We start from the raw sequence: 217817 nt of genomic DNA, 5'->3' as shown, positions 1-217817 counted from the left end.
GGATCTCTCTGCAGAAACCCTACAGGCCAGGAGTGGGGACCAATATTCAACATTCTTAAAGAAAAGAACTTTCAACCCAGAATTTCATATCACCAAACTAAGTTTCATAAGTGAAGGAGGAAGAAAATCCTTTACAGACAAGCAAATACTGAGAGATTTTGTCACCATCAGGCCTGCCTTACAAGAGCTCCTAAAGGAAACACTAAATATGGAAAGGAAAAACCGGCACCGGCCACTGCAAAAACATACCAAATTGTGAAGACCATCGACACTGTAAAGAAACTGCATCAACTAACGGGCAAAATCATCAGCTAGCATCACAATGACAGGATCAAATTCACACATAACAATATTAACCTTAAATGTAAATAGGCTAAATGCCCCTGTTAAAAGACACAGACTGGCAAATTAGATAAAGAGTCAAGACCTATTGGGGTGCTATATTCAGGAGATCCATCCCACGTACAAAGATACACATAGGCTCAAAATAAAGGGATGGGGGAATATTTACCAAACAAATGGAAAGCAAAAAAAGGCAGCAGTTGAAATCCTAGTCTCTGATAAAACAGACTTTAAACCAACAAAGATAAAAAAAAAGACAAAGGGCATTATATAATGGTAAAGGGATCAATGCAATGAGAAGAGCTAACTATCCTAAATATATATATACCCAATACAGGAGCACCCAGATTTATAAAGCAAGTTCTTAGAGACCTACAAAGAGACTTAGACTCCCACACAATAATAGTGGGAGGCTTTAACACCCCACTGTCATTATTAGACATATCAACGAGACAGAAAATTAAAAAGAATATTCAGGACTTGAACTCAGCTCTGGACCAAGTGAACCTAATAGACATCTACAGAACTGTCCACCCCAAATCAACAGAATATACATTCTTCTCAGCACCCCATCACACTTATTCTAAAATTGACCACATAATTGGAAGTAAAACACTCCTCAGCAAATGCAACAGAACAGAAATCATAACAAACATTCTCTCAGACCACAGTGCAATCAAATTAGAACTCAGGATTAAGAAACTCACTCAAAACCACACGACTACATGGAAACTGAACAACTTGCTCCTGAATGACTACTGGATAAATAATGAAATTAAAGCAGAAATAAATAAGTTATTTGAAACCAATGAGAACAAAGACACAACATACCAGAATCTCTGGGACACAGCTAAAGCAGTGTTTAGAGGGAAATTTACAGCACTAAATGCCCACAGGAGAAAGCAGGAAAGATCTAAAATTGACACCCTAACATCACAATTAAAAGAAGTAGAGAAGCAAGAGCAAAGAAATTCAAAAGCTAGCAGAAAACAAGAAGTAACTAAGATCAGAGCAGAACTGAAGGAGACAGAGACACAAAAAAACCCTTCAAAAAATCACTGAATCCAGGAGCTGATTTTTTGAAAAGATTAACAAAATAGATAGACCAGTAGCCAGATTAATAAAGAAAAGAGAGAAGAATCAAATAGACACAATAAAAAATGATACAAGGGATATCACCACTGATCCCACAGAAATCCAAACTACCATCAGAGAATACTATAAACACCTCTATGCAAATAAATTAGAAAATCTAGAAGAAATGGATAAATTATTGTACACATACATCCTCCTAAGACTAAACTAGGAAGAAGTTGAATCCCTGAATAGACCAATAATAACAAGTTCTGAAATTGAGGCAGTAATTAATAGCCTACCAACCAAAAGAAGCCCAGGACCAGACGAATTCACAGCTGAATTCTACCAGATGTACAAAGAGGAGCTGGTACCATTTCTTTTGAAACTATTCCAAACAATAGAAAAAGAGGGAATCCTCCCTAACTCATTTTATGAAGCCAACATCATTCTAATACCAAAACCTGGCAGAGACACAACAACAACAAAAAACTTCAGGCCAGTATCCCTGATGAACATTAATGCAGAAATCCTCAATAAAATACTGGCAAACTGAATCTAGCAGCACATCAAAAAGCTTATCCACCACAATTAAGTCAGCTTCATCCCTGGGATGCAATGCTGGTTCAACACACACAAATCAATCAACGTAATCCATCACATAAACAGAACCAATGACAAAAACCACATGATTATCTCAATAGATAAAGAAATTGACTTTGATAAAATTCAACATTCCTTCATGCTAAAAGCTCACAATAAACTAGGTATTGATGGAATGTATCTCAAAATAATAAGAGCTATTTATGGCAAACCCACAGCCAGTATCGTACTGAATGGGCAAAAGCTGGAAGCATTCCCTTTGAAAACCAGCACAAGACAAGGATACTTCTCTCACCACTCCTATTCAACATAGTATTGGAAGTTCTGGCCAGGGCAATCAGGCAAGAGAAAGAAATAAAGGATGTTCAAATAGGAAGAGAGGAAGTCAAATTGTCTCTGTTTGCAGAGGACATGATTATATATTTAGAAAACTCCATCATCTCAGTCCAGAATCTCCTTAAGCTGAAGCAACTTCAGCAGTCTCAGGATACAAAATCAATGTGCAAAAAACACAAGCATTCCTATACACCAATAATAGACAAACAGAAAACCAAATCTTGAGTGAACTTCCATTCACATTTGCTACAAAGGGAATAAAATACCTAGGAATACAACTTACAAGGGATGTGAAGGACCTCCTCAAGGAATATTACGAACCACTTAAGGAAATAAGAGAGAACACAAAAATTGAAAAATATTCCATGCTCATGGATAGGAAAAATCAATATCGTGAAAATGGCCATACTGCCCAAAGTAATTTATAGATTCATGTTATCCCCATCAAGCTACCATTGACTTTCTTCACAGAATTAGAAAAAACTACTTTAAATTTCATATGAAACCAAAACAGAGTCCATATAGCCAAGACAATCCTAAGCAAAAAGAATAAAGCTGGAGGCATCATGCTACCTGACTTCAAACAATACTACAAGGCTACAGTAACCAAAACAGCATGGTACTGGTACCAGAACAGATATATAGGCCAATGGAACAGAACAGAGGCCTCAGAAATAACACCACACATCCACAACCATCTCATCTTTGACAAACCTGGCAAAAACAAGCAATGGAGAAAGGATTCCCTATTTAATACACGGTGCTGGGAAAAATGGCTAGCCATATACAGAAAACTGAAACTGAACCTCTTCCTTACACCTTATACAAAAATTAACTCAAGATGGATTAAAGACTTAAATGTAAGACCTAAAACCATAAAAACCCTAGAAGATTAGGCAATACCATTTAGGACATCAACATGGGCAAAGACTTCATGACTAAAACACCAAAACCAATGGCAACAAAAGCCAAAATTGACAAATGGTATCTAATTAAACTAAAAGCTTCTGCACAGCAAAAGAAACTATCATCAGAGTGAACAGGCAACCTAGAGAATGGGAGAAAACTTTTTCAATCTATCCATCTGACAAAGGACTAATATCCAGAATCTACAAGGAATTTAAACAAATTTATAAGAAAGAAACAAACAACCTCATCAAAAAGTAGGAAAAGCATATGAACAGATATTTCTCAAAAGAAGACATTTATGCAGCCAACAAACATATGAAAAAAAGCTCATCATCACTGGTCTTTAGAGAAATGTAAATCAAAACCACAATGAGATACTATCTCATGCCAGTTAGAGTGGCAATCATTAAAAGTCAGGAAACAGATGCTAAAGAGGATGTGGAGAAATAGGAACAGTTACACTGTTGGTGGGTGTGTAAATTAGTTCAAACATTGTGGAAGTTAGTGTGGTGATTCCTCAAGGATCTAGAACCAGAAATACCATTTGACCCAGCAATCCTATTACTAGATATATACCCAAAGGATTATAAATCATTCTACTAGAAAGACACATGCACATGTATGTTTATTGCAACACCATTCACAATAGCAAAGACTTAGAACCAACCCAATGCCCATCAATGATAGACTGGATAAAGAAAATGTGGCACATATACACCATGGAATACTATGCAGTCATAAAAAAGGGTAAGTTCATGTCCTGTGCAGGGACATGGATGAAGCTAAAAACTATCATTCTCAGCAAGCTAACACAGGAACAGAAGACCAAACACTGTATGTTCTCACTCATAAGTAGGAGTTGAACAATGAGAATACATGGACACAGGGAGGAGAACATCACGCACTCAGGGAGGAGAACATCATGCACTGGGCCTGTTGGGGGGTAAGGGGCTAGGGGAGAGATAGCATTAGGAGAAATACCTAATGTAGATGACGGGTTGATGGGTGCAGCAAACCACCATGGTATGTGTATACCTATGTAACAAACCTGCACATTCTGCACATGTATCCCAGAACTTAAAGTATAATTAAAAACAAAAATAATAATAATTGAACAAAATTAGGTTGCTATTTTCCCTCTTTGGCTCTGTTTACTAAAATGGCCTAGAAGCAATTATACTCCAATGGGAATGATCATATCTGATGCCCATATCTTGGTTTCAAAACACCATTCCCCACTAAAGAGGAGCTCTTTGGAAAAATGTCTGATTTTCAGGACTAGGCAGGGAAAGTCAAGATAAGCCTGAAAGCAAGGCTTTATTATGCCGGAAAGCAAGGAGGTGTTTAAAAAAAAAGATGAAGAATGTCAAAGGGACGCAGGAGCTAGTTTGAAGAGGCTCTCATTGGCCAAACCTGGGACAAGTTGAACATTAAAAAAATAATAATAAGGGTAATGGTTTATAACTCATTAAATAAATTAGGAATACATTCGTTTATACTCATGATAATAATTAGAAAGGAGGAAATGATCTTGCTTACAATCGAATGCCAACTAAAAAATGTAGATGGAATGATAGAAGTAGAAAATTACCAGTTTGCAAGTATCACAGTAATTGATTCAGACAAGAATTATCAATGAGTGTTGAAACCATTGGGCAAAAGTTTGAAGAGGAACAGGACATTTACATAGTGTCAAAGTCCCTCTCCACAGATTACTCATTATTTACACAGGAAAAAATACTGTACTGTGAAGAAATCTGATAGATACCACCTTAACCTGCTGATCAAAGTCAACACCATCCATAATGGGATCAAGTGACACGATGTTTCTCCCCATATGATGCACTGAGAAGGACACAACATCACATAACTAGTATTAATGCCTAGAAAAACATGTAAATCCCTTCACAAGAAAAGATGAGACAAAGCCAAACAGGGAAACGCTACAGAACACCTGGCCAGTACTCTTTAAAAATGTGAATATCATTAATAATAGTGAAAGACTGGGGAACTATTCTAGATTAAAGGAGACTAAAGAGTTATAACAGGCTAGGTGTGGTGGCTTACACCTGAAATGCCAGCACTTTGGGAAGCAGAGATAGGAGGATTGCTTTGAGGCTAGGAATTATAGACCAGTCTGGGCAACACAACAAGACCCCACCTCTACAAAAATATTTGTTTAAAAAATTAGCCAGGCATGGTGGTGCATGCCTATAGTCCCAGCTAGCTAGTCTGGAAGCAGGGGTGGGAGGATCGCTTGAGACCAGGATCCAAGGTTGGAAGTGAGTTGTGATTGAACCACTGCCCTCCAGCCTGGGTGACAGAGTGAGATCCTGTTTCTAAAAAATACAAAATAAAAACTTTTGAAGTCATGACAGTTAAGTACAATGCATTACCTGGATCAGGCACTGGATCAGAACTTGGATGAGGGAAAATACTGCTGTATAGGACATTATCAGGCCAATTAGTGAAATTTGAATATGGACTGGATATAAGCACTATATCAATTTAATATTTCTGAATTTGATCATCATACTGAGTGGGTACGTAGGTACATAAGAGAATGTCCTTGTTCTCAGAAAATACACACTAAAATATTTAAGGTATTAGGGGTAAATACTGCAATTCCAATGGCTCAGAAAAAATATACATATCCATGTACATGCATGTAGGTATATGCCCACACACGAGAACTTCTGGGGCATCTGGGAATTCTTTGTAGTATTTCTGCAGCTTTCCTGCAAGTTTGAAATTATTTCAAAGTAAAAAGTTAAAAAATAAAGTGTAAGACTGGGCACAGTGGTTCATACCTGTAATTCCAGCATTTTGGGAGCCAAGGGCAGTGGTGGGGGGGAACCACTTGAGGACAGGAGTTTGAGACCAGTCTGGTCAACATGGTGAAACTCTGTCTCTACTAAAAATACAAAAATTAGCCGGGCATGGTGGCGCTCTCCTGTAGTCCCAGCTACTTGGGAGGCTGACACAGGAGAATCACTTGAACCCATAGGCAGAGGCTGAAATGAGCCAAGATTGACCCACTGCACTCCAGCCTGGGGGAGAGAGCAAGATTATTATTTTATTTTTTAAAAATAAATAATAATGATAAAGGATAGATGAAGACACAGAAACAGTATGGAGATAATGCTTTAGAAAATTTGGCTGTGAATGGGAGCAAAGAAATGGAGTCAGAAATGGAGTCAGGGTCATAAGACAGCTCTTTAAAGACAGAAGAAACTAGGTTTGTTCACTGATCAGAGAACCAATATGGGCTTCAGTCTCTCTCTTTTAAGACGAGGGACTTAGATCAGACATCCTGTGAGGGCCTTTCCACCTCAGGCCCTTAGTGACTCTGTGACTCTCCTACCCGCTCCTAGGTAATGGGAGCTCTTCTGAAAACACATTTTATTCCTTAAACTGCAACCAGGAAAGGACATTTGGGCCACCACCACTTGAGGGCAGTAGAAAATGATGCTGCATGCGATTCTGGTGCTTTTATTGTTTTGGCTGTTGGAACAAAACAAAGTCCTTCACATGATTTTCTCTCAAATGTCTTAGGGCTAATAAAGGTCCTGTGAATACACCACTTTTTCCAAATGTTTTAAACAAGAAAAGCCCAACTTAAGTCATAACAGGGGGTTGAAGAGACGAGTAAGAGGGTGAGAGGGTCTCACATCTTGAAAAATGCTGGCACATATTTTAAGTTTAATAAAGAATAACGAATAACAGAAAAATTAGAGCCTGTCAGAATTGAAAGGGATCCTAGAGGAGGATTAATAGAGTCCCTTCGTTTTACAAGCAGGACCCTGGGTCCAGAGGAGGCAAGGGGCTTGCCCAAAGCCACATTGACATGGTAGAGAAATTAATGGTTTCAATACTCATCTGGTTAGTCTGTGAAGACAGAGATTCTTGATGTTTTCAAATGACATAAAAAATGTCACTTGCAAAGAGCTTTGCCCCATCATTGGTATTGGCACTGAGTTCCTGAAAACACTGTGACACCACAGTTGTGAGGCTGTACTTCTTGTGGCTTCCTCTTCCTGAGAGGATCTGACTATTCACCTTTAATTTTTATCCACTTCAACGGGTCTGAATGCCCTGAACAGCATAGTTCTGATCCTATCCAACCTACTCCTCACCCCTTTCTGAGAGGAGCTTCAGATTTCTAAATGATCTTAGACTTTCCTACCAACGTTAGGGGATGAAACTGAAGGCCATTGGAAAAACAAGTGAATGAGCATGTGACAGAACATTATTTGGAAAGAAACAACATTATCATTGCCATAGAAGGGAGATCTTAAAAGGATAATCAGAAAATCCAAAGCATAAACCTTCCTTAATATGACTTAAGGACATGATAGAGAATAAAATTATTAGACTTTTCAAAATAAAGAAACCAGTATGACTTCATAACATGATAAACAACTGGGAACAATTTTTTTTTTTTTTTGAGATAGCGTCTCGCTCTGTCACCTAGGCTGGAGTGCAGTGGTACAATCTCAGCTCACTGCAACCAACTTCTTCCTCCCAGGTTCAAACCATTCTCCTGCCTCCGCCTCTAGAGTAGCTGGGATTACAGGCTCACACCACCACACCTGGCTAATTTTTCTATTTTTAGTAGAGATGGGGTTTCACCATGTTGGTCAGGCTGGTCTCAAACTCCTGACCTCATGATCTGCCCGCCTTGGCCTCCCAAAGTGCTGGGATTACAGGTGTGAGCCACTGTGCCCAGCTGGGATAAATTATTTAGAAGGGCCCCTAACCTCACTATTATCTGTTCCTCTGCTTTTAAAAAAAAATGCCCAGGCATTAGACTGGCATTCAATAATCCCTTGCCTGTCCCCAGATAATTTTCTAGTCTAATGTCCTTCCATAGCTCCCAACCTGTACCCCAACCTCTGTTTTCTGAGCACTCACTGCAATGGTATAACTGTGAACATTTATTCAGGCCATGTTTATTTGCTCCATTTTGAGGCTTGATTCAAATGCCACCTGCTTTGGAGGCTTTCCTTGATCTGACCCTCATGTTTACTCACAGCTTCCTTTCGGCTCCCACAGCCATTGGACCTCTCTCTCTCTCTCTCTCTCTCTATTGTTTTTTTTTTTTTTTGGAGACAGAGTCTTGCTCTGTTGCCCAGGCTAGAGTACAGTGGTACTATCTCCACCCACTGCAAGCTCTGCCTCCCAGGTTCAAACAGTTTTCCTGCCTCAGCCTCTGGAGTAGCTGGGAATACAGGCACACACCTCCATGCCTGGCTAATTTTTTGTATTTTTTTAAGCAGAGATGGGGTTTTACCATGTTGCCCACACTGGTTTCGAACTCCTGAGCCCAGGCAATCTGCCCACCTCAGCTTCCCAAAGTACTAGGATTACAGGTATGAGCCCCTGCACCCAGTAGCATGTACTTCTCTTTAACATTTATTTCATTCTGTCTTGACTTTCTCACCACTAAGTGAGCACTTAGAGGGCATGAACTGGGTCTTAATATTATGATTATTTTAGGAGTTGCTCCCATTTATCAACAATCTACCAATAATCTTTCTTATCTTTCTAACTCTCCTGCCTTTTCAGCTCACTCCTTCCAATGCCCTTGACTTCAACACTTCTCTGATCCCTCTCTGGGCCTTGCAATCCAGTGATCCTAATATCTCTTCGCTGTTCCTCACCTATCTTGTGTCCTCACTTCCCTTTTTACTCACCTAAATTCCAAGGTCCAATGTTAAAAATCATTCCCTTGATAGGTCCTCTTCTCTCTTGCCTCCTCTTGCTTTGTCATTTTGCTTCACAAGACCCCTACCCTGGACAATCTAACTCTACCTGCTCTCTACCTTTGGGAAAGTGGATGAAGAAAATCCCACATCTGTGTCAACTGGATTCTTAAAATTCATCGCCACTGACCTCAAGTGGGCTTTTAGTGCTACCTAGGAATCATACTACGTTTTCAAGTCCATCCACTTTTCCTAAATGCTTATTTTGTAAATTTTCTCTTCTCAAACTTTTCATATCCTCTCCTTTTCCTCCCTCTCAGCAGACAACCCAACTACCTGCATCCATGCCCACATATTCAGCCCTCTTCGGTATTCTCAAAGTCAATTCTTTCCACTACACTCCAGCAATTCCCTCTCTTGCTTATATTATCAGTGTTTCCTCTTCCACCAGATCATTACATTCACTTTTTTAAAAATACCATGTTATTGCTCACCTTAAGAAAAGAAACCTCTCTTGACTCTATATCCCTTGCTAGGTACCACACCATTCTCTGTTTTTCATTTCAGCTAAACATCTCTAGAGAATTATCTGTTTTCCTTGACTCCAAGTCCTCTCTTCTCATTCTCTCTTAAGCCTCCTCTAATTATAGTTTACTTTCTCCTTCCACTGAAACTATTACCAAGGTCAGCAAAGACTTCTACGTTGCTAACTCTAGATATTGTCAAGTAGCTCTTTCTTTTCTTTTTGAGACAGAGTTTCACTCTGTTGCCCAGGCTGGAGTGCAATGGTGCGATCTTGGCTCACTGCAACCTCCGTCTTCCAGGTTCAAACGATTCTCCTGCCTCAGCCTCCCGAGTAGCTAGGATTACAGGCATCCACCACCACGACCGGCTAATTTTGTATTTTTAGTAGAGATGAGGTTTCTCCATGTTGGTCAGGCTGGTCTCAAACTCTCGACCTCAGGTGATTCGCTCTCCTCGGCCTCCCAAAGCGCTGGGATTACAGGCGCGAACCACCGCGCCTGGCCTAAGTAGCTCTTTAATAAGATTTGACACACTTTCTTACTACTTCCTTCCTTGTTCCTTCTTGAAACACGTACTTCATTTTGGCTCAAGGACAGACATCATAGTCTCTCCTGGTTTTCCTTTAAGCTTGGTTGCTCTTTCTTTGATCTCCTTTACTGGTTCCTCTTCCTTTCCCTGACTTCTAACATTGGAGTGGCCCAGAGCTCAGTAGTTGGACTTCTTGGGTTCTATTATAGACACTCTGATGTACAGACACTCTTACCCAATCTCATGGCTTTAAATGCCTCCATATGCTAATGACACCCAAATTTGTATCGCCAACCCGGGTCTCTCCCCTAAACTCCAGACTCTTATTCCAACTGCATCCTTGACATTTCAGCTTGGATATCTAAATGTGTATCAAATTCAGTCAAAGACCAAATTCCTGATATTCTCTCTAAATTGGCTTCTTCCACAGCTTCCTCATCTTAGTCAAAGGCAACTTCATCAATCCAGTTGCTCAGGCAAAATCCCTGGCATCATCCTTGACACTTTTCTTCCTCTCATACCTCATCCTTAATCCTTTAGCAAATCTGGTGGGCCTTACCTTCAATATGTACAGAATCTGACTGTAAGGGTTCTTGGGTTCTTGCCGAGGTTAAAATGAAGAAACTGAGACCAGCACAAGAAGATCCAATGCGAATTTATTCAGCTCCTGGGCGAGGTTCTGCGGTCTGACAGGAGGGGCAGGAGAAGTTGCACGGACTCCTCTCAGACGTGGGATTTTATAGGGAGCAGGCAAGCTTGCTATTGGCAGGTAGGCAGGGTTTGAATGCTATTGGATAAATTTACAAGACTTGACTGCTATAGGGTAGATTTATGAGACTCGACTGCTATTGGGTAGCTAAGACTCGAATGCTATTGGGTAGATTTACAAGACATCTTTTGCATTTTGGTGGGGTTCTTTAAGGGAGGGCTAGGCTGTGTGAGGGGGGTGTGTGTGTCTGAGCTCCCAGTGAGGTGACCCGCCTTACACTGACCACTTCTTACCACCCCTCACCACACTGCTAACACTCTGCTCCAAGCCATCATAATATCTGGATTATTGCAATAATCTTATATTTGTTTTACCAATTTCTGCCCTTGTTTACCTACAGTCTATTTCTCCACAACAGTCCAAATAATACTTTTTCTTTAAATGTTAAATATACATAACATAAAATTTGCCATCTGAACCATTTTTAAATGTACAGTTCAGTGGTGTTAAATATATTTATAATGTGCAACCATCACCACCATTCATCTCCAAAACTCTGTTCATCATGTAAAATTGAAACCTTATACCCATTAAACAACTCCCATTCCCTCCATCCTCCCAGCCCCCCACAACCATCACGGAACTTTCTGTCTCTATTATTTTGACTACTCTAAGTATGTCATATGAGAGGAATCATTGATGATTTGTTGTCCTCAAGGTTAGGTTTATCCAAACTGTAGCATATTGCAGAATTTCCTTCCTTTTTTTTTTTGAGACAGAGTTTCAATCTTGTTGCCCAAGCTGGAGTGCAATGACACAATCTCGGCTCACTACAACTTCTGCCTCCCGGGTTCAAGTGATTCTCCCACCTCAGCCTCCCAGGAAGCTGGGACTACAGCCATGCACCACCACACACAGCAAATTTTTGTATTTTTAGTAGAGATGGGGTTTCACCATTTTAGCCAGGCTGGTCTCGAACTCCTGACATCAGGTGATCCACCTGCCTTGGCCTCCCAAAGTGCTGAGATTACAGGCGTGAGCCACCACTCCTGGTCTTTTTTTTCTTTTTGAGACAGGGTTTCATTCTCTTGCCCAGGCTGTAGTACAGTGGTGCAATCTTGGCTCACTGTAGCCTCGACCTCCCCAGGCTCAAGTGATCTGCCCACCTCTGTCCCCCAAGCAGCTGGGACTACAGGCATGCAGCCACCACCACACCTGGCTAATTTTTGCATTTTTTATAGAGACAGGGTTTCTCTATGTTATCCAGACTAGTCTCCATCTCCTGGTCTCAAGTGTTCCGCCTGTCTCGGCCTCCCAAAGTGCTGGGATTACAGGCATGAGCCACTGCACCTGGCCTGCTTTAAATTCTTTTGGGTATATACCCAAAAGTGAAATTGCTGGATCAATTGGTAATTCTATTTTTAATTTTTTAAAAATAGCTGCAGTGGCTGTACTATGTTGCATTCCCATCAACAGTGCACAAAGATTCCAGTTTCTCCACATCCTCACCAAGACTTATTTTTTTACTATTTTTTAATAATATTCATCTTAATGGGTCTGAGGTGTTATGATATTCCAAATAATCTTTTAAAATTTTTGATCCTGAAACTACTTGTGAAAAGAAAAATAAGGGAAAAAAAAGAAAAATAAGAAAAAGCCAAAAACAAACAAACAAAAAAAACCCCTAAGCTATATCACATTCTTCCTCTGTTCAAAACTCCCTGGTAACTTTCCATTTCATCTCATTTCCACCTCATTCAAAGTAAAAGGCAGTCTTCAAAATGGCCCATAAGGCCCTCTCGTGATATGGGACCCTATAACTTCTCTGGCTTCTTCTTAATCATTTACCATTTTTCTAGCTCTGCTCCACCCATATTGGCCTCTTTGGTGTTCCTGAAAACCCCCGGCACATCCTTGCTTTGCATCTGCTGTTCCTTTTTGCCTTGAGTGCTCTCCATGCTAGATATATTTCCTTTTTACTTAGAAGTCTTTTTTTCAGCTGGGCATGGTGGCTCACGCCTGTAATCCCAGCACTTTGGGAGGCCAACGCAGGTAGATCACCTGAGGTTAGGAGTTCGAGATCAGCCTGGCCAACATGGCAAAACCCTGTCTCCACTAAAAATACAGAAAAAATTAGCTGGGCATGGTAGTGCACCTGGAGTCCCCGCTACTCAGGGGGCTGAGGCAGGAGAATTCCTTGAACCCAGGAGGTGAAGGCAACAGTGAGCCAAGATTGTGCCACTGCACTACAGCCTGGGCAACAGAGTGAGCCTCCGCCTCAAAAAAAAAGTCTTTTTTTTTTTTTTTCAAATATCTACTTATTCATGGGGATTTTTCTAACCACCTTTAAAATTGAATCCTCTTCCATCTATCTTTCTCATTAGCTTCTGATTGTGTGTGTGTGTGTGTGTATATGTGTATATCTATACACTTAAATAATTTTATATATAAAAACATATATAATTGTTACTATTTCCCCCATTGAAATATTAGATATATGAAGGTAGGATTTTTGTCTGTTTTGTTTACTGCTGTATTCTCAATATCTACAACAGTGCTTGGTACACCACAGTTACGCAGTTAGTACATCACAGTTGTCCCTTGGCATTCATGGGGGATTAGTTCCAGGACCCCACTGATACCAACATCCACAGATACTCAAGTTCCTTATATAAAATGTCATAGTATTTGGAAATCACCTATGTACATCCTCCTATATACTTTATTTATTTATTATATTTTTGAGACAGGGTCTCACTCTGTCGCCCAGGGTGGAATGCAGTGGTGAGGTCACAGCTCACCACAACCCTCAACCTCCTGGGCCCAAGACATCCTTCCACCTTACCCTCCCAAGTAGCTAGGACTGCAGGTATGCACTACCATGCCTGGCTAATTTATTTTTATTTTTATTTTTGTAGACATGCAGTCTCACCGTGTTGCTCAAGCTGATCTCAAATTCCTGGCTTCAGCTGAGTCTCCTGCCTCTGCCTGCCAAAGTTCTGGGATTACAAGCATGAGCCACCAAGCCCAGCCCTCCTATATGCTTTCAATAATCTCTAGATTACTTGTAACACCTAATAGAATGTAATTGCTAGGTAAATAGTTGTTATACTATAATTTTAAGTTTTTAAACTTGTTTTGTTGTATTTTTTTCCAAATATTTCTGAAATATTTTGAGAGAGGTGGTTGATTCTGCAGATGCAAAACCCAAAGATATGGAAGGCTGGCTGTGTTTATTAAATAAACAAATCCTCATGGTAATTCTATGAGGTAAATTCTATTTTTAATCACTTCCTTTTTTTTTTGTTTTTTTTGAGACGGAGTCTCACTCATTCTGTTGCCCAGGCTGGAGTGCAGTGGTGCAATCTCGACTCACTGAAACCTCTGCCTCCTGGGTTCAAGTGATTCTCCTGCCTTGGCCTCCTGAGTAGCTGAGATTACATGCATGCATGCCACCATACCTGGCTAGTTTTTTAGTATTTTTAGTAGAGGTGGGTTTTCACTATGTTGACCAGGCTGGTCTCAAACTCCTGACCTCAGGTGATCCTACCACCTTGGCCTCCCAAAATGTTGGGATTACAGGCGTGAGCCACCATGCCTGGTTTATTTGTCTTTTTATTGTTGAGTAGTTGTAAGGGTTCTTTATATATTCTAGTCAGAATGCACTTGTCAGATACATGATTTTCAAATATTCTCTCCCATTTCTTGGATTGCTTTTTGCTTTCTTGATGGTGTCCTTTGAAGTAGAGAAGTTTTGATGACATCCAATTTATCTAATTTTTCTTCTGCTGCTTGTGCTTTGGTGTTATATCTAAGAAATCATTGCCTAATCTAATAAAGATGTACATCTATGTTTTCTTCTTAGAATTTGATACTTAAGCAACTCTTAGATTCTTCTAAGAATTTTATAGTCTTACATTTAGGTCAAGGATCCATTTTGAGCTAGTTTTGGCATCTGATATGAGGTAGGGGTCCAAATTCATTCTTTTGCATGTGAATATGTAGTTGTCCCAGTACCATCTGTTGGAAAGACTATTCTTTCCACCATTGAATTATCTTCATACCATTGCTGAAAATCAACTGACTATTAATGTATAGAGTTATTTTTGAACTCTCAATTATATTTCATTGGTATATATGGCTCTCTTTATACTAGCACCATGCTATCTTGACTACTGTACTTTTGTAGTAAGTTTAAAATCAGGAAGTATGAGTCTTCTAACTTTGTTCTTCGTTTTTAAGATTATTTGGCTTTTCTGAGTTATTAGAAATTCCATATGAATTTTAGAATCAGCTTTTCAATTTATACAAAGAAGCCAGCTGGTATTCTGATAGGGATTGCATTGAATTAGTGCCATATCGATAATCTTAAGTCTTCCAATTCATGAATATTTCCATTTGTTGAGGTCTTCTTTACTTTCTTTCAATGATATTTTGTTTTATTTACAAGTCTCGTACTTCTATTAAATTTATTCTTAAGTGTTTTTTTGATGTTATTGTAAATGGAATTGATATTTTTTATTCTTTATTTTTGAGACAGTCTCGTTCTGTCACCCAGGGTGGAGTGCAGTGGCACAATCTGGGCTCATTGCAATCTCTGCCTGGGATGGCTAAAGTGATTGTCCCACCTCAGCTTCCTGAGGTGCAGGGACTATGAGTGCATGCCACCATGCCCAGCTAATTTTTGCATTTTTTGTAGAGACAGGGTTTCACTATGTTGCCCAGGCTGGTCTCAAACTCCTGAGCTCAAGCGATCCGCCCACCTTGGCATCCCAAAGTGCTGGGATTACAAAGGTGAGTCACTGTGCCAAGCTGGAATTAATTTTTAAATTTAATTTTCAGACTTTTTTTTCCCTCGAGACAGAGTCTCACTCTGTCACCCAGGCTGGAGTGCAGTGGCACAATCTTGGCTTACTGCAACCTCTGCCTCCTGGGTTCAAGCAATTCACCTGCCTCAGCCTCCCAAGTAGCTGGGACTACAGGCACGAGCCACTATGCCCTGCTGTCATTTTCAGATTATTCATTGCTAGAGTATAGAAATACAATTGAATTTTGTATATTAATCTTCTATCTTGCAAGTTTGCTGAACTCATTTATTACAATAGATTTTTGTTTGTTTCCTTAGGATTTTCTATACATAGAAAATCTCATCCGCAAATACAGTTTTACTTCTTTTCAACATGGATTTTTAAATATTTTTTTCTTGCCTAGTTGCCCTGACTGGAAACTCCAGTACAATGCTGAATAGAGTTACCTTTCTTGTTTTCTTTTTCTTTTTCTTTCTTTTTTTTTTTTTTTTTTGAGACAGAATCTTGTTCTGTTGCCCCCAGGCTAGAGTTCAGTAGCATGATCTCGGCTCACTGCAGCTTCTGCCTCCCAGGTTCAAGCTATTCTTGTGCCTCAGCCTCCCAAGTAACTGGGACTACAGGTGTGCACCACTGCGCCAGGCTAATGTTTTTTGTATTTTTAGTAGAGACAGGGTTTCACCATGTTAGCCAGGCTAGTCTCAGACTCCTGACCTCAAGTGGTCTGCCTGCCTCGGCCTCCCAAAGTGCTGGGATTACAGGCGTGAGCCACTGTGCCAGCCGAGTTACCTTTCTATAACATGATTTTGGATTTTTATTTTCTTTCCTGGGAACCTTTCAATGACATCACATTGCCCTCAAAATAGACTTCACTTTTTATTAGCTTACAAGGCCAATTTAAATCTCATCCTAGGCAGGCACCCAGGCACAGTGACTCAGGCCTGTAATCCCAGCACTTTGAGAGGCTGAAACAGGAGGATTGCTTGAGTCCAGGAGTTCAAGACCAGCCTGGAAAACATAGTGAGACCCAGTCTCTATAAAAAATAAAAACATTATCCAGGTGTGGGGACATGCATCTGTAGTCCCAGTTGCTTGAGAGGCTGAAGTGGGAAACTGCTTAAGTCCAGTAGTTTGGGTCTACAGTGAGCTATGATTGCACCATTGCACTCCATCCTGGGTGACAGAGTGAGTCCCTGTATCTAAGAAAATTTAAAAAAATATTAATCATCATCATCGTCACCACCACCATCATCGGATAGTCCCCATTTATTGGGCACTTACTCCCTATGTCTCAGATAATGTGGAAAGTGCTTTATAATCATTGTCTATTTAATTCTTTTACTCATTCTGTATGGTAGTCTGCATGAAACTGAGGGTCAAAGAGTTTTAATAACTTGACCATGTTGTAGCATATAAGTGGAGGACCTTGATTCAATGTTAAATTTGATTCGAAAGTCTATCCTCTTAACTATTTTCCTGATGTTAGGGCTCCCAGCCTATAATTCTTTCTTTTAAAAGGGTAAAATGTATTCCTGATTGGTCTCTAAAATAAATCTAGCCACTAGGTTTTAAAATGCCATCAACAGAAAACAATAAGAATCTCCTCTGCTTCCAGTGGTGACTGTGAATCTCTTGAGCTAGTTTTGGGAATATCTTGAGCGACTTTGCCCAAGGACAAAAACCAACATTATCAGTATCTGCTAAGTGACAGATAGTGAACTAGGCTCTCTCACACCAGTTGCATCATTTAACTTTCCCCAAAACCCTCAGAAGTAAGAACATCCTCATCTTACAAAAAATGAAGACTCTCCAGAGAGAAACATTTCTCTCGCCTCTTGTAGTCCAGCCATGAGTCCCTCTCTTCTAGTTCCTCTCTACCATGCTCCATTTCACCAAACTGCTTGCTCTTCTGGGCTTTGCTGATACACACTTTACCCATGGTAAGCCACGTTAAGGTGCCTGTTGTTGAGAAGTTCTTTGAGGATTTTAACCAGGAAAATAATAAGATCTGGTTTATGTTTTAAAAAGATCATTCAGGCAGAAGCCAGTGGTTCACTCCTGCAATCCCAGCACTTTGGGAGGACAAGGCAGGTGGATTGCTTAAGTCCAAGAGTTTAAGACCAGCCTGGGCAATGTGGCAAAATCCTGTTTCTACAAAAAATACAAAAATTAGCTGGGTGTGGTGGTGTGCACCTGTAGTCCCAGTTACTCCGGAGGCTGAGGTAGGAGGATCAACTGAGCCTGGGAGATGGAGGCTGCTGTGAGCTACAATTGGGCCACTGCACTCCAGTCTAGGTGACAGAGTGAGACCCTGTCTTATAAAAAAAAAAAATTCATTAAGGCTGAGGTAAGAGGATCATTTAAGCCCAGGAGTTCAAAACTACAGTGAACCACAATCATGCCACAGCCTGGGTGATGTATCTTAAATAAAAATAGATCATTCAGTTTATGATATGGAGAATGAACACAGGCAAAATCATGGAAGTGGGGATATTGGTTAAGAAACTTGAGCAGTAGTCCAGGAGAAAGACCATGGTAGTGGAGGTAGTGAAAAGTGGTCAGACCTGGAATATATTTTGAAAATGAAATTAGGATTTTGGATATACATTGGAGATTGAGCCAACAGAACTTGCTGATAGATTGGACTCAGGCTATGAGAGAAAGCACATAATCAAGGAAGAAAAGTGACAAAGGCCTGAACAAGGCATCTTCTATTTGTGCTATAATGTGAGATGTCATGGGTTTAAACTGAGACACAACTGTGATTATGGCTTTGAAAATCTTTGACTGAAAGGGTTGTTTATTCCTCATTATGTGTTGAGGGGGAGATATGTTAACTTTCCCCAATGACATAAGCCAACATTATCAGCACCTGCTAAGTGACAGATACTGAACGAGGCTCTCTCACACCAGTGCATCATTTAACTTTCCCCAAAACCCTCAGAAGTAAGAATATCCCCATTTCACAAGGAAAGGAAACTAAATTTAGTTTATGATTTGACAAAGGTCAGGCAGCCAGTCAAATGAAGCTGAGCTGAGATTTGAAATCAAATTTGACTCTGTTCTTGTTATTGCACTGATTCAGAATCAGGATTCCTCAAACTTTTTTCCTCATCACTTGAAGTCTTCTGTTGATTCTCATGTGCCCTACTTTAGAGCTCAAGCCTGGCAAACAGGACAGCTTTGTTCTATCTGTAGCCCATTCTCTGACTTGCCTTGTGATTTAGGGCAAGCTTCTTAATTTGATGGTGTCTCAGCATTCACACATGGTAAGCAGGGCTAGTAATTACCTATGGAGAAAATGCTTTGAAACCTACAGATGAAAGAACCTGCAGCCATGAGTGCAAATAGTTTCTTTCCTATGGTGTTCTTTTTGGTTTCTTATGGCTCCCAGGACTCTTCATAAAGGACAGAGAGGAAAGGAAGGAAATAGGGCAAGGGTAAAACAGTGTTTGCCTTCTCACTAGAAGCCAATGGCACTTTGGAAACATAAATATAATAATCTCTCTTACTGTATAGTACTCAATAAATATTACTAATGGATAAATTTTATTTGAAAAAACATTAAGTGGGCTTTGGAAGGCCACTGAACACCTTTAAAAATAATTTCTATTTTTGTATTCTGATTACTTAAACCCTACATGTTCTCCAGTAGGAAGAAAAAGGAGTTAATGCTTATCTAGCTTCTGCTGTGTGCCAGGCTTTCCCATGAACCTTCATTTAATCATTGTAATAGCATGATCAGGTAGGTATTATTATTACTTTCGGTTTACAGGAGAGGAAACCATGGCTTGGTATAGTTCCTGACTTCTGCAAAGCCACCAAACAAAGAATCTGCAGTACCAAAACTGGACCAACCTGGGCCTTCCCAGTCCTAAACTCAAGTTCTTTCCAGGGTATACCATTGCCCTGAAAAGTTAGCGATGATGACAATTTTGAACTGTCCTATAACACCCTGTGAGTATGTGGCATTTAAAAATCTCTTACTGCTTGTTCTTTTCATGGCTCGGTCCCTGGCACAGGGATGGTTATTTGCGTAGCACAATTGTTGTTATTGTGTAGCCTCACATATTCTTTCTGCCCTGGGCAAACACGAACAATGATGGACTATATTTATGAAACCAGCAACTTAGAAGCATGAGCTTGAGATTACCATTAGAATTGTAGTATAATTTTAAAATATAGTTTAGCACCATCTCTATGGAAAGCCCATCTCTTAAAGTCTCATGCAAACAAACTGGCTCTTTGTATATTCAGAGAGTTCCTCACAGTTTTTTTTTCATAGTTTCAATCACCTCACATTTCTCAACTTTCTAGAAACTGACATCACAGACACGCAGTGTTCATGAAGAGTTGATGTGACAGTTGCCTCTAAAAGCTGGAAAATCAGAAAAATAAAAGTAGTTTTGATTTCCTTTAAGGATGGGTTGGGGAGGAGGATTGGAGTTAGAGTAGGAAAGATGGTTGGAAGGGTGACAAAGCTGTTTATGATTTAAAGTCTCCTCTTTAGGCTCATCCTGGGTTTAGGGTTATCGTAAATCCAGAGCCTTATCTTCAGCTTCCCATGTTCAAGGGCACCATTTTAACAGTTCTTCTTGGGGGTGATTAATGTCTGTAGGACACCAGCAACACACCCTAGGAAAAAGTGCATTTGAGTCAGAAGACCTGTGTATAATTCCCAGCCTTGTCATTATGAATTTGGACAAATTCCTCTTCTGTTTTTTTTTTTAAAAAAAGACTAAAAATAATCCTTAGAGATCTGTTATGAGGAATAAACGAAATAATGCACATGAAAGCACCAATTTGGCTGGGTGCGGTGGCTCACACCTATAATCTCAGCACTTTGGGAGGCCGAGGCAGGAGGATGGCTTGATCCCAGGAGTTCAAGACCAGCCTGGGCAACACAGTGAGACACTGTCTCAAATAAAATAAATAAATAAATAAATAAATAAATCAAACAAAAAGAAAGCAGCAACTGTTGTTGGTTATTAGTATTCAAATTTTTTTTTTTTTTTTGGGGGATGGAGTCTCCCTCTGTTGCCCAGACTGGAGTGCAGTGGTGTGATCTTGGCTCACTGCAACCTCTGCTTCCTGGGTTCAAGTAATTCTCTGCCTCAGCCCCCTGTGTACCTGGGATTTCAGGGGCCTGTCACCATGCCCAGCTAATTTTTTTTGTATTTTTAGTAGAGATGGGGTTTCACCATCTTGAACACGTTGGTCTTGAACTCCTGACCTCAGGTGATCCACCCGCCTCGGCTTCCCAAAGTGATGGAATTACAGGTGTGAGCCCCCATGCCTTGGACTATTAGTCGTCAGATACAACTTTATTTACCTAGAGAACACCTACCTTTCAAATGACAGGGATGTGTCAGTTGTTCAAGGAACCCCCATTCTTATTTATTTTTATTTGATTGATTGATTTAAAAAAATAGAGACAAGGTCTCACTATGTTGCCCAGGCTGGTCTTGAACTCTTGGGCTCATGCAATCCTCCTGCCTCGGCCTTTCAGAGTGCTAGAATTACAGGTGTGAACCACCTCATCTGGTCTGGCACCCCCATTCACGTAACTAATAAATCTGTCAAACAAAATTAGTTATTGGAGGGCTGCCTGAAGAGTAGAGAGCTACATGGTGATCTTGAAGAATGATATCTTATAGCTACTACTTATTGAACATCTAGTCCAGGCCAGTTTCTTTGATAGGTCATTATATATGAGTGCTAATCCTTAAACCATCCATACAAAGTAGATATTATTGTCTTCAATGTACTCATGAGGAAAACGAGGCTTAGCGACCCAAAGACATTAAGTTGCCCTGGAAAAAATCAAATTCTTCTTGTCTGCTCCATGAAGCTCATTCTTGTTGTAATGAATTAGATTATAACATATCTTAGACTGGCTACATTTTTCTCTCTTAAAATAGATTTGGGATATGACCCACTGCTCTGATGAGATCTGGGACACATATTTGAAAATTGTCATTGGTATGTCATTAAAAAAAAAAGTCTTAGAAGTTCTAGGCCTTTTTTTTTGGGAGTTTGGCCCATTACTCTCTTCCCTATAGACATGTTCCCATCTCCCATTACATGTCATTAATTTAAAGCAGAACTTACGAATGAAGAAAGAAGTCACTACAAATTACTGGTGGTCTGGAAGGGGACATGGGGCAATTCCCATATAAATATTTTAAGCAAGTGTTCCCTTGCTGGGGCATCTGATTCTTTTTATTTTTTGTTAACCAAGATCCAAATCTGCTGTCAATGGCTCTTACTTATACAAGCTACTTATAAAATATTTGTTCCTTGATTTTCTTATGGGGATAAAGTGAAGATACAATAACAATCATATATAAGATTGTATTCAGTTCAACTGGACAAACTTTTATAATGTACCTAGTGAACTTAGGGGTTGTGCTAGATTCTATAAATAAAAGCATTTGACTGAGTGTGGTGGCTCACGCCTGTAATCCCAGTACTTTGGGAGGTGGAGGCAGGTGGATCACTTGATGTCAAGAGTTTGAGACCAGCCTGGCCAACATGTTGAAACCCTGTCTCTACTAGAAAAAAAATATATAAAAATTAGCTGGTGTGGTGGCGGGCACCTGTAATCCTAGCTACTTAGGAGGCTGAGGCAGGAGAATCTCTTGAACCCAGGAGGTAGAGGTCAGCCTCGGTGACAGAGTGAGACCCTGTCTTAAAAAAAAAAAAACATAAAATAAATACATTTATAAACTGTGAAAAGCAATACTGTATACATACAAGGTATTATTTATTTATTAGAGATGGGGTCTCTCTATGTTGCCCAGGCTGAATTCATGCTCTGAGCTCCTGCCTCAGTCTCCTGTGTAGCTAGGACTATAGGCATGTGCTGCCATGCCTGGCTAAGTTATGACTTTTGACTTAAAATAGATCATATAAAAGTTATAACAATAATAATTCCTTACATTTTCTCAAAATTAGTAAATGTTAATTTACTAATTTTAGTAAATATTAATTAGTAAATATTAATTTACTAATTTTCAAAAATGAGATATTGAAGCTTAGATAGGTTAAACGGTTATATTCTCTTTGCTACTCTGCACTGCTTTTCCAGGAAACTATACAGCAGGGATTCCATCTTATTCATCTGAGAGGAATATCTTACATCTCATATGGTTTGGAGGAGTCCCCTTGAATAAGCAAGTGAAATTGTACTTCCAAAAGCAATTTGCTTCATGATTTTCAGATTTTATAATTTGTGTAGCTACAACTTTAGGCACTTTCTTATTTATTATCTCATTCATCCTCACAGTAACCCTAAGGGCATACAACTAGTGAATGGGAGAGCCAGGACTGGAACCTGGACATTCCTAATGTCTGAGCCCTATGTATTTCACTATACTAAGCTGCTTTGGCTATTAGTTGTATAACCTTGGGTAAATCACTTAACCTCTGTGACCCTGCATTACCTCATTTGTAAAGTGAGTATGATGATTACTTCCTTTTAGAGTTGTGAAACTCAAATATGCTAATGCAAAGTAGAAAACACCAGTAGAAACATTAGTTGTGTGTTGTTATGGCTGATAAATGTACCAAAGTGAAGTAATGATTAACAGCAAAAAAAGAAGCCAAGGAAGATGCTCTTGAGTAAGTGGTTACTCACCAGATATGGCTTGCTCTTGTTAGCTGGCGTTTGCCAGAAAGAGTCTGAGTAGAATTAGGAGTTCCTGCAGAAATTTCTAGAATGATTTGCCTGTGGTGGCAATAGTCTAAAAACTTAGGTGGGGCTAACTCCATCCTGGGTCGTGTTCAGTTGTCTCCTACCATGGGGACTGCTATGATAATGATAATGGGTGTGGGCCTGATAGAGTTGCAGTTTGTTGTCATGGGAAGCCACCATGACTGAGAAATTAAGACCAATTTGGGTAAATATATTTATTGATGCCTCTGTCTAAACTGTGAGGTAGATATAGTAGTGAATCAGCCCCTTGTCCTCAAGGATTTTACAGTGCAGTGAGGTGCAGACAAACCCTCAACTAACGCTTACAAATAAGGCAGAGCATAAAAAAGGTCATATCAGAACAACTTAGAGGTGGGGTGTGGAGTTCCTAGAAGGCTTCTTGAAGTAGGTGGTATATATGCTGAGCCGTTGAAGATGAGAATTTCAAGTAACTGGGTATTCCAACTGAAGGCTGGCAGCATCAGAAGGTGTAGGATGTGTTATGTTTAACATAGGCAGGAAGGAAGGCCTTTATTGAGCATGCGCTGTAATTCCAGGGTCTGACAATATAGAAATATATTGAAAACAGACCTTGCCATTGAGGAGCTCTTAATCTAGAGGGGTAGATAGGTGTAAACTGTCATTGGGGTGGTGACTTCACAAAGTAGAGAAGAAGGTTATAAAGGAGAGTGTGTAAGTAACTCTGACATGAGAAGGAGATAAGATACTTTGCAAAGTAGGTGATACTTGAATTATGTCCTGAGAAAGAAGGAGGAGTCTGCCAAGTGGACAATGGGAGGAGCTAGGAGTGCTACAGGCACCAGCGTTCCTTTGTTAAACAATCTAAGTGTGACAGGCACCAGGCAAATACCTTTCCAAATGGATTTTGGCTGTGGGAGGGAATGACTTAATGTCTTCTTTTCTAATATACTAGCAGATGGTTAAATCTAATACTAGGATTCTAATCCAGCTATATAATTAGCCATATGACCTTAGTAAGACACTTATTTGTTTCAGTTCCTTCATGAATACAATTCAAAAAAATAAGTCTAGTACAGAGCCTGGCATATATAAAGTGCCATTATTATTTTCTATCATTATCTCATTTAGCCCTCGTAAGCAACTTGGGCTCTGGTTAAAATTTCCCCCATTTTTCAGAAGCAGGAGCTCAGCGTAGGTAGGTGAAGTTCACAGGGCAATCTGGAGTCGCCTCCGCAGCCCGTCCGCTTTACTTGTATGTCCACGCCGGGTTTTCCCAGGCGGACCCGGGGGCAGGCTCTGGTCCGGCGGCTCTTAATTCCGGCGCCAGGGTTTGGGCGGCGCCGCGGCCTGCTCCGGCGGGCGGGCAGGCGGGCCGGCAGGTGGGCGGGGCCGGGAGGGGCCGGCCGGGGCGGGGCGGGCGTGAGGAGGGAAGTTGTGGAAGTTAGGGGAGACGCCCTCCCGCCCGCCCGGGCCTCGCCTACAGCCGCTCCCCCCCGCCTCCTCTCCTCCCCGCCCCGAGCTCTCGTCTGCCCGTCCTTCCTTCCCCTCCCTTGCATGATGGAAACACCATGGCTGCGGCGGCCCAGCTCTCTCTGACACAGGTAACGCCGCCCGCCTGTCCGCCGGGCTTGGCCGGCCGGTACCCCCTCCCCCACCGCCCTCAGCTTAGCCGACCCAGGCAGCTTCTCGGCTCGCGGGCCTGGCGACCAGCGTGTGTGAGCGAGAGCGGGTGCGACTGCGGGAGGGCGCCCTCCCGAGCTGGAGCCCCGTCGGGGCCGCCGCGACCTCGCCCCGGGTCGTCGGGCGCCCCCTGCCCCGCCCCCCGCGGTCTCCCTCGCCCACTCTGGCTGCCCTTTGCTCTGCTACCGAGCTGACTGTGACCCGGCTCTGCTCCGCCGGTGCCGGGCCGGTTCGCGCGGGGCAGCTTTCACTCACCCAGGAAGTTTTCTCCCTCCGGGCCACAGGCACCCCAGGTGAAGTCTGTTTGAGCTCGCTCGGGCCAGCTGCATCCCCGGGCCGCACGAGGCTTGCTCGCTGGGCCGGCAGCGCGCCGCCCGCAGTTGGAGTTGCCTTCCAGAGCTGGACGCGCAGGCCCCCCAAGTCAGTCTTTCCTCTCCAGACCTGCCTTTCTCCCGGAGTCTCACGAAAGCCCTTCCTTCCCAGCAGTTTAATGTAGTTATTAGCCTCGCCTCCAAAGAAGTCTCATCCTACCCAACTACCCCCTCGGCCAGCTCCTTCCTTAGTTCAGCTTCTCCCGCTCCTGATCAGGTTTCCTTCTGGGTCAGACCCTCTATGCAGCCTTTTCCCACCCACGTCTGCTTCCACTTGCACTTCCCCTCAAGAGGCGCCCGCCTGATCGCTGTGCAGGTGGATGCCCTTAACGGTTGTGGTGGCTCCGGCAGTCTTGGTGTCAGGAACGGCCGCCCGGGGAGCACTTGTCTTGAAGGAATCCTCAGCAAAACTTGTCCTCGAGCTTCCCTCTTGCCTCGTTGCTTCCTGTCAGAGTCCAGTCCTCGTGCTTCTCAGAAAACCTCTAAACATTACTCACACTGGGAACCTGGTCCCTCCCTCTCTGCAAAGAAGCCAATTACAATGTAAACATGGTGTCCGGGATGATAAGGTGACAGACACCTGCCAGTCCCTTCCTGCTCCTCTGACCCAAACTCCCTCCACGTCTCCTTCTCAGACGGTTCTCTGCAGAGCTGGTGGCGCGTGCTTCCCGATCGGGGGGCCACCCGGTCCTTCTTGCCTGCCTTGTGGTATCTCCCTGCCATCTTGTACTCTCCTTGGCCTAGATTCGTCGGTGCTTCTAAGGCTTTAGCGCTGGGATAGGGCAAACATTTGGGCACTAGAGTTTTCTGTGTTTAAGATCAAGAGGCTTCGGGGTGCCTTGCCTAGCACTATAGGATAGAGAGATAGAGAAAAATGTCTTCTCAGAAACCGGGAGTCACGTACATTCTTCATGTAAAATAACTAATCGTGTTTGCAGGAATTTTAAGTGTCGTAAGGGAAGTCTGTTTCCCAGTTTATTTGGTAGTGGTGTTTGTCCTGTTCTGACAAGCAGATAACAGCAGGGAAGAACCCTTTAACATGGAATGTGGTGGTTTAGTCTTGGTTATGTATCTTTGGAAGGGTCTTCCCAAAACTCAAATTTGAGCAACGACAGCACTGACTTTTTTAGGTATTCACTTTCTGTGAGTCTAGTTAGTTGCATTAAACAAGATCCCTGTTGGTGGGCTGTTGTTTTCTGGCTCTGTTGGCCAGTTCTGGCAGGAGTTTTCCCTTCTTGAAGATTTTGTGCTCTTGAAGACTTGCGTAAAATTGCTTCTCAGTTGTGTGCATACTTTATTATCTCCCTGGGTAATACCATGTTTTTAGCTTCTATTTACTATCATTCATCTCTGGAGAATTGCTTCAGCCTCTGTCAGTTTTATGGTCATTTAAAAAATTTACATATGTTCTTGGGTTATATAGGTATTAATGTGTACACAGTAAGTACTGAATCAGTAGTAGCTATTATCCTTCAGTGCCTCACATATGAGAGAATATACATTGGTGGTCAATTTTTATTGATAAATAAGTAAATTCAGAATATTCTGATTTTAAAACATGAAGAGGTAGTAAGAGGGATTGTGAAGGCACAGGAAGAAAATATTTCCAGTTGCTGGTATACCCTAACATGCCTCCTTATTTCAAAACCTTGCAGATTTGTGATTTTTAAATTTAATTTTAATTTTTTAAAACTGCTTGAGCCCAATTCACTAAGATAACAATGCAGCCTGGTTTCAGAGTCATTATTGATCCGTTTGTCATCCTCTGTTTTCCCCATCCCTCTCATCCTCCCAGCACACATGTTTAGGCAGAGGCATACTCAAGTGAGAGATCATTCAGGCCAGGGACATCTTTTAATCCATCTTTCTTCCATAGTACCTATCTGGAAGAAAGCAATTAATAACTGTTAGAGGAATGACTGAAAGCTCTAAAGGATTCTTTGACAGTTATGGAGATTGAACATGCTGAAGTTAGTTTCTGCCTCTGTTCATATGATGGTTTTCATTTAGCAAATATTTTTAAAGTACCTATAATGTGCTAGACACTGTACTGGGATTATCTTGTTTATAATTTCTTGCCTTTACCAATTAAGCAAAACAGAGTTTGGGGAAAAAAATGTGAAAAATATTTTAGTGGCCGGGCGCGGTGGGTCACGCCTGTAATCCCCAGCACTTTGGAAGGCCAAGGTGGGTGGATCACGAGGTCAGGAGTTCAAGACCAGCCTGGCCAAGATGGTGAAACCCTGTCTCTACTAAAAATACAAAAATTTGCCAGGCTTGGTGGCGGGCGCCTGTAATCCCAGCTACTTGGGAGGCTGAGGCAGAGAACTGCTTGAACCTGGGAGGTGGAGGATGCAGTGAGCCAGTATTGCACCACTGCACTACAGCCTGGGTGACAGAGCGAGACTCTGTCTGAAAAAAAAAAAAAAAAGAAAGAAAGAAAGAAGAAAAGAAAAATGTAGATTATGCCTACCTTCCTTTTTCCAAGCTTGCCAACCAACCCTTCAGCTCCCCAGCAACCAAAAGAAATTATCTAAATTATTATACTGTAGCTTCTAGAGATGATAGAATACTAGAGTACCAAAATATTATTTCCAGTTCTGCTTTGGCAACAGCTAACTGTATGGGTTTGGTTTAAATACCCAGGCCTCAGTTTTCTTAACTTTAAAATTAACTCAACAAATATTTGCTGAGCATTCACTATGTGCTAGGAATTAATATACTCATGAACAAAAATAGTTAACAATTCTTTGAACTTGGAGACAAAACCTTTAACTTATTTCTACTAGAATTAGCAGATCTAAGGACCTTTCCAACTATTAACATCCTGTTTTATAGACAGTGTTCTATGATTTGTAGACCTAGTGGATTTTCTCTGGGTACTTTAGTGCTTTGCAACCTTAATGTTTTCTAATTTAGTTGTCTTTACTAGATGTTCTGTTTACTTTTTGTCAATGAGAAGTAAAACCTGAGTGAGAAAGATCTTGACTTTTGCTTATGGTGGTAGATTAGAAAAAAAACATGTAATACTTGAAAAAAACTTTTACAATAGTCAGTTTCCCCTCCTAATGCCCGTATCCCTAATAATAACAATAATACTGTTAACTTCCCTTTGGGTATTACTGTATGCCAGGAATTTCACTACACTTAGAATCTAGGCCAGGCATGGTGGCTCACGCCTGTAATCCCAGCACTTTGTAAGGCTGAGGCAGGCGAATCACCTGAGGTCGGGAATTCGAGACCAGCCTGACCAACATAGTGAAACCCCTATCTCTAAAAAAAAAAAAAAAAAAAAAAAAAATTAATGATATATTTTACAAATTAGAGAAGCTAGTAAGCAAGCTGGTAAGTGGTGGATCTAAGATTTGAACCGAGGTCTGTAGGACTTCAAAAGCTGTCTGTTTCACTGTACTTCTCTATGTACTATACGCTTGGCATATCCAACACTCCCTTGTATTTTTTATTTTATTTTTTTCCATTTATGCCATTGTCTTAAGCAGTAAGCTTCTTGAGGATATAAGCCATGGTTTTTGCCTTGAATCTCTAATGCCTTTGATAGTATCTTGATGATACAATTGTGTGTTCACAGTACTATTGGGGTAAAGATTTTATTTTACTGAGATATGACTTGAATATTTAAAATAGTCTTTTAGCAATTCAGCTTTATACTGAAGTTTTCTTGCTTTGGTTTAGCAAGGTTTTTTTTTTTGTTTGTTTTTGTTTTTTTGAGATAGGATCACACTGTCACTCAGGCTGGAGTACAGTGGCATGATCAGGCTCACTGAAGCTTCAACCTCTGGGCTCAAGGGATCCTCCTGTTTCAGCCTCCTGAGTAGCTGGGACTACAGACATGCATCGCCATGCCCAGCCAATTAAAAAATTTTTTTTGTAGAGACAAGGGTCTCACTATGTTGTCAGATTCTTTTTTTTTTTTTTTTTTTGTAATAAAAAAGCCCTTAAGTAGGGACTTTATTTTAAAAATCCTAATATATAAATGATATAAAAATACAAGAGTGACATAACTGTATTACAGAAAACTTGGATATTAAAGGAAAACATCTCCCATAATTTCACAGTGTGTAGTGTTTATTTTCAGTTTCATTTTTTAAACAAGTATACTGTGTGCTAATAAACATATCATCTTGGTAGTGTGGTTTAACAATTATGACAGTAAATACAGGTTAGTTTGAAAATTACAACATATTCTCAGAAGCAGAAAAGTGATACTGTTCTCAACATGACAGATATTTGAGTTCCTACAATGGGAAAGGCACGTTAATGATGTTTTTCTTTTTTGCCTATAATTATGGCTCAGTATACTCAGGAAATCTGTTCTTCCTTGAGAGAGATATCTAATCATTCTCAAAGATGGCTTGAAATGTTCGGCACTTGGGAGGGGTCCTCATAGTTAAAATTAATTAGAAACAGTTGGGTTCATCTAACAGTGGATCTCTCAGGAATAATCTAAGAGTGCATTCCTTTGTTTTCACTCTGTTTGCAGACAGAATGCCAGTAACAGACTAATGTGTAGTAGAAAAAGATTGAGCATCATTAGCAACGAATCATAATTTAGAATCTCTGCAATCTCTAATTGTGTGATTTTTAAAGGCTTAATCTCAGATATTTTACTTGTTCTTCAGGGAATTATTAAAAGCACTTTATACACTTGTTTTGTGGGTTTGGGGTTTAATAAAATTGGGAGCAGAAAAGGTAACTATTGGTTATGGGCTTAATACCTGTGACACAAGTTTACCCATGTAACAAACCTTCATATGTACCCTTGAACCTAAAATGAAAGTTAAAAGAAAAAATTGGAACTCTGGAAACCAAAACCAAGAAAATGGCCTGAGAAAGATCTTGTTACTTGGAGAATTGGTAGAAATAATAAATGAGAAGGTATTCCAGGCAGAGTTCATTAGGCAAACTCGCATGCTAGAGTTTCATTTTTAAAGCAGTTGAACCCCCCAACAAGATATACCTTCATTACAAATTATATTTATTAGGAATTTTTAATAATCTGAGGAATCTTGTAATTTGAATGCTGTATTATAGTAAAGTGAACATTTTTTATTTAGACAAATGATCTAACCCAGTTAAGCATTTGTAGAAAAAGGACTGGAAGAAAAAAACTAAAATTTTATAATAACATGGTTGTAGTTTTTATCTACCTTGTTTTCAACAGTGAGAATATATTCCTTCTGTAATCAACTAATTTAGTGTTTCTGTATGGCATTTTGAAAATTTACTCATTTAAATTGCATACACAATAACTGTGTAAAGTAAAGCTTTGTGTTCTAAGATTGTGTCTACACTTAGTTTTCCTCTTAAATATTCTCATCTTTGAGTTTAGAGAAATTGGTCAGAGGAATGATAATAATTATTTTAATTGATTTGGACAGTTCAGTTAGAGGACTGATTTATAATTTTGTGTGCTGCTTTATAATTTACAAAGCATAACCTATGAACTAGGCTATTATTATTGTCATTTCAAATTGGAGGATACTGAGGCTCAGAATTTGGGACATAGGTTTTATAGTTAGTAAATTAAAAAGCCAATATAAATTCATGTTTAAAAAAATTCAAATAATGCTAGTGAAGTCCCCTTTCTGCTTTAGGCCCTCATTTGCTTTCCCAGAGGCAGCCATTCTTGCCAGTTTCTTGTGTGTATTTCCAGTAATAGTCTGTGTATATGCAAATAAATATATACATATAGTGTATATGTATATATTTTCTTTCGTGTAAGCTGTCTATTGTTTCACAGTTTGTTATCATTATATTATTTTTAGCTTAATTTATCTAGGAGATTGCTCTATATCATCACTTGTAGATCCCCCTCATTATTTTCCAAACCTCAGGGTATTCCTGTATGTGAACTTACTGTTATTTATTTTACTAGCCACCTGTTGCTGGACATTTATTTTGTTTCTGATCTTTTGTTACTAACAACTGTGCTGCAGTAGATACTCTTTTATGTGTTTTTAACCACATGTGTGAGCATATGGATTAATTTCTAGTAGGTATAATTATTGGGCCAAAGGATACTTTTAATTTGCATAGATATTGCTAATTTGGGGTAGGCATAGTGGCTCACACCTATAATTTTGGTGCTTTGGGAGGCTGAGGTGGAAGGATTGATTGACGCTAAGAGGTAAGACCAGCCTGAGTTACACAGTGAGACCCATCTGGGACAAAAAAAGAAAAGTTAACTGGACATGGTGGTACGCACCTGTAGTCCTAGCAGGCATTCAAAGTTACAGTGAGTTACGATTATACCACTGCACTCCAGCCTAGGTGACAGAGCTAAGACCCTATCTCCAGAAACACTGTAGCAGCACACGTTTGAGTGTCATTTCCTCCACAGCTTGATCAACATAGTATATTATTGTCAGTACATTGATCAGAAAGATTTCAAACAATTTCATTCTTTTGGTTTGTCATTTCTTTATGGTAAGGTTGAACTTATTTTTTTTTTCTTTGAAACCATTTGTAGTTCCTTTTTTGTAAACTGCCTGTTCAGTTTTTTACCTGTTCTCTTAATGGGCTGTTTGTCTTCTTTCTCACTGATTTGTAAGAACTCTTCGTATATTTAGGAAATTTGCCCTTCTTTGCAAAATTTTTTTTCTCTGAAATTTCTTTTGTTTTTGGCATTTTTGATTTTGTACAAATATTTGCTTTGTATGTTTAATTTATCAGTCTTTTCTCTTAGAGCTTCTGCAAAATCTAGATTGTTAAACTTCAGGAGCAGAGGCAGAATAATATAACTACAAGAGCACACCTGTTCTGCCCCTGAGTAGTTCTGATCTTGAGCAAATTACTTAACCTCTTAAGTGTACTCATTTGCATATTAGAAATAAACTACTGAGACTTCTTGGATATTATTGAGACCTCTCGAGCATGTTGTGATTACAAAATGAACTGGTGAATAAAAAGGGCATACCATATATGTGGCTTTTAGTAAATATTCTTTTCTTAGCCATTCCTGTAGTTGCCTAATTTGTTAAAAGCTGGCATTATACCCTGCCTCATATACTGTGCTTTCCTGTCACATAAATGTGAACTTTCTGAATATTTTGTGCAAAAGTAAGATAGAAGTGAAGTAGAAGAAACTCACTTTTGTGATATAAATAATGCTTTCAAATGAATTAGAGGTGCAATTAAAAAATAAAAGTTGCAATCTTTTTAAAACTTGTTTTTATGTGGTAAAAATATACAAAGAAAAGTAAGCTTCACTTCCTCCCCCCTTTAAACTGGGGGTTATTACAATGGGAATTTAATAGTACCAGGAGTTTTTCATCTGAAATAATCAAACTGCTTATTCCTTATTGTATGTGCAATAAGAATACAAACTTGACCAAAAATGCTAGGATAAGAACTATTTTTTGGGCTGGGCATGGTGGCTCATGCCTGTAATCCCCACACTTTGGGAGGCCAAGGCAGGTATATCACGAGGTCAGGAGTTCGAGACTAGCCTGGCCAATATGATGAAACCCTGTCTCTACTAAAAATACAAAAAATTAGCTGGGCATAGTGGCAGGTGCCTGTAATCTCAGCTATTTGGGAGGCTGAGGTGGAGGTTACAGTGAGCTGAGATTGCACCACTGCAATCCAGCCCTGGTGACAGTGAGACTCTGTCTCAAAACAAAACAAAACGAAACATATTTTTTTGGAGGAAGACTTGTATATTACAGTACTTTATAATTTTTTGGATCATGGTTTCTCAACCTTGGCACTTTGAGATTTGGGACTGGAGAATTTCTTGTGGGAGGCCGTTCTGTGCATTGTAGAGTGTTTTGCAGCATCCTTATCCATTAGACGTCAATAACACCTTCACCAGTTGCAACAATCAGAAATATCTCCAGACACTGCTAAATATTTCCTGGAGGATTAAATTGTCTCTGGTGGAGAATCGCTAGCTTATTTATTTATTTTTATTTTAAAGTTTTAGTTTTTTTTTGAGAGAGAGTCTTGCTCTGTCACCCAGGCTGGAGTGCAGTGGCGTGATCTTGGCTCACTGTAACCTCTGCCCCTGGGTTCAGGCAATTCTCATGCTTCAGCCTCCCTAGTAGCTGAGCTTACAGGTATGCATCACCATCCCTGGCTAATTTTTTTTTGTATTTTTAGTAGAGATGGATTTTACTATGTTTGCCAGGCTGGTCTCCATCTTCTGACCTTAAGTTATCTTCCTTCCTCAGCCTTCCAAAGTGTTGGGATTAAAGGCATGAACCACTGCACCTGGCCAAATCACTGATTTAGATATATACTTATTTATTATTATTATTTGAGGCAGAGTCTGGCTCTGTCACTCAGGCTGGAGTGCAGTGGCACGATCTTGGCTTACTGCAACTTCTGCCTACTGGGTTCAAATGAGTGTCCTACCTCAGCCCCCCAAGTAGCTGGGATTATAGGCACCCGCCACCATACCCAGCTAATTTTTGTATTTTTAGTAGAGTTGGGGTTTTACCATGTTGGCCAGACTGGTCTCAAACTCCTGACCTCAGATGATCCGCCCTCCTCGGCCTCCCAGATTCTGGGATTGTAAGTGTGAACCACAGTGCCCGGCCTAGATATATATTTTTGTGATCCATTAGGACATATAAGATACACTTTCTAGGGGTGGGGACAGGGGAAAGAGTTTATCTTCATATTTTTATTCCTAAGCCTGCCATGAGCCGTGATTGACTCCTTGTGTATAAGTATTGAGCATAAAAAACTAAAATGAGAAGACAACCTGAAATTGTGAAATTTGTTTTAAGTGTGATTTCTCTGCCTTTCTTAGTGTGATCTCCCCCTTCCCCAGCTCCACTGTGGTTTGGAAACTTAGTGTGGTCTTATTTTAGTTGTGTAAGAGTTCTATCTAGTGAGCTAAGTATTAATGCAGAGATCCTGGAAGGAAAACATTCTTATGCCACTGTGGAGAAGGAAGAGGACTGATGCTTCTAGAACTCCTAATAAATACTAAGTATTTTTAGATGATCTACATACATTATTTCACTTAACTTTCATAGCCTTTCTACAAGTAGGTATTAATCTTCTGTATTACTTGCTCAAAGTTGTATTTTAAGTGGCAGAGTTGAAATTTGAACCTGGGCATATCTGTTCTCCAAGTACATTTGCTATGCTGCTTCCTGTAAATAGCATTGATGATATTTCAGTCAAATTTTGAGATGAAAATGAACATTCATGTGATCTTAATTCCTCTGTTGTTATGTAAAAGAAATTATTCAGTGTGGTGTGTGAGTGTATTGTATCTGTGGGGGAGGTCAATAGTGGGATAACAATAATACTTATTGAGCACACTACATGTCATGTGCTGTTTTCAATAATCTTTACAACCTGATGAACCTTTCAGTATTTACAACTTGGTAATCTTTATATCCCTGTTTTATAAAAACAAAACAAAACAAAAAACTGGGACACAGAGGTGAAGTAATTTATTCAAGGCCAAACTGCTGCTAAGTGGTAGCGGCAGATTGTAACCCAGTAGTCTAAACAACTCAGATATTAATTGAATGAGTCTGCATTTTTAAGGGCAAAATGGCTCTGACCAAACTGACTAATTATGATACCATTCCTTGGTTATAGCTGAACATATGTTCTAGGCTACCACATCTTCTTATGTGAAAATCAACTTGTCATTGCATACACCACATCTCTAGAAAGTGATTGTCGTACCAAGTTACAGTGCGAGTTTTTGTAGACATGGTAGAAGGTAGTTTTTCATTTTGCACCCTCCAGATTTATTGCTCATGAAAATCTAAGCTTCTCCAGGTTAGTGTACATCGTATCAATATTTACTTTTAAGCTAATATTCTCTCAGACATGGTTATTTAGAATTAGAGTTTCTACAGTATTTTATTGCTAAAGATAAAATGTATCAGAGACTTCCTAAAAAACAGTTTCATTCAGCAAAACCTGGAACCAATAGCTGTAATGATTTCTGATGCTCCAGATGAACATATTTGAGAACTAGCATAAAATAATGAGAGCGATCTTGAGTTCTGAAGTCAGAATGTCTTAGGTCAAATGATAGATTTTAGTTATATGAGCTGTTAATTTGTATGAAATGTTGCACTTAATTATAATTTTGATGGATCATTTATACTAAGGATTATTGATAATTCCATCTTTTGTTCAGTAGGTACAACATAGATATAGCATTATGCATATATTAAAAATATGAAATCATATGCATTAAAGGTGCTTTCAGTATTGGTGGTTGATCCTGTGTTTCAGAAAACATTTACTAGATGCCTCCTGTGTGTCACTACTTTAGTAGGCCTTGGACATACAGGAGAATAAGACCATGACATTTTCTCTGAAGTAGATTTTGGTTTTTTAGGGAGATAAACACTGACTTTCTTGTGTGACAAGTACTGTGACGAAGGATGATAGAAGTAAGGCAAGGGGCTGCCACGGGAGAATCCTGTGATTATGATGGAACTTTTGGTGATTTTAATTATTTAATGGTTTTATAGGATCCAGGGTTGTTACTGTAGAGGATATTTAAATTGTACCTAAAAGGATGACATAAATATATAGGAACATTTGATTCAAGTTAAATTGTGTTTTGGTACATAGGGTCCATATTGGGGGATCTAATATCTGTTTTCTTATGAGATTTCCTGTTTTATCTTTTCTTTGTAATAAAGCAAAAATTTTTAACATTGGCCATAGGGCATTAGGAGGGGGATTCAAGGATAGACTTCAAAAGATCTGTGATCTACTCCAAAACAGTATGTAAAAGGAGATTCACGGGTAGACTTTAAAAGATCTATGGTCTACTCCAACACAGTATGTAAAATATTTTGTATATTTATTTTAACAGAGTATCAAGATTCTCATCCCAGGGACACTGAGAGAAGTTTTACATAGTGAGAAGAACACTGGATATAGTACAAGACAAACCTGGATTGAATTGTAGCTCTGCCATTTGTAACATCTCTGAGTCGTCATGGCAAATTACTTAAACTCTTTCATTTGCCTATGTATGATGTATACATATTATTGGGATGTAGGAGACATTTGGTAAATAGAATTGCTTTTATTATTATTAATACCTGCAGAATTTATATAAGTTATTTGTTTAAATGTTTTTCTTTTTATCTTTCTTTTTTGTGATGGAGTCTCACTCTGTCGCCAGGCTGGAGTGCAGTGGTGCGATCTTGGCTCACTGCAACCTCTGCCTTCTGGGTTCAAGTGATTCTCTTGCCTCAGCCTCCTGAGTAGCTGGGACTATAGATGCGTGCCACCATGCCCAGCTAATTTTTGTATTTTTAGTAGAGACGGGGTTTCACCATGTTGACCAGGATGGTCTCGATCTCCCGACCTCGTGATCTGTCCGCCTCAGCCTCCCGAAGTGTTGGGATTACAGGCGTGAGCCACCGTGCGTGGCCTAAATGTTTTTTCATTTCCAGTATTCTTCACTCACTAAAGAAAACTTAGAACATGCATACTGAAAAATAGCTAGAAGATAGATCACCATCCATACCGTTCTTTAAATTTTAGTCTTTTACATTTTTCTTGTTTTTTTTTTTTTAAATGTAGTTATTATCTCTCTTATATACATACATATATATGTGTATGTAACATTTTTTATTTTTTTCTGAGATGGAGTCTTCCTCTGTCACCCAGGCTGGAGTACAGTGGCGTGATCTTGGCTCACTGCAACCTCCGCCTTCAGGGTTCAAGCAATTCTCCTGCCTCAGCCTCCCAAGTAGCTGAGTTTACAGGCACCCGCCACCATGCCCGGCTAATTTTTGTATTTTTAGTAGAGATGGGTTTTCACCAAGTTGGCCAGACTGGACTTGAACTCCTGACCTCGCGATCTGCTTGCCTCAGCCTCCCAAAGTACTGGGATTACAGATGTGAGCCACTGTGACTGGCCTATTCTGTTTTCTTAAAGTGTTTTCCTATGTGGTCTTCATAAGCATCTTTTTAATGTCTTTGGAACATATAAATTGATTGTGTGCTTTATAGTTTAAGCCCTTACATGTACAGAAATTTTATATATGTCCACTATAATTAATGCTGTTTCAAATAACCTTTGCTCTATCATTTGATAAATTTTTTTCTATAGAGTTATATGTGGTACTTACTATGTAATTGAATTATTTTTCTCTGTATACATTTGAGTTTTGAAATTAAACTTAAGTGAAGTTTTAGTTTGTATTTTAAGATCTTGAATGATAAATCAGACAGCAGCAAAGGTTAACTCAAGCAATAATCTGAAAAATGCTATTCTGAAGGGATTAAAGTGAGCCTATTTAATTTGGTTGTAAAGGCCATTTATAGTTTGTCAAAGTTCACTTAGCATAGGAAATTGGCGTTAAAAGTTGTGAGCTTGAAGAAGATTGAAATATTTCAGTTTGTATATACAATTTTTACCCTTCTCTGCAGTCTGTGTTTCTTTCATTCTTAGTTTGTTCTCTACATTCTGTTCTATGTTTTTTTCTTCTTTTTTTTTTTTCTGGCACACTTTAATGCAGGGCCTTGTAAGATCTGGGGGTGGATTCCAGACCATCTGGCACTTCAGAATAGCTTGAAAACTTAACTCTATTGACTCTACTTTGAGCCATACTTGCTTGAAATGTCCTGGTTTGTTTCTCTGCTTGGCACATTTTCTGCTTTATACCCTGAGAGCTTTTTATGACTAATTTATTCCTTAGCACAGGAATTTTAAGAGTACCAGTTTTCATAGATTAAAGTGGACAAGACTTATTTCACTATAAACCTCACCAAAAAAACCCTCATAAAGAAAACTTTGCAATTTGTGTTTAAAGTAAGTGTATAATGATGTGAACACTTACTATTTGTTCGACAAATATTTACATATTTAAAATATTCAAAAATGGAATATTTTTAAGATATTGCTTAATAGTTCTTCTTTCATTATGAGGCTAGGTAGATAGGAAAGTGTAATTCTGCAAATTGTAAATTTACTGAGTTGATTTCTAGTCCTAGCTTTAAAATACTTTTTATGTCCAAATATGTGGAAGTACTTAATGTATAAAATATTTAAACATCGTTGGCCAGTTGTGGTGGCTTGCGCCTGTAATCCCAGCACTTTGGAAGGCTCTGGCGGGAGGATCACCTGAGCTCAGGAGTTCAAGACTAGCCTGGCAAACATGGTGAAACCCCACCTCTACTAAAAATACAAAAATTAGCCAGTTGTGGTGGCAGACAACTGTAATCCCAGCTATTTGAGAGGCCAAGGCAGGAGAATCTCTTAAACCTGGTAGGTGGAGGTTGTAGTGAGCTGAGATTGTGCCATTGCACTCCAGGCTGGGTAACAGAGCAACAGAATTCCATCTCAAATAAATACATAAATAAGAAGACCTCATCTCAAATAAATAAATAATTAAATATTTAAACATTGTTTACTTCTTAAGAGACTTTTTTTTCAGCTTTCTGCTCCATTGTTCTTTTCTAAATTTTTTACTTTTTAACAGCTTAATTGAAATGTAATTCATACACCATACAACTTACCCTGTGAAGTGTACAATTCAGTGGTTTTTAGTCTATTCATAGATACATGCAAACATAGCTTCAGTCAATTTTAGAACAATTTTATCATATCAGAAAGAAACTTGTACCCCTCAGCTATCACCCTCCTGTATTGCGTGCTTCCCCCAGCCTAAGCAACTGTTAATCTACTTTCTGTCTCTATAGAGTTTCCTATTCTGGACTTTGTATGAATGGAATAATATAATACATATACTCTTATGACTGCCTTCTATCACTTTTTGTGGTTTATCTACATTGGAGCAGGCATCAGTAATTCATTTCTTTTTATGGTTGAAAAATATTCCATTGTACGGTTATACCACATATTGTTTATTTATTCATTGATGGATATTTGGGTTATTTCTACCTTTTGGCTGTTATGAATAATGCTGTTATAAGCATTCATGTACAAGGTTTTGTGTGAATATATGTTTTCACTTCTCCTGGGCACATACCTGGTCATATGGAAACTTTATGTTTAATCATTTGAGGAATTGCTTTTTATTTTTTTGAGACAGAGTGTCACTCTCTCACCCAGGCTGGAGTAGAGTGGCGCAATCTCAGCTCACTACAACCTTTGCCTCCTGGGTTCAAGTGATTCTCCTATCTCAGCTTCTTGAGTAGCTTGGACTACAGGTATGCACCATGACACCTGGCTAATTTTTGTATATTTAGCAGAGACCAGGTTTCACCATGTTGTCCAGGCTGGTCTCAAACTCTTGGCCTCAAGTGATTCACCCGCTTCAGCCTCCCAAAGCACTGGAATTACAGGTGTGAGCCACCACTCCCCGCTGCTGACTGTTTTTAAAGCAGCTGCACCGTTTATATTTGTACCAGCAGTGTACGGGGATGAGAGTTTCTCTACATCTTCTCCGTAATTGTTATAAGCTGACTTTTTTATTTTGGCCACCCTAGTGGGGGTGAAGCAGTATCTCATTGTGTTTTCGATTTTCATTTCTCTGATGATTAATGATGTCAAGCATCTTTTTATGTGCTTATTAGCCATTTGTATGTCTTTTTTGGAGAATGTCTATTTATTTTCTTTGCCTGTTTTAAAATTGAGTTGTCTTTTTATTATTGAATTGTGAGAATTCTTTATGTGTTCTAGATAGAAGTCCTCATTAGATACATGGTTTGCAATTATTTTCTCCCATACCATGGATTATCTTTTTACTTTCTTGATGGTGTTCTTTGAAGTACTTTGAAGTTTTTAATTTAATTTTTTTTTGTTTTAAGACAGGGTCTTGCTCTGTTGCCCAGGCTGGAGTGCAGTGGTATGATCACACCTCACTGCAACCTTGACCTCCAGGGCTCAAGTGATCCTCCCACCTCAACCTCCCCAGTAGCTGGCACTACAAGCGCACACCACCTTGCCCAGCTAATTTTTTTGTAGTTTTTGTAGAGAAAGGGTTTTACCATGTTGCCCAGGCTAGTCTTGAACTCCTGGGCAGCGTGCTCTTTTTGGCCTCCCAAAGGGCTGGGATTACAGGCATAGGCCACCTTGCCTGGCCTGAAGTTTATAATTTTGATAAAGTCCACTTTATGTATATTTTTCTTTTGTTGCTTGTGCTTTTGGTGCCATAGCTGAGTCTTTTGGCAAATCTAAGGTCATGGAGATTTATCCCTCTGTTTTCTTTTAAGAGTTTTATAGTTTTAGCTGTTATAGCTAGGTCTTTGATCTATTTTGAATTAATTTTTATATATGGTGTGAAGTAAGGGTTCAACTTAATTTTTTTGCTAGCGAATATCTTATGCTTGTGGTGTGGTATTCCAGCACCATTTGTTGAAAAGACTATTCTTTCCACATTAAATGATCTTGGCAGTCTTGTCAATAATCAGTTTGACCATAGATTTAATTCTGACTCTTAATTCCATTCCACTGATCTATATGTCCTGTGCAGTACAACACTGTCTTGAGTATTGTTGTTTTGAAATACATTTTGAAATTGGGATGTGTTAGTCCTCTAACTTTGCTTTTTTATTTTTATTTTTTGTTGAGATGGAGTTTAGCTTCTGTTGCCCAGGCTGGAGTGCAGTGGTGTGATCTCGGCTCATTGCAACCTCTGCCTCCTGGGTTCAAGCGATTCTCCTGCCTCAGCTTCCTGAGTAGCTGGGATTACAGGGGCCCACAACCATGCCCAGCTAATTTTTGTATTTTAAGTACAGACGGGGTTTCACCATGTTGGCCAGGCTGGTCTTGAACTCCCGGCCTTAGGTGATCTGCCTACCTCAGCCTCCCAAAGTGCTGGCATTACAGGCGTGAGCCACCGTGCCTGGCCTACTTTGCTTTTTTTCATTCAAGATTGTTTTGGGTATTCCAGATTCCTTGCAATTCTATGAATTTTAGAATCAGCTTGCCAGTTTCTACAAAACAGTCAGTTGAAATTGTCATATAAATTACATTGAATCTATAGATTAGTTTGGGGAGTATTATCTTAACAAGGTCTTCTGATTTGTGAACGTGGGATGTTTTTCCAGTTTATTTTTTTTAATTTCGTTCAGTGTTTTATAGTTTTTAGAGCATAATAAGTCTTGTACTTATTTTGTTAAAGGTATAGCAAATAAATTGTTAATAAAACTATTTGATGCTATTGTGAATGGAATTGGTTTCTTCCTTTTTTTTTTTGAGACAGTCTCACTCTGTCACCCTGGCTGGAGTTCAGTGGCATAATCTTGGCTCTCTGCAACCTCTGCCTCCCAGGTTCAAGCAATTCTCCTGCCTCAGCCTCCCAAGTAGTTGGAATTACAGGTGCTCCCCGCTCCCCCCACCCAGCTCATTTTTGTGTTTTTAATATAGGCAGGGTTTCGCCATGTTGGCCACGCTTTTCTCAAACTTCTGACCTCAGGTGATCCACCTTCCTCAGCCTTCCAAAGTGCTGTGATTACAGGCAAGAGCCACTGCAGGGCCTGGAATTGATTTCTTAATTTCATTTTCAGATTGTTCATTGGAAGTGTATAAAAACAAAGTTAATTTTTTTTTTTTTGAGACGGAGTTTCGCTCTTGTTACCCAGGCTGGAGTGCAATGGCGCGATCTCTGCTCACCGCAACCTCCACCTCCTGGGTTCAGGCAATTCTCCTGCCTCAGCCTCCTGAGTAGCTGGGATTACAGGCATGCGCCACCTTGCCCAGCTAATTTTTGTATTTTTAGTAGAGACGGGGTTTCACCATGTTGACCAGGATGGTTTCAATCTCTTGACCTCGTGATCCACCCACCTCGGCCTCCCAAAGTGCTGGGATTACAGACGTGAGCCACTGCGCCCAGCAAGTTAATTTTTATACTGATTTTGTATCCCGTAACCATCTGAACATATTTATTCCTTAGGATTTTCTTTATTTAAGAACATGTCATCCACAAACACAGGTTTACTCCCTCCCCCATTCTAGATGCTGTTTATTCCTTGTTCTTGTCTGATTTCCCTGGCTAGAACCTCCAGTATAATAATGATTAGAAGTGGCAAGAGTGGACATCCTTTTCTTGTACATACATATGCTTTGAGGGAAAGCATACATGTGTATAATCAGTACCTCAAACGTGCCTTGTTCAGCCATGAAATAAAACTTAGTCTTATTTGAAAGGTTTTTTTTTTTTTTTAAAGTATTTATTTTTATTTACCACTATACTAATGCTTCCTTACCTGTAGTGAGGAAGAAGGAGTTTCTAAATTTTATTATTTATTTATGTTTGTTTGTTTGAGACAAGGTCTCTGTTGTTCAGCTGGAATTTAGTGGTGTGATTGTGGCTCACTGCAGCCTTGACCTCCTGTGCTGAAGTAATTCTGCCTCAGTCTCCCAAGTAACTGGGGCAACAGGTGTGCACCACCGCATCTGGCTAATTTGTTTGCTTTTTGTAAAGATGGGGGTCTCAAACTCCTAAGTGCAAGTGATTCTTCCATCCTTGGCCTCCCAAAGTTCTGGGATTACAGGCGTGAGCCACCTTACTTGGCCTGAGGGGGTTTTTTAATTCACATTTTAATTATGTTGCTTTAGAGAGGTTCTTGAGAGTGGTCCTTATACCATCAGCACCTGAAAACTTGTTTGAAATGTAGATTATTAGACCCTTCCCTGCAACTCTGGAAAGAACCAGAAACAAGGTGGAAAGTTCACTTAGCATTTTGCATGGTAAATGTAGTTTGTCTTAAAACTAACAATGCGGCTGGGTGCAGCCACTCATGCCTTTGGGAGGATGAGGAGGGCAGATCACCTGAGGTCACGAGTTTGAGACCAGCCTGGCCAATGTGGCGAAACACTATCTCTACTAAAAACACAAAAATTAGCTGGGTGTGGTGGTAGATGCCTGTAATCCCAGCTACTCGGGAGGCTGAGGCAGCAGAATTGCTTGAACCCAGGGAGCGGAGGTTGTAATGAACTGAGATTGTGCCACTGTACTCCAGCTTGGGCGACAGAGCAAGACTCGTCTCAGACAACAACAACAACAAAAACCCCAAAACTAATACTACTAATGAGTAACACATACAGGGTTTTACATTTATAGAACATGTAATTTTCATAAAGATTACTTATAGTACATTTTTTCTTTCTGTTGTGTTTTTTAATATATGAGGAAACAGCTCAGAGAGATTGTCAATTTTCTTTCTTTTTTTGACCTGGTTTCACTCTTGTTGCCCAAGCTGCAGTGCAGTAACGTGATATTGGCTGACTGTAACCTCCGTCTCCTGGGTTCAAGTAATTATCCTGCCTCAGCCTCCCAAGTAGCTGGGATTACAGGTGCCTGCCACCACACCTGGCTAATTTTTGTATTTTTAGTAGAGATGGGGTTTCACCATGTTGGCCAGGCTGGTCTTGAACTCCTGCCCCCAGGTGATCCTCCTGCCTCAGCCTTCCAAAGTGGTAGTATTACAGGCGTGAGCCACTGTGCCTGGCCAAGATTGTCAATTTTCTATTCTTTTGGGCAGTGATTAAAAGAATAGGTTCTGGCATTGTAGCATGGCTTAGGATTCTTCTTTTTTTTTTTTTTCTTTAAGTTGGAGTTTTGCTTTAGTTGTCCAGGCTGGAGTGCAGTGGTACGATCTCAGCTCACTGCAACCTCCACCTCCTGGTTTCAGTGATTCTCCTGCCTCAGCCTCCCAAGTAGCAGGGATTATAGGCACCTGCCGCCACACCTGGCTGTTTGTGTTTTAGTAGAAATGCAGCTTCACCTTGTTGGCCAGGCTGGTATTGAACTCCTGACCTCGGGTGATCCACCTACCTCAGTTGCCCAAAGTGCTGAGATTACAGGCATGAGCCACTGCACCCAGCTGGCTTAGAATTTTAATTCTACCATTTACTAGTTGTGTAAATTTCGGGAAGTCACTTAGTAATTTCTCTGTATATCACTTCTTGGCCATTTGGCTAAGATCATGTGTAATAATCTCTTTGTATTTCAAATTCTTTATATGTAAAATGCCTACTTTATAGAATTGTAAAGATTAAATGAGATGATACAAGTAAAGTGCTGAGAATAATGCCTAGCCCACAGCAAGTTCTTAATAAATAAAAACATTTGCTATTACAATTATTATTGGTCAAGAACACCCAGCCATGGCCCATTTCTCACAGCTTTCTTCTGTACATGATTTTTGCTGTACCCGAATTTCTCGTTCTCTCTTTTGCCTCCTTCATTCTACATATACCAGCTATCTTCTATCTGTGAAGCACTGGTCTCTGTACTGTGAATACATATGAACAAGACAAAGTCACTGGCTCCATGGATTTATATTTCTAGGGAGGGAGAGCAGCAGAAACAAATAGATAAGTATATCAGGTAGTGAGTGATAAGGAGCAATAAAGTAGGGTAAGGGAAGGGACATAAGGTACTGCTTTAGATAGGGTGGTCAGAAAGGGCCCTCTGAGGAGTCTTATTTGATCAGAAACTGAATAAATGAAGAAGTGAGCCATAGGAATGTCTGTGGAGATGTTTCTGGTAAAATGAATAGCAAACTTGAGGGGCATTGAGATAGGAGTGCTTTTCGTGGTTGCTTGAGTTGTTCCTTTAAGATTTGGTTTAGGTGTGACTTGTAAGCCCAGGCTTCTCTAGCTTTTTCTATATTAATTTTTTATGAAATAATTCAGACATGGCTTATATCAAGTCTTCTGACTCCCTTAGCTACCCTGGGTGCCATAGCAACCTTGTTTGCTCCCTATTTTTTACACTTAACCAGAATGGATTTTTATTACCTGTTTTTCCCACTAGAGTCTGAGTTCCCAGTATCAGGGACCGTGATTTCTTACATATTTTAGTATTCCCAGTTTCTAGGTATATCTGCACAACAGATGTTTAAATGAGTGATTAGTGAAAGAACAAATAAATAAGGTTTTCTTGACTTTATATTTCCTCAGTATATTTCTTTCTGTACTTTGTTTCTGCCTGGTAATACGCTTTATTTGAATACTTTGGCACTCAGCTTAGTACATCAAATACGATTTTGTGTTTAGCTATTATAATTTCTCTCTGTCTCTTTTTGTTTTCTTTGAGATGGAGTTTTGTTCTGTTGTCCAGGCTGGAGTGCAGTGGTAGTCTCACTGCAATCTCTGCCTATTGAGCTCAAATGGTCCCCCCCACCTCAGACAAAAAGTTTGTCCCATTTGCTCTATGTCAGAGTGCCAGCAGTTGTTTGATAAATGACTGATAGTTAGTATGTTAATACATTGAGTCTTCTGCTGAATCACATAGACCATATTATATAAGCCATATTTGCATGATATTCCAATAGGCCCTGAGCTAGAAGCTTTAAGCAAGTAGATGATTCTAAATATTCTTAACTTCCTGGCTCCTTTGCTTCAGCGGCACCTTAACAAGTCTAATTTTCCTGTATGTGTTTTAACCAGTTACTGTGTTTATTTTCAACTAGAAATGGAAACTGGTCTGATAATTATACCAAATACTTGAAATTCAGAGTGGATGAGTATTATCTCTGTACCCACGCTCCAAAATTATCCCTTCCTACAATTCCATAGTAGGAATTCTTATTCTTAGTACTTTCTAGATAGAGATTAAACAATAATAATTTCTAGTATACGTTAATTTTCTGCAGGTCTCCAAATCAGTAGGCTACTTTCAACAACATTTGCATTTTAAAAGAGTTTGCTAAGTTGGCTAAATGACAAATTAGTGGAATGTGTGTAGCTGAAGGTGATATACACTGCTATTATTTAACTACTCTCTAGGGACTAAAATAAAACAACACATCTTTTCACATTACAGTATAGGTAAGCCAAGGATTTCCCTGCCAAAAATTCTGTTGTTTGGCTGAAAAAATATGTTTTTTTATTCCCTGGCTTTTGGATTTATTTCCAGGAAAAGACAATGAAATGAAACACATGCTCATCATATGAAAATCATTCAGTGTAACACACTGCATTAATAAAATGAGGGATTAAAATCACATGATTATCTCAGCTGCAGAAAAAGCATTTGACAAAATTTAGCACCGTTTCATGATGAAAATAATGAACTAGCAATGAAAGAGAAATTTCTCAACATGATAAAAGCTACATTTGAAAAACCCACAGCTAGCATCATATTCAGTGAAGAAAGACTGACAGCCTTCCCCCTAAGATCAGGAGAAAGACAGGGATGCCTGCTTTCACCACGTCTATTCAACATAGTACTGGAAGTTCTAGACAGAGCAATCAGTCAAGAGAAAGAAAAAGCATCAAAAGTAGAACGAACCAAAATTATCTCTGTAGATGATGTGATTTGAATATTTTATTTATTGTAGTAAATAACATGAAATTTATATTTAAAGAACTTATAAGTGTACACTATTGTTAACCATAAGCACAATATTATACAGCAAATCTCTAGAACTTTTTCATCTTACATGACTGAAACTCTATGTCCCTTGAACAGCAACTTCCCATTCCCCTTTTCCCCCTGCACACAACCACTGTTCTACTTTCTGCTTCTATGAGTTTGGCTAATTCAGATATCTCATATAGGTGAAATCACACAGTATTTGTCCTTTTATAATTGGCTCATTTCACTTAGAGTACCATCTCCATGTTGTAGAGTATGGCACAATTTCCTTTTTTTTTTTTTTTTAATGGCTGGATAATATTCCATTGTATGTATGTACTACATTAAAAAAAATCCATTCATTGGCTGATAGGCATTTACTTTGTTTCTGGCTCTTGGCTATTGTGACTAATGATGAATATGGGAGTACAGATATCTCTTTGAGAACCAGTTGTCCATTCTTTTGTATAAATACATACAAGTGAGATTGCCAGATCATATGGTAGGTCTACTTTTTATTTTTTGAGGAACTTCTATATTTTTTTGACATGATTTTTTTAATATGTAGGAAACTCTAAAAGATTCATACTCAAAAATTGTTAGAGCTAATAAATTGAGCAAAGTTGCAGGATACAAGATAAGCACGCAAAATCATTTCCATACACTAGAATGAACAATTTAAAAAGAAAATCAATAAAAAAATCCCATTTTCAATAACATCAAAAAGTAAAATACTTTCTCTATAAATTTAACTAAGGAGACAAAAGAGTTGTACTCTGAATACTACAAAACATTGCTGGAATAAATTAGACATAAATAAATGGAAAGATATCACATGTTCATGGATTAGAAGATTTAATACTGTTAAGGTAACAATATTGTAGGCAAAGACAAAGCAGTCTACAGATTCAGTGCAGTCTCTATCAAAATCTGAGTGACACTTTCTGCAGAAATAAAACTCATTCTAGAATTCATATGGAATTTGAAGGGACCTCAAATAACTAATCTTGAAAAGGAAGAACAAAGTTGGAAGACCCACTCTTTGTGATTTCAAACCTTAATATCAAGCTACAGTAATCAAAACAGTGTAGTACTGGCAAAGGACAGACATGTAGGCCAACAGAATGGAATAGAGACTTCAGAAATAAATCCTTGTGTATCTGACGAAACGATTTTCAGCAGGAGTGCCAAGAACACACAATAGGGTAAGGACAGTGTTTTCAAAAAATGGTGTTGGAAAAACTGATATCCACATGTAAAAGAATGAAGTTGAATCCTTAACTGAAAAGGATCGATGACCTAAATGTAAGAGATAAAACCATGATACTCTTAAAAGAAAATATAGGAGGAAAGCTTCACGACATTGAATTTGGCAATGGTTTCTTGGATATGACACCAAAAACAATAAAAAATAGATACATTAGACTTCATCAAAATTAAAGAGCTCTGTGCATCAAAAGATACTATTGAGAGTGGAACGACAACCCATATGGGAGAATGGGAGAAAATATTTATAAATCATATATCTGATGGGGGCTTGTGTCTAGAATGTATAAAGAACTCTTGCAACTCAATGAAAAGACAAACTAATTTTAAATGGGCAAAGGACATGAGTAGACATGTCTCCAAAAAGATACATGGCTACTCACATGAAAAGATGCTCAACATCATTGGGGAAATGTGATAAAAAACATAATGATGCCAGGAGGAGGTGGCTCATGACCATAATCCCAGCACTTTGAGAGGCCAAGCACTTGAGCCTGGGGCTTTGAGATCAATCTGGGCAACATGAGACCTCATCTCTATTAAAAAAAAAAAAATTTTTTTTCTTTTTTTCCTGAGATGGAATTTTGCTCTGTTGCCCAGACTGGAATGCGGTGGCATGATCTCAACTCACTGCAACCTCTCTCCTGGATTCAAATGATTCTCCTGCCTTAGCCTCCCCAGTAGCTGGAATTACATGTGCCCATCACCATACCCTGCTAATTTTTTTGTATTTTTAGTAGAGATGGGGTTTCATCATGTTAGCCAGGCTGGTCTCAAACTCCTGACCTCAAGTGATTCACCCGCCTCAGCCTCCCATAGTGCTGGGATTACAGGTGTGAACCACCATGTCTGGTCTACACAATTTTTTTTTGAGATGGAATCTCACTCTGTCACCCAGGCTGGAGTGCAGTGGCGCAATCTTGGCTCACTGCAACCTCTGCCTTCTAGGTTCAAGCGATTCTCCTGCCTTAGCCTCCTGAGTAGCTGGGATTGCAGGTGCATGCCACCATGTCCAGCTAATTTATGTATTTTTAGTAGAGACAGGGTTTCAGCATGTTAGTCAGGCTGGTCTTGAACTCCTGACCTTGTGATCCACCCACCTTGGCCTCCCAAAGTGCTGGGATTATAGGCGTGAGCCACTGCATCCGGCCTGCAATTTTTTTTTTTTTTTAATTAGCTGGTGTGGTAGTGTACATCTTTAGTAGCAGCTACTTGGGAGGCTGAGGCGGGAGGATTGCTTGAGCTTGGGAGGTCAAGGCTGCAGTGAGCTGTGATCATGTCACTGCTCTCTAGTGTTGAGTGACAGAGCAAGATCCTTTTTCAAAATAAACCAAACCAACCACAATGAAATACCACTTCATACCCATTAGGGATGGCTATGATCAAACCAGTAACTAGCAACTATTGATGAGAATGTGGAGAAATGTAGTGCTAATAAGATTGTAAAATAGTGCAGCCACTGTGGAAAACAGTATGGCAATTCCTCAAAATTTTAAACGTTAGAATTACTGCATAATCACCATATAATCTAGCAATTTCATGTCTGAGTATATATCCAAAAGAATTGAAAGCAGTGACTTGAACAGATTTGTATACCAGTGTTTATAGCAGCAGCATTATTCACAGTAGCCATAAGGTAGAAATAACCCAAGTAGCCATTGACAGATGAATGGGTAAACAAAATGTGGTATATACATGCAACAAAATATTTTTGACTGTTAAGAAGGGATGAAATTCTGATACAGACTACCACAAGGAAAAATCTTGAAGAGTTTATCGTAAATGAAATAAGCCAAATGCAGAAAGACGAATATTGTATGACTCCATGTATATGTGGTACTTAGAATAGTCAAATTCATACAGACAGAAAGTAGAATAATTGGTAAGCAGGGATGGAAGAGGAGGGGTTGAAGGGGAGTTAGTGTTTAACATGTACAGATTTCCAGTTTGGGATGATGAAAAAGTTGTGGAAATGGATAGTGGAAATAGTTGCACAACAATGTGAATATACTTAGTGCCACTGAATTGTGTACTTGAAAATGTACAATTTTATGTGTATTTTACCATAATAAAAAAGTAAAAAAAAAAAATGAGAAAAGGACTTGAATAGACATTTCTCTGATTGCCAGTAAGCTCATGGGAAAATTTTCAGCATCATTAGTCATTAGGGAAATGCAAATTATAGTCACAATGAGAAGCCATTTTGTACCCATTAGGGTGGCTTTTATCAAAAAGAATGAATTTGGAGATACTGGAATCGATGTGGCTGACTGGTAGGAATGTAAAATGAGCTGATGGAAAACAGCATGCCAGTTCCTGAAAAAAATTCAAAATAAATGGTTCAGCAATTCCACTCCCAGCTGTCTACTCAAAAGAATTGAAAACAGGGACCCAAACACATACTTGTATACAATGTTTATAGCAGCATTATTCATCAGAGTCAAAAGGTAGAAATAACCCAAGTGTTCATCAAGAGCTGAATGAATTTTTAAAATATGTGGTGCATGCATACAATGGAAAAAGATTAAAATTATGATACATGCTACAACATGAAAAATCCTTGAAGACACCTTGAAATGATGTCCCTGGCCACAAAGGGCCAAATATTATGTTTCTTTTTATATGCATCTTTGTCTGTTTGTGCTGCTATAACAAATACCCAAAACTGGGCAATTTATAAAGAACAGAAATTTGTTTCTTCGAGTTTTGGAGGCCAGGAAGTCTAGGATCAAGGTGCTAGCAGATTCAGTGTCTGAGACGGACTGCTTTCTGCTTCCAAGATGATGCTTCTTTCTGTATCCTCATATGGTAGAAAGGCGGAAAAGGGATAAATGTTGTGTCCTCACATGGCAGAAGAGAAGAAAGGGCAAAAAAAAGGCAAGTGCTGTGCTGTGAGGACTCTCTTATGAGTACCTGAATGGCAGTCACAAGGGAGGAGCCCTTAGGACTTTATCACCCCTCAATGGCCCCACCTCTTAATACTATTGCATTGGAGATTAAGTTTCAACATGAATTTTGTGGGGACACAAACATTCAAACCGTAGCTATAAGGTATTCAAAACAGGCAAATTCAGAAAGGCAGTAATAGAAATGTGTTTACCAGGTGATTGGGGGTGAGAGGAATGAGGAGCCTTTGTATAATGAGTACAAAGATTGGAAAAAATCTGGAAACAAATACAGATGCTTCTCAACGTACGGTAAGGTTGCATCCTGATAAACTCATAGTAAGTTGAAAATATCATGTGTCAAAAATGCTTTCAATATGCCCAACTTACCAAACATCATAGCTTAGTCTAGCCTACCCTAAACGTGCTTAGAACACTTACGTTAGCCTACAGTTGGGCAAAATCATCTAACATAAAGTCTGTTTTATAATAAAATATTGAACATCTCATGTAATTTATTTAATACTGAAGGTGAAAAACAGTGGTTGTATGGGTACTTGAAGTATGGTTTCTACTGAATGCTTATTGCTTTTGTCCTATCAATGTTAAAAAATTGTTAAGTTGAACCATTGTAAATTGGGGACCAATTGGTGAAGGTTACACAACGTTGTGAATTTATTTAATATCACTGAGCAATCCACCTAAGATCATATCATCAATGAAAATGTATGAACCATTTGAAATATATGGGTATGTGGGTGTTTCTTTAGGTCTGTTTCTTCCATTGTACTTTTATGAGTTGGATAAGTGAACTTATCAATGGTCAGGCAGAATTTTTTGAGAATAAAGGCATAAAATCCAAATATAGAGAAATCGCATTATTATTTTATTGACTAGTTGGAAAAGGGGTTTATTTTTTTTCCTAATTATAAATCTATATGTCATTATTTGAATCTCTGTCACCTTTTTACTTCACAATACACACTAAAATTTTAAGTGGCTGATTTAAGTGATATTTTTCACTGCTGCCAGAGACTATTGCAAAGATATGTGTGATTTAACGAATATTTGTATGTCATGGTACTTCTAAGATGCATGAATTGGGTATAGGCCTATTCAAGCTGCCTTACTTGGCTGATTAATGAGTATTTCTCACCCTTTGTTGTATGCTCGTAAGTGAATCATCATATGCACCATATCCATGTATCATTTTGAGGGCATAAGGTCATATTCAGCTTTTTCTTTGTGTTTGGGATGATTAACTTTTTTGTGACTTGGGACAAGTTATCTTTTTCCTTTTAGGTTCATCTAATTTGAAAAAAGGATTTTCTCCTCAATTTTAATACCCTGTTTTATTTTCTCCTTCTTAAAATGGATGACAATGACAAAAGAAATGTGCTAGCTGACTGGTTACAGGAGTTAGTTGTGATGGCAGCCATCATTGCTCTGCATGCATGTACTTGGTTGTACATGGAAATATTCATCAAATGTTATTTCAGTTGAGTTGCATTGGTAAAACTACATGAAGTTTAACTTAAATTTGAACTCCTAAGTGTCTTCTAAAAAATATTCTCTATGCAACATTGAATAGCTTTTTTTCTGTATGCAGAAGATTTCTTGTTATTCAGTTACTCTTTTCATTCTTTCATTTTGTCCACTTGTAAAATATTTATTATCTTCTATGTGTCAAGTACCATTCAGGGTACAGGGCACTGAGAAAAAAATTCTAGAACTCAGAATTGAAGTGTCCATCGTCATATGTCACATACTAGACATTAGACGGTAGTAATTGCTAAACTCTTGGAGAACATTATAGAATTTTAAAAGCTAAGTGAGATGTTGATATGTTATCAAATGACTGTTACTCAAGTTCTCACTATAATCGAGTGAATTTTAAAAATTAACAGTTTAAGCAAATAGAAAAAGGGAAATATAACAGAAGACTGCAGCATTTTAAAATATTTCTTTTTTTTTTTTTTGAGACGGAGTTTCGCTCTTGTTACCCAGGCTGGAGTGCAATGGCGCGATCTCAGCTCACCGCAACCTCTGCCTCCTGGGTTCAGGCAATTCTCCTGCCTCAGCCTCCTGAGTAGCTGGGATTACAGGCACGCGCCACCATGCCCAGCTAATTTTTTGTATTTTTAGTAGAGACGGGGTTTCACCATGTTTACCAGGATGGTCTCGATCTCTTGACCTTGTGATCCACCCGCCTCGGCCTCCCAAAGTGCTGGGATTACAGGCGTGAGCCACCGTGCTCGGCCAAAATATTTCTTTATACTCACTTTAATATCAGTGTTAGAAGTGAGGCCTAAATTATAGGAAGCAGGAAGTCTGTCTTTAGAATTTGAATGTGACTTAATGTTTGATTGTGATACTAGGGGAAAATGATGAATAAATGTATGTAATTGTAGGTGAATAAGAAGAATTCTTTTAAATTATCTGTTCATTTGGTAATATTTTTTAAAATGGAAGGTGGCACTTACAACTAAAGGTTTCTTAGAATTGGGGAAATGTTGTGTACTTCTCTGAGTATTATGATGTTCAAATGTTACAATTCATATGAAAGAGATTATAGGATAATGGGGAAGATGATAACATTGATTATAAAGGCAACAAACCTAATGATTAGGAGTGAAAGTCTTGGAATCAGACTTCTTGGATTTGAATCCTGTTACCAACACTTAAATAGGTGTGTAACTTTGAGTCAGTTACTCAGTTAATTAATGTCTTATTTTCCTCATCTGTTAAATGGATATAATAGTATGTGCCTCAGGTTAAATGGGCTTAATGTGTAAGTGCTTAGACTAGTACTTGGAGTATAGGAAATGTTTAATAAGATCCAATATATTTTGTTAGGAAGCTGTGAAACACTATGTGTATGATTTTAAAATGTGCTATTTAAGTTTGTATTTTACAGTTCAACTTGCCATTTTGAAAAGCAACATTTGGCCGGGCACAGTGGCTCAAGCCTGTAATCCCAGCACTTTGGGAGGCCGAGGTGGGCGGATCACCTGAGGTCGGGAGTTCGAAACCAGTCTGACCAACATGGAGAAACCCCGTCTCTACTAAAAATAGAAAAAAATTACCCGGGTGTGGTGGTGCGTGCCTGAAATCCCAGCTACTTGGGAGGCTGAGGCAGGAGAATCCCTTGAACTCGGGAGGTGGGGGTTGTAGTGAGCTGAGATCGCGCCATTGCACTCCAGCCTGGGCAACAAGAGCAAAACTCCATCTCAAAAAATAAATAAATAGGCCGGGCGCGGTGGCTCACGCCTGTAATCCCAGCACTTTGGGAGGCCAAGGTGGGCGGATCACGAGGTCAAGAGATCGAGACTATCCTGGCCAACATGGTGAAAGCCCGTCTCTACTAAAAATACAAAAAATAGCCGGGCATGGTGGCACGTGCCTGTGGTCCCAGCTACTCGGGAGGCTGAGGCGGAACAATCGCTTGAACCCAGGAGGTGGAGGTTGCAATGAGCCGAGATTGTGCCACTGCACTCCAGCCTGGTGATAGAGCAAGACTCCGTTCCATGAATGAATGAATGAATGAATGAATGAATGAATGTTTGCCAGAAAGAATTGAGGTTACTGATTGTTATGAGTTGAATTATGTTCCTTCAAAGTTTGTATGTTGAAGTCCCAACCCCCAGTACTGGAGAATGTGACAATACTTGGATATAACATTGTTGCACATTTAATTGGTTAAGTTTTTATGAAGTAGAGTGGGCCACAAATCTAGTATGACTGTTGTCCTTATAAAAAGGGAAATTTGAATGCAGGCATATACACAGGGAGAATGGCATGGGAAGATTGGAGGTAGGCTGCCACAAGCCAAGGAACTACCAAGAGTAGGAGAGAGGCCTGGAACAGATCCTTCCCTAATGCCTTCTGGCTTCCAGATTGTGAGACAGTAAATTTCTGTTCTGAGCCATCTAGTTTGTGGTGCTTTGTTATGGCCCTTGCAGACACAGTGATCATGAATTTATAATAGTGTTCTACCTTGTTGAGTGGCTTTCTCAGTTGCAGCATCAAAGAAAAGTTGTTAGATGGGTTCATTCAGGCTTGGGATTTTGCTGTTTTTTGTGTCATAAGACAAGAGGAGCAAGGAAATTTAGGTCATTGGTAGGAGGATTATTGAAATGATGGATTATAGAATCTAAACTGAATAAGGTAGGAGGGAAAGTAAAATAGAGAGGGCCTGAGGGATCAAAGTCTATTGGGCCCATGGGTAAGAGGTTTTATAGAGGTCAAAGGATGATAACCTGGAAGAAGAGATTGTGTTTGGAGAACAAGGTGCTTGAAATAGTGATTTAGGAGGTGGAGCACTTTTGGATGAAGATAGAGGGGCCAGGAAAGATTTTACTATGGGATAATGAGGGTGACTGGGTCATGACCTGTATGCTGTTAATCCTGTGTGTTGGAGAGGTTCTTGGAGTTAAAGAGGTCAAGGAAATAAGAAGCTGGGTTGTTGGATGACTTGTGCAAATTGATACTGAAAGTACTAAATTTGATGGAGGGTTGGGGTGGAGATGATAGTGAGCCACCAAAGCCTTAGATGAATGAGGTAGAGACCAGGAGGTTGAAAGTTAACATGAAAAGGAAGAGGAGAGAGTAATTTAGTTGAAAGTTAAGAGCCTCGGCTGGGCATGGTGGCTCACGCCTAGAATCCCAGCATTTTGGGAGGCTGAGCCGGGTGGATCACCTGAGATCAGGAGTTCGAGATCAGCCTGGCCAACATGGTGAAACCCCGTTTCTACTAAAAAAACACAAAAATTAGCCAGGCATGGTGGTATGCATCTGTAATCCCAGCTACTCAGGAGGCTGAGGCAGGAGAATTGCTTGAACCTGGAAGGCTGAGGTTGCAGTGAGACGAGATCATGCCATTGCACTCCAGCCCAGGAGACAGAGTGAGACTCCATCTCAAAAAAAAAAAAAAAAAAAAAAAGGTAAGAGCCTCAAAAGAATAGAGCTTTATTTTGTTTTTGTTTTTTTAAAACGAGAAGTTAAATGGTGTAATGTGGACAAGCTGCTGGTGAGCAAAGAGGAGTTTATTCACACTTCTAAAACTTGAGATAGGCAGGTTGTTAAACCCTGACAGCTGCCATTTGAGGAGGCTACAAAGGAGGTGAGAGGATTTTTATAAATTCATGTATTAGTCATTTGTGCTTAAAGATCATGCTTCTTCCACTCATCTCTGTTTTTTTGGCCTACCTAGAATGACATATATAGAGCTCACTAAGTCTTCTGATGAAAGACCAAAGCTATACTTTGTGTTCATTCTGTCTCTGTTCCACCTAGATTTTTTTATCAAATTGAATTGGATTCAATTAAAAACTAGCTCATTACTGGTTTGAGTTGCTGGTATGGTCTTTACATCCATTGTTTTTCAGGAGTAGTATCTTCTGTACTATCTCTTTGAAATTCTTTCATCTATTCTAAAGTCTCTTTCTTCTTTCAGTTTTGATAATCTTCAAAGCAAATATATTCTTTTATCTAAATTTTGAAAACTTTCTTTGTTTCTCTTTCTTTTCTTTGTCTCTCTCTTTTCTTTCTTGTGCTCGCCATCTCAGTTCACTGCAACCTCTGCCTCCCAGGTGCAAGCAATTCTCCTGCCTCAGCCTCTGGAGTAGCTGGAATTACAGGCATGTTCCACCATGCCCGCCTAATTTTGTATTTTTAGTAGGGACGGGGTTTCTCCATGTTGGTCAGGCTGGTCTCAAATTCTTGACCTCAGGTGATCTGCTTGCCTTGGCCTCCCAAAGTACTGGGATTACAGGCATGAGCCACTGCGCTCAGTGAAAACTTCCTTTAGAATACTGTACTTACAGTATTCCTGGTCTTTGCCTGCTAAATATGTTATCAATTTATAATCATTTGTTATGAAACAAACATGAGATGTTAGCATGTTTGCAGAACTTTTACATTTTGCATTACAACTTTTACAAGAATATACGCTCTTGAGGGCAGGAGCCCTATCTGATTATTATAACTTCATATACCTCAACCTATTGTCCTGTACCTGGAAAGCATCCAGTTTATGTTTATTAAATTGTTAAATGAGGGCTAGGCACTGTGGCTCACTCCTGTAATCTCAGCACTTTGGGAGACCGAGGCAGGTGGATCACTTGAATCCAGGAGTTCGAGACCAGCCTGGGCAACATGGCGAAACCCCATCTATACAAAAAATACAAAAATGAGCTGGATGTGGTCCCAGCTACTTCGGAGGCGGAGAGAAGAATCACTTGAGCCCGGAAGGTGGAGGCTGCAGTGAGCTGGGACTGTGGCACTGCACTCCAGCCCGGGCAACAGAGCAACACCCTGTCTTAAAATAAATACATAAATAAGTGAGTTGGGAATTACAGAGTAAGGATAATACTGTGCATTCTGTAAGGAAACTGTTCAAATGGCTGCTTTTGTTTCCTTGAGTGCCCGCCCTCCTCAGCTCTAAAGGTGAGGACTGCCCAGGTGATTTGCTTTTCTCCGCTCTCCCATGCCTTCCACCCTAGCTTTAGAGTTGTTCTTCCTTGAATTTCTCTATTACTGGCTTTTTGCAAACAGCTTCTAATTTCTATTTTCCTTGTCAGTTTGGATTACTGTTGATCACTACTGCTTCTTCTTATGTTTCATTCTTCTGTTTACTATTAGTATTCATCCTGTTTTCTTTTTTATTGTAAAATAATATACAAGCCTTTTCTAGATATTGAAAGCCTAGCAGAAGCTTTTAAGTATCCTATCCTGTAAATTATAAACTAATGTGTATAAAAAACCTAGGCTCTTCTTGGTGTATTCATTTTAGTACTTTGGCCTTAGGAGTTGAAGATGGGAGTTGAAACGCTGTGGTGGCTAGTCTCCATTTTGATTCCTCAACCCACTTGAAAATGGAGTATTAGAAGGTGGAATTCTAAGTAGTTGAATTTTTATGTGTTAATACGTAAAAATAAAAAAATTAGCGGGCCGTGGTGGTGTGCACCTGTAGTCTAAACTACTCAGGAGGCTGAGGCTGGAGAATTGCTTGAACCAGGGAGGTAGAGATTGCAGTGAACCAAGATTGCACTGTTGCGCTCCAACCTGGGTAACATGGGAGACTCCATTTAAAAAATTGTGTGTATGTATGTATGTGTGTGTGTGTGTGTGTGTGTGTGTATACTAGGCTATACTTTTATAGTAATTTTTTTCTTAGTGAAGTTTATTATATTTACATTTCTAAAGCTATATATGTAATTATAATACATTTTTTCTTAAAAATTGCAGTTCCTTTTTTTTTTCTTTTGTTTTTGTTACATTAGTTAGGATATTGGTTCAAACCAAAATCACAGTCTGTCTCAAGTAACAATCCAAGTAGGGTAAATGGTGTAGAGTGCTGTAGGAGCTTCATGATGGTGTCAGGGACTCAGGCTTTTTTTTTTCTCGTGTTGCTGTGTTTTTCTCAACCATGTTTTCCATTTCAATCCAAGATAGCTTCTCCAGATTCTGTCACTATATCTGTATTTTAGCCAGCTACAAGAAGGGTTAGGAGTCAGAAGGCATTTCCTTTCTCTTTAGATGCACATCCTGGGAATTAGACACATTTCTTTTATCATTCCATTGATGAATAACTGAGATTGCAAGAGAGGCTGGGAAATATAGATTTAAGCTAGGCATCTGTATGTAAAGCTTAGGGGCACTATTACTAGAGAAAGGGAGAGGCCAGGTGTAGTGGCTCATTCCTGTAATTCCAGCTACTTAGAAGGCTGAGACAGGTAGCAGGAAGATTGCTTAAGCCCAGGAGTTTGAGGCTGCAGTGTGAGTAGTGTACCACTGCACTTCAGCCACGACAGAGTGGGATCCTGTCTCAGAAACAACCAACCAGATCAGGAAACAGGGTTTTCAAAGAGGTAAGATAAGCTTTTCAAGATCACTTACCTAAGAAGTAGTAGAGTGGGCTTTGAATATAGGCCTATCTGATACCAAAGTCTGAGTTTTTCTTTTTTTCTTTTTTTCTTTCTTTTTTTTTTTTTTTAACAAAACTTTATTGCTTTCTAGCATTTCTTGTTTACAGGGGTTTAACATTTTTTCAGACTAGTAAGAAATAGCAGTGGACTCTTTCAGAAGAATTCTGACATTTATGAATATGATATAGGTAATGAATAATTGCTTTTAAATTGTAATAACAATTTTAAAAGGTCAGATTTTGATTTTGACAGTTGAAGTTAAAATTTTCCTTTAGGAATTAATTTGGCTGTTAAAAATTCACATGCAATTTTTTATACGGATCAGATTTGGGGATTTCTATATTTTTCTACAAATTGAAAATAGCCTTATTATTTCATTCTTATTATGTAATTAGGACTTGTTTATTCTCAAAGAGTTTCCAGAGACTGCAAAGTAGTATGAAGAAGAATGTAAAAATCATTTACTATCTTGCTATCCAGAGATCATCACTGTTACCATTTAAGCTATATCTTTCATTTTTTTCCTCTGTGCATTCATTATATGTGATTTTTTTTTTTTTTTTAGTCTAAAAAGTGATCATGTTTGTAGTCTGACAATAACAACAAAAGCCAATTTTACTGATACACACAGAAAACACTTTTTGGTCATCTTGCTTGATAACTGATTTGGCACTTTGGATGGCTTTTTCCATTCTCACTTAGCTGTATCACATTAGTATAGTAATCAGCACAGGGTATACTTTAGAACACTTTGGTGAGCTAATGTCTTCTATGTGTTTAGGTAGTAACCAATGAACCTGTAGTGTGAGGATTAATAAGGCACAGTTTGGAGATCAGGATTTCTTACTGTGTATGAGGTTTTTTCCCCCTGTATTCTAAAAATCCAATTAAAATTAACTTTTTATTATTGAGGGAACATATTTAATTTGCTTTCTTTAGCAAACTATTTATACTTTTGTCAAAAATAAGTAGATGACTATATAATTGTTCATTCAAACTGGTACATTTTTGAGAATGAAAGTGGGCACTACAAATATTTAAAATTCTATATATTTTTGGAATATTTACTTTTTTCAACCATTAAAATAATTTTTATTGCATTAGTAGGTCACTAAAATAGCTTTGTTTAAAGTTTTTTTCAAAAATAAAATTTTCTAAAACATTTTGTTGTACATTAGAACAAAGTTTTTACATGGACTTCAGTTGAATATTTAAAAACAAACTTTTTGGTAATAACTATATTTTTATGAGTTTCTCGGTCAAATCTGTCACTAATATTGTGTCACTGATACTTTTCTGAACAATATAATGATTTACCATATGGTTTTTCTAGTTTTCATTTTTTCGTAAAATTGCATATTTTGTAGTTACATTTTAACTTTGTGATTGTTAACTTCTACAGTTGATGCTTCTTTGAAATCAATATTTTAGTTGCTCATATGCTTTATATATGTGCTGCTGTACCCAGTTAGCTTAGGAAAAATTTTGCTAGATGGAGAATTCTTAATTCTAATTTTTTTCTTATTGAAAATTATAGGCTGGGCATGTTGGCTCACGCCTGTAGTCCCAGCATTTTCAGAGGCCAAGACAGGTGGATCACCTGAGGTCAGGAGTTCGAGATCAGCCTGGCCAACATGATGAAACCCCCATCTCTGCTAAAAATACAAAAACAATTAGCCTGGTGTCGTGGCAGGTGCCTGTAATCCCAGCTACTCAGGAAGCTGAGGCAACAGAATTGCAAGAAAAGAAAATTATAAATATATCAGTCCCAGTATTTTCACAGGCAATGTCTTTTTGCCTTTATTAAAGGTACTCTCTCTTTTAACTTTTCATTTTTTCTTATTATACTTTAAGTTCTGGGGTACATGTGCAGAACGCGCAGGTTTGTTACATAGGTATACATGTGCCATAGTGGTTTGCTGCATCCATCACCCTATCATCTGCATTAGGTATTTCTCCTTTTCATTTTTTATAGAGACAGAATCTTGCTATATTGTCTAGTCTAGTCACAAGATACTCTCTTTGATACAAATAAGTTGTCCCTATTTTTGATTATTTTACATGTTCCACTAGATTTAAGTGTTGCAAAATTGTAGGCCTTCTGTAATTTTTTTTTTTTTTTTGAGATGGAGTCTCGCTCTTGTTTCCCAGGCTGGAGTGCAATGGCGTGATCTCAGCTCACTGCTACCTCCCTCTCCCGGCTTCAAATAATTCTCCTGCCTCAGCTTCCCTGGTAGCTAGGATTACAGGTGCCTGCCACCATGTCCAGCTATTTTTTTTGTAGAGACGGTCTTGTCATGTTGGCCAGGCTGGTCTCAAACTCCTGACCTCAGCTGATCCACCCGCCTCAGCCTCTCAAAGTGTTGAGATTACAGGTGTGAGCCACTGTGCCTAGCCTGTAATTTTCTTCCTTCTATTTAAAAATGGAAAGACTTAGCCGGGTGCAGAGGCTCACGCCTGTAATGTCAACAGACATTGAAATTGGGAGATTGGAAGGCTGAGGTGGGTAGATCACCTGAGGTCAGGAGTTCGAGACCAGCCTGGCTGACATGGCAAAACCTTGTCTCTACTAAAAATACAAAAATTAGCTGAATGTGGTGGTGTGCGCTTGTAATCCCAGCTACTCAGGAGGCTGAGGCAAGAGAATTGCTTGAATCTGGGAGGCGGAGGTTGCAGTGAGCTATTGCACTCCAGCCTGGGTGACAAGAGTGAAACTCTGTCTCAAAAAAAAAAAAAAAAAGACTCTTGATGGAACTTCTAAAATTCATTCCAAAATATAATTATAAAATCTCAAAATGAAATCTTGTGTACTATTTGAACTCTCATTTAATTTGTTCAGTTCTCTGTTGCTTTTGAAGGATGTATTTCAGTGTCTTGGCAAGCTTTGTTGATAATCATTGGTATTTGCTAAAAGCTTCAAAAGCTGAAGATGTCCTGGAGCTTTATTCATTAAACTTTAATCTTGTTTTTGTTTGTTTGTTTTTAAGGAGATGATGCCTCACTATGTTGCTCAGGTTGGTCATGAATTCCTGGGCTCAAGTGATCCTCCCATCTCAGCCTCCCAAATAGCTAGGAGGTGTGCACCACCATGCCTAGCTCACTAAATTTTAATCTTGATTAAAGGTTTCCAACTGATTTTGAACAGTATGCAACCAATTTCTAGAGACTTATTTTTTAAAAGACTCACTATTGAGACATTGATTGGATTTATAAAGTAGTTTTTTAAAGGTACTAGCCTCCAAAGTTCGATGACAGATTGCAAGGAGATTGCTATGTTGCACTATTTTGTTGTATTCAGTACCAGTCTTATCCTTAAAAATTTAACTGTGAGAATATGAAAACATTTATAAATGTTGATGTTTGAAGCTAACTCATTAATAGGGATGTCACTAGAGCTCCCATGATAAATAGAAACTGCCTCAGTGGTTTTATGCAATTGCCGATCCATTTTCTAGAGAAATGAAAATTTAGAGCTTAGTTTTTATTGGATACAGTTATGTCTTTATAGCTCCTTTATTGCTCCTGAAAAGGCTTATGAGAGAATAAAATGATTACCAAACAACAAAATAAACAGTTGTAGACGTATACAATACAATAAATGAAAAACCATCTAAGAATTTTCAGGCTATTGACTTTGTATGTACTTCATTTACACCCAACCTGCAATTTCCCATTGACTTAGCCAGCTGGTGGCCTAGTGTGTCTTGTGGTCACTGTACATGTCACTGCACTGCCTGGCATACCAGATAACCAACAGGAGCACCCGTGTCAAATATTTCTCCTAATATTTTGTAAGACCATACAGAGTTAGTCGTCCATGGTTGCTTAAGTCTGAGGATACTTTTCAGTAAGTCTGCATGCTCCCCTTGCAAAGAAGAAGTTTTGTTGTATCTGTAAAGAATCAGAACAAGAAAGACGGAATTATCACTAGTTCTCTTTCAAATTTCATCACTTGTTCAAGTGATAAAAGCACTTACACACTATTAGCTGATAACTTGGCCAGAAACTAGATATATACAGTAGAGATACATAATCCATTCTAGTTTTAGTGTATTTTCATATAATGATTGATAATAGTTTATTTAAAATTTAAAATTTCTTCAATTTTTTATTAAAAAAAACTTTTTAAATGGAGACAAGGTCTCACTATGTTGCCTAGATTGATCTCAAACTCCTGGTTTCAAGCAATCCTCCTGCCTTGGCCTCCCAAAGTTCTGAGATTACAGGTGCGAGCTACTATACCTGGCTCAATAATAGTTTCTTTTTAAAAATGAGAAATCTGATACACATGGTAAGCTGAAAGAGATGCTGGGACAATGATTGTAAATCAAGATTTTCCTGTGCATACCAGGGCATATGGGAAGCAGCACAGTCCTGACTCTGACTTTTTTTTTTTAAGAGGCAGGATCTCACTCTGTTGCGCAGGCTAGAGTGCAGTGGCACAATCACAGCTCATTACAGCTTTGACTTCTGTGGCTCCAGCAATCCTCCTGCCTCAGCCTCCTGGGGAGCTGGGACTGACTATAGGCGCATGCCATCATGCCTGGCTACATTTTGCATTTTTTTTTAGAGATAGTGTTTCTCTATGTTGCCCAGGCTGATTTCAAACTTCTAGATTCAAGCAGTCCTCCCCACTCAGCCTCCCAAATCCCCTCCTGGCATTACAGGCATGAGCCACCACTTCATCTGACTCTGCCTTTTAAAAACCTGGACAGGTAACCTCTCTGAGACTAGATGTATTAGGGTTCTCCAGAGAAATTGAACCAGTAGGACACACACACACACACACACACAACGACAATCTTGAGTTTGAATATATATATATTTGTGTATATTGTACCTGTGATAAAGTTTAATTTATAAATTAGGCACAGTAAGATTTACAACAATAACTAATAGTGAAATAGAACAATTACAGCAATATGCTATAATAAAAGTTTTGTGAATGTGGTTTTTCTCTCTCTCAACGTATCTTATTGTACTGTACTTACCCTTTTTGTGATCTGTCAGCCTGATAACTGAGTCAGTTACTAAGTGGCTAATGGGCAGGTACGATACACAGAGTAGATGCCCTGGACAAAGGAATTCATGTCCTGGGTGGGATGGCATGAGATTTCATCATGCTACTTAGAATGGTATACAATTTAAAAGTTATAAAATGTTTATTTCTGGAATTTTTTTCATTTAATATTTTCTGATGGCGGTTGAGGGTAACAAACTGTGGAAAGTGAAACTGTGGATAAAAGGAAACTACTTTGCATATGTGTACACATTTTACATATTTTTTAAATTATGCTTTCCTTCCCCCTCACCCCTTAATAAGTCCTGTCAAATCTGTCTTATAAACTTTTCTTCAAGCCATACCCGTCTTTTCTTCCACTGTCAATGTTCAGATACTCAACCAGACCATTAAAATTACTTTCTAAGGTTGGGTGTGGTGGCTCATGCTTGTAATCCCAGCACTTTGGAAAGCTGAGGTGAGTGGATCACTTGAGGTCAGGAGTTTGAGATGAGTATAGCCAACATGGTGAAACCCCTGTCTCTACTAAAAATACAGAAATTAGACAGGTGTGGTGGTGCACACCTGTAATCCCAGCTACTTAGGAGGCTGAGGCAGGAGAATCACTTGAACCTGGGAGGCAGAGGTTGCAGTGAGCCGAGATCGTGCCACGCCACAGCACTCCAGCCCACAGCACTCCAGCCTGAGTGACTTCATTTTTTAAAAAATTTACCATGGCAGATGAAACCCTTCATGAACTGTCTTCTACAAAACTTTATAATCTTATCTCCCTATCCCTCTTATCATTCAGAACTTATCTTGCTGTTCTTTTTAGACATAACTGAGTTTTCTGTTGATTGCATGCCTTTGTGCATGCCGTTATCTCTGTATAGAATCACCTTCTCCCCATCTTCCTTATACCTCTGATGTCACCCCATGAAGCCTTCCTGGATTCCCATCCTGATTCCAGAATACTCTTACATATTCATGTGCAGGCAAACTTGATCCTTCAAACTCTTTTTTCTTTTTTGAGATAGAGTCTCACTCTGTCACCCAGGCTGGAGTGCAATGGCATAGTCACAGCACACTGCAGCCTTGACTGTCTCAGCTTAGGCAATTTCCACCTCAGTCTCCCAAGTAGCTGGGACCACAGGCATGTGCCACCACACCTGGCCAATTTTTAGATTATTTGTAAAGACAGGGTCTCACTGTGTTGCCCAGGCTGGTCTCAAACTCCTGGGTTCAGGCAGTCCTCCTGCCTCAGCCTCCTGAAGTGCTGGGATTACTGGTGTGAGCCACCACACCCAGCTGATCCTTCAAACATTTAATTTCAAATGAGTTTGTTCATAAGTTGACCAAGGAACTCATTGAACTGTTTTGTGAATTTAATGGAACTGCCTTCCTGCAAGCAGTTTATATCTGATTATATCACTATCATCTTTTTGTATGTCAGTTTGTATTTTCATTTAATTGTTTTATTGAAGTAGTTTTTGAACTGTATTCATAGGTACTTTGGGTACTTGGGTAGAAGGTGAATTCTTAGAGATTTGGGCCTCTCACACCTGGCTTTAACGAAAGCATTTCCTTCTTAATTTATTACATACTGGGTTTCTGGGTAAAATTTTAGATGAAGAAAAGTTTTGATGTCAAAAATAAATTTTAAGATTCTTGTTTCATTTCTTGTCTACCTGATTCTTAGTAACTCATGTGAATCTTTATCTGTCTATTCTCCCTCTCATGCCCTCTAAGAAGAAACAAAACCTGACTCCTGAAATCAAGGATATTTTATCTTATTAATCTTTATTTCTCAAATATCTGTTGAATGAATGCCAAATATGTTAATAGAAGTTAATGAATAGCATCTAATTTATATTAATTTATTTATTTCAGTTATCAAGTGGGAATCCTATATATGAAAAATACTATAGACAGGTAAGACTTTTGTTTCATTGTTTGCCTAGATTGAACATCAAGTGTACTGTCAACTCTTGATTGTATGCCTGTGGATTACTAGCTAGCTGGATAAATTTGGCGTGTCTTGTTTTCAACTTCTTGTTTATAGCATCCTACTTTGAGTACTTAATGCTTTTGACAAGCTCCCAGAGAAATGAAGAAAGATAATTAAGTCCCAAGTACTTAGTTGTCTTAAATATCTATATTGAAAATTTATACATTTGATAGATTTATTTAGATATAAATATCTAAATTCTTAAGACAAATAGAAATAACTTCTATGTTATTTTTAAGACTTATTAAAGCATAATTTTCACAAAGTGAAAAACATGACTTTTATACAAATATGTAATGAGCATGTATCACAGATTTTATTCAACTCATTAATTAGTGGTTAATTAGTACAGATATACAGCCTCTGGTCAGATATAAAAATGGGAATATGGCGGCCAACAAACATATGAAAAAAAGCTCATCATCACTGGTCATTAGAGAAATGTAAATCAAGGCCAGGTTTGGTGGCTCACGCCTGCAATCCCCACACTTTGAGAGGTGGAGGTGGGCAGATCACAAGGTCAGGAGTTCAAGACCAGCCTGAACAATATGGTGAAACCCCATCTCAATAATAATAATAATAATAATAATAATAATAATAAAAAGAAAGGAGAAATGTAAATGATAAATAACAAGATACCATCTTGTGCCAGTTAGAATGGCGATCATGAAAAACTCAGGAAACATCCCTGGTGTCTAGTGGTTAGAAAAAAAAAAGTAAACAACAGATGCTGGAGAGGATATGGAGAAACAGACATGCTTTTACACTGTTGGTGGGAGTGTAAATTAGTTCAACCATTGTAGAAGACAGTGTGGCAAGTCCTCAAGGATTTAGAACCAGAAATACCACTTGACTCAGCAATCCCATTACTGGGTATATACCCAAAGGATTATAAATCATTCCACTATGAAGACACATATATTTATTGCAGCACTGTTCACAATAGCAAAGACTTGGAACCAACCCAAATGCCCATCAGTGGTAGACTGGATAAAGAAAATGTGGCACATATACACCATGGAATACTATGCAGCCACAAAAAAGGATGAGTTCATGTCCTTTTCAGGGATATGGAGGAAGCTGGGAACCATCATTCTCAGCAAACTAACACAAGAACAGGAAACCAAACATGTTCTCACTCATGAGTGGGAGTTGAACAATCAGAACGCATGGACACAGGAAAGGAAACATCACACACCAGGACCTGCTTGGGGGTGGGGTAAGGAACTAGGGGAGGGATAGCATTAGGAGAAATACCTAATATAGGTGATGGGTTGATGGGTACAGCAAACCACCATGGCACGTGTATACCTGTGTAACAAACCTGCATGTTCTGCACATGTGTCTCAGAACTTAGAGTATAATAATAATAATTTAAAAATGTGCTAGGTGTAGTGGCGTGTGCCTGTAATCCCAGCTACTTGGGAGGCTGAGGCAGGGGAATTGCTCTGTCTCAAAAAAGAAGAAGAAGAAAAAAATCTGGTCAGGTGCAATCTCACACCTGTAATACCGACACTGAGAGACCAAGGCAGGATTGCTTGAGGCCAGGAGTTCAAGACCAGCCAGGGCAACATAGTGAGACCTTGTCTATGCCCTCAAAAAAAAAAAAAAACTAGCTGTGTTTGGTGACACGTGCCTGTAGTTCTGGCTGCTTGAGAGGCTGAGGTGGGAGGATTGCTTGAGCCTGAGTGTTTGAGGTTGAGGTTGCAGTGAGCTGTGATCATGCCACTGCACTCCAGCCTGGGCCACAGTGAGACTGTCTCAAAAAAAAAAAAAAAAAAGTAAAAGTTGAAGGGTTAGAAGAGTGACATCTTCTGTACCTAGATAACTGACATAAAATACTAAAAGAAGGTTGCAAAGTGAAAACAAAACAAACAAAAAAATGGGAATATGGCCAGGCGCGGTGGCTCATGCCTGTAATCCCAGCACTTTGGGTGGCCAAGGCAGGCGGATTACCTGAGGTCAGGAGTTCGAGACAGGCCTGGCCAACATGGTGAAACCCTGTCTCTACTAAAAATACAAAATTAGCTGGGTTTGGTGGTGCATGCCTGTAATTCCAGCTACTCAGTAGGCTAAGGCAGGAGAATCACTTGAACCTGGGAGGTGGAGGTTACAGTGAGCCGAGGTTACACCATTGCACTTCAGCCTGGGCAAAAAGAGTAAAACTCCATCTCAAAAAAAAAAAAAAAGAAAAAAATGGGAATATGAGTTATAGAGATTTATATTCATCACCAGACAGTATATATTTGTGTTGGTATGAATTGGTATGGACACGAGTCACTTGCATTGCTATCAGTTTCTATTAACTTCTACTCCCTCAGAGTATAAAGTAGTCTATACAGTAGAAAGTCATCAAGGGTGCATACCATAGAACTTTGATAATTTCTTGACAGTGTAAACAATCTTATTTGCCCATTTTCAAGTATTGGATTATTTTTTCTAACAGTCTCCTTACCTTATGATTATGATCACAGAAAAGGCTAGTTTCATTTTATCTGGCCTGGCTATTTACATAGTTGCAGCAAGTATTAATTAAACATTATAGGCCTCTGGTTTTGACTTGCAAATTCGGAGCTATAAACTATTTAGCAACTTCTAAGGTCAGAGAATAATTTTGGCTTGAAAAATATCAAGAATCTCAGACTGTACTTTTTAATGCCCCTGTTATATTTGTTCTTCTGTTTTCAGGCTAGGCTCCAAACCTTAGAAATTCTCTCCACCATATTTCACCTTCAGTATATATAAATTTGAGTGAATTTATCTCATCTTGAGGTTTTCCAGATTTGCTAAGGTTCCTAGCCTGCTGGAAAGCGACTTTACTTCACTGCCTGTGAGGCTGGGACCTTGTAAAACCAGCCCAGTTTTCTTGGGCGATCTTTATGACACTGGTGCCACATAAAGTCAGTACTTGTTCTTTAATCTTTGTTTGAATGAAAGAAAGTCATTCTCATATAATGGCCTTGTCCAATTACATCCTGATAAGAAGAAAAACAAATTGTTATTGAACCCACATAGTAACTATATTGCTGTATAGAGTAAAAACATTTCATAAAAGTATTTGTTTTTGAATTCTGAGGGATCAGTGAGAACCAGATATTATTGAAAAGTATTTCATTCGGTTTACAAAAGGAGAGGCTACTAAGTTGAGGGTCTCAGAAAGGGCTTATGCACATAGCTATTAGAAAATAGAACATTAAAATAATACCAACAGTATTCCAAGTAAATAACCATAATTAAATTTTCCTCAACAGTTCATTAAGTCCTGTGTAATTAATTCTTGTTCAGCTGAATCTTGGGTTAGAAGTCTGCTTTTATGAAGTACATCGTCTTTCAGACTGAAAAGAGACCTGGAAATCCTGACTTCATCTACCAATATGGTCTGAAAGTAGTGTGATATCAGCTGCAAAGTCTTTATTCAAAAATTCACTTTTTGAAGTGTTAATAATTCAGAATATGTATAATCTTATAGATACAGACTATATCAAAAGTATAGTCATTTTCATGAGGCTCTGAGACTTTTTGTTGAAGATATACCAGCTTCTGGCCTATAGCTTCTAGCCCTGCCTGTGGCAGAGCCTTTAGGCAAGCATCAGAATACCTCAGAAACTACCTGTAGATGACAAAGACTAAATATTTATATTATTAGGGTAACCAAAAGAATGGAAGATGGTAAAATTCTTTATTGGGATACAATGCATAATTGTTTCATAAGAGTTTGATCAATGTTTCCCCTGGATGCTTCTATATTTAGGTTATATTGGGTATGGATATTGTTTTCTACACTGATCAGGAAGTAGGCAAAGAAAAGGAGTTCTGGAGAATTCTACAGGCAGGTTTCCCAACCCCTTGTATACTTCCTCTTATTCCAAATTTGAAGGATTAGGCCATTTTTTTCTTTTTTGCTGAGTGCTTGATTATCCCATGTTCTACCACTTGAAAGAAAGGGTTTCCCCTTTTGCTTCTTTGACAGGATTGGACTGTCTAGAATGCTTTGTACCGTGTATGTTTACAGTAAACTTAATCTTTAAACTGGAAAAACAGCTATCTCACAAGTGTACTAGTATCCTGTTACCTTTCCCATGACTTTTTAAAATGTACTTTTCATTTTTACAAATCGAACTTCTGGAAATCTTTACAAAAATTAGTCATTTTTTTTCTTCTTCTTTTTCTTCCTGCTCTTGTGACCTCATTCTGTCTTAAAGGAAAGTCCCCAGTCAGTTAAAATGCTATGTTCCCTAATGTATTTTAGGAACTTAACAGCTTTAAAAATGTTTCTTCAAGTTTATTATGGAATCACTGCTGGTTTTAGAGCTGCTATTGCTTTGATTTGTTTTAAAGTGCTGCAGTTTCTAAGAGTAGGTATAAAAGCAAAAATTGATGATTTAAAGATGTTTGAAGAAGCACATAACATGTGCAACTATTCCCATTTGTCAAAAGACCTCTGTAGGAAATGCTGCCCTTTTCTTCACAGAGCCACTTAATTGGAATTTAAATGACAACTATAGAAGATATGTGTTGATGTTACAACTCCATGAATTTGCTTTGACATCCTCTGAGCTTCACTTTTCTCATTTGTATAGTAGGCATGATTTAAAAAAAAAAACCACTTTGTAAATTGCCAGTGCTGTCTAGATAGTACTCGACTCATATGTCTCTCCACATATTCCCTGGCCCATGGTAGTCAAAGGATTCTCATTCCTTTCTTGCAAAAGCCAGCTCCCAAATCACAGGGATGGAAGGCAGGTAAATGGTACTAATTTTGCCTTTGTACTTTGTTGTCAACTTGTGGATTTGTATCTTTTCAGGTGGATACCAGCAATACTGGAAGGGTGTTGGCTTCTGATGCTGCTGCTTTCCTGAAAAAATCAGGGCTTCCAGACTTGATACTTGGAAAGGTAGTATTTGTTCATTAAAACTGGATTATGAGAGATTGTAAGCAATATGTACTATAGATGAACTGGATGAAAATTTAGAAAGATACCATCAAGAAATTTAGAAGTTAGAACTGAGTCATAAAAGCCATTTTAATAATAGGATGAAGGGAATTTGTAGCGTAGTGATTTACCCTTTTGAAAAGTAAAGTGTTTTTCAGATTTTTAGAAACAAGCTACTTTTTAGTAGGATGAAATGAGGAAGTAATAAGTACATTTGGTGGGGAGAAACAGTGAAGACTGGGAATCTTGCCACACACTCAAAGACTTGGCTCTGTCCCTACTTCCTCTGTAATAACTGTCTCTGTTTAATGTGTGGTGAATAGAGTGGGGGATGAGAGGCTTTAAAAAGAGCACAAAGAGGTGGAAAGCCCCTGTCCTGTCTACTCCTTATATGTGATATTGATACATATTCAAAATCCTGAAAAATAACCACTATTAATAATTTAATTATTCACAAATAAACATTAATCATCTCAACTTGGATATAGAAAAGAATATCTTAAGGATCTAAAATCAAGAATAGTATGTATGTTCTAGTAGAAAGAGCATTGGACTCAGTTAGAACTTGAACTAGTGAAAAAGGCATTTGACTGGAAGTTAGAACTTGAGCTTCAGTTCTTTCCCTGGTGCTTTGAATGTTCTTGAGCCAAGTCACTTACCCTCATTGGGCCTTACTATTTTGTGAAGGGTTGCACTGAATCAGGGGTACCCAATCTTTTGGCTTCCCCGGGCCACATTGAAGGAAGAAGAATTGTCTTGGGCCACACATAAAATACATTAATACTAACGATAGCTGATGAGCTATAAAACAAAAAAATACAAAAAACCTCATAATTTCTTAAAGAACGTTTATGAATTTGTGTTGAAACACATTCAAAGTTGTCCTGGGCTGGCCTGTGGGCTGCGAGTTGGCCAAGCTTGCATAAATGATCTTTAAGATTTCTTTCCACTCTTAATTCTATGATTCTTAGATCTGATTACCAAAGAGCATGAGATTGTAAATTGCAGAGATTTAATTTATCATTCAGATGGCTTTTGTTTAAAATATATATTGCTATTTTTTCCCCCTAAATTTCAGATTTGGGATTTAGCCGACACAGATGGCAAAGGTATCCTGAACAAACAAGTAAGTTTCAGATATTAATATGAATTTTTTTTTTGAGTGGTTTAAAATAAAAAACAGCCAGCAGGGTTTTTGTTTCTTTCTTTCTTTTTTTTTTTTTGAAGCTAAGAATTGGTTTTTACCAACATTAGGGTTTTGCCTAGGGCAAGTGTGTAGCAATGAAAATATTTCCAATCACTGGATATTAATATAAGTCTTAACAATTAGTGTTAGTTTGGTGACATTGTTCTCCTGGAGTTTATTTTTCTGTCTTTCAGCGAGACTTCGCTCTTTAATTTTCCTAGTTACATAGGGTTGTAAGTAAAAGTGAATTTTATTAAGTAAGTGTTAAGATGGTATTGCCTAGTAGATTTAAAAGGAAGCTCTTGGTTAATCACATGTAAGATGTGAGTATTCTGGTCTAGGTCTTACCCCTGATACATAAAACAAAAAATGGTTTACAAGCCAGAAGTAGATTCTTGACCAGCATACATAGAAGTGGTTATGGCCAAAGTTGTTGAACACCATCAGTGTACTCTGAAGTTCTGATTGTTGGGGACAGATTTCAGAGTTGTGTAATTCCAAGTTTGCTGAGTGCCACTACTCAAAGCTAGCCCTCCTCCCCACCCCCTGGCATAGCTGAAGCAGGATCAAAACCAGATATTGGAGAAGTTTGATGACAGGGTCAGAATACCCAGTCTTTTAATTAAGATTTCAGGGCAGGATTGTAGTCTTCATTCGAGTCTCTGGGGAGAAGGGCTACTTTAGTGTTCTGGAGGCATAAGAAAACAAAATTTGTATGGGCCCACCTAGGTGCCATGTACTCAGCAAATATTTGTTGAGTATCTATGACGAGCCAGGCTTTCAAAATATAAAGGTGAGCATGATACTTGTGGTCACTGTCTTAAGGTTTTATAGTGTAATAAATTCTTCACTGATAACTCTTGGATTTTAGATATTGAGTTTGAGTTGCCTTATTATTTCCAGGTGGCTTGATTTATGGGTCTGCAGTTAAACTTTGAATTTCCATTGGAGGTATACTTTTTTTTTTTCCCTGGAGTGCAGTGGTGTGATCTCGTCTCACTGCAACCTCTGCCTCCAGGATTCAAGCGATTCTGCCATCTTAGCCTCCCGAGTAGCTGGGATTACAGGCGTATGCCACCACTCCCAGCTAATTTTTTTGTATTTTTAGTAGAGATGGGGTTTCACTATCTTGGCCAGGCTGGTCTTGAACTCCTGACCTCAAGTGATCCACCCCCCTCAGCCTCCCAAAGTTCTGGGATTACAGGCATGAGCCATCGCACCCCGCCCAGATTTTTAAATTAACATATGAATGAAAGAAAAGAAACCAATACTTAGTGAATTTCCACGTGACAAAAATGACACTAGGCACTTTTCTCCAGTAGCATGGTTTTTATTTTGTTTCTCATAATACATTGCCAGGTAGGTATTAGCCCCCCTTTTATGGAAGGGTTTTAACTGGCCCATGGCTTCACTAAGTAACAGAACTAGAATTTAATGCAGAATTATTTCACTTTATAACTCATCCATACTGTGGTAATAGACTTGATTACTTAAGAGCAATTGAATCTCAAGTAGAGTGAGAAAAGAAAGAGGGTCATGTTAGAATACTTAAAATACCAACAGTTAGAGAAGACTTTGACTCCAACAGAAGAGACTTGAAAGTTCAGAGGAGAGCTAGGAGGGTTTTGTGAAGCTGTTTTGGTGGAGGAGAGCTTCCGGGAGGATACTTTCCCAGGCTGCAAAGAGAATAAGCAGGATGAGGCTTTTTTTTTTTTTTAAGGCTATTATATTTGGTAGCTAGGAGATTATTTGTGACATAGGCAGTAGTTTCTCTAGCTGATCATGAGAGTTGGAGTCAGATTGCACAGAAGGTTGTGGAATGAATGAGAAGAAAAGGGGATATCTTGAAGTAGTGTTTTTTTTTTTTTTTTTTTTTTTCAAGAAATGAGTGAAGGCAAAAAAAAAAAAAAAAGAAATGAGTGAAGGCAAGGGATTGTATAAAGCAGACAACCGGCAAGGTGATAAGAATGGGTTACGAATTGGGTATGAAGGGTATAGAGGAGAATATGGGATTTGAGAAAAGTAGTGAAGGGTTAATTACGTCAGCGACTATACTAAGGTATTGACAGGTTGGACAAATTGTAACTGGAGTGAAGGTTTTTGTTATCCTGTCTATTCCCAGACACTAACTCAAAACAGCTGAAAACCAGTTGCTTCAGCTTCTTTGCATTTATTTATTAGGTTTTGGACTAAGACTTTAAATGCTAAAAATCCAAGGACTTTTGGGAGAGATTTATAAGTATTTTGAAGTTAAGCAGTTACATAATCTTTTTAGATGTTACAAAGTTATTTTCTGTAGTTTTTCTGGAATAGCAGTGATTGAGTCATTTGAATTACTGTTCCAGTTTCAAAATTTATAATGTCACAATCCAGAGATGACTTTTCATGACATTTTAGGTATTATTTTCTTCTGGGCTTTTTTTCTAATGCTTTTTTTCTCATTTAAATCATAAAATACATCTCTTAATATCATTAAATATTCTTTGATTTTTTTTTTTTTTTTTTTTTTTAGTTTGTTTTTTGAGACAGAGCCTCACTCTGTCACCCAGGCTAGAGTGCAGTGGTGCTGTCTCAGCTCACTGCAACCTCCGCCTTCCAGGTTCAAGTGATTCTCCTGCCTCAGCCTCCTGAGTAGCTGGGACTACAGGTCCACGCCACCACAACTGGCTAATTTTTGTGTTTTTAGTAGAGACAGGGTTTCTCCATGTTGGCCAGGCTGGTCTCGAACTCCTGACCTCAAGTGATCCACCTGCCTCGGCCTCCCAAAGTCCTGGGATTGCAGGTGTGAGCCACTGTGCCCAGCCCTAAGTATTATTTTAAACATGAATATTCTGTATGATTTTCACTATCTATATGTATTTTCCCATTTACATTATTATTAGTGATTTATAAATATTAGGAACATCTTTGTACATAGGGTTTTTCTGCATTTTAAAGCAGATATTTTTGAATCAAATATGCTACTTGTTGCTACTGAAAAACTGTAGCAATTATGAATTGTTTTATATTTTTAGATTGTAACTATGTGTGCAAATAGGTAAGTAGAAGGAGAATGCACTCAACATTCATATTTTTCTTTCTTAGGAATTCTTTGTTGCTTTGCGTCTTGTGGCATGTGCGCAGAATGGATTGGAAGTTTCACTAAGTAGTTTGAACCTGGCTGTTTCACCACCGAGATTTGTAAGAAATGCTTTTAGATTTAAATTCTGTTTAATTTTTAAAAAGTCACACCATGTTATTTGAAAATTAAAAGCAATATATTAAAAGGAATTCTCCCTTTGGCTCTTTCACTCAGCTGCCTGGCTTTTTTTTTTTTTTCCTTACTGGCTACTGCTGTTTTTAGTTAGTTTCTTGTGTATCCTTCCAAAGTTATTATATGTGTATGTAAAGAAATATAGGCTGGGCGAGGTGGCTCATATAATCCCGACACTTTGGGAGGCCGAAGTGGGAGGATCAGTTGAGCCCAGGAGTTCAAGACTAGCCTGGGAAACAAAGCAAGACTCCATCTCTACAAAAAATTCTAAAATTTAGCCAAGTGTGTTGGTGTGCATGTCTGGTCCCAGCTACTTGGGAGGCTGAGATGGGAGAATCATTTGAGCCTGGGAGTTCAAGGCTACAGTAAGCCGTGATCACACTGCTGCTCTCTAACTTGGTTGATGGTTCAAGACCCTGTCTTAAAAAAAAAAAAAGAAATATAAATATGTATTTTCTTATTTTACATTAATTGTAGCATTCTGCATATTAATGGTCCCCAACCTTTTTGGCACCAGGGACTGGTTTCATGGAAGACCATTTTTACATGGACCTAGGAGGGATGGACGGTTTCAGAATGAAATTGTTCCACCTCATCGTTAGGCATTAGATTCTTATAAGTAGCATGCAACCTAGATCCTCACAAGTGCAGTTCATAATAGAGTTTGTGCTCCTATGAAAATCTAATGCCGCCACTGATCTGACAGGAGTTGGAGCTTGGGCCGTAATGCTTGCCTGCCAGCTGCTTACCTCCTGCTGTACAAGCTCAGTTCCTAACAGGCCGTGAACCATTACCAGTCTGGGGCCTATGGATTGGGGACCCCTGCTATACACATAATTCTGTACCTTTTATAAGTAGCTTATTAAGTTTTAGAGGTATTTACATATCATTACATAAAAGCTTCCGCTTTGTTTTTTATAGCTGTGTAGTATTTCTTTGCCTGTGTTTATAATGAACATTCTATTGATAGGCTTTTTATTTTGAATCTTTTATTATAAAAAATTCTGCAGTGAATAATAACCTTGTTTATATATTATTTTGCATGTGCTAGAATGTATTTATGTGTCAATTCCCAAAAGTAGAAATGCTGTTCAAAAGTATTTGCCTTTGTAATTTCTATGTATATTGTCAACTTGCTTTCCATAGTGGTTGTACTAGTTTACCCTCCTTCCAGCAGTTGTTTGAGTGCCTGTTTCTGTACACTTTTGCTAGCATACTTAAACTTTTAGATCTTTGTAAGTTTGATAGGTGACAGATAGTATGTAATTTTAAATTTATCCTTTTGGTTTTATGGAGTAAGGTTGAATAGCTTTTCTTATGCTTATAAAAATAGCTTTCTTATAAGCTTTTATGTTTACATTGCCTTTATGTGAATGTCTGTTTATAGCTTTTGCCCATTTTTGTTGGATTGTTGCTCTTTTACTTATTGAATTCTAAGGCCTCTTTAATTATTAGGAAATTAACTCTTTGTCTATATGAGTTGCAAGTCTTTTTTTCCTATTTTGTTATTTGTCTTATTTTTTTGAAGAGACGGGATCTTGCTATGTTGCCCAGGCTAGCTTTGAATTCCTGGGCATAAACAATGCTTCTGCCTTAGCCTCCCAAATAGCTGGGACAGTGGGCATGTAGTACTGAGCCTAGCTTATTATTGTCTTTTACGTAATTAAATTGTCAGGTTAAAAAAAAATTCTTTTTTTTTTTTTGCATTTAAGCTAGTATTGATGTAAGATTTGAGTATAGATTCAATTTTTTTTTTTTTTTTTTGAGACAGAGTTTTGCTTTTGTCATGCAGGCTGGAGTGTAATGGTGTAATCTTGGCTTACTGCAACCTACACTTCCTGGGTTCAAGCAGTTCTACTGCCTTAGCCTCCTGAGTAGCTGGGATTTCAGGCGCCTGCCACCATGCCTGGCTAATTTTTTTTTTTTTTTTTCCGGTAAGAGACGGCATTTCAACATGTTGGTCAGGCTGGTCTCGAACTCCTGACTTCACGTGATCTGCCCACCTTGGCCTCCCAAAGTTCTGGGAATACAGATGTGAGTCACCACGCCGGGCCTAGATTCAAATGTATATTTTTTCAAGATGGCTACCCTACAGACAGTATAGCCAATGCAGTTTATTAAATAATCCATCTTTCTCTTTCTGTCTCTTCATTCCCTTTGAAATGCCACCTTGATTGTGTGCTAAATTCTCATATGTATTTTGGTTCCTTACTGGGTATTTTTTGCTCTTATCTATTGATGTATTTATCCCTACCATATGCTGATGTTAACAGTTTTAATTTTCATATTTGGTGACATGTTTTTTAATTCTAATATGAGCAGATTTCCCCACCTCACTCCTTTTTCCCTCCAGATATTTTCTGGCTCCTCTTGCTTGTTTTTTGTTTTTGTTTTTTTTTTAATTTTAAGAGATGGTCTCATTCTGTTGCCCAGGCTGGAGTAGAGTGCTGTGATCATAGCTCTCTGTAACCTTGAAGTTCTAGACTCAAGTGATCCTCCCCAGTAACTAGTTGCTTGTTTTTAAACTCAACATTTTAGAAGTTTTTGGTGTGCATACTAAGAATTTAATTTCTTAAGTTTAGAGAATTTCTGCACTTTTATGTTTAAAGAGTTAATTTAGGGATTTGTTGCCTACCTGTATTATAGCCATCCATTGCTTAACAACAGGGATACATTCTGAGAAAGGCATCGTTAGGCATCATTGTGCAAACATCAGAGTGTATTTTACACAAACCTAGATAGTATAGCCTATAGCGTACCTGGGCTACATGGTATATAGCCTGCTGCTCCTAGCCTACAAACTTACACAACACTGAATACCACACTGTACTGAATGCTATAAGCAATTGTAACATGATGATATTTGTGTATTTAAACAGAAAAGGGGCCGGGCATAGTGTCTCACGCCTGTAATCTCAGCACTTTGGGAGGCCGAGGTGGGCAGATCACCTGAGGTCAGGAGTTCAAGACCAGCCTGGCCAACATGGTGAAATGCCCTCTCAACTAAAAATAAAAAAATTAGCTGGGCATGGTGGTGCACACCTGTAATCCCAGCTACTTGGGAGGCTGAGGCAGTAGAATCACTTGAACCTGGGAGATGGAGGTTGCAGTGAGCCAAAATTGTGCCACTGCACTCCAGCCTGGGTGACAGAGCAGGACTCCATCTCAAGAAAAAACAAATAAACAAAAACCAGAAAAGGTACAGTAAAACTATGATATTATAATCATTTTGTTTCATTGGTACTTAGATGAAGGTCTAGTAAATGTAAAATAGTGTCCTCTGTGCATTGAGATCCAGCATTTTGTATGAATATATTTAAATCCAAAAATCATTTTTTCTTCATTGCTTCTTGATGTGAGGATTTCAACTTTTCTTGTGCTTTACTTTCCTTTGTAGCATGATACCAGTAGTCCTTTGCTAATCCGTGGAACCTCTGCAGCTGAGCTCCCATGGGCTGTAAAAGTAAGTAAACTTTGTAACTATTCTCTCACCCCTGCATTGCTTCCTATCCACATATATTCTCTCTACCTCTGAAATATATTGCTATCTGCATTAGAGTTTCATATATATGTTTAAGGAAAGGTAGGGGAGATGCTGTTACGGTGTTACTGAGGGATCTTTCAGCTCTGTCAGTTGTTTTGTGACAGTATTGGTCTAATCTTATATCTGTTATAATGTAAAGAAAAATGATGCTGTATTAACAAATATTTGATTAAAAGACAGTTTACCCCACTGGTATTATTATTTCTTACTTGAAAATTCAGGTTAACTATGTATTTTCTATATGACTCTAAAACAATTCTTTATGAAATCTTTGTAGAAATAGATATTTTGTGTTAAGCTTTTCAGAGACAAATCATATCTTACTAGATTTTTAAAACTTATAATTTAAAAACACTTTGACTGTAGCAGATCAAATGAGCTTTGATAAATGTATACAGTTTTTTTGAAAACCATTTTTATTTGTATGTCTTTGTATGCTGTGGTCCATGCACTAAATTTTAAAAGTCTGGGAATATGGCCTTGACTGGGCAAATAATGAACAATAATTTTTAATGTTATACAAATTACTTTTAAAATTTTAGGAGATACCTTGTTATTTACAAGAAAAATACTGCTTTGGGGAAAATGGAGATGTCTTGATGTTTATTTCTCTAGTAATTATTTTATTTTTAAAAATTTATTTGTGGCTTATTCCTGTAATTCCAGCACTTTGGAGGCCAAGGTGGGTGGATCACGAGGTCAGGAGTTCAAGACCAACATGATTAACATAGTGAAACGCCATCTCTATTAAAAATACGAAAAAATTAGCCAGGCGTGGTGGCAGGAACCTGTAATCCCAGTTACTTGGGAGGCTAAGGCAGGAGAATCACTTGAACCTGGGAGGTGGAGGCTGCAGTGAGCCAAGGTTGCACCGCTGCACTCCAGCCTGGGTGACAGTGCGAGATTCCGTCTCAAAAAAAAAAAAATTATTTGTTTGAACTGTACCTCACACCATCTTTAGAGAGTCATAGAATGTCACTAATTAGCTGTGTGTTCTTATAAAAGTTAAATTTTTGCTGTGGGTCTATTTAAGTGAGAGGATTGGACTAGGTGTATTTTCTACCTCTGAAGTATTTTGATTCTAACCCAATAGTTGGAAAATAAAGATGGTGTTCCAGCTACAAAAAGAATGGGCAACACTAGACTCTTGAGTAAAGTCACTTTGAAATTATTATTTCCTATGTATTTTTTTCTTGCATATCTTTACAATAAATATTTTGAAAGTGAAAAATATTTTTTAAATGGTAGTTTAAAAACATATGTAGTCTATTCCTTAAGGACTTGATTTTTATAGCTGCAGTTAAATCCTTTTCTCTATTATTTAACTTGTGATTTTTGTTTATGTTGTAGCCTGAAGATAAGGTCAAGTATGATGCAATTTTTGATAGTTTAAGCCCAGTGAATGGATTTCTGTCTGGTGACAAAGTGAAACCAGTGTTGCTCAACTCTAAGTTACCTGTGGATATCCTCGGAAGAGTAAGCTATTATTTACTTCTAAATGTAATTTTTACATATTTTAATTTTATATCTGTAATACCAGGAGCATGTATAGCTCTGTTAAAAATATACAAATCTTATTTTAAAGTTGTATCATTACAGGATTTTTTGTTTTCTGACAATGTGTAAAATTATTACCAACTCATTTCTGTATTTGGTTATTCTGTGTAAAATATGAGTGGTTGAAATTAGTTACATCTGTAAGCCCCTTACGTAGGTCCTTTTTTAGTTTGTGCTGTACACTCTTGACCTCCTATTTGCTTGAGTTAATTTCTAGAGACCGTCAATATTTTATGTCTGCTACTTACTCTGTGGCTGTATCATGGTGTCTTGTTGTAAGAAATAGTTTTATCTCTGAAATCATAAATTCTACTCTTGAACTTGTACTTCCTGCCTTTATAGAGCTCTTTTCCAGAAAATTGCAAGACTTTAATTCTTTGACTAGTTTTACTAAGACCTTTAAATCTGGCTTCTTTACTTTGCCTCTTTTTTTCAATTTTTCTACTGTGATAAGTATAGATACCATGAAATTTAACATCTTAACCAATTTTAGGTGTACAGTTCAGTGGTATTAACTACATTTACATTATTATGCAACTATCCCCACTATCCATTGCCATAATTCTTTTCCTTCTGTGAAAGTAAAACTTTATTCCTCTCTCTTTTGATCTACAATTTTGTGTCTATCCTTAACTCCCTTTGCTGTGTTGTTATTCTCTCTGATGGAAAAAGTGTGAAGTAAATTATCTGCCTTCTCTGTGGTGCATGTGGACTACTGAGCAGGTGTAGTAAGATTGGTGTCATTGTAAATTTATCATCACCAGCTTCAGCTGGGTGTCTCCATCCTGCCAGTCACTCTTGTGCTGTTTCCATAGTGATTTCTCCATAACCTTCTTCATATTTCAAACCTTATCTACTCTCTTTAAACCTCTTGCCCGTTAATTCCCTGCTTTAGAAGATTACATAGGGTCCATTCCTGGCTGTACCATTTCTTAGCTGTGTGACCTTGGGGAAGTCGTTAGAAAACCGTGTCTCAGTTTTCTAATCTTTAAAAGGGGCATAATTTCCAGCTTATAGAATTGTAGGGATCGAATGTGATAATGTATGTTAAGTCTTACTTATTACCATGATTGCTATGTACTCTTTGAATGCTAGCTGTTATGTTGATGATGATGATGATGATGATGATGACAATGACAACCACCATACTACCAGTACTAGTACTACTACTGGATCAATGTTATATAGATTTTAGGTGCTCAATAAATACTGATTTAAATGCCATTTTTTAGTATTGTTTGCGACAAATTATTTCTCCCGTGTGATCAGTGTGAAATTTCTAAACTATAAATACACTCTTGTTATTTTATTACTTAAACCTAACCTTTCAGTAGTTTTCCATTGCATTTAGAATAAAGTCCAAACTCCTTTCAAGGTAATTATAACCAGACACTTTCTTATCTACACTTTTAACATTCCTCTGTTGCCCAGGCTGGAGTACAGTGGTATATCATACATAGTTCACTGCAGCCTTGATCTCCTGGGCTTAAGGGATTCTCCCACCTCAGCCTCCTGAGTAACTTGGATTACAGGTAGACACCACAATGCCCAGCTAATTTTTAATTTTTATCTTTTATAGAGATGGGATCTCGTTTCCCAGGCTGTTCTCAAACTCCTGGGCTCAAGTGATCCTCCTGCCTTGGCCTCCCAAAGTGCTGGGAGGCCATATGGGCATGAGCCACCATGCTTTGCTAGTATACTTTCTTTTTCTGCCCTCAAGTACCACATGAACTGAAAGAACATTAATTTTTTTCAATTCTTCTCTTTTTAAGGTTTGGGAATTGAGTGATATTGACCATGATGGAATGCTTGACAGAGATGAGTTTGCAGTTGTAAGTAATCTAATGCACTTAAAATCTTCACTATCTTAATGATTTTCTCATGTGCAAATTTCCTCTTTTAGTTCATCCTTAGAGGAAAACTATATCCCCATCAGATTATTGGATGAACTTTTTTTTTTTTTTTTTTTTTGAGACAGGATCTTACTCTGTCACCCAGGCTAGAGTACAGTGGCGCTATCCTGGCTCACTGCAACCTCCGCCTCCCAGGTTCAAGCGATTCTTGTGCCTTAGCCTCCCAAGTAGCTGGGATTACAGGTGTGTGCCACCACACCTGGCTAATTTTAGTATTTTTTGAAGGGATGGGGTTTTGCCATGTTGGCCAGGCTGGTCTCGAACTCTTGACCTCAAGTGATCCACCTGCCTCAGCCTCCCAAAGTGCTGGGATTACAGGCGTGAACCACCATGCCCAGCTGCTTGAACATTCTTATCTAAAATTTATAGGCAGTCAATAAATATTTTCTAAACAAATTGATAACAGAAAATGTGTTTTGCTATCTTCATTTTCTTTGGCTTTAAGGTACATAGGAATATATACTTTGTGTAATTACTGTAAAGATAGTATCTTTTGTATCATAACCTGACCAGGTATCTCAAGTATCATAGTACCTGCTTCTGTTATGGAATTATTTTGCTTCAAATGTATCCCCCAAATTATGAAGGCAGAAAAGTGTTGACATCTTCTCTGAAGACATGTCATCTTAGTAATTGAATAGTTAATCCCAAATTGGATTGTATTCACCTCTTCCTTAAAGGTTTGATAAAACTTTGCTGTGAATTCATCAGTGGTAAATTTCTAATTCCTCTTTTACTCTAAAATTTTCTCTCTTTTTTTATTTTGGTAATTGTTCATTTCTTTTGCTTTCAAACTTGTTGCAACAAATTTGTGGTATTCTCTTTCGTGGTTGTTCTCTTTACTCATTCCAAATCTTGGGAATACTCCAACTTGTTTTTTGCTTAATCTTATTTTGTCTAGTTTATTAATCTGTTTGAAGAACCATCTTTTGAATTTACTTATCCTTTCTATTATGTTTTTACTTTTTATTTAATGATTTTTAACTTTTAATTCCCTGTTGTAGTTTCTTACTCTTTTTATTTTAAATTGCTTGAAGATAGGCTGGGCGTGGTGGCTCACACTTGTAATCCCAGCACTTTGGGGGCCCGAGGCAGGTGGATCATGAGGTCAGAAGTCCAAGACCAGCCTGGCCAAGATGGTGAAACCCTGTCTCTACTAAAAATACAAAAAATTAGCCAGGGACAGTGGCAGGTGCCTGTAATCTCAGCTATGCGGGAGGCTGAGGCAGAGAATTTCTTGAACCCAGGTGGCAGAGATTGCAGTGAGCTGAGATTGTGTCACTGCACTCCAGCCTGGGCAATAGAGTGAGACTTTGTCTCAAAAAACAAAATTTCTTGAAGATGAGTATTATATTTCTTCAGTTCTCATTATCTTCCTTGAATACATGTTTAGTGGGATTCCGTAGATATTGGTTCAAAGTTTTTCTCCGTTATAAAACTTTTTAGATAATTTTTAGTTTTCTTTTATCATCTGGTTAGGAATATATTTCCTAATTTCAAAATGGCTAAGTTTGGTTGTTTTTTGTTACTTTGATATATACTTTTAACTTGATTGGATTATAACCAGAAAAATGTAGTGTGTAAAATGTCTAAGTTAAAAAAATTAGCTAAGGCGTTATTTGTTGGCAAGTTTATGACCTTTTTTTACATATATTCCATGGATATGTCAGTATTTCTGTTTGGAGGATATTAGAGTTTTATAAATCCATTATATCAAATTTTATTTTATTTTATTATTTTTATTTTTGAGATGGAGTATTGGTCTATTGCCCAGGCTGGGGTGCAGTGGCGTGATCTTGGCTCATTGCAACCTCTGCCTCCTAGGTTCATGTGATTCTCCCACCTCAGCCTCCTGAGTAGCTGGGATTACAGACATACACCACCACGCCTGTCTAATTTTTGTATTTTTAGTAGATCTGGGGTTTCACCATGTTGGCCAGGCTGGTCTTGAACTCCTGACCTCAGGTGATTCACCTACCTACCTTGGCCTATCAAAGTGCTGGGATTACAAGCATCAGCCACCCCACCCAGCCTCGAATGTATTGATTATTTAGTTTCTCTTTGTCCTTATTTGTCTTTTGTTTTTGGCCCTTCCATAAATTTTCCTCATTTCCTACAAGAGCCAAATGAAATAGGCAGAATACACATGATCACATTTAAAAAATGCAGAAACAGAGTGACTTGAATTGATGGTCACAGGTCCCTAGTCTTTTTAATTTTAATATGGGTAACAGTTGGGAAATGGTAAAGGATCTTTTTATCACAGTAGTGATACAAGTTATCTCAGCCATATTTCAGGGGTTGAACCATTGTTTGTGGGATGCTTTTGGGAATGGGGCCGTATAGAAGAGATTTCGGCAATAATATACTTTGAAACACCATCAAACTCTACACGTAAACTTTTCATAAATGGTTTTTGTGGTAAGAATATTGGTGTAAAATATTTGCAGTGGTAAGAAGTAATGAGGGATTTTTTTTGTGTGTCATAAAGACAAATTTTTGGTTTTTTTTAAGACAGATTTTTACTCTGTTGCCCAGGCTGGAGTGCAGTGGCAGGATCTTGGCTCACTGCAACCTCCGCCTCCTGGGTTCAAGTGATTCTTCCACTTAGCCTCCCGAGGAGCTGGGATTACAGGCACGGCACCACCCCTGGCTAATTTTTGTATTTTTAGTAGAGACAGGGTTTCGCCATGTTTGCCAGGGTGGTCTCAAACTCCTGACATTAAGTGATCCGCCCGCCTCAGCTTCCCAAAGTGCTGAGATTACAGGCATGAGCCACCTCTCCTGCCCTAAGACAAAGATGGAGAATAATAGTGTCATCATTTGATAAACAGTAATGTATACTAAGGTAAATGAATAAACACAGTTTATCTTATATACCTGGAGCCTTTTCCCAGGCAAGTGACCTTTTTTTTTTTAAATAAAAACTTTTATTAAAAGAATAATTTTTGAATAATAAATACTTTTGTGGAAATTACTACTTTGAATTTTGTTTTAAATAGTAGACACCCCTTTATCTTCTCCTGCATTTAGTTGTTAACCATTTTGCCACATTTGCTTTCTCCCTATATGCATATTCTTCAGAATTTTTTTCTAGTTTTAAACTCTGGCTTGTGTGGTTTTAAATACTGCTTCTCCTGTTCCCTCTTTGTTTGAATTACCTGATATTTCTTGTGCTTGTTGTGTATGTCTGTTGAAAATGGCACATTTCCATATTTTAATGCTTTATCTAATTGGATAATAATAGCACTTATATTGATTTGATTTTCCCTTTTTTACCTATTTATTTTACATTATTATTTTCTCTGTTTCTTATTTTTGCATATTATCAAGTTATGATTCAAGTCCTTTACTCCATCTCCCAGTTAATGTGGAAATTTTATTATAATGTCATGTTTCATTAATAGTTAATACAGGTTGAGCATCCTTAATCTGAAAATCCAAAATTTGAAATGCTCCAAAATATGAAACTTTGAGTATTGACATGACCACAAGTGGAAAATTCCACTCCTGGTCTCATGTGATAAGTTGCAGTCAAAACTTTTGTTTCATGCCCAAAATTATTGAAAAGCTTGTTTGAAATTACATTAGGTTATGTTTATAAAGTTTACATGAAATGTAAATGAATTTCATGTTTAGACTTGGGTTCTGTCCCCAAGATAGGATTATATTCCAAAATCTGAAAAGAAAAAAAAAGAATATTCCAAAATCCGAAAAACTCAACCACTTCTGGTCCCAAGCATTTTGGATAAGGGATTCTCATCCTGTACCCCTTTTCCTGTACTTGTACTTATTTCTCATATATTAAAAACAAGATTTTCAACCCTTACTCTAGCAAAATGAGACCTTCAGGTTGTTTTTACTTCCTTTCTTTCCCCCTTACGTCCTAATTCCAGAAGATCTTAGAACATTTTTTGGAGATTCAAATTCTAGATTTTTGCTCAGTTAATTTAGTTCTTTTGATTTTGGCATTTTTCTTCCAGTTTTGTTAAATATTAATAATTAGTATTCTTTTGGTTAGAATTTGTCTGATAAATCTTTTTTTACCCTTTTATTTTAATAAATAGAGCAACATAATCTATACTGTTTTTTAAAGTTATAATTACTGGCCAAGAGTGGTGGCTCATGCCTGTAATCCCAGCACTTTGGGAGACTGAGGTGGGCAGATCACCTGAGGTCAGGAGTTCAAGACCAGCCTGGCCAACATGGTGAAACTGTATCTACTAAAAATGCAAAAATTAGCCAGGTGTGGTGGCAGGCACCTGTAATCGCAGGTTCTCAGGAGGCTGAGGCAGGAGAATCTCTTGAACCTGGGAGGCAGAGCTTGCAGTGAGCCGAGATAGTGCCATTGTACTCCAGCCTGGGGGACAAGAGCGAGACTTTATCTCAGAAAAAAAAAACCTGCAAGATAGTCAGTGTATCTACAACTGCAAGTCATTGATTTGTTTTTATTTATTTACAAGCATCAGTATTTTACAAAACTGAATTTTAAGAGCTGGTATTATTCTTCAGAAATTTAAGTAATTTAAAAAATACTTTTGCAGTAGTGGAATAGCTAAGATCTGAACATTTAAAATTATCCTCTTAAATAATAAAATATAAAGATAATGTGCTTATTTATATGATCAGTCCATTTGGCCTATGGCAGTTTACACTCTGCCAGGATTTTGGTTTGTTGAAGTATAATACAAGTTTAGGTCTTATTTTACTAAATAGTAAAAACTGAATTGAACATAGGAGTCTTTTTGTTCAGTAGAATTCTTGCCCATTTCCCCTTGGATTAAATGTTTTTTGTTTGTTTTAAAGACCCCGTGTCTGCTTTTATTTTTTTGAATGGGAAGAAATACAAAGCTTTTATTTTTTTTCAAATGGGAAGAAATAATAATGAAGTTAAAGAGAGATTCTAACTTGGTGTGTTGAATTCCAGTATAGATTTTTTTAAGAGTAAGTTATTTCAGGAATTAACCAAAATTTGATTGAACTTGAGTCTTTATGTTTAGACATACTTTTAAAATTCTTAACTAGTTTCTTTTTTTTTTTTTTTTTTTTTTTACAGCATAAATGGAATTTTTGGTTGGTTTATCTTTTTAATTAGGATAAATGAAGTTAGAGATTCTAACCTGTATAACTTCTGTTGCCATGTGAACCATTAATGAATGGCCTTTGTTTCTTTTCAAATGTAAATGCAAGTTCATATTCTCAGAAACCCAGTAGTTTAATTTAAAATCCAGAATCTAGAATATCTTTGAGTTTTTTGTTTTTGTTTTTGTTTTTAAAGTAAATTTGTAAAAGTTAGGCCTTGGAGTGGCCATGCATATTCTGACCACAACTAAAATGACCTCAAAGAGTTTTGTGTATGTGGAATGTATAATGTATATGTGTGTGTACATACACAAACATAAAGTAGATTTTAAAAATTATATCTTCTCCCTTGAATCTGGATTTTTAAAAATATCTGTGATTATATATCAGTATTCTCTTTACTCATTGATGAATTATCTGACTAGATTGTAAGGGTATTGGAAATATAATTCCTTGAGTTTAACTTCTGGCCCATTTGGCTTCATAGAAAGTCTCTGATGGAGCATTAAGGGGACATTTTGTAAAACGGGCAAATTTTTCTTTTTCTTTCTTTCTTTTTTTTTTTATTTGGAGACTCTTTGTCACCAAGGCTGGAGTATGGTGGTGTGATTTTGGCTCACTGCAACCTCCACCTCCCAGGTTCAAGCCATTCTTGTGCCTCAGCCTCCCGAGTAGCTGAGATTACAGGTGCCCAACACCATGCCTGGCTAATTTTTGTATTTTTTGTAGAGATGAGGTTTCACCATCTTGGCCAGTCTGGCCTCAAACTCCGGACCTCAGGTGATCCACCCACCTTGGCCTCCCAAAGTGCTGGGATTACAGGTGTGAGCCACTGTGCCCAACCAAAGGGCCCAATTTTTCTGTTATGATTTGAAAACTAGAAATGTATCTAAAATTGTGCTATTGCCATTGAACCAAGGGAAGTGACTGGTAATTATGTTAAAGTTTATTCTCTTTGTGGGGTAAGTTCTACAAGTGTATAGTCCTATTCTGTGAAATAGTTCTTTGTTTTATTAGGGCTGAAACTACTGCTTTTAAATGTAAAGAGAAGGCCTCTAAATCTAGTAATCTAGTATTTGGTGAATGAGCCTATGCTCATGCTTTTTCATAGGTATTTAGAGTTTGACAAGCTCCTCTAATTTAGCTTCTCTAAGCACAGCAGTTACCGGCTTACAACCCAGGGTAATCTGAGCCTTCTAGAGCCATGCTCTTTTTTTTCTAATGAACTTTAAATTTTGGAGTGATTTTAGATTTATAGAAAAGTTGCAGAGAGTACAGTTTTCCATTGCCCTTCACTGTTTTCCCTTATTAACATACTGCATTACCATCGTACATCTGTCAAAACTAAAAAACAATTTTGGTGCATTATTAACTTCAGACTTTGTTTGGGTTTCACCAGTTTTTCCATTCTGTCACAGGATCCCATCTAGGTATTACATCGCATTTTAGTTGTCATGTTTTTTCAGTCTCTCTGGTATATGAGTTTGTCAGTCTTGCCTTGCTTTTTATGACCTCGACGTTTTTGAGGAATACTGGCCAAATATTCTGTAGAATGTCTCCCAATTTACGTTTGTCTGATCCTATTCTCATGATTAGATGGACAAACCAGTTTTTGCAAAGAATAACATGGAGGCATAATGCCTTTATCATCACATTATATTGGGGGCATATGATATCCATGTGTCATCACTGTTGATGTTAACCTTCATCACTTATTTAAGATAGCGTTTGCCAGATTTCACCACTGTAAAGTTACTTTTTCCCTTTCTCTACTCTATTCTTTGGAAGTGTAGACTCATGCCCTTTTTACTTTGCCATCTTTCTGCATATATATCTATTGGTTTTTACATTCTTACTAAGCCTTAAATTTTTCTGTCTGGTAAGTTCTTAGACTGAAAGTGGTCTAAGCTTTTGTCAGTAACATTTGTTTGGGTCTTCATTATGTGAAGAGTTTTTGGCACTTAAAGATTTATAGATGATCTGTTCTTGTGTATTAGCATGTATTGCATTGTATTAAAATTAACTTTTTACATATCTTCTGCTTCCATTGGGTTGTAAAAATGAGCTTTCTTTTCACTTTTGTATTTCTTTTTTTTTTTGGAAACAAAGTGTCACTCTATCACCCAAACTGGAGTGCAGAGGCTCACTGCAAACTTCACCTCCCAGGTTCAAACAATTGTGCCTCAGCCTCTGGAGTAGCTGGGATTATACACGCCTGTCACCACACCCAGCTAATTTTTGTATTTTTAGTAGACACAGGTTTCACCAAAGTCTTGGGCTTTGCCCAAGAATTAAAAGCCCTCCAGGTGATTCTTATGGTGACTAAAATTTGAGAAATACTACCTAAAAGCATAGAGAATGAAAAAATAGCAGAGAAAATGGGCAGCTGTTAGTAACTGATTACAACAGTAAAATTAAATCCCCCCTTTCCCTGCTGTCTCAGGAATTTGATTCTTTTATTATTTTTATTAATAAAATTTTTGATACTTTGAAATCATCAAAAAGACATTCTAAATGCTTCTTCCTTAAATGTCTATTTCTGTGTAAATGTACTTGGTAGTATTTTTCAGTTTGACAGCTAATTACTTGCCAGATTTTTTCAGTATGTGTGTGAATATGCTGCATTTGTTTCAATGTCATACTTTTAATAAGAATAAGTAAAATATAATAGGAAGACAAAATCACAATCTGGCAGTATTAAAAGTATTCTGTTCACTTTTGCTCTTTTATTTGGCAATATAATTTTTGGCTTTAGTTTTGCCAGGGAAACCATTTTCAGGGTAACATGAAATTAATAGTATATATTTTTAACTTTCTTACACATGTGTTGTCTATTGGCAGCAGATTGCTAACATTGCTTTTTTGCTTCTAGTGTCCACTTTTCCAGAAAATGACTCCCATCTGCAGCAAGAGAGGTGCTTGCTGACTGTTAATGTGTACACTAGTCACTTCTCTTAGCTCAGTGTCATTCTAATAATTTCACAGTACATATATTGTGAACTTGGTTAGAAGTGTGTGTTAGCCAGATTGCTTTCTTTCTGGAGTTTCAGACTTTTGAAAATAGAAAGTGTGTGTGTCTCTAAAACTGAAATTGAATTCTTCCAGGTTGCCTAGTGGAAAGGGAGAGGAGAATTCTTGGTTAAGTGTGCTTCCTGGACAAACAGCATCAGCATCACTTGGGAACTTGTTAAAAATGCAAATTCTCAGGCCCAACCCCAGCCTTACTGGTTACATAATTCTGAGTGCAGGGTCCAGAAATCTGTGCTTTATCAAGCTGTCCAAGTAATTCTGATACCTGCTAAAAATTGGATACCAGTGGGTTAAGGTTTAGTTTTATCTGTCGTAAAGGAAAGCATGGCATTGTAAGATTATGTATATGCTGCTAATAAAGCTGATCAAATTTGGAAAAAACAAGAGCTTTGTAGCCAGAAGATCTTGGTTTGAACCCACTGTATCACTTCTTAAAAATATTGTTCTTAAGTTTTGTATAAGGTCAAAAAAGAGTTCAAAAAAATATTATAGTGGGCAGGTTACTTAGTATCTCAGGCTTAGTGTCTTCATTTGTAAAATGATGTTAGTAATCCTGGGAATCAGTGATTGGTATTGTTGCATTGAGTGCTCAATAAATACTGATTTGAGGGGCTGGGCGTGGTGGCTCACTTGAGCCCAGAAGTTTGATACCAACCTGAGCAACATAGTGAGACGCCCATCTCTGTAAAACTTAAAAAAATTAGCCAGGCATGGTGACATATGCATGTAGTCACAGCTACTTGGGAAGCTGAGGTGAGAGAATCATTTGAGCCTAGGAGGTCGAGGCTTCAGCAAACTGTGATCTTGCCACTGTACTCCAGCCTGGGCATCAGAGTGAGTGAGCTAGTGAGCCCTTGTCAATAAATTAATAAATAAAACAAACAAATTAAATGAATATATAAATATATGTGAAAGCCCCACAAAACTTAATATATAATTATAAGCAAGTTTCCTCTTGGGGAAAATTGTAATTTTCACTGGAAGGAAAAATTAAGAAGAAGCTGGGCACAGTGGCTCACACCTATAATCCCAGCATTTTGGGAGGCTGTGGTGGGTAGATCTCTTGAGCTCAGAAGTTGGAGACCAGCCTGGGCAACATGGCTAATCCTTGTCTCCTAAAGAAAAAAAATGAGCTAGGCATGATGGCATGTGCCTGTAGACCCAGCTACTTGGGAGACTGAAGTGGGAAGAAGGCTCAAGCCCAGGAGACAGAGGTTACAGTGAATCAAGATTGCACCACTGCACTGGGCAAAAAACCAACCAAAAAAAAAAAAAGAAAAATTTAAGAAACACACAAGCTTTCTTCTTGTGGTTGTTAGAATCAGAGGTTCCAGGTTACTTTGAGTAATTTCATATATGCTGAGATAGTTGTCGAAAACTTTCATGTTCTGAAATTCTTGAAGGTACCTTGAATGCTTTAAAATGAAGAGGACATATTGTAGGACAGTCTATATGCAAATTTTTCCCATTTTGTGCCAGTGCTTTATGTATTTAATTAAAATATTTTAAAATAGGTAATGCATATCATGGTTCAAGAATCAATATTAAAAGATATTCAGTGAAAAAAATCTCAGTTCTACCCCTGCTGTCAATTGCTCCATTTATCCCTACTCTAGGACCAATTTTCTTAATTTGTTATTTATTTTAGAATTTCTTTCTTTTTTTTTTTTTGAGATGGAGTCTGGCTCTGTTGCCCAGGCTCGAGTGCAGTGGCGCAATTTGGCTCACTGCAGCCTCCACCTCCCGGGTTCAAGCAATTCTCCTGTCTCAGCCTCCCAAGTAGCTGGGATGACAGGTGCCTGCCACCATGCCTGGCTAATTTTTTTTTTTTTTTTTTTTTTTTTTGAGACGGAGTTTTGCTCGTTACCCAGGCTGGAGTGCAATGGCGCGATCTCGGCTCACCACAACCTCTGCCTCCTGGGTTCAGGCAATTCTCCTGCCTCAGCCTCCCGAGTAGCTGGGATTACAGGCACGCGCTACCATGCCCAGCTATTTTTTTGTATTTTTAGTAGAGATGGGGTTTCACCATGTTGGCCAGACTGGTTTCAAACTCCTGACCTCAGGTGATCCACCCACCTTGGACTTCCCAAAGTGCTAGAATTATAAACATGAGCCACCCACCCGGCCTATCTTAGAATTTCTTAATGTAAATATAAACGAATACAACTAATTATTTCCTCCTTACCACAAAAGATAACCCACTAAACACGCTGTTCAACACTATACTTTTTCATAGTTAACAGTTTATCTTGGATACCTTTTCGCTATGAGAGCTCCATGATTCTTTTTTTCCTGGTTAGCATTATTCAAGACCACACAACAAACTGCATCCAATTTAAGTATGTAATTTGATGAGTTTTGGCAATTGTATGCCTGCAGGCATCACCACAGTTAAGACAAAGTGGTTTTTTTATGATTTTTTAATGCTTTATAGTATTTTGTTATATGGATATACCATTTTTTTAAATAATTTTTTTTTACCTTAACTTCCCAGTGTAGAGTATACCATAATTTTTTAAACCAGGTTTTGTAGATGGCATTTGGGTGCTGATACAAGGCTGCAATTAATAATCTTTTTCATACAATATTTCATATGGATAGATTCCCAGATATGGGGTTGCAGAGCCAAAGGGGAAATACATTTGCAATTTGGTAGGTGTTACCAGTTTGCCTTTCGTAGGGGTGGTACCTATTTGAGCACATTAGAGGAAGAAAAACAATTTTTCCTATACCCTTTTAAGTTCTTGTCTGAGAACCCTGTAACAAAAGATAAAGAGAAAAACAAAAGTTTATTAACTTGTATATTTAATATATACATGGAAGAAACTCAGGAAAAGAGTAACTGTCAAATAGGTGACTTACAACTCAGGCTTGCTCTTGCTCCTGCTCTCACCAAGTGACATGTATGCACCTTCTTTGCCTTCTGCCATGATTGGATGCTCCCTGAGGCCTTACCAGAGGCAGATGCTGGAACCATGCTTGGTACACCCTGCAGAACTGTGAGCCAGTTAAGCCTGTTTTCTTTATAAATTACCTAGCCTTAGGTATTTATTTATAGCAATACAAAACGGACTAAAATACAGCCCCCCAGTGTGGCCTTTCTGGCCTTTCTGTCCTAGGAGCTGCCCAGGAGTGCCTTGGCTCCTGCAGGACAGCAGTTGGGAGCCTCATGTCCCATATTGTGCCCAATACTCCCACCACCACAGCTAGCTGAAGCCCAAAAATACTAGCACACATCCTCTCCTCTTCAAACTCTGAGCTATTAGGAATAACTCTTTGGCCATCTCTCAAGTGATCCATTGAGAAAAAGAAAAAGAGAAGCTGCTGACATCCAGCCACGGGCCAGACACTCACAACGAGGCCATGTAATTTTCCTACTGAACCTTCAGTGGAGCCCCCGTTATGCCTTTTCTATACCCTGAAATCAAGACAAGTTGCCCTGCAGTTGGAGTTTTTGGCATGTCTGACAACTGTGGCTCGCTCATGCACTCACTCTTGTGGTCCCACCCAGAAGCCACTCAACGCACAAGAGGACCATTTCCCATACCCCCATGATTGCACCCTCAGCCAGTCAGCAGCAAGCATATATTGCCTAGCCACCCCTCCCCCTTCCCCCAAACTATCTGAAAAACCCTAACCCCTAAATTCTGGAGGAGATTGATTTGACTAATAACTCTGTCTTCTGTGTGGTGTGGCCAGCCTTGAATTAATTAAACTCTTTCTTTACTGAAAAAAAAAAAAGAAAAGAAAAAATGAACTTAGCCTTATATAGCATCTTTAACAAAGAACAGTAAATTTTTTTAACTCTTATTTTAGGTTTAGGGGTACATGTACAGGTTTGTCATGTAGGTAAATTGCATGTCACAGGGGTTTGGTATACAGATTATTTTGTCACTCAATAATAGGTAGTTTTTTAAATCTTTTTCCTCCCTCCACCCTCACAATGGCCACAGTGTCTGTTGTTCCCTTCTTTGTGACCACATTTACTCAGTGTTTAGCTCCCACTTAGAAGCAAGTACATACGGTATTCGGTTTTCTGTTTCTGTGTTAATTTGCTTGGGGTAATGGCCTCCAGCTCTGTCCATTTTGCTGCAAAGGACATGATCTTGTTGTTTTTCATGGCTGTGTAGTATTCCATGGCATATATGTACCACATTTTAAAAATCCAGTCTACCATTGATGGGCATTTAGGTTGATTCCATGTCTTTGCTATTGAATAGTGTTGTGATGAACATATGTGTGCATGTGTCTTTTTGATAAACAGTTTATATTCCTTTGGGTATATATTCAATAATAGGATTGCTGAGTCATTGGTAATTCTGCTTTGAGTTCTTTGAGAAATTGCCAAACTGCTTTCCTCAGTGGCTGAGCTAATTTACATTCCCACCAGCAGTGTAGCTTGTTATATAATTCTTCTGGTATCACCTCTAGGCTGATAAGGGTCTGAAGTCATTTTGGGCAGCAACTGTTATCCTTCCTTTGTAGAGAGGGCAAGATGGACACCTTTATAAATTTATGTCCTGCTTTTAGGCATATAGAGGGAGGGCAGAGAGCTTTTTTTGATGCTACTACTTCTCAGTTGCTTTCAGTTCAAAATAATCCTTATACCAAAGTGGAATGTTGTGGGGTAGCATGGTCTGGTACCCTTCAGCTCCCACTGGCAGTGTAAGAGAGCTTCCCCACAGTTTAGCTAACAAAGTATATTATGAAATTTGAGTTTTTACCAGTTAGGTGAAAAATGGTATTTCAGTTTAGTTTTAACTTACAGTTTTCTTCTGAGTGAAATTGAGCATATTTTTGTATGTTAAAGAATGGATCATTTAAGGTATTTACTTGTCTGTAAAACATCTCTTTGAATTATTTTTCCATTTTTCTGTTGGACTTTTTTTTTTCTGTTAATATTTAGTACCTCTTTATATATTAGGGAGAGTACTTCTTTCTTTGCAGATGTTTTCTCAAATTGTTATTTGCCTTTGACATTGCAAGAACTTAGTTGAAGGGTGCATCTCTAAGTTTTTACTAAGGATATCTTCCTAAAAATTGCTTAGTTTTTATTTCTTTCCCTTTCTTCCACCTCTTTCATCCCTCCCTCATTTTCCTCTTCTTTCCCTCCCAGCCCAATTTCTTAAAAAAGGATTTGAGACAGGCTGATGTTGATTTATCATTGAACAATAATCAATTCAGTGGGTGAATGTGAAATGCTTTTAATATATATGACCCTGGTTCATTTATTTTGAAGGCCATGTTTTTGGTATACTGTGCACTGGAGAAAGAACCTGTGCCAATGTCCTTGCCTCCAGCCTTGGTGCCACCTTCTAAGAGAAAAACGGTCAGTATATCAGGCTCTGTGTGGTTGATCCCCTCTTCAGCGTCAGCCAAGGAATCTTACCACTCCTTATCATCTGTAGGCATTTTATCTACCAAAGCACCATTAAGACAGGTATAGATTTATGAATATTAAAGGATTTTTTTTAACAGAGTGCATGGCATTTAACAGTTTACCATTTGACAAAGATAGAGCAATTAAAGGAATAAAAATTTTAGAGGACCATCTGGTTGAATATTTCTTCTACATTTTGCCTTGAGTCATATGGATATTTCATTGGCTTTATCTTGATCTACCTGGAATTAAAGTTCGAGATGGAAGATGCTCCATGCTAACATGGCATGTTTGCCCTGGCATAATTAATAGTTATTTCTATTTTTCTTTAATCTCTGGTTAACTCTTGATTCTTTGGGATCAAGTTATCGAATTCTTGGTTGTCCAAGGCTCTTTTTTCTGCTCCCAGCTTGCCTCTTGTCAGATTGAGTAAAGGAAGATAATGACAGGATATGTAAATCCTGTCATTAACACTGCTGGGTCAAACTGTAGAAAAATAAAGATTGAGAATTATCCGAGTATTTTGTTTATACAGACTTTGCATTTTGATTGAGATGTCATATGGAAGTGTTACATTGTTTCTCTGAGTTAGTAGGGTAGAATTGTTCAGAATTTGTGACAGATACTGTAATGAATTGAAACAGTGACACTTCAAAGTTTGTTTCATTTTGGCAGAAATACTGTTTTTTTCCCCCCTGTAGTGGGTTGTATCCCCTGCAGAAAAAGCTAAATACGATGAAATCTTCCTGAAAACTGATAAAGATATGGATGGATTTGTGTCTGGATTGGAGGTCCGTGAAATCTTCTTGAAAACAGGTTTACCTTCTACCTTACTGGCCCATATTTGGTAAGACTTTCTTTAAATTGATATTTTAAATACGGCTTTGTGTCAATTCCAGTTTCTGCATTTTGATTTTTAGTTATTTGTAAATAGGACGGTTTTTGTTTCAGAATTTTTATGGAGAAAATCAGAATCTGAAGAATTCTTCTGGCTAATGGACAAAAGCTTGAGAATGGGTTACCTGAAGCTTTGTAAGATTGACAGCATTGGCTGGGCATGGTGGCTCATGCCTGTAATTCCAGTACTTTGGGAGGCCGAGACAGGCAGATCGCCTGAGGTCAGGAGTTTGAGACCAGCCTGGTCAACATGGTGAAACCCCGTCTCTACTAAAAGTACAAAAAATTAGCCAGGCATGGTACGCGCCTATAGTTGCAGCTACTTGGAAGGCTGACTCAGGAAAATTGCTTGAACCTGGGAGGTGGATGTTGCAGTGAGCCGAGATCACACCATTGTATTGGGCAACAAAATCGAAACTCCATCTCAGATAAAACAAACAAACAAAAAACAATGTCAGTTAATTGTTATTAGAATGTTAAAATGCATCTGTTTATATCAATTAAACTTAAAATTTTCAGCAAGAATACAGATATCTGAAATTTAAACAACATAAAAAACTATCTTCAAGGCATACCTGTGTAATTCTATAGTGTATGTGTGTACTTTCATACCTTTACATAGGAATAACATACTTGGTCCTTGAAAAAGACAAACCCTAGTGTCTTTAATGAATTTCACATAAAATGAGATAATGTATATGAAAATGCTTTATAGTATGTCTGCTGCCAATCCACCTAATGATACCAGAGGTTATCTTCAGGTTTTCAAGAGACAGAAAACCTCAGAAGTAGAACCATATAGTTGTAAAGAGAAACTTAGAAAAGAACAGAGGCAGACAGTAAGTAGATCTGCCTTAAAAGAAATAAAAACCCAAGACTGAGAAAGATCAAATATGCATAACTAGTAGTAGCTGCCACAATTGAGTGCCTAGGGTAGGCGTTATACTCGATAAATGGCAGCTGTCATGGGCTTGACATTATGCCCATACTTTTTATATATCCTGTCTTTAATTCTTATAGTAATTTCACAAGATAGGTGTTATCATTTCCACTTTATAGATGAGAAAACTAAGACTTGGAGAGGTTAAAAAAATTAGCCAAGGTTACAAGAAGAAATAAGTTAGAAAAGGTGGAATTTAAGATCTATGTGACATAATCTTTTTAAGTATGTAGTCTTTTTATCAGGCCCTACTGGCCTTCAATGAATTAAACAGATCAGGGCTTCAGAAAGCTGAACTTTTTTTTTTAAATTAAAGAAAAATAAAATAGAGTAAAACCTTTGCTGTTTCTCTTCAAGTGATTTTGTAAGGCTTTCCAGATTGCTGCCTTTTCCTCACATGTGATTTCCATTTACAGCTGTTCATTCTGCTTTGACTTGGTGATCCTTATATCCTCCTACTCCAAGAATTGCAGGAGGCATACCAACATGAAAATTTTGCTTGTTTTAGAATCCTTTTAAATGCTACCAGTGATTAAAATTTCTTGAGACTTAGGTTTTATCTTTAATATCTTTTAATGTTAAAATGTTAAAATGTTGGGAGTAAGGAATGTTAGGATTCTTTGGCCCACCACAACTTTTACTGTATAGTAGTTCTGAAAATTGGTAAGAAAGCACAAAGTGTAAGCCCAGATTACAGACTCCTGCTGAGCACCATGGTGAACATTCTCTTTTTACCATTTTAGTTGATCTACCTCTTCTAACAGCTGAGTGAGTTTTTAATAACCTGCAAGTTGGTGTGACTGTCTTTTTAAATTCATCTCATTATTTTTAAAAAGCCTGCATAGTGGTACTTTTTTTCTGGACTTTTGGCAGTTGTAGCACTTACATACCGTTCCTTTTGTTCATTTGTGCAGGTCATTATGCGATACAAAGGACTGTGGGAAGCTTTCGAAGGATCAGTTTGCCTTGGCTTTTCACTTAATCAGTCAGAAGTTAATCAAAGGCATTGATCCTCCTCACGTTCTTACTCCTGAGATGATTCCACCATCAGACAGGACCAGTTTACAAAAGGTAAGAAGGCTTTAAAGAAAACCTGAATTCATTTATTTCAAAGGAACAAATACTATGTCAAATTACAGATTTGATTTGGATGAAATAGAAGAGAAAATGTATTGGGCTAAGAGCAGAACATTATACTGTTTGTGGTTTAGTTTGTGCCTGTGAATATGCTGGAGTGCCTTGTATAACATCCTTGGCCAGCAGCTTGTTTACTCCATTCATTAAACATATGACAACTATATTTTCCAGTCTTAAAATTGGAAAAGTGGGGGCTTATTTTTCCTTTCCTGGATTTGCTAATTTAAGTTTTATGAATAGATTATAAAAGGAAAGCTATAAAAATTAAATTATTGTGTTTCATTTGATGATTCACTCTTACATAAAATAATACAGATTTAAAAACAGAATCTTGGATATGATGATTGCTTGGTGTCAATTTTACATCAAAAAAGCCTCCAAGGAAAACATTATGTTGAAGATAAATCTGTGTGGTTTTTGCCATAGATGACCTATTATTCCTGAGTATACAGCTGAACTTCATATTTGAACAGCTAGAAGTGGGTTTTTGCTAGTTTTGGTTTCTGGCCAGCAGTGAGAATTTTCAGAACTTCATTGTTTGTCATGCCTTGATTTTTCTCTCCTCATCTAGTAGCCCTTCCAAGAATGATGCATTTACAATATCTTGGCCTTTAATAGACCTTTAAAAGGACTTGTATACTGCAATGGCTATTTGCCTTTAAAAATAAATACGTTGTATCTTTAAATCTCTTATGGCCTATAAAGTAAACATGACCGTGGTGATTTTTCAGAGTTGTTATACAGTAATAAGAGTTGTCAAATGTGTGGTATGAGGAGAAATCTTAAAATACCGATAGAATGCTTTGGCTTTTGCATTAATTTTGTCACATGGTTCTTAAAAATCCCATTTTAAAAAGCTTAATAAAAGTCAAAATTGGGACCAAGCACAGTGGCTGACACCTGTAATCCCAGTATTTTGTGAGTCTGAGGGTGGGAGGATCACTTGAGGCCAGGAGTTCCAGACCAGCCTGGGCAACATAGCAAGACCCTGTCTCTACAAAACAAAAACAAAAAAATTAGCCAAATGGCCAGGCGTGGTGGCTCACACCTATAATCCCAGCACTTTGAGAGGCCCAGGTGGGCGGATCACGAGGTCAAGAGATCGAGACCATCCTGGTCAACATGGTGAAACCCCATTTCTACTAAAAATACAAAAATTAGCTGGGCATGGTGTCGCAGCCTGTAGTCCCAGCCACTCGGGAGGCTGAGGCAGGAGAACTGCTTGAACCCTGGAGGCGGAGGTTGTGGTGAGCCGAGATCACGCTATTGCACTCCAGCCTGGGTAACAAGAAGTGAAACTCCATCTCAAAAAAAAAAAAAAAAAAAAAATTAGCCAGGTGTGGTGGTGCACACCTGTAGTTCTAGATACTTGGGAGGCTGAGGCAGAAAGATCACTTGAGCCCAGGAGTTTGAGGTTGCAGTGAGGTAAGTAAGATCCAGCCACTACACTCCAGCCTGGGAAACAGAGCAAGACCCTGTCCCCCCACCCAAAACAAGGAAGAAAATTGGATTTTTTTTTTAGTAAACTCAATGGAATTTATAGCTACCAGGTATTAGAGTTACTTATTTTTCCTTATTTGTAATAAAATAAATATTTTATTATTTGCGTTGTGAGTTATTGGGGGGGGCATTTTGTAAATTTTTTTAATTCCTTATGATGTATGACATGGGTCCCTTAAGTTGTGGAGAAAACTGAAAGTGAAGCCACCCAGAAAGATAAAGGTTACTGAATTTGCAATTTTGCTCTTTGCTATAAAACTGTACCTCAATTATGGGATACTGTGTTGCTTCATGCTTTCTTTCACCTATGCAAGCTGTTATTTTTTTTCTGCCTTCCTCATTTTATAACCTATTCAGTCACTTACCAATATAAATTACAGATATGACAGAAATTTCTGAAGCAAATGATGTTTGTTCATTGAAATCTCTATGTTAGTAGATGCTTGAAGTTGTATGAGTTATACAGTTTTTAGTAGATTTGTCTGAAGTCCATTCACTAGAGCATAGATTCATTTGTCTATTTATGTCAAATATCAGTATTATTCATTGAAATGGGAATTTACCACTGCTGTCTTATCTATTAACCCAAAATTTTAACTTTAAAAATGAAAACTTGCTTTGTTTTATCTTTCAAATAACCTCTTTTCTCCTTAATCTGATTTTTTTTTTTTTTTGGTACTGCATTTTTTGCAACTTTGACTAATCCTTTTTTGAATGTTGCTTTCCTTTCTGTGTTTTTTTTTCTAGTTTGGACTATTTTTTCCATTCTGCAGCACTCTGCTTTTCGCCTTTCTTGTACTGTCAGTTTCTTAACTCTACTCTCTCTCAAGGTTAGAGCTTTATTTTATGCCTTTTTTGCATTGTGGTTTTTGGTTTACAAGATACATTTTGAAATGAGAGGTTTTTATTCAGCAAAAAAGAGAAAATTCCTAAATAGTATGCTTTTGTCACATGTCACTTGGTCCTTGTGTGCATTTTAGCCTGCCTTTCCTAGACTCTCTAATCCACTTAACATCATGGAATTGGAATTTTTGTGTAATGCACAAGATAGGGTGAGAGAAAACATTTTGAAAGAAGGGGACAGCTACATGTTTTTCCTCATATACCCTTCAAATGCTACATACATGATTAGCTGAACTTTTTTCAGCGTCTGGGGTGTCACTCTCTAACTTGTTTGAGGTTAAACTAATTTGTCTCACTCTGTCTTCTTATTTGATGATATTTTTACTGGTAAGACTATAAAATGTGAGTCACCTTTTTTTTTAGTTAGAGTGACAGAGGAGGTGTGGAAGTCACAAGTTCTTTGGTACATTTGCACCTCTGATAGCAAATTTCTCATAGCATTTAGGTGAAGTAAGTTACTCTTGCTGATACAAGTGAAACCAAGTACTAATTTTTCATTTTGTTCACCTGTCTAGCTATCTGGCCAGGCCTAGCTCATAGGTCAAGTTTAGACAGAGTTAAAATACTATTGAATAATTGCCACATTCAGAAATTCACTTTAAAATTCTAATGTAATGTAACATTGATAAGTTTTTGTATATCAGTGGAACACAGAAAATAGGAGGTATATTTCATACAAAGCTGTAATATAAAATTGAGATTAGTATTAATTAAACCTTCATAGGTGAGTTTTGGTACTGATAGTCAAAACAGCTCAGTACTAAAAGTACAGTGTGGCATAAAGAAATATAGAAGGAATTACTTACCAAATTGTATTGAGGTACCTGTTTTATCAAATTTACTTCTAGAGTAATAATTTCATTTACCTAAATGATCTTGATATGCAAGTGCCACAGGGGACATTTTGTGAAATAGCACTTTAATCAGAAGACTCTTGATTAAACAACATATTGACTGGGTTCAACTTTGAGCAAATCATATTTTGTTTTGTTTTGTTTTGTTTTTTGAGACATAGTTCTGCTCTGTCGCCCAGGCTGGAGTGCAGTGGCACAGTCTCCGCTGACTGCAACCTCCGCCTCCCAGGTTTAAGCAATTCTCCTGTCTCAGCCTCCCAAGTAGTTGGGACTACAGGCTTGTGCCACGATGCTTGGCTAATATTTCGCATTTTTAGTAGAGATGGGGTTTCACCATGTTAGCCAGGATGGTCTTGATCTCCTAACCTCATGATCTGCCCACCTCAGCCTCTCAAAGTGCTGGGATTACAGGTGTGAGCCACTGTGCCCGGCTGAGCAAGTCATTTAATCTGTTTCCTAAGCTGTAAAATGGGGTTAATAATATCTGCCCTAGCTACTACCCACTTTTCAGATTAGTTTTGAGAGTTAACAATGGAATTTAAAGTGCTTAGTGAATTGTAAATGAGTATATAAATGTGAAGAGTTAATTATAACAATAGCTTACATTTATAAAATATCACAGTTTGTAGAGTGATGTCACATTACATTGTTTCATTTAACTTGTAAAGTGGGCAAGGCAGAGATTATTTCCCTATTTTACAGGTGAAGATAATACAGTTAGTAAAATAGCAGGACACAGAATAAACCTAGCTAGATTTTCTGAATATAAGGACCATTCAGAGACCAATTTTGTAACCTTCATTGTTGAAAGAAAACAATATGTACAGGATGTCATATATGAAGACAGTTTCATATACAGTGATATTAACATTTATTATGGAACATACCTGAGCAGTTGGTTTTACTTTAAATAAAATAGACATGATAGGTAACAAAAGTAAAAACACCTTGAATTGAATAAAATCAACCACTATTATAGTTCTGAGATTCAACAAAAATTTGTGTGTTTACTCTCAGCCAGTTTATATAAATACAAATAAATCACCATCCATTTCTCCAAGAAATTTACACTTTATTGGAGGAATTAGTTTATGAATCTGGCATCTGTTTTACTGAAAGGTTCTGAACATTCTAGGATCAAGTGACAAAGACATTTGGATCGGAGGTGGGGATGGGGTGCATAGTATAGTATAATAGCTTTTAGAGAATTTAAGGGAAATGTAAATGTCTTACTATATAATGAAGTATAAAATTATATATAATTACACTAGATATGATTTTCTTAATTAAAAGCATCGGTAATACAGTAAAATATGCAATACCTTGTATCTGGGTAGAACTTTAATATTTTTAGTGTTTTGTCATATATTACGTAATTTTATAGTCGTAATGTGTAATTGTGAACTTTTTGTTTTTAGAACATCATAGGATCAAGTCCTGTTGCAGATTTCTCTGCTATTAAGGAACTAGATACTCTTAACAATGAAATAGTTGACCTACAGAGGTATGTAAAGCAAAATTACAGCCTACACACACACACACACACACACACACACACACACAGAGTACATACATGTATATATGTATACATCCTCCTCCCAACACACCCTTCTGTTTCTAATGTATATTTTGGTAAATAACTACATTTAAGTACCACAGTTCTGTTTGAATGGAGTCAGTGTATTCCATCATATATGAGGCAATCTTAACTGCAGGATACACTATTTACTTACGTACCACTGAAAAGTCACTGCCAAATAAACAATGACATGCCATTAACTATAAGGTACTGTTTGATTTCATTTAGTGAAAAATGGGAAAACATGTTTATCTTAGAATTACTAAAAAATAGTTTTTCTCTAATCTTAGATATTTGAATAACATACTAGAAAAACATTATCATTTAATAAATTTAATAAATGGAATGTTAAATTCAGACACCATGCCAAGAGCTTTCATTTAACCCTCACAAAAACTTTGTAAATTGAGACAGGTGGTGGTGTTCCTATTTTACAGGTAAGAAACTTAAGATGCTTAGAGAGATTATTTTGCCCAAAATGATACAAACTTTTCAGCTGTAGAGCTAATACCTGATCCCAGGACTAGTTTATTCTAAGTTGAATTTTCTTTCTTATACATAGGTACTATGTAGAACAGACTCAAATACAGTTGGATTTGAATCTGAGTATAGCAGATATTATTGATACTTCCTTAATTTCCTTGTTCCCTGGAAACTGTATAGTAATAGTAATTGTAAAAATGAATATAAAATTACTTTTTAAAAATGAGATCATTTTTCTCTCTACAGGGCACTGTGTCTAAATATCACTGTATCTAAATATTCATACCAATCTTTTTTTTTTAACCTTCACAACACTTTGAGACAGATAAAGGCTGATATACTTTATTTTACTGACAGTATTGCGACATAAGATTAAGTGAGTTAACTGGCTTATATGGCAAGAATTTGGCAATGATATTAACCTCATCTGTGAGACTATGTTGAGATTTCTTTAGAGAAACTGGTTGTTAGAATTTTTCAGTTGTAAGAACTCAACCCAGACAAACTTAAGAGCGAAATTTATTGACTTGTGAAACTGAAACCTTTTAGACATAGGGCTGGCTTAAAGCATTCCTTGATATTGAGGCTCAGATAATATAATCAGTTCTTGCTCTCCATTTCTTGTTTCCGTTTCCACTGGGTTGATTCTATTCTCAGACTTTCTCCTTATTTTGGCAAGAGGGCTATAGTGCGTCTAGCTACATGTACTTATAATTTCAAGTTTGGTAAAGAGTGCCTCTCTTCTGGCATTTCCTGGAAAAGACATGAAATTCAATCTAATTGGATTGGCTTATCGGCCTTTTCCTATTGCGTAAAACTTCTATTATTGAAATCTGACCAGGGCAAAAAACCCTTCATGGTGATTGTATAGTTTAATTTTGTCCTTACTCATGGAAAAAAAAATCAAATTCAAAGTCACACATCATGTTAGAGACAGTACTGGTATCAAAACTGGTTGTGTAAGTTCAGCATTCTGTCTATTGTACAATTCTGCTACCTGTTAGGATTTTTAAATTTTTGACTGGTTCAAAATAGAAGTAGTAAACACTTAATTACTGATTCTATAATGGTGTTTAGACTTTTCGTTTTCATGTGGTCAGTAAGTGGTCCATGAACATTTTTGCTTTCCTTATATATGTCATATACATATTATAGTAGGTAGATTTGAAAATACTTGTGTTCTGGGCCTCTTAAGCCTATGAAAATGGATACATACACCAGTGTTCTAGGACTTGCTTGATTTGACTTCAAGTGTACTTGTTTAATGTGTAAAATATTTCTATAATGAGTTTTAATGGGAATTAGAGCATTATAGATAAAATGGTCTTGCTGTTGAAAATATATTTGTTACATTTTGGCCAAGTAATCTTTCAATAACTTTTAATAACTATAATGTTAAGTTGTACCAGTGGCAGTCTTACAGTAAATGACAGCTGACAACATGAAAATAATGTATCTAATACTTTGTGACTATCTGTCTTATTATGAAAACCAGAGAATTTCAAAACCTTGTTAGTTTTTAGGGTGTAGTCACATTTTATAAATGTGTGATGTATTTATATATGATTTGACATTTGTGAAAATATTTTCCCTAGACTTTTATTTTAGGTGAGATCTACAGTGTAGGTAAACTTACATCATCTGTCAACACTGTTAATGTCATAGACTCATCCCCATGCTGAAATTATTATTATTAAAATACACTTTTGTAAGTAGTTATATTAGGTCATTATCACCAAGGCTTCAAGGTATTACATTATAAAAACCTTGGTTTGTATTCTTGTGAATAACCATTTTTTCCATGCAAAGTTAAAATTCTTCAGCCTTTAAATTTTTTATTAATATATAAGGACGTGATGAGTATGACTAAAAACAGGAAAAAAGAATTTAAACACATTTTGTTTGTGGCTTTTATTAAATGACTACCTGACAAAATATAACCAGATCTTTTTGGTTTTGAGATGAAGATACCTAGTTTTAGTCCAGGGACTGGGTACAGTAGCTCATGCCTGTAATCCCAGCACTTTGTGGGGCCAAGGCGGGTGGATCACTTGAGGTCAGGAGTTCAAAACCAGCCTGCCCAAACATGGTGAAACCCCATCTCTACTAAAAATACAAAAATTAGACAGGCATGATGGTGCACATCTATAACTCCAACTACTTGGGAGGCTAAGTCGGGAGAATCGTTTGAGCCTGGGAGGCAGAGGTTACAGTGAGCCATTGCACTCCAGCCTGGGCAACAGAGTGAGACTCTTATCTCTAAAAAAAAAAAAAAAATTTTTTTTTTAGTCCAGGGATCAAACCTCTAAACAGTATGTATGATGTGAAATTGTAATTACTGTGTAGTGAATATAGTTCTTTACAATATTTTTTCTTAATGATGGCTATAATACATATTCATTGTAAAATTCAGGAAATACATAAATGCATAATAGAAAAAGGAATATATTTCTTAGAATCATACTTTGTTTTCAGCATTGGAAACCAATGGAATTATTGAAAGCTATATATAATCTTGAGTTATTTGGGTAAAGAATGTTCTTTGTTATTGGTCAGAAAATGAGATTTCATTGTTTTCATCTTTAGTTCACCAAATTGTTTCTAGTAGAAAAATAATAAGATTGGGAGCTTGCGGCAGGATACCTTTTGGTATATTTTTTAAAATTTTTCTGTGATTTCTTCAACATTTGCTATTAATTAAATGATTTAATTATGCCAGTTACATTAAATTAGTATGATATTTTTAACTTAAGGAAAAGCAATACAAGTAGTTGTAATATAACACTCATCAAATACCTGAATCTCTTACTTGAGCTCAAGACCTGTATTTTTCATTGCCTACTAGTGTTTTCATCTGAATGTCCGGTAGAATGTGACTTTCCTGATCTTCCCCTCACCTCTGTTCTGTATTTCCCTTCTCAGTGACATCACCATTCACCTAGTCACTAAGGCTAGAAACCTGAGATTTTTCTTATTCTCATATTTAGTCTTCTACCTTTGAAATGTCTCTTGAATTCTTTGCCTGATCAACTTCTCACTCTTCAAATCTCACTTTAGACATCATTTCCTCTGGGAGAGGAAGCCTTCACTGACTTTACCTTCCAACCTCCGTACTCTTTTCACGTCTTATTTAAGAGCCTATTTTATATAGTCTTTATATTTACAACTGTTATAACACTTATACCTTGTTATAATTGTCTGTTTTTTTTAAATCTCCCACTAGATTATGTGCTTCTTTAAGCACAGGAGCTGTTTGTATCCCTAGTGTTTAGTTTATAATAGATGAGAAAATAATTTTTTCAATATTGTTGAAATCTGTCTTCTTCGTTCTATGTTTCTTTCTTAGTTTTAGCCTTTATCTTTTATCTGGATTGTGGCTGTAACCTCCTCATTGGCTCCCTGCTTTGAGCCTTTTCTCCCTTTGGGCCATCCTACCTCCAACTGTTATATAAAATACAACTTAGATCCTTCAGTGACTTCCCATCTCCACTTGAATCCAGTTCACTTCTCTGAACATGGCGTACAGGATTTCTTCATGGTGTTCTTTTGGCATGCTTATCTATCTTAGCCATCTCCCACAGTATGCTCCCCTGTGGTACTGTAAAGCTAATTGAGAACAGATACAGTGTGTTTGCTCTTTGTACTCTCAGTGCTCAGCACAGTGCTCTAACCTATTTCAGCTTTATCCCTTTTCTCCAGTCGTGTGGTAGATGGGCTTATTACCTCTTACTTCAACATACCACCACTTTTATTCTTCTGTGCCTCTGATCCTACTGTTCTTCTTTGCCTGGAGCATACCTTTTAGCTTATAAAGTTTTGTTTGTGCTACAAGACCTATCTTAAATATTGTCACTTAGGTCAAGCCTTCCATGAAATCTTCAGATTGTTATTCTTTCTTCTACTTCCAGAGACCTTATTTCTTTACTATAGTATTTGCTACTGTTTATGATAGTAATTTATATTTCTTTTTTGGTAAAGTTTTAATTCCTAAGGGAAAGAGCTATATCTTAATCATTTCAATAGGTCTAGAAATTAACATACACATTACCTGATACTGTGGAATTAGTATAGGCTAGTTGGTTGAATGAATGACTCAAAATATGTTATAAATATTAGAATATTTCCCAGACTTACTTCCTGCAAAGTTCATGGCAAAATAGAAGCCATGTGTTAAATGTTGAACTAAGGCAAAAACTTTCTGAATAATAGCTTATTTTGAAGACTACAGGAAAGGATTTTAGGCCGGACCTGGTGGCTCGCACCTGTAATCCCAGCACTTTGGGAGACTGCAGCAGGTGGATCACCTGAGGTCAGGAGTTGGAGACCATCTCAACTAAAAATACAAAAATTAGTCAGGTGTGATGGCGCACACCTGTAATCCCAGCTACTTGGGAGGCTGAAACATGAGAACCGCTTGAACCCGGGAGGCAGAGGTTACAGTGAGCTGAGATTGTGCCACCACACTCCAGTTTAGGCAACAGAGTGATACTCTGTCTCAAAAAAAAAAAGAAAGAAAAGGATTTTTATATATAAAAGGTTTTTAAATCCTCACATGAACATTAAGGTTAGTGGGCTGATTTTTTTTTTTTTTTGAGGCAGGGTCTCACTCTGTCACCCAAACTGGAGTGCGTGACACGATCTGACCTCATCTCAACCTCCGCCTCCCAGGCGCAAGTGATTCTCCTGCCTCAGCTTTCCAAGTAGCTGGGATTACAGGCGCACACCACCATGCCCAGCTATTTTTTGTATTTTTAGTAGAGACGGGGTTCCACTATGTTGGCTAGGCTGGTCACGAATTCCTGACCTCAGATGATCCACCCGCCTTGGCCTCCCAAAGTGCTGGGAAGACAGGTGTGAGCCACCGTGCCTGGCCTGATTTTTTTTTTTTTTAAAATATTCTACAGACCTAGGTTTTTTTCCAATTTTAAAAATTGTGGTAAAATACACGTAATAATCTATCATCTTAACCATTTTTAATTGTACAATTTAGTGGTATGAAATATATTCATATGGCTGGGTGTGGTGGCTCATGCCTGTAATCCCAGCACTTTGAGAGGCTGAGATGGGTGGATCACCTGAGGTCACGAGTTTGAGACCAGCCTGGCCAACATGGCAAAACCCTGTCTCTGTTAAAAAAACAAAAATTAGCCATGCATGGTGGTGAGTGCCTGTAATCCCAATTACTCAGGAGGCTGAGGCAGGAAAATAGCTTGAACCTGGAAGGTGGAGGTGGCAGTGAGCTGAGATCATGTCACTGCATTCCAGACTGGGCAACAAGAGCGAGACTCCATCTCAAAAAAAAAAACAAAAACAAAAACAAGAAATATATTCACAGAGTTGTGCAACCATCATCACCATTCATTTTCAAGACTCTTTCATCTTATAAAACTGAAACCTCATAACCATTAAAATAATTCCCCATACTTTACTCCCCCTCATTTTCCCCACCGTTTCCTATAGCAGCCACCATTCTATTATACTTTTTATCTCTATGATTTTGACTACTGTAAGTATCTCATATAAGCAGAATCATGAAATATTTGTCTTTTTATGACTATCTTATTTCACTTAGCATAATATCCTCAAAGTTCATCTGTGTTGTGGCATATGTCAGAATTTCCTTCCTTTTTCAGGCTGAATAATAATTCCATTGTACTTACATGCCACATTTTGTTTATCTGTTCATCTGTTGATGGACATTTGGGTTGCTTCCACATTTTAGCTATTATGAATAATGCTGCTATGAACATGAACGTACAGATAACTTTTCAAGACCCTGCTGTCAGTTCTTATGGAGTATGTATGCAAAAGTGGAATTGCTGAATCATATGGTAATTGCAGACCTTTTTTTGTGTCAGGGATTTCCTTTGAAAATCTGATGAAGGCTGTTATACCCTGCCCACAGAAAAAAAGAACATGTATATCTGTGATACCATTTTGCATTTATTTCAGGTATTTATTAAGTGTCTGAGAACTTAATTATCTGTGGGACACTTAATTATCTGTGGGAAAAAAATTGTCGAGATTTGTTCCATAAAAATAAATTTACTCACTTAAAAGCCAAAAAAAAAAAAAAAAAAACTATCTGTGGATCCATTCTTGAGAGTTGTTGCTGTGAAAGTAAAATGCCTCAGTTAGAGAAGTTCTTGGCAGTGGAAAGGGCAAAACATACTAAAAGATTGCTTCAGTCACTTGGATAATGTGGTGGTGGTAAATTATGCTGAGGCAGGAGTTAATATTTTTAAAGTCATCTACTAGCTTCCATTTCCTTCCTGTCTCTGTCCTTTTAGCAAGAACATCAGGAAGTTAAAGTCACATCCTGTCAGGCCTATTTGTTATCCTGGTCTTGGGCCAGTAAGCAGGATAGATAATTAGAATAATAGTTATCAGGCATTGTACTATGCCTGTTTTATATAAGTTCACTTGTTGAGCTCTTGTAACATCCCTGAAGGGTAAATAACTTTCAGTTTTTCAGATGAAGAAATGAACAAGTCTTCATTTCCAAGAAGCTTTCTCTGATTATCTACCTCAGCTCAGAGAACACTTAGTTTCATTCTCTCTCAGTAGACTCTTGACTCTGTGATGGCACAGGCCAACTCTTCTTACTTCTAATGAGGCAATATAGTGTAGTATTTCAGAGCATGGGCTTTTTAACCAGATTGCCAGATTGCCTGACATGACACGGATATATTTAACTATCTGTACCTCAGTTTCTTTATCTGTAAAATGGGAATATGAATAACCATGTACAATGCTTAACACAGTGCTTATAACATAATAAGTTCTCAATACATGTTAGTATTGATCGTCATCATCCCCAACACCAAGTTCAGCACTTAGAGTACAGGATTTACTCAATAGCTGTTCACTAAATATTGGTTGGAGTAGCTGAATGAACTCTATTTCTCTAGTTGACGAGAGAATGGAACTATGTAGCCAGGTAGCCAGATTCTGTGTTCCTAAATATGTAGACCTCTACTTCAGTCATAAACAAGAACTGATTTTTTTAAATTTCTAAATCCTAGCATATGGTTTGAATTTTTAAAAATTTTATGTTTTTGTTTTTGTTCAGTTCAAATATCACTAGAAACCATTATGTCTGGAGAGTTCATTGCTTATATTATCAAATCTGGAACTCTTTTGCTTATATGATCCAACTTGATGTGTTTGTGACACTCTAAAGATCTGTGACACTGACACTAAAAGGTCTCTTTTGTGACTTTGCCTTAAGAATGGTGTTACTGTTTCAATAATTGAAGCTCTAGGTTATGATGTGCATTTCTTTGGTAGTAAGGAGACAGCCTAATTCATATTCACATAAAGTGTATAGTTCATCATTTAAACTTCTGTTTTGGGAGACTCCTTATTTGAAAACCTCCTTGCTAAAATCTGAACCTGTGCTGTCCGGTATAGTAGCCACTAGCTGTGTGGTGATTGAGCCCTTGAAATATGGCTAGTCCAAATTAAGATGTGTTGTTAGTATAAAATATACTGGATTTCAAAGATTTAGGATGAAAAAATAGAATGTAAAATATCTCGTTAATATTTTTTATCTTTATTACATTTTGAAATATTAAATTAAAATAAATTTCACTCATTTCTTTTTACTTTTTAATGTGTGCCTATTAGATCATTTAAACATTACATAGGCTGGGCATGGTATCTCACGCCTGTAATCCCAGCACTTTGAGAGACCAAGGCAAGCGAATTGCTGAGCCCAGGAATTGAGATCAGCCTGGGCAACAAAGCAAGACCCAGTCTCTATTTAAAAATTAATTAATTAATTAAATACATAATCTGTGTGTCTTTTTTTTAGACCTGTTCTGTTCTGAGTTAGAATTATTATACATTTCATTTGCTTTACTATTTTGTGTCTCTGGTAGCTTGCTAAGGGGCACTTACCTCTTAATACAGCAATAATTTTTGAGATGTATTATAGTCTGTCTTGGGAAAGCAAAAACATCTACCAAGAAATTTCAACTCCTGGAGGATTTAAGAGTCACAGTCTCCACTGACATACTGGAGTCCTGATTGTCATCACTCCTGGTGCTTTATTACAGCTTTCAAAAAGCCAGTAAATGTTGTACTTTTATACTAGTAAACAATGTAATGGTAATAATAATAGCTGAAATTTATTTAGCACTTACTATGTGCCAGGCATTGCTCTGGAGTCTTTCTAGATGTAACATAAATTAATCTTGCCCATCAACTTAATTATCCCTATTTTGTACTTGAGAAAAATAAGGTTTTGTTTTACATTTCTTTTCTGTTAGTTTTTTTAAAATCTTATTTTGTAAGTTTTTTTTTTAATCTCACTTTGTCCTGCTAGATAAGTAGAATAAATTATTATGGATTTGCAAAGTAAATTTGTATTTCTGGCTGGGCATGGTAGCTCACCCCTATAATCCCAGCCCTTTGGGAGGCCGAGGCAGGCAGATCACCTGAGGTCAGGAGTTTGAGACCAGCCTGGCCAATAAGGTGAAACCCCATCTCTACTAAAAATAGAAAAATTAGCCAGGCATGGTGGCGCACACCTGTAATTCCAGCTTCTCTGGAGGTTGAGACAGGAGAATCACTTGAACTTTGGAGGCGGAGTTTGTAGTGAGGCAAGATTGTGCCACTGCAGTCTAGCCTGGGCAACAGAGCAAGACCCTGTCTCAAAAAGAAAAAAGATGTATTCCTCCTCTGAAAAATGAACCGTCTAATTTTGGGTCCTGCCACTAAGGGGATATGCTTTGTCACACCCCAAAGTTTCTGTTTTTTCTGATGCCAGTTAGGCTATCTTTTCATCGACTTATGCCCATAAATATATTCTCTTACTTATTTTTAAAAATAAAATCTATTAAAAACAGCCAGTCTCTCAGAACTAAGTAAGAACATTAGTTATTCCCATAGTGACATCATGGTTTTATAACATTATCTTAAATTTTTATAATTAATGGCTATTAGTTTTCCCCAGCAAACTATAAATAGAGGCCCAACTACAATCTTGTTTGGAATACAGTAGACCTTCAATAAATATTTGTTGAAAGAATGAAATAATACATATCACATAAAGATTATATAATTAAAGCAAGTTTTATTTATCTTTTTTATTTTTATTTTTGAGATAGGGTCCGGCTCTGTTGCCCAGGCTGGAGTGCAGTGGCGTGATCACGGCTCACTTCAGCCTTGACCTCCCAGGCTTAAGCAATCCTCCCACCTTAGCCTCCTGAGTAGCTGAGACTACAGGCACGTTCCACCATACCCAGCTAATTTATTAAAAAAAAAAATGATAGAGACGGGTGTCTTACTTTATTACCCAGCATGATCTCAAACTCCTGGTTCAAGTAGTCCTCCCACTTCAGCCTCCCAAAAGTGTTGGGATTACAGGTGTGAACCACTGTGCCTGGCAAAGGCAACTTTTAGAGTAATTAAAAACTTAAGGTAAAAATAAATGTCTTTGCCCTCAAACTTTAACTTAAACTTTTGTGGACTACGAATTCTTGCTTTTTGGTTTTTTTTGAGACGGAGTCTTGCTCTGTCACCCAGGCAGGAGTGCAGTGACACAATCTTGGCTCACTGCAACCTCCACCTCCCACGTTCATGGATTATCCTACCTCAGTCTCTGGAGTAGCAGGGATTACAGGCATGTGCCACCACGCCCGGCTGATTTTTGTATTTTTAGTAGAGACAGGGTTTCACCATGTTGGCCAGGCTGATCTTTAACTCCTGACCTCAAGTGATCCACCCACCTTGGCCTCCCAAAGTGCTGGGATTAAAAACATGAGCCACTGCAACTGGCCATGAACCATGAATTCTTATCATGAAAGGTCGTATAACTTTAAAATGGTTTGAATTAAAAACAAAGACTTTCTCATCAGCTTTCTATAGTTATTACTGTAATCTAGCTCAAAGCTTCTGACAGTTCCTAAGATAAGCAGAGTCAGGGTGTTTTATTGGCTTTCTAGCAATTGTCATCAGCTTTCTGAGCATTACGAGCCTGTCTCTTCCTCCACAAGCCAGACAAGAAAGAAGAGCTGTGTTGCTAAATAATGTTACTCGGAGTTCAAAGAAGAATGTCTCAGAAACCTCTAAGGGATTCACCATTTCCTGCATATTAAAAGTCTCTTGGCTAGGCACGATGGCTCACGCCTGTAATCCCAACAGTTTGGGAGGCCGAGGCAGGCAGATCACCTGAGGCCAGGAGTTCAAGACCAGCTTGGCCAATAAGGTGAAACCCCATCTCTACTAAAAATACAAAAATTAGCTGGGTGTGGTGGTGCATACCTGTAATCTGAGCTACTCTGGAGGCTGAGGCAGAAGAATCGCTTGAACCCGGGAGGTTCAAGCAGTGAGCCGAGATCGCACCACAGTCTGGGCTTCAGCGCAAGACTTTGTGTCAAAAAAAAAAAAAAAAAGAAACAACAACAGTAAAAGCCTGTCTTTACCTAGTACAGAAGTTATTTTATAATCTTATTCTGATCTATCATTTCAGCATTAACCACACATGAACCCTCCATCTTAGGTAAGTTAGTGTGTCTAGAATTTTCTCATCTCTCTACTTTCTTTTTCATTAATATTTTATTGTCATAAAATATATATAACATAAAATTTACCACTTTAAAATTTTAACCACTTTAAGTGTACAATTAATGACACTGAATTGTACACATAAAGTGGTTACAAATTTTTTTAAGTGGTAAATTTTAATTTTTAAATTTTATTTTTAGTAGAGACAGGGTTTCAGTGTGTTGGCTAGGATGGTCTCAATCTCCTGACCTCGTGATCCATCCCCCTCAGCCTCCCAAAGTGCTAGGATTACAGGCGTGAGCCACTGCGCCCAGCTGGGAATTTAAAAATTTTTAAATGTACTTAATCTCATTAAATACATTCACAGTAATTGTGCAGCCATCACTGTTATAAATCTCCAAAACTTGGTATCATCTTAAACTGAACAATCTAATTGGAATTGATACCAACTTACTTCAGTCCCATACATAACTGTGCTCCTGGCCAGGTGTGGTGGCTCACACCTGTAATCCCAGCAATTTGGGAAGCCAAGGTGGGAGGATTGCTTGAGGTCAGGGCGACATAGTGAGACCTTGTCTCTATAAAAAATAAAATTAGCTGCCTGTGGTGGTGCACACCTGTAGTCATAGCTACTGGAAAGGCTGAGGCAGGAGGACTGCCTGAGGCCAGGAGTTCAAAGCTGTCATGAGCTATGATCACACCAATGCACTCTAACCTGGGAAACAGAGAGACTGTCTTTAAAGACACAAACGAAAGTCTGCTCCTATACAGCTCCATTCTCTGCAACACCCACCCCCGCCACTTTTTTTTTTTTTTTTTTTGAGATGGCGTCTCACTCTGACATCCAGCTGGAGTGCAGGGGTGGGATCTTCGCTCACTGCAACCTATGCCTCCTAGGCACAGTGATTCTCCTACCTCAGCCTCCCACGTAGCTGGGGCTACAAGCACCTGCCACCACACCCAGCTAATTTTTGTATTTTTGTTAGAAATGGGGTTTCACCATGTTGGCCAGGCTAGTCTCGAACTCCGAACCTCAGATGATCCACCCAACTCAGCCTCCCAAAGTGCTGGGATTACAGGAGTGAGCCACCACACCTGGCCCATTCTCCCCCGGTTATATTATTGATGTCACAAACTGTATCCTTATACATTATATATCTACTAACATTCTTTTTTTTTTTTTTTTTTTTTTTTTTTTGAGATGGAGTTTTGCTCTTGTTGCCCAGACTGGAGTGCAATGGTGCAATCTTGGCTCACTACAACCTCTGCCTCCCGAGTTCAAGCAGTTCTCCTGCCTCAGCCTCCCAGGTAGCTGGGATTACAGGCATGTGCCACCACGACCGGCTAATTTTTTATATTTTTAATAGAGACGGGGTTTCTCTGTGTTGATCAGGCTGGTCTCAAACTCCTGACCTTGTGATCCACCCGCCTCAGCCTCCCAAAGTGCTGGGATTACAGGCGTAAGCCACCTCATCTGGCCATCTAACAGATTCATAAATTCTTTTTTATTCATTTGTCACTTAAATTCTATAGAAAGTATAAAGTGGAGTTGTAAACCAAAATTACAGTAATACTGGTTTTTATATTTGCCCATGTATTTACCTTTACTGGAGATCTTTTTATCTTCATATGGCTTTCAGTTACTATCTAGCATCCTTTCATTTCAACCTGAAGGATTCCCTTTAGCATTTCTTATAGGGAAGATCTAGAAGTAATGAACTCCCTCAGCCTTTGTTTGTCTGGGAATATTTTAATTTCTCCCTCATTTTCTGAAGTACAGTTTTGTTGGGTATAGAATTCTCAGTTGACAGGTTTTTTTTCTTCCAGCATTTTAAATGTATCATTTCATTGCTTTCTGACCTTCAAGTTTCTGCTGAGAAATCCATTGATATTCTTATTAAGGATTGATTATATATCACAAATTGACAAGTTGCTTTTCTTCTTGCTTGCTGTTTTCAGGATTCTTTTAACAGTTTGATTATAATGTGTCAGTGTGAGTCTCTTTGTGTTTGTCCTACTTGGAGTTCATTGAGCTTTCTAGATTTGTAGATGCAGATCTTTTATCAAACTTGAGGAGTTTTCTTCTTAGTTTCTTCTTAGTCTACTTCTTACTGCTGTTTTGCCAACATCTTCTGTGGGTTTTTTTTTTCGTTTTTTGGAGACGGAGTCTTGCTCTTTCGCCAGGCTGAAATGCAGTGGCACAATCTCAGCTCACTGCAACCTCTGACTCCCTGGTTCAAGTGATTCTCCTGCTTCAGCCTCCTGAGTAGCTCAGATTATAGGCATACGCCACCACACCCAGCTAATTTTTGTATTTTTAGCAGAGATGGGGTTTCATCATGTCAGCCAGGATGGTCACTATCTCCTGACCTTGTGATCCACCCACCTCAGCCTCCCAAAGTGCTGGGATTACAGGCATGAGCCACCATGCCTAGCCTCTGTGTTTTCTTATATGAGCTCTATCTCTAGTTGAAATGCCATTTTCTTACCTGACGTCTACTCTTTCTTTCAATGCTTCCTTGAAGTCTCTCACTCTTTCACACAGTATTCTCAGACTGGAGTAATTTATATTGATAAACATGACATTATTATCTACACACCTCACTTAGCAATTGATCGTCCTGCCTTCAGTGATACCAAGGAGGCCTTTTCTAACCTTCTTCAGGGAGAGTCAAGTTCCTATTCTCTGTATTCCCATAGCACTCTTACCTGTCTCACAGTGCTTACCTGTTGTAGCAGCTAGTATACTGCATTGTAATTACCTCTTTATGTTCATCTTCCTAACCCCTCACACCAGGTGTGTGTTCACATACACTAAATTAAAAGCTTCTTAATGGCAGGTGCCTATCTCACTGGTTTTATGTATCCCTAAAGTATAGCACAGTGACAAGTATGTAATAGGATTCAATATATGCTTGTTGAGTCAGTAGATAAGTTACATAATGTTATATTCGGTTTTATTGTGTATTTTCTCTTTTGCTCTTCATAGCAGTCCCATATATGGTTTGTAAAGTAGATATTCATTTTATAGATGCAGAAACTAGAACTTATAAAGAGTTTGTTGGTGTTTATTCAGCATATATATAAACCAGATGTGTTGGCATAAATTATATAACTCTGTGTGCAATTGTGAGATACAGGTTTTATTACCCCTCTTTGAAGAGAAGAAAATGGAGGCTTAAAAAATATGAAATGACATACCTAACTGGAGCTGGTTCAGGCAAAAAGAAGAATTTGATGACCCCATATAATTGGAAGAGTAAAGGTATAGGCGGGTGGGGAGGAGGGTTAGAAAGAGAACAAATAGGATATGTATATAGGTGTATGTATGTAGAGAGAGAGGGAGACAATGAGATTTATTTTAAGAAATTTTTAAGATTATGGGAGCTGGCAAGTCTGACGTCTGTAGGACAGGCTGGCAGGCTGGAGACCCAGTGAAGAGTTGATGTTGCCTCTCAAGTTTAAAGGCAGTCTGAGATAGAATTCCTTATTCTTTGGGGAACCTTGTCTTTCTCTTAATGCCTTCAAGTGATTGGATGTTGTCCACCTCCATTATTGAGGATAATTTGCTTTACTCAGATATACCGAGTTAAGTGTTGATCTCACGTAAAACATACCTTCACGTTAACATCTAGGGTCATGTTTGTCCAAATATCTGGGTACTATGGCCTAGCCAAATTAACCCATAAAATTAAGTGTGACAGGAGCCAGGGCTTACTACCTAGAATGCTAGCTTCTGTAATTTGTTATTATTATTGATAGTAGATATGGTAGTGGTAATAATACTTTATCAGTTCCAAATAAAGGCATCCTAGATAAAGATTCTGACTGCTTTGGCATTGGTTACAGGCTCATTCTTGAATTAATCTCTGTGATTGTGTGGTAGGGTACTTTGACTGATTAAGCTTCAACCAGGAGCCAATTTCTGGCCAGTCGTTGCTCACAGAGGTGGCATCTTCTGTTTGAACTATATGAGTAGAAAGACATTAGAAGAGGCAGAAAGGAGAACAATTTCCTAAAAGGATTGCTGAATTCTAGAAGGAGAGAGGGTCGGCCAGAACACATAGCTGTTACTACAGTGATATAAGGTGACTTATGATAGAGTTAATATTTTAGTATTTTGGAGACTACTTTTCTCCAAATCTAATGGTTTCAAAACCATATAGTGAGTTTCTAAAAGTAGAGAGTAGATTATTTTGAATGATATTCAGATAAGATTTTGGGGGCAGAAATTTTAGTGCTGACATTATTTATTCTATAACTACAGCAGATCAATGTTTTCTAATCTTTATTATTACTATTTTTTATTATTATTTTTAAAGACAAGGTTTCACCGTGTTGGCCAGGCTGATCCTGAACTCCCGACCTCAGGTGATCTACCTGCTGTGGCCTCCCAAAGTGCTGAGATTACAGATGTGAGCCAATGTACCCAGCCTCTCACCTTTTTTATAACTCATACTTCTTTTTAACAAATTTAAAAACTACTTTCACCATTATTTAAAATTTTAAGTAATGTTAATATTTAGGCTCAATATTAATTACTTGACATCTTACATATTTTGCCTTGCAAATCCTGAGATGATAGAGATGTTAGCATCCACATATGAAAAATAAGACAAGGGCTTTGAAAGGTTAAGTGACCTAATCAAAGTGAGAACAACTGTTTCTCAGAAGAGCTAGATTAGAATCCAGGTCTCTAGTTTTTTGTTCTATTTTTTTGCTCTCTGTAAGACCCAGATGCCTTACTCAAGACTATCTAATGAGAATAGCATGCTTTTCTCCGTTTGCCTGTGAGACAGATTGGCAGTTAAGCTACTTAAGCTACCATTTTTTTTTTTTTTTTTTTTTTTTTTGAGACGGAGTTTCGCTCTTGTTACCCAGGCTGGAGTGCAATGGCGCGATCTCGGCTCACCGCAACCTCCGCCTCCTGGGTTCAGGCAATTCTCCTGCCTCAGCCTCCTGAGTAGCTGGGATTACAGGCACGCGCCACCATGCCCAGCTAATTTTTTTTTTTGTATTAGTAGAGACGGGGTTTCACCATGTTGGCCAGGATGGTCTCGATCTCTTGACCTCGTGATCCACCCGCCTCGGCCTCCCAAAGTGCTGGGATTACAGGCTTGAGCCACCGCGCCCGGCCTAAGCTACCATTTTTATGGTTAAATGTGCTCCAAGTGAATTTTTATAACTAAGTTTCAGAATTGAAAAATACAGCTTTTGAGTTTTCACAACTTTCTAGTTTCTAATGATTTTTTAGTTTTTAATGTTTTCTCATTACAAAATAGTAGATGCTTATGTTTAGGGAAAAAAAAGATATAAAACTGTGTATCTGGGAAGGACTTTGAAGATGATTTAATCTTGTATTTGATAATATTAGAATTGCATCAAAAACTAAGACGGCTTACTTCCTACTCCTAGTACATAGAGTCTAGGAAAATGGAAGTGGATTGCATAGACTCAAGGTCCCTCAGCCTAACTGTCCTTGTGAATAACTTTTGACCATTTCATATTAGATTTATGTATTTATCATTAGGCTTCTGAAAGCCTAACTTGTGATTTGCCTTCCTTGATGGTTCAGAGTCACTTCTTCATGGAATCAGAACTGTGAGCCTTTGGAATACCAGGGAGCTTTATTCCTTGCTTGTTCTTTATAGCTTTGGTACTTGTGGATTCTTCAGGATGTGCAAGCATCTTGAGAATGAAAAGAACGAGAAAGATAGCCTAAAATAGAGAATGAGTAGGATCATTTCATTTCCCTTTTCTGGAAATTACTAAGGTGAAGGCAGTAGCTTTTCCTGTCATGACATCCAAGATGAGGATGAGTGGTGGTTTGGGCAAAAATGCTCACACACCTTTTTTTTTTTTTTTTTTTTTTTGAGTCTCACTCTGTTGCCTAGGCTGGAGTGCAGTGGCGCCATCTCTGCTCACTGCAGCCTCTGCCTTCTGAATTCAAGTGATCCTCCACCTCAGCCTCCCCAGTAGCTGGAACTACAAGTGTCCACCACCACACCCAGATAATTTTTGTATTTTTAGTAGAGACAGGGTTTTACCAAGTTGGTCTCGAACTCCTGACCTCAAGTGATCATCCACCTTGGCCTCCCACAGTGCTGGAATTACAGGTGTGAGCTACCACACCCAGCCTCACACACCTATTTTTGAAATAATGTCTTATATCTGTCTTATCCACCTATATTGGTGGGCTCCTTGAGAAGTTGCATATTAACATTACTTTTTATTGTGGCACAGATCCTTAAAGGGAAGGGTTTTTAAATTACTAGTGTTAAAAATAATGCTTGTATTATGTGTCCATCACCTGTAGAAAAATATACATGTTCAAAACTGGGGAGAAAGTAAGAAATATGGTCAGGCATCCTAAGTGCACCTAATATATGGTTAGATATTTTTATTTGCCTGAAATGAGAAGAATAGTTATAAAGGTTCAGTGTCATTACAAGACAACAGAATAACAACTGAGCATCTCTGAAACTATAAACTAGGTCAGTGAGAAAATTATTTGATTTTTAGTCTGATTTACAGGACAGGTTTTCAGTCATAATTTTTTTTAATAGAAAGTGGTATAATCAAACATTTAAATTTTTAAAATTTTCTGTTTAGTACTATGTATTATACCACTTGGTTGTGATAATAAAAGGAATATTATAAGACCAGAGTTTTGTTAGATAAACATGAATCAAAAGTTAAATTTAATTGGCTGGGCACGGTGGCTCACGCCTGTAATCCCAGCACTCTGGGAGGCTGAGGGGGGTGGATCACAAGGTCAGGAGATTGAGACCATCCTGGCTAACATGGTGAAACCCTGTCTACTAAAAATACAAAAATTAACCGAGTGTGATGGTGTGCGCCTGTGATCTCTCGACTGAGGCAGGAGAATCACTTGAACCTGGGAGATGGAGGTTGCAGTGAGCCGAGATCGCACCACTGCACTCCAGCCTGGTGACAGAGTGAGACACCATCTCCAAATAAAAAAAAAAAAAAAGGAAAATTTAATTGATCTTCATACTAAGAGGAATTAATGCCTAAAGATCTCTAGGTTTTTTTTAGTTGGAAATGATCTTCAGGATATGTTTAGAGATAACATCATCCTTTCCTTCCCTTCCGCTTCTTCCCCCATGGACCCCAAATTATTAAGTGAAATGTGTACTCCTCAAGCTTCCTCCATTTTACCGAAACATAAGACTGTGCTGTTTAGAGCTGAATCCTTTGTAATCTGTTTTGGATTTTCACCAAGTGAGTTTCCTTCCTTTGCTCTCCCATCCTTCTGTCTTGGCTACTTTGAGTCAGCTCACTGCCTTCTTGTAGCCCTGTTTTCCTGCTTGCACACTTGATCTGAGCAGACACTGTCAGTGACAGCAGTTAGCAGTAGAGCAGAAAGAATTCAGTACAAACGTGTGCACTGCTGATCTGTGACACTGTAATGTTTTCTATTTTTGTTATTATCTACTTTCAAAAACCAGGAGCTGAGTTGATACTGACCTTGTGTGGAATGCCTCTGAGAATTTGGGATGGGGGAGGGTGCTAGATTTTCATGTGACTTATCTCTAACATGCTGCAGCAAGACTGAAAACATTCATCTGCTCACATAAGGAGGAAAGAAAATTTCCAAGATTGAGCTTGCAGAATTTGTTGGGTATTTTCAGATTTATTTCCCTCGTGTTTTTCTGTTTCTTGAATTTGCTTAATTTGATATAAGGGTTGGAAGTGGGGGATGGCCTTTGCATAATAAATAGGTTGAGATATGGAAGGATCGGGCTGCAACAATGATTCACATGGTAAGAGACTGTTTAAAATCTCCACGACATCGAGACCCACATTGCAACCCATCTGACAAATGGTTAGTGAGTTTCTTGGCCATCTCAAATGTTTAAAAGTAACAGTGTACAAATAGCTTTATTTGTATACTTTCTTCCATACACATCTTAAGAACATTGTGCCTACATATCCAAAACAGTTGATTTTTGTCTACATTTAAAATCTCACCTGAAAAAAGGGTGAGAAATATAAATGAAGCATGCAGTTGTCCCTTAAGTACCTGCTTTGGTATAATTTTCTTACTTTCCTTTATGCTGGAGCTAAATGGAGCCTGAGCTTAAATTTTGGGTTATGTCTGAGATGGAAACTGAAATGTAGTCTTGAATCTCAAAGGAGAAACTTGGCTATTCCAATCTGGAGGACTTGTTAAATGCTGTCTTCCCTTCTCCATGTTGCCATCTTTTACTTTTCCTCCAACCCCAGAAATGTACCACTGCAGAATTCTTTGGGCTTTTTCTCTGATTTTGTAGAAAAGAAAGTGAAGGGAGGTAGAGGTGTGTGTATGTGTGTGTGCGCGCACACGCGTGCATGTGATTTCTGTACAAATATAAATGGGCAGTTAAATTTGTTACATCAAAAGAAACAGCTTTATTTTGCAATTCTGAATCTAAGGTTCCTTGGGATTCATTCATAGCAACTTAGGTCTGATTAAAGCATACAAGAATTTAGGTAACGATGTTTCAAAGTAAAAGTGAAGCCCAGCATGTTTGATTTAAAGAGTAGAAGAGATAAATGCTGATGTAGTTCTTTTTTTTACTTTACATATATTGTTTTGTATATTTGATCAATTGAATTTGATATGTGGTCCTAAAATAGCTTTTTTGAGATGTTGTATTTGATAGAGCAAATTGCCTGTATATTTCCATTTTCTCTGTTGTTTCATTCTAAAATTGATGCACACCAGTGATTTAAGAGGAAATTAACACTTCAGTAAATGTCTTTTTCCTTAATATTGTTGACTGTTTCTATTAGCCATTTTCATTTAATTTGACAGTGATACCAAAGGGTTAACCTTACAGAGCTGATGCAACCCCTCCTTTTCTTCACCAGCAATTTTCATTGGACACTATTTCCATAGCAACAGTGACATCAGTGAAACCTGAGTGTTTCATTGATTATTTTTCTCCTCTTCCTTTTTTAATCTATTCTCTTTTCACCACATTTTAGTGAGAAAGCAATTTTTTTTTTACAAATGGAGCTTATATTGATTTTTATTCCATAAATGATTAAAAGAGGGTAGAAAAATCTGCCCTTCATTTAAAAATTGAATGTTTCACTATGTATTTAAAAAGCGATTCAGGATTAGGAGGATGGATAACCATACCAGCTGTAGCTGATGTTCTAAAATATTCTTGCATTGTTTGCTGGTCTTCTAGGGAAAAGAATAATGTGGAACAGGACCTTAAGGAGAAAGAAGATACTATTAAACAGAGGACAAGCGAGGTTCAGGTAAGTGAACCATAAAATTTAGTGTTCCATTTCTGATTTAGGACTATTCATTTTAAATGTATATGGTTATTTACTATTTGCTGGGTGTAGTATTAGGTCAAGGAATACCTAATGTTTATATGATATAAATGTTTATCTTTTGCAAGATGATTGTTCCTTGTTTGGAATTCTGGCCTGCAAAGATTATACTGCAATGAGAAAGCAGTATTTTTCAGCATAGATTTCTGGTTTTGAAAGTATTTTTTAAATAGTACTCACCTGCATATTACATCACTAAAGGTGTAAGTTTGCATGCCTTCCAATGTTAATATTATTGCTTCGGTAAAATTAGAGTGAGACTATCATCTCATCATCATCATCAGAAACCAAAGTGCTTTTTCATGCATGTGAGATTTTTGTTAGCTAGGAGACCTAGAATGTTAAAGGACTGTTTCTCATAATACTGGTAGGGTGGGAGATGATATAGAACAATTTAAAATAGTATTTTATGAGTAGCTTAGTAACCAGCATATCTTAAACTTTGACATAAGGAGTTTTAATTTATTTGCATTAGGTGTTGTGTTAAATAGTTTCATTTTACAAAGAGAAAAGATGATAAAACCTCAGTTTCTGTTTGGGAAATGTTAAAAATAAGGGGGTGGCAGTGTTTCTAACATTAGAAATAGAGAAAACTGAGGAGTGCTTCGCTTAGAGCAGTAAGCAGTGCATGTGGCCATATTATTCAGGTACTGTTTCCTTAATGCTGCAACTGGCACATAGAGGAGATTAGGTATAGAAGCACTGGTAGCAATTGCTAGTAAGAACTCTTGGATGGGCATTTCTTAATGTGTTGCTTGTATGTTGGATTTTCCTGCGTTTCCTAATTTTTTTAAATAGGTAAAAACTCTAAATTGTTAGGTCCATTGTTTTGTTTTGATGCAGGACATTCATTAGGATTGTCTGTCTGGTGGACTATGCTAGCTGGGGTGGGGAGAATGATTTGCTGAAGAATTGAAGAAGCCAGAGAGACTTCTTGTTGGAAGTTAATTCTCTGATTGGGTGACTACATTTATTATATTTACTTGAATTTTCCTAAAGTCAATGCAAGTTAAGAGTTCATCATCAATATAATTCTCTTTCTGGCAGTGAGGTTAGGTGGGCATAAAAGGGTAAGTTATCTGAATTACATTACTTCGTGCAGTTTTTGAGCTTCCTAGGAAATGCAAAAGAGCTACACATTTTAAGCAGTTATTACTAAAAATAGTTTTTAAATGGAAGATAAAATAATCTACAAATGTTTTTATAATTCAGAGAAATAGATGTAGCTACTGATACAATCTTGAACAGCTTCTAAATTTAGCCAGTTACTGCTTTAAAGTACATAGGTTCTTGTGATAGGCAATATTTTGTTGAGTACATCTACCTGTTGACTTTTCCCTACTGCATTTTTTGAGGATGTGAATTTAAATACACATTTAAATTTAGAAGAGTGCTAAAAATTTACATTGTTTCCTTCAGTTTTAAATAGGCTATCCTTAAATATTTGCTTTCTTATAACTGTAGAAGTTTTGTTGTCTGTCAGAATTTCTCCGTGATTTGCTTGTCCTTACTTAGTGGCAATGGTAAGGTGTATGTTTAACCTGAAGTTTTGCAAAATCCAAAATGTGTGATTGGCACAGGAAGTCCAAATGGTTCGATTTTTCTGAAAAGAGTTCTCTAAATAAGGCATCTTGGGCCATGGTAAGTAAAGACCAAGTAGTAATCATTGAAAACAAATTCATTGACAAATTAGTGGATTAATTAAAGATTTGGGTCAGTAGATTCATTTTTTATTCCATCCCACTACAGGTATCTTTGTTATGCATGGTAATGAGGCACTAGACTAAGAATGATGTGGATAATTGACATCTACAAGTAATTAAAACTCTTCATATTAGTGATCATTTTCAATTTTCTGAAGTACAACTTATCATAAGTGGTAATAAGTAGATTTCATTTCCTATTTTGAGGTAACTGATTTACTCATTGGTACTGAGGTGTAGACTGGAAATAATATGGATAAAGTCTATAAATAACTCCAACTCTAAATACTTACTTTCTACTTTCCCTGGCAAAAGGCAACTTACTGGAGCTATTAATAAATAACAGAATCAAAGAGAGTATATTTCACTGCTTCTTTGTGACCCCACTTTCTAATGGTGGTGCTAATGAGAAATGTCAAGATGAAGACAACAGGGAGGAGAAGTAAGGGAATTTTGACCTATCAATATCTGCCACACTTGGCTTTTTGATTGTTCTTGCTTTTCTCCATACTAATAAAGTCACAAACTGTGATAATATCAGCTCATATCTCAAACACAAAAATCAAATGTTTAAAGCCAAAAGCTTTACATTTTATTTTGTGTTTATGTAGTGTAATTCAGATAGAGTAGAAAATCTTCTATGTAATTAATTTATGAATTTTTGTTTCCTGTCTGTATTTCTGTGAATTACTGCCTTGAAAACTTTTAGTTCAGGATTTTTACTTGAAGATGACTTCAAATTTTATTTCATGATATGATCACTGTTAGTTTGTATGAGATAATACTACCAGTTTATCAGGTTCTGTGGACAAATTAGGCCCAAAGTGATCCAATTACAAGGGGGAAACGTTGTAAAAAGCCATTTTATCTCAAATGTCTAAGGTTTGGTGGGTTTTTTGTTTTTGTTTTTCATAAGGGGAGGAGGTAGACTCACATTCTTTCCTACCTTAAAGAATTGCCCATGTATGATCTTATTAAAAATTTTTTTCTTCTGACTAGTCAACAAATATTTTAGAGATTCACTCTCATATGTCTGCTTTCTACAGTTTTGAATAGAGGTTTATAGCAACAATTTGGTATCAGACAAACTTGAATTCAGTTTCTAGCTCTGCCACTTCCTAGGTTTGTGATCTTAAGTAAGTAATTTAACCATTCTACACTTCAGTTTCATCTTCTGTAACATGGGATAATAAAAATAACAAACAAGAGTTGATGTAAGAATAAAATGAGATAATGTACTAAAGTGCCTCACAGAGTGATTAGCACCTGGTAAGTGTTCAGTAAATGTTCTTATTAGCTTTTTTATTCCTCACCCTACAATCATCTCTTTATTACCTTCTCTTGATCTTTAGGCTCTTTCTTCTCTGATATCCATCATCACATAGGCCTATTGGACATAGGACCTCTCCAATTTGAAAATACCCCTTTCTTAGCTATTGGTGCCACTTTATCAACTTATTTTTCTCTACTTTTATTGCTTTGTGTGGCCATTTTTTCCCCTTCCAATATTTTTAGCAACCCTGTACAGTCTGTAGCTTACTCATACCACACCGTGCATTTTCTCCCCAGGGCCAAGAATAATCTTAAGGCCAAATCCGTTGGTCCTTCTTGTATTGGATATCACTTTCTTGGGTTGTATTCTCCTAGATACCCTCCTACCTCTCTGAACCTTTGCTTCCATTGCTTTTGCCAGGGACAGATGGACAGACAGATTCTGTGTGTGCTTGTGTGTGTCCTTTCCTTCCTTCTCCATACCCATGTCATCCATATGCTGATAACACCCAAGTGTTTATCAAACTCTCAACTCTCCTGAGTGCCAGTCCCACATCTCCAGTTAACCATTTTGATACTTATTATTTGAAAATCGGTATGTCTAAAATGAATCTTATCTTATTGAAGAAACTTGGCTTCTAGTTTGAACTTTCCTATTTTTCTTTCTCACTACTGCCACTCGTATCATTTCATATCTAAAATCTTTAAGTCATATCAGAAGTGCTCACCCTGTTCACTCTTGCTTTTCCTCCTAAACCAACTTAGTATCATGACTCTCCAATGTGGGAATCTTTACTGCTGTCCACTGCCACTGATTTAATGATGGGAGGATGTCATACCTCAGAGATTATTGGAGACAGAGAAAAAGATAAAATACAAACCCTCCCCTTTTTTTACTGTCTGACTCTGAACTGTGTGCCATATATACTTTCCTTCTTATTCCCACTTTTATACCTTTTGTTGTTATAGTGCAGAATGTTCTCTACTTCCCTGCTTATGTGAATTCCACCCTTGCCTTAAAGCTCAGCTCATATCCTACCACTTGTTTTAAACTTTCCCTTCTCTGTCTCTTAGTCTACACCAGTATTTACTGTGTTGGAACTCCCAGAGGAATATGTATCCACTTATATATGGCATGAACCATATATTACCTCGTAGTATTAGCTTGGTGTGGTGTGTATAGATTCCAGTATCTTTCTTCCTATATATTGTGAGCTCCTTGAGCTTAAAAATTTTGCCTTGGATCATATTTTTTATCATCTTTGGTAATATATTGTTAGTTGGAAGTAAATTTAAGGAAGCTGTTCACGATAGAAGTGAATAAGCTTTTATTTTGTGCATAAAATTTAAAATAGGACAACACAACTAGAACCCATAGGGAGAAAAGATTGAGAGCACAGTAGGTATCGTGAAGTCAGACTTCTTCATATTGTTCATACTACCCTCATGTAAAAGAAGTTCCCTATTATTTATGTTTCACCATAAGTAATGATTCAGTAATTCAGAGTACTTGTCCATGTTTTTTATTTTAATTCACTTAGTTTTTTTCTTAGATAAAGAGGGATGACTTATCTTAGATAGAAATAAAATTAGATACATGAGCTCAGCATTCTTTTTCTGGCCATAATGCTCTTTAGAACATACTGGGAAGCATATGATTGGGAAATAAAGGCAGGCTGTTAATGGGGTTTTCTAACACCCACCCTAGTTTGTTAGGCTTTCTGTTCTTTAAACATCTTGTGCTACAGTTGATACATTTTTAATGTTAAGAATAGTCCTAAAACTTCTATCAGATAAAATAATGTATCTGATTATTTCTAGTTTTAGGTTAGTCTATAGAGATTTAAAAAAAAAAAAAAATCAAGTGATTTACACTTTGTATGAGATTACCTAAATACTTGAAATTCTCCTTTATCTATTTAATAATTCTTCTGAAATAGACGTACTAGTATATATGCATTGGGTTTGTTTTTAAGTGCTTAATTCATAAATTAGTGTCTTTTTGTTTTTACTCTATATGAAACAGATGCAAACATACCATGTTATTAATATTAATATAATTATATATAATTATATATTTCATAAGATATAATTTATCATTATATAAATTTTATAGTATGATAATTTATAATTTCTTATATGAAATATATATTTTATATATTTATATTAAAGGCTTCCTATCTTTTTAGTTAAAAAAAAGGGGGGAAAAATGGCCACACAAAGCAATAAAAGTAGAGAAAATTAAGTTGGTAAAGTGGCAGCAACAGCCAAGAAAGTAGTATTTTCAAATTGGAGAGTCCTGTGTCCCAGAGGCCTATATGAAGATGGAGATCCAAGAAGAAAGAGCTTAAAGATGAAGGGAAGGCAATAAAGAGATGATACAGAATAATAATGCTAATAAGAATATTTACTGAATATTATTTTATATATTTATGTTATATTTATATATCATCTTGTATATTATAATGTATTTTTTTATTTTATTTTTTTTTATTGCATTTTAGGTTTTGGGGTACATGTGAAGAACATGCAAGATTGTTGCATAGGTACACACATGGCAGTGTGATTTACTGCCTTCCTCCCCATCACCTATATTTGGCATTTCTCCCCATGCTGTCTCTCCCCAACTCCCCACCCCGCACTATCTATAATGTATTATATGATATAAATATGTTATGTATCTTCTTATACATAAAATATATAAAAATAATTATGTACTTAATTATACATAATTATATAAAATATTTTATTTACTTTATTATATATTTTATATTTATATATATATGAACTATTAACATGATATGTTTGCATCTGTTTCATATGAAATACAGAGTTAAAAGGTGTAACTTTTTTTTTTTTTGAGAAGGAGTCTTGCTCTGTCACCAGGCTGGAGTGCAGTGGCGCAATTTCAGCTCACTGCAACCTCTGCCTCCTGGGTTCAAGAGATTCTTCCGCCTCAGCCTCCCGAGTAGCTGGGACCACAGGCGAGTGCCCCCATGCCCGGCTAATTTTTGTATTTTTAGTAGAGATGGGATTTCGCCATGTTGGCCAGGATGGTCTCAATCTCTTGACCTTGTGATCCGCCCACCTCGGCCTCCCAAAGTGCTGAGATTACAGGCGTGAGCCACCGCGCCCGGCCCTAAGTAGCTTTTAAAGTAACTTTGTCATTTGTACATCTGACTTGGATTGCTAAAATGAAAGCTTTATTTTTTCATATGTCCAAAATTCTTAGGTATTTGTTTAAATTTTATTTCCACTGCCGCATAGTACTTCATGGGGTATAGAAGGATAACAAATAATTTGTCATTTTTAGTAACTTGAGTGATTTCTAGAAAACAGGACATTTTCCTTGAAATTTCTTTTTAAGTAAAGCCAAGATTGCCAGCTCAAATATCCTTTAATTTCTGGATGAGTAACCTTGGATATGGCTTGCTTTGGTATTTTTCTAAAATAAACCTTGGCACTATATTGCTCTAGTCTTGGTTACTTCATCCTTGCCGTGCTCCAACTGCTGCTGTCTTCCTTCTTTTGCTGTCAGTGGCACCAGCAGGCAAGTAGACCATGATCAAGGAAATAGAGCAGAACTAGGAAAGCATCTGCAAATGTCTTCAGTCATTCACGGGAGGGAATGGCATTTGATAGTGCCAAGTTTGTGCACAGACCCAGGAAAGGATGTTCCCAAGGGCCACATTTGGGAAAGAGAAAATTACCCAAGTTCAGCAGAAGACACTGTTTGTTAGGAGAACCTACCACTGCTCTAGTTAAGGGCGTGACAGGGGAGGAGGGAGCAGGAAGACAGAGAGAGAGAGAGAGGTACATCTGTTGCCTTAATTTAGTCTCAGGATAAGCAATCTGTACCAAAATAAAGTAGCCAAGTATATTTAGATGCTGATACTGATACTGAAATTGCATTGCAATGGTGGTAGCCTTACAAAAATTTCCCCCTGAAACTTGATTATTATTAGCATGTATATTTGCATGAGTTCATTTTGATTTTGTGCAGTTTAATAATTTTAATTCTGTATACTGGAAAGGAAGACTTTTTTTGTATATAGTTTAGTGTTGGAATTTTTTTTTTTAATTTCTAAACTCACAACAGATTTCATTTTTTCTTTTTTTTAATTTCTATAGTGTTGGAATTTTTATAAAGACCTTTTTTCATATTTAGAAATAGACATAGAGAGACATTAATTATAATGAATTTAATATGCACATCTATCCAGCTTGAAATTTCTCACTAATGTTGGGTATTTTCTCAGTAACGTTTCCTTCAAGTTCTTTACTTTTTTATTACTATGTGGATTTTTACTGCAGCTAAGAAATGAAAAAAGGCAGTGAGGCTGGGAAATTTGAATGAATGTGTTTGCTCTTTGGAAGAGAAAGGGCAGGAAGAAGTAAATATTATATTGGTTTGTTTATTTGCTTTCCTCTTACATAAGCCTGTCTTCTGAGGTTGTGTTTAAGTGGCTCACCAAAAATATTATTTTTGAAAAATAGTTCAGTTTATTAAAGGAAACCAGCATTGATTCTATTATTGGTAGTTCTTACATAAAAATTTGGTCACATCAGAATATTTTTATATTGGTATGAAACCACTAGCAATGTGATACTTAAAAAACAGCAAACTTGACATTTTCTAATGACAAAAGTAACCTGGGTTCATGGTAAATTTGTAAAATGCAGGAAAGTATAAAAAGATGGAAAAAGCCTTTGTAGGGAGAGCCATTGTTAACATTTTGCTGTATTTTCTACAAATATATATAAATTTCTTTATATTTATGATCATATTGTATATGCATCTGTATTCAGCTTTTGAAACTTAGTATCATGTCCTAGACATTTTCTTATATTATGTGACTCTTTTAAGGTAAATTGTATTTTTTGTTCCTGGATTTATAATAAAAGACATCAAAATTACATCTGGTTTTAAAGATATTATTAGAGACATGAAATAGATAAAGATTTTTCTTTGGGGCATGAGGGAGGGTGGGAAATATGACTAGAGTATCTACTGATGGGGATAGGTAACATACATTTTTTCTATTCCCACTCCTGAACATTTTTAGTTAAAGGGAAAGAGAAAAGACTTTTTTCCCCCTAGGATTTAAAACACGCTTTTGGGACCAGCATATTGTTATATATAAACCTATGTACTAATTCTATGAACAAAGTACGGAAGTTACTATAGGTTATATTTTCAAACTAACAAAATTACTTTAGATCTGCAGGTGACATTCTTTTAAATTATTTTATAGCTGAACCAGGCCAAGCACAGTGGCTCATGCTTGTAATCCCAGCATTTTGGGAGGCCAAGGAGGGCACATCATTTGAGCCTAGGAGTTTGAGACCACCCTGGGCAACAGGGTGAAACCCCATCTCTACAAAAAAATTAAAAAATTAGCCGGGCTTGATGGTGTGTGCCTGCAGTCTCAGCTACTTGGGAGGCTGAGGCGGGAGGAATGCTTGAGCCCAGGAGGTTGCGGCTACAGTGACCCGAGATTGTGCCACTGCACTCCAGCCTAGCGCCTGGCAACAGAGTGAGACTCTGTCTCAAAAAAAATAAATAAATAAAGGTATATGCCACAGTGACATGTTAAAGCAGTAATGATCATTTCCAAATCATGGAAGTTTTAAAGGTCAGATCAGCTTTGGTCTATAGATTATAAAAATACTGAATTGGTTTAGAAATGGGGGCTGGGGTGGGATAGCATTAGGAGAAATACCTAATATAGATGACAGGGTGGTGGATGCAGCAAACCACCATGGCACGTGTATGCCTGTGTAACAAACCTGCACATTCTGCACATGTACCCCAGAACTTAAAGTATAATTTAAAAAAAGGAAATGTAGATATTATTTAAAAATTTTTAAAAAGCATTTGTCATAGGTCAGTTAGAAGTATTAGTAAATGCTGTAGTTTAAATACAGAATGAAGCTTTTCACATTATGTTCAAGAATGTAAGTCTTTTCTGTCAGTCTCTTGCGTGTACCGCATTAGTTTCTCTCATATACTAAAATTCTATGATAGTTACAGTTATTGCTTAATTAATCCCCTGGAATGTGCTAGACATTGTACAAGATTTTGGAAAATCGAAGAAGATAAAGCATGGACACTGTCCTTTAGAAGTTTGTAATTTAGAGGTAACTATGATTACAGTGTACTAAGTGTGACAGTAGAGGTTAGGAATAAACAATAGAGTTTGAGCACAGGTAAAGGAAGCCCAAGATGAGTCAGAGGAGATTAAATTTGGCTGGGTTCTGGAGAATCAGTAGTGGGTTTCCAGATACCTGTGGTGTGGAAGGACATTGAAGACAGAGGTTATGACTTGTGGAAAGGCATAGGGTCATTGAAATATGCTGTCTATTGGAAAAAGAATAGGGTCTTCTGAGGTTTTCACAGGTGAGTATCAGAGGAAAAGGGGGTAGAACCCCAAACTGAAGGTTTTAATGTGTCTTGTAGCAAGTTTTACTTTATCCTGTAGGTTAGAGGGAACATCATATACTTTTAAAACAACAGTAACTAGAGAAATCTCCTTTGCAGTAAGTTATTTTTTAAGCAGGTTGGACATTTGCAATAGGAAGAAACAAAAGGAGAAAACCCAATTTTATATCAAGGAAGGGACAATGAAAGCTAAAATAATTTGGTGAACAGCTTAAAGAAAGATTTTAAGGTAGAATCTATAGGACATGTATGATTGGAGAAAAATCAAAGATGAACCTGAAGTTACTAGACTGGGCGATACAGAAATTGAAGTCATTTTATAGTTTCAGTATGAGTCTATTCAGAGCCAATGCCATGTGCATATCTAAAGCCATACCTCTATATTTTGAGTATGGATTAGTTAACAGTGTAGACAAGGTTAAAAATTCATACATGAAAAAAAATTAGGCATGCTGGTAAATTAATGATAAAGTACTGAAGCAGTTCACCAGTTTGAAACTATGATCACACAGATTCATGGAATGTTAGCACTGGAAAGTCTTTCATGATCATCTATTGTGTTGGCATTTTTAAAGGAATTTTAAAAATAACTTATAGTAATGTATTAACATTTTTGTCAAAGGAATCAGAAAGAGAACATCTAATTCTTTTATTATTATTATACTTTAAGTTCTGGGATACATGTGCAGAACATGCAGGTTCGTTACATAGGTATACATGTTCCATGGTGGTTTGCTGCAACCATAAACCCATCATCTAGGTTTTAAGCCCCACATGCATTAGGTATGTGTCCTAATGCTCTCCCTCCCATTGCCCCTACCCCGCAACAGGCCCCGGTGTGTGATGTTCCCTTCCCTGTGTCCATGTGTTGTCATTGTTCAACTCCCACTTATGAGTGAGAACATGCGGTATTTGGTTTTCTGTTCCTGTGTTAGTTTGCTGAGAATGATGGTTTCCAGCTTCATCCACCTCCCTGCAAAGGACATGAACTCTTTTTTTTTTAAGGCTGCATAGTATTTCATGGTGTATATGTGCCACATTTTCTCAATCCAGTCCATTGATTGGCATTAGGATTGGTTCCAAGTCTTTGCTATTGTGAATAATGCTGCAGTAAACATATGTGTGCATGTGTCTTTGTAGTAGAATGATTTATCATCCTTTGGTTATATACCCAGTAATGGGATTGCTGGGTCAAAGGGTATTTCTAGTTCTAGATCCTTCAGGAATCGCCACACTGTTTTCCACAATGTTTGAACTAATTTACACTCCCACTAACAGTGTAAAAGCATTCCTATTTGTCCACATCCTCTCCAGCATCTGTTGTTTCCTGACTGCTTAATGAGAGAACCACTAATTCTTAAGAAACCCAGGCAAATTAAAAATCAATATAATACAATAAAGAAAAATTCAATTTAGAAGGGGCATAAGCAGATTTAACTAAGATTTAAAGTGTACTAATTTCCTCATTTAAAATTTCTTCTCCTTCAGTATTATAATTTCAGGTCTCTTAAAACAAGGACTGAATTAAAATACAGAAATTGTTTTTCTTCTAGAAATTGAGTGTCCCTGCATCTTAAATTTTCTATACAGTTCCATTTATCAGTCCTTTGTGCAAGAGTTAGCAATTCATGGCACAAGGGTCAGTTTTTGCCTTTCTTTGCAGAGTTGATGACATTCATCAAACATCATCTGAATTCCTCAAGTATCATCTGTTCAGCTGCTGCCTTTGAGTTTCCCTTCTTGTCTGCCTGCTCTGCCTGGGCTTTAAAGGAATTTTTTAAAGCAGCATGATATTTTTAGACTAACCAGTTGGTTAAGAAAATATAAGATAAAAAGCAATTATTGAAAGCATTGTTCAGTGTTCTATTTAATCACAGAAATATCTACATATATTTGAAAAACAGTGACCCACATGTGAGACATTTAGTCTGCAGATAATATATCACATGGTGGTTAAAAGCTCAGGCTGTGGAGTCAGAACCCAGTTTCAATCCATGGCTTACTATCTTTAACTTTAGACAAGTTACCTACATATCAGTGCTTCAGTTTTCTCATCTGTAAAATATGAATAACTCATAGATCTGTCATATAGACTGTAAATAAGTTAGTATATTTGAAGAGCCTAGAACAGTACCTAGCACATTGTAAGTACCATTTAAAGTGTTGGCTGTTATTATGTTGGTGCTATCTGTTGTAATCTGTGCAGTAATTCAGAGACCTTTTACTTGTAAGTTTTTCTTCTTTTCTTAGATCCTTATTCTAGTAGATGGCTGTTGGGACCTTTGAATAGATATCATTTTTAGAAATTTATGTTCAGTTTCACTTCACTCTCTTTGAGATCTCTGCCCACCTCCCGCTGACACATACTTTGGAGTTATTAATCCCTGAGCCACTTCACCTGGCTTTTTAAAAATTTCTGTAGCTATCCTGTTATTGAGCATGAGGTCTGGTATGTACATGAATGAATAAATAATATGACATTTTCAAAATAATTCATCTTTTTTTTTGTTTTATTTTGAGAAATCTTTTCCTACACTGAGATCTGTATTTCCTTCTACACGTTTTAAAGTTAGTCTTTTACATTCGGGTCTGTAATTTACCTGGAATTAATTTTTTCTTTTTCTTTTCTCTTTTTTTTTTTTTTTTGAGATGATGTCTCACTCTGTTGCCCAGTCTGGGCTTGCTGTGGCATGATGACAGCTCACTGCAGCCTTGACCTCCTGGGTTCAAGAGATCCTCCCACCTCAGCCTCCCGAGTATCTGGAACCACAGGCATGTGCTACCACGTCCAGCTAATTTTTAAATATTTTGTAGAGACAGGTCTCACTATGTTGCCCAGGCTGGTCTCAAACTCCTGGGCTCAAGCAATCCTACTGCCTCAGCCTCTCAAAGTGCTGAGATTACAAGTGTGAGCCATCACACTTTACCTAAAATTAATATTTCTGTTTGGTGTCATTTAGAGATTCACTTGAAATTTTTTTTGCCATGTGGGTATGCCCAGCATCATTTGCTGAATATTGTTTTTGCTTGTTTGTTTGTTTGTTTGTTTTTAGAAATGGGATCTTGCTCTGTCACCTAAGCTAGAGTACAGGTGCATGATCAGAATTCACTATACCCTTGAACTCCTGAGCTCAGGAGATCCTCGCACCTCTGCCTTCCAAGTAGCTGGAACTACAGGCGTATGCGACTGCACCCAGCTACAATTAAGGGTTTTGAGTAGAGGAGTGACATGATCTGATACAGGTTTTTAACAGTAGCTTCTGTGCTGAAAATACACTGAAAGGTAGCATGAGTGAAAACAGGGATACCAATTATAAGGCAAGAGAGAGGTTAGAATGACTTGGACCAAGTTGGAAAAAAGTTGGTCAGTTTCTGGATATATTTTGAAGAAAGTTGCAACAGGATTTGCCGACAGATTAAAGATGAGATGTGAAAGAAAAAGAAGAGTCCGAGAAGGTGCCATGTGGGTTTTTTTGACCAGAGAATCTGAGAGGGGAAAGATTGAGCTTAAAGCAGATTTGTGGGGAAATTCTAGGAGTTCTATTTTCAACATGTCAGCAAAGCCCATCACACGTCCAAGAACAGACTTGAGTAAGCAAATTGAATATCTAAATTTGGAGTCTAGGAAAAATGTCCTCATATAAAGATTGTATTTAATGCTGTTCAGTAGCCTACTCTCATCAACACAATATACTCAATAAGACTTTATTTTTCCTTAAGACAGATTTAAAATAACTAACTTAACCCTCCCCTTCCCCCAAAGAGAATAAATATATTAATTTTATTGGATTTTAGGATCTTCAAGATGAAGTTCAAAGGGAGAATACTAATCTGCAAAAACTACAGGCCCAGAAACAGCAGGTACAGGAACTCCTCGATGAACTGGATGAACAGAAAGCCCAGCTGGAGGAGCAACTCAAGGAAGTCAGAAAGAAATGTGCTGAGGAGGCCCAGCTGGTAATGTCTGGCCATTTTCTGCTGCCTGCATCTATACATTAATTACTTTTCCTGGCTTAAGAGGAAAACATTCCCTACTTTTTGTTGTTGGTGGTGGTGGTTAGTAATCCAGTCAGCATTTGGGTTCATGGGGAGATGGAGCAAGGTTCATCCAGAAATTACAGACCCTCTTCAGAGGAAATAGAAGGGCAGTTAATGAACTGTTTTTCCAAATTTTTATTGGAAATATGGTGTCTGTACCTTCAACTCTCCTCTGTCCCTCCCCCAGTTACCCTTACCTACCAAAACCACACATCAAAAAACATAATTTTCCAGGCACAGTGGCTCAAACCTGTAATCCCAGCACGTTGGGAGTCTGGGGCAGGAGAATTGCTTAAGCCCAGGAGTTAGAGACCAAGCTGGGAAACATGGAGAAATTCCATCTCTACAAAAAATATGAAAGCCAGGAGTGTTGGCTCATACCTGTAATCCCATGTACTCTGGAGGCTGAGGTGAGAGGATCACCTGAGCCTGGGGAAGTTGAGCCTGAAGTGAGCTCTGATCATGCCTCTGCACTCCAGCCTGGGTGACAGAGTGAGACTCTGTCTCAAAGAAATGAAACATAAACAACAACAAAAATAAAGCACCGTAATAGGGCTGGATGTGACTGGGCATGCTTCTGTAGTCCCAGCTATTCAGGAGGATCACTTGAGCCCAGGAGTTTGAATCCAGCCTGGGCAATGCAAGACTCTCTCTGAAAAATTAAATTAAATAAGTTATTTGCTATTTCTGTCCAAAAAAAAAAAAAAAAACCCACCAAAATAGTAAACTAAACAAATAAATGTATTGCATTTGAGAACATTTTAATGACATCTTTTCTTTCAATCTCCATTTCTTCTTCACTTTCATATTATAGATCTCTTCTCTGAAAGCAGAATTAACTAGTCAGGAATCACAGATCTCCACTTATGAAGAAGAATTGGCCAAAGCTAGAGAAGAGCTGAGCCGTCTACAGCAAGAAACAGCAGAACTGGAGGAGAGTGTAGAGTCAGGGAAGGCTCAGCTGGAACCTCTTCAGCAGCACCTACAAGATTCACAACAGGAACTTAGTTCAGTAAGTCTTTGTAAAGCAAGAAATATACTCAAATGGATCCTCTGTGTCCTTTAGTCAGTTATACTTTTCAACTTCTGCTCCTTGAACCTCTTGCCTAATTTACTGTTAATTTTTCAGTCATTTTATACAATAGGTTTTTTGTCACCTGTTATATATTAAAACTATCATACATCTTGTACATCTATGTGATGATTATCATTGGAGTGATTAAGAGTGTGGGCTTTGTGGTTAGATGGTGTAGGTTTAAGTACTGATCTGCCACTTATTAGCTAAATTACCTAAGTCTCATATTCTTCATCTTTAAAATTGGAGGATTAATAAGTACCGTACCCCTTTGGGCCACTTTGAGGATTAATGAGGCAAACCTGTGAGACATTTTAGCATGGTGCATGGTATATAAATGCTCAATAAGTGTTGCTTATATAAACAGTAACCTAGTCTCTTCTGTTTTGTGGTTCTAATTTTGAATTCACATTTGCTAATTTGGAAACTTTTTTTTAGGAAATTGTTCCTTCTGTAGTTAAATGTGCATTGCTATATAGATGGTCTTATGTATAAATCCTTTGGTTTTTTATTTCCAGGTTTCTCTACGTGAAGACTAATGTTTTAAAGAATAAGATAGTTAGGGCTGGTTACGGTGGCCTATGCCTGTAATCCTAGCATTTTGGGAGGCCAAGGCAGTGGATCACTCGAGGCCGGCAGTTCGAGACCAGCCTGACCAACATGGTCAAACTCTGTTTCTACTAAAAAATACAAAAATTAGCCAGGCGTGGTGGCGCGTGCCTGTAATCCCAGCTACTTGGGAGTCTGAGGCACAAGAATCATTTGAGCCTGAGGGACAGAGGTTTCAGTGACCTGAGATCACACCACTGCCCTCCAACCTGGGCAACAGAGTGAGAACCTGTCTCAAAAAATAAAAATTTTAAAAAAAGGATAGTTAGACAGAAACACAGAGATCATGTAGTCCATTTCTTGCATTCTGAATATAAACAAACTGAAGCCAAGGAAGTTAACTTTCCCATGGTTACATATCCTTTAAAAGAGCTGCAGACTAAAATCTGGTTCTTCTAAAACCCAGTCCAGTGTGCTCAGTTATTATATATGATGAAGTCCTTCACTTTTGTGCTTCCTTACCCCGTCTTATCTGGTAAGTACCTACCTAGTCATTCATCATGCAAGATATACCTTAAGTTCTTATTCTTTATGGTATTTTCTTCATCCTGCCTTTGTTGGGCTTTATATTTCTGTTATAGCAATAATAAGATTTTTCCCTGCATATTTGCTTATATGTCTGTCTCCCCTAGCAGACTGACATTTTTGGTCCAGAAACTTACACATTTTTAAAAATTCCTAACATTTAGCACAGTTCTTGTCCCAGTGTAGGTACTTACTTCATTAACAGGTAACCTGAAAGAGTTATTGTAGTGAGAATGCTACCAGATGAATGGGTATTCTTTAAACTATTTTCTTTTTCTTAATTTCCTAAAAAAAAAAAAAAAAATCCAAGTATACTAGAATCTCAAGAGAGGAATACTTATTATTAGAAATTATTGAGTCTTTCCTCTAAGTCATGTAGCATTCCCAGAGGATTCTTCTTAAAGGAAGCAGATGTATCCTTGACCAAGTCTACAGGTATAGCCATTTTTATTTTATTTTTTTGAGACAGGGTCTCATTCTGTCACTCTGGAGTGCAGTGGTGTGATCATGGCTCACTGCAGCCTTGACCACTGAGGTCAAGTGATCTTCCCACCTCAGCCTCCTGAGTAGCTGGGACTACAGGTGCACGCCACCATGCCCAACTGATTTTTATATTTCTTGTAGAAATGAGGTTTCACCTTGTTGCTCAGGCTGGTTTTGAACTCTTGGGCTGAAGCAGTCCTCCTGCCTCAGTTTCCCAAAATATTGGGATTACAGGCTTTAGCTACCGCACCTAGCTCATCAGGAAGTGGAGGAGGACATTTTTGTGTTACATGTCTTTCTAGTAATAAATTCTATTATGTATTTTTGCTCTGTGTTGGCAGATACAAATGAAACTGATGGAAATGAAAGATTTAGAAAATCATAATAATCAGTTAAATTGGTGCAGTAGCCCACACAGCATTCTTGTAAATGGAGCTACAGATTATTGCAGCCTCAGCACCAGCAGCAGTGAAACAGCCAACCTTAATGAACATGCTGAAGGCCAGAGCAACCTAGAGTCTGAGCCCATACACCAGGAATCTCCAGTAAGTCTAATACTTTCATAATCAATCTCCTTGGGCAGATCAAAGTTTCATTGGCATTTTATCTAGTATAAATATGTGACCATGCCTCATCTGAGGACAATTGAGATTTCTTCATAAGAGGCAGAGAGTGGGTTCTAATTCAACAATTATACATTTTAACTAGTATGAAAATTGATTGTTTTGTGTGACAGAGTTTTACTCTTGTTACCCAGGCTGGAGTGCAGTGGTGCTATCTTGGCTCACTGCAACCTCCACCTCCCGGGTTCAAGTGATTATCCTGCCTCAGCCTTCTGAGTAGCTGGGATTACAGGCATGTGCCACCATGCCCAGCTGATTTTTTGTATTTTTAGTAGAGACAGGGTTTCATCATGTTGGCCAGGCTGGTCTCGAACTCCTGACCTCAGATGATCCACCTGCTTCGGCCTTCCAAAGTGCAGGGATTACAGGCATGAGCCACCGTGCCCAGCCAGCTGATTTATTTTTTGTAGAGCCTGTTTTTAAAATAGTATTTCTGTAGAGTAAAACTTTTTTTTTAAGTACCCTCACCCAAAACTAAAGTAATTTTTTTTTACGTAGTGTTGAGGATATTCATTTACCAATTATTTGCAGAGTACCAACTATGTGCAAGAGTGCTGTATTACATAATATAAGAGCAACATAGACAAGAGACTTTAATCTTTCCTTCAAGCAGCATACGGTGTAGTAGTGTAATGCTGTGTTAAAGGGCTGTGCTAAAGGAAGTGCAGAATTTTTAGGTAGGACAGTTTGGAGGGGGCTCATACAGATTTTGTTGGGGAAAGCTTTGCAAGTGAGGTTTGACAAGTGAGAATGGGTTAAGCAAAGAAGAGGTACACTCCTGCCAGAGAAAACAGTATTAGTATAGGTACAAGGTGGAAGAATACATGCAGCACAGAATCTTGAGAAGTTCTGAAGGATATCTTGTGATTGTGGAGAGGGTATTGGTAAGAGATGAGGTGCTCCTAGTGGACATCTGCATTACCTCTGTTGCTTATCAAAGTATAGATGTGTATCCCTTTTCCAAACTTGTTGAACTAGCTTCTGGGATAGAGCCAAATATGTATATTTTAAAAACACATCCTGCTGGGCCTAGTGGCTCATGCCTGTAATCCCAGCACTTTGGGAGGCTGAGGTGGGTGGATGACAAGGTCAGGAGTTCGAGACCAGTCTGGCCAACACTGTGAAACCCCGTCTCTACTAAACATACAAAAAAATTAGCCAGGCGTGGTGGTGGGCCCCTGTAATCCCAGCTACTTGGGAGGCTGAGGCAAGGAGAATTGCTTAACCTGGGAGGCGGAGGTTGCAGTAAGCCAAGATTTCACCGCTGCACTCCAGCCTGGGCGACAGTGCATGACTCCATCTCAAAAAAAAAAAAAAAAAAAAAAAAAAATTAAACACCCTATGGGTGATTGTCACATGCACCTGGATAAAAATGACTTTTAGGTTAGAAAGTGCCAGAAGGTGAGAAATTTGGATTCATCTTAAAGCATTGGGGAATTTATCCTACTGCAATGAATAGCCATTGAAGAATTTTAAACAAGAAGTGATGTGATTAAACTTTTAGAAATGTGGAAAATGGGTTAAAGAGTGAGACTTTATCCGTAGAGGTATGTTGGAATAGTCTGTGTGAGAGTTGTTTTAGCCTAAACTTAAGCAGTAATAGGAGGGATAATGAGAAGAAGTTTGAGAGATATTAAAAGTGAAAAGTTAACAGACTTGATTTTATTTAGACAGTGCAGTCATGTATGTATTATACAATATTCTTTCAGCCACAAAAGGCAGATTACTAGGTTATCCTTCAAACAGATAAGGGCTGTATGAAATAGATATTGCCCCTACTACTTCTTAAGTCTTTCACCCATTGTTCTAAATGAAGAAGACAATGGGAAGCCACTGAAGGACTTTTAACCAGAAGGGTCACAATCACATCCACACTTTAGAGCTATTAGTTGGCTATAATAAGAAGAAGAGATTGGAAGGGCACATATTGAAGGCAGGAAGGCAGTTGGAAGGAAGACTGCTCTAGTAATTGGAACCAAAGATGATGATACTGTAAGTGATTGATAGTGTCAGTGAGGATGGAGAAGAGGCAAGGATTTGAAAGAGAAGTAGGAGGTAGACTGAGCAAGACTTGGAGTCTTATTCTAACTGGGGATTAAAGATGACCTGAAGGTTTCTGACATGAGTGACTTTGATGCTGGATGACACCATTTCCCTAAAAAAGATTATAGACCGCGGAAAATGATGCCTCGCAGCTTGGGTAGTCTTACAATCCTGGTGCTCTGGGCTGCTGCCCTGCTCCTTGCTCTGGGCGTGGAAAGGGCTCTGGTGCTACCCGAGGTACAGAAGCAAGTTTGAGGTCGAGCTGAAGCAGGGTTGATAGCCAGCGTGCGTCGTGCTTGCCTGCGGTTCCCTCTTCCCCTCTGCTGGCCTGCAGCTCTGATTTCGTCCCTGATGCTTTCCGACCCTGCCCAGCCAGATATGCACCCAGTGTCCCAGGAGTGTGCAAAATTTGTCCAAAGTGGCCCTTTGTTGTAAAACGACATGAGAGCTAATGCTGCATGCCCATTGCTACCTGAATCAGAAGGGCACCATCTTGGGGCTAGATCTCCAGAACTGTTCTCTGGAGGACCCTGGTCCAAACTTTCATCAGGCACTTACCACTGGCATCATAGACCTGCAAGAAAACTCCCTCAAAGGTGACCTGGCCAACACCTTCTGTGGCTTTACTCAGCTCCAGACTCTGATACTACCACAAGATGTCAACTGTCCTGAAGGAATTAATGCCTGGAATACTGCCACCTCTTATATAGACAACCAAATCTGTCAAGGCCAAAAGAACCTTTGTAATAACACTTGGAACCCAGAAATGTGTCCTGAGAATGGATCTTGTGTACCTGATGGTCCAGGTTTTTTTTGCAGTGTGTTTGTGCTGATGGTTTCCACGGATATAAGTATATGCACCAGGGCTCGTTCTCACTGCTTATGTTCTTCGGGATTCTGGGATCCACCACTCTATCCATCTCCATTCTGTTTTAGGGGACCCAACGCCGAAAAGCCAAGATTTCATGAACCACATAGGTCTTACCATTGACTTAAGATCAATCTGATGTATCTTAGCCCATCCAGGGAGCTCTGCCTCCTAGACAGGCATCTTTGGCCAGTGGATTTGCCTCAAGGTTGAGGCTGCCATTGGAAGTTGAAAAATTGCACTCCCCTGGTGTAGACAAATACCAGTTCCCATTTGTGTTGTTGTCTATAATAAACACTTTTTTCTTTTAAAAAAAAAATTATAGAAGGAGAAATTACTTGATGAATACATTCTACTTGTCTTTTTTTATTTTTAAGTAATTTTTTATTAGTTTCCTCTGCCAAGTCAAAAAGTATATTGTTAATCTGTTTGCATTAATATTTTATTAGGCAAGAAGTAGTCCTGAACTACTGCCTTCTGGTGTGACTGATGAAAATGAGGTGACTGCAGCTGTTAATGAAAAGGTTTGTCCTGAATTCGACAATAACAAACATTCAAAAGAGGTAAAAATAATTTTATATTTACATTGAGAGTCATAAGGGTGGAAGGATAGGAGAAAGTGAATGATCAGACATTACTTAATGGGTACAATATACATTATTCAGATGACAGATACATCAAAAGCCCCAACTTTATCACTAGACAATGTAGCCATGTAAAAAAATTGCACTTTACCCCTTGAATTTATACATATTAAATAAATAACTAAATGTTCTAATGTGGCGGCAAATGCCTGTAGTCCCAACTACTCAGGAGGCTGAGGTAGGTGGATTGTTTGAGCCTGAGTTGGAGGAACTAGGCAATATAGACCTTATCTCTAAAAATTAAATGATATTTTTTAAAAATGTCCTTATCACTGTTTTCCTTAGATGTTATACACTATTTTAGGTGAAGGAAAGAGAAAAATGTGTTAAACGTGCTTTATGACTAGATAAATTTTTGTTATATTACCATCAGTTGTTTTTTTCAAAGCATATGTATGACCTCAATGTGTGTTATTTTATTTTAAAATGTTACCTTTTAAAACTTTGGTTTCTAAATATATGTTTTTTTAATTTAAAATTATTTTTAGGAAGATCCATTTAATGTAGACTCAAGTTCACTGACAGATTCAGTTGCAGATACAAACTTGGATTTTTTCCAGTCTGATCCTTTCATTGGCAGTAAGTACTCTTTTTTTATATTCTAGATTTACCCAAAAAAAGGGTTTTTAATATATAAACTAAGAATTAAGGCTTCTGTTTCAATAGCCTACTGTCTCATTCTGTTGCCCAGGCTGGAGTGCAGTGGCGTGATCTTGGCTCACTACAACCTCCACCTCTTGGGTTCAAGCAATTCTTCTGTCTCAGCCTCCTGAATAGCTGGGGCTATAGGTGTGCACCACTGCGCTCAACTAATTTTTGTATTTTTAGTAGAGATAGGGTTTCACCATGTTGGCCACGTTGGTCTTGAATCCTAACCTCAAGTTACCCACCTGCCTTGGCCTCCCAGAGTGCTGGTGTGCACCACTGCGCTCAACTAATTTTTGTATTTTTAGTAGAGATAGGGTTTCACCATGTTGGCCATGTTGGTCTTGAATCCTAACCTCAAGTTACCCACCTGCCTTGGCCTCCCAGAGTGCTGGGATTACAGGCATGAGCCACTATGCCTGATAGCCTACTTTTTATGATAAAAGAGAGCGGTGAGAATGAGGGTTTATATGCCTAGACTTGCTAGTATTTATACTCCACAGGCAACTAAATCCTGGGACCAAGCCTTTGATTGTGCCTTAGGATCCCCTCATTAAGAATGTGTTTCTTCTTTAGAATAAGGACCCCAAAACAAAACCAAAAAAAGTAACTGTTATAGACCAATAGAGAAGACTGGGCCGCTTTTTTTTTTTTTTTAAAGACGGGGTCTCACCATGTTGATCAGGCTGGTCTTGAAATCCCGACCTCAGGTGATCCGCAAGGCTCGGCTTCTTAAGTCAGCCAGCAATTGTTTACTAAAAATGCCAACACAGTGCTTTTAAAACAGTAGAAGCTGTAGCAGAGTTGAAGTCAGATCCCTCCCCTTAAGATCCATACAGTCTTATTGAAGAAACATAAGTTTGATAAATTAAAATGTCTAATATCAGTGTAAACTATGTTAAATACCACTTGTATCAAAACTCTTTTGCATTTTATTTTATTTTCAAAATTAACCTCTGAAACCAATAGATCAATTTATATCAGTTATAAAGATGAGAAACTAAGGCACACCAGCAAAATAATTTACTTAGGGTTGTGACAGAAATGAGCTCAGATATTATAATTCTTTTTTTAAAAAACAGTTTTATTGGATAAAGTGTTGAAAGATATATAAATTATATATTTAAAGTTTACAATGTAATGATTTTAGTATATTCACTGAGTTTTGTAGTCATCACCACAATCTAATTCTAGAGCTTTTTCATCACCCCATAAAGAAACACCCAAAAGCAGTCACTTCCCATCCCCTTAGTCTCTATCCCTAAGCAATCACTGATCGACTTTCTATCTCTGTAGATTTGGTTATTTGTGGAATTATATAATATGTTCATACAAGAACGTATGTGTAACATGTTCTTATATGTAATGTGTTCAAATTACATATATATTCTTTTATGTCTGCCCTCTTTTAATCTTTTACTTAACATAATATCTTCAAAGTTCACTCATGTTGTAGTATGTTTCAGTACTTCATTCCTTTTTACTGATAAATATTTCATTGGATGAATATATGTCACACTTATTTATTGGTTGATGGACATTCAGGTTTTGACTCATGAAAAATGTTGCTATGAACATTTGTGTACAAGCTTTTGTGTGAATATATGTTTTTATTTCTTCTCAGTATATATCAAGTCATATGGTAACTGGAAGTTTAGTTGGTACCTCTATGTTTTTAACTGGTTAAGGAACAGTCAGATTGTTTTTCAAAGAGACTGCATTGTTTACATTCTCAACAGTGTCATATGTGAGTTGCAATTTCTCCATAGCTTCATTAACACTTGTTATTATCCTTTTGATTATAGCCATCTTAGTAGGTATGAAGTGGTATCTTAATTGTGATTTTGATTTGTTTTTGTTTTTAAGATGGAGTCTTGCTCTATTCCCCAGGCTGAAGTGCGGTGGTGCAGTCTCGGCTCACTGTAACCTCAGCCTCTAGGGTTCAAGCGATTCTCCTGAGTCAGCCTCCCAAGTAGCTGAGATTACAGATGTATGCCACCACTCCTGGCTAATTTTTGTATTTTTTATAGAGACGGGGTTTCACCATGTTAACCAGGATGGTCTTGATCTCCTGACCTCGTGATCTGCCCATCTTGGCCTTCCAAAGTGCTGGGATTACAGGCATTAACCACTGCGCCCAGCCTGATTTTTATTTTGCTACTGACTAATGTTGAACATCTTTCTAGATGCTTATGGGCCATTTGTATATCTTCTTTGGAAAAGTGTTTATTCAATTTTGGTGAAGTTGAAAAACAGATAATCTATTTTTCTTCTGTCTATTTTTTTCTTCTGTCACTTGTGCTTTTGGTATAATCTAAGAAACTATTATAAGTCGCTAAGATTTAATGATCTCTTTGTCTAAGAGTTTTATAGTTTTGCTGTTACAGTTAGATCTTTGATCCATTTTATTTTTGTATAAGATGTGAGATAGGGGTCGAGCTTTATTCTTTTGCCTGTGGATATGCAGTTGTCCTAACACCATTTGTTGAAAAGGCTGTCCTTTCTACATTTTGTGTTGTCAAAAATCAAATGGTCAAAAATGTAAGGATTTATTTCTGGACTCTTCAATCCTGTAAGAATTTTTTGTTGTTGTTGTTGTTTCAGTAAAGCTTAGTATCTTTATTTCTAAACTGGTGATGATAATGCCCTCCCAGTACTCTTGTGAAAAGTGGAGATTGTTAGTAACATTTTTGCTGTAATGCCTGTCTTCCCCTCCATCTGTAACCTCAACTTGTGATCAAGGTAAGTATAGTTGGCTGTATATTTCTTAAGGTCAATGACATTCATTATTTTATCTACTTTGAAGTGAAGTTATTGAAATAAACTTTGCTTTGCTTTTGTTTTAAAGTTGCCCTTTAAGTAATGGTGCCACCACAGTAAATATTGTTATTTTGATTTCTGTGTGTTTATTTCATCACAGGTGATCCTTTCAAGGATGATCCTTTTGGAAAAATCGGTCAGTATCTTATTGAGTTCCATCTTAGCTTTAATTCATTTCTGCTTCATAATAAGCTTATGTTATTTAGGTTTGAAACTGAAGCCCCAGTAAGATACTCTATGTGCCTGGCATTTTCAGAAAGAGAGTAGTAATTCTTGTGATTTTGCTTAATAAATTGTTGCTTTACTTTTATTTTTCCTGTTTTTTTGTTGTTTTTGAGACAGGGCCTCATTCTGTCACCGAGGCTAGAGTGCAGTGGTACGTGATCATAGCTCCCTGCAGCCTTGATCTCCTGGGCTCAAGCAGTCCTCCTGCCTCAGCCTCCCAAAGTGCTGGGATTACAAGCATGAGCCACTGTGCCCAGTAGCTTTACTTTTTTGAAAATGACATTAGTGTTTAGACTTTGGTGCTTTTAATATTTATTCTGATTTCTCCTTATTAACTGAAGGTTAGGTGAGCATAATGATCTGTACTACTTCAGGATTTAGAACGTAATTTTATTTTCATAAGATTATAGCCCACACATGTGATTGGAGGAAGAGGATCTTGAAGAATTACTAAAACATCGGGCTTTTTAAGATACTCTTTTTCTGGGAATTTTCATTAGAATAATGCAAATCTTGTTTACCATTTAGTTTTGTTCCAAACCTGTTCTAAAGTATTGGCTCAAAGCGAGAAATACATTTAGAGGTTTTTGTTTTGTTTTCTTTAGTTATGATAGCACAGAATAAGGGGACTTAAGATTGGATCCCTTGAAATTTTATATTAATTTCAAAAATAAGTTTATTAGGTGACAGTTTCTATATCTTTTATCAGAATTGCAAAGGAATCTTTGAAATAAAAAGTACCCAGCTTAGATTCTACAGGATTTCTTTTTTTTTCTTTCTTTTTTGAGATGGAGTTTTGCTCTTGTTGCCCAGGCTGGAGTGCAGTGGCGCAGTCTTGGCTCACTGCAGCCTCTGACTCCCAGGTTTGAGCAATTCTTCTGCCTCAGCCTCCTGAGTAGCTGGGATTACCGGCATGAGCCATTACACCTGGATAGTTTTTTTTGTATTTTTAGTAGAGACGAGGTTTCTTCATCTTGGTCAGGCTGGTCTTGAACTCCCAACCTCAGGTGATCTGCCTGCCTCAGCCTCCCAAAGTGCTGTGATTACAGGCATGAGCCACCACGCCCAGCCAATTGTACAGGATTTCAAAGTGTCTCTTTGCTTATTTTGTTGTTGTTGTTGTTTGTTTGTTTTTTGAGATGGAGTTTCGCTCTTGTTGCCCAGGCTGGAGTGCAGTGGTGCAGTCTCGGCTCACCACAACCTCTGCCTCCCAGGTTTAAGTGATTCTCCTTCCTCAGCCTCCCAAGCACCTGGCATTACAGGCATGTGCCACCATGCCCTGCTAATTTTGTATTTTTGGTAGAGACAGAGTTTCTCCATGTTGGTCAGGCTGGTCTCGAACTCCCGACCTCAGGTGATCTGCCTGCCTTGGCCTCCCAAAGTGCTGGGATTACAGGTATGAGCCACCGGGTCCAGCCATCTCTTTGTGGTTTTTTTTGAGACAGTCTTGCTCCATTGCCCAGGCTAGAGTACAAGTAGTACGATCTCAACTCACTGCAACCTCCGCCTCCCATGCTCAAGTGATTATTCTCATGCCTCTGCCTCCTGAGTAGCCAGGATTACAGGCGCATGCCACCATACCTGGCTAATTTTTATAGTTTTAGTTCAGACAGGGTTTCACCACGTTAGCCAGACTGGTCTTAAACTCCTGAGCTCAAGTGATTGGTCCACCTCAGCCTCCCAAAATGGTGGGATTACAGGTGCAAGCCATCATGCCTTGCCCAAACTTTTTGTTTGTTTTTGAGACAGGGTCTTACTGTCACCCAGGCTGAAGTGCAGTGTTATGATCTTGGCTCACTGCAGCCTCTGCCTACCAGGTTCAAGTAATTCTCCCACCTCAGCCTCCTGAGTAGCTGGAACTATAGATGCACACCACCACACCTGGCTAATTTTTGTATTTTTTAGTAGAGAGGAGGTTTTGCCATGTTGGCCAGGCTGGTCTTGAACTCCTGACCTCAAGTGATCCGCCCACCTCAGCCTCCCAAAGTGCTGGGATTTCAGGCGTGAGCCACTGCACCTGGCCCCAAACTGTCTTTTAATTAAGGCAATGATCATACCCTCAGGTGATGAGAAATTTAGTGCAGTAATTTTTTTTGTCTTTTCTATTCATGCTTTATTTTTTCAGATCCATTTGGGGGTGATCCTTTCAAAGGTTCAGATCCATTTGCATCAGACTGTTTCTTCAGGCAATCTACTGATCCTTTTGCCACGTCAAGCACTGATCCTTTCAGTGTAACCAACAATAGCAGTATTACATCGGTAAGTGGGAGAATTAAAAACTACTAAGTTAAATGGATAATAAGTGTCCTAAGCAAGTTTCTTGAAATACATAGTGATGAAAAAATCCTCATTTAGATTACTTCTTATGGGCCATGTAAGAATTTTAGTCTCGGCCGGTCCGAACGTAGTGTTATCTCAATTGTTCACAGTCAGTTACAGATTGAACTCCTTGTTCTACTCTTTCCCTCCTTCTCACTACTGCACTTGGCTAGTCTTAAAAAAAAAAAAAAAGAACTTTAGTTTCATCCCAATTCATTTAGTTTTTGGTTCATACTGGTATTTCATAGTTTGATCACCCACTGGAATTAACTGAACAGGTAAACTGATGTTCATCTTTCAGGAGACTAAATCTTATCCTATTGAGGATACTAAATATGATGGGAATTTATAAGCCAATCTTACATAAAGTTTTTTTGAAATGTTTGGTGTATTATTGCAATAATGAAAATTACTTTAAAAGGAACTTTAGAAAAATAAAATCATTTATGTTATTTCATAGACACATCTGGAATGTTAATTCTATAAAGTACAAATTCCCACTAAATGTTAAGGTCTCTTGAGAATGTACATACCTACAACAATGACTGTTTAATAATCACGTACCTGATCCAGGTAATTCTGTATACTTTACATTCATTGTTTCTAATCTTCATATCACCCTTGCAAAGTAGGTTTTGATATCCCTATTTTAAAAATAAAATAGGGATTTAGAAAATTTAACATGTTTAAGGTCCTATAGCTAAGTGCTTTTTTATCTGGGGGCTTTAAAAAAATCTTCATGTTGTGGATATTTACAGATGCTCAAAAGAGAATAATGAAATATTTTTAACAAGCTTCCATGTATTCATTACCCAATTTCAATAATTGGGAATGGTTTTACAGGTTTTTAGCTTTGCTTGTTAATTTGTATTTTTAGACTTTGTTTTGAGACGGCAGTTTCGTGTCTGTAGGTAAACTGAACCTGTAAAGGACCAGTTAATTGAGAGGTGTTTGAAGCAACAAAATTTGTCTTCTAGTACTCTCAAATTAAGAATATTTCCTTTTAAAAGTAATTGATTGTTTTAAAGATAATAGGTTTATATTATTGAATGTTGCTTCTTTTTTGTATTCAGTAAAGAGCTGCTTGGCTAAGAACTGGTGTTTTCCATTGAATGAAAACTGGACAGATACCTTCCTAACTGAATATTTATGGTTTCCATGGGCTACTGGATACTCTGTTTTCCTATAGCACGTAGTTTACATTGTGGACCCATTTGCCAAATTCTTCTAAAACTGCTGCCACTGGAATTATTCTCCTCTCACCTTCTTATTCTAGCCTCTCATTCTCCATCATTTAAAGAGCAAGAAAGCTAAATCAGGAATTTAAAAATGAATACATTCCTCTTGTCCTCTCCCCTATGAGATTTTTCTACCATTTGTTTTACTGACTTTTTCTTTTCTTGTCTTTTCTTGTCTTTTTTTTTTTTTTTTTTTTTGAGGTGGAGTCTCACTCTGTCACTGAGGCTAGAGTGTAATGGTGTGGTCTCAGCTTACTGCAACCCTCTGACTTTCAGATTCAAGCGATTCGCCTGCCTCAGCCTCCCGAGTAGCTGGTACTATGGGCGTGTGCCACCACGCCTGGCTAATTTTTGTATTTTTAGTAGAAACAGGTTTCACTATGTTGGCCAGGCTGGTCTCGAACTCCTGACCTTGTGATCCTCTCACCTTGGCCTCCCAAAGTGCTGGGATTACAGGCGTGAGCCACCGTGCCCGGCCCTGACTTTTTCTTTAGAGTTTTCTAAAGGAATATTGTCCTTGCTTGCAGCTTGTAATTTAACCATTCAAAACAAAACAAAAAAACCAAATTGGCAATATAATAATAACTGCAGTTTATCTAATTTCCTCTGTGTGCCAGGGATAGTGCCAACCTCCTTTATATGCGGTGTCTCATTTAATTTTCACAGTAATCCTATGAGGTTTAGACAGGTTAAGTTGAGGCCAGGTGTGGTGGCTCCAACCTCTAATTCCAGCACTTTAGGGGGCCGAGGCAGAGGATCACTTGAGGCAGGTAGTTCAAGACCAGCCTGGGCAACAAAACACTGTCTCTACAAAAAAATTAAAATATTAGTCAGGTATGATAGCATGAACCTATAGTCCTAGCTACTTGAGAGACTGAGGTGGGAAGATTGCGTGAGCTCAGGAAGTCAAGGAAGCCGTGAGCCATAATTGCACCACTGCACTCCAGCTTATGTGACAGTGAGAGATCTTGTCTCAATTAAAAAAAAAAAATAGATTAATTTGGTAGTAATTAATAAGTGGTAGAACTAGACTCAAACTCTGGTCTGTGTAACCAGAATCTAAGATTTTTCACCAATATAGTCTAGATACTTTTTTAAAATTGGCCCTGCTAAACTCCCCAATTATCAAACTGAATATAGCATAAAGACAGTTTTGTGGCCACTTATTCCTTCATGGGCTGTACAGTCTATTCTGTTCCCCTTGCTATCCTGATGGCCTTTTAGGGTGGTTGCACAGCGTATGAGGAAGGACTAGAAACCAAACCTGACATACATGTAGGCATTCTTTTTCTCTTTCTCCTTGTGATGGCAAATCAAATCTGCAAGCTGTTGTTAAAAACACAGCCTGTTAGTTTTTCCTTCTCTCAACAAGAAGAAGTAATAATACAGGTTGAGCACCCCAGATCCAAAATGCTCCAGTGAGCATTTCCTTTGAGTATCATGTCAGCCCTCAAAAGGTTTCAGACTTTGGAGCATTTCACATTTTCAGATTATGGATGTTCACTTGGTAAGTATAATGCAAATATTACAAAATCCGAAAAAAAAGCCAACATCCAAAATACTTTTGATCACAAGCATTTCAGATAAGGGATGCTCAACTTCTACTTGGTGACTTGTTATGTCAGTGACCTTCTCTCACACTGGTATTATGACTATCATATTAGGAAACATGGAAAGTTATTTCACTATGTAGATCAGTTTAATTTTTTAATTGCTGTTTATTCTGCAGATATCTAAGCTAGTGTGCTAGTTTTATAATAGTATAATTGGCATCAGTTAATACTATCACTACATTTTATCATTCATAGTTTTCATTTCTAAAAATTTCATTAGTACTCTTTCTGCGAGTAGTTTTAATGGATCCTCTTTTTAAAGAGAGAAGGTAAGTCCCAGTTAACATTACCTTTCTACAATTACATTTTTTTAATTTGGAAATTTATACATTAAGCTCTGGCAGTATTATTTGACATTTATTTGTAATATCCAACTTTTTGATAATTGGAAGTAGAGTCTGTAATACAATGACATTGATAAACATGAGTGAGAGTTGGATGTAAATGTTCAGGAACTCTTTTCACATTCTGTTCACCTGTTTGCCAAGTCTTTCAGCTAGCCTCTTAAAAAGAGCCTCCTGCCAAAAAGAGGAAATTCAATTATCTTCCTAAATATACAATTTGTTTGATTATAACTAAAAACTAACGAATAAAGTAGGAAGACAGTTAAAAGCCGTAATCTCTTGCATCTGGTAACATCCTCACTTTTACCAATTGTTCTTGATCCCAGACTTTTACATAGCTTATTATTGAAAGCAGCGGGGACTTTTTAGCAGAAAGCTATCTTTGTGTATGTGTGCACGTGTGTGTGTGTGTGTGTGTGTGTGTATATTTGTTTTCTCTCTGGGGGCAGAATGCAGAATTATTTTTAGATAAAAATTAGAAAATAGAAATGTAACATTTTATAATATTAAGTACTAGGATATTTGAGAATTAAAATAGTGTGTGATTCTAAACATAAAATGATATTCTGGCATCAAAAAAGGACATTAATGGAAAAACTGGTGAAATCTAATAAAATCTATGGTTTATATTTTTGTACCAGTGTTCTTAGTGTTAATAGGTGTACCATGATTATGTGAGATATTCCCATTAGGGGAAATTGGGTGAAGAGCGTATGGGTGTATGGGAACTCTGTACTATCTTTATAACTCTTTTTCTCCCCTTCTCCCTCCCCGTCCTCCCCCTCCTCTCCCCTCCCTCCTCTTCCCCCCTCCTCCTCCCCCCTTCTCCTCCTCCTTCTTTCTTCTCTCTCTCTCTCTCTTTTTTTTTTTCTTTTTTTTTTAAGACAGAGTCTCTCTCTGTCACCCAGGCTGGAGTGCAGTGGCACGATCTCAGCTCACTGCAACCTCCACCTCCCAGGTTCAAGCGATTCTCCTGTCTCAGCCTCCCAAGTAGCTGGGACTACAGGCACATGCTACCACGCCTGGCTAATTTTTTGTATTTTTAATAGAGACAGAGTTTCACCATGTTAGCCAGGATGGTCTTGTTCTGACCTCATGATCCACCCACCTTGGCCTCCCAAAGTGCTGGGATCCATCCTGCCCAATCTACAACTCTTACGTAAATCTAAATTATTCTGAGATAAAAGGTTAGTGGTGGTTCTCACCTAAAATCACAGTGCATTGGGAGGCCAACGTGGGAGGATTTCTTGAGATCAGGAGTTTGAGGGAAAAATAGCAAGACCCTCTCTCTACAAATAGTAACAAAAATTACCCAGGTGTGGTGGCATACACCTGTAGTCCCAGCTATTCGGGAGGCTAAGGCAAGAGAGAGGCAGGAGGATCACTTCAGCCCAGGAGTTTGAGGTTACAGTGAGCTGTGATCATACCACTGCATTCCAGCTGGGGTGACAGAGCAAGACCCTGTCTCTGAAAAAATAAAGTAAGTAAAAAGCTAAAACAGTGTACATCTGTACAACTAGCAAGATTATGAAGAAAAAAATAAATGAATATCACCAAAGTCAGGATTGTGAGTATAGAGGGGCACATGTAAACTTCTGAGGTATTGGCAGTTTCCTGGAAGATGACTGTGCAAGTGTTCACTTGATACTTGTTAAACCATAGATCTGTTTCATGTACTTTTCTGAATGGAGGTTATATTTCACAGTTAAAGATTAGGAAATAATATGTATTATTTCCATTTAGTAAGATTGCAGATCACTATGGGGAAACCTTTGTTCCTAATTTCTGTATTCCTTAATTAATTTAGAATTGTAAAGAATACATTCTTTGGAGTAGTGATGAGGTTTCAGCTATGAAGTGCTGCCTCTCTCATTCATGGCTTTGTATACTTTGTTTAGGTAGAAACATTGAAGCACAATGATCCTTTTGCTCCTGGTGGAACAGTTGTTGCAGCAAGCGATTCAGGTAAGTAAATAATTTATCAACTTCGTTGAACGTAAAACATTATTCTTTTCTTTAAGGTTCTTTTTTCTTTGTCTCTAAATTTATTTGTCCTGTTATTTATGGCTTTAAAATTATTGCATAATTATATCCAATTGTAATTTACCAATAATAAAAAGCATTTGTGTATCACTTTCTACTTTTATCTTTCATTATTTTATTTATTGTTCATGTTGAATATTATACTAGAATATGTACTCTACCCAGTATCAGTAAAACCAATAAACATGTTTTGCTTTATAAAATGCTGTGTTGCTTGGCAGCTTCAAAGTCAGCATTGGCTATTACGCATCTTGATCTAAATTAAAAGATTAGTGGCTTCCTATAGAAAATAAAAATTGCTTTACAAATACAAGTGGGTTCTGTTAATAATACAGAGAAAAGCTAAATGTTATTTTAGCATCCAGTCTTCATACTTCATTTAGGCTATCTGATTTTTTATTTATTATTTTAATAACCTTTTAAAATAGTAATCTCATTTTAAACATTAAAAAACTGAGGACCAAAACATTATGCAGTGTTCATCAAGATCATACAGTTTAAAAGATTTGAACCAGGTAAAGCCAAGATTCAATATTAGGTCTGACAAAATCAAAAAGCTTCTTCAACAAAGTAACTCTGCTTTTCCACTGTTCATTTGAAAATAAAACAGATAAACAGACTAGCTGTTGTCTGGGAGAGCAGAAAATTAGAGGAAAATAAACTCAAATGTGTAAATAATATTATGCTGAAAATATATCACTTTATCTTTCCAGGTTGAGTTGTTCAGTATACACATGTATTAATTGTGACTAATTAGGGATTATGAACATAGAAAAAGAATAGTAGAAATGCCTTTACAGGAGGCTGGCATGGTGGCTTACTCCTGTAATCCCAACATTTTGAGAGGCCAAAGCAGGTGGATCACTTGGTCAGGAGTTCAAGACCAGCCTGATCAACATAGCGAGACCCCATTTCTACTAAAAATACAAAAATTAGCCGTGCATGGTAGTGGATGCCTACAATCCTAGCTACTTGGGAGGCTGAGGCAGGAGAATTGCTTGAACCCAGGAGGTGGAGGTAGCAGTGAGCCGAGATCGTGCCATTGCACTCTAGCCTGGGCAACAGAGTGAGACTCTGTCTCAAAAAGAAAAGAAAAAAAAGCTTCTACAGATTTAGTTTCTTACAATGAACAAATTGTAACAAGATGAGATTTAGCAGAGTGCATTGTTTTCAGGTTGGAAATTAACTCCCAACATAGTAGCAAGAATGAGGAATATAAAAAGGAGATACATAGAAAGTAAGATTTAATGTAGACTGGATATTGATTTAAACAAAAACTTAGAATGAGAGCAAATGAGACTTCTAAAAGGCTTGTTGTATTAACAGTGGTTAAATTACATATTTTTAAAGTACATGTGCTCTTTTTATACTCTCATTATTAAACTGATTATATTGCTAGGGGTATTATAGAATTAGAAAGGATAACCTAAGAGAATAAAATGAAAGGTTAATACATTTATAATTGCCCACACCAAGGAAATGGTAAGTGCCATAAGAGTTAATTAAACCAGCAAAGATTTAAAGGAAGGGGAGATCACATTAAGGATAAATCATTAATGATACCAAAGTGGAATGTGGCTTTTGTGGTATTCCTTGAAAGCATGGGTTAGTATTTTAGCAGGTATATATGGAAAGAGAGTATATGAAGCAAAAAGAACAATGTGAACAAGGAATGGAGGCAGAACATATAAGGCATATTCAAGGAAAAACTAACACATTTTTGCAAGAGCTATTTCTCTATTTCTGCAAGATAGAGGAATAGCCAAGTTACATGGTGTTACGTTAAAGGTTTCTAATACCTCTGTTGATCTTCTGCTTAAATTCTAGTTCCTAATTCATTTCCTCTACAGAGGTAGAATAAATGACTATAGTAGCTTAGGAGGGGGCTAAGATTTATCATTAGTTATAATAATAATGGCTACCATTTATTGAACACTTGCAGAGTTCCAGCAGTCAGCATGCTAATCCTTTTTCTCTATTTGGTCCTATTTAATTCTCACAACAACTACATCAGATAATTTGTGTTATGTTTACTGTACAGACAAGAAAAATTCAGTCATGGAGAGATGAAACCGTTTTCAGAAGGTTAAAGTAGTAGTATTAGATGTACCCAATTCAAATGAGGTCTCTGGTTTTCTACCTGCCTCTCTGGTCATTCTTTCTCAATCTCCTTTGCTGATATTTCCTCTTTTTCTCAACCTCTTAATATTGTGTTGTCCCAAGTCTTAGTCCTTGGACCTCTTTTCTTCTTTATCTGTACTCCCTTGGGGGAACTCATCTGGTTTTGTGGCTTCAAATGCTATCGATAAGCTGATCTTTATGTCTGGTCACATCTCTTTCCTGAACTCCAGGCTCATTTTTCCAATTATTTATTTGACATCTCCACTTGAATATCTGATAGATATATCTAACACATAAATCTAACACAAAGCAGCTATTTTTCCTTCCTAAACCTACTTTTCTTGGCACCTCCCATATCTTAGTTCATGGTTCATCTTTAATGTTGTCCAGATCTAAAATCTTGGAATCATCTTTGGTTCTTCTTTTGCTCTTCCTCTATCTCTAATCTGTCAAAATATCTTATTAACTCTTCCTTCAAATTATATCCAGTAAAAGCCTTATGGTGGCCTGTGCTTTTCTAATGATAACTCATCATTATTCCCATTACTCACTCTGCTCCAGCCACACTGGTCTTGCTGCTGCTCAAACGATAGTACCATGTTCTTTGGCCTTTTTCACTAGCTGATCCTTCTTCCTGGGATGATCCTTCTCCATATGTTCACATGATAATCTCTGATACTTCTGACAAATCTTAATTCAGATGTCACCTTCTCAGTGGAGCTTATTCTGGCCACTCTAGCTAACATTTAAAAGTACCACTACCCAGCTCAGCGCTCCCACATTACTATTCTTTACTTTTCTTCTTTCATTATAACTTATTACTTTCCATCTTATTATATAAATTACTTTATTCTTCTCTGATCTGTTTCCTTTTCATCCTATTAGAAATTAAGCTCCAGAAGGAATTGGAAACTTTGTTTTCACTGATATAACCCAAGAACCTGAAAATAAGCCTGGGCATATATTATTGAATGAACAAATGAGCCAGCGGCTCTTCTCAGAGAACATATAATGGGAGTCCAGTGGGTAGATATTATTTATTGTTATGATAAGTAGTTTTTAAAAATTGTGGTAAAATATATATAACATAAAGTTTGGCATTTTAACCCTTTTTAAATATACAGTTCAAGAGCAATAAGTACATTGACATTGTTGTGCAATCATTACCACCATCCATCTCAAGAACTTTTTCATATTCCAAAACTGAAATTCTGTATCCATTAAATAATAACTCCCTATCCTCCCTCTCACCAAACCCTAACAACCATCATTACTCTGTGTACTTCATATAAGTGGAATTATAAAGAATCTGTCTTTTGGTGACTGACTTTTTTATTTACCATATGTCCTCAAAGTTCTTTCACATTCTACATTGTAGAATGTATCTGAATTTTTTACCTTTTTCAGGCCTAATAATATTCTGTTGTATGTATATACTACATTTTGTTTATTTGTTCATTCATTAATGGACAATTAGTTGCCTTCACATTTTGTCTATGTGAATAATGCTGCTATGAATGTGAGAGTACAGATATCTGTTTGAGTCCCTGCTTTCAGTTCTTTTGGATATAATGCTAAAAGTAGAATTGCTGGATCATATGGCAATGCTGTTTTTAGTTTTTTGAGAAATGGGCTTACTATTCTCCACAGCAGCCATGCCATTTTATATTCCAGCCAACAGTTCACAGTGGTTCCAATGTCTCTACATCTTTGCCAATCCTTACTACTTTCTGTTGTATTTCATAGGGATCCTCATGGGTGTGAAGTGGTATCTTATTGCTTTGATTTGTATTTCCCTAATGAGTAGTATGTTGAGCATTTTTTTCATGTGCTTATTGGCTATTTGTATATCTTCTATGGAGAAATGTCTATTCAAGTCCTCTGCCCATTTCTAAATCAGGTTTTTGTTGAGTTTTTTATATATCCTGGATATATTAACCTGCAAATCCCATGGGTTACCTTTTCATTCTGTTAATGCTGTTCATCGGTGAACAAAAGTTTTTAATTTTGATGTAGCTCATTTTATCTATTGTGGTGGTAGTGTTGCCTTTTAGTGTTTTAACCAAGAAAGCATTGCTAAATCCAATGTCAGGAAGCATTTCCCCTATAAGTTTTATAGTTTTAGCTCTTACATTTAGGTATTTAATCCATTTTGAGTTAATTTTTGTATATGGTGTGAGGTAAGAGTCCAGTTCATTCATTTGCATATGGATATTCAGTTTTCCCATCACCTTTTCTTGTAAAGACGATCTTTTTCCATTGTTTGTTCTTGGCATATTTGTTGAAAATTATTTGACCACATGTGTGACGGGTCGTTTCTGGATTCTGAATTCTATTCCATTGACCTATATGGTCTATATTTATGCAGTTCCTCACTATTTTAACTACTATAGCTTTGAAATAAGATTTGAAATCAGAAAATTTGACTACCAACTTTGTTGTTCCTTTTTAAGACTGCTTTGGGCTGGGCACAGTGGCTCATGCATGTAATCCCAGCACTTTGGGAGGTCAAGGTGGGTGGATCACCTGAGCTCAGGAGTTCAAGACCAGCCTGGGCAGTGCCTGAGCTCAGTTCAAAACTAGCCTGGGCAACATAGTGAGACCCTGTCTCTACAAAACATAGAAAAATTAGCCACAAAGTTGCAATGCTCGTCTCTGATAAAATAGACTTTTAACCAAAAAAGATCAAAAGAGACAAAGAAGGACATTACATAATGGTAAAAGGATCAATGCAACAAGAAGAGCTAACGATCCTAAGTATATACGCACCCAATACAAGAGCACCCAGATACATAAAGCAAGTTCTTAATGACTTACAAAGAGACTTAGACTCCCACACAATAATAGTGGGAGACTTTAACACTCCATTGTCAATATTAGACAGATCAACCAGACAGAAAAATTAATAAGGATATCCAGGACTTGAACTGAGACCTGGACCAAGCAAACCTAATAGACATTTACAGAACTCTCCACCCTAAATCCACAGAATATACATTCTTCTCAGCACCACATCACACCTACTCTAAAATTGACCACATAATTGGAAGTAAATCACTCCTAAGCAAATGCAAAAGAACGGAAATCATAACAAACAATCTCTCAGACCACAGTGCAATCAAGTTAGAACTCAGAATTGAGAAACTAACTCAGAACCACACAGCTTCATGGAAACTGAACAACTGCCTCTTGAATGTTGACTGGATAAACAATGAAATGAAGGCAGAAATAAAGATGTTCTTTGAAACCAACGAGAACGAAGATACAACATACCAGAATCTCTGGGACACATTTAAAGCAGTCTCTAGAGGAAAATATATAGCAATAAATGCCCACATAAGAAGCAAAGAAAGATCTAAAATCGACACCCTATCGTCAAAATTCAAAGAGCTAGAGGAGCAAGATCAAAAAAACTCAAAACCTAGCAGAAGACAAGAAATAACTAAGATCAGAGCAGAACTGAAGGAGATAGAGACATAAAAAACCCTTCAAAAATCAATAAATCCAGGAGCTGGTTTTTCGAAAAGATCAACAAAATAGACAGATCACTAGCCAGATTAATAAAAAAGAAAAGAGAGAATAATCAAATAGATGCAATAAAAAACAATAAAGGGGATATCACCACAGATTCTACAGAAATACAAATCATTATCAGAGATTATTACAAACAACTCTATGCACATAAACTAGTAAACCTGGAAGAAATGGATAAATTCCTGGACACTTGCATCCTCCCAAGCCTAAACCAGGAAGAAGTCGAAACTCTGAATAGACCAATAACAAGGTCTGAAGTCGAGGCAGCAATTAAGAGCATACCACCCAAAAAAAGCCCAGGTCCAGATGGGTTCACAGCCGAATTCTACCAGATATACAAAGAGGAGCTGGTACCATTCCTTCTGAAACTATTCCAAACAATCCAAAAAGAGGGAATCCTTCCCAAATCATTTTATGAAACCAACATCATCCTGATACCAAAACCTGGCAGAGATTCAACAAAAAAAAGAAAACTTCAGGCCAATATCCATGATAAACATAGATGCAAAAATCTTCAATAAAATACTGGCAAATGGATTGCAACAGCGCATCAAAAAGCTTATCCATCATGATCAAGTAGGCTTCATCCCGGGTATGTAAGACTGGTTCAACATATGCAAGTCTATAAATGTAATTCACCACATAAACAGAACCACAGACAAAAACCACATGATTATCTCAATTGATGCAGAGAAGGCCTTTGACAAAATTCAACAGCCCTTTATGCTAAAAACCCTCAATAAACTAGGTACTGACGGAACGTATCTCAAAATAATAAAAGCTATTTACAACAAACCAACAGCCAATATCATACTGAATGGGCAAAAACTGGAAGCATTCCCTTTGAAATCTGGCACTAGACAAGGATGCCCTCTCTTACCACTCCTATTCAATATAGTATTGGAAGTTCTGGCCAGAGCAATCAGGCAAGAAAAAGAAATAAAAGGTATTCAAATAGGAAAGGAGAAAGTCAAATTGTCTCTATTTGCAGACGACATGATTGTATATCTAGAAGACCCCATCGTCTCAGCCCAAAATCTCCTGAAACTGATAAGCAACTTCAGCAAAGTCTCAGGATATAAAATCAGTGTGCAGAAATCACAAGCATTCCTGTACACCAATAACGGACTTAAAGAGAGCCAAATCAAGAACGAACTGCCATTCACAATTGCTACAAAGAGAATAAAATACCTAGGAATATAACTAACAAGGAACGTAAAGGACCTCTTCAAGGAGAACTAAAAACCACTGCTCAACGAAGTAGGAGAGTACACAAACAGATGGAGAAACATTCCATGTTCATGGTTAGGAGGAATCAATATTGTGAAAATGGCCATACTCCCCAAAGTAATTTACAGATTCAACGCTATCCCCATCAAGCTACCAATGACCCTCTTCACAGAACTGGAAAAAACCACCTTAAACTTCATATGGAACCAAAAGAGAGCCCACATAGCCAAGTCAATTCTAAGCAAAAAGAACAATGCTGGAGGCATCACACTATCGGGCTTCAAACTATGCTACAAGGCTACAGTAATCAAAACAGCATGGTACTGATACCAAAACAGAGATATAGACCAATGGAACAGAACAGAGGCCTCGGAACAACACCACACATCTACAACCATCTGATCTTTGACAAACTTGACAAAAACAAGCAATGGAGAAAGGAGTCCCTGTTTAATAAATGGAGTTGGGAAAACTGGCTAGCCATATGCAGAAAGCGGAAACTGGACCCCTTCCTGACACCTTACACTAAAATTAACTCCAAATGGATTAAAGACTTAAACATAAGACCTAATACCATAAAAACCCTAGAAGAAAACCTAGGCAAAACCATTCAGGACATAGGCGTAGGCAAGGACTTCATGACCAAAACACCAAAAGCATTGGCAACAAAAGCCAAAGTAGACAAATGGGACCTAATCAAACTCCACAGCTTCTGCACAGCAAAAGAAACAGTCATTAGAGTGACTCAGCAACCAACAGAATGGAAAAAAATTTTTGCAATCTAACCATCTGACAAGGGGCTGATATCCAGAATCTACAAAGAGCTGAAACAGATTTACAAGAAAAAAACAAATAAGCCCATTCAAAAGTGGGCAAAGGGTATGAACAGACACTTTACAAAAGACATATATGAGGCCAACAAACATATGAAAAAATGCTCATCATCACTGGTCATTAGAGAAATGCAAATCAAAACTACATTGAGATACCATCTCACGCCAGTTAGAATGGTGATCATTAAAAAATCCAGAGACAAAAGATGCTGGAGTGGATGTGGAGAAATAGGAACACTTTTACACTGTTGGTGGGAGTGTAAATTAGTTCAAACATTGTGGAAGACAGTGTGGCGATTCCTCAAGGACCTAGAAATAGAAATTCCATTTGACCCAGCAATCCCATTACTGGATATATATCCAAAGGATTATAAATTGTTGTACTATAAGGACACATGCACATGAATGTTCATTGCAGCACAGTTTACAATAGCAAAGACCTGAACCATCCCAAATGCCCATCGATGATAGACTGTACAGGGAAAATGTGGCACATATACACCGTGGAATATTATGCAGCCATAAAAAACGATGAGTTCGTGTCCTTTGTAGGGACATGAATGAACCTGGAAACCATCATTCTCAGCAAGCTGACACAAGAACAGAAAATCAAACACCACATGTTCTCACTCATAGGTGGGTGTTGAACAATGAGAACACATGGACACAGGGAGGGGAGCATCACATGCTGGGGTCTATCGGGGGAAATAGGGGAGGGACAGCAGGGGGTGGGGAGTTGGGGAGAGATAGCATGGGGAGAAATGCCAGATATAGGTGATAGGGAGGAAGGCAGCAAATCACACTGCCATGTGTGTACCTATGCAACAATGTTGCGTGTTCTTCACATGTACCCCAAAACCTAAAATGCAAAAAAAAAAAAAAAAAAAGCCACATAATGTCATGCTTCCATACTCCCAGCTACTCAGAAGGCTGAGGTGGGAGGATCACTTGAGCCGAGGAGGCAGAGATTGCAGTGAGCGAAGATCATGCCACTGCACTCTAGCCTGGGTGACAGAGTCAGACCCTGTCTCAAAAAAAAAAAAGAAGAAAAGAAAAGAAAAAGACTACTTTAGCTATTTGGGTTCCTTGAGATTCCATATGAATTTTTGGATGAATTTTTCTGTTTCTTCCAAAATAAAAAGTCATTGGGATTTTGGATAGGGATTTCATTGAATCTGTAGATCACTTTGGGTAGTATTACTGTCTTAACAATATTGTCTTGTAATCCATGAACATGGGATGTCTTTCCATTTGTTTATGTCTTTAACTTCTTTCAGAATGTGTTATAGTTGTCAGTGTAAGAGTCCTCCTTGGTTAATCCCTAAGTATTTTATTCTTTTTGATGCTATTGTAAATGGAATTGTTTTCTTAATTTCCTTTCTAGATTGTTCATTGCTAGTATATAGAAATATGACTGATTTTTATATACTGATTTTTGTATCCTGCTACTGTGCCAAATTCAACTATTAGTTCTAATGGTTTTTTGGTGGAATTTTTAGAGTTTTCTACATATAAGATCATGTAATTTGCAAAAAGATTTTACTTCTTTTCAATCTAGGTGCCTTTTATTTCTTTTTCTTGCCTAAGTGCTCTGGCTAGGACTTCCAGTACTATATTGCAGAGGTTCCCAACCCCCAGGCTGCGGAACAATACCAACAGTCTGTGGCCTGTTAGGAACCAGGCCGCACAGCAGGAGGTGAGTGATGGGCAAGTGAGTAGTACCTAATGCCTGAGCTCCACCTCCTTTCAGATCAGCAACAGCATTAGATTTTCATAGGAGCTTGAACCTTATTGTGAACTGCATATGTGAGGGATCTAGGTTGTACAGTCCTGATAAGAATCTAATGTCTGGTGATCTGATGTGGAACAGTTTTCATCTCGAATTCATTCTCCCCATCCTACCTCCTAGTCCATAAAAAAATTGTCGCCCACAAAACTGGTCCCTGATGCCAAAAAGATTGGAGACTGTTGCTATATTGAATAGAAGTGGTAGAAATGATAAGAACAGGCATCTTTGACTTGTTCCTTATTGTAGAGAAATGCTTTCAGCATCTCAAGATTGAGTACGATATTCACTGTTGGCTTTTCATAAATGGCCTTTATTAAGTTGAGATAGTTTCCTTCTAAGCTTATTAAGAGTTTTTATCATGAAAGAGTTTTGAATTGTGTCAAATACTTCTGTTGCATCCATTGAAATGATTGGTGTTGTATTTTTCCCCCATTCTATTAATGTGGTATATAACATTGAATGATTTCTGTATGTTGAAACTATTCTTATATTCCAGGAATAAATCCCACTTGGACATGGTGTATAATCCTTTTTATGTGCTGTTGAATTCTGTTGAGGATTTTTACATCAATATTTAAAGGATATTGATCTGTAGTTCTTTTCTTTTCTCATCTATATGCCTTCATCTGGCTTTGATAGCATAGTAATACTGGCTTCACAGAATGAGTATGGAATTGTTCTTCCTCTTCAATTTTTTGGAAGAGTTTGAGGGAGATTGGTGTTGATTAAACGTTTGGTAGAATTCACCAGTGAAGTCATCTAATTGTGGGCTTTAATTTGTTGGGAGGTATTTTGCTTTGTTAATTTTTAAAATATGGTGGCCAGGTGCAGTGGCTCATGCTTGTAATTCCATCACTTTGGGAGGCCGGGACAGGTGGATCACTTAAGGCCAGGAGTTCAAAACCAACCTGGCCAACATGGCAAAACCCCATCTCTACTAAAAATACAAAAATGAGCCAGGCATGGTGGTGGGTGCCTGTCCCAGCTACTCAGGAGTCTGAGATATGAGAATCACTTGAACCCAGGGTGTGGAGGTTGCAGTGAGCTGAGATTGCGCCACTGCACTCCAGCTTGGGCAACAAAGTAAGACTCTGTCTCAAAAAAAAAAAAAAAAAAGAAAGAAATTAAAAATATGGAATGCCACATGAATTTGTGTGTCATCCTTGCACAGGGGCCATGCCAACCTTCTCTGTATTGTTCCAGTTTTAGTATACGTGCTGCTGAAGTGAGCACTGTTGGGAGGTTTTTTGTTACAGACTCAATCTCTTTATTAGTTATGAGTCAATTCAGATTTTCTAAGTTTTTGTGATTCAGTCTCCATAAGTTGTGTTTCTAAGAATTTGTTCTTCTCATTTATACTATTCAGTTTGTTGATGTATAGTTGTTCATAGCACTCTCTTTACAATCCTTTTTATTTCTGTGACATTTCTAGTAATGATCACTCTTGCATTTCTGATTTTAGTTGTTGAGTCTTGTTTTTTTAGTCCATGTAGCTATAGGAATGTCAATTTTGTTGATCTTTTCGAAGAACAAACTCTTGGTTCTATTGATTTTCCGTATTGTTTTTCTGTTCTCTGTGTTGTCTCTGCTCCAATTTTTATTACTTATTTCTTTCTGCTAGCTTTGAGTTTAGCTTGCATTTCTTTTTTTAGATCCTTTAGAGTGTAAAGTTAGGTGGTTGATTTGAGCTCTTCTTTTTAAAGTATTTATAGTTAGAAGTTTATCTCAGCACAGCTTTTGCTGCTACATCCCATTAGTTTTGGTAATGCTGTGTTTTCATTTTCATTTGTTTCAAGATATTTTCTAATTTTCTTTGTGATTTTTCTTTGACCAGTTGATTGAGTGTGATATTTAATTTCCACATATTTGTGGGTCATCTAGTTTTGCTTCTGCTATTAATTTTTCATTTTATTCTGTTTTAATTGCAAGAGATACTTTTATTTATTTATTATTTTTATTTTGAGACAGAGTCTCATTCTGTCACCCAGGCTGCAGCGCAATGGCATGATGTTGGCTCACTTCAGCCTCTACCTCCTGGGTTCAAGCAATTCTCCTGCCTCAGCCACACAAGTAGCTGGGACGACAGGCACCCACTACCACGCCCAGCTCATTTTTGTATTTTTAGTTGAGACGGGGTTTTACCATGTTGGCCAGGCCGGTCTCAAACTCCTGACTTCAAGTGATCCACCCACCTTGGCTTCCCAAAGTGCTAGACTTATAGGCGTGAGCTACCATGCCTGGCTTTTATGATTTCAATCTTTTAACATTTATTAAGACTTGTTCTGTAGCCTTAAGTATGTTCTATCCTGGAGAACATTAGATATGCACTTTAGAAAATGTGTATTCTGCTATTGTTGGATGGAGTGTTCTGTATATATCTGTTAGGTCCAGTTGGTCTAAAGTGTTAAGTGTTGTTCAAGTACTCTATCTCCGTATTGATCTTCTGTCTGTTTTCTTCACATTGAAAGTGAGATACTGACTTCTCCAACTGTTACTGTAGAGCTGTCTGTTTCTCTCTTCAGTTCTGTCAGTGTTTACTATATATATTTAAGAAGCATGTTTGGTGCATGTATGTTTATAAATGTTATATCATCTTGGTAAATTGACCCTTTCATTATTATATAATGTCCTTCTTTGTCTCTTGTAACAGTTGTAGACTTAAAGTCTATTTTGTCTGATATTAAGATATCTCTGCTCTCTTGATATTTCCTCTGTGTGAAACATCTTTTTTTTTCATCTTTTCTCTTTCAAACTATGTGTGTCCTTACATCTAAAGTGAATCTCTCTTATATAGCATGTAGTTCTATTTTGGATTTTTTTTCTGCCAGTTGATGTCTTGTCTTGTCTTTATTTATTTTTTATTGTACTTAGGTTCTGGGGTACGTGTGCACATCATGCAGGATTGTTGCATAGGTACATACATGGCAAGGTGGTTTGCTGTCTCCATCCCCCCATCACCTATATCTGGCATTCTCCCCATGTTATCTCTCCCAAACCTCCCCACCCCCTGCTGTCCCTCCCCCAGCCCTCCCCAACAGACCCCAATGTATGTTACTCCCCTCCCTGTGTCCATGTTTTCTCATTGTTCAGCACCCACCTATGAGTGAGAACATGCAGTGTTTGGTTTTCTGTTCTTGTATCAGTTTGCTGATAATGATGGTTTCCAGATTCATACATGTCCCTACAAAGGACACGAACTCATCGTGTTTTATAGCTACATAGTATTCCATAGTGTATATGTGCCACATTTTTTTTGTCCAGTCTATCATTGATGAGCGTTTGGGTTGGCTCCAGGACTTTGCTATTGTAAACAGTGCCACAATGAACATATGTGTACATGTGTCTTTATAACAGAATAATTTATAATCCTCTGGGCATATACCCAGTAATGGGATTGCCGGGTCAAATGGAATTTCTATTTCTAGATCCTTGAGGAATCACCACACTGTCCTCCACAATGGCTGAACTAATTTACACTCCCACCAACAGTGTAAAAGTGTGCCTATTTCTCCACATCCTCTCCAGCATCTGTTGTCTCCAAATTTTTTAATGATCGCCGTCTTAACTGGCATGAGATGATATCTCAATGTGGTTATGATTTGCATTTCTCTAATGACCAGTGATGTTGAGCATTTTTTCATATGTTTGTTGGCCTCATATATGTCTTCTTTTGAAACGTGTCTGTTCATATCCTTCGCCCACTTTTGAATAGGTTTGTTTGTTTTTTTCTTGTAAATCTGTTTTAGTTCTTTGTAGATTCTGGATATTAGCCCTTTGTCAGATGGGTAGATTGCAGAAATTTTTTTCCATTCTGTTGGTTGCTGGTTCACTCTAATGATTATTTCTTTTGCTGTACAGAAGCTCTGGAGTTTAATTAGATCCCATTTGTCTATTTTGGCTTTTGTTGCCAGTGTTTTTGATGTTTTAGTCATGAAGTCCTTGCCTAGGCCTATGTCTTGAATGGTTTTGTCTAGGTTTTCTTCTGGGGTTTTATGGTGTTAGGTCTTATGTTTAAGTCTTTAATCCATCTGGAATTAATTTTAGTGTAAGGTGTCAGGAAGGGGTCCAGTTTCTGCTTTCTGCACATGGCTAGCCAGTTTTCCCAACTCCATTTATTAAACAGGGACTCCTTTCTCCATTGCTTGTTTTTGTCAGGTTTGTCAAAGATCAGATGGTTGTAGATGTGTGGTGTTGCCTCCGAGGCCTCTGTTCTGTTCCATTGGTCTATATCTCTGTTTTGGTACCAGTACCGTGTGGTTTTGATTACTGTAGCCTTGTAGCATAGTTTGAAGCCCGATAGTGTGATGCCTCCAGCATTGTTCTTTTTGCTTAGAATTGACTTGGCTATGTGGGCTCTCTCTTAGTTTCATATTAAGTTTAAGGTGGTTTTTTCCAGTTCTGTGAAGAGGGTCATAGGTAGCTTGATGGGGATAGCGTTGAATCTGTAAATTACTTTGGGGAGTATGGCTATTTTCACAATATTGATTCTTCCTAACCATGAGCATGGAATGTTTGTCCATCTGTTTGTGTCCTCTCTTATTTCCTTGAGCAGTGGTTTGTAGTTCTCCTTGAAGAGGTCCTTTACATCCTTTGTTAGTTGTATTCCTAGGTATTTTATTCTCTTTGTAGCAATTGTGAATGGAAGTTCGTTCTTGATTTGACTCTCTATTATTGGTGTATAGGAATGCTTGTGATTTTTGCACGTTGATTTTGTATCCTGAGACTTTGCTGAAGTTGCTTATCAGTTTCAGGAAATTTGGGGCTGAGACAGTGGGGTCTTCTAAATATACAATCATGTCATCTGCAAATAGAGACAATTTGAATTCCTCCTTTCCTAATTGAGTACCCTTTGTTTCTTTTTCTTGTGTGATTGCTCTGGCTAGAACTTCCAGTACTATATTGAATAGGAGTGGTAAGAGAGGGCATCCTTGTCTAGTGCCAGATTTCAAAGGGAGTGCTTCCAGTTTTTGCCCATTCAGTATGATATTGGCTGTAGGTTTGTCGTAACATTCCGTCGATACCTATTTTATTGAGAGTTTTTATGATAAAGGGCTGTTGAATTTTGTCAAAGGCCTTCTCTGCATCTATTGAGATAATCATGTGGTTTTTGTCTTTGGTTCTGTTTATGTGGTGAATTAACGTTTATAGACTTGTGTATGTTGAACCAGCCTTGCATCCTACTTGACTATGATGGATAAGCTTTTTGATGTGCTGTTGCAGTCGGTTTGCAAGTATTTTATTGAAGATTTTTGCATTCATGTTCATCATGGATATTGGCCTGAAGTTTTCTTTGTTTGTTGAGTCTCTGCCAGGTTTTGGTATCAGGATGATGTTGGTTTCATAAAATGATTTGGGAAGGATTCCTTCTTTTTGGATTGTTTGGAATAGTTTCAGAAGGAATGGTACCAGTTCCTCTTTGTATGTCTGGTAGACTTCAGCTGTGAACCCATCTGGACCTGGGCTTTTATTGGGTGGTAGGCTCTTAATTGCTGCCTCAACTTCAGCCCTTGTTATTGGTCTATTCAGGTTTCGACTCCTTCCTGGTTTAGGCTTGGGAGCGTGCAAGTGTCCAGGAATTTATCCATTTCTTCCAGGTTTACTGGTTTATGTACATAGAGTTGTTTGTAGTAATCTCTGATGGTAGTTTGTATTTCTGTGGAATTGATGGTGATATCCCCTTTATTGTTGTTTATTCAATCTGTTTGATTCTTCTCTTTTCTTTTTTATTAATCTGGCTAGTGGTCTGTTTTATTGATCTTTCAAAAAAATAGCTCCTGGATTTATTGATTTTTTTTGAAGAGTTTTTTGTGTCTCTATTTCCTTCAGTTCTCCTCTGATCTTAGTTATTTCTTGTCTTCTGCTAGCTTTTGAGTTTTTTTGATCTTACTCCTCTAGCTCTTTCAATGTTGACAATAGGGTGTCGATTTTAGATCTTTCCTTGCTTTTCATGTGGGCATTTATAGCTATAAATTTCCCTTTAGACACTGCTTTAAATGTGTCCCAGAGATTCTGGTACACTGTATCTTTGTTCTCATTTTCAAAGAACGTCTTTTATTTCTGCCTTCATTTCATTGTTTATCTAGTCGACATTCCAGAGCCAGTTGTTCAGTTTCCATGAAGTTGTGCAATTTTGAGTTCGTTTCTTAATCCTGAGTTCTAATTTGATTGCACTGTAGTCTGAGAGACTGTTTGTTATTATTTCTGTCGTTTTGCATTTGCTTAGGAGTGATTTACTTCCAATTATTTGGTCAGTTTTAGAGTAGGTGTGATGTGGTGCTGAGAAGAATATATATTCTGTGGATTTGGGGTGGAGAGTTCTGTAGATGTCTGTAAGGGCCACTTGGTCCAGATCTGAGTTCAGGTCCTGGATATCTTTGTTAATTTTCTGTCTCGTTGATCTGTCTAATATTGACAATGGGGTGTTAAAGTCTCCCACTATTATTGTGTGGGAGTCTAAGTCTCTTTGTAAGTCATTAAGAACTTGCCTTACATATCTGGGTGCTCCTGTATTGGGTGTGTATATATTTAGGATCATTAGCTCTTCTTGTTGTACTGATCCTTTTACTGTTATGTAATGCCCTTCTTTGTCTCTTTTGGTCTTTGTTGGTTTAAAATTCACTTTATCAGACTAGGATTGCATCTCCTGCTTTTTTTTGCTCTCCATTCACTTGGTGAATCTTCCTCCATCCCTTATTTTGAGCCTATATGTGTCCTTGCACGTGAGATGGGTTTCCTGAATACAGCACACCGATGAATCTTGACTTTTTATCCAATTTGCCAGTCTGTGTCTTTTGATTTTTTTTTTTTTTTAAGAGAAAGAGTCTCGCTCTGTTGCCCATGCTGGAGTACAGTGGTGCAATCTCAGCTCACTGCAACCTCCACCTCCCAGGTTCAAGCAATTCTTTCTGCCGCAGCCTCTCGATTAGCTGGGACTACAGGTGTGCACCATCACACCCAGCTGATTTTTGTATTTTTAGTAGAGATGGGGTTCCACCCTATTGGCCAGGCTGGGCTCAAACTCCTGACCTCGTGATCCGCCCACCTCAGCCTCCCAAAGTGCTGGGATTACGGGCATGAGCCACAGCACCTGGCCTTATATCTTTTCATTAGAGAGTTTAACCCTGTCTCTACTAAAAATACAGTTTAATCCATTCACATTTAAAGTAATTACTGATAGGGAAGGGCTTACTGTCATTTTACTCTGTTTTCTGTATGTCGTATAGTTTTTTTGTCCCTTATTTCCTCTGTTACTTTCTTCCTTTATGTTTAGTTGATTTTTTTGTAGTGACATTTTTTTATTCCCTCCTCATTTGATTATAATGTGCCTCAGTGTAGGACTCTTTGAGCTTATCCTACATGGAGTTTGTTGACCTTTTTATATATCTGTGTCTTCCCTCAAAGTTGGGGAGTTTTGGCCGTTATTTCTTCAAATAAACTCTCTGCCCCTTTCTTTCCAGTATAAAGATTAGAGTGGGTGGTGCCTCCATTGTTCTTTTTTTTCTCCTTCATACTTAGAACTGGAAGAGACCTTAGACATCCTGTGGGCCAGAATTTCATATTATCTTCCACAAAACTAGCTTCCAGAGAGGTGTTTAGGAAGTTGGCAGAGTCTAGTTACATATTTTTAAAGTATCTTTCAATTTATAAAAACTACATCTCATTAAGTATATGTATTTATATATATTAGTATCCAAATTTTAACAAATTGGAGTGCATTGGTGCTTTGAAGTGCTGTCAACTACTCTGAGAATGCAAGAGTCTTGTTTATAAATGTGTATCTTATAACTACTTCCTTGGATGAATTAGACTTTTTTAGATGGAGAAACCAAAACCAAGTACAGTCATACCTTTGAGACATTATGGTTTTGTTTTATTTTAGGAACCCAGGCTGGTCTCCAGGCAATCCTCCCATCTCAGCCTCCTAAAGTACTAAGATTACAGGCTTGAGCTGCTGTGCCTGGCCCAGTATAGGTTCACTCAAGCAGTCCTCCCATTTCAGCCTCCTAAAGTGCTAGGATTACAGGCGTGAGCTGCTGCACCTGGCCCAGTATGGGTTCTTTTCCATACCACCCAATAAAGCAAATATGGCAATAAAGGAAGTCACATATAAAAGTTATGTTTTTAGTATACTCTGGTCTATTAAGTGTACAGTAACATGTCTAAAAAATGTACATGTCTTAATTAGAAAATGCTTCATTGCTAAAAAATGCTAATGATCAGGCTGGGTGCATTGGCTCACACCTGTAATCCCAGCACTTTGGGAGGCCGAGGAGGGTAAATCACGAGGTCAGGAGTTCAAGACCAGTCATGACCAACATGGTGAAACCCTGTCTCCACTGAAAATATAAAAATTAGCCGGGCGTGGTGGTGCTACTCAGGAGACTGAGGCAGGAGAATCGCTTGAACCTGGGAGGCGGAGGTTGCAGTGAGTGGAGATCACGCCACTGCACTCCAGCCTGGGCAACAGAGTGAGACTCTTTGTCTAAAAAAAAAAAAATGCTAATGATCAGGCGTGATGGCTCACACCTGTAATCCTAGCACTTGAGGAGGCTGGGGCAGGTGGATCACCTGAGGTTAGGAGTTCAAGACCAGCCTGGCCAACATGGTGAAACCCATCTCTGCTAAAAATACAAAAAATTAGCCTGGCATGGTGTTGGGTGCCTATAATTTCAGCTATTCAGGAGGCTGAGGCAAGAGAATCGCTTGAACCTCAGAGGCGGAGGTTGCAGTGAGCCAAGATCGTGCCATTGCACTCCAGCCTGGGCAACAAGAGCGAAACTCCGTCTCAAAAAAAAAAAAAAAAAAAAAGCTAAAATGCTAATGATCATCTGAGCCTTCAACAAATTGTAACCTTCTTGCTCGTGGAGGATCTTGCCTCGATATTGGTGGCTGCTGACTGATCAAGATGTTAGCTGCTGAAGGTTGGGGTGCCTGTGGCAATTTCTTAAAATAACATTGACATTTGCCACATCAATTTACTCTTCCCTTCCTGTACAATTTCTCTTAGCATGTGATGCTATTTGATAGCCTTTTACCTACACGAGATATTCTTTTAAAATTGGTATCAATCCTTTCAGATCCTGCCACTGCTTTCTGAACTAAGTTTATGTTAATACTCTAAATCCGTTGTTCTCATTTCAACAATGTTCACGGCATCTTCATCAGGAGTACATTCTATCTCAAGAAATCACTTTCTTTGCTTATCTGTAGAAGCAACTCCTCTTTGGTTCCAGTTTTATCATGAGACTTCAACAATTCAGTCACATCTTCAGGCTCCACTTCTAATTCAAGTTCCCTTAATATTTGTACCACATCTGCAGTTACTTCCTCCACTGAAGTCTTGAATCCATCAGTCATCCATAAGGGCTGGATGTAACTTCTTTCAAAGTCCTGTTGCTGTTGCTGTTTTCACCTCCTTCCATGAGTCACACTGTTCTTTTTTTCTTTCTTTTTTTTTTTTTTTTAGACAGTTTTGCTCTTGTTGACCAGGCTGGAATGCAATGGTGCAATCTTGGCTCACTGCAACCTCCGTCTCCTGGGTTCAAGCAATTCTCCTGCCTCAGCCTCTAGAGTAGCTGGGGTTACAGGCACCCACCACCAGGCCCAGCTAATTTTTTGTATTTTTAGTAGAGACGGGGTTTCACTATGTTGGCCAGGCTGGTCTTGAACTCCTGACTTCAGGCAATCCACCCACCTCAGCCTCCCAAAGTGCTGGAATTACAGGTGTGAGCCACCGCGCCCGCCCCAAGTCATACTGTTCTTAATAGCATCTGGAATGGTGAATCCTTTCTAGGAGGTTTTCAATGTACTTTGCCTAAATCCATCAGAAGAATGACTGTCTATGGCAGCTATAGCCTTATAAAGTGCATTTCTTAAATAATAAGACTAGAAAGTCAAAATTACTCCTTGATTTGCAAGAATTACTCCCTGGCTGCAAGAATGGATATTGTGTTAGAGGCATGAAAACAACACTCATCTCCTTACACATCTCAATCAGAGCTTTGTGTGACTTAGGTCAATGAGTAGGGGTTTTTTGGGGTTTTGTTTGTTTTGAGACAGTCTCCCATCTTGGCGTATAGTGGTGCGATCTCAGCTCACTGCAACCCCCACCTCCCAGGTACAAGCATTTCTCCTGCCTCAGCCTCACAAGTAGCTGGGACTACAGGCACATGCCACCACACTCAGCCAATTTTTGTATTTTTAATAGAGGCAGGGTTTCACCATGCTGGCCATGCTGGTCTCGAACTCCTGACCTCAAATGATCTGCTTGCCTTGGCCTCCAAAACAGTTGGGATTACAGACATGAACCACCACGCCCAGCCAAGCAGGAGCATTTTGAAAGAAATCATATCTGAGCAGTGGGTCCCAACAGTGGGTTTAAAATACTCAGTAAAACATACTATAAACAGGTGTGCTGTCATCCAGGCTTTGTTATTTTATCTACAGTCAATTTAGCTTACTTCATAAGGATTTTCAGAATGGTCAGTGAGCACTGGCTTCAACTTAAAGTAGCCATAGCTGCATTAACCTCTTAGGAGAGTCAGCCTGTCCTTTGATGCTTTGAAGCCAGACATTGACTTCTCCCTTTAGCTATGACAGTTGTAGATGACATTTTCTTCCAGTAGAAGACTATTGTCTACATTGAAAATCTATTGTTTAGTGTAGCTGCCTTTATAGGTAAGTTATCTAAGCTAGACTTCTGGATAACTTGCTGCAACTTCTGTATCAGCACTTGCTAAGTTTATTTTCCTTCTTTTTAAAATCCTTTGGTTTGTGAAATGAAGGATGGACTTTTTTTTTTTTTCAGTTCCTATGATTAAGTTGGCAAATCTGTTCTCCCCTTATTTATGTTTGTTGGTTTGCTTGTTTTGTTTTTATTTACAATAACATAAAGTTTTTTCCTACATTGTCTTCTTAAATGTAATTCCACTTGATATAAAAACTTTTAATTATGAGGATATGGAGAAGGAGGATTAGTTGTTATTATATAGGTTCTAGTGGTTCCTAAATGTCTTTCAAACTTTATATGGGGGAAAAAGAGTATGTATGTAGGTTTTTAATTTATTTAATTAGTTTACTTATTCATAAAATCCCAACATCTGGAAACTACTGAGACTGTGAGAGGTGATATTACATACCCAGGTCACAAACGCAAGACATTTACCTACCTTACTGCCATCCTTATGCCCTTATTATTTCCTTCCACTAGGTAGAATTCCACCAGGCAAAAAGATTGATCCTGCAGAATAGGGGAATTGTAAGCATTCAAAATTTTTAAAAATACCAGTAAATTTTTGTTCATAAATGTTAAATGATATGTAACTCTACTCTTACCTCTAAAATATAGTTGTTTTGATAAGGATAGAAGTATATTTTTTAAAAAAGAAATATATTAAATGTTTTATGGCCAGACGAGGTGACTCACACCTGTAATTCCAGCACTTTGGGAGGCTGAGGCAGGCACAAGTTCAAGACCAGCCTAGCCAGCATCGTGAAACCCTGTCTCTACTAAAAATACAAAAATTAGCTGGGCATGGTGGCACACATCTGTAATCCCAGCTTCTTGGAAGGCTGAAGCAGAAGAATCTCTTGAACCTGGGAGATGGAGGTTGTAGTGAGCCAAGATTGCACCACTGCACTCCAGCCTGGGCAACAGAGAGACTCCATCTCAAAAGAAACAAAAAGATATGTTACATATTTCGCCTCACATTGGGATCTTGTTTTTAGCATTTGCTTCTGGTAGATAGACACATTGTAGACTGTGAAAGAAAACTAAGGAAAGCAAATTTAGGATACTTACTTTTTTTTTTTTTGAGACAGTTTCACTCTTGTCACCTGGGCTGGAGTGCAGTGGCACAATCTAGGCTCACTGTAACCTTCACCTCCCCAGTTCAAGCGATTCTTCTCCCTCAGCCTCCCAGGTAGCTGGGATTACAGGTGTGTGCTACAAGGACAAGCTAATTTTTATATTTTTGGTAAAGACATTGGTCAGGCTGGTCTCAAACTCCTGACCTCAGGTGATCCACGTGCCTCAGCCTCCCAAAGTGCTGGGATTATAGGTATGAACCACCTCCTCGTTTGGCAGGATACTTACTTTTTTGTTGTTGTTTGTTTTGACATGGAGTCTTGCTGTCGCCCAGGCTGAAGTGCAATGACGTGATCTTGGCTGACTGCAACCGCCTCCTGTGTTCAAGTGATTCTCCTGCCTCAGCCTCCTGAGTAGCTGGGATTACAGGCATCTGCCACCACACCTGGCTAATTTTTATATTTTTAGGGTTTTGCCATGTTGGTCGGGCTGGTCTCAAACTCTTGACCTCAGGTCATCCACCTGCCTCGGCCTCCCAAGGTACTAGGATTACAGGCGTGACCACCATACCCAACCAGGATACTTACTTTCTACATATACTTTACAAAAATTATTTTTCCATTTTACTGTAAGTGAGATTAGTTTAAGTGCCAGAAATGTTTTTGTGTGGAATATTTTACTAACTCCTGACAGAAAATGTAGAACTTTCTAACTGTGTAATTAAAGTTTTATAACATCCTGAGGATATAGAAGGGAGCTCTAGAGCATCTTTGACTCTAGCAGGAGTAAAATACCCAGTAGGTTTTCCTTTTTACAGGCAATGACTCAGGGTAAACATATATATGTTCATATATTTACTTATCCTCTGCTGTCTTTCATATTTCTTCTCTTAATTTTCAGCATTTCCAAAAACCACAGGCCATTACTGTCCTTCAAGTCCATCTAATTTTTTTATTTTTTTTGGAGATGGAGTCTCGCTCTGTTCACCCAGGCTGGAATGCAGTGGCACGATCTCGGCTCACTGCAACCTCTATCTCTCAGATTCAAGTGATTCTCCTGCCTCAGCCTCCCGACTAGCTGGGATTGCAGGTGTGTGCATCACCGCACCCAGCTAATTTTTGTATTTTTAGTAGAGACAAGGTTTCGCCATGTTGGACAGGCTGGTCTCAAACTCCTGACCTCAAGCCATTTAATTGTGTCTTTGAAGGTAAACGATATATGGAGCTGGATCCCAAATCCTGAGAATGCCCAAACTATAGGTCCAAAACATGATGCATTATTCTCAGCAGAGTTCAGAAGGTTCAGAACTCAAGGTGTTATGAGGCAGAGAACATATGAAATTCATGCATTCCGTTTAACAGTCCCCAAGAGACCAGAAGCAGACCCAATGAGTCTTTCAAGATGGGGAAAATTTAACTCCTGGTTTTATAGATAAAAGAATGAGGAGTACCAAAAATGTTATGTTGTAATCTCTTCATTTTTCTCTTACAGCCTGAAGCCTGAGCTATATCATATCCTCAATTCATAGTAGCTAACACTGTAGTTTAGGTTCGAAATCAGTCCCTCTATCCATTCAAGAGTGACCAGAGGCATAGAGCTCTAATCAGGAGAGCTTTTTAACAAGAATCTTCTAGTGACATACTGATTTAGTTTATAAAATTTTAATTTACAAATTTAAGCTACATCTTTTTCTCCTTTTTCTTTTCTTTCTTCACATCACTCTTTCCCTTATCTTTATTTTTCTCTTTGTCATCTTTTCTGTCCTTTTTTCTCCCTTCTGTTTCCTGCCCTTCTTTGTTCTCTATATCCTGATTGGCAATCTTTTTTTTTTTTTTTGAGATGGAGTCTCGCTCTGTCGCCAGGCCAGAGTGCAGTGGCGCGATCTCGGCTCACTGCAACCTCCGCCTCCCAGGTTCAAGCAATTCTCCAGCCTCAGCCTCCTCCCAAGGACTACAGGTGCACACCGCCACGCCCAGCTAATTTTTGTATTTTTATAGAGATGGGGTTTCACCATGTTGGCCAGGATGGTCTCGATCTCTTGACCTTGTGATCCACCCGCCTCGGCCTCCCAAAGTGCTGGGATTACAGGCATAAGCCACCGTGCCCGGCCCTGATTGGCAATCTTATTGTTGATGAAGTTGTGCAGGGCGACTGTGGAACGCATCAGGGAGACAAAGTACCCCACCACCATTTGGTTGTTGGTCTTCAGGTTAAAGGGCTTGACAAACTGCCACAGGCTAATGTCTGGCAGCAGGTTGAAGACATCCTGTAGCTATTGATCTAGTGGTTAATGGGCAGCTTGCCTGTGGCTATTTTTTCCAGTTAGCTCCTGATATCCAGAAGGTTGGAGTTCAGTCTCCTCAAACCATGGACCTCTTTGTGATCAGCTGGGAAAGACTGTCCACTGTATTGTCTTTGATGTCTTGTAACAAGTGTTCAACTCCAACTGCCTCAGCTTCCTCTGCTCCAGTTTCACTAGTCACATGCGCAAAAGTTTTTGAGGTTGGACTTCCATCATCATGGACTTCTCTCATTGAAATATTTGCTTCTGTGGGAAGCCCCAGCTACTTTGTTTCATGTCAATAATACCAATACTGAGTTAGGATAGTGTCTTTTCATGAGTTCATTGGTGGCAATGTCATTCTTGTGTAGTTTAGAGCTTGTGTGGTACTACCCAACTATTCTTTCTCTGGCACTGATTTTCTTAAACATTCCATACATGTTTTCCAAATAATCATGGTCTAAAAACCAGACAGAATTATCTTTGCCATCTTCATCAAAAGGGACTCCAGAACTGTTGGATACAAGTACTTTTGTCTGCCATGACCCCAAAAGCACACCAACAGTACACTTTGATTTCCAACCTTGCTGATTCAGTTGAAATGATCCACTGAGCAGTACCGGAGGGTGGACCACCGCCTTCTGCACTGCCAGCTCTGGCATCTTGACACATGCCACCCACTAGGCCTAGATCCCTGCATCCTACAAACTCCAGCAGTGGCAGCAACTCCTGTGAAGACCACTTAATTTTTTTCTCTTTTTGAGACAAAGTCTTGCCCTTTCACCAGGCTGGAGTGCAGGGGCATGATCTCAGCTCACTGCAACCTCTGTCTCCCGGTTTCAAGTTATTCCCCTGCCTCAGCCTCCTGAGTAGCTGGGACTACAGCACGCCCAGCTAATTTTTTGTATTTTAGTAGAGATAGGGTTTCACCATGGCCAGGATGGTCTCGATCTCCTGACCTCATGATCTGCCCGCCTCAGCCTCCCAAAGTGCTGAGCCGCAACGCCTGGCCAAGACCACTTAATTTTTTAATGAAAAAAATGTGTGTGCATGGGCAGGTATGAATTTATAGTCATGCATTGCTTAATGATAGGAAAATGTGAGAAATGTGTGGTTAGGGGAATATCAGAAAGTGTACTGACACAAATCTAGATGGTATAGCTTACTACACACCTAGGCTATGTGGCATATAGCCTATTGCTCCCAGGCTACAAACTTATACAGCCTTGAATACTATACTGAATACTGTGGGCAGTTGAAACACAATGGTAAGTATTTATGTATCAAAACATACAGTAAAAATTCAATATAGAAGATAGAAATTGTACACCTGTATAGGGCACTTATCATAAATGGAGTTTGCAGGGCTGGAAGTTGCTCTGGGTGAGTCAGTAAGTCAAGTAATGAGTGAATGTGAAGGCCTAGAACATCATTGTACACTGTTGTAAACTTTATAAACTGTACACTTACACTACACTAAATTTATTTTAAGAATATTTTTCTTTAACAATAAATTAACGTTATCTTACTGTAACTTTTTTACTTTGTAAAACTTTAAAAATTTTTTTTACTTTTTGACTCTTATGATAAACCCTAGCCTAAAACACTATACAACTGTACAAAAATATTTTCTTTATTATATCTAAACTTTTACTACTTTTAAATTTTTTTTTTTTAACTTTTTTCTTAAAAGTAAGATGCAAAAGAGAAAAAAAGAAAAAAAGGTGAGACACAGACACACACATGAGCCTCGGCCTACACAGGATCAGGAGCATCAATATCACTGGCTTCCACGTCCACATCTTGTCCCACCGGAAGATCTTTGGGGACAGTCAAACACATAGAGCCCCATCTCTATAAAAATACAAAAATTAGCTGGGCGTGGCGGTGTGCACCTGTAGTCCCAGCTACTTGGGAGGCTGAGGCTGGAGAATTGCTTGAACCTGGGAGGCGGAGGTTGCAGTGAGCCGAGATCGCGCCACTGCACTCTGGCCTGGCGACAGAGCGAGGTACTACCCAATAGTTGGGTAGTACCACACAAGCTCTAATGATGCTCCTTATGACAACAATGCCTTCTTCTGGTATACCTCCTAAAGGTCCTGCCTGAGGCTGTTTTACAGTTAACTTATTTTTTGTATAAGTAGAAGGTGTACACTCTAAAGTAACGATTGGCCAGGCACGGTGGCTCACACCTGTACTCCCAGCACTTTGGGAGGCCAAAGTGGGCCAATCACCTGGGGTCAGGAGTTCAAGACCAGCCTGGCCAACATGGTGAAACTCCATCTTTACTAAAAAAATACAAAAAAATTAGCTGGGCATGGTGGTGCATGCCTGTAATGCCAGCTACTCAGGAGGCTGAGGCATGAGAATTGCTTGAACCTGGGGGGCAGGGGTTGCAGTGAGTCAAGATCGTGCCACTGCACTCCATCCTGGGCATCAGAAGGAGACTCCATCTCAAAAAAAAACCAAAAAAACAAAAAAAACAAAATAGGCCAGGTGCAGTGGCTCACGCCTGTAATCTCAGCACTTTGGTAGGCCAAAGTGGGTGGATCACCTAAGGTCAGGAGTTCAAGACCACCCTAGCCAACATGGTGGAACCTCATCTGTTTACTAAATGTACAAAAATTAGCCAGGCACGGTGGTATAATCCCGGCTACTAAGGAGGCTGAGGCAGGAGAATCGCTTGAACCTGGGAGATGGGGGTTGCAGTGAACCGAGATCGCATCACTGCACTCCAGCCTGGGCAACAGAGTGAGACTTTGTCTCTTAAAAACACCCCCCAACACACACAAAATAATAATAAAATAGCGATTAAAAGTATAGTATAGTATAGTAAATATGTAAACCGGTAACATAGTTGTTTATTATTGTTATCAAATACGGGTTGAGCATTCCAGGTCTGAAAAATCTAAAATTTGAAAATCCAAACCTTGGGCCAGTGTAGTGGCTCACGCCTGTAATCCAGGCACTTTGAGAGGCCAAGGTGGGCAGATCATGAGATCAGGAGTTTGGGACCAGCCTGACCAACATGGTGAAACCCTGCCTCTACTAAAAATACAAAAATTACAAAAATTAGCTGGGCGTGTGGTGCGTGCCTGTAATCCCAGCTACTACTCAGGAGGCTGAGACAGGAAATCGCTTGAACTCAGGAGGCGGAGATTGCAGTGAGTTGAGGTGGTGCCGTTGCACTACAGCCTGGGCAACAGAGCAAGACTCTGTCTCAAAAAAGAAAAAAAATAAAAGCCAAACCTTTTTGAGCACTAATATGATGCTTCAAAGAAATGCTCATTAGAGCATTTTGGGTTTCAGATTTTTTGATTTGGGGTACTCAACTTAAAAGCATATACAGTGCAAATATTCCAAAATCTGTAAATATCTGAAATCCAAAACACTCCTTCTCCCAAGCATTTCAGATAAGGGATACTCAACCTGCATTGTGTACTGTGCATGATTGTGTGTGCTATACTTTGATACAACTGGCAACACAATAGGTTTGTTTACACCAGCATCACCACAAACACATTAGTAATATATTGGACGGTGGATATTATGATGGCTATGAAGTCATTAGGTGATACGAAATTTTTAGCCCAATTATAATCTTATCGGACCACCGTCATGTATGTAGTCTATTGTTGACCACAACAGTTATGTGGCACATATCAGGATTTCTGGTAAACAGCTGTTTTTCAGGGAATTATTTGTGAGCCTTAAAATTGATTTCCCTTATTCCTTGTTATTCAGCTGGTTGTGCTAAGAAATGTTATGATATTTGTTTGGCAGATTCTTAACAGACAGTTTCTGTCCCTTTTTTCTTTGCATATTTTCAACAAATATGAGCATCTCCTACTTTCCAGACCTTGTACTAGGCCTTGAGGATACAGCTGTGAACAAAACAAAGTTCCTGTCTTCACAGAGTTTGTATGAGAAAGATAGGCAATAAACAAATATATGTCAAGTACTGATGTGTACTGTGATTAAATCAGGGTAAGGTATAAAAAGTGATATATCTAAAATGTGGCGTTATCATGCACATCTTCACAGAAAACCATATCAGCATAGTATGATCTCAGATATTTAAGCAAAAAATACTAAGAATAAAGACTGTTAAAGAAGTATGCTGAAATATTCATAAGGGTCATTCCTGATAGTAAGATTTAGGGATAATTTTTTAATTACACTTTTATATATTTTTCCAAAGTGTTCATTACCTTTATTCTTGGGGAGAAGGTGGTACTGAGGTCATGTTTGTGTCTAAAGCCTGGTTCTGCTGGCTCATAGCTCCTGTTGTGCACTAAGAGGAAGAAAGTCACCTGTGTGATTTCTCTAAAAGTGTTTCTGGAACTCCCCCTAGCAGTTGTCTCACACATGATCTGAGTGAGTCCTTCCACTTTCTGAACAGGCCTCTGTCTCCTATCAACCAGGATCAGTATCTGAGAAAGTTACTTGTCATTCTTCTAAGATTTGTTCTTTCCCCAGTGTTTAGACCAGTGCTAAATAGGTCATTTATGAGGAAAGTGTAGAAAAACTCTTTGGTAAGATACTATGTATTCTAGAAGTGTCATTTTTTTAAATTAATTTTGTTTACAATATATGCTTCACTATATTCCAGTCATCTGACCTAACTCAGGCTATTGCACATATGTGACTTGTAAAGGCTGTGGGACAGGACAGAAAAGGCATGAAGCAAATTTTCAGTCAGGGAGAGCATCTTCACCCCACTCAGGCTGTGCCTCAGCTACCTCAGCATCAGAAATAATGGGCCAGGCACGGTGGCCATTAGCACTTTGGGAGGCTGAAGCCGGCAGATCACTTGAGGTCAGAAGTTTAAGACCAGCTTGGCCAACATGGTGAACACAAAGAAAGAATTAGCTGGGTTTGGTGGCACACACCTGTAGTCCCAGCTACTTGGGAGGCTGAAGCACGAGAATCGCTTGAACCTGGGAGACAGAGATTGCAGTGAGCCGAGATTGTGCCACTGTACTCCAACCTGGGTGACACAGTAAGACTCTATTTCCAAAAAAGAAAAAGAAAAGAAAAATAACGGGAATAGGAGAGAAAGAAGGGAAACCTTGAAACAGTACCTGCGATGAAGCTGGCCCCTAGGCTGAGGACTCAGCAAATGTGTATCAATGAAAAGGCTCTTTTACAGCTAGAGTTGTTGGATTTCCTGTAACTCTGAACCTCTCAACATCCTCTTCAGGATCAGAGTTGCTGGTGTATCCTTAAAGGCCTGGTTTTTCTATGCTTCCACCCACTCCTTTTTCCCACTTTAGGCTACCCCTTGTCTACTGCTGTCTTTGTGACAAAATGTTTGGTGACAAAGCAAACAAAAATAGTGTATCTTCTTTGCCTCTCTTCTTTTTATGTCCAGGATATACACATTTTTAGAAATACGGGCACACTTTACACTGTCAGATAGGTGGGTGGGCACACTTTGGTTTAAATAATAGTTTGAGGATAACTCTTTTTTTTGAGATGGTGTCTTGCTCTGTTGCCCAGGCTGGAGTGCAGTGGTGCAATCTCAGCTTACTGCAGCCTCCACCTTCCAGGTTCAAGCTATTCTCCTGCCTCAGCCTCCCAAGTAGCTGAGATTACAGGCATGTGCCACCACGCTCATCTAATTTCTGTAGTTTTTTTTAGTAGAGACAGGGTTTCACCATGTTAGCCAGGCTAATCTTGAACTCCTGACCTCAGGTGATCCACCTGCCTCAGCCTCCCCAAGTGCTGAGATTACAGGTGTGAGCCACCACGCCCAGCCTGAGGAGAACTTTTCTATGCCTCTTAGTCTTGCCTTCTCTTTTGCAGTTCTTTCCCCGCCTTCCTTTCCAACTCTTTGCTTTGTTTCTTTCCATCTTCTATATCAGGCAGCAATTCCTATAAACATTCTTTGATGTTATTGGTAGCCCTTACACCTGAATAGGTGAAGCCTATCTCAGAATTGATCATTCATTCCAGCTGAAAGTGTTAGTTTACTTGGTAAGTACAATGTGATGGAAGAAACAGCTACTCATGCCTGTGAAACATTGGTTAAATACACTTTTTTTTTTTTTTTTTGAGACAGAGTCACACTCTGTTGCCCAGGCTGAAGTGCAGTGGCACAATCTCGGCTCACTGCAACCTCTGCCTCCCAGGTTCCAGTGATTCTCCTGCCTCAGCCTCCCAAGTAGCTGGTATTACAAGTGTACACCACCACACCTAGCTATTTTTTTCTATTTTGAATAGAGATAGTGTTTCACCATGTTGGCCAGGCTGGTCTCAAACTCGCGGCCTCAAGTGATCCACCTACCTATGCTTCCCAAAGTGCTGGGATTACAGGTGTGAGCTGTCGCACCTGGCTGGTTAAATATACTTTTGTAGTTACTGTTCCTTTTGCCTGGTAGCTGTAAACTCCATTTCTTATTCAAAAGATTTTATTTAAAAGCTAAATGTAATGGCTTCTTTGCTCCTTTTCCAGATTTACCCACGCAGTTAGTGACTTTCACTACAGGTTTTTCATACCTCTCTCATAACCCATATTAAGAGTGTTTTATTATTATTTGTTTATATATCTTTTACTAGACTGTGAACTTTTTCAAGGGCAGGAATTGTATTTTTTCTCAGACTTGATATATGATCAACAAATGTTTGTTGACTCTCCATTCTTCTTTGGATAGGACTTATTCCCGGTTTTCAAGGAATTTACCATCTAATAAGGGTGATTAATTACAGGTAACCATGGTACAAACTAGAATGCGATTAGTGCAGCAGAGAAGGAAAATATCACTGCTTGGTGTGGGAAGTAGTAACACCTAAGTTACTCCAGGCTTTGTTGATGAGGTAGCATTTGAAATGGGCCTTGAAGTATGACTGTGAAATGTGGCATTAATGGTATTATATTAGTTTTTTGCACTTCCTGATGTTTTTATTAGCAGTAATTTAAGTTCATAAGAGCTATATTATTTGACATGTGTTCCAAAGCCTAACCTATAAATCATCTAGGTATTACTTTAACTATTTTTTTTTGCTATTACTTTTCCTATAAATCATTCTTCAGTTGATTTATACAAAGGAATATATCTTGTGAGGTTATCAGTATACACTCTCTCTTTATGGGTATCAGTCATAAATTCAGGCATTAATATTTGAGACTATGTTTTCAACTGTATGAATGTTATTAACCAAAAGAAAACATGAATTTGATGTCTTGGCTGGATTTGGTGGCTCACGCCTATAATTCCAGCACTCTGGAAGACTGAGGCAAGAAGATAGCTTGAACCAGCCTGGCAACATGACAAAACCCCATCTCTACAAAAAATACAAAAATTAATCAGGCATGGTGGCACATGCCCATAGTTCCAGCTACTCAGAAGGCTGAGATGGGAGGATCACTTGAGCCTGGAAGATTGAGGCTTCAGTGAGCCATGATCGCATCACTGCTCTCCTGCCTGGGTGACAGATTGAGATGCTGTCTTAAAAAAAAAAAAAAAAAATTGATGTCTTACTGTTCTATTTCGTGTATTTGCTTTATTCATTTTAGCCACTGACCCCTTTGCTTCTGTTTTCGGGAATGAATCATTTGGAGATGGATTTGCTGACTTCAGCACATTGTCAAAGGTAATCTACTGTAACTAATGGGAAGGGAAAACATACTGTATTTCCACCAAAAGAGCGATCTTCCCTTCAATTACATAGTCCTCTCACAAAGTTGCAGCTTGATTTCAGTATATCACAGCAAATGTTGATTTCAGATAGCAATGAAAGATAACATACTTAAAGTAGATATATTTCTTTATATAACTAGACTGTATTGATGGTAGAGGTAATTATCGTTTTCTATTGGCATGTTTGCTCAGCAACTTCATATTTAGTCTTCTGTCTTTTTAAACATGTTTCTCCCAATTGAACCACATTTTCCCCCTGTTGACTGTCTGGGTCAATAGCTGTAAAATATGGGTGTTCATTTCATCCTGTCTGTATTGGTTACTTGATTTTATTTTCTGAGGTTGTTAGTCAGTATTAAGGTAATTAGTATACAAAGTCCAGTACTAAATGTCCACTACTTATTTTGCAGGGTAGCTGTGGTATTGATGCAGGCTAAGAGAAAAGGAGGATTAGATTGTACGTCAAATTATCCATATCATTGGTTCCTTGGTTCTCAGCTGAGGGTTATTTTGCCACCAGAGGAACATTTGGCAATATCTAGAGACCTTTTTGGTTTTCAATACTGAGTAAGAGATGCTACTCATATCTAGTGGATAGAGACGAGGGATGCTATTTAATACAGTCCACTCTCTAGCCCCCCACAATATGCAATTATCGTTAAACCTTGGGTGATTCTGCATTGAATATTTCCTGATGCTTGACAAACCTTTAATCTAGATTTAACTTTTTTGGTTTATCTGTTAATCTTAATAAGTAGTGATGTTAGAATCACTACTTATATAGAATAACTTTTTTAAAAAAATTTCTCTCAGTGGAGCCTGAATGCAAAGGTTAAATTTAGTCAGTAGTCTCAGAACCAAAATAAATAAAACTATATAATACTTAAATTATTATTCTAAATGCTACATGACCACCACAGTTTGCTTGGTGTAGCCATGTATAACCATTTTTTTTAAAACAAAGGTCAACAACAATGAAGACCCTTTTAGTTCAGCCACATCGAGCTCTGTCAGCAATGTAGTGATTACAAAAAATGTATTTGAGGAAACATCGGTCAAAAGTGAAGATGAACCCCCAGCACTGCCACCAAAGATCGGAACTCCAACAAGACCCTGCCCACCACCACCTGGTATGAGAGTTGGTACTTTTCTTCAGTCAACTACATAGATTTTCTCTTTCTGAAAAGTACTGTGCAGAACTTACTTATATAAAGGGCTTTAAATGAAACAAGTAAAACATGCAGAAGCCTGTTGCTGTCTTTCATTCTGACCTAACTGCAGAATTGCAGACACGCCCCTAAGAGGTTAGCATGTATAACTTTCATGAGCTGTCTTTCTGCCACGACTTTTTTTTTTAACTTAATCATTTCAGAGAGGCAATAAATGGAAAAGGGAAAGTGTTAAGGAAAATTTCTTTGCCTTTTGGAAACTTATTATCAATTTGAATAGCAGCTTCCTGCACTTTGGTGTTTTCATTATAATTTATTTAAGAGAAGATTGTTTGAAAGTCCTTTTCCCATAAAGTGTAAAGTCTTCCTTAAATCCTTTAATATGAGAATATATGGCCTCTTTAGTATCCAGAATTCGGCAATATAGTGATTTAAAACAAAATACTGCTTTTCTTGAAGGAAAATGGTATTTTAGCTAACTTAAAAGACTCTTTTTTTGTTTGAGAGAAAGTCTTGCTCTGTTGCCCAGGCTGGAGTGCAGTGGCACAATCTCGGCTCACTGCAACCTCCGCCTTCCGGGTTCAAGCAATTCACCTGCCTCAGCCTCCCAAATGGCTGGGATTACAAACATGAGCCACCATACCCAGCTAATTTTTGTATTTTTAGTAGATTTGGGGTTTCACCATGTTGGCCAAGCTGGTCTCAAACTCCTGACCTCAAGTGATCTGCCCACCTCGGCCTCCCAAGGTGCTAGGATTACAGGTGTGACCCACCACTCCTGGCCAAGACTCTTTTATAATAGCGATTTTTTTTTCTTATTTTTGTTTGTTTGTATGTATATTTAGTATGTGTGTGTGTGTATATGTTTAGCATTATACAAAAGAAAGTTTGTTTTGTTTTTAGGTCATAATAAGTGGCTAAAAGGATAATTCCTTAAGTAGTTGTAGTGCTGTTGGGCTATTATGTGAGAAGATACATTTTGGTACATTTTTTAAAAAATTATACCTCATTCCTTGGGAAATTTTCAGTATCAGTAGTTATAGATTAATACTCCCTTTTCATCATAACCTTTCCATGGTCTTAGATAATATTTTTCTTTGACTGAAACAATTTAATGTACAATTGTAAATACCCGATAATCGGTTGGAAAATCAGGTAAATGAGTTAAGTGATTCTAAGGAAAAGTAGCTTATATCATAATATTTCTAGAAGTCAGTTTGTCAGAATGCATTTAAAAATAAGTAATGATTAATTTGCACATTTAAGTTTTTATACCTGTATGATGCCAATAGTGAGGTTATTTTTTTAAATCTTAAATAAAATAATATACTAGTGCATTTATTAAATCTAAGAATCTTCAGCAAAGTGCTTGTATATCATTATAAGAAGATTAAGGAAAAGAGTGGTTTGTTGGAAAGAGCACTGGACTGGGAGTCTAAAAATCTAGGTTCTGTTTCTGGATGTTCCCTAACTGTGATCTTAAGTGTATAATTTCATTTATCTGAGCCTTGGCTGTTAAATAGTTGCAGTAATTCTAATTTTGTCTACTTTCACAGGATTATTGGAAGGATCCATTGAGATATGAGCATCTTTTCTAAGCAGCTACAATGATGGAATCTGTTGTTCCGATTGCTATTACCAGCTTAATGCATTTTAGGAAAAAAATATATTTGAAGATATTTTGACCCCTATTTTTATTATCTTTTCTTCAAGAAGTACTAAGTTTAAGTAAGACTTAAAGTTAGAGAACTTGTTTGAAAATAGTAATGAATTAATGAGTGACTAACAGGACAAGATACTATTGTTTGGTCAGAGATTAGTTGATCAACAACCACACAGATTTAGGTCCTGGGCTTCAAAAATTTTTTTCTTCATTTTGAAATACAGTATATGACAAAAAGTTGGCAGGGTTTTACTAAGGTAATGTAAAATTTTATGCTCCCAGCTATCGTATGTAGAACCAGGGAAAAATTAGAAGAATTTTGCCATTTTCAGAGGTCATTTGCTCTTATTACAACTAGTGGATAACTGTTAGTTATCAGGCTGAGGGTTGTAACAGAGACAGGCCACTTCTGTCTTTATTCTTTATTATTTTCCTTCCGTTTAATCCATTCCTCTCTCTTCTTGGAAACATGCTACTTGGGTGTGGCCGGGGAAGGGTAGGATTCAATCTCTGGACAAAAATATGATTCCTGGTCCATCCTTGCTGTGCTTTTTTTTTATTAGCTGCACATAGCTGGAATATATTTGAGAGATTGTGTGTGAAGAATTTGAAGAATTTGAGGACAGATCATTGGTATAGCCATTTAAGACAATATTAAGAATGTGTTTTGGGTACTCAATTATCCTCCACCCACAGTACTTTAATGCTATCTGCGTACATGTTCTTGTGTGCTTGTATTTGCGTATTTACTGGTTAATTGTAATGATTTTGATCCAGGGAAAAGATCCATCAACAAATTGGATTCTTCTGATCCCTTTAAACTGAATGATCCATTTCAGCCTTTCCCAAGCAATGATAGCCCCAAAGAAAAAGATCCTGAAATGTTTTGTGATCAGTTCACTACTTCTGCTACTACCGCTACCAATAAAGAGGCTGATCCAAGCAATTTTGCCAATTTCACTGCTGTAAGTACTGTGAAATAGCTGTTTGGGGGAAAAATCGTTCCATTTACACTTCAAAGAGTTTTCAAAGATTATTTTGGAGTCTACCAAGTTTGCATCATTTTGACTAAATTTGCAAAGATAGTAAAAATGATCTTTCATTCTTCCCCCAAGTAAAACCTCTGTTTGATCCTGCTTTGACAGTTCTACGGTTGTTTTGTTGCACAGATGATTTTAGTAGTCCTAGTTCTTGTCATATATACAATTTTTTTTGTAAATCTTACTCTTAGTCTTGGTAATGTAAGTAAAATCCTAACAGTTATTATTTTGTGGATGATTATAGATGATGGTGACTTAATGAACAATTAGTCATTGCTGTCTGCCCATTAGATTAATAATGCCAGTAATAAGTTTGTGTATATGCAGCTATGTATGTGTGTTTGTGTATAAAGTTTTAATGATTTCTGGAGACCAGTCAGCCAATATTATATGAGAGGATAGGGCCAGGGATTCTTTGAATAGAAAGTAAAACTATTATATAGTGGCTTTTAAAAAATGTAAATGCTAGTTTTATGAAATAAATAAATAAATGATTGTCAGGATCTAAACAATCTTTCATTATTTGGAGGGCTCTAATTCACCAACTTCTCATATGTTTACTCTGCATTCTTTCAGACATGTCTAAAATAGGAAGATCATTAGAAACCATGGAAGGATGCCATGATAACAGCTTAAGCAGGGCCTATAAAATCACAGAAATGGGGCAACCAACCATGGAGGTATCAGTCTAGAGGGACATAAAGCACTGTCGTATATTCCATCATTATTCAGTAAAAACAAATTATCTTTTAATAAAATTCTTAGACTGGGTAACAGAGTTTCAGTTTCCCACTTTTTTCAGGCAAAATGACTTCATTATCACTGCCTGGTCTATAAAACAGGAATTTTCTTCTATTTATCACCTTACATCCTTGAGATGATTTTTGAAATAGGAGATCTAGCAGCCAGGTAACTCTGCCTAATAGTTACCTCCTCAATATAGCATTTGGTCATTCAACCAGTTGCTTTAATCCTGCAGGTGTTTCTAGTTAGGAGGTGATCAAGAATCTGCATGCAGGCTGGATGTCGTGGCTCACACCTGTAATCCCAGTATTTTAAGAGGCCAAAGTGGGTGGATTGCTTGAGCTCAGGAGTTCAAGACCAGCCTGGGCAGCATGGTGAAACCCCATCTCTACAAAATATACAAAAATTAGCTGGTCGTGGTGGCATGCACCTGTAGTCCCAGCTACTTGGGGGACTGAGGTGGTGGAGGTTGCAGTGAGCTGTGATAGTGCCACTGCACTCCAGCCTGGGTGACAGAGCCAGACCCTGTCTCAAAAAAAAAAAAAATCTGCATGCAACTAAGACAGCTGAGCTCCCTAGCTTTTGAATCTGTACTCTAAGTTCCAGTGGCTCCTCTTGAATATGAAGGAGCAAAATAGGAATCAATATTTTGAATATTGTAAAAATGGAGTGTCAGAATTATATTGACTTAACTTTCATTAGATGGAATTTGATTTGTTTAACATAGAGAATCAAAAATTAGCCTTTTTAGGTTATAATTCTCTTAGTGTAAAATAACCCTCTGGTAGTTTGTGGCATCTAATATCTTAAATATGGCTTTAGCAAGTCAAAATCTGGTTGGGGCCAGACACGGTGGGTCACACCTGTAATCCTAGCAGTTTGGGAGGCCAAGGTGGGCGGATCACTTGAGGTCAGGGGTTTGAGACCAGCCTGGCCAACATGGTGAAACCCCAGCTCTACTAAAAATATAAAATTAGCCAGGCTTGGTGGCACATGCTTGTAATCCCACCTAGGAAGGCCGAGGTGGGCAGATCACTTGAGCCCCAGAGGCAGAGGTTGCAGTGAGCTTAGATAGTGCCACTGCCCTCAAGGCTGGGTGACAGAACGAGACAGCATGTAAAAAAAAAAAAAATCTGGTTGGAAAGAGTCTTGAACAACAGCTGAGGCATTTTGCTCCAAAAATCTCAATATGGTATAATAAGCAGCAGCTTATAATAAAAGCATCTTCTTTTTTCATTGTGAAAGATGTGTTGAGTGTTACATGTTTCAAAGTTTTGCTTAATTCACTAGGGAAAAAAACTACCATTTTCAAAAGCCTGACAGTGTATTTTATTTCATCCTTTCATGAAGGATTTCCCTACGTGACAAAACTTGAAACCAATTAGAATTTTTAATTTAGTATTTGCCAAGGTTGCTGTTTAGGGTAGATAGAATATTTCCCCAACATAATAATTATGGGTGTTAAGATTTTATTTAGACTGGTCTAAAAGTTCTGAAAGCCTGGAGAAATCTTCAAAATGCTTTTTTTTTTTTTTTTTTTGACTCCGTTGCTCTGGCTGGAGAGCAGTGGCATGATCACAGATCACTGCTGCCTCAACTTCTCAGGCTCAGGTGATCCTCCCAAGTAGTTGGGACTACAGACATGGATCACCACACCTGGCTAATTTTTTTTGTAAAGACATTTTGCCATGTTGCCAAGATGAACTTCTTGAACTTCTGAGCTCAAGCAATTGACCTGCTTTGGCCTCCCAAGGTACTGGGATTACAGATGTCAGCTACCATGCCTGGCTCAAAATGCTTTTTATGATTATGTTCTTAGGAGGCCGAGGTGGGCAGATCACCTGAGGTCAGGAGTTCAAGACCAGTCTGACCAACATGGAGAAGCCTCATCTCTGCTAAAAATACAAATTTAGCCAGGCATGGTGGTGCATGCCTGTAATTCCAGCTACTCGGGAGGCTGAGGCAGGAGAATCACTTGAACCCAGGAGGTGGAGGTTACAGTGAACCAAGATTGCCCCGTTGCACTCCAGTCTGAGCCACAGGAGGGAAGCTCCATCTCCAAAGGAAAAAAAAAATATATTAGGTTCACATCACGTCTTGCTTAGTATACCCAATACTTTAATATGATGTATAGCAAAATCATCTTTCTTTCTTTCTTTTTTTTTTTTTTTTTTTTTTGCTGCTTAGCTTTTCTACACATTAAGGGCTGAGAAACTACCAGTGTGATTAGGTTAAAAATGATTTATAGTGTGAGGGTCTCAGCAAAGTTGAAGTGGTAAATGTTTTACATTACTTTAGATCAAAAAGGTTAGCCCCCTCCTGTTTTTAAATCTTCTAATCTACTATAAGCGTTTCTACTTTTTTTAGTGATATCTCTATCTATATATAGATATATATAGTTGCTGTTGTTGAGATGGAATTTCACTCTCACCCAGGCTGGAGTGCAGTGGTGCGATCTTGGCTCACTGCAACTTGCGCCTCCTGGGTTCAAGCAATTCTTGTGTCTCAGCCTCCTAAGTAGCTGGGATTACAGGCACTGCTACCATGCCTGGCTAATGTAGTTGAGACGGGGTTTTGTCATGTTGGCCAGGCTGGTCTTGAACTCCTGACCTCAGGTGATCAATCCACCTGCCTCAACCTCCCAAGTGCTGGGATTACAGGCATGAGCCACCACATCCAGCCTACTGATATTTTAACATTTACTTTTGTAGACTTTCTATCTGTAGACTGAATTAATTTTTTAAATTAAACTACAGTTTAATAACTGGTTAATATTAAACATGTTTTCAGGGAAAAAAAAGAATTAACAAGTAACCAGACTATTTCCAGAGCCCTTCAGGTGAAACAAGTTAATGTCCTTTTGTAAAAATTATTTTTCCTTCTTTTTATTTGATTTACTCATTTATTTATTCATTTGTTCATCAATCTTTTAAATGGCAGTATCCCTCTGAAGAAGATATGATCGAATGGGCCAAGAGGGAAAGTGAGAAAGAGGAAGAACAGAGGCTTGCCCGACTGAATCAGCAAGAACAAGAAGACTTAGAACTGGCTATTGCACTCAGTAAATCTGAGATATCAGAAGCATGAAGAATTCTCTTGTTCTTTGTCAACAATATAGTACTCTTCTTCCTGAATACTGAAACTATTCACAATGTGTATCAAAACTACCTGTGAGCATGGGAATACAAAAGGTTTGATATTCCTGTAAATGTGACAAAATTTTAGGATTTTTTTTCTTTGTTATTGATTCATCTTTTTTTTTCTTATAAAAGCCATAACCCAATCAGACAAATTCACCTTCACTTAGGCCCCTGTTCTGGCATACATTTACTGTGAGCTTTTGCCTGCCTGTGCTATTTTACTTGTAAAGCTAAAGCACCCAAGCTTCTGCCTTCTGGAATATAGAGAAATAGTTTTTCCCTGCACCATCCTTGTTCTGTAGTTATTCTGATGATAGCTAGTGGGGTTCTAAAAGTTTGCAGTATTCTCCCTTGATTTGAATGGTTGAGTGAGGTTAAGGGAAAGAATATCCTATTTCTTTTATGATTGGTACAAATTGGCTAAAGTGCATTTTAAAATTTCCTTATAGTAAAAATATTACTTAATTTGTTTTTTTAGAGACAAGGAAAAATACTTTGCACAGATTGACTCCACTATGGAAAAGGGATGCTTTCAATTGAACCATTATAGCCTCAGATTCTATCTTTTCCTAACTAAAAACATTAAAATCTCATGTGTGAAATAAATTTTAAAAAACATCTATCTGGATTTAAAGAATTTTAGATCAACAGATACCTTTTGGTGTGTTTGCTAATTAATAAAAATCAGTTTCTTACAAATAAAGTTTGTAAGAAAATGTTCATTTTAAGTGTTACATAGTGGAGAAAATGTATCACCTAAAATATACCTATCAACATAAAGCAAGTAAAAATCTTACCATGGCAACCATTCTGCCTTTGCGGTGGCCCTGTCGTGTTCAGTTCTTAATGGGTTTATTTTTGTACTTTTGCAAAAGAAACTTCAGCAGGCTAGAACTGGAAGGTACTTTTAAGTTTTCACACATATTTGTTTTTCTTTAATGAAGGCTCATTTACTTGAAATGTAAAAACTTTCACTGAATACAAATAGAAAAAATGATGTGTATCATATCATATTGCTTTTTGTCCATCTTTGTGGTTTAGTTTATTTACTTCATGTTTTTCACCTATAAAGTTGTCAAGCTAGCAAAAAAAATCTTGTTTAATTGGGAGAGAAGATACCTGCTAGATTATCAAAACTCTTCACATGTTAAAAGACCATCTCCTGTAAAACTGACCTAGTGGACAAGCTGATTTGAAATAGACTGTGAAGTAAGCAGTAATTTGTCATTTTAATTTTGTTTAACGTGGTTACTGACTTAGATGATGTATTGAATACCAAGATAAAGAAAAATGCACCTAAAAGCTAATTAGAATTCTCTGGGTCTCCAAGTCAAGGTGATATTGATCTGTGTTAATCTGAGTAACTTATTGCCTAGCCTATAAATAAATTCCAAAATATCCAATTCATTCCTTGTTGAAATGGTGCTTGTTTTCTTTTCTTTCCATTACACAATTGGACTCCTACAGTTTAAAACAAACTTTAAACCACTATCTTGCACTGTTAACTTTTTTCCACATTTGTAAATAGAAACATATCTGCATAAAAGTCATACATATGAAGCAAGGGCTGAATCTTAATTACAGGGCTTTAATTTTGATGAATGAATCCAGTGACCTAAGGATTTTCTGCAAAAATTGACTGAGAAGTATTGGGAGTTGTGATAAGTGGCATTTTTGTTTGTTTTCTTCCTGTTACTCCTTAGGATAAAGGTAAGTTGACTTGAACAACCTTCTTTTGCACTGGGAAAATGAGCAAATGTTTAAAATGCTTTAAAAAAATTTTTTTTTAATTAAAACACTCAAAAATATTAAATATCTATAACTTATAAACACCAAGTTTCAATGTAATATATGTATACTAATCTTATGTATGTTTAACTGGATTACATAGATTTTTTTATCTTTTGTTAAAATATGTATGCTCAGTGGACCAATATATTAAAGTATGTATATATTATATAAATATATATCTATATCTATGTGCTCGCTTGTGTAGGATGAATGTCTTAGAGTCATTTGTGATATTTTATGTTGTTGACTCTGGCTCCAGGGCCTGTGTTTAAAAAGGACAGATAAGTATTGCCAAGAGCTAAGTGGCACTACTTACAAAGTTTTAAACATCTTCTACATACTGATTCATGTTTATTTGAGCTCTCTTTATAGAATTTTCTCTTAAAGTTTCAAACTTCTAAGTTATAGCCTGTAATTATAAGAACAATAAACTTTAAGTAACAATAAAGAATACTATCCATATATCCAATTTGCAATGGAGTTTTGCATGGTTATCTGATTATGTCCATGCTGTGTCCAAGGAGGAGGAGGTATATACAATCAGCACAGATGAATATGTGTAAAGGGTTTGGGACAGCACCTGGTATGGAATAATAAATGTAAACGATTATTTTTGGTTATCATGTCCTGCTTTTATGAAAGAAAGGAAATGTATATGTGTAAAGACAGTGCCTGAAACATATGTGACTTTATATATACTTGTTGAATAAGAATTTGTAGGCCAGGTGTGGTGGCTCACACCTGTAATTCCAGCACTTTGGGAGGCAAAGTTGGGTGGATCACCTGAGATCAGGAGTTCAAGAACAACCTGGCCAAAATGGTGAAACCCCGTCTCTACTAAAAATACAAAAAAAATTAGGCGAATGTAGTGACTTATGCCTGTAGTACCAGCTACTCAGGAGGCTGAGGCAGGAGAATCACTTGAACCCGGGAGGTGGAGGTTGCAGTGAGCGGAGATCGTGCCACTGCACTCCACCCTAAGTGACAGAGTGAGACTCTGTCTCAAAAAATAAAAAGACAAAAAGAATTTGAACACAGTGGTTCATGCCTGTAATCCCAGCACTTTCGGAGGCTGAAATGGGAGGATCACTTGAGGCCAGGAGTTTGAGACCAGCCTGGGCAACATGGCAAGACCCTGTCTCTACAAAAAAATGCAAAAATTAGCCAGGTGTGGTGGTGCGTGCCTGTAGTCCCAGCTGCTGAGGTAGGAGGATTTCTTGAGCCCAGGAGATTGAGGCTGCAAAAAGCCAGGATTGCACTGCTGCACTCCAACTTAGGCAACAGAGCAAGACCGTGCCTCAAAAAAAAAAAAATTGTGACACAGACTTTTGGAAGGCACTGTGTTCTAATAAATTCATACAGTACTGGAACTGAATCTGTTTCTGCCATTTGTGAGGATGTAATGTAAAGATGACTTTGAGAAAGTTATTTAGCCTTCCTGAATCTCATTTTCCTCATCTAATGTACATCATAGTACTTACAGGATTGTTCTAAAGGACTTAGCTCTGATGGCTTTTAAATACTATTTATTTTTAAATAAGCAAATTCGATCACAATATTACTAATACAAAAATAGCTGTTGGTTGTTGAATGTACATTATATGTGAAGCACTCTACTAGGCATTTTATGCGTGTTTTCTTGTTTAATCTTCACAATACCCCTAAGTAGTAGATATTGTTGTCCCCTGTTTTAGAAATGGAGAAACTGAGGCTTAAAAATGTTAATGTGCTTCAGATTATCCAGCTGATAAGATGAGCCAGGAACTGAATCCTGGTCTGTCTCATACTCTTTCCAATTTACCATGCTTTATTTTGTGTGAAAAAATTTTACTTATAAGCCATGGTAGGAACAGCACATGATAAATAATAATAAAAAATAACATTTATTAAGCTCCAGGCATGATCCTAAGTGCTTTACTATTAGTTTATTTAGTCCTCACAATAGTAACCATGAAAGGTATAGATACTGTTATCTTCTCAATTTTATGGAAGAGGAACCCAAAGTAGGCCACAGTTATGCAGCTAATAAGCAGCAGAGCTGGAATTTGAACCTAGGAGATGGGCTCCAGAGTTTAACTACTACTCTGTATTCCTGTTAATGATGAGTAGTCAGAGGAGCAATGTCACAAATGAAATAATCCATGCAATCTCTGTTCTTGATGATTGATGGAATAAACCTATATTATACATGGCATCTTATAAAACATTTTCCAATTCATTCTTGTATTTAACTCTTATGATGGTTTAGAACAGTTTCTGACACATGAAAGCATTTATGATTATTAGTGTTATCATAAGTAATAAGTATATGGGGAAGTAGCCAGACTTGCTTTCAGTTTTTATTTTTTTGTAGAGACAGAGTCTCACTCTGTTGACCCAGGCTGGAATGCAGTGGCACAGTCATAGCTCACTGTAACTGTGAACTCCTGGGCTTAAGGGATCCTCCCACCTCAGCCTTCAAAGTAGCTAGGACTATTAAGTGCATGCCACTGGACCTAGTTATTTTTTTATTTTTATTTTTGGTAGAGCTAGAGGTCTCACTGTGTTGCCCAGGCTGGCTTGAACTCATGATTCTACCTCCTCAGCCACCCAAAGTGCTGGGATTATAGGCTTAGCCCAACCTTGTTTTAAATAGCATGGGGAGAAATGCCAGATACAGGTGATGGGGAGGAAGGCAGCAAATCACACTGCCATGTGTGTACCTATGCAACAATCTTGCCTGTTCTCATGTACCTCAAAACCTAAAATGCAATAAAAAAAATAAAAATAAATTTAAAGCCAAAAGGCTAGAAAAAAATGAAAAGTAATTTATCAGTACTGATAAGGCTCTGAAAAGAGTACATAAAAAGGGAGGCAGAGAGTAAGTTTTGAAGAGTTTGAAGTAGCTTGGTGTGACCAGAGTGTAGGTTTGTGGGCAAAAGACTGAGGTGTTTGTAAGAAAGATGTCATTGGTGGTGATCTGGGGAATTGGCTTAGAAGAAAATCAGGTAAGGCAGGGAGAGCAGGTAGGTTGTTGCAGTCATGCAGATGAGATGGTTAAGAACTTAAAATGTGGTTGTGGCTGGGGCCTAAAAGAAGGGGGCCAATTGGAAAAGATTTAGGAGAATTAACGAGCCTTGAGGTCTGATTAGATGTAGGTGGTAAGGGAAAAGGAGTACTCAAAATCTGGCAAGCAATAGGATCACCGGGAGGGTGTCAAACTACAGATTGCTGGACTCTAGCCCCAGAGTTTCTGATTCAGTAGGTATAGAGTTGGACCCCAGAATTTACATTTCTAACAGATGATGGTGATGTTTCCAGATGATGGTGATGTTGGCTCCAGTATCTCACTTTGAGAACCACTAGAGTAGGTGATAACTTCTAAGTCTCTTTTGTTTGCAAGTTTTATTAAATCCATTCATTTATTCTGCAGTACTGTTCCACTTTGTCATGCTATGCTTGACCTGTGGATTCTGCTTGGTAACCTCTAATCTTTCTTATGGATACACAGTTTTTAAAAATAATAATTGCAGGCTGGGTATGGTGGCTCAAGTCTGTAATCCCAGCACTTTGGGAGGCCAAGGTAGGCAGATCACTTGAGGTCAGGAGTCTTGAGACCAGCCTGGCCAACATGGTGAAACCCCGTCTCTACTAAAAATGCAAAAATTAGCTGGGCATGGTGGTGCATGCCTGTAGTCTCAGCTACACTTGGGAGGCTGAGGCAGGAGAATCACTTGAACCTTGGAGGTGGAGGCTGCAGTGAACCAATACCACACCACTGCACTCCAGCCTGGATGACAGAGTGAGGCTCTGTCTCCCCCCCAAAAATAAATAAAAATAATAATTGCAAGCTAACACTTATATAGCACTTACTTAGTGCCCAGTACTATTTAAAGTACTTTATATACACTGATTAACCTCCATAACATGCTTTTAAGTTAGGTACTGTTATTCCCAGTTTACAGATGAGAAGGCTGAGAAGTACAAAGAGGTTAAATAATTTGTCCAAGGTCACAAAGCTAAAAAGTGCCAGAGCTAGAATTCCAACTCAGGCAGTTGGCCGGGAGTGGTGGCTCACAGCTATAATCCTAGCACTTTGGAAGGCCATGGCGGGTGAATCACCTGAGGTCAGGAGTTCCAGATCAGCCTGGCCAACACGTCGAAACTCCGTCTCTACTAAAAATACAAAAAATAATAATAATAATTAGCTGGGCATGCTGGTGGGCAGCTATAATCCCAGCTACTTGGGAGGCTGAGACAGGAGAATCACTTGAACCAGGGGTGGGGGGGCAGAGGTGGCAGTGAGCTGAGATTGTGCCACTTCACTCCAGCGTAGGCGAAAGAGCAAAACTCCATCTCATAAAACAAACCCAGGCAGTCTGACTCAAAAATTCATGTTCAATCACTCTGTTCTGCTGGAAAAAGAAAAATAAGATACTTTTTTCCTTTGATGCATGGATCTATAATGTACCTTTTACTTCCAGAAAGCTCTCTATTGTCTTAGTTTTGAAAATGCACAGTGAGAAAGTCATTATTCCATTGACCTTTGCTAAGATCTGTTGTGTGCTGTGCGAGGGACAGAGAAGACTTATATGAGGGCCTTGCCATTAGTGGTATAGTAGGGAAGATAGGTATCTACTTAAATAATTTCACAGCATTGCATACTGAGGATTACCTTAGGAGTGCTGGGATGCCCATAGTTCTAGCTGAGAGGATTGGGAAAGTCTTCCCAGAGGAGGTGTCCCCAGAACATCGTATTCTTGCTAGCATTACTAAAAACATACATGGTGACTGTTGGAATTTTTGTTGTTGTTGTTCTTAAAGCACAGCTCTCACAAGGCCACATCATTTGATGTTAGGGCTCTGTTGACTGGAAAAGGCTAGCAGTCTCCTAGGAGGCATCATTTAAATAGCATTAATTACTTTAGTGAATTCAGCCTGATCCAAGATCTGACCTTCAAGTTTAGAAACCTGATTTTCATCAGTAAAACAGAGACAGATCTCTCATTAAGCAGTTTCACAGGGACTGATATAAAGACCAGAATGTCACTTTCCAGTAAAAATAAAGTTGCCACGGGGCTTGGAGTGCCCACAATTGGTTGAACATGACTCCTCCCTCTGAGGCGCCTCTTGATCTCTGCAGCCAGGGATGCCTGGACCCCTCTCATGGACACATTTTTCAGATTAATATGTTTAATCAGGTTATAGTCTGGTTTGGCCAGTTGAGTAGCTTTATAATTCCTCTTTGGGGTGACTTTGCATATCTTTGCTTTGATCCATTATATGTAAACTTTTCAGTATGTTGATGAGCATCATTTTAAAAATCATGAAATAGAATTCATTATTGAGTATGTACTGGGTCACAAGATAAAATGTTTGAAAGCCATTTATTTTTTAAAATCTCTCCAAATAAATGTAAGTCCTAATGTTACATATCCAGGTGAATGATATAAAGATTATCTTATTGGGGGGTGGGGATCCACAGAAAGATTCCACCCATTTTTCCTTCCTCACTGCACTAAGTGTGTAGAATGCGTGCAGCTGCCCAAGACCTAAGGCCTTAGTCACAGCTTCTCCTTTCTGTTTCCTCTGGAATCGTCAGAACTTGTGGGAAAAGAAATGGAAAAAGCTGACACTTATTGGGGACCTTCTCTGAGCCTGGCACTAGGGTTCTTAATACATGTATAATTTATTCTTCATGACACTTAAATAGAAAATATGAGGTATAGAGAGATGGAAGCGATTTGGCCAAGAAACCACAACCTAGGAAAGGTTCACAGCTGGACAATCCAGGTTCCAGCCCAGGTGCCTCAGCTGTGAAACTTACTCTTCTGCCACACTGGACTGCCTTTTGATCTCTGCTGCTACTTATGCTCAAAGGACTGCCCTTAAGAGCAGGTGTGCAAGACTCAGCAACCTAGGTCCTAAGCAAGAAGCCTCCATCAAGCACAGAGCAGACCCGGCATCCCTCTGAGGCTCTATATACAGGAGAAACTGAAAAAAAAACTGTTTGCTCAGCCTGGGGGCCTTTTAATGATGGATGGACTTGTCAGGACTGAGACAACGCTGATTTGTTCTCCTCCAGATTGTGAGCCACTACATGAGTTAAAGATCCTTCTAGGCACTGTGACATGTAGAGACCTGGATGGGGTAGAGGCTATACTTAATTGAATCAAAACTCTGGTCCTAGAATGAGTAGAAGCAGGTTAGGAGCCCTTCACCCCTGCTCCCTTGTAGCATGCTGCCTTAACCACACACAAGCAAAAGAAAACTCTCCTGTATCTCAGCTTCCTGAGCAGGTTTCTGGCCTTGTGGAAGGAATCCAGACCTTGGAGTTTTAACACATGGGTCTAAATTCTGGTCTTAAATTTCCTGTGTTTTTGGGTAAATCTGTTAACCTCTGTGGTCCTCAGGGATAACAGTTCCCTTACAGGGTTGTTGCCAGGATTAAAGATGATAGATACAGGTTGGATGTGGTGGCTCATGCCTGTAATCCCAGAATTTTGGGAGGCCCAGGCAGGAGGATTGCCTGAGTCCAGGAGTTCCAGACCAGCATGGACAACATAGCAACACTCTGTCTCTACAAAAAAAAAATTTTTTAATTAGCCAGGCATAGTGGCATGCACCTGAAGTCATAGCTACTCAGGAGACTGAAGTGGGAGGATCACTTGAAGCCAGGAGTTACAGGCTGCAGTGAGCTGTGATCATACCACTGCACTCCAGACTAGGCAACAGAGCAAGACATTGTCCCTCCACCCCCCCAAAAAAAAGATAGCTACAAAGTCATGGTTTCTGTTACATGGCAGATATTCACTAAGAGCTGCCATGCCCGTGTTTAAAAAGAAGAGGTAATAATAAAGGGGATAAACTTGAGTTATCTTGAAAGTTCATTTAAATAGAACACTTCATTGCCCTCTGATTCTGGATAAAACTATAGGAGGTAGAGGTAACACACACTATGTGTCCAGCGCCGTTCTGTTTTACTTGCATTAACTTACTTAATCCTTACAACAACCCTTGTAATAGGTGCTGTTATCCTCATTTTACTGTTAAAAAAACAGACACAAAGAGGTTGAATAACTTACCTGGTTGTGCAGTTACCAAGTGATGGGGCCAAGATTCTAACCTAAGCAGCGTGGCTCCAGTGGAAGAGAGGATGGGAAGAATAAAACCTATTCTACCTTGGGTTTGTTACATAATTCAAAATAAGCTTGAGAAAGTGGCTCATAAATGCCTTGTGCATCTAATAGCTTGTGTGGCAGGCAGACTAGGGCTGGGGTGAAGATATAGACTCGAGTCCAGCTGCTTGTGTTGAGTCCTAGCTCTGCCACTTAACTAGTTTATGTGATCTTGAGCAAATTAAAATTCTGCCTCACTTTTTCAACTATAAAATTGGGATTGTAGAAGAACAGACATGTTAGGATTATTTTGAGGATTAAATGAGTTGGCACATGTGAAGAGTTTAAAATAGTGCCCAAGTAACATAATTCTACACAGATGAGGAAGAATAAGAAACAAGCCTTGTTTAAGGACCCCAGGATTGAATCCCAGCTCCTGATTTGATCTTAAGAACATTTCTAAACTTCTGACCCAAATGTTCTTAAAACAGTTGTCTAGATTAGAGGTAGATATGTAAAGGCCCTCTGCATAGTGCCTACCACTGGGTAGAAGCTTTATAGATATTAGTTCCTTCTCTATTTACTCACCATTGAGTACCTGCTATGTATAGCAATAGTGCTGGGCTCTGTGGAAGGCAACATATAAGATACTGTCTGTACCTTCAGATAGTAATCAGAAAAATGAGACACATACCATTGTAAATAACTTATACAAGGATTTTTAAATATATAATGCTAAATGCTGTGAGAGAGACAGATAAAAATGTAACTCTGAAAAGGGAGAGACTGCTCCAATGGGGAGATCCTGGACAGCTTCCTGGAGGAAGTGGTGGTGGCTGTGGGCTCAGAGGCTCCGTGAGACTGGGCTCTGGACCCATAGGAAGCCAGGCTTCTGAGGTCCTTTGGATCTTCTTGCCTGTGAACCCAGGAGAAAGTTGGCTATCTGAAGTGCCCAGTGCTGCTGAGTTGGAAGAGGCTCTGTGGACTAAGTGGTTTGGGTCCCTGAGCAAATTGTAACTGGAATTTCCAGATCTAGAAGCTCTAGCTTTGTGATCAGATAAGCAGTATTCTCGGGCCCTTGTTGCTCTGCAAAGACCATGATATGAGTGCCCAGAGAAAGAGGAAAAGGTCGTATGTTCTCTGCCGCCTACCAGGGAAGAGTGAGAGAAATAGCCCAGATGGTTCTTGGAGCTTCTGCCCTCTGGGCAGCTTTGCACAGGACCTCCCACACCATGCTGAGCCCACCCATGGTCCATAGGCAGGGTGAGAGCAAAGCACCAGATTGGGCAGAGAAGCCTGGGTGTAAGACCTGGTCCACAACTTGATTTCAGGAAAGGTCATTCACCCCTCTGAACCTATTTCATCAACTGTAAAATTGGAATGAGTGAGTATGTACTAAGGTGTAGATAAATAAGAGTTGGTGTAAACTGCCTGGCTCGGGGCTTGACACGAGAGAACACCTGACATGTGAGAACCAGTCACCACTTACTGGACACAAAATTTGTATTGCACAAGTACCTAGGCCACAGACCCAGCCCAGAAGGAAACAAAAATGGTCCTTAGCCACCCTGCCCCTGCCCTGTGTTCAACCTCCCACCTTCTCTGATGAGCTAAGTCTCCAGGGGTCTCTGAATCCGTTCTTCACACTGGAGCTGAAGCAGGTCTTCCTCATATGCCTCCTCATGGTGCTCTCCTACTCCTTTTCCTTAGTTGGGCCTCCAATAAAAGCCCCTGGACTGCAGGCCAGGGAATCCTCTTGCTCCAGAGCTGATTCTGCTTGGTGGTGGTAATTTAAAATAAAAACCAAAACTGTACATGACCTAAAAGAAAATAGGGGGCTTCAAAGAAAGTTTACACTGGAGATGGGGCTGTGGTTCATTCTCCTCTGTCCCCCGACCTCCCATAGAGGACTGAACTCAGAAGTCGGTGAAGTGGGTCACGTGCCAGGGCCTGGCCTGGCCTGTAGCCTCCACCCTTAGGCCCAGAGAGCTGCTCTCCACTTCCCTATCAGCCCCCTGCCGCTGGTGCTCTGTGCCCCGCATTTGACTCAGTCCCTAGCCTCTGACCCCATTCAGGCGCGGCCCTAGCAAAGCTGGCTCTGTTTGTAGGGAGGAGAGAACGGGGTTGGTGGTGCCGCTGTGTCCCGCAGAGACCCGTAAGGACATCTTGCGTCCCGTCGGTTTGGAGGCCGGGCTCTGGACGGAGTGGGAGACCTGCCGCTGAACCCCTTGTGACCTTGTACAAAGCCTGGACCTCTGTTTCTCCCGGTGTCCAGTGATGGGTCTCGAAGTGTTCGAGGTCCTTTCTGGTTCTGGGTGGGACTGGGCTTGCCCTGGGACCACAGGCCCGCTCCAGGGACACCGACGCCCTTTGGGTCAGGGAGGCGCCGGGCTAGGGCGGGGAGGAGTCGCGGGTCCCGCCCTGCTCGCCCCGTCCAGGTGCTGCCACCGGAGCCGCCACTGCCGCCGCGAGGGGCCGCCCGCGCCCCCGTCCGAGTCCGGCCCGCACTCATGGCCTTTCTGACCACCTGGAAGGAGGCGGCCTCCCGGAAAAGCGACCGCAGGTACCAGGCAGGGGGCGGGGACTCGGCGGCAGGCGCGGATGGGACCCAGGGGTCGACGGAGGACCCAGTCTACGTCGGGGGGAACAGCTGAAGGGCACAGCGTGGGGAAAAGGTGTGTGGCCGCTCGGCCTGGGGGTCGGCCGGAGGCCCGGAGGGGCAGGGCCGCAGGGGCCCTGCTCTCTGTCCTCGCCCCCAGCAGGGCGGGGACTGGGGAGAGTGGATGCGGTCCCACCTGAGCGCCGCGCCGTGTTGCAAGCCGCGGGCCACCTGCAAAGGCAGCTCGATGAGCGGGACTTCAGGCGGGGCTGGCAGTCAGGTTTGGGCAGCAGCGTCTGAGCTTAGCCCTCCATCCTCTCACCTGGTTCTCCCCAGCTCTGCATGAGCCAAGTTGGGCATCCTGTATACCTGGACAGATGAAGCCAGGGCTGTGCCTCCGAGGGGTTGTCCACATCCGAGGAGCAGGTGAGGGAAGTCCTGGGTTCGAGTCCCAGTCCAGGGTGAATTATGTGCACCCCAGCTCCTCCAAGGCCAGCCCTCCGGGGTGTGTCAGTCACCTCCCTAGCTGTCCCTACCTCCGGGATGAGTTAGTGACCCCCCCACCCCCGCCAGTTGTGTTCCTGTGAGGGGATGACAGCCCTGACCTCTCTTCTGAGGTTCGTGGGCCCTCCCCACAAATCCTTCATATTTACATATTTAAAGTTCACCCTGCTGTGCCAGAGGGAGGGCAATCCAACACCTCCATCTGGCTGTCCTATGAACACCTCAGACTTGGCAAGCCCCAAACCTGTTTCTCCTCCTGTGTCCCGTGTCGGTGAATGGTATAGTCATCCACCCAGTTGCCCAAGCCTGAAACCTGGGAGTCATCCCTGCACCTCCCTCCCTTACTCCCACCCGCTCCACAAGTCCCGTTGATTTTATCTCCCAGTATCTCTCAAAGCTGTTTATTCTCCTTGGACTATTGCAATAGGCCCCCTTCCCCAGCTTCTCCAGGCTCTCCCTTTCCACACATCCTTTCTTTTTTTTTTTTTTAATATATATTTTATTGCATTTTAGGTTTTGGCGTACATGTGAAGAACATACCAGATTGTTGCATAGGCACATACATGGCAGTGTGGTTTGCTGCCTTCCTCCCCATCACCTGTATCTGGCATTTCTCCCCATGTTATCCCTCCCCAACTCCCCACCCCGCACTGTCCCTCCCCTAGTTCCCCTCCACAGACCCATGTGTGATGCTCCCCTCCCTGTGTCCATGTGTTCTCATTGTTCAACACCCGCCTATGAGTGAGAACATGCAGTGTTTGATTTTCTGTTCTTGTGTCAGTTTGCTGAGAATGATGATTTCCAGGTTCATCCATGTCCCTACAAAGGACATGAACTCATCGTTTTTTATGGCTGCATAGTATTCCATGGTGTATATGTGCCACATTTTCCCTGTCCAGTCTATCATTGATGGGCATTTGGGTTGATTCCAAGTCTTTGCTATTGTAAACAGTGCTGCAGTGAACATTCGTGTGCATGTCCTTTCTAAAGCACAAACCAGACCAAGTCATTTTCTACTTTAAAACCCTTCCATGGGCAAGGCGTGGTGGCTCACACCTGAAATCCCAGCACTTTGGAAGGCCCACACAGGAGGATCACTTGAGCCCAGGAGTTTGAGAGCAGGCTGGGCAACATAGTGAGACCCTGTCTCTCTATAAATAAAGGGAAAAAAATGTAAAGAAAAGAAAACCCTTCCCTAACTCTCCACCACCTTTGGTGGCTCTCATTCAGCCTTTCAGCACACGTTGTTGAGCACTTGTGTGCTGGGCCAGCACTGTACAAGGGACTGCAGGTATGGCGTTACTCCCAACATATAGGTCCTGCTCTTCGAGACCATGTTCTTTATTTTATTTTATTTTTTTATTTTTATTTTTTTAACTCATAATTTTTAATAGCCTTATTTATGTGTATTACATTTAATATCTAGAATCTGATAAGTTTTGACATATATACAACCACGAAACCATCACAACAATCAAGGTGGTGAACATATTCTCCTGCTCTTTCTACCCAAGATAACTACTGATTGGCTTGTTATCACTATAGATGGATTTGGATTTATTATGTTACATAAATGGAATTATAACATAAAAACTCCTTTTTTAATATAACTTCTTATACTCAACAAAATTATGTTTAGATTCTTCTTTGTAAAATATTAAAATATTAGTTGCATTTAACATTCAACCCTTTCACTTGCTTTTGGTGAACATCCTTTCCCATTCTTTTCTGGTGTTAAGCATTCTTTTTCTTATCAAATTCTCTACCCAATGATCTCCTCTCCCTTCCTCTGAGAAGATGACTTTTCCCCGCTCAATTGAGATAAATAAGACCTTCGGAACAAAACTCTATTCTTTTCTCCCCATCTTCACCTTTCCCCCTTTAGTTTCAGAGATTAACTGTTCACCTGGGCTTTGTAGTTCTCGTTTCATTCTTTCTCATTGCTATTTTACTTTATCATCTATTTCCTCTCCCTCTGTACTTTCAACCTCTTTCCCCCATTGCTTCCTATTCCTAAGCCTGTACGACTTTTTCATCCTAAAAGTGTCAACACAATCAGAATGCCCATCACAATAGTTAAAGGAGAATGTTCTGCTGTCTGCATATCAGTCTACTCTCTCTCGTGCTTTCTCTCTTTTTGAGACAGCATCTCATTCTGTCATCCAGGTTGGAGTACTGTGGTATGATTATAGCTCACTGCAGCCTCAAACTCCAGGGCTCAAGTGATCCTCCCACCTCAGACTCCGAAAATGCTGGAATTACAGGCATGAGACACACCACCTGGCCCCTTATCTCTCTTTTCTTGCTCAGTCAAGCTTCTTTGAAGTATGAGCTACAAAGGACAGGCTACAGAAATTTCAGAGCCCAGTACAAATGAAAATGAATGGTTACTTGTTCAGAAATTATTAGAATTTCAGGACAGCAACCCCAGAGTATTAAACAACTCATTGGGGACTGGGGCCCTGTGTGACTGCATAGATTGCCCATCACAAAGCTGACTCAGAATCTGCACTCTTCTTTTCTATTTTTTTTTTTTTTTGAGACAGAGTTTCGCTCTTGTTACCCAGGCTGGAGTGCAATGGCACCATCTCGGCTCACTGCAACCTCCGCCTCCTGGGTTCAAGCAAGTCTCCTGCCTCAGCCTCCTGAGTAGCTGGGATTACAGGCACGCACCACCATGCCCAGCTATTTATTTATTTATTTTTGAGACAGCGTCTCGCGCCGTCACCCAGGCTGGAGTGCAATGGCACGATCTTGACTCACTGCAACCTCCGCCTCCCGGGTTCATTTGATTCTCCTCCCAAGAAGCTGAAATTACAAGCACACACCACCACACTGCTATTTTTTTGTATTTTTAGTAGAGATGGGTTTTCACTATGTTGGCCAGACTGGTCTCGAACTCCTGACCTCGTGATCTGCCCACCTCAGCCTCCCAAAGTGCTGGGATTACAGGCATGAGCCACTGTGCCTGGCCAAGACCATGTTCTAGTGGGAGAGACAGACATAAACAAGTAAACAAGTAAACACTTGGGCAAGGTGTCTAATAAGGCAACGCTGTGCACAGTAACACTGACGGTGCTGAAGCACTGCAGGCAGGACAGCTCACATCAAAGCCCGAGCTGTGTCTGAGAAGAAAGGAGTGTGGATGGTGGAAGATCAATACCTGGCAAGACCCAGAAGCAGGCTGGCCAGAACAAACGGGACCGGGAATTTAGGTTTCACTGTGGTGGGAAGCCACTGGAGGGCTTTAGCAGGGCATTTACATATTTAAAGATGACCATGCTATCCTATGGAGGAAGGATTTTTGTGGACAGATCATTTCAATGCTGGATTGCTGTCACCTCCTCCTTTTCCGTTTCCCCACTACTTATGGAAAGGGAGCAGGGCTCATCTGCCCCCATGTTCCCAGAGCACAGCACAGAATGGGGCTCAGAGTGCATTTTGGTTTTGATGAGGACATGAGGTGATGATTTCTGAGGAAGACAAGATCCCTTGGCCAGATGGCTTTCTTGCCTGCCAGGACCTGCCCTGCCCTGGGGAATCCAGTTGTGCATCATCCTGTGGGCACCAGGGTGCCTTTGGGGTCTCCAGTGTGTGTATGTTACTCATGGCTCAGTGTGCAGGGAGAGCAGAGGGGAGGCTGGCATGATGGTCCAGGAGACAGATGCTGGGGTATGGGTTAGGAGAATGGAGGGAATGGGAGATAGACGTTAAAAAGGAAGAATTGAGAAGCAGCGAATGGACAGGCTGAGAAGTTGGGGGGCCTCTGGTCAAGCAGAGGCCTCCACATCCCCCCATGGACCTGTGTGAGGGAGTGTGTGTGCGAGCCTGCTCACATGCACTTTTGGACTTCAGGTGGAACTTGCTGGGCACAAATACCCAGAGAATTCTTTACTCCCCGCTGCCCACATGAGGTCTCACACCTGAGGCTCAAACCCGGGTCGCTATTCTCCCAGCTCAGGACCTATGACCTCTCCACCTTCACCCCTTGCCCACTACACCACCCTGGGTCCCACAGCGTAGCCAAGGTCAAAGAGCTTGACAGGGGGGATGGGGAGGTGGAGGGGTGCTCAACCCCTGCTTTGCCACTTATTTACTGGCTCTTTGACATTGATTTATTGTTTGATCTGTGTGAACCTCAGTTTACTCAGCTGTAAAATAATAGCTACTCTCTGAGCTGTGGGAAGATGTAGTGAAGTTATTCGTAAAGGACCTAACAGTCCTGGGGCATAGTTGGTGTTCACTTCATTCTTGGTACTGATATGAGGTAATATTCCTTCCAGGGTATTTGCTTTGAGCAGAGTGGATTCTGAAAGGTTTAGGAGTCAATGGTGGGATTCCAGGCACCAGGATTGGGTAGCTGGGAACTGCTGGGAAAAGGAAAGGGGACTGTTGCTGACACACATGCATCTTACAATGGGGACCGCCCCCTACTCAGCCTACAAATCAGGCCCTTCTTAAGTCATACCATAGCCCCGACTCGAGGTAGGAGACAGCACCAAAAATGAAAGGGGATGTGCAGACAGGCAGATTGCTTTGGAGAGAGTAATTGAGTGGCAGATCTGCTGTGGGAGGGAGGAGCCTCTTCAAGAATGGAGGCGCCCAGCCAAGGAGGCTGGAGGCCTGCTAGGACCGCTGTAGTCAGAATTCCTGCTCTTGGTTTGAGCCTGAGCTGGAGGAGCTCTCAGATGCTTCTAGGTTGGGAGTCTCTAATTTGGTGGCTGGAATCCTTGGGTGGCTTTGGGGTCTTTTCCTTGGGAATGAATTTGGACTAGAGGCCAGTGCTGAGTTTTGGCCTCTGTGATTCTCAGATCCTGCAAGTTGAATAATTTGTGATTCCCAGACTTGTGATTTAAAATTCCAAGTTTCTACAGTGTTGAAGCTTTTAATCCCAGGACTCTGCTCTGCCCCCGAGGGTTGCTGAGGGTGACTGTGAGGGGTAGGAGAGGGCTCTAATGTAAGAGGCACATTGTGGTCTCTCAGATCCTCAATCCCTGGTGACAAGACCTTGAAAAACATTCAAGCAACCTTTGTCCCACTGTCAGTTATGGAGGGGTTCAAACTTGGAACATTTGGGTCATTTTTGGGGTTACTGAGAAATAGATTTGGGTTGCAACTTCAGTTCTGCCAGCACGCCACATTTCCTGTAATATCTTCATATCTATGATCTGAGATGATTGAGTTGCTCTGTCTTTCCTGAAAATTTCTTCTTCTCAACGCAGTTTCTCTCTGTGGCCAGCTCCATTCTCTCCTAACACTCACCTGCTTCTCCACTCAGTGCAAGGCATGGCTGCCAGCAGCTTCCAAGCTCAAGTCTTGGGATGCTAAATCAAAGCAGCGAGAAGTACTTTGGAGCCACATAGGCTGGTTTTGCTTGTTGCTGTTGTTTTTGTTGGTGTGTGTGTGTGTGTGTGTGTGTGTTTTTGTATTTTGTGTGAGATGGAGTTTCACTCTTGTCACCCAGGCTGGAGTGCAGTGGTGCTCTCGGCTCACTGCAATCTCCACCTTCCCGGTTCAAGCGATTCTCCTGTCTCATCCTCCCAAGTAGCGGGGATTACCGTCATGTGCCACCACACCTGGCTAATTTTGTACTTTTAGTAGAGATGGGGTTTCACCATGTTGGCCAGGCTCACCTCAAACTCCTGACCTCAAGTGATCCACCCACCTCGGCCTCCCAAAGTGTTGGGATTACAGGTGTGAGCCACCACACCTGGCCTTAGGCTGGTTTTGAAGCCTTACTCTGAAACTTTCTAGCAGTATGACTTTGGACAGGATGTTTAGCCTCTCGTGCCTCAGTTTCCTCATCTGTAAAGAGGGGGTAATGTTAGGACTCACCTCCCAGGATTGTTGTGACGATCGCATGAATTAGTTTATGTAAAGCACTGCCTGGCATGCTGCTATACCAGCATGAATGATGATTACAAGAGGAAGGGCTTCACCAGCTTTAGTCTGAAAAAGCTCAGGAGACTGCTCTGACTGGTGCTTCCTTCAACCAATCACTGTTCCCTGAGAGGTGGGGTCAAGTAAGAGAATGCTCCTCACTCAGCCAATGGGCTGGAGAGAAAGGGAGGAGAAAGGTGGCACGATGCAGGAGGAGGGCAGCATTTAGCAGACTTGACCACTAAGCAGGTCTTTAAAAAAGCTGTAGTTTCATGACATACCCACATTATGATATAGTTGGAGCACCCTGCCCGTTCCTCTGAGTCCCCCTGCTGTTTCTGATGCTCTGAGATCTGAAAACTCATGGCCCCCCAGGGACCTGTGCCACCCACCACTCTCCTGTGTTGCCGCCTTGCCAGACACAGCCATTCTCTCCCTGACTGCCACCACCACCCTGGCCTGGTGGGGGAATGGTTGCTGAGGCACTTGGCTAGATCATCTTTCTTAATTCGTTCCTAATTAGGCTGCTATAATGGAATATCATAAACTGGGTAGCTTGTAAACAACAGAAATTTATTTCTCACCGTTCTGGAGAATGGGAAGCCCAAGATCAAGGCAGATTCAGTATCTGATGAGGGCCTGCTTTCTGGCTCAGAGATGGTCCCTTCTTGCTGTGTCTTCACATGGAGGAAGGGGTGAGGAGTCTCTCTTGGATTTCTTTTATAAGGGCACCAATCTTGTTCATGAGGGCTCTGCCCCCATGGCCACATCACCTCCCCAAGGTCCACCTCCTAATACCATCACCTTAGGCGTAAGGATTTCAACATATGAATGTTGGGGGGATGCAAACGGTCACTCTATGGCAATCACCCCATGCCATGTGTGGGACAGACTCTTCTCTTAATTCCCCAGCAGCTCGACTGGGGCCATGCTATAACTTATCTATTTATTTATTTATTTTGGTAGAGATGGGGTTTCAGCATGTTGCCCAGTCTGATCTTGAACTCCTGGCCTCAAGTGATCCTCCTACCTCAGCCTCCCAAAGTGCTGGGAGCCACCACGCCTGGCCAGGCTATAACTTTCAAGAACACCTTAGGAAGCAGGGAGCGAGGAACAGATGATTTTGATGTTATGGCCCTCTCCCCTCAGCCATCCTGGAAGGAGCCTTCCTGTAGAATAGCCCCTTCTGGGAGGCCCCAGTGTGTCTTCCAACATCTTCCTTCCCAGGAGAAAAGAGGAATTTTTCTCTTAGCTCAGGATTCCCAAGCCGTCCTTTCTTATGCTAACATTGGCTATAAAATAATAGATCAGTGTGTCCCAGATGAATAGCAATGCAGAAATCTACCACTTTCAAGTAAAATCCTTCCTCTGCCCTATAAATGGCTGATCCTTTGACCCATGACCCCCCTAAAGGACAATTATATTAGGACTAGGTGGGACATCAGAGACCCCATCCACATGGAACTAAGCTAAGACACTCCATTCCTTTTGGCCCCTTTTCTTTCCATGGGAGTGAAATTTGTTTCGCCTCCTGCAGCCTCAGGTGTTACTCCTTAGCCTCTCTCTTACAGCGTCTGCTCTGACCAGCACCCACACCCTGCAAGAAGAATCACTGCAGCTGCTCAATCCATTTCCAGCTAAGAAACATCCTTCCTCAGATACATACAGTAGCTAAATCTCACATTGAAAGAAACTGCTGTCTTACTAAGTAAATGATTAAATGGGCAATTGCTTTACATTTGGGTGATTGAAAGGTGTCCCCAAGGGCTGTCCCTGAGCACAGGACAGGCCACTCAAAGGAGGATAAATAAGGCCGGGTGCGGCTCACACCTGTAATCCCAACACTTTGGGAGGCCAAGGTGGGTGGATCACTTGAGGTCAAGAGTTCAAGACCAACCTGGCCAACATGGCGAAACCTCATCTCTACTAAAAATACAAAAATTAGCCGGGCATGGTGGTGGGCACCTGTAATCCCAGCTACTTGGGAGGCTAGGCAGGAGTATCTCTTGAAACCAGGAGATGGAAATTGCGGTGAGCCGAGATCGCACCACTACTACACTCCAGCCAGGACATAAGACTCCATCTCAAAAAAAAAAAAAAAAAAAAAAAAAGGAGGATAAATCTCCACTCGACAGCACTGTGCTCAAGTGGTCACCCTTCTCCCCTTCTCTTCTCCTTTGCTTGTCACTGCTCCCTCCAGGCCCCAGTTCCTCTCCCCTGGACACCTTCTGAACTTGCCCACTGCCTCCAGAATGTTCTCATCCCCTGCCTCTGTGATCTGTAACGCAAGAGACCTGCCTTTGACTACGCCCCAACAGCCAGCACGTGACATGCAGCATCACCTGTAATCCATACAGCTCTGACCAGGGTAGCTTTGTTTTCTCCAGTTTAATAGATGAGGAAACAGGCGCAAGGAGGTGAAGAGTGTTGCCCTGGATTATAGTGAAGAAGCCAGAATTCAGATTCAGATCTCCTGTTCCCAGCACTATATTGTACTACCTCCCTCAGAAATAGCTTCGGTACCGCTTCATGCTTCCTAAAGTGCATAGATGTCAGGATTTTCTTTTTAATATTAGATGGGTAATTTTATGTTCTGCATTTTTCATATTTTCTCATATTCTAGCAAATTCATTTATGCAGCAAACATTTTTATTGAGCAAGGCACTGTTCTGCGCACTGGAAATATATTAGAGAACAAAACGGTAATGCAAGAACAAACAAAAAATCCTGAAGCTGGGCACAGCCACATGTCCCTAGAGTCTTAGCTACTCAGAAGGCTGAGGCGGGAGGATCACTTAAGCCCAGGAGTTCAAGACAGCCTGGGCAATATAGTAAGAAACCAAACCAAACAAAACAAACAAAAACCTTACTTGTGGAACTTAAAGTTTGATGGGGAGAGGGAGAATAAATGAATAAGCAAAATAAAAAGATGTCACATGACAACAAGCACTGTGGAAAAATAATGCAGGGCAGAACTGGGAGTATGGGCGCAGGGGTTCCATTTTAAATAAAATGGGGCCAGGCACGGTGGCTCACGCCTGTAATCCCAGCATTTTGGGAGGCCGAGGTGGGCAGATCACCTGAGGTCAGGAGTTCAAGACCAGCCTGGCCAACATGGTGAAATCCTGTCTTTACTAAAAATACAAAAGTTAGCCAGGCATGGTAGTGGGCATCTGTAGTCTCAGCTACTTGGGAGGCTGAGGCAGGAGAATCTTCTTGAACCCGGGAGTCAGAGGTTGCAATAAGCCAAGATTACACCACTGCACTCCAGCCTGGACAACAGAGCAAGACTCTGTCTCAAAAAAAAAAAATTGGCCGGGCACAGCGGCTCAAGCCTGTAATCCCAGCACTTTGGGAGGCCGAGGTGGGTGAATCACGAGGTCAAGAGATCGAGACCATCCTGGTCAACATGGTGAAAGCCCGTCTCTACTAAAAATACAAAAAATTAGCTGGGCATGGTGGCACGTGCCTGTAATCCCAGCTACTCAGGAGGCTGAGGCAGGAGAATTGCCTGAACCCAGGAGGCAGAGGTTGCGGTGAGCCAAGATTGCGCCATTGCAATCCAGCCTGGGTAACAAGAGCGAAACTCCGTCTCAAAAAAAAAAAAAAAAAAAAAAAATTAAATAGAATGGTCAGGGAAGGCCTCACAGAGAAGGTGACATTTGAGCTGAGACCTAAAGGAGAAGGAGTGAATTGTGTGAGAAGAGCATTCCAGCCATAGTGAGTCCAAAGGGCCCGAGGTGGGAATGTGCCTGGCATATTTGGAAGTGAGCAAGGAGGCTGGTGTGGCTGAAATAAGAGAGGGAATAAAGGGAAATGATGTCGGGAGGTGGTGGGAGCATGCAGGTTGTGCAGGGCCTCATGGGCCATGGACAGACTGTAGTTTTTGCACTGAGCAACACGGGGATCCTTTATAGGGCTTTGAGCAGAGCTGTGATGTGATCTGGCCTGAGTGTCAAATGGGCCCGGTGCTGTGTGGAGAATAGACAGCTGCAGACTACAGGTGAGTGCCACCATGCCCAGCTAACTTTTTATTTTTTGTAGAGATAGGGGTCTCACTATGTTGCCAAGGCTGGTCTCCAACTCCTGGCCTCAAGCAACCCTCCCACCTTGGCCTCTCAAAGCGCTGGGATTACAGGCAGATGGAACCAATTTCTCTTCCCACTGGCAGTGAGTCAGGTAGCCCATCTGCCCTGAAGATATGTAGCTCATTTAATCCTTGTAACAACCTAACGAGGTTGGTGCCCTCATCATCCCCCTTTCAGAAATGAAGTTGCTGGCCCAGGGTGTCAGGGGCAAGCCCTGGCTTTCAAACCAGCACTCTGAACCATTCTCTAGCCGGACGAGTTGTTTGGGACTGCCCAGCTAGGACATCGTGGGGCCAGGAGTCCATCCAGATCTTCCTGGCTCTGCCGCCCAAGTTCTGACCTCTGAAAGGATGCCACTCAATGCTGGAAACCCCTCATTAGAGCTCTGACCCCTTTTTCCAGTTAGAGCTGTTCTTGGTCCCTTGTGCTAACCCAGGCTCCTTCCTTAGACCCACCCTCAGCAGCTCCTAGAAACCAGACTTGGGTATAGGAGCCCAGATTCCAGAACTGAGACCCTCAGAGCAGGGAGGTCCCTTGAGCTCCTGGCCCAGTTTCTCTCCCTTTTATATCTAGTGGGAAGAGGAAACTGCCCCAGAGTGGGGCAGTGACTTACTGAAGGTCACATAGCTAGTGGGGGGCAGAGTCCATGCCTGTTCAAGAGGCAGGAGTAGATCCTCCCCAGGGGCCCTTGCCAGAGGAGATTTAAGATCTGTCACTGTCACAGGCCTCCAAGGGCCCTTTGTTGATGGTCCCGTTCACTTGTGAATTATTAACGAGCCCAAGCCTGTAACCTGCTAGGGCGGGGTTCACTCGCTTTAAGAAAAGCTGCTTTATAGTCACCAGTTCAGCAAGGGAGGAACGGTTCTAGAGTCTGAGGAGGGGGGATCTGGGCTGGTAGAGACTGCAGGTCAGTTGGGAAGTCATGCCAGGGAAAGGCCTGGGGGAAGGGGCTCAGAGGGGTGCTGAGAAGGGGGAAGGAGGCACCCAAATAATCCTCAGTAATCTGCACAGCATCCCTGAGAATTTGGGATTATTATCCCAGGTTTACAGATGGGAACACTGAGGTTCAGAGAGGTAGAGGCAGAGCCGACTTCACAGCTTAAGTTCTTTCTACAACAATGGCACCGTGTGTCACTGCTTGCACCCCCCATTTCTATGACCCTCCCACTTCAAACACTCCTTTCTTGTCTTCTTCCCCCTTCCCTAGAGGATAAGGAACCAAGACCTGGGTTCAATGTGGCTAGACCTTGGTCCAAGCCTCTATTTTCTCATCTGTAGGATGGGAGGTAATGCTATTACAAACTTTCTAGGGCATTCTGAGGTCTCACTTAATAGGTATTTATTAAGGGCCTTTTTTTTTTTTTTTTAAGACGGAGTCTCTGTCGCCCAGGATGGAGTGTAATGGTGTAATCTCAGCTCACTGCAACCTCTGCCTCCGAGGTTGAAGCGGTTCTCCTGCCTCAGCCTCCCAAGAAGCTGGGATTACAGGTGTCCACCATCACTCCCGGCTAATTTTTTTTTTTATTTTTAGTAGAGATGGGGTTTCACAATGTTGGCCAGGCTGATCTTGAACTCTTGACCTCAAGTATCTGCCCGCCTCAGCCTCCCAAAGTGCTGGGATTACACGTGTGAGCCACTGTGCCTGGCCATGTTAAGGGCCTTCTT

At 38.8% G+C, this 217817-nt stretch overlaps 1 protein-coding gene, 1 non-coding gene and 2 pseudogenes across 5 annotated transcripts; 2 read left to right on the top strand and 2 right to left on the bottom strand.

The window, feature by feature from the left end:
• The first annotated feature begins 24761 nt into the window (after positions 1–24761).
• Positions 24762–195600, top strand: EPS15 (epidermal growth factor receptor pathway substrate 15). Of its 4 annotated transcripts, none has more exons than XM_064372338.1 (25): positions 24762–24815; positions 65473–65514; positions 70396–70485; positions 71603–71650; positions 74795–74890; positions 78361–78426; positions 79858–79983; positions 81837–81896; positions 95329–95418; positions 96171–96316; positions 98221–98377; positions 103119–103204; positions 123478–123550; positions 136841–137002; positions 137898–138095; positions 140117–140320; positions 143759–143872; positions 144442–144532; positions 147519–147554; positions 149769–149902; positions 155056–155122; positions 186314–186390; positions 187402–187567; positions 190047–190234; positions 193994–195600. In XM_064372338.1, the coding sequence occupies exons 1-25, from the start codon at positions 24783–24785 to the stop codon at positions 194138–194140; spliced, it is 2697 nt and encodes an 898-aa protein (XP_064228408.1). In that variant the 5' UTR covers positions 24762–24782; the 3' UTR covers positions 194141–195600. The 4 variants fall into 4 exon arrangements, with proteins under 4 accessions (XP_064228408.1, XP_064228407.1, XP_064228410.1 ...); XM_064372337.1 differs by lacking the exon at positions 24762–24815 and adding an exon at positions 36234–36290; XM_064372340.1 differs by lacking the exons at positions 24762–24815; positions 190047–190234 and adding an exon at positions 36234–36290 and having other exon boundaries at positions 193994–194086.
• LOC105705081 (all-trans retinoic acid-induced differentiation factor-like) lies at positions 142709–143410 on the top strand (annotated as a pseudogene).
• Positions 165834–165940, bottom strand: LOC135273454 (U6 spliceosomal RNA). Its single transcript, XR_010341256.1, has one exon. It is a non-coding gene; the product is annotated as a U6 spliceosomal RNA (small nuclear RNA).
• LOC105704934 (26S proteasome non-ATPase regulatory subunit 7-like) lies at positions 173882–179456 on the bottom strand (annotated as a pseudogene).
• Positions 195601–217817: the final 22217 nt, after the last annotated feature.

The sequence above is a fragment of the Aotus nancymaae genome, unplaced genomic scaffold (assembly GCF_030222135.1).
Source record: "Aotus nancymaae isolate 86718 unplaced genomic scaffold, 86718_ANA_hifiasm-v0.15.2.pri h1tg000007l, whole genome shotgun sequence".
NCBI lineage: Eukaryota > Metazoa > Chordata > Mammalia > Primates > Aotidae > Aotus > Aotus nancymaae.
Note: the sequence above shows the minus strand (reverse complement) of the source record. Positions and strands in the feature narration are given on the sequence as shown.

What these genes read in the sequence shown, in the direction of transcription:
- EPS15 (XM_064372337.1), top strand. Translation starts at nt 36,249, where the DNA reads ATGTATGATGTATACATATTATTGGGATGTAGGAGACATTTG. An exon ending in CACCTTCTAAGAGAAAAACG is followed by an intron (nt 95,419 to 96,170) that starts GTCAGTATATCA and finishes TCCCCCCTGTAG; the next exon opens with TGGGTTGTATCCCCTGCAGA. An exon ending in ACAATAGCAGTATTACATCG is followed by an intron (nt 149,903 to 155,055) that starts GTAAGTGGGAGA and finishes TACTTTGTTTAG; the next exon opens with GTAGAAACATTGAAGCACAA.